Source organism: Falco cherrug, chromosome 11 (assembly GCF_023634085.1).
Source record: "Falco cherrug isolate bFalChe1 chromosome 11, bFalChe1.pri, whole genome shotgun sequence".
In the NCBI taxonomy this organism is placed as follows: Eukaryota; Metazoa; Chordata; class Aves; order Falconiformes; family Falconidae; genus Falco; species Falco cherrug.
The window spans coordinates 17,011,197-17,299,554 of record NC_073707.1 but is presented as its reverse complement, the minus strand read 5'-3'; the positions used below and the strand labels follow the sequence as shown (position 1 = coordinate 17,299,554).

The 288,358-nt window shown below is 38.1% G+C and overlaps 2 protein-coding genes across 6 annotated transcripts; one reads left to right on the top strand and one right to left on the bottom strand.

Moving 5' to 3' along the window:
* Positions 1-17,202: 17,202 nt before the first annotated feature.
* Positions 17,203-40,575, bottom strand: DIPK2A (divergent protein kinase domain 2A). Its single transcript, XM_055723827.1, has 3 exons — positions 39,613-40,575; positions 24,100-24,403; positions 17,203-21,409 (listed from the first exon to the last, which is right to left on the bottom strand). The coding sequence occupies exons 1-3, from the start codon at positions 40,264-40,266 to the stop codon at positions 21,078-21,080; spliced, it is 1,290 nt and encodes a 429-aa protein (XP_055579802.1). The 5' UTR covers positions 40,267-40,575; the 3' UTR covers positions 17,203-21,077.
* A 31,396-nt stretch (positions 40,576-71,971) lies between these two features.
* On the top strand, positions 71,972-285,204 carry SLC9A9 (solute carrier family 9 member A9). 5 transcript variants are annotated; one of them, XM_055724067.1, is made up of 17 exons: positions 72,258-72,360; positions 79,567-79,685; positions 80,622-80,824; positions 84,792-84,869; positions 85,483-85,559; positions 118,386-118,501; positions 126,706-126,811; positions 153,518-153,656; positions 154,471-154,576; positions 164,786-164,874; positions 184,877-184,990; positions 186,789-186,900; positions 192,640-192,793; positions 221,689-221,737; positions 227,173-227,252; positions 279,034-279,139; positions 279,652-285,204. In XM_055724067.1, the coding sequence occupies exons 3-17, from the start codon at positions 80,630-80,632 to the stop codon at positions 279,853-279,855; spliced, it is 1,725 nt and encodes a 574-aa protein (XP_055580042.1). In that variant the 5' UTR covers positions 72,258-72,360; positions 79,567-79,685; positions 80,622-80,629; the 3' UTR covers positions 279,856-285,204. The 5 variants fall into 5 exon arrangements, with proteins under 5 accessions (XP_027667591.1, XP_055580040.1, XP_055580043.1 ...); XM_027811790.2 differs by lacking the exons at positions 72,258-72,360; positions 79,567-79,685 and adding an exon at positions 71,972-72,104; XM_005443656.4 differs by lacking the exon at positions 79,567-79,685 and having other exon boundaries at positions 71,990-72,360.
* Positions 285,205-288,358: the final 3,154 nt, after the last annotated feature.

The window sequence follows — 288,358 nt, the reverse complement described above, 5'->3', positions numbered from 1 at the left end:
AGAAGAACTCATTTTAGACACTAGAGGAGGCAAATATATTCTCACACATTAACAGAAACAACTTTCCCATTCAGAACAAAAAAGTATTTACAGATCTATGGTAAGAAACAAATCAGAGTAAAACACAAGAAAAGACAAAATCTTGTTCTGAATGCTAGCTAAAATATTAGAGCTTTCATTCTGTTTAAATAGAAATAATGTCCAGTTTATAAAACACACTGAGCTTTATATCTCTTCATGAGGCTAAAAGGATACATTTTAAGTCAGTTCACTAAAGTAACACAGGATCACGTTTTATTCCTTAGATGCCATAAAACATCTAAAACTCACAAAAAATGTAAACCATCCACCAAACATAATACTCAGCTATCGTATCTTCAATCAGCACTTTGTGGGAGAAGATTTGGTTTGATTTTTTAAAAGAGCGAGCTATTGCACCTGGCTTCAGACCTGGCAAAGACTTAAAGACTTGGGGAGGGGGGCGGGGCGCGGGGGGAATAATTAAAAAAAAAAAAAAAATCACAGAGGGAACAAGGTTTGAGTGGCAGTAGGTGGTTCAGGAAGGAGACCTGTGGAGGGGTGAAGGCAACGCTTACACAGCCACGCTGCCTGTCAAGATAGGTTTTAATCCTTTGGCTGATTTCGGGAATTCTGAAGAAGGAGCTGTGGCTTCATATTTAATTGTACTCCTCAAGGTTTCTTGTCAACTTGCGTTTGTAGAAAAGAGAGACCCAAATTAGTGCATCCCAAGGGGGAAGATTAGTAGAATTCCAGCATTAAAGATTTTTGCTTGTCAGCAACGATTTGACTAGTCAGCATTCTTCTTTCCTAACTGCAGCACTGCTGTCCTCATCCCACAGTGGGATGGAAAGCAGGGGAAATCAACATCCTCTGGGGGCTTATGGTACAACAAAGTCCATAGCCAACAAGTTTAATTCACTTAATACCTCAAGAAAAAAATCTGTTTCTCTTAGCTAAAGAAAATAAAATATACTTTCCAGTCTGTGAATACCATGTGAAAAACATTTGAAAAAGAGAAAATGCTGTGGGTCATAATAAAATGCTTTCAAAATTATGTATTTACCATGTCTTCCAGCCTTGCTTTTTCTGTATCCGTATTTGAAATTATCAGAATCAATTTTTAAACTACCATTTCAATTTAATATCCTTTACATGTGTAACAGTCAAAACCAAAGCTTTTTGATGCTGAAATCAAACTAGCACAATAAAATTATAATACAATACAATAGGTTCTAGAAGTGCAGTAAAATATATGTATATGGTTTAATGTATGCAAATATATGCTTTAAATTGTCCATAATCGATAAATTAAACACACTTTTGTTAGAATTTGCACTGAACATTTGTTTTTCTAGCAGTTCCAGCTTTTGTTTTTCAAAATAGTAACAATGACCAAAATTCTTTGCAGACTGTGCAGTTATTCTGTGCACTTGGTTTCTATCTTTGTATCTATACCATTATTATAAAATCAGAAGAAAAAACCTGCCATATTAGCGATGTTTATGACAATAGCAACTTTACAGGTTAAAAGTCTAGGTATTATGAACTCTGTATTCTTTTTTTAAAAAAGGAGAGGGGGGCACTTACAACCAATTTCTCTATATTTCTCTCCCCCAAATGACGTTATCACTTATGTATTATATTATTTCTCCCAGGCCACACTCTTCAACAAAATCAGTTGAAAAGCTTCTAAAATGAGAGATTTCGAGATCTTAAGACTAAGACTATAATTCTTTTGGGCTATTACAGGTTTTTCAGCTTTAGCTGATAAACAACAGAGGCCAGAAAATCAAGCAACTTTTCTTGAAATGCACTTACGCTCTGCTCCTGCAGCTCCTCTATTGCGTTACATCCTGCAACAACACAGACCTGGCAGCAAACACACCCCAGCACAGCTGCTGCTTTTCATTGTTCTCTTGGTCCAGCTTCCAGGTCTGTGGGGCCATTTGCCAGCATTTTTATTCTCATGCAACTAGTAGGAAATGTGTATCATCTGTGGGACTCAAAGTACAGGATTACATTCTCCACCACTGTTTACTTGCATATTTCAAGCAATTTGAAATAAATACTAAACCGTGCAGCCATGGAACCTCGTGTTCAAAAAAGAAGCAGAGTTATGTGGGGTTGCTGAGGTAATAAGTAATCATAAAACTCTCCCCATAGAAATCAAGCTGCTAAAAACTCAAATCCATTTGAGAAAAGTACTGTGGGCACTAGTTTATCTGTCTTTAAGAGACAAGCTCACTCACAGCAGGACTCTCCAAAGAAACTGTACCCAAAATCATGCTGCTGCTCTGAAGTGGGTTTAGTCTTTTTAATGACTTCAAACATGTCTGATTTATTCCGTCTGGGTTCCAGCATAGCTCCTATCATCCAATTATCCAAGTGCCTGGAGCAGTCTCTCAAGAGTTAACTTCCATTCACCCCCTCCTGCCAGGGTTAAGACAACCTCGCACAGCTCTTTCCCGCAGAGTTTTTCTCAGCCTGTCAGAAAATATTTCCCATTCACCTCACTACAATTAGGTCACGTTCAGTAAACCAGTAGTCGTAGGAGATCACTTTGTCATCCCTCCTAACAAGACAACATTATGCCCAAAATCCAAGAGACTTAAACTAAGCATAAATTGTCGAAATAAACACTTAAAATGAAATACTGTCCTCATGTATTTTCCCTTGTAACAGCAGTCTCCCAGTTTCACCTGGATGATTTTTGTACTGGCTTTGGCCGGGACTGGGTTAACTTTTCATAGCTGCCCGTATGGTGCTGAGGTCTGGATTTGTGACTAAACCAGGACTGATTCCACACTAGTGTTCTGGCTATGACTGAACACTGCTTGCACCCCGGCAAAGCCATCTCCGTTTCCCACTGTGTCCCACCAGGAGGAGGTCAGGGGTGGGCAGGAGGCTGGGGGGGGGCATGGCCAGGCCTGGCCACAGGCACGGCCCACCCCGTCCCACCCAGCACCGTGCTCAGCACCAAAGCTGACAGCAGAGGAAGAAGCAGGGGCTTGTCTGGACAAGGTGGCTGGAGGTGGCAAATGACTTCCTTTGCATCACTGAGCATCTTCCTTTGCTTATTAAAATGTCTTTATGTCGACCCAGGAGTTTTCTTGCTTTTGCTCTTCCTATACTCTCCCCCATCCCACCAGTCACTAGCCTGGACCTGTTCGATACTATGAGACTTTACTGCTCAGGGGCTGAAGTTACCAGACATTTGACACAGATGTTTCTGCATTCAACTTCCTTCCTCCCTCAGAAATTACTTTCTATCATAATTTATGGAGTAAGTCACAGGGGCAGAGGGAACCAACCACCATTGACTTTCCACCTCTGAACAATTTGCCTTTGTTCTTTCAAAAACATTTCTGGAAGTGCTTCTATCCCCCCAAAACAATACAGCTTCAGTGCCACGTTACTTAATGACCCATTGCACATATAATGTTTGGCAAATAAATAATCAACTAATCAGAACAGCCACTTTTCCGAAATAGTGAATTCAGTTGGGGGTACACAGGCTAGCACATATTACGAATTAATTTGCAAACCAAAACAGAAAACACTGGAGCCATATATTATCCAGCATTATTGGCTTAATCGCCTCATTTTTAAATAGTCAGGTGGAAAGACTGATTGTTCCAGATGGCACTTGGGTGATCACATGCAGTATCATCGACACTGTTTACTAGAAATGGTTTTAAAAAAATGCAACAAAAAAGCACAGTGTTATGGCAGCAGTGTGAAAATGGGTTTCTTAGCTCTTGAAAGTTTTCCAGAAACAAGAAGGTAGCACTACAGATTGTATAGAGCTGCTTTGCTTTGAGGACAGATTTTTCTTAGTTTTGCTAAGAAAAAAAATCTGTGTTCATCTGCTAAAAGGCAAAGTGTCTCTGCGGAATAGACCCATGGAAACCCCAGTGACCATATATGAATGCTCTCGGTGGAAATGACAGCTCTGCACATCTCTCATCGAGGATTAATGTGTTGAACCTGAAATACACTTTGTTTCAGTGTAACCACATTTAAAGGTTATGAGCCATATGTAATGGAAGTGTGACATTTCAGGAAACATTCATCTTTGAAGTTCAAAATACTGAAGAAGCACCTTTTACAATTTTAACCAGCTCTCCTATGCACACACTACTAGAACAATCACTTTTACTTCTTAACTTTTTAATCTCTTTTGGAAAATATTAAATGAGTCCCACATTCATATATGCCTTGTGTTAGAAAATCCATGCCAATAAATTTGATATCCATGCACAGGCATTTTGCTTTGTCTGTTTCTTTAGCAGAATTTCCTGGCTATTATATTTTCCTTTTTTATTTCCTTTTTAATATTATAAAATTAACATTTCCAGAAGTAGGTTTTAAATCACTGTCTGAAAGAGCCTCTCCATTATATATAGAATGCCCAGAGTGTAAGAACTTAGGCACTTAAGAGGTGATAGTCAAACTCCCTCTCAATGAAGCAATACTTTAAAAAAATTCCTGTTATTATGCCAAGTTAAAACAAGTTCTCGTTTCACTAAGGTTATCACTTTAAAATAGTTACTCAAAAGACAGTTTCAAAAATTTGAAGCGGTAAAACTGTCTGTATCCCTTTTGTAAACCAAGGAAAAACTGCACCACACCGCCTACTAAGGAGCTGCTCTCCTCCTTTGCAAGTACATTTGATAGATACATACGTTCTTTCCCAACTGAAAAAGTACTAGACACATGTGAAAAGGTTGTCTTTGATTAAATCAGTCTACTCAGTTTGCTGCCCTCCTTCACTCAAATGTTGCTCCAGCTGTAAGAGAAAGCTGGAGATCACCGGGGTTTTTTTGCATGTTTGTCCAATTATAGACTTCAGTTAGCAGAGAAGCAAAATTAAATGGAACTACCAGCTTCCACACTTGCTATTCAACAGCTGAAAAATGAAACATATACAGACTCTAAAAAGCATATTCTTTTCACTGTTATCAAACAGGTTTAGTTGCATGATCAGCTTGACATAGTCATAGGAATATTTTCCTAAATATTTCATTTGTTCTTAATTTTCTATTCTAACCATTAAAACCAACAACTAATGGACAGCAATCCCAGTGCATATTAAGGTTACATCAAATCTAGATGTAATCAGTTTCCTCTGGTGTCTAATAGAGGTTTCCTGAAAGGATGCATGTACTTAACAGCCCTCAAAAGCATTTTTAAATGAACACAAATGTAAACTTGATTCTGTGTAACTTCACTTAAACTTCAATTTAAAGCGTGTGTTTAAGTGCTTTGCTGAATCCATGCAGCATTGTGGTATAGGGAAGAGTACAGTGTTTAAATCGTAATCTTCCAAAACCAGTTCTATTAGGACAGACTTGTTCTGACCCTTTCAAGCTGACAGGAAAGCACTGGAGTAAACAGAAGCAAGAGCACAAAGAAATCTTTCTCTTCTTTCCAAGACAGAAGAAGGAATAGTCACTGTGCTGGAACTCTTCAGATACCTTTTTCCACGGAGGTTTGCATTATGAAACTCTGTACAGGCAAATATCATATTATGGTATGGCGTGTAAATGCATTCACTTCACAGTACTGTAAATCTAGATCTAGAAGCTGAAGAAAAACTAAGAAGAAAAATTTGTACATGTAACATATGAGAAATGTGGGAAAGGCGTAAATCTTTTCAGTGTATAAAATCCTAGAGAATCTGACACAGCAATACGTATTTCCTGAAAATCACAACTGTAGCCCAGATTTTTCATTTACATTTAAGGATTAACCAGGTTTTTGCCACCTCTCAGCCTCTCTTCTCCACTTCTTTCTACAACAAACTGCAAGGTATTTTCAAGCCCACTTCTGAGGACTCCTGAATCTTCTGAGCCCATGTACCCGTGTTTTCCTTCCATGAAACCCAGTATGTGCAAAGGAAACAGGCTGGAAGATCATTACTCCTCTCCTACCAGGCTTGCAAATGCTTCCTGTTGCATGCTTTACAAATAAGTATGTAGATGTTGTAGTACAAACCTTAGATGTTCCCTCCTCTGTGAGATTTTCACAGTCCAGCCACAGTTTAACGCCCCAAATACAGCCCTTTGCTTACCGAAAAGGATTGCTTCGCAGGCTTAAACAGTTTCAGTAATGCTCATGAGATCATGTCAGGGAAAGACTTGGCCTAGAAGAGTCTACTTAAAATCCACATGTTGTACCCCAACCACAGTGATTTCTTCTGTGTCCTTCACAGCTGGAACCTTGCCCTTTCCTTGCTGAATTGTAAAGTGGTAAAAGATTCCCTACTTCCCCACTGCCACGATGCCTATGGACAGTACAAAATGGTAACAGTTAGGATGAGGAACTACAACAGCGGCTTCCAGTGCTGACCAGGTTTGTTTTCCTGTTACATCCTCCCACACCTTTTGCCATCCATCTAGTGGATCCGTCTAGTTGTAGACTAATGCCTAAATTTTTATTCTTTGGGTCAAGACTGTTTCCTTGCTTCTCTGTTTTACAGAGATCTTTAATGGACAGTCCTTGCAGTGCCTAAATATTACCATAATATAAATTGCTTCTACTAATAATGATATAATTATTAATGCTACTATGTTTGTCATACAAAGATTTCTAACTGCACCATAAACAAGTCCAAGCTTTGCTTTGATGTATGGGTCCATTCTTTAGTAACAATAATAAAATACAACCTTAGCACTTAAACGTTATACACATCTCCAATTTATGATCTCAGTGCAGCAGCAATCAATATTCCCTTTTCTGAAACAGCTCCCTACAAATATCAGTCTTCAAAAACTGGTAAAGTCTCTGGCAACGTACTGCACTACTGGTATCGCAACCGTAAGGGAAATTCAGGCCTTTAATTTTAAGACTGCCACAAACCTTGACACACTGTATGCCTTCACAGTGTTGTTTCAGTACTCAAACATTATTCATGGAAAACCCAGATTGCAGATATCTTTTCAATAGGGATAATTGTGTGACAGATGCATCTGCCTCTGGTTAAGCCATGGGAACCCATCCTGCTCTTTGTGGTGCATGTTAGCAGCAAAACAAAAGTGCTGCCTAGGGGAAAGGAGACAGGAACCAGGTATGTTTACTGTATTTTTGGTAGAAGAGTCACAGAACCCTTCCCCTGCTTTTCTGGACTATGTCTCGTCAAAACAAAGCATTGTCTTCCAAGGACTTCTGGAGGAAGGACTTCTCTGGGACAGGGCAGACTCGCAGGTCATGGAGTGAATTCCATACTTCCTCTGAGAGATCTCTCCAAGAACTTTCAAGGATCCATGCCCACATCAATGCTCAACTACAGCAGATGCTTTTCTTCCTTCCTTTCTAATTTCTCCAGGCATTGTTTTGTTCCACTGAAAACCAAAGTGATAACAAAACCTCATTTTTTACAGAAATCTTACCGTTGTACATTGTTAACTGTAACGAGAAGATCCTGTATCACATGGTATTACTGCAATAGAGACCTTATGCACAGCAAACAGGAGGAAGTGAGAGGTTTGCCACAGCCTGATATACCATTTTAACTGGCAATTAACACAACCCATTATTTTATTCTATCTTTTTTTCACTAGGAAAACAAGTTGGCAATTAAAAGCATATAGTCTAGAACTTACACTACCAAAGTAGTTAAATATTACTGGATTTTAGCATATTCAACAAGTAAGAGAAATGCTACCATTCTCTACACTCAGCTTTGAAAGTGTGGTCTGTAAGTATTAAAACATTCCCACACATACTAGGAAAAAAACTGCATATGTGCAAACCAGATGAATGAGGGTACCTGTGAATATTTCGACCCCCAAATTGTACTCAATATATAAAATATATAAATTTTAGAATTACTGCCTACCTTTGATGCCCTTGAATGCATTTTTCTTAAGACACCAAATTACTTCAAAGATTTATGACTCCTTGGACATCTATTCAAAATCACAAAAGTCGTAAGGCATTGGTAGACTATTATCTTGTTTTCCTCCATGGTTTGTCAAAGTGCTACAAACAATGGCTACTTAGAGTTTCCTGCAAATAAGACAACTAGCAAGAGCATAGAGGCCTTATCAAAAGGCTAAAGAAGAATAGGCCTCAATTAAATACATACAACATCAAATAACATAGATCTTTGAACTGGAAAGTTAGGATCTGGATACTCCGTTAAGTGGTTCTCTTGTAGGAGAATCATCTGACCATACATTTCAGCCAATTTGAATTCCTGCTTGGTATCCCTTTTTATTCCATCCACTGCTAAGACAGTCAGACATTGGTGAAAGAAAGTTCCCTAGAAACTGGACTCACAGTAATTGCAAAGGAATCTCCACGATACGTGGCTGTTCCCAGAGTTAAACACTGGTTTTCTCTTTAACTGGAACCTGACAAAGGCACACTGGTTAAGAGCTGCCCCCGCAGGCTTCCTTTTGCAAGCTACTACTTTGCATTAAACTGAACTAGGAAATAATATATCCCAAGCCCTTTGAACTCGGAATCAATGTGGAGGTGAAGCACTCTGCCTCTACCTGCATGCTGCTGCACTAACATTTTTTGTTCCCTGAAGAGCAACCAGTGTCCACCAACACTCTGCCTTAGACTCTGTCACTAGGTAAGGAAAAGCATAAGTCACATTTATTCTGGCTCTTGATTGCAAAGCAGCAAACAGTTACCAAAAGGAAATCAGTGGAACAAAAGATCAACATCTACCTGGAACTCAGGGCGATTATGGGCAGCTGAACAGATTTCCTTCCGTGGACATCTCTCAGCTGCCTGGATTAAGGCACTATTTCAGCAGACATCCTCCCCTCATTGTTTCTTCCTTGGAAGAAACAACTCTTACCCTGGTTCATGGTATTCTAATTATATTTCTTTTCTTTTTGCTAAATATTGAGCACAAATAAATGGAAAAAACAGACCCTGCCTCACCCCCAGCCCCCACCCCCCCCAATATCTGCTCTTCCTGCAATTCAGTACGGTGATATCATCGTATACCAGATGCAAATTACCATGTGGAGCTCACTGGGAACAAAAGCTCTTCTAAAAGTAATCTCTTCTCTCTGGATGACTTTCCAGTCTGTGGGGTTTTTTTTAAACATGGTTCACTCTCCCTGCAATGCATGTGAAGTGGGTTTGACTTACCCCACTGCTATGGTATATTTTCAATCAACCCACAAGCAACTATGTTCAGCTTATTGCAATACTTCCTAAATCACCATATGCACTCAGAAACAATTTGCCATACTATTAATACCATTTTCAACTTACCCCCAGCATTTTTATAGACAGAACACATCACAGAAATGGGTGGATTTAAGAGGGCACCACATTTGGACTGTGCAGCACCTTCCCCACACACACTGTCTATAAGGAATCCACCACAAAACTGTAAAAGGACACATTACTCGAGAAATGTCTTCAATATCAATTTGAAACTACAGCAAGAATGAGTTCTTTAATAGATACGCTAACACACTCTTGTGTTACATCAAAAGACTCTTAATCTCACCATATCGTGGTGATTATAAATTACTAAAAGGTCTTTTACAGATATGTAAATCTCCCAGATGCCTTTAGCAGACAGTCAAGTCTCATTTTTTCACACACCTTCCAGTCACGTCTATAGCCACAGAGTAGTTTCCCACATGCCTTGACATTTCATCCCACAAGTTAAATTGGCAAATATTAAATTTTAATATTGCTTTTTAATAACATTTACATAATAGGAAAAACCTCTTTACCTGGAAGACTATGAATTATGAATATGTCTGAAATATCAGTAAGATTATGAAGACATTGTCGTAGGTAATTGATTTAATTGCAGTTTTTATAGAGCCCAAGTCTTCCTGTCCACTCCATGACTGATCTGGTATCTGAACAGTAACAAAGGTTCCCTCCTTTACCTTTCCAAACCCAATGTAAGGTTAAGAAATAGCCTAGAATTGATTGTACACATATTCTGAAAGTTTCACCTTCCCTGGAGCAGAAGATGGGCAATGGTAACAGAAAATAAAAATTTCAAATATGTAAGACCACCAGACGTAAGCAGACACAAAATGGTTTCTGATGCTCTTTTCTCTGCGCTTTGAAAGGGACATCATTAGCAAGGCAAAGTACTTCTGCAGAAGGCACCTCTGTCCTGTGAGCAACTCACTGATGTCTGATTAAAAGTTGCTGTGTTACAAATTTCGAAAATATCTGAGGCTCTAGACTTTAGGCACGCAGAAACTGCAAGTGGCACAATCCTGGTCAGAGCTGCTCTCGGTGTCCCCACTGTGCTTGTACCAGTATTCAGGCATGTACAGTTCCCTTTTCAATCCTTCTCTATTTCCAAGTATCAGGCAGGATTTTTATATATTCTCTAAAACAAAAAAATGACAAAAGAAAAAACTGAGATGCTGTGTCATTTATATATTTTCATCAGAGGCTTTCTTAGAGAATATTAAGTGGGAGGAAGAGATACACTTTCTTTTGTTCTCTTTAAAACCAAATGTTCTCTTAACACTTCATTTTTGTTCATCAAAAGCACAATTTAGAGCTGCTTAGATACACTATGCTCGCTTCTAAAATCATAAAAAGGTAAATCAAATGATGTTCAAGTGAGACCAAAAGCATGCTTTAAATCTTAAATCTGTGTTTAAAATTATCGTGAAATACTATGAACTAGAGCACCTGGTGATTTAAATTCAATTGTCCACAATGTGGACTCCAAAGGAATATAAGCAATACGGCGGTCTGAGTTAGCTTTTAAAAAAAAGCTTTAAAAAAAGATGCTTTAAAAACTAATGGCACAAATGACCATATAAGGTTACATTTCCATCACCTGAACTCCTTACTTACAGGTACCTCATTTTTCAAGATGCAGACTTAAAAATTAAGAAAAATTAATTGAAAAAAAAAAATATCAATGTCTGTCTCTTGCTGGAAGAACTCTTCAACCACTAGAAATCTGAAAACTTGTTAGGGATGGTCTTGAAGTCAAAACAGTACATCTTTAACTTGAAAGTTATCTTCCTTGACTCAGAAGTCCACTATTAATATTAAGTGGAGCACTGCCAGTACGTGTTTCAACCACGCCTGCGGTTCATTAGCCATCCAAGCGTTCAGGTACCTGGCCGTGAACCATTAACTTTGCTGGGAACTGCCAGGTAATCCAAATATACCATTGCACCACAATTACGGAGCACTTTACCCAGTGTTTTAACTCACCTCTTTAGTTCAGGTTAGAGATCACTGAATCTGAATGGCACTTTTACACTTGTAGTAGCTTACATAGTCGGAGATGCAAGTTGGAATTCAGGTATCATTTTTATAGAAACTGACATGTCTATATATCACATTTTCAAAGAGGACTGAAGCAAAAAGAAAAAAAAAAAAAAAAAAAAAAGACATTGTCACAGAAGATGGCACAGGTCATACAAGTCTCCTGAAGCAGGATCCTGTAATAGGATAACCAGAAGAGTCCTGCAAGCTCAAAACAGTGAGGAATCACTAAGAAACTGCTATGTTTTACCTTGGTGACTTTCTTAGATACTTGCACATATATATGTTATTGCTCAGGACCACGCTAAATGGGATCCCAACAAACAGCCCTTTTTTTTTTTTTTTTAAACAAACTCTGTAAAAAGGTATAATGCAGTACATTGCTTACAGCATACAGCAATACGCAACAGTACAAGCAGTACTAAAAGAGCACACCTGAATCGATGTGTCTAAGCCACAAAAATTTTACTTGCAATCCGTTAAACACTATTCTGTACCTAACATAGGCTTAACAAAAACAGAGAAGTTTTAACAATTTGTGAATAATTTTTATGCATTTTTAAAAATCTCAAGCATGAAAACCATGTCCTTCTTAACAAAGTTATTATTTTTTGTTAATTATTTCATCCCACACGTATAAAAGATCTGCTCTATGTTTTCTCAATCACAAAAGAACAGAGATTTTCCATTTGTACAGTGCATACATTTCTTTTCTTTCCTTTCTCTGATGCTCAACCTGTCTGCACGTCATGATCACAATGCCAGTCTGACACGCCGTGGTAGCTTACACGGTCTGTGGTGTGAGCTATGCAAACACTAACAGAAACCCACTTGTCACAGCTAAAACATGGCCAAGTAATTTGCTATACAGCAACAGCAGATTAATCGACAGAATGGCTCATTGCTTAGATACAAACTCCAGTATGGATGGGGCTTTGGCATCTCACAGGAATAGCCATAAATCCAGACTAGCGAGGAAGTCCATAGGAGCACCGGTGGCAAAGGCTTCTCTGCTGCTGAGCCAAGGGCATGTTACAGTGCCATGACCTCCTGCAGTGCTGAGACAGAAATCCCAGTCACAGCATTTCTCTTTCTCAGTGAGAAGAGCTGTATACTGGGTAAATTCCAACATAATTTATGACGCTTTACTTACCCAAGTTGTGCTTCCTTCTTCTGTGCAGCGATGCCATTCTTTGTTTCACTCTTCAAACCACTATTTCTAATTTCGTGCTAGGTTGCAGTTTGAAGGCTGATGAACTGATATCTCTCCAAATCAGCTAGCATAGGAATGTCTGTGATATTTTAATATTTGCTAAAATCAAGATTGATGACAACGCATCTATGGAAACTTCTAACGCAGCTATTGCTTGCAGCCCCAGGTACTTTCAATTCACACAAATACACCTCATATTGTGACTAAGGTAATGGTATCTAAGCAATGTAACATTTTTGTTTGTTTATCTGTTTGCATAATAGAGAAGTTCTGATAATCTACTAACAAAAGAGCAGTGCTAGAGACCAAGGACAAGTATTACTCTAACTAGGAAAGGACAAGCATAACCACAATTCCATTCATACCACACATCAATTTCCGTGCTAAGACAGGAAAAAGAGCACCTCCTGGGTATAGCCAGGTCTGGTACTAGTGATGTTTTTGGTGGGCAGTCAAAGTTCAATGTACAAAATAGATTGCTACCCCAAATACAGAAAAAAGTGTCTAAAACCAGTCATTAAAATGTGGTTACACTTGGCAAAAGTGTTTGCAATTACTGCTTATTTAGGGAAATACATCACATTAAAAGTACAAAATTCTACTTTAAAAAGCACCAATTTCTAAAAAGTTACTTTGCAAGATTTTAACATATTAAGACAGCATAATTAAATACATCTCATGAAGTGCAATCAGATAAACTCCAGACAAGTATGGAATAATGCAGAACAAAAAAAAACATATAACAAAAAATCATCTACAAGAATATATTTTCTCCTTTTCGTGAGGTTTTAGCCTTAAGAGAGAGGGAGGTTACGGTTGCTCCAACACACAGGAATATTCTCACGCCTCTAAAATCCAGGCATAAAAACAAACAGCCTGCCTCAATTCTGCATATAGTGAATTACAAGAGATGGGGTCCTCGTGGGTGTGTTTTAGAATTCCTACAAGGGGCTCTGCTGAGGACCACTGGACATCTGAAAGTCAGAGTTGCAATCCTTCTCTTACATTACAGACATGAGGTCTGAAAGTCTGCAAGACTAGTATTCCAAAGGGAGACCACATAAACACCTTCACAACTATCAAAACAATCAGAAATCACAGTTCCTTATCAGTAAGGCACAAATATAAATACAACAGTGGCATGTAAACTGTTACCACATTAGAAATCAAAAAACTTACTTAACAATGACTTAAAATAAGAATAGGAAGATCATTTGTGTGTTCCAAATAATAGCTGGTTACAGATTAACCTGAGTATAAGATAATTTTTCAGGTACTTAGGATATCAGATGTGTTGATCAAAGTTCCTTAAAGACAACAAGGCAGAGAAATGAGGTTATCAGGCTTTTCACAAGTAAAATGCTTCCATTAAGTAAAACATCAGTCTCAGTCTAGGACTTGAGAGTCCAATCAGAATTTTGCAAAAGCAGCTTATGCTAAATGTACATGTATGTGTGTAGACATAGACAAATTTCATTTTTATAGATTTATATAAGTAAAATTTGTGTAAACAGATAGAATTGTAATATGACATTTGGGTCCTCATTCCATCTAATGAAGAACACATTTAGCTATTATAGTCTGGGTTTACATTAACATTTTCTTTCCGAGAAGTGAGGCAGACTTGAAGTCGATCTCTCAATCATCTTCCCAATTCCAGGTGCTGGTTTGGATGCAGAGCAGTGCTGATGCACACAAATCAGGCTCCCTGCTGAGAAAACTAAGACAGAAGCTCTTATCCATGTGCACACCAAATGTCTTCCAAGCCCTAACAGATACATACAAGTTCAAACTGCTAATTGAGCATAAACATTCTGAAGATGTTCATTTCAGAAGACAAGTCTCAATTTAGGCTGAAGCAAAATCTCAGGCATGTACACAGCGAAGATGTAGAGGCTCTGGCACCAACGCTGCAGTCTGCTGAGCAGCTCCTAGCGCACCGAACTGCTGGGTAGCAGAGACATAACCCTGTACTGGCAGACATAGCAGAAGACAGCACTAGGGAAAGAATGGCCACAGGCAGGGGACACAGACCTCCTACGGTTTTGTTTTCTCCCTATTGTACTTGCTGTTATGGTATCTGGCTAATACAGTCATATACATGATAAACTTTTACAAATTCGAACAGCTGTATCCAGAAGCAAAGAATGTCTACAAAACTGATAAAAAAGTTTTCTGATAACGTATGCATTTGGTTACAGGGCAGATGTTCATCGTAGCAAGTATATGCTGTATAAAACTAGACACTGGTCCATACTTTTGTAGTATAGCACAAATAAACAGGATATAAAGAGAAGAAAGGGAAACATCATTGAATATCATAGGTACACATAATTTTACTTTTTGGTAGAGACAAAATACCACCCCTTCGAACAAAGACGTTAACAAAAACTGTAATATAAAGTTTCGTTGAATGTCTTCAGAAAAAAACCTGCAGTATTCCAAGTAATTAGAAAAAATTGTAATGGATTAGCTGACAGTATCTGCCAAAAAGACTGGGAAGAATTGTAGCACTGTGTACAGCTGAGAAGGACTGGAAGGTGAACAGCTGAAGCAATAGCTATTAAATTGTTTTCATCTTCCCTGTGAAGTTCTCCTCCTTTGTAAACTAAGAAGTTTTTAAACAAAACATCACCACCTACAAAAACAAACACAACCGACAGCATGTAAGTCAAAGAATATTAAAACTGTAGCCTGAGAAAGAAACATGTTTTTCCATCCTTTGTCAAGTATCATCTTCCTCTAAAACAAATTAAGCAACAGCTGCCAGACTGAAAAAAAGCAAGTCAGGCGTTCACACATACAGTTTTTATAAAACAGTAAACAAATATAAAAATAAACCTATTTTTTTAAAAAAATTGTATTGATTAATGCTCCATATTAGAACCAGATAACAAGTAGAAGAATTTCAAGAAACTAAAACCCGAAGTATGCTTTGGCATATTTTTGTAACTTTGTGCATTTACTGTTCAAAGTTTCTCCACATTCACTGAGCATGCTGGCTGTTGATAAAGGAAGAGCTCCCTTAAAGAGAGTCATTCTTAGAAGCTGTTGACACTGGATCTACTTTCTGCCAGAGCTCTAAATTTACCCTTAGGAAAGCAAACATGAGCATGTTAAGCTGAACCTTCTCAACATACAGTTTCTACAATGAGTCTATCCAAATAAACAACTAAAACTGCTCTTGATATGCTATAAGAAGTGAAATAATCAGGCCCATTATTGGTATACTTATTTTCTACTGTGAGGCACTGAAGTCAGCAAGTTCAAAATATTCCCAGTTTTTTACTTCTCAGAATTTGGATCATTATTTCTTTGTGCTCTCACTACACGGACGTACGCCCTTCTTCCCACAGTGAAACTGCAATTCGCAACAGTAAGAAAAGTTTTAATATATGAAACTGCCAAAAAATCCCCACAAAATAAGAAAACTAAGTTTTCTTGTATGGAAAAGATATTTATTAAGGTCCAGGTGACAGCTGCACACTGAGAACTGCTAGATTTTAGAGAAAACCAGATATTCCTACTCCAGCCTGAACAACCAAAGAAGATGAGAACTTTAAAGTCAAAATTAAAACTTCATTAATGGTTGGCAGCAATTAAATCAGCTGCTCAGTTTTTGAGTTTCAGAACTAATTTTGGAGGAAAAAAAGCACAAAATAAAGAACCACTAAATTTTGAAAATCTCATTCTTTTAAAAAGATACAGGGCATCTATTTGGGAATCTATGGTTACATGAAGCGCACACTAAATGGCCACACTAAGCCCCCTTTAATAATACCAAAAGCTAGAATCTGTAGTACAAGTTAAGCATATGCAAAAGAATTATGTTCAGAATAGAAAGATGCGTGTTGAAATTGACTAATAAGCTACCTGAAACCACCACCCCTCCAAAAATGCTCTTCTTTCTACCTGAAACCACCACCCCTCCAAAAATGCTCTTCTTTCTACCTGAACACAAGCTGTACAATAAAGTCTATTTTGCTTTGAAGTACATTCTGCTTCCACACTGCTGTTCTCAGAACACTGGAGTTAACCCACCAAATAGAAAAACCAGCCTTAGATGTCAGAACCTTTCGTGCTCTAACCTGAACACGCAAGTCAGTATTTGTGGCAAATGTTCATTAATAACACTCCTGAGATTTGTCTAGCTTTTCAACCACACAGAGCAGGTATATTCCCATACTACCAGCACAGCAACAACAGACTCATCAGCTGCCAAACCTACAGAGTCTTCATTGTCCTGACATCATATGCACACTCTACAAAAACAGCGAGCAGCCACAGGGCCTTTCTGCATCTAGCAAAAGCTCGTTAATGTAGTGTACAGTAAAGTCAGACTACCAAAAGGCTTTTGCCTGGAAGAACAGTAAAACATGTTCGTAAAACTCAGTATGAAACATAAAATGGAATGTGATGCTTAGAAGTACCCAAGGCAAACCAATACTTGTCAGATCTAGAGAGTCATGTTAAAAAAAATGACAAATCACCATAGGAAAAATTTCTTTAAAACATTCTCGTTCATTAAAGGAGAATGAGGTAATGGTCTATTTAAACTTGTTATACATCTTTGACCATGATCTGGAAGTAAGGAAACAGGAAAAGAGAACCACTGGCACACATCCAAGGTGACATAACAGTGACACTAATAATGAGTGTACTAGTCATATGAAGGCTATCAAATAAATTAGCAGTCTGTATAATGCAACTTCAATCAAAAAAAGCAGGTGAAATCAAGACCAATCGAGTTTTTATTTGATAAAATAAAAAATGACTGGATTTTTAAAGGCATGGGAAGACCGAGATACAAAGAAACCATAAGGAACTTCAAAAGCTGTTTAACCAGGCTGCATACCAGATCTTCAAATTGAGAAATAGATCTCCCAAAGAGAACATTTTTCTGATACGCACTGGACGTGCATTTTACAGAGGTCTCACACTCCAATCTATCTTGAACTCCAAATCACAGGTTTCAAACAACACAGATATCAAATAAAAGAGCTTAGAAGTTAGTACTGGATTCAGACATGTCACATGGGAAAACAGGAATCCATGAAACCACCACTGCTGGTTTGACAGAAATATTAGACTATGGAGAACCAAAACATTTTAGTGCCTTTTAAGGTAGCCAAGGTCTCCACTTTAATAAAGGTAAAGAATATTGCATTTAATCTAATCTTTCTGCTAAATCCAAGTAGCATACAAAGTTTAACATACTTGAAGCATATCTCACAATGAAAATGTACCTGGCAAGAAAGTACCAGATACCCCGTGTCCTGAAGTTCAAGGCAACCAGGATCAGGCTATGCTGCATTCTGCAAACTGTTGAAACAAAAAATGCAGCAGTTATTCATGCTGTTTTTCTCTTAAGATCCTAACTATCTTGACTGGAAAGTTTACAAGTTTCAATCTGCATGTCTGCAGTTCCTGGACATGTAAGTGCAGTGCGACTAAAAAAAAATAAAAAAATCCAAGTGGTTTTGAGCTCAGAAAGTCAGAAGGGAATATATACTTGAGAACAACTGCAGGGCTTAGTTTCAAATGCAATTGGTCGCTGAAAAAAACAGAGTAAAAGCGAAACATCAAAAGTCATTATGTATTTAAGTTACATTAACTGCTAGAATATTGTACCGAAGACACAGTGGTACTAGCAATATAAATGATCAAATACAAGGAAAACTAAGTTTCTCAAACAATAAAGAAAGAAGATATCAACTTGCTTAACTCAAAAACATTTTCTTTCAGTTAATAGAACAGAAAGATATGGCTTGATCAAGTTTTTAAGAAAGCAAGTCTCCAAAACAGAAAGATTCCTCACCGGTCATTCATACTTTTGATCAGTCTACTAGAAAGAATGAGGGGGAAAAAAAAGTTCCTATATGTCACTTTTGACAATAGTGCATTCTGGAACACAACAAAAACTAGTTCTATGTATTTTTTAATACATCCCAGACTAAGTCAATCTGAAGAGACTTACGGATCTGAAAATGAATGTCTGAGATGAGGTTCTTAAAGTATTCTTTATTAATATCATTAGAAGTTGCAGAAACAACTTTCTTGTAATATAAAGGCACAGGGAGACAGTTTTGATAAAATATTCCAATCAAACAGTAACTTACAGTACAAAAGGACAATCGTAACGCACATACAAACCCCAAACATCTCATTCAAAAATATTTCACCGTGTTCATCAATAATAATGGGCAATGACTAAAAATATAAATTGTTATTGTACAATAAATATCTGATAGGTGCAAACGGAACAAGATTTATTGCTCTCCACAACGTTTTCCCTGTATTGGTTTGTGTGTTGTTTTTTTAAAGTTCCAAATTCCTGTTATAATTGGCTTTAGTAATTTATTTCTGAGGGAACTAAACCCAAACAAAATCTGATAGGAAGGACATTCTGGCAGTTACAGCACTGCCTTGAGTAGTAACCAGAACTGGCAGTGTTTGTTTCTTTTACAACTTTAACAATCATACTCCACTCGCTCACTGGGAAATGTGGTAAATGTCTAAAAATCAACTTTAGTGATAAGTCAAGGCTTTTATGGTAGCATAGTGTTATTTAGTCTGAGGGCTAGTCTATTTTCTTCAAATAAGTGGATTTTATGATGAAAAATAACATGAACCTTCTCTGACAGCTTGTGCCAGAGCAATCATGTAAAACCATTTTCAAATGAGGGAAAGGGGGGAAAGGGAGAAATGAAAATTAAAAGCTGCCTTGGGCATCCCAGTTCCAGAAAATGAGACAAAGGATTAGGAGCAAATTAGGGCTACATAAGTAAAGATGACTTGAAGTGCGAATTTCAAATTCAAAAATATCCTTAATATAGTCACCTAAGAAACCAAAGAGCACTCTGCATCTTTATATGGCTCCACTTTCTGAGATTTGAGAAAGAAGGGCCAGCCAGTGAGTTTGCTGTTTTCCTGACCTTGCATTTGCAGCAATTTGGTAAAGCAACAGCTTCCATCAGCCTTCTGATGCTGTATGAGGCATTCTAACTTTCAAGAGCAAAGTAGCACACACTCACTACCTTGTTCAGAATTATTTTTAGCTCATAGGAAATACTGTTTTATACACGCATTTAAGAAATACTAGTTTCCTTCATTATTGTTACAAGAAGTAATATGCGTACATTCCCTAAGAGTATCTGTTTATGAATAAGACTTCAGGAAAACGAAGCATTACAGCAGTGTTAAAAACAAAAAAAGGGGGGGGGGGGGGGGGGGGCGCGGGCACGCAGGTGGTAGGATCAAACTTTTAAGTGAGTTCTTGTCCAGTAACTGAGGTTTTTATAAAAACTGTAATTTATGAGAACAATTCCAGATTTACACATACCTCAACAAATCAATTTTAACTGCACTGGGAACAGTCAGACTTATTCAAGAAAAGGTGTCTAGAGTGAATACAGCTTAATTTAGCTAGTAAACCTAAAGATGACTAGTCAGTAACCTCCATTACGCTTGAATTCAACAGAATTGGGAATGGTGCAAAACAAACTGCTAACTTGCTAGACTTTATTAGTAAAATTAGGGGTTTCTTCTAGTATAAGCACATAGTTTTAAAAGTTCTTCGAACAGTAACCAAGGACCACTAAAATTGAATTTTGAGCATTATTAACTTCTCTACGGTATAGCTTTTTTTCTTTACTATTTGTTTAGAAACTAATAAACAGAACCATTTTCTTTGGTTTATGCTTAACTACACTGGACTAGTGAACTTTTATTTTTAGTCAAGCCTCTATCCCCAATTCAAATTAATAGAAATCTTTTTATTGTAGTGTCTCTCCAATTCTCTAATTATCTCATTAAAAATAAGAGTTTGCTCATACCATGATTTCCTGCTAAACAGTTACGTGTATATACTGGCATGATGGATAAAAGTTTTGTACAGTAATTACATTAAGTGATATTTCCAATGGCAAAACTACAAAAGACATCGAGTGAATGTTAGTTCAAGTGACATATGAATTTATGATGATCTTAAAAAAAAATGCACAATGTGTAAGCATAGTAAAATACAGTGTAAAACCCCCTAAAATTAGACAGTAAACATAGGAATCCTGCACTCACAGAAGGAATGTACTGCACCACAACAATGTGAAAGCCTGTTAAATCTGAAAGAATGAAGACAGCTAGATTTAACTGGATGTAAATGCCACTTCAAGGTGTTTAAACAAACACAAAAATGAGACAATGATGTCAGGAAAAAGGCCTTTAAAACAGGCCATCAGTCTAACTTGACTTTCCAAGTAAGAACATCAGCTTCACAAAACTGTGAAACTAATGCAGTTTTATGTAAAGTACCCTTTGACACACACGCTGTCAATTAAGCTATCACAGTCTTTTTTGACCTACTCCCTTTTAAATAGTTAGAGAGGAGAGTCAATAGTAGCTCAAGTTTTAATTCAGTAAGTACCTTGTCTGTTTGCAAAGAAACCTTATAACACCATAAAATTGTATTTTTATGGTATTTAGAAAATTGATAAACTAGTTTGGTTTTTTTTTATTTTCTCTTTTTAGTATTTAAGTTCAAAACTTCATTTTCTAATTGTCTTTGCAATAGTGTTTTAGCCAGTGTTGCAAAAAAAAATTTCTCTGTGGACTACCTCACATTGTTACTCAACTGTGCAAGGTATTCACGCAGTTCTTTTGCAGCTTGGAATCTACCATATCGCTTCTTTGGGTTGGCACACTCATCCAGCAAGGCCTCAAGTCGGCCGTCTTTGGCAATTTCAGCTGGGGGGTCATGAAGTAGTCCTCCAGAAGTGCCACGCCATGTGGCATGTCTTGATAAAAGGTTCTGACAAACAGCATAATAATTGTGGTCCACAGTGACACGAGCACAAAGAATCTCTTTTGAGAACGACAGACAAGCTTCTTTATCACAGTCATCAAATTTGCTTTCATACCATACATCCCAGTTCTCGGGTTTATCTGTGAAATACAAGGACACAGGAAAAAAAAAAAAAAAGTGAGAAAGAGAAGGAAAGAGTGTATGTGTGTCTGAATACAATCAGAAGCTCAGTACACAGCAAACTGGTAATACGTGAACTATAAACGAACTTTGTTTAGCTGAACTCTTAAACATTCTAGTCTAAGATTGCATCTGGCAGTTTGATATACCCTTCTGCTGAAATGATCCTGGCAGTACAAAAAATAAGGGAAAGAAAGAAACAGGGTAAAATAGATAGCAAAGAGAGGGAAGCAGAAAAACCAGCACACTCAATACATGAAATCTACATTCACACACAGACACAGAGGAAAAAATGTAGCAAACACAAGTACCAGAGAATGATCCACAGCTGAAGTTGAGAGAAAAATAAACAAGCAACATTATTTTAGCAACACAGATTTGTTTCTCCAGTTGCCCTGGGAACTAACGCTGGCAAGTGGTCCACCAAAGACCAAAAAAACCATTGCGAAGTAATTACCATAAACTTCTGAAACATTCTTTTCAAACTTCTTACTTTAGATGTGGTAGTAATTAAGAAGTGCATATAAAAAAAAAGATAAATTACATATAATCTCTGAAGAAAGAAAAAAATTCAAAAAAACTAGTGGCATTTATGTACATGTATAAACACTCTACACGTAGGTTTGAAGTTATCAAAATTTGAAGGTGTAACTAGCAGCCTTGCCACAAAGCTTTCTTTAACTTAAAACCTGATTTACAGAAAATACCTTATACAATAATAATACATAAGAAGTTACTAAGTGTGAAATCTCCTGAGTTCTTACTTTTTGTTAGAAAACTTTCATCATAAGTATCTAGATTACTGGCAGATTGAAGAAGAGGTCCTTGTCATGGAGTCTCATAGTCGTGCTGATCTCTTTTAGTAATGTGATGCACAAATAAAGATTTATCTGTGGTTGCTGGTCTCTGAGCTGACTATTGGTCTACACATTTATGGTGCACTATAAGCCAGTCTACAAAAAAAAAGCATACTGAAGGATGACTGCTAAGACTATAAATAAGTGATGCAAAAATTGTACAACAAACAGCAAACTCAAAACGGAAAAGAAGCCAGCAACAAATGAGAATGGGGAAGATGGACTTCAGCAAACTCAAATATGAAATCCCACGCAAAGTACAAATAGATATTACCATACAGTGCAGTTGGGCAGAAGGTACATATTCAAATATCTAAACAGGCATTTAAATCACACTGGACAAAGACTGTTTAATGAAACTTTCTAGAAGATTAATTAAATCAGTATTGAATAGCAAGTTTATAAAAAGACTGGGAACTTTCTTGTGCCCTCATTTGTTTTCCATGTTCTTGACTAATTGTTAGATTGTAATTCATGCAGCAAAATCCCAATTAGATCCAAACCAGTCTGATAACTATAGACAACAGATGCAAGCATGACACTACTTTCAGCATTCAGCTTCTGCAACAAGCTACATGATCCTACTCCATGTACGTATCAAGTTTTTCAGAACGCATTTGGTCATCTTTGTGCCTGAGCAATTCAGACATGCTTGAGAAGTCAAAGTAGTATTACTTTAAGAGAGTGGAAAAAGAAAAAAAAATAAAATAAAGAGAAAGTTTATCTGTGTGGCCCATAGGTACTAAAGTAAATTTACTGGATATCCAATACATTAAAAGGTTTTCTTGGTAGGATCAGATAATTTTAATCTAAGATACTTGAGAACATAAAATAAATCTAATAGGAAAAAAAAAAAACAAACACCCCCCCCCAAAAAAAAAAAACCACACCACCAATAAAAAACCCATAAAACATATTTCCTTGTAGAAAAGTGTGTGGATAGAAAATATAGTCTTAAAGTTAATTTGGCAGAACAACATATGAAGTCTATTTGCAGATCTTAAAAAAAAAAAAGATTCACCCAAAGCAAACTGGAATCACTTGGCCTATTGCCATAGGCTTCTGCAGAATCTAGGGTTTTGTCTTCAATGTTTCTAGCCCTTAGGTCTGTAAAGTTTTCCTTGTAAGCTCAAATGGAATATAAACCCACGGCATGCAACTTTGACGAACATCTTTCCTGCTGGCACTGCTTTGAGCTTTTACAGTTGACAGGAAGATGAACAAATTGTCACTATATCCATTTGGAAACAGCACTAAAATTACCCATTCTTTCAGTTCCATTATTACAGAGCACCAACCTGAACAAGCAAACCAGAGGCAGGATATGTAAATAAGGCAAAGAGGGCAGTAAGACTGTCTTGTCATTCACAGAAAATAGAAAGTCAAGACTTCCATCCTTACAGATATCTGGAAAAGACGAAAGGAACCTCCCTTTTTTAGTTAAGGTAGAGAAGACAGTCAGCCAGACCATCTATCTGTCCATCCATCCACACAAATGCATCCCATGTCCCAACAGTCTCCTCCTGCCCTCACCTCTCCATTTAAGCAGGACTACAAAGATTAAAAGTGCATGTAAATCAAGTTCAGGCAACCTCAACCCTCTATAAAATTGACAAATCGGTCAAGTTAATTAGTAGTCTAATTGCAGAAGAAAGCTAATTAGTTTGTTAATTAGTAGTCTAGTTGTAAAGCCAACAAAATGGGTATTTACCAAGTATAAATACTTCAAATATTGTGCTTGCAGAGAAAGAAGCAAGAGATGTGGGATGAGGGGAGAAAAAGACGACACTTACTCTGTCTGATTAACCTTTTGTCTGCAACCAGAACGTTTTCTGCATCTACAATGATAACTTTCCCATCTCTCGGTCCAACTGCAAAGTTGTCAAAGCTGACATCAAGGAGGTAGAGTGCAAATTCAAAGTCATTATTTGTCAGCTGCTCAGCTATTTCCATTAATTGCCAGGCCAGATCCACTCGTTTCTCCCACGGTGCATTGAAGTAACTCCACAGCTCTTCTCCAACATAATTGACGGCCACCATTCTTCCGCATGCTCCTAAGTACTTTGCGAATGGCCAACCCTCATCAGATGGAAAACTCTGTATATGAAAAGATTTTAAAAAATTTTCATCAATACAAAACAGCTTTGATTTCAAAAGGCTGTTCAATAAGATTTAGAAGAGGCGTCTGTAAATACCCATCAACACTACATTTCCAGATCCTTCTAGGTTTTGAAGGGAAAGAAAAAAAACCCCACAAAATACATTTACGTGAGCAAGAGGCCCTGCTGGAGTACTAAAGGGTAAGGAGTTGGAGGACCTGAAATACATACAACCCATATCTAGCTTTCCATATACTATATATACACACATATTTACATACGCAGGCACAATTCTACAAGCTATGTTTTTTCTGTTGCAGTTTTATACACATCTATTGCACTAACGCAAGTATATTTCCCATCAAGATAATTTTGCATCTGATATCAATTAAAACCAATTCTTTTAATAACCCGAAGGAAAAAGCTTTAAAAGGTGACACCTCCTTCTCTCCAATAACCCCCTTCTCATTCTTCCCAGTTGGCTGTATACCTTTGAGTATCTTCTCACTTGAAGATCTCTCACAGAAAGAACTACAAAACAGATTAGGGTATAAAAGAAAGTTTAGGGTTTCTTATGCTATAATACTCCTTAGCAATATACCCCTTGATTAATTGCTACATACATACCCTGTGTGTTATTACACACAGCCACGTAACATTTTTATCAAAAGTAAAATCTGTCTCCAGTACTAGTTTTCTTGGAAGTTAACATAAAAGACTTGATAGTAATAACATACTACAACCAATTAAAAAGAAAACCCAAAACCAACAAAAAAAACAGCTCACCAGCATATTTTTCCTACTTCAGGTGTGCTGAATGTGCCCTAAAACTTCAATATAAACAGACAAGTATTTAAAAGTTATCCTCCATACTATGCATCAGGAAGAAAGCATTAAAATATTAAATGAAGAAGCCCCAAATGCATACAAGTTAGCACTCTTTCAGAATAAGATGTACACTAGTTTTGACAATTAGGAGATAACACTGTGTGCACATGCTCCTTCCTTGTGCACTACCTTGCTGTGTCGCAAAGGTTTTACCACCCTTGGGCTGAACAGCATGGTGGGTTTCAGTCTGAATGGAAGCTTTATACCTCCTGGAATCCGTGGCAGCAGAAAACATTTATGGTAAATTGAGAAAAGAGACACTGGAAGGAAACACATTGTATAGGACAGATCTGAACTAAAAGACCAGTTAGGAAAGAGATGCCCAGCACTCACCCATCTGTGGATGTATCCCACTTTAAAAAAATTAGAAAAGCTACAGTGCTTACACACCCAATCACCATAGCCTTAGAACCCACACCTCCCCTACAACAATCCTTGATTTCACCCACGTCTGTGCTTCCTTTGATGATGAAGTTTTGATCATTTTAAACACTAGGCATCAGCTGATGCTAAGGCAAAGTTAGAATACCGATGTTGGCCAGAAACCCTAGAAGCCCTGTATACACGGGGAATTGCAAGCCACATCTACTCCAAAGAATTAATACTTATTCTTGAAATGCAAACAGCAAAGTTACAACTATATTCAATTCACAATTCAAATTCAGAATTAAAAAAGTTGTGTGGAAAAAAAAACAAAACAAAAATAGAATTGCTAAGATCACAATAGCCAATAAAATAATATAAATCACCCACATGCACTCCAATCTTTACTCACAGAACTGGCTTGCATATTTCACTAGTTGTTTTCTGCATAAGCATGCTGCCATGTCAGGAACCAAGTTTCATTAAAAAGACTAGTAACTGGCCTCTGAACCAAAAGGTCATTGGATCAATGAAAGCTCTAGCAATATACAAGAGGAAAATTCTTATAGTTGTCTTCTCTGTCTTTTAAAAGATGCTGCTGGTAAACACAAAGGAAGTAAAAGCTAAACAGGAACACTTGCTTGGCAGTGCAACAATAGTTTCTCTTGGTTATATGGAATTTTTAGAATTTCACAATAGCTGCAGGTTTCAGGAGATACGAAACAAAATCCTGTGGAGAGATTGTCTCAATCTACTATTTCACTACAAAACTGGAGTCTTTGCTACAGAACTTTTAAGTACAAATGCTACTAATGAAAAGGTTTGCTAAAGCACATCAAAGCCTCTGGGAAACACAACTACTCCCATTGTGCAACTTCTCCCAGCAATTCATAGGCAGCTACAATTCCTTTCTCACCCATTCTGAATCATTGTCTGAAGAAGTGCAAAACTATACAGAGGTGACTGGGGAAAAGGAACAGTTATGATTGGGTCCACACAGTGCTCCCTCCACTCCCCAGAAAAGAAGGTGAAGAAAAGATTTGGGCATCTGTTTTTATTTCTATGCCCCTGATGTTGGAGAAGGTCACTCTAACACTCCACGTGGCTCTCACTTCGGAGAGTTTCCAGCCCAGCAAACCAGTTCACCTTCCTACAGCATGCTCATTGCCATCCTTCTTCTAAAGGCCTTTCAGAGAGAGAAGATTTGGGATCGAAGTTTCTGCTCTGGAAGCACAGACCTTGCCAACTTCTATGCAAAGTTACTCAGAGCCCTTCCCTGTTTTCATGTCAAGTAAGGACTGTTTATATGTCTTATTCCAAATATATATACCCGTCAAATAGAAGGCATCAGAGTACTTCTGATCACATGGCAGGGGAGAACCTGAAGTTCTCCAGCGCAAGAGCAGCCTTTACTGAATTTTTATTTTTATAATTGTAAGAACAGAAAAGCTTAAGGCAAGTATTATTACCAAAACCATAAAATACTTAACAGAAGGTAGCATCAGAGCATGCAAGGTTACCATTTTAAGATTCCCATTCTGAATACAAGCCTTATGATGTTATGACACACTGTTTAAACTTATCTAGCTACTCTCATCAAGAAGATGAGCTTTCTAGTTTGCACAATTGAAAAATGCCCACTTTCACGTTTAAGTGGCTTTTGTTGAAAGGGCATGGCTTAATGGTCATTAAAACACTTTTTGTTTCATATGATTAACACATTTAATAAATGTTATGGAGGCCCTAATTGAGCCCATATGTAAAATGAAGGCCAAGTACCAGGTTAACTTGTACCTAGCTTCCAGCAGCCCTTGCTTGGAATGCTTAAAAACACTTCAATTTGTTCATCTATAGTTTTAAAACTATTTCATATTTTAAATGTAATTTGGAGACAGTAAAAATATCCATTCATTTATGTGTTAACACTGCTCGATAATAGGATCCTCCTGCAAGCTGAGCATCCATCCCAGACTACTCTGGATCAAGATGTCCTCTGGAATTTTCAAGGACTCTTCAAAGTTTCTACACAGCAAATCTTGCCTATATAGCACATGTGAAGAAATTAAAATATATATATTGTTGACATAGTTTGCCATTTAACAGCAAAAGCCATTAAGCTAACTTCTAACATAGCAAGCATAGAAGACAATTTTAAAGGACATAACTATGTTTACCACTGCAAGGAACCTTTCTTGGTTGGTCAAAAGGACATCAGACCCATATTAATAACAGAATAAGTTCAAAGTTTTTGGGGTGCCTAAGTGTCTGGACTTTTACTCTATTTTGTTTACCCATCTACTCACATAGGCAAATCTGGTCGTGAAAAATCCAGAGGATGATACAGAACTAATAGGATGGTTTTGAGACCAGTATGACATTTTCAAGCTGTGAAACTATATAACTGAGCAGAACTAAATCTCTCTCTCTAACTGAATCTATTATGCAATAAGGATGACTTTAAGCAGTCTTCAGGTTTTTTTAATCTGTAGGCTTCAGGGCAGTTTATGAAGGTGGTAAGTACAGGCAAATATCCACTAGTTCAGGGCAAGATACATTCCACAGTTAAGAAGCTGGCTTTTTTTTTTTTTTTCTGGGTTTTTTTTGCTTATTTTGCAAGCAAAATAATCTTCCAACAAATGAAGTGTGTGCTAATTCAGTGTTCCTTACTTATTTTACAAACAGACAAATATAATGAAAATTCATGCCTGTGGCATCAATAAAGGCCACTAAATGAGATTTCCTGCACAGTTATCTTTCCTGTATTCCGTTCTGGATCAGTATTGGAACAAACCAATAAGCAAGTGGCTGTTGTCCATCCAATTAAATGACTTATTTACAAAGGAACATGCAACTTCACTCAGAAGAAGCAAGCAGGAGTTGGTGCTAAGGCATAACCTCCAGAGAACTCCGGGCAAGCAGAAATTTTTCATTCCAGTGAGTGGTACCAGTGGGCATACAGGAAAATTCAAAATACCGCCTACTGGTATCCATCGGGAAAAATCCATACAGCTTAGTACTGGGGAAGTCAGAATGTGTGTACCTATCAGTCCAGTACCCATTATTCAAGACTACCTTATCCATATCTCATAAAGTCAAATTTGTATCTTAAATTGGAGAAAATTTTCTGCTAAACACAAGTTTAACTGATTTGACTAACTGTGCAACATTTTCATAATGCTGCATTTTGTCAGCACTCACTGCAACATATTCAATTGCTACAGCAATGATGGTGAAATATTTAGGTAATTATGACTTTGGACCACCCCACTCCTTCCTTTTCCACCCCTCTCCTTCCCAATATTCCAGTCCTGCTCTGTTTATGTCTTGCCTCCCTTTCCAAGTACAAATTCAACCAAAACAGCTGAACCTGGCAAAAGCCATGCTACCATTGGAAGTGAAGGTGTCCATCCCTCCCAAGCCATCAAGCACACTCATTTCAATTCCCTCTTTCATGTCATTAGGAAGGCAATGCACCTGGGACTTGCTGGGCTGGTGTGCAGCTGCATCAGTGGCCTGATCCAGCTCATCACATCACCACATCATGCTAGTACTGACAAAAGGAAGGGAGAAGGCCTGAACAGCCACGTGCATAAGACAGGAGAGAAGCTAAGAGGACCCTTCCTTTCCAGCAGCAGCAGGGGTTTATGTAATGGGATTACACTGATTTTGAAAGTACAGCGTTAGTCACAATGGTACACTGATCTTCAAAACATATCCATCACGCTTCCTGCGCCACGTACACTGAATTTCATTTCACACAAGAAATTCTAGGGGCAGTTTGGTTTATTAAGAAGTGAACATCCCAGACATTACTAGTAAAATATCTGCATGCCATACTGTAACACAGATATATTTAGAACTCTGTGGAAATAAAAAGATCCTTTGACAACAGCAGTGCAGGGAATCCTGCCAACATCTGCACATGTACAAACAACACCTCTGTTTTGGCTCCCTTCCAACTGGCATGTAACAGCCACATCTACACTTCGTTACCCAAGTCGGCAGCTGAAGAAGGGGGTAAAAATATGTACAAGTGCCTCATTCAGGAGTTTTATATTCACTCAGTGAATTTGACGAATATTAATTAAAGTGCAGATCTGTTGTCTTTGCAAGCAGAGATTTGTAACTTTTTGCACTATTCTATTCTGAAAGCATCTTTCTAGATGAAACTGCAGCTAACTTGAGGATTTTTTTTCTCCATGTATTCAAATTTTGAAAGCCAGTAAGACATGAAAACAAATTTGTACAGTCATTAAACATGTCTTCCATGAACAAGGTGCATTTAGAAACAAAAATCTTAGCGGGTAGCTGCCAAAAATTTCAGATTTCTGTGGAGAAAGGCTTTATATTATTTTAGTTTTTAATTATCAAATTATTTGTAGCATAAATATTTCATAAGATAATTTTGTACTTGAATACGCTATTTGGAGACTTAAAAATGTGTATTAGACAACTTTGATAAAAACCAAGCCCTTGCTCAAAACCAGAATCAGCTATCTGACAAAAGAATCTGCAATTCTGATGCACCCACTCACATTTTGTCTGCGAATATACACGCAAATCCATGGAAACCACAGACAATTAAGCTTTTAAAACTGTTTTAAAATATAGTAGTGCATATGACAAACTACAAAGAGGTAGCTTAGTAAGTTTTCCCTCATTAAAGTCGTTACCTTTCTCTATTCACAGAGAAATATGTATAATCTTCTAACGGAAGGATGGAAACCAGTAAATATGACAAAAAATTCTGCTACCTCCATTCCCAGAGACACATACATCAAAAAAAATTTTTAGTTGCCCTAATCAGTGTAGCTACAGAATACCTCTCTAAGCAAGGCTTAAAAACCTGAACAAACACCATCAAAGGGACAAAGGACATTTTGTTCCTGAAAGAATAATACTTTCATTTATGTCTTTAAAAAAAAATACACTATAATTTCAGAATATTGAGAATTAATAGGGTGAATTTATCATTTCCTTGAAGCATAAAACACCCTATCAGTGCATTTGTCTTCCTCACTTCCATCTGTCTAAACACGAGAGGATGGATATACAAGTCTGCCACTGGTTTTGAATGTTCAGAGCTCTGAATTAGACCACGCAGTGAAGACTCACCAGCTTGAAGCTGATAAAGCCTATTGTAGTCTGCAATAACACAAATCCCCTTTTAATTAAACACTTAAAAGAATATTAGTTTATCATAATCAAGCATATAATTCATCCTAATAATCAAGTAAAATAAAAAAGCCAGAAGTTTAAGAAACAGCTGACATATTTGAGCTACTGTTTCCTATACCATTAAAAAATACTTCTCATTTTCACACCTACTCTACAAGATGCTACATGTCACTACCAATTTTTGTATGAAGTGAGTTCCATCTAAAAAAAAAAAAAAAACTAAAAACAACCACCAAAAACCAGAGAAACCCAAACAAAGAGCTACACCTTAAATATGATGAAAAAATAATAATAATTAAAAAATGCAAACCAGAGTGAGGACCTATCTTCCTACTACTTATGACCCTGAGGACCTTCATGGCAAAATTACATTCTTTGTGATGCCTTCACTAAAACCATCCTACTGAACTGTGTTTGCCCCGGCACAAACTGGCACGGGAAGTATCATTTATAATATGCTCTTCCTCAAAAGGAAAAAACCTAGTTCTCTTTCACAGAGTACTGTTGATTCTGCAGTGTAAACAGAAGTAGCACTTGTGTTAGTCACCAAGGCAAATAGGTAAAGCTCTAAAACCACAAAGAGCTAGAGGTCACATTTTACTATGAAACTTTTCAGATCAAAGAAGGTTAAAAAGCACAGCCTGAACGCAGATGCCTTCTTTTGTCAGGAATGGACCTGCGTTCTAGAAGATACGTATTCAAATGTATTTGTGAATGCTAGTGACTATAATGAAAACAATTTCATTCTTAACTATATGCCAAATCATTTGACATTCAACTGAAACTCCCACAGAAGTTAGGCATATACATATATATATATAGCCTACACACACAGGGAAGACTGGATTTCATTCCAAATATTAGTATCCCCATTGAAACTATGATTCTTTCATTTAGTTGACTTTTGTTCAGTTTTATTACATTTCTATCAGTCACCACATAAAATTAACACCAACAAGAGGTAGCAGGTTCACTTGACACATTATAGAACAAAAATAGGCAGACAACTCTAAATACTTAGAATTACACGTTGCTCAATGATTAAGTTGAACTGTAAAACTTGTATTTCACAATGTTAGCAGAGGTATGTCATTTCTCCAAACAAATTAATGAATAATGACTAAATGCAATAACCATAGTACAGAAAATTTAATGCCACATTGGTTGGTACCTGTTCAAATTAGCTTGTATGTCATAGAAGTTTGTTCAGGTTAAATTTGCAACAGATGAAAATGATGACTATGTACTTCCCATCAGTTATGAGTCTAGAATATACCACTATGAAGAAGTTCTAGCAGAGATGGCCTAGTCTTATTTCTGAAAGTTCACTTGCAAAATTGAAAAGACTAAAACAAAGCCTCAATTACTTAATTCAGGGAAGTAAAACATAGATCTCCCTCTACATCAGACATACCAGAAGCAAATGGACAACATTGGTATTTCAAGGCTTGGAAAGTGGGGTAACGCACCTTTTTTGCATTACTGAAAACTGCTAGGAGTTACAATTTATCAGGAGGATTTCTGTTTAAGTCTGTTTAGTGATTTCTCAGGAGCCTCTACATTAATATAGTCATTCATCATAACACATACCCCACAATAACTTCTTCAAGCATTTCTAAAGTATTCCAAAACTTTCTTTATACTTTACTTTTACGTCTTCACTTTAGGAAAGTTTCACCAGAAGGAATGATGAAAATAGTTTTGATCATTTAAAGGAACATAATTAAATACGGTAACATGACAAGTACAAGCCAGTTCTGGCCTAATACGTATACTCATATGCTACTGCAAAGAGTAGTTCTTCAGTTTTCAATACAATTAAGTTAGTGGAATATTCTTGTAACACGAGGCCACTCAATTCTAATTAAAAAAAACAAAAATTGTTCATTTCTTTTTAAAAATGTACACAATGGAAATTCAGGGGCAGACAGCAAATTAATCTTTCTCCACAATACTTAGAAGTATGCAAAACAGGAATCAAGAAAGACTAAAGCCTCACTTTTAAAACCTAAAATTTAAATCCTTTGCTTTCTGAATTATCTTTTCTACAGGCGTCAGAGAACTGATTTCTGCAAGAAAGAATTTTAAGAAAAGACCTGAAAATAAAAATCAAAATCAATGTATTCATAGAGTAGCACTTGTTGAAACATTTGTTATGCCTAGTCTATGTTTACTGCAGAAAGAAAAAATAGCTTTCAAACAAAAAAATAATCCAACTGCAAGGGAGTAAAGGGGGGGGACGACACGGACTGTCAGGTAGTCATGTTCTATAATTGTCTGCAGCAGACTACAGTGCATCTTTAAAATTAATTAATATATGAAATTGCAGAAAACCAAAAAGCTTCAAAGCAACTGCAGATAACATGACTAGTAACAATTGATCTCAACCTAAGTTTTAACTTTTTCCTAAAGATCAGAGGAAAATATTCAACATTTTAAAATACTACCCACTAAATACTACTCAATATGTCAAAATGCCAGTATCTGTATAAGCCAGGACTTCAATAATAGAAGTCCACTAGAGGACATACCAGGCAGTGCAAATAACTGCCTTAAATCTACTGCTTGGTATTTAGCATAGGAATTTATGTATCAGGAACACCAAACTGAGTAATGAGGAAAGTTTAAAAGGCACAAAGTATTAAATCTAGATGGTATTCTACTAGTGTATTTAGAATAGAACTACAGAAAATAACCTATGACTAGAACAGTCTGTATGATAAAAAAAAAGAAAAGAGAAATCCCAGGCAAGAAAATTTGCCCATTTACTTCTTACTGAGTTATATATGGATCAGCAAAATAATTCTGTAAAACATGTGGCTAAATTGCTACTTTGAGTGAATTCAGCACAAGGAATTGTTTCACACACATCACAGTTAATGTTTAATATACGTTTACCAGATGTCAATGATTGTTCTTCGCATAACAAAACCAAAACAGAAAATGTAATGGTAACATGAAGAGAAACCAGAATTTTAGGTTATGTGGCAGCAGACTGTTCACGCAGAGTAATTATACTAGGAATAGAGATACAGCTGTTGGTTTGAGGCTTTTTTTCCCCTAGAAGGTATAGCAATGATCAGAAATTGTGAGAAGAAGCCATTAATCTTAAGTATTTTGAAAGCTAAATACGTATCTGAGGGATGGGCAATGATTTACACATTCTATTAAAAAATGCAGAAATACTGCTGTTTTCCACATAGGTATTGGAATTTTTCTTAGAGTTAGAAACAGAAGCCTTTGAGACTTGTAATTTACATACAAGATACAAACGCTCAACATCATTCTTTGAAGACTCTCTATTTTAAACAGGTTGTTAAAAGCTATGGCTCAAGACAAAGTGGCATTAATGCAGTCTAGATGTAATTCACAGACACCTTCTATAGTTTAAGAAAAACCCAACACATTACTTGCAAGCATTTTATTTACTTTTATTTTAATAGCAAAGTTTGTCTGGAAACTTCAGGTTTACTTTGTGTGCTAAGTTTTGACAGAGACTGAATTAATTTTTTTCCATAGTAGCTAGTATGGATCTATGTTTTGGATTTGTGCTGAAAACAGTGTTGATTACACAGGGATGTTTTTGTTATTGCTGAGTAGTGCTTAAACAGAGTCAAGGCCTTTTCTGCCTTTCATACTGCCCAGCCAGCCCTCATGCTGGGGGTGCCCAAGGAGTCTGGGACGGGACAGAGCTGGGAAGGCTGACACCACCTGACCACAGGGATATTCCATACCATACGATGTCATGCTCAGCATATAAAGCTGGGGGAAGGAGAAGGAAGTGGGGGGACGTTCAAAGTGATGGCGTTTGTCTCCCCAGGTAGCTGTTAGACGTGGTGGAGCCCTGCTTTCCTGGCAACACCTGCCTGCCTGGAACCTGGAAGTGGTGAATGAATTCCTTGTTTTGTTTTGCTTGTGCACGCAGATTTTGCTTTACCATTTACTTTTATTTTATTGAACTGTTTTTATCTCAACCCACGAGTTTTCTCGCATTGACTCTTCTGATTCTCTCCCCCATCCCACTGTGAGGGGAGAGAGCAAGCAGCTGTGCAGGGCTCAGCTGCCAGCTGGGGTTAAAGCACGGCACTTTGAAAACAAAGCAAATGCATTGTCATTTTAATAGTGCATCTGGCAGTACTGTACAGCAATACCACAGCCAGCACAAAGGCAAGACTGAGTACTGCAAGACCAGCTCTAGATGCACTTTTGCCACAACCATTTATAGAACCTGCGTTTCAGTTTCATCAAGACAGACGTAAACTGTCTTTTCAGTTAACCATAAAATATTAGGAGAAATACAACTCCTTTACTGAAAAACACATTTTTTTAACCTAGAAACAATTTCTTATTTCAGCACTAGTGAGTTATACTGTAGTTTCCCCAACTCTCATAACAAGGAATTCTCCACTTTGCCCTGGTTTTGGGGTGTTCTTGTGTTCTTGTTTTTGGGGTGGGGGGGAGGTGTTTAAGTATAGAACTTCAAACTTTGCCACAGGCCTTCATGTGTTGGACAATGCGTGGTTGCATACCATGGCTCATGGCATGGCAGCTACGGTGGCACAAGGACAGCAGCTCAAAAACTGTTAAGAGATAGCCACAGTGGCTCAAAACAGGAAATCTGAAGGCTGACAGAGATCAGTGCAGGAGCTCTATGGAAAATAACAGGTAAGTCTAGAGAAAGCTTAACTGCTTCCCCAAATCCTTCTGTTTAATTGCCTTGGTTTCAGAAAAAAAATCTTGTTAGGAATTGGGGGGCCGGGGGGGGGAGAAGAAGAATCTGTGTAAGAGCCAAAGATTGAACAATCTCATCCTTTATGGAAATGAACGATAAGCAGAAAACGTTTTTGGTTCTGTAACAGTAAGTTTATGTTTCAACTTGCCAGTGAAGATAAAAATTAATCACATTACTTCATCAAGTTAAGTAACATCCTTATTTGAGTGCACATCATGGTTAAACAAAATGCAGAAAGCTTCTCCACTACAGTATTTTTTAAAAGACAAACTAGAAGGTGAGCAATTTATTAAAAGTCATAGGGTGAGGATAAATTTACTTACATCCATGCTGGTTCTAAGAGGTCTGGAAGAAGTAAATATTCACACTGCACTCAGTCTGTAATCCCATTTATTGTTAAAGTATTGCTATTTCTTCAAAAGGCCACTTTTGCCAACCTATCTTTGCAAGTATTTGACATACAAAGTCATCATATTCAAATATGAATTAGATGCCATGCACAGATCCTATCCTCCAGGTGATTCCCATTTAAAATACTCTGTTTTCCATTAAGAGAGTTGAAGGGAACATCAGCAAGTTTTGTTGTTGCTTTTGTCCGAATAAGCTGTTCATGTTTATATACAAATATTGGTTTAGATGTAGCAAATTTTGGTTACAGATCACAACTTACTTTTCTGCAATAAAGGCAAATACTTTTTAGAAAAGGACTATTAGAAAAAGGAAGGAAAAACCCCAAACCTATGAGAAGTTAAATCTTAAACATTTACACTTCAGGTGAAATAATTCTTTCTTAATATTTTAGTACCCAGAAAAGATGTAAACTGTACCAAATAATAATGTAGCTGTCCTTCCATTTGCTTCATGAGGTAAAATGGCAAAAGGGGCTGAATTCTTCACTGAGTACACCTATGCAACTGTTTAACAAATGTGGATAAAGAATAATAACAAGAAAGCTATAAAAAATATAAATATTGAGCTAGGATTACAGTAAGCAATCTATACAAAACTGTACTGGTTTACTACTGTTCAGAGACTTGTAACTGAAGTACATCATGCTATGCGTCAAAGCCCCACCTGAAAACTTCCTAGAGCAAAAGCTCTAAGTCAGTTGTGACAATACGCATTTGGTAAGCAACACCACTTCAGGAATAATCCATACTCCAAATCGGCTTCAAGCTAATCCCAATCTCTGATAAAACATTTTATAATCCACAGGTAACTAGCTCTAGTAGATGACTCACAATTTTTCTATTATAAATTAAAAATCGGGCTTAAAATTCAGTGCCTATTTACACGTGGCTGCTCCTGTAACTTAATTAAACAAAACTTTAATGCAATGGACACCAAGAGTTTAGAAGTCATGTCCACTTCTGAACCAAAACTGTATTTGTGACAGTGTTTTAAACAGTCACAATAGCGTTTCATGAAAAGCTCAAGACAAAAACTGGCAATACTTTTCCTTGTGCCTTCTGGTGACAAATAGCACCAGTTAAATGCACCGATTATTTATTTAAAATCAAAATCTGATCCTTCATGATGTCATGCATGTTTCCTTTGTTGGAAGCAGTTGATTTTTAGAAATCAGCCTACAAGTCTCATTCCTATGCCAATATTTGCTCTCACCAACACCACAGAAACTATACCATAAGATGTTTAATGTTTCTTATTTACAAATACAAGCAAACTTCTCAGCAGTCAGTTTTCACTTCTGTAAAGTAACTTTAACCCTCATAAAGTGTGCCGTGCATCTTGCTGTTGCAATAGCTGCATAACACAGAATTTATCCGTTCCTTATGTGTTTCTTGGGTAGAGGCTGAGAATGGAGTGGTACATGACGTTATGCAAACGAGAAGTGTTTGTTCAGATTCATATATTTAAGGTATTTCATTCCCAACTAAAGGAAGGTATTCAAACCTCCAGTACCCATTACCAAAGTTGATGAATACTCTTCTGGAGAATACATTAAGAGTGTTTCAGCACACAAAGCTGGCTTGAAGTTCCCCAGAAATATTTTCCAGCATATGTCTATTCATCAAAATTTACAAGACTCTGCAAAACACTTTTCATCTGTTAAGAGGTGACAGACAACCTTGCCACACTCTGGACTGGTAAAGGCTGCCTCACTTCCCTCCAGTTTGACCTGCTCTGCTCTCAGCTGCACCTTCGCTAGGATAAATGGTGAGCAAAGTCCTTTGTTAAGTTCACATCCAAAGATTTTCATCTCTTCAACAGATTTGCTTGACAGCCTCAGGGCTCATCCACAGCTTATCAAGAAGCTGACAGAAATCAAGGCTCTTAAATCAGCGCTGCCCGCTGCCTTTGATCCACCCCGCAACAGTAAATGGTGCAGCTGTGCCGTACCCTTTGTCTGTAACACAATAAATTCACCCTGCAAATTATGAAGAAACATACAGAGCTGTTTTCTGGCCATGTACGTCTATGCTTAGTATGTTGGAACCAGCGTTCAAAACCAAAACTGTTGAGTGGCATGAAATGCAGCCAAAACAAATTGATTCTCAAAAGAATTTCCAAATATACTTAGGAAAGCAAAGCAGATTTGATTTTCTTACTTAAGTGGAGTTTCCTTTTTCACTGTGCTCAAGAGCAACTTTATGGCAAAATGAGAGACACATACAGCACCCTGGATCTGCTGAGAAGCAAAGGGGAAACTTACTTTGAAAACAAAACCCAAGAGCTGTACATGGAGAGACTGAAGGGCAGAAGGTATACTACCCAAAAAAATATTTTTAATTAAGTAGAGTTCATAAAGGCATTTTCTAGAAATTAATCAGTAGGTGAATTTGCTGCAGGGTAAAGCCTGCAGCACTGCTTTTTGAGCATTAGGTATTTCTTGACCTCTCACTACAGAAACAGCAGACGTTTATAACAGTAATAACAGCGATGCTTTGAAACATATTTGCAAATATTCTTTTTGTCATACACTGGATAAAGGCAAGGACAGTTCAGTAGTTAGATGAAACAATTCTGAGTCCAAACTTGGACACTAAAGACATACTTGGAGTGCCCTCCAAGCATATAGGGGTAGGAGCTGAAATGCAAAGCTCCACATATAAGTAGATATGCAACAGAAGCAACCGAGCGGTGCCACGGAATGAAAGAGTTTCCTACAAATTTTTCACTTTAAAACTTACATAACATCTTAAAGCACAAATTTCTGGTCTGCGCACATAACCAGTCCCCCTTGCTAAAGGATATAAAACACGTAACCGCTGAAAAGTGAATACCATTCATTTGTCGCTTTCTTTTCAGGCCATGAAATGCCCGTTTCTAATTTTTATCAACAGGAAGCCAAAAATTGTCTTTACTGCACAGGAGAACATGACAGCACACGAGTCAGATTTTGACAAGGAAAGCACAACAGCGTTATGGTAAAGTCTCTTACCCCCTGCTTGTTAAATGAGAACCTAAGAAACTAATCACCGACTCCCACTGCTACCTAGGAATATATGTACTGTTGGAGACGCCATAGGATTAAAGCCTGACACTTAACTGTAAAAAAGGCATAAATGCACCAGAAAGCATCTGCCTAACTGCGTGCCACCCCACCGTGCTTCCAGAACTCGCCGCCGAACAGACAAGCAAGGTCCCCGCCTAGATGGGAAAGGCAGGAAGGATGGAGAGCGAGTGAAAAGCCTTGGGGCACGGCAGCACCGGGGAGGATGCAAAGCAGGGAAACACACAAAGTCGTCGAGGAAGAACGAAAGACCGAGAGTGAGCGAGACACAGAAACGCCCCCGCCCAGCGCGGGAACGGGCGAACCGCTCGGCTGCCGGCCCCGCGGCACGCAGGGTCTGTCAGGGCAAAGAGCGAGGGGCGGCCCCCGGCGTTTCGCCGCCGTCCGACCCCCCCGCGCCGCTCTCCCCCGCGCCCGGCACGGCGGCCAAGGGGACCCCGGCCCCGGCGGGGCGGGGGGCGGCGGGGCTCGGGCGGGACGGGGCCGGCAGCCGGGGCCGGGGCCAGCCGAGCGGCGGGGGCAGTGCAGCACCAAGGAGAGCAGGCGGGGTCGGGCCGCCGGGCGCGCTTACCTGCAGCACCAGCGGCTCGGGGTTGAAGGCGAGGGTGATGAGCAGCTGCATGCGCTCCGAGTCCTTCAGGTTGCGCAGCAGGAAGCTGCCCGAGTCCTTGGTCTCGGCGTATCGGCGGACCAGGCGGTCGAGCAGGCGCTGCGAGGGGCAGTGCACCAGGTCCGACCAGCCCTCCACGGCGTCGGGGGTGAGGAGCCGCACGTCGCCGTTGAGGCTGGCGAACTCGGTGGCGTGCAGGGCCTGCAGGAGGTCGCAGCGGCCCCTGCCGGTGGCGCGGCGGCAGATCTTGGTGTCGATGTCGGCCAGCTCCTGCGCGGAGCCCAGCCGCTTGAGGACGACGCGGCGGCTGCCCTCGCGGGGCTCCCCGTAGCGCGCGAAGTAGACGTTCTTGACGTTGAAGAAGTCGAAGAGGCGCAGGCGGCCCCAGCTCTCCAGCCGCAGCTGCCCGTTGAGGAACTTGCGGCACCAGCTGGTGCCCCAGCAGGCCGGGCACTTATTGAGCTGCAGGAAGCGCCGCTCCGACAGCTCGTTGCGCTGCAGCGAGGCCAGCAGCGAGTGCGTGTTCAGCACCAGCGCCGCCGCCAGGCTGCCCAGCACCGCCAGCTTCACGTAGCGGTACAGCCGCCCCAACTTCAGCGACACCAGCCGCAGCATCGTCCCGCACCGGACCGGACCGGGGCCCGGCCGGGCCCCCCCGCCCTCCGCCGCGCTCGCTCCCCGCCCCGGCCGCGCCGCAGCTCCGGCACCAATAAACTCTCCGCCTCGCCGCTCGCCCGATAAAAGGCGGCCAAGTTACTGAGGGGACGGCGGGGAGGGGGAGGGGAGGGGACGGGGGGAGGCGCCAGCAGCCCGCCGGCCCGGGCGGCCCCGCCCCCGGGGGAGGGGCGCCGCCGCCGCCGCCGTCGCTGCCGCTCCCGCCGCCGCTCCCGCCGCCGCGGAGGTGGGCGCGAGCCGCCCGCCCCCCCGCCGGGGCGGCCTCCTCCCCCCGCCGCTGCCCCCGCCCACCCGGGGAGGGGCCTCGCGCGAGCGGCGCCGGCCGCGGCGGTTGGCTGCACGTGACGCGGCGCGGTCCGCGTGCGGCCCGCCCCCCTCGGAGCCGGAGGGCGGGGCTGCCACGCGCGCGGGGTGGAAGCGGGGAGGGCGGGGCCGGGGGCGGGCCGTGCGCGCGCGCTGCAGGAGGGGCGGGGCAGGAGGCGGGGCGCCGGCGGGGGCGCGCGGCATTCCCACCCCCGGCCCTCGTCGCCCTTTTGCGCTGCCCGGGCAGGGGTCGGCGGGGTCGGCGGGCGCCGCCGCCGCCATGTTGTGTGCTCCGAGGCCGGGAGCGCTCGGTAGCTGCCGGCGGGGAGCGGCCCGCCGAAGGCCGGCCCGGGCCAGCGGTGGTAACGCGGCCGGCGGGATCGGGCCTTGTCGCTGCCCCCGCCGTTTCCACGGCCCCTCGCTGCCCGCGCCTCACACGACGGCGGGGACGCGCCGTCCCCCCGCCCGCCCTGAAGGGTGGCCGCCGCGGTCCCGCCGTTGTCGTCTGGCACGGCGGTACCGGCTCCAGCGCGGCTCAGCCCCGCCACTAAGCGGCCGCTCGCCGACACGCATCGCGGCGGCACCGCGGCTCCGGCGCAGCCGGCGGGCGCCCGGTCGCGGCGGGACCCGGCCTCTCCCCCTCGGGGCAGGCACGGCCCGTGCGGGGCCGGCCCGCCTGGCTGGCGGGCGGGGGCGGGTGCTGGGGCTCCGTCTTTCGTGCCCGCTGCCCGGTGCCTTCCATCGGGAAGGGCGCGCCGAAGTGACGTTCGTGCAAAGCACCTCACACAACTATGTAGTTCGCAGAGCTGGGACAGTAAACCCAGCTGCACCAGCGGCGCCGCGGGACGGGGCTTCTGTCAAATCCCAGCGCTGGCGAGAGGCTGTTCCTGTGTTTATAGTGTCTTGGTGTTGCCACCAAGGGGCCAGCACACCTGAGCCCTTGAAATGCGTCCAGCCCGTGCCCAAGGTGCAGGGAAGAACCTACACGGTGTTGCCATCTGTCAGCGGAACGAGGCGTGTAGGGTGCTGTGCAGGCAGCCTTCGCATCTTCCCTCAGGTGTCAGTGTTACTGGCCACAGGTTAAGAACTATTATTTCAACACAGAACAGGGTAAAAGAGATTAAGAAGAAGAAATAAAAATATTAATCTCTTCCAATATTGCTTTTCTTCAAGTGAGCCTGTGCTTTCTGAAGTTAAAAGACAACGTTCACCTTGCCTCTTTCGTCTCAAAAGTGCAGGACGGATATATGGTCGTTGGGGGAAGAAGCACAGCAGACCAGATAATTTCCAGTTATTTCATTCACATGATACATAAATTTAAGTGCTTAGTATCTAGAACATTGGAAATATATTTGTCTTTTTACATTAGCATGTACTTATCTCCCAATGTACTATGTTTTGACATATGTATAAAAAACGTTTTAACGAATCCATCATACTGAGATTTTGTCACTGTTGAATGTGTACAGTGAACTTGCACCACTTGGTGTATATTGAGTATGAACCATACTCCCTTTCACATGCCTTGTTAAATGCTGTTTGTAGGGTCAATCATCCAATCAGCAAGTTCTAGTCAACAAACCACTGGATCTGTTAGAAAATAAATATATATACACATAAAAAAGAAATCGTCTTCCTTAGGTCTTCACTACTTAATGACACATGTCAAATAATAACAACAGATCCTGAAAGATCAGGTGATTTTTTTTGCTGGATGTAAACTCCAAACTCACTAGCCAAACATGTTTGGTCTTCTTTACATGCTGGTAGTGTTTTTTCATCTACTTAGTCTGTAACTTATTAAGTCACTAACAAATCCAAATATAAACAAATATATTGAATTAACATTTATTTTCTGCATTGTTTTTTTCTCAAGCTTTCTGGCTTGTTCATTTATAGGGAAACAGCCCGATCCTTCTGAACATGAACAAAATATTTTAATCTTTACTAGATGAAAACATCATTTTAAAGTACAAGGACTATTTTAAATAGTTTAACTAATAGGCTTGTCCAACAAGAATGTAGCATTCTTAAAGCATTCAATGTTCCAAATCCATAAACAAATAAATCTGCTGTTTCTAAACAGAGCAGAAAACTTGTTCTGAGTTACACAAAAGTTGCTATTTCTGGTTTCATTGGTATTCATTGGAGACACTGGGGGTTTCTGAGCGATAAAGGAAGGTTGAGGCTGCCTTTGTATACAATGTGGCTGTAATTTGGTTTCACAGATTTGCAAATTTTGCTTAAAGGAACAAAAGAGACTGAAAGGAAGATGCAGCTGATTCCATCTGGAAGACTGTAAAGTGAAAAAAAAAAAAGTTGAGGCCGATTGGTAGGTAAAAGCAAAGGAGGGAGTGGAATTGAGTAAAAAATGGTTAATTCTGTGAGAATAGCAGATATATGTTCTAACTCTTAAAAAGCATGATTTGAGAATGATCCATTTCAAGGGAAAAGGGAAATGTATTTCAAGGTACAGGGGAATGCAAAATAAACGAGATAATGCACTATATATAGCACATGCAATTCCTGGTTTTCTAGAGTAGCTACCTTCTGAGTAAGCTTCAAAATAAACTACAGTAGTTTTCCTGTGAAGACTCTATTATATATGACAATGTAATTCATCAAAGATTCCAGTGACTGGAGTGAGAATACAGACCATCAGTGGAGTGCATGAAGTTCTCTGATGTATAGCAGGTTAGTTTAGCTACAAAAGGCTTCTGTGCAGTAGCTCAACAACAGCGTCTCAGTTTGCTGTATGTTATGAAGTGTCATTCTAGCAGCTACCTATTATTGCTGCCTCCATATATGGATTTTTTACATCTCACATAACAATGTTGTGCTGGAGTTATGCATAGACCTTTAATAGAAATGAACGTAGTATATTCCCACTGTTTTCAGAGACATCAAGAGGCTTCATGAAAATCACAGACTGTGGCTACAGAGACATCTTACACAACATTAAATTATGTAGTATATTGATTTGAAAGAAAACTTGAATAGATCCAGGCCTTTTCTCTCCGTAATGAGAAAGCAAACAGCCACCTAGAATTTAAACAGTTTAGAATGAAAAGAGAATCCAGCATCTCTGTGTAGAAGTCTGATAGCAGACCCTGGCTTACTAAGGCACTTCACTCTGAGCTCTTTTATTTCAAACTACAGAATGAGCAGCTGTCCAAAATGACAACTATCTCAAAAGCCTTGCAGACACTGCAAAATAGTCTGGAGTATCCTTTTTAGTTTGGTTTGGGTTTTTGTTTTCAGTAGTCTAGAGACTCATTCCCACATTCAGTCAAGAATCACCTTGCCACTTTCAAAATAGGGAACAGTGTCACTTTAACCAGGCAAGTCTGAACGATGTGCAAGGAAGAGTTGTTGCAAGTTCTGCACCTTTATAATCAAGAGTTTACATACTTCTGTTCACATGCATCACACTGACTGCATACACATAGCTGAGAAGCCTGTGCCGCAGCAATGGCTGCAGTGGGCATGCTGGAGATCTCTCAGTATTTTGCCTTTTTATGTTGGGGTATATCCGCAGAATGGGACAAACATTCAGTATCCTTAGACATCTTTCAGATTGGGTCTTTTGGCAGAAAAGAACATATCTGAATGTGAATATATGACTGGGCTTTGTAAATTATGTATCCAGCCAACTATCTATTCCAGCGGTCTGAAAGACCAAGAGGGAGGGACACTGTCTGCAGTTGTCTGAGGACAGGTCGCATAACCTCTGTTCTGTGTTCTACTTTCTGCAGATTCAAAATCTATTTTACTATGTTGTACCACTTACTGTATGGCAAAATGAAATCAGTATTGTGGTTCTGGACAAATAACACCTAAAAGGTGGTTTTGGTTAATCTGTCATATGAAAAGTGGGAGGCGGTGTCCTTCTTTAACCAATAAACTTTTGCAGTAAATTGGTGGTTTGAATGTCTATACACCATACTAATTCCTGCTTAGAGCGCAAGTAAAAATGGAAAAAAAAAAAAAAAGCAAGAAGGTTAAATAATGATCAGATTTTTAATTAAATTTAATTTCATGCACATGACATGTACATGCTGCAGCACAACACAGAAGTACTAGCTCTGTAGAATTTTTGCCTTGAGTAATTTGGCGTTTTTCCACAATGTCTCCTTGCTTTTAATTGCTATCCAAGTATTACATGCTTTGAACAGCTGAACAATGTTGCAAGTTATTTTGCTGAATCAACATCCTAGCAAATGTGCTTTATCATCATGATATGCACATTTGCTGGTAATAGCACTGAACTTGAACTTCAAAAGCTGCAAAAGTATTTTTAAATTCTTTCTTTTTCCTTGCATCTTCAAGTATAGATTAAGAATGGTCAATATTTTTGTCCTTTAAGGTCAACATCTATTTTTATTCTGATCTCATGCAGTATGTTGTTTATATTGATGTAAAAATAAGGTGACAGACAGTGCTTATGTTATTGTGTGAAGGCTATTTCATTTCATTCTCATGGAAATTTTGAAATCTCTCAAAACAGTGATTTCATCTTCAAACATTACACAATAATTTTTTGTCATAATTACATAAGATCTTTGCTTTCAGTGCAGACTTTTGCTACCTTTATGAGTAGCTTGATTTTGTTTAACCAGTTCTATATGTAAGTAGCACTTACATATAGTATTTGATACAACTGTTCATTTACATGTATCACTGCTTAATGTGGATTTTCAGGTTTGTCTGCGGGGAGAGGTTTTTTTCCTATATGCTGCTAAATGATCACTCTGCAAGTTTTATTTTGTAGTAATTAGAATTTTCATGGCATGGAGATTGCGAGCCCTTGAAAGTCATTCTTTTTCTTGTATTATTTTATATAAGCATGAACCTGATAAGACTGCACCAAATTTAACAGGAGATCATTCATTGGGCATTGGCTTGGACCTGAGTTGTCCTGAGTCTGATGTTACTGATTTCAAAGGATTCTTTACAAGTAATAATTCATACTGGAAGAAAGGGACTAAAAGCCAATTCTCTAAATTTACTTCATCATGTTCCTTCAGTGGTGACTGTCCATCTGTGAATAAAGTTATATTATTGTAAGCATTGAAAATCTGTAATACAGGAAAACACATGAACTCGATTGGCAACTTTTGCATTCTTCTTTACGAAAGCCACTATTATGATAAATGAATAAGTGACTATGGGAATGCATTGCTATGGTAACTGTGATCCACAACAGCAGCTGCTTGCTTTTCATTACAATTGCACAAATATGTTAGAGGACAATGTCTCTTCATTCAATTTTAATGTGTTCAACCCGGAAAGAGGCATCAGCGTTTCAAAACCTACACATCTAATGTCAAATGAAGCCAATCTCTGAGTTAAGATTCATTTAGTCTTTCAGTTTCAGTGTTAGAGTTCTTGAAGATTGGCTGAAACCTTACCTTTAATGTGATTTTTGTGCCATGAGAAATTACTGCCCAAAGGGTAACACAATGAAGTCCCTTCCATACTGTTTTGTCAAAGTCAAAAGATGAGAAGATTTTCCAGTAATTCAGTTTCAGAAAATGTCTTTATTATCAATACTTATCAATTTTTACAGTAGTTATAATCAATAGTTACAAAGAAGTTTTCCTCCCTTGCCAGTCTTTCCAGGAGGAAAATATAATTGGGGCTTCTGTTCCAGTAGGCCTTCCCCGCCCATTCCCCAAATCCCCCCCTTTTATTTTTGGTTCATGTCCCATGCTCTAAGAACTAAAATCCAGTCAGTTGTCCTCCAGTTCTACACTGTACTCTATTCTACATTTTCAGAGATGTCTTTAGATCTAAGCTATGCCATTCTGCTATGCCATTTAGACTCGCTGAACAGTGTGTCTCTTGGTCCAGCAGGCAGAGGAAGTATGGGTTCCTTATGTCAGTAAGAGTAAAATAATCCTATTAATCTTCTTAACAGTCTTGCGGGAGGAGTATTTTATGTTATCCCTGCTTTAAATATGAGGGAAATATAACACAGAAAGATTAAAAGAATTTGTAATCAGATTGAAATATCTAGTGTTACTTACAGGAGTATTACTCGGCAGAGAAAAGGTTCAAAAGAGTTAAAATCTTGTGTTAGGGTTCACCATGTTGGTCCTGTTATCTGCCATATCAAAAAATGTAAACTAGGACTGGAAAAGATTCAGGGAATGGCTGAGGGATGATAAAAATTATAACTTCATTACTAGGAACAATTAAGTACACTAGGACTGTTCAGTCTGAGAAAAAGATATCATGGAGGGATGTGATAAAAGTACAAGATGGTGAGTGTAATGGAAAGGCTGGATACATCTCAGATATTTGTCAGCCTTTTTACTGCAATAACTAAAAGAACCAATTAAAACCCGCACAAATTAAGCTAGTGGGATCCTGTTTCACAGCAATAAAACAAGTACTGCAATGGGTAATAGTGGTGTGGAGCTCCTTGCCAAAGGGCACTGCAGGCACTTGGAGTTTATATTGGTCCTAAGGAAGAGCGGGCAGGTTCACAGAAGAGAAGTGTATTGAGGCTAAGTGAGTACACAGAAACTATATTTGACTTTGGAAGCCCCTGAGCCAAAAAGGATTGCTCGGGTGCAAAAAAGTCTGCAAAAGTATTACACAAAAGTGTATGTCCAGTCTACTCCTAGTGCTTCCTAGGCATCCACTTCATGGATGCAGTTAATGACAGGATATTGGCCTGCACAGATATTTGTTTTGGCCCAGCAGGCTTGTCCTTAAATGTCCATACCCTTTAAACAGCGTTATTTTTCAACATATAAAACAATAATAAGGTATTTAGTCTTACTATCTTTGATTTTCAGACATGAAACAAATGCAAATATTTGAAAGTTGTTGGCAGACCAACTGTTTGACAGTAGGCCCATTATTATTCTGTTTATAAACCACTGTGGTTTTAAATGCTTGATCTTCAGCATAAGCTGAAGGACTTAAACACTTGCTTTCATGTCCATTTATAGACATGTTTTTTAAACCTAATTGAAAGTTTCCTGCCACTGGGATGAATTTTCTAAAGGTTGTGGAAGTTCTCTTAACTGCATTTTGCTAACTTTCAAGAGTAGGGAACATAATATGAAATCACTGAGCTCATTAAAAGTAAGTCATACTGGAAGAAACAAAGAAAAGCTGTTGACTCTGAAAGTATCACAGTAATGAAACATAGAACTTGTTTTAGAAATTGCTGCCACAAAGGACGCTACTTTTTAAATCGACAGTTGAGTTTTTTCTATTCCGTTATGAATATAGCTTAAGTTGTGTTCATATCACTCCTGCACCCACGCCACCCCCCTCCACCCCCACTACCAAAACCGTGCCACATAAACCCAATACAGAAATTTTTGAGGAAACTAAATATTTTGAATATGCTATATTTGCCAAACAATCTTAAAGCTCCACCTGACAGATTAATAACTATCCAAAAGGAAAAGAGAAATTAAATAAATTTTATTGCCATACAAAGTATGTGCTAGAACTGATTATGACGGCTAATAAGAATGCTAGTAATGAGAGATATAAAACTAAATTAAACTATGATAATGGGAATTAAGTTCTAGTAAGGAGAGTAAAATACAAAGAATAAAGACAGAACATACTGTGTTGCAATTAATACATTTAAAAATTAAGGTTAGATCACAGGTAGGAATTGGTAGGTAAATTCAAGCCGTATTGTCTCAAAATATTAAAATATTCCAGTGCCATCTAACCGTGGAAATACATTTTGCTAGGAAAAATACCTATGTGCTTAAAGTTCTGCTGTGTTCAGGAGTGAGCACCTCTTACAAACTTTAGTCCCTTCAGAATTAAAAACAACAGTAAACAATCCTTTGCCAATGTCACGTAAATAGATTAGTTCAATGGGATGAGGGACACATCTACCAGATGTATTGCATCTATCAGTCAAAGCTACTTCTCTGTCACCCTGTGTGCATTGTATAGGCCCTAACAAAGGATTTTAGATTCCACTTTGAGAGTCAAGAGCTAAAAAGCAGTATGAAGCATTCCCTGTACTGGTGCCCTTAGTAAATACAGCCACAACAACACAAAGACCTTCTTCCTTCGAAGTCTGCTGAATTAAAAAGTCTGAGAGCTTGGCCCAGCAAGGGTTTGTTTGTTTGGGTTTTTTTTAATTAATTTTCTAAATGAAGATTTAACTAAAGGAATCTCTTAAATCTCAAGATGTTTATGAAAATAATAAAACCCCCAAGTCTTCAAGGTGAAAAAAGTTACCACTTATCTTTTTGTCTTCAAATGGTTTTAACAGGGCTACCAATATAACTGTGTCTTTAACTAGGGCTTCTGTGATACACCACAAACTCTATTGTAAATAACTATAATCAAGGGACTGCACTATTTTACGAATTTTTGCTAAGGAAGTGAAGATCTGAAATTGGCTTTTAAATTAGAAAAATGTTGCAGTCAAAATTAGGTTTTCTAAAAAAGGATTAAACATTGAAAGTGGTTACCACGATCCACTAGTGACTACTTGCCCCTGTGTAACTAAGGATGCTTTTTGTCCTGAAGGGACTCTTCCCACCTTCTTTTCTCCTGCTTAGGTCAGAAGTCACACATCTCACTTGCTGTCAGAACTACTGCAGTATTCCAGGTGCACCAGTATGAATTCCTTACGGGTCCAAGTGTGAATGATAAAAGAACCACTCATTTTCGACACAATTGTGTCTGACAAATGAGAGCATCAAGAAAGTATATGTTAAAGCAAAAAACAGTAGAGAGGTTTTTGAGAGGTGTGGAAGGCTCGCTGACTCAGTGAGAACAGGACTACTAAGGACTGTTGAGAGATTTTCTTCTGCTGTAATGCTAAGTGTTATATAAAGCTTTGATTTTTACAGAATGGAGAAAAGCCCAAGAGGGTGAAATGAGGCTTATGCATCTTACAATAGCGGATAAAACCAAACTAGTTTCATTATTCCTATATGAAAGAGAACACATAGAGAGACAACCTGGAGAGTGATGAACAACACCAGAAGATATGGAATTTTGAAAAATTGTCATTTCAAAGTTCCAGGTTGTCCAGTGAAAGGGGTTGGTTTAGTTTAGGAACAAATCTCTCTAATTTGTCTAACAAAGGAGAAACTTATCTCCAGCAAGGAAATAATTTTCTAGAACAATTTGACTTTTGCTTATGCAGGCAGGTTTTTTTATTTTCTTTCTCCTTAGTCAAGTAATCACTGAGGATTCTTAAAAATTCAATAAACCAATGAAAATGTCTTCAAAGCAGAATTGTCTTTCGCTGTTGCAGGCTGTTCTAGAAGCCTGGAAAAAGCCTTGCTGAGAGGCGGAATGCAGTGTCACAATCAGCACCTACCAACTGTAACCCATGACTGTTGGTTCAGAGGGGGCATCAGCTCTGGGCATGGACGCATAGTTGGTTCCCATGCACCTGTGAAGTGCCACAGAGCCACACCACTGCTGTCCCAAGGTCTTCTAAAAAGTTGACAACAAGCCTAGAAAGGCAGGGCTGGGGCCTTGTGAAATCAGCTGAAGGCAGCCCAAGCTGGACATAATTTCCTCAGGGAAATGAACCAGATGATCTTTGGACATCCCTTGCAACCTAAATTATTCAGTGATGCTGTGATTTTTCCTGTTCAGAGTTACAGAATAAACTGTTGGTTGACTGAGCAATGGATTTAGCTTAATAAAGGGGTAACTGGCTGAAATTCAATATGTAAGACACCAGACTGGTTGATTTAGTAATCCTTTCTGGTCTAGGAAACTATGAAGCTCATGGAAATGCAATCCATTTTCTAATGTTACATTATTAGATATACTACCAGTAGAAAAACTGATTTGATATATAGTCACCTGCTTAGCACTACTGAAGCTTTGTTGAGAAATAAAGAACAAATTACTGTCTAGTTGGCATAACCCAAAAGCCAGTTCTAGCTAGTTTTTGCTTCAGCCAACAGTTTTGCATATGGAAAAGCATGCAGTGCTTACCCTGCTTTGCAGATGAGCACTATAACAAGGCCTACAAGCTTGCAGAGCTCATAGCAACGATTACTAGAATAAGAGGTATCGTAGTTAATCCATGCCCTAGACTTTCAGCAAAGTTAGTTATGTCCACTGTTGTTTATGTAGATCACAGCCACAGCAAATTGGGTTTGCCCTAGAAGCATGGGGGTTTTATTATAAGAAGCACAACTAAGTGAAAAAAGTATTGCCTCCGTGCTTAGTAAGGGGGCTACAGACCCAAGTAAGATAAAAATTAATAGGGAGCAGAGAATTAAAAAGACAACCAAAACACCCACTAGTAAAAAAAAAAAAAAAATGAGTAAAATATCATAAAAAATAATCAGAAAAATCATTAAGAGAGAAATGGGTTTAACCACTTGGTAATTAAAGTCCACTGATTCATCTGTTAACAACTAATTAAAATTCTCTTGTCTCAGAAAGTTAACAGGCAAAACTGTCGAAAAGAAGGAAAGTGTTGAATCTGTGTCTTTAAAAAGTAGGGAGCAAAAATATACAACCAGTGTTAACAGCTGCAACGATCAAGAAAAGCTGGAGAGATTAACATCTTTAAAGTGTGTGTAGAATCCCAACACAAGATTTCAGCCAGGTTTGAAATTCAGTGATACTAGAAATTACCTTTTCCTTTGGTAAGTGTTGTTATGGTGGCCCACAGTACATTTATGCCTTTCAACATGCATTTGTCTACAGAAGCAACACTCAGTTTTGGTTTGTGTAGCTAGAAATATTTTTTAAATGGATGCCAAAAGTGCTACATGGGCATAGTTTATTCTTGGATAGAATAGATACAGTAGCATATTCAAAATAAGCAAGTGTTAAGATGTACTTTTATAGAAACAAACAGTAGTCTAAAACTGGAAAATCTGGCATATGGATCAAATTGTAGACTTGTCATAGTGGGAAGAACAAGAGAAATGAGTAAGCTTAGATTCACTAATCACAACACAGATCTAAATAAAAAAATAGCCACAGACAGAATGAAAAAGAAAAAACTGATTTCATTTTAATTCACTTATAGTAAATGGGAACTAAAGGATTAGGAATACAACAGACAGAAAAATTAATGACTTAAAATATGAGTTTGGGAACATAAATTAGACAGTAGTAAAAAAAGGCAAAGTAAAATGTACACGGAATTTTGGCATTATATCTATTAATCGCCTTAGTACTATGACAGTGAGCAAAATGTAATCACCTGTGTTCAAATACAGGTCTGGCATGCAAGCGCACCATGATCAAAACTCCAGTTAAAATCATTTTACTTACTACAGTTTTAATATTACAACTAGAAAGTATAATCTTAACCCAAAGCTAGTTGACATTAATATCCTTCAGCCTGGCTTTGCCTGCAGGATAACAATGTGCAGAGGTGGAGGTGGGTTTCTTTTTTCCCACTCATTAATTCACTGCATGATCTAGACTTTTATTAACTGGAAAATGTCTAGAGACCTGAAACAAACAAATGTATTTTAACAAGCCACTATTCACTTATTGTCTAACTGCTTACTAAAATAAAAATGAAAGTAAAATGTCTTGATGAGGTGAAACATTTGGACAATGATGAAGACAGCACTGCCAGTAATATACATTTTGAAGTTTCTATCCTAATAAATACTACTTGTTTGTACCATAAAGCACTCAGAAAAATACCAGTTTAAGGTTGGATTTTTTCTGTTTACCTGCCTCCTGTTGAGGACATGGCTATACCTCCAGTTTGATTTTATGAGTTGCATTAGCCTTGAACATTTGCCAGGCTCAAAGGCAGTTTAAAAATGTTTGCAGTGTTATTCTAGTCATGAATAGCGAGTTAAAAAAAAATAAAAAGGTGCCCCATATTTCCTGGAAAGCAACAGTCTGGCTGTTTGTTGTTTTTTTTTTTTTAAATTAAAGTACTGGAAGAAACAAAGGGATACAACTAAAGTAGCACTTTTTATTTATTTTCACTGGTTTTGGTTGAAAAGTAGTAGTTCACAGGAACAAAGATTAGTGACTGGTTTGACTGATGACCCTATGGTTTTTTAACTGGGTTCCATAAAAGACTGTAATATGTCACTGGTTACATAGAAAACATTAGTTCATCAATTCTGAATTATTTAATTTTAAATATCTTGGGTTCAGTAAACTTTTGCTGAACCCAAGGTAGGGCTGTCAGAACTCAGAACCAGGGTGCAGCCATGACAGTAATGGACGGTCTGAGCATCTTTCCCTGTTACGAGATAAAGTGACAAAGAGCATGGACCCAAGGAAGATGTGCTGGTGGAGAGCGAGCAAGCTGCTTTTTTTCCTTCCTACCTACCCAGTCATGAGGGTTTTCAAACAGTTCCTCCATGAGTGCACTACCAGATGTTTTGTAATTGACTGACAGTTAATGACAGAACCTGAAGGCAACTGAAAGGCTGGTGCTTAGTGGCCACGCTTTGTTAGAAGACAACGTGCTTCGGGTCTTCAGACTGGTTTATCCAGGGAAGTTTGCAGATCAATTACAGAGCAGCTTGATATTATGTCTCAAGTCTGACTTCAAGATCACAATCTGAAAATATGTTATTTCTATCATGTAACCATGAAAATGAAGAAAGCTGTATTTTGTAATTTGCAATCCAGAGAACATACGTCCAGGTATCTGAGGCCATAGGACTGAGAAGCAGTATTATAGTGTTATTTCATTAAAATGGCATGTCTTTCAAGTTTACGAATCATTCACATTTCAGAGCAAGTTTTGCAGCAGTCATCATCAATCACTGATACATCTTGTGTGAGAGAGAGAAGAAAAAAGGAAATGGCCTCACCAAGTCAAAACATCAATAGTTTCATCCTCCAATTCTGAATCAATTCCTATAGAGACAAGGTCAGTTAAATTACATGCTTTTGGTACTTTACTCCAGCTGACAATCTGCTGGTTATAATGCAAGAACACAAGGGCTCAAATAGATTTTTCTGACATGGTGTGCCATCTGGCACAAAGCAGTCTTACAAATGCTGCTTCCCTGCTCGGCTTTTGCAGATCTAGTGATGGCATAATTGTAAGCCCTGTCAGTTTTCAGTAGCAAAGTTAGCTTAATGCAATCTATCTGTAGGTATCAAAATCACTGTTGCCAGATGCAAACGTTTCATGGTCCCAACTTCAAGATGTAATTATATTTCCATGCAGAAAAATTCTCCACGATTAGAAGTACATTTGAAAGTGTAGCAGGATTAAAACAAGAAGCAGGGAATTGTATCTGTGACTGGTTGGTATATTGGTTCTTAAAGGAATAACACATTAGGTAGCAAATGAGTTATTTCACTGTTACAGGGCCAAATTGTGATCTTATTTCCTTGGATGCAAGAGAGATGAGAACCTGCTTTTAATAAGTGAAGCAGTAACAGAATGAAACATCATGCAGTAGTGCTACTTAAGTGTTCCCAAGCAGCACTATCAGTACATCTCACTACTGAGGCAAGGATGCGTGCCTTTGTAACTTTGATTTCATAGCATTCTGAATGATGCTAGAATGTGTGGTAATGTTGTGATGCTGCACAGATGGTGACTGGTATAAAATTACTCTTTCATTTGTGACCCAACTCAGAAATCAACCTTCGGACTCCAGCAGGGACAGGACAGTAAACCAACTCACTGTGACAGTTTTTCTCTTTCAATGAAATTTTTAAAGGTCTGGCTAAATGCTGCCGTTACTGATGGAAATCTTGTTTCCTAGACATTAGTGCTATAAGGGAAAAAAGACTGCAGAGTTTATAGTAGGAGCACCATGTGTTCAGATAAGTTGAATAGCCAGGTCTGCAGTTTTGAAAATCACATTTTTAACACAAAGATTCCATCACATTTTTTCCCACACTCATTTACATATGGCACTTCACAATATTGATTTCATCCGCCTCAGTATACTATTCAGTGTTCAAGTTAACAGAAGGCTCTCCTTCAACCTATTTATGATATGGTGTTGTTCAGTGGAGTCAATATACATTTCACGCTGTAGAGGTACATAAAACAATTCTGTACAGTTGCATTTAACAACCATAATTTTGTACTCCTACGGTTCAACTGTAGGAGTACAAAACACTTCTGAAAAATTAAAGAAAGCTATTACCTACTCTGTCTTAAACTGAAGCAAAGGCAATTGTTACTGCAGATTTACAGTACAAATAAAAACATCACCCAAAGCCTTGATTATAGCACAGGATTTTCTAATTTCCCAGAAGATTCCAAACGTATGTCATCGTTTTGCTCAGTGACAAGTACCATATCTGAACAGATATTTTTCGGTATGCCACTGTAATCTTTTACTGTTTAGGCTGCATGACTGGCAAGATTCCAGCTTTCTGTGATTCTGCAGTTTTAGAAATGCCATTCTCCCATGGAAACCTGCGCGCTGTGGAAGTAACTTCATAATGGAGGCCCATGAGTGCCACTCCATAGTTTAGTGCACAGGGAACAAAGAGACATCAGTTTTCTATAAAAGGGACTGAAATGGAGGGCAGAGTTGAAAGAAAAGATGTATCTTCTGTATAGCTGTTGGCAGCTTTTTTTCAATAACATATCCAAATAAAGGATTGTGTGTGGTGGCATCAAAGTATTAAGCCCCTATATAGCTGGATGTGTTCCTTTAGGAAAATTCCTGAATTACTTGACAATTCATAGTAACGCTACTGAACACTTGTAGAGTAACTACTTAGGGATCCCAGAATTATTCAGAAACATGAGTAAATTAAATCCCATAATGAGATAAATTCCCTACAAGATGTGCATGGCAAAGTAAGGCAAGGAATTCAGATATTCCATCTCAGATCTGGGCTTTAGAAAAAGTAACTTCATCAATTCTACATTTTTTCTTATCAATTTTCACTCTGTCATGCCAAACAGACTTATTTCTGAAAAGGAAAGCTTCATAGCCTCTAAGACAGTCATGCTAGGTTTAAAGAGGAAACAAAACAAAAAAAACAAAACCAAGAGGTTTTGAGAAGGGGCATCCCAACACCTTCGTGCTTTGGGACAGTGTTTTTCCTCAATTTACAGGATTCCTTCATTTAATGACGCTGACTTCTGCATTTCCCTCTCAACACTAGCCTCTGTATTGAGGGCTCAGAGTTTTTCTTTGATTCTACATGTTAGATGAGTTTGCCTGTTGTTCCTACGTGAGTTTTCTTATAAGACAAATGATGCCCTGTATGAAATGGTTTCTACCTCTTCATGAAAGAGGGATGGGGTCAGTTCCTCATTTCTTTGTAGATGTACTACCATGGGCTGTAACAGTTGTTCAGTGTCCCAAGAGCAGCAAGATGGAAAAATACATGGTGACTTGTTCAAAAATAGTTTAATTTCAGAAACCCTTTAACACTTGCATTCAAGATTTCTTAATCACTGACTGGTTTTTGTTGGGTTTTGGTTGGTTGGTTTCGGTTTAAGAAAAGGAGCCTTTATTTGCTTGTGCTGAGCAGATCATGTGAAAAGGAGTGGAAGGGGGAAAAAATTCCTATTTACAAAACCCAATAATTTTTAGTATTATTTAAGAAATCTTTTTTTCCCCCATTAAGTAACACTGTATGTACTTCCATTTCCTTTGCAACAGAAGCTCAAAGAATGGCATTGCTAGGAACTTCTTACTGTCACAAATCCTGGAAACAAAATCCATTATTTACAGTACTTTTGAAAATGTTATCTCTGCTTACATGAAGATGTTTGGACAATTTAAAGTAATTTCTATGCTTCCTTAGGACAAAGCATATACTCTTTTTAAGAATTTTAGCTAGTATTTTCAGAAGTGGAGGCTTGCAGTGTCTAAATTCATATGTAAAAATGTGAAATTGAATTTATTTTCATAATGAATCCAGGCAGAGTGGCAGAACATAAATAATAAGTAGCAAATTGCTTGGGTTTATGGCACTATTACCTTTATGAACTGCAAAACAAATGTGTCTGTATTAGGTTTAGACTGCACAGAAGGAAAAAGCCAAGCCGAAGCAGAATTACAATAATTTATGGCTGAGCAGACAACTAATCAGGCTAACTCTAGATTTGAATCCAGAGCAAAAGTTCTATTTAAAACACATTGTATATCTGGCTAGTTATTCTTGTGGTGCCTCCCATCCATTTCAAATGAGCATTTGAGGATTATCTCAATAGGGTTCTTTCAATATCAAAAAGTGTACTATTTTCCTTTACAAAATTATCATTTTAATAGACATTCTAAAAATACTAAGAAAGGACATACAAATTTGCCAATTCCCATTTGATATGCAAATATTCTTCTATTTGCCTAGTACAACTGCAATTCATTTTAAGATGTGCTTTTATATCTTTTAAAATGCATATATCTCTGGAAATATCACATAAAAAGTTATATGACCCACTTTTAAAAAAAAAAAAAAAAGTACTGCAGTAAAAGGTATTTCTCAGTGTAAAACACTCAATTTTGGGGATATGCAGAATGACATATATTAGTAACTTTAAAAAATGTATTACATTTTTTTTTCTGCCTTTTTTTCTAAAACATCTAGCTCTCATGTGAGATGTAAATTATTAAATTCCATGGAACTGATTTCTATGGGGGGGGTTGAGAGGAGACTGAAATCTGAATTTTCCTTAGGAAAATGCAACCCATTGTATTATCAGAATACTAACATACACTCTCACTTCTCCTCTGCCATCTTAAGACAAGACAAATACCTGTCATTATAAAACATTACAATATCCACATTCCAAGTATTCAATGTTATGTCTGACATGCAGAATTCCTAGATAACAGAACAACTTACAAAGCCAGATAATAGTATTTTCAGGTTTACTTCTTTTAAAACCCCTACAAAATAATTAGTATTTAATTATTTTATTAATTAAAATAATAATTTTAATTTGCAATTAAATGTAACCCAAGAAATTATTTTCAGAGCTAATAACTGACCTTTTGCTCACCAACAATATTGAAAACCAGAGGTAACAAATACTCTAAATAAATAGCCTGTGCTTGGCTGGCAGAGTTGTTCAGAGTCACAAAGAGAACCTTCGAGCCTGCACGTTACATCATGAAAAATGTTTGCCAGGTAGAGTTAACATTTGATGTTCCCATTATAACAGCCCCAAAAGACCCTGTTTGGTTTTTTTTTTGTGTGGAATGTATGGCGAGCTGCATTCAAAGGCTATTTCTGTATACATTTAGAAGGTAGGAAAAAGATGGAAGCAACAAGAGAAGTGCTGAATCTTTGACTGTCGTGTCCCTAAATCCAGTAAAATCCAGCTAGTCAGGAAGCTGCAACTTTTTCTTTTATCCAAGACCAGTTCAATTCACTCCACTTTGGAGTTACAGAATATGAGGAAGCACAAAAATTCTGGGGTTTGCTGCTACTAAAAACAAGCAAAGGACGGCTGTGAGACATTAATGTAATAATACCTTATTTATTGCTCTTCTCATTTTAGAGTATCTTGATTCTGTAGGTGAGGACCTACCCTGCTATCTTCTGTACACCTGGAGGGCTGTACTCACCAGGTAGAGTGTTGCGAGGTTTGGACTGTCAGACATGGTGGAGAGAACAAGTTTGATGGAAGAATTCCAGCTGTGCTCCAGAGAGAGGAGACAAGCCAAGCAGCAATACATAAATCTAAGTTCAACACCCTCTTTCCTTCTTTTTGCTATAAAGAACAACTGTTTCTCCAGATCTACACCCAATGGAGACGGAAGAAGACGGGCAAGAGGGGGCAAGACAAGGAAGATAAAGAACACTTAACAGCAAGTCTGAGAACAAAGCAGCAATACCACAAGTGCTGGCTTGGCTTGAGTAACTTCATACCACTTTCTATCTGGAATACTTAGCAAATTTATCCTAAAATCATTTTGGTTTACTTTTAAGGATGTGGAGAAGATAACATTGTTTTTCCAAAGAAGCACCTAAGCTGTGAGAGACATAAACGTCCACAGAAGTCTCAGTGTCCTGGAAGTGAACTTGTTAATCAGTTAAGCATTTAAGGAGCACTTAGCAGAACAACATGTGTGATTTGAAGACACACAAATCTAGCTTTGTTCCAAGCCTATAGTAAACTGGATGGTGATCTCCTATAGCTTCTCACCCTACCAGTGCCAGAGAACTATTATAACTTTTAACATGGGAAATGGATGGAAAGGACATCTTCAAGCAGAGAATTAGTATCTGTTCTCCCTCAGATATCAACAGACATAGCTTTAATTATTTTAATTTGTTTGCTCATTTCAGGTAGTGTATCCTTACTAGAAGAATATGGAAAATAATATATCTCTTTCAAATATCATAATATAGCTTTTCCATAAATCATACAGGAATGCACTAGGCATCCAAGAAGAATATGTGAATAATCCAAAATACATTGTGTATGCATGTTAGAAGACAGGACAAAATTCCTCACATGCCTCAGAAGTAGAGCAGATAGTCAATACACAATTCATAAAGCTTTTTCCTGCAAAGCAGAAAACCTCACCAAAATTAGTGGTCCTTGAAATTTTCAGTATTTCAGTCTCCTGTGTCTCCCATAACAGATTGGTGGGAAATTTTCATGTAATTACTACAAAAGCGTAATTTCAGCAACAAAACCAAGAGTTCTAATGTTATTTCATGACCAGACTGACAGAGGAATGAAAATGTAGGAATCCTCATATGGTGCTTTGAGTACAATGGAATTTGTGTATAACTTTTGAATTTCAGCTCTGCATTGTAAATGGGTTTTGTGTATATAACTTCTTCAAACTGTTAACTTAATTTGAATGCAGTACTTGTTTGCTTCCTCTCCTCTCTACCTGCAAGTTAAAGACCCAGAAAAAAAACCAACCCAAAGGACAGCAAGGCATTGAGCAATATGGAGCCTAATCTAGGCTGGTTTACACTTTGGACAAGATGACCACTGGAAGCCCCTTCAAACCTCAATTTTTCTTTCATTCTTGATTTTATGACTCTAAATCAATCAGAAATTCCAAAAGATAATTGCACAGAATTCATAATAGGCTGTTGTTAACAATTCATGAGCCTCTATTCACAGAAAGCCTAGCACACATAAATAGCAAGAAAAGCCAGTTTGCCCAACACACTGGTATTAAAAAAAAAAAAGGAAAAAGAGAGAAATGCTTAATATGGACTTTGATCACCAGATGAGAGCATAGTTTGTAACTGAGGATTTTTTTCATTATTTATTTTAGGAGTCTTCCATAGCTCATCTTTGGAGAGCAGAAGAAAGAAAAACAGGAATGACTGCTGCAGCAAGAAATGCCAGATTTTGAGGAAATTATGTGAAGGGAAAGGAAAGATAAGTGACCCTGAATTCCCTCAGTCTTGGCCTGGGTCCAAACAAATGCTACAGTGCAGTAAGCAGATGGAAAGCATGGGAGTACACAGGCAGTCCCAGTGTTCTGCTTGTATCCGACAGTACGTGGGGAGTGGCTATAGTAGAAATCTATACAAAGTGTGTGCTGATACAAGGTGTGATTTACTAAAGACTTCAGTCTCTGTCATAGTGGCAATGTTTCTCCATTCCATATTTTTCCCTTAGCAAATGAAAACACTGTGATCAGTTTGGCCTAGAATTTAGTAAGAGACCTATGGCAGTTACTTCAGATACTTTTGTTATTTTCTTTCATCTGTTCTTGACTGCTTAAAATGAGCAGATTTTCATACAAAATATGCATGGTAGAAGTCTGTAAGAGGATTTCTGAGCTTTTTAATTTTGCAGCAGCTGTTGAAGTGGGCATGTCAGTTTTTATTCTAAGCATGCTAAAAATTAGGCATTTGATAATCTTACCTGTAACTTAGACCTTATTGAGGGGAACAAGGGGAAGAATTTCTATGACAAAAACTCATAGCAGATTTCCATATAGCTTCACAAAAAAACAGTGGATAAACAGAACAGTGATGAGTTCCTGAGAAGGCCACCAGATGAAGGAACTAGTGACTACAACAGTTACAATATATGATAATTTGGGTATAACCTAACAAAACAAACGTAAGTAGAAGCACACATCAAATACAGCGCTTTCCAATCTCAACTCATACTTCAGTTGGATTCCCACAGCTTTAAAGCTATCTCCAGGTTACCTTAAATAGAACAGAAATAGCTCAAAGGCAAAGTCGCCTTTAAGACATTCTTCAGAGGTCATTCCCATGGTGTCAAAAAATAATTCAGGGAGACTGCCAAGAAATAATGGCCTTTGGAAGAACAGCATTATATCTGTCTTTTCAGTAGGGATACCCCTTCTGTAATGCGAAGACATTTCCTTGAAAATGTTTGCTCTCTTGTCACTATTTCCACAAAGCAACAATAGGGAAACATTCCTCCTTGAAGAAAAACAAATGATCTAAGAATTTTAAAGATTACGTTTTTGTTTTGCAATTCCTCTCTTTAAAAGAATACACACACACACATATCCCACAAGGAACATTATATTTCTCATCTGATAATTAACTGTTTCTATAATATCAAAAAAATATTATGATTTAAGTCAGTCTTTATTAAAATACCATCACAGACACCCAAGTTTTGTTACCGGGTTCAGATGTTACTAACTGAATGAAACCATAATCTGTTTGCTGCTGCACTGGAAGTAGATTCCTTTCGTTATTTATGCACATGGGAGTTTAGGACCAAGCTGTGGTCTCACTGAAGTTAATGCCAAAACTCCCACTGACTTCAATTAGAACAGATTTTGGCTCACAGTCTCATTACTGAGTATAACAATTAAAAGAAGCTTTTACAAGCTATATTGCTGTGTAAAAGGGCACGAACCACATAGCAGATTTCATTGAACCCATAGCCAACAGTCATTGCTATAGCAACCGAGGTTCTAACAAAGGTAGTCACTATCTCTGTAATCATCAGGTGTCTCTATAGCAACTAGAGTTTCCAGAGAACAAGAGAAAAATGTTTGAAAACTGTCAGCTGGAAGAAGAGAGGTCTGTGAACAAGAAGGTTGGAACAAAAAGCAACATAAGGGTAAACATGGCTTATAGTGAAGAGGGAGAATTGTCCCGAACCTACGCTGACAATGGCAAAGGAAGAAAGAGCAGAGGCCAAGGGCCAGGCTGGAGAGAGGGAGCTGTTCAGGCTTTCCCTTCGGCAGGGGAAGCAATACGGCACTCCAGGCAGACATTCCCAGGTCTAAATTAGTTATGTTTGGACTTAATTCTTCTAAAGATTAGTTACTACATGAGAGAAGCAGGGCTAAACCTTGTCTGCAATAGGAGTTTAAGTCCACCAGCATTTTCAAAAGCACCTACCTGCACTTCTTGTGCCTACACATTTCTTTACAAACACCACCCTATTTCTCTTCAGTACAGAGGAAGGACACAACCTGTGTTCTTGATGCTGCTGCTGATACCACAGTGCAATTATGTAGAAATGATGGTTAACTGTTCCTGATGTTTCTTATTGACAAGTTTTTAAACAGTGTTCAAATGAAATATGGAACAGCTGCTCTTTGGGTACTGATGGAGATGAAAACAGTATCACTCATTATAGGCCATTTCAGTAAAATATGGCTTTAGGCTCACAGGTATGAAGATAGCAGGTTTATTGTCACATAAGTAAGGCCAGCATATATAAACATAAGCCCTCATCAAAAAGTAGTTTAGTGATATTGGCAGAACCCATGAATAATAATTTTGGCCTATTCAGATTCCTACTGACCTCAGGGAGATACAAATTTGGGTGAGATGTTTAATTTAATGAGGAGTTAGCCAAAATATTCATGTTCACAGGCTAAAAATAATTCGGTTGACCCAGCATGCTTCCTCTGAAAACGAAGTCACAAAACTAATTATATATTCCAAACGGGGTTCTGTGCAGAATACCGATGCATTACAATAGGTTTCTTACGTAAACTCTTGTCTAACTTGAAGAATTGATACAAGATCCAGTGCTGGCAAAAGTCAGATTTTCATTTCATGTGTAAAGACCTCCCTCTAGTGGAATGTACTTTCAGATTTGATGCATCAAAAAGAATAGTCCACATCAAGTCAGTTGAAATTTTTCCCTTAGCAGCATTTTGTTACAACACAGTACAATGTAATATAATTTTTATCTGAAACAGAAGTCACCAAATGACATACTGTTGAACAACGTACCTGAGAATACCAAGAAGCACTGTAGCAATAGACTTTGTCAGGCAGCTTTTAGGGGTTTTGTGTTTGCTGCTATGGTATGGCAATCATGAATTCAGCTGTATTTCTGTATTCCTGTATACCCAAGACACTTGAATCAGTGGTGTGAGATCACTGTTCATATGGAAGGGTGAGGCATTATTACTGTCAACAGCCCAGGAAAGCTGACTGATCTTCAAAGATAGCATCCTCAAAGCATAAGAGCCTCCCAACATGCAGAAAGTCAAGCAAGCATGGCAGAAGGCCAGTGTGGATAATGAAATAATATCCGGCTGAGCTGAAATGGGAAAAAGGTGCACAAAGAAGGTGGAAGCAGGAACAGGCAGCCCAGGAGGAATACAGAGACATTGCCTGAGCACACAGAGAAATTTTTAAAACAGTCGGAGTTGAAACTTGCTAGGGACATAAGAAAAAAAGCGCTTCTGTGAGTATACTGACAGCAAAAGTAGCTACTGAAAATGTAGACCCATGGCTCAGTGGGGCAGAGAAACTAGTGACAAAGGACAAAGCAAAGATAAAGGTATTCAAAGACGTTTTTGCCTCATTTTTTACTGGTAAGATTTGCCTTCACACCTCCCAGCCTGCAGCAGAGCCTGTGGGACTGCTGCATTACCTGCTTCATAGGCAACTGACCTTAAACCAGTGGATATGCGCAAGTCCATGGTTCCACAAGGTGAACATGAGCCAGTGTGCTACAGTCCTTCCAAAACTGGGCTGCCGGAGATAAGCAGCAAATCAACCTTTATGTGTGCTGAGATTTCAGTGGATGAACACTACAGCTCATAGTGAACCCCTTTCCCTTTTTTAGCTCCCCATAGTAGTCTCCCACCAGGAAACTATAATTTAAAATTTACCTTTACAATTGGCATCTTTGAAGTTAAAAAAAAAATACTGGAGGGCAGCAATTCAAGCTGAAACTGAACATTAAACCCACAGAAGTAAACCTAGAAATCTCGCCTTTGTGACCCTGACATTTAACAACGTGGATTAATTTAAACTAGATAAATAGGTAGTATCAGTTTCTCATAATTTCATAAGAATTCATCTTTGTTCTGAACCCATCAGCTAAAACTGTCTAAAACAGAGCAGGTCAACCGTACTTTGATAACTCATAGGAGCAAACTGCTCACTCTTTCAGAGCTTTAATTTCTCCAGAAGTGTTGGCATTTCTCTCTTCTCAGAGAGAAAAATGCACATGGGCATTTCAGTGCTCTTAACTGAAGTTGTTCTGTAAAGGCTGGTTCCAGCACGATGATTGCAGTGTTGAGCTGGTCATTACATTGCAAGGTGCATTGAGTTCACTGGTGCCCAAAAGGGAGAAAAGGCTTTGCTGTGTTGATCCAACACCTGGAGACAGCGGCGCGTGAGCAGAAATATCACAACTCTCTTGAGAGATTAAAAGTCTAATTCCACTCAACTCAATGTATACTTATAATTAGTATTGTATTTTGATTAGACAGTAAAACAGGGTCTGAACTAAGGAGGGGGGGGGTGGGGGGAAGTCTTTGCTTTTTAAAACTATTTCTCAGCAAGAGCAATAGCTGTAACATATTCAATGTATAGATTATGTAGACTTATTTCTGTCACTAGAGGCTCTGTCAGAACACCAGCAATACCAAATAAGCAATAGTAAAAGCATAGTCTGACCTCAGGAAAAAAAAAAAAAAAAAGGAAAAAAAAAGAGAAGACAAATCAACAGCAACCAGAAAATAAACTTATTTAATAGGAAGGCTCTTCTAAGCAGAAGAACAGATTTCAAATACGTTGAGGCCTGGCAGTTATAAACTGACACTTGGCCCACCAGCGTGGGCTTAGTGGCCTTAAGTGGCCTTAGAGCACAGTGTTTCATAGGCAGCTGTGTATCAGAACAGGAGCTAGCAAGGCAGATCTTCTTGGCTGGAATGGATTAGAGAAGGATAACCAGTTGTGATCCCACTAATCCTGTTCCAGTCTGTCTGGGGATTTTAGGCAAGCAAGCTGTGACAGAATATTTGTTGTCTGTGCATTGGCAACACATTTGATTTCCCGGTTTCAGAGTTGGTTTTTTATTTACATATACAGATGCACTTGTTTTCCATGTTTGTTTTTAGTTTTGGCTGTATTTTTCCTATGCTTGCATAATTGCCAGTATTGCTGAAGCATTGTCTCTTTGCTTGGAATTCCGACTAACTATAATTACTAGAATTAATTACAATTTTTACATGGTGCTCCTTTTCTGACTTTGTATTTTCCAAGATGAGAATCTCTCTACTGATTTACAAGACTCCTTTCTGTTCAATCTTGATAGTTTCTGTAAGAGCAGACTTCTACATCTGCCAAGCTAAGGGAGGAAGGGATTATTGTTCTGTGCGATTCATGAAGTACGGTTAATAAAGTGAACATAGAAAATAAGCAAGACTACTACCTCTTTTTCATAAAAATGGCATGCCAAGGGAGATGAAGCAAATATTTGTAGTAAGAGCACAGTATTATGAGAATTACTTGACATACTACCTTCCAACAGAAACTTAACTTTTTTTTGGCTCTGTCTTTGGCCTGTTAAATAATGGTCAAAATATCTTCTCTGTGAAAACTTTATTCATTCACCTGGCAGCCTGTTCTGAAAGCCAAAATGTAACTTTTTATTTTATCCAGATCCCTTCCCTCTTAATTTATCATCTGTTATCAATATCGCAAATACAACGCAGCTGCCGCAAAACATTGCTGTTCTATCTGACCTGCAAACTGAAACTTGGAGAGAAGTTATTTCAGTTAGGGTGGGAAACCGATGAAGAGCCTGAATACCACTGAAAATGAGGTTACGTATAAGAATGTGGAAAGACCTGAGCACAGAAAGAATCACACAGATCATCTGGTTACATTACCAACAATTTTTCAAGTGAGTCTTACTTCAAACACTGATAAAGTTTTCTGAGGCCATACTGTGTTTCTCTGTATTTTTCATAGATAGCTCTACTTTTTTGGTGGAGTTGCTTTTCATCTATACAGACTCATCTTTTTTTCCAGAACTGTACTTAGCAAAACATTCCTCAAGAAACACCGGAGAGGCATTTTTGTTTACCTTAGCACAAGAGGTATCTTGTTCTGGGTACCTATATTTCTAAAAAAAATTATGGCATAAAGAGAACAATACTAACTGGATTGAAACCTTTAATAGAGGCTTTTTATTATATACAGGTTTCACATTAGTTATTCTTCATATATGACCTTGAGCATTTGGGGCATCCTTCTGAGTAGCCTATAGATGCCAAAACGTCAGCAGATTATTAAAAGCAAAAAGTGTTCTTAAGATCCTGTACCAGTTAGTTCCAATATGTTTCCCCCAGTAACATATGCATAAAATACCAACTTGCAAGCACATTGCATCAGATAGTTAGCTTGCCTTAATCATCATATCTTCATATTTTTTTTACATATTTCAGATAGTGTATACCAATAATATGTGAATATTATTATCACATATAAATCACAATAATCGGTGTGAACTCTCACATGGATTGCTGCAACTGAACATCTGGCCCACTTAGAAAATATTAGTAACTTAAAACTCAGATATGAAAATTTTACTTCTCTATGTTCTCAGTGATTACGATATTTTTCAAATGCCTTATCTGATACAGAGGAATAAGAAATAAGCACCAGTTGCTCTTTGTAAAGGACACTTGAATAACTAAGTGTATTCCAAAAGCTGATACTAAGATTACCTTTTTCTCAGATAGCAATTTTCACTCAATGACCTCAGACCACTTACAAATATTAATGAATTCCTTACAAGCCTTGTAAATTATGTAAACATTGCTATTTGTAATCCTAAAATGAGAAAGCATTGTACTATCTGTAAGGAACCAAGATAAGTCAATGGTATTTTAAAGATGCAGATAAATTGCGGCAGATAGCTAAAAACAAGTATCCTGTGTTTTGTAGAAAGAAAAAAAGCATGCAAAAAACACGCTACCTCTTGTTTTGTAGCACTTCTTCACAGTGAATGAATGACGACATTAAATTAGAAAGATTAGAAAGAGAAATGGTCACTTGTCAAACATATTTTCAAATAGGAAAGAACTATGTGGTGAGACATGACGTTTTTCAGTTATATACACAGAGTTTTATCTGTATTTTAAAAAAAAATATTATTCTCTTCAAGCCCAGATGATTAGCACAAATCACCTGATGAAAAGTATTTGCATGTTTCAGTCTATATTAGTCCCTAGAAAAAGCCTACGACATCAGCTTTCTACTTGCTAACACTGCACAACAATTTCTTCCACGATCTGCCTACGAGTAAGTTTACACTACTTCGGCATGGCCATTTTAAATAACCAATTCTTTAGAAGCTTCACAAACATTAGTAGTGGCAATAGTTCACTCATGAGCATATTTTATCTTCTTTCCCAAAAATATAAGACTAACAGCATGTGGAAAAGAGGTCCACTGATGCAAATTTGCACTAATTTCTTTAGAACAGCACAGTGCAAATATACACCAAGAATTCTGAACTGTTTTGGTTGGAGGGGAACAGAATTTGGTTAAAATCATTAAGACACAGTGCCTGGAAAATAAATATCTATGATAAATCTTTCATCAAGATCAAATGAATCCACATTTCTGAATTTAATTTAGAAAGAAAAAAACACCTTAATCATAGAATGGTTTGGATTGGAAGGAACCTGAAGTATCACCTAGCTCCCACCCCCTGCCATGGGCAGGGACACCTTCCACTGGACCAGGCTGCTCCAAGCCCCATCCAGCCTGGCCTTGGGCACTGCCAGGGCTGGGGCACCCACAGCTGCTCTGGGCTGCCTGTGCCAGTGCCTCACCACCCTCCTAATTTGGAGAAATACCTTTGCCCAGGAATCAGGAAACTTACATGTTGGTTGAAATTCACAGAGAATGCTCTATGCACCAGATGGAATGGAAGATGAAAAACATTGACAAAAAAAAAGCTATTTGGAAAAATAGACTGTTAAAAGGGGAAAAAAAACAACAACAAAAAAAAACCCCATGGAGTTAAAGTCGATTGTATCTTTTTTTTTTTGGAAGATTACTTTCAAATAATCATGATTTATCTTTAAACAAAAAGAAAGCAATTCTTTGGCATAATGGACGTGCAAATTAAAAATTCTATTTGTGCCAGTGGCAGACAAGGATACAATTATAAGATTAGACAAGTATACGCGGCTCTGTAAAGAATTCATACAGTGTTTGAGAATACAAAGAAAACCAACAGTTTTGGATGTAATTTCTGGATTTCTCATAAGCAGTAACTATGATGGGTTGCTGTGTCTGGAAAGCTGATTTTAAATTCTCTTGCATCTCTGAGAGGAAAGAAATACCTAAAAGCCCAATCCTGTAACATGATGAATGCTATTTAGAACCATATCTCCCAAAATGATAAAAGGAGCTGTGCTGAGTCTTTGGCAGAAATTAAGTCCCAAACCCAACACCTGCAAGCCTAAAACTTTAATTGAGCTCACAGAAAACTGTTTAAACCATTTTCCCAGTGTCTAGTACTGTGCTTCTGTGCATGAAAGAAAGCATTTAAAAAAATAAAATAATCAATTGGCAAACTCCAGAGTGTATGTAGGAACAGAACCGTTTAGCGTAATGTTTAAAGACATTACCTGCAAGAAGTAAAAATCTGATTCACATCATTGCTCCCAACCTTTTTGTGGCTGTCACAGGTATTCTAATAGTTTAAAGAAAATAGAGGTTTGGTCCCAGGGTCCAAAACTATAGTTATATATCCTCAAAGGCTGCATTGAAATATTTACTGATTTTCTGTACAGGTGTGGGTTTTTTCTACTAAAATAATTAAGTTTTATGAAACCCAGAACATGGAAGTAGTTAAAGTGAGGAAATGCATAATTTATCCATCATCCGTTACAGCAAGAATCTCTTGCAGTATAAGCATCTTTTTATTATGCGAACATTAATGAAACACACCCTTTTAACTATCAGTAGCACAAGTTTGGTACGAGTCTAGATTAATGTATTAAGTCCAAAGCCTATTCAGCAAGTGATGACCAAATCAGTGACTTAACTGACTTAAGTTAAGCGCGTACTGGAAAGTTTGTAGTGCTGGGACACTTGGTCTTACTTTTCAGGTAGTCTTTTTTGAAGCCCTTAAGTTGTGAAACTTATAGCCTACCAAAAAAGTAAATCTTGGGACAAACATGATTTTTAGTTCAAAAAGAACAAATACAACCAGTCAAAGAAACATTAACCCCGCAGCATTTTCCCAACAAGGGCAAGGTTTTGTGATGCCTGAAGGATTACTAATGTCCAAATTCTCATTCCTGAGGACAATGATGTTTTTTGACTGACACAGTTCTTACGTAAAAGAAGTCTGAAAATGCCTTCAGCACTTCTTAAAAAAAAAAACAAAAACCAAACCAAAAAACACAAAACCCCAAAACTCAACTAACTAAAAAACCACAACCAAATGCAAAACATACCATTCTCTCTGACGACGACCTAGTTCTTTCTAGAACAGTTTCACACACAAAAGCATGACGCAACCACTACACAATTTATGTATTTTCACAGTGTGACCATTTCTTAGAAAACTCCGCCAGAAAATAGTCCAGTCTTTGGTTATCAAATGACCACATAAGTTAGGGGTTTGGTATTTTCCCCATGAATTATACTTTTCCATGTAAACAAGCAAACAACAATAATAATAATAATACTTTTTTTAAAAAATAACAAACAAACAAAAAAAAACCATGAAAAGAACTCCACACTTAAAAGATCTATGTCAAATTCTTTACTGGGGAATCAAGGCCAGGGAAACTGTACTACTCTTTGCCCACTAATATATTACCTTTCCGGAAATTTGTACTGTATGTGATAGTTAGTATATTCTTCTTAATATTTTTCTCAGGATACTCAATACACTATAATAGTTCATATTAAAAGAAAGAGTGCAAAAGACTGGGAAATAAAGAACTCAAATTGTTTATGCAATCTAAATTCTTTCCCCTTTGCTCCTAAGCAAAATACCTTTTATTCCTATGATCCTATTATCACATACTGGTGTTTTCTTAACATAACTGATAGAACCAATATGAAAATGATTGGATACAGAGAACAAAACTCAGAATTTTCCATCATTTCCACCTCCTGTTATGGGTTAATACATCAAAATATTATTTATTATCCAAATCTGATGCTAAATCTAAAAGAATTTGTTTCCATTTAAACTCTGGCATGGTGCAAATTGCAATAGCATGTGATTGTTTCATAAATGTGCATCAGATTATCTTGTGAGATAGGGCAGAATTATAACCCTATTTTGCAAAAAAGGGAAATACAGCTTTGGGGAATTAACACTCAAATATTTCATGTAGCAGCTGCTTTAGCAGTAAGACTGAGGAACTCCTTATTGTCTGGTGAGAAATATGGGTTCACATAAATTCAGACAGAAAAAGGAATTGAACCTGGTCTCCCAAATCTGAGGTGAATAGTCTAATCACCAAGATTCTCAGTATCATATGACCTCCTTTCACTGTTTTGTGCTTTTTTTCCATTGATTTTATTATAAGTGCCTGCAAATTACCTAATTTATAAGAGTAGCAAAAAGCTCTGGCTTTCATAATAAATAAGTATTTGGTTTTCATTGTGATAGTTACTAAATGTGGTTATTTTCAAATTATTTTTGGTTTGCTTTTGATACTTCCACACTGGAGATGGATGATCAGTCTCACAATGTTAAGGTCACTGTCATTTCTAAACTGTGACTATGATATCCAAATCAAGTCTTCATTTTTATTTTATATCCTTTATAAAGGTTATAAGCCTTGGCTATATGACTAACATTTTAAAGAGTTGCGTCAGCTGTATAACGAAATTACTACACCTAATTCCCTTATACATTATTTTGTCATTCAAAACATAGTGAATAATTCTCAAATAAAGTACAGGTTATCTTCAAAGTTTTATCCTTACTTGAAATTGAGTTGCATGGTTTGTTAATTTTGGAAGTGTCAGCTGGTTTTTGCCAACTTTTCATCTCATAGAGACTCCACTGATAATCAGTTCAGAAATACAGTTTTGACTTAAATAATCCTGACTACGTTCGCAAACTATCAGGTAAAATTACAAAAAGAAAGAGAAAATCATGGAAACACAAAGGAGAGAAGGTAGTGAGACAGTATAGCCAGTGATAGAGAATGAAAAAAAAAAAAAAATCGGGTAAGCAAAGAAAAAGTATTGACTAAAAAGAACTAGAAGGAAATTGGTTTTTATACAAAGTGAAATAAAAAAATAAACCCCTGTAAAATGTAATTAAATTAGTTTACAAAGAGGAAAGAATTGATTGTTTACCAAGCAAAAATTGTTTTTAAACACTAGATGGAAGCAGCAGTGCCTCCTCAGGAACACTCCTGAGCTACAGCCCTGAAATTACTGAGTGGTTATCTAGGTGTTTCTAGGTTATTCACCTTTGACAAATACTCGATTTGGAATGGATTCTGTACAAATTAGTCTGGCCCAAAATAAAATAAAATGTATGATATTTTGACCAAAAATAATGAAAAGATTGTTGGGTTTTAGTGAGAAGCTTTTTTTTCCTGATGAAGATGAGAGTTTATTTGTAATTCTCTAGTACAAAACACGTATTGTAGTCTTGAGCTCAGACAGAAAAGTCTCCATGAGTATTAGCTTTAAATAGTAAGACAATTTCTACCTTTTTCCTGGCTTAAATGAGTAATGGAAATGAAAACAGAAAAACAGCAGAAATTATGGAAATTAAATTCCACTGCATTTTACTCTGATAGGAATTTTTAAGTGCTTTTAATTCTAGGTAACTGGACCTTTGCTTTTACAGACATCTCTCAGTCTTCCTGCAGAATCAATACAAGTTCAAGGCCTGAATCTTGAAGTCCTTATTAATTGTTTTGTTTTATTCTTCCATCTTTGCACCAAAGTGCCACCTTTATTCTGTGTTGCTTACATTTAAAAATGAGAAAGAGGAAAAGGTTTCTAAACTCCCCAAATGTCACAAAGATTGACATGCCATTCTTTTCATGTATTTTTTTTCCATCTAAACTATCAAGACGAAAAATAATTTTTTTAGGATTTAGCTTATGCTGTAAACTACAGGAACAAACGTTACGAACACAGACCCATTTACAACAGAATTTTGGAGGTCAGCAGAGCCTGAGCCTTGGATGTGATCTGTGCATCTGCAGCTGGAGCGAGCCTGGTCCAGCAAGGCAACCGCCACGTTAGAAATGCGACGGGGCAGCTTTAAGAGGGAAGCAGGAAGCTGTAACGGGAACCCAGCTGAGCTGGAGCTGGGGCACTTCGCTAGGAGCCTGCAAATGAAACAGATGTGCTTGCTGTGAATTTCTGTAGTATCTGGGCTCTTTGTACCAAAGGTGATAGATAATACTTTCCTTCCTGTGATTATTTTTTTTTCCTTCTTTTATTTTGCACACATTTTCCATAAAGGGAATGAAATGGAGAAGTTGATGAAATATATATCAGTGAAAGATGAAGATCAGTTTTATCATCAGGGAGCTGTGGAGCTGCTAGTCTTTAACTTTCTTCTCATCCTTACAATATTAACTATTTGGTTGTTCAAAAACCATCGATTCCGCTTTCTGCATGAAACTGGAGGAGCTATGCTTTATGGTGAGTATAAATTCCAGTGCCATCTTAACATGGGACTAGTCACATATTTATGATCAGGCACTTGCGATCAAGTGCTGACAAAGCTCAGAAAATGTGCTGAACAAAACGTCATCAGCTCCATAACTGTGCAGGTAAAATAACATTAACAGTATCTCTCGTGAAGTAGCTAGAGGCTGACTGGTTAAAGGAGCAACTGTCTTGGGCTGGTTATCCTCACGATGTGCATGTTATGCTCCTCTGTGGGCAGACAGCCACTGTATGAGATGTTAGGAGTTAAGAAATTTACAGTTTTCAAAAGAATGATGTGTCCTCAGTGAAAGAGACTATTTCATTTGCTTTTTTCCCCATGCTTGTTTTGTTTAAAATTCAAAGGTGTTAGACTAAGGAACCTTGTGGATACAGCCATGTTGTCTAGTTTAAAAGATCTTGAGATTTTTCTTTTGTGCCCTTGAGGAACACACTTTGAAGAATGCTTCTCAAGTCTTCCCTGAATGCTGTCATCATACTGTAATTTCAGTTTGCCTGTGTAGCTCTAATCTTCTTTTATGAAGTTTTGCAATATCGTGTATCACTTTCATGTACAACTTTCTGCATTGTCCGCTATAAGAAGTGCTCACTAGTGTAGTGGTACATACACTGTATGTGTATGTGGTGTAGTGGTATACACTTACACGTACAATGATTTCTCTGTCATTCTCTCTTACTGTTGTTTCACTTTGAGAGAAGTATGCAACTGCCACTTTGTTACCATAAAACACACATAGGAGGGTAACGCTATCAAAATGGAAGATACAAATAAACAGCTGTCAGCAGCCAGCTAAAGGCCAGCCTGTTTTGATTCATATTCATTCTGTGCACATCGCATGTCCTAGCAGTGTAATACCCCAAACCGGTTATGTTAAGATTGCATATTCTGAAGAATATTTGTTTATCATGGCACCCTGCATGCAAAAATCTCTATGGAGGTTCAGCTGCAAGTCTGCAACAGAAAAGGCAACCGACTCCTACATTTTGAGATAAAAGTCTTCATTTGCTCTTTCCATATCAACTATTTTAAAATTATCTCAGTTTCACAGGACTGCAGCTGAAGATCACAGTGTTCCTTGTGTCCCTTTCAGACTATTTTATTAAAGTAACTGTATGAAATTTCAAGAACACAGGCTATTTCATCATCTTGGCTCACTTACTATCTTCACAAGTGACTTGATACTTAGAAGGAAAGCAGGTAAACAAGAAACACTTGTATTAAGCCAGTCACTGAACCCTTAACACCTGGGTCTGTGGGATCTCTTAATTCTCACCAGCCTCGCATGTATTTTAAAGTTGTGAAATAGTATTTATTTGGTAACATGCCCTTTTTCCAATCCTGAAATCTGTTGCACATAGAAAACACACTTCAACTGAGTCAGTTGAGACTGAAATACACATCACACGATACTTAGTTAAATGCAATGGCTTTCACTGATTTTTGTTTGTTTTACAGGGTACAAGCTACACAGCATCATGGAGAATACGTTTGCTTATTGCATTTCTATTAGCAATGAAACGGCAATATATTAATTATGATCAACTTTTAAATTATGGCAATGTTTTTCTAATTACATGGATTACATGGGTGACTCTTCTATAGTAGCTTTCTTTATGCAATTGTGCCATTTCCCATGTGCAACTGACAACATTTGCTGAAGATTTAGACAAAAGCCTATCAAAATAGAAATTAAATCTGGGGAAATACAACATTGCACAAACAAACCAGTATTTAATTAGTTTTATCTGGTTTTTGGTTCTGTTTTGCTGCTGGCCTACAACATTATCTGCACATCATAGGGGTAAGCAGGTCATGATATTATTTTGATCAGTTAAGAGACGAGTGCTCCAGCAGGACAGAGATTTTGAATTATTAAAAATGTTCATGAACAAAGGAAACATTCCTCATGATTGGAAACAAACTGTCTATTTAGTCTTGCATTATTTATGGCAACCTTCAAACACAGAAAAAAAGTTTATTCATAGGACCTAAGAAGCTGATTATGCCCTTTCAATCCTTAGAAATTTTGGATATGGGTTTAGGTATCTTTAGCATTGTGGAATAGCAATAATGAAAAGAAAGTGGAATTTCAGAGGTCACGATAGAAGTGTCAGATCAACACGCAGCAACTTCAGGAGAAAATCTTCATGGCACCAGGCACTGACTGTGAGCTAAATCCTGCCCTCTTATTTTTTGCCTTCATTATCAGAACAATTCTGGTTTGTACCCATTTTGTACAAACCAGATGTCTCTGCCCTACAGTTTGCTTTACTCCAGCTCATCAAGCTATTTGTTAGAGTGATAGAAGAACAAGGCCACTTATTTGCAGACTGCAGCCATGGTATGATAGATGGGTCTGTATTCCTTATCAAAGACAGCATGCCATTAGGGGTATAGTGCTGGAAAGGATAAAGTGAAATAAGAGGAAGACCAGGGAAAAAAACCACAACACAGAAATACAAAAACAGGAAGAAGTTTTGCAGTTACTGCAAAGTGCTGATCAGCCACAAACTAAGCACTAGGAACAACCTGATACAAAGTTCTATTTAAAGTATAGAACAAATGAAAGGGATATTTTGGTGGGGTTTTTTGGTCATTTGTTTTGGTTGGTTTTGTTTTTTGTTTTTTGGGGTTGTGGGTTTGGTTTGGGTTTTTTTGCCTAAGCTTTGCAAGAAAATGCACTTTTAGGCTGAACAGTTCCAGCCAAATAAAGCCCATGCTGGAAAACCATCCATTTAGAAACTTCAAAAACTGAGATGTATTTTTTTTTAAATTAAAGCAATGGTTCAACACCAAATATACCTATAGTTAAATTAAAAAATTTTCTGCAGTTGCAAAGATAAAACCCAAGGCATTTAGCATAACAGGAATTCAACATTATTTCACACACACAAAAAAAATAGTTATGTGTACGTATATACACTCATTTCAAGGTACTTAGCTTGAAATTATTTAAGCACTCCAAATGTTTTGTTTTGACACCAAACTGAAAAAATCACTCACAAACAATGAAGAATACAGACTTACCTGTTTATTCCTTCCTTCCTTTGCTTTCCAGTATCTCAGAGGAAAAGTTTCTCTACACACTGTAGCTTGGTTTGACAAACAGACCCCAAATAGTAAACTCAACTTAATTCCTGATCTCTGTATATCAGGGAGGCAGGTGGATATGAAAAAGTAACTTCGTGCCACCCAGAAATGGAAGAGCATTTTTATATGCATTATCAGCACAGTTTTCTATACAACAGCATAGTCAAAATCAGTGTGGTAGATTATTTACACAAGCAGTGATGAAAACTGAACAGCACTTTTCTCAGATAGGAGTAGGTGGCCTCTCTTTTAGCACCAGACCCCAGAAGCTGGCCTCTTAGTACTCAGCAATGGACAACTAGACAATAAAAGACTTAAGTGCCTATTAGCCAGCTCCTACAGGGCCTAGTATCTTTAAATACCTCGGTCATAAAACCTTAGATGGCAAATTCCCCACATAATACATAAGCTGGGGGGGAATAGCCAAGAGCTAGCACAATGAAAAACTGAGTGTAAGTACCCAAATTTCTCACCCTCCTCAGGATTTAGGTATCAGGGCTACACAGAGATGCTACCAGTTACCTCTGATTAACAGGCTAAAGCACTCCTGCAGGTAGGCAGCCAGAATTAAACTTTAGGAAAAAAAAAACCTAAACAAAAAAACCTCCCAGCAACAACTCACCAGGGTAATCTGTGCCTTTTATCTGCTGGGTTAATTAGTAACTTCAGTTGAAATTGATCTCAGCTTGAATAGTTCTTACCCCTAGGGAACGTGTGGTACCCATTGGGGCGGAGGTAAGGCTGCTTGAAGATGTGCCTGCCTTCAGAGTGGTGCTCTGTGGGGTTGGATGGTCACACTGGAGGGAAAATGCAAAAGGAATGAAAGACAGAACATGATCACTGTAGCACCCACAAGAAATGGCTCTGTGTTGTAGTGGTTGGAGAAGCTTACTGAAAATTTGAGGGAACTGGAAGGTCCACCAGTCCTTTTTGCTCTCCTTCCTTCCAGTGGTTCAGCTCCCCTCAGCAGTGGGAAAGCCGTCTCACAGGAGCCCTCCCACAGCCTCCTCTGAGCATCCCATGCAGCGCTGTTTGGAAGTGAGGCACCGTCAGAGTTCTCGGTTCAGCTTTGGTGGAGGTGTCTAATGATTAGGCAATATGATTTTTACACCTCCTAAATCCATTATGTCTCTTGCGTGAAACAACTGTAGTTCCCTTCTGATTGTGTGTTCTGGCTATCCCTAATTCTCAAAGGCAGCAATGGATGTAGCAAGTCCCAGAAACCGGCGTCTCTAGCCCTCAGTGAAACAGAGCACTTCATTGGCCTCCTGACTACAACATCCGCAGTGATGAAAGATTGTCAGGATTCAGGGGAAAAAGTAGGAAAACCATGATCAGGGCAGAAGCTGACATTTTATAGTAGGCTGATAAAGAATATTTAAATGAACTATGAAGAATGTTTCAGAAGATACATTACAAAAGCACGATTTCAGTTTGGAAGGGAAAATAGTAGAAAGGAGAGTACATTATGCACCTATTTAAAAATTAATTATTTCCATTAGAATATGATCTACATTCCCAAATTCTGTCATGAAAGAAATGTTATATAATGATTTAAAGCAGAAAGCACATTCCATAAATGATACACCTACTAAAATATTAAATACACTCTTCCCAGATTTTTAATTCACTGGGGGGTTTATATAGGGTCTTTGGCACATTTATTATTACTGAAGGAAGGGTAAGATCCCATCACCTATATTGACTCTTGCAATACAATGCAGCAGTAGCAATTGTCTTTGAACCTTCCATAGAGATTTGAGAATATTATGAATCAACCCATCATTATGTATCCAGTCCACATTTTGTTAAAATTTAACACAATACAGAATTTCCTTAAGAGCTACAAGGACCTCCAAGCCCCATTGATACCCAATTAGAATTGTATTGGAATATATATTATATATATATATATATATATATATATATAAAATATTATACAATATATGTAATTAACGTTATATTATATTTTTATATTGGAATATAATGGAATTTCTCCAATATGTGTATGCTGTTGGATACCCTCACAATTTCCTTGTTCTTTTAATATAATTTCATTATTTGTGTGGCTCTGTACATTACTCAGATTGGAACTCCATCAGAGGATAAGATCTAAAGCTAGTAGAAGAAAACTCAAAAGGCAAACTTGAATTCCAGTCATAAATCTCAGTCACCATTGATCTTTATTTCTCTACAGCTACTGTGATCACATTTTTTAAATATTCCTTTTCTGCAAATGGATTAATTTATACTCAAAGGCTGTCTTGCAGGACCAGGATCTACAATATTTGCATTTGTTTCTACTCCAGAAAATTCCTACAGAGGCAGTTTGAGACTACAGCTGAGGATAACGTATCTTCTCAGAATACAGAATAAGAACAGTCCTCTACTTCTAGTCTAAATTTGACACTACAGGTTGAAATAATTTTCTTTTGAATCGTTCAGTGCAATTGCATTACTGTAATTGAGAACATTCATTTTGATTTGTAAAACAATCAAACAGAGTTTAGTTCAAAGTATATGCTAAATTAGCCAATATAACACACATACTAGGAATCTCGGTATTGTAGGACACAGTATCCACCTGGCTGTACAACAGAGACGGTAAAGGCAATGTCAACTGCTTTCCACTGGTCTCCCTTGAGCAGTTCCATGTTGCCATTCTGAAAGTTATTAAGTGCACAAGCCATGTAAACAGTCAAACTTCAAAAGCTAAAAAATAAATCGGAAGAAGAACTCTGAATAGTCAGATTTAAACTATATGGTTTTCGCTCTTTATTCATGATTTTTGAGCTCTCAGTTAAAAATAGTGCTGTTTCCTTAAAGTCTTGTCTTCTGTATGCAGCAAGACTGTTACTTGTACAAATGAGCATGATGCTCAGTGTTGCCAGTATAACAGAAACGAGGCTATTAGAAAACAAGATTACTGTCCTACATAATTCTGGAAGACATAATGTGAAGACCTAAGTACAACTATTCAGAAAAAGGCAGGTTAATATGACAGATGCTATAAACAAGCAGGTAAATATTAGAGACCAGGAAACAGAGCAAGACAAGAAGTTGGGCAAGCACAGAAGAATCATGTCTGGGAAAGATAATGAGGGACATACAGGGAAATTCGGTCAGCAGGCAGAGAGAATTCAGAAGGAAAGAAATAGGAAGTGAAAGAGGAGATGATGGGATAGGTGAACAGGTTGTAACAGCACATTCGTCTAACCAAACACTTCTTTCTCTTGACTACACAAAACCTATTCCCATCTTGTGATCTGATACTGACTCTAGTGAACTGTGTTGCCAAATATTCCTGTTTTTGAAGAGTCTTTTTCTACCAGTGTCCTTGCACAGGCATTGCTGGACATCTGCAAAATATTTCTGTTACCTGAGCTGATAAAGTCTGGTAACAGAAGTGCAAGAGAGGCTATATTTTAAAACACTGAGTGACAGGAATAAATATGGTAACAGAAAAACTGAAAGTTTTTTATTCCAGAGAATGAGAAGAAAACATCAGGTCTTGCCCAGGCATCAAATGAAGTTGAATTTTTAATGTATTTTAAATTTAATTTGAAAATGAAATATGTCGTTCTTCTAGAGGAAATTGAATAAAAATAAGATGAAAACCCTGATAGTTTTAACTAGTGAATGTTTTCCTGGGTTCTGAGACATCATTTCAGACATCTGGGGCTGACCACTGTAGAAGTCATATTTCACAGTAGCACATTCATTGCTTGCTTCCCCTTTCCCATACATGCTTTCTCCTAAAATTTTGAGGAATTCTGTCTTTTACTACAGCTAGGTTTATTATCTGATTTGTCGCACAAATGCTGTATAACTTAAGAAAGTGGCCTTGGGATTCTCTAGTGCTTATCAAAATCCTCTACCATTTAAAGAAAACAACCATATTAAACAATATATAAAAAACAAGCATAAATGCATATGCATACTAAACAAGCAATAGAGCTGTTACTCTGTTGTAGCATCAGTCCAGGAAGCAACAAACTTGCCTTACATGAACTAGAAATCTGCTGTTCAGAGAGTCTCAGTTACAGAAAAATGCAGCAATAATAAAGACATCCTATTTATCTCCCTAGGTATTTATGATCACTTTTATCACCATGGCATCTGATTATTGGATAAAACTTAAACTTCATATTTTTCAGATCCTTATCAGCTATTTCCTGCAATTTAATTTCTTTCTTATCTTTCATCCGTAAGTATATCTGTCTAGATATGTAGATGTCTTCCATCAATATTTAATCTGAGTAGTCTTAGCATTTTATGAATGTGTTCATAATTAGTAACTGTAAAGCTGTGCATCATATAGATGGGACTTAAAGCACATAGGACATAAAAGAAGCATGGAAATTAAATTTGAAACCAAATCCAAGTTTCTGAGGGTGAAAATAATCTCAGTAATGTTATCTGGCTAAATACTGGTCACCCCCCCTGAAGTATTCTTGCAAGCTCCCACTAGAGCCAACAGAAAGACACAGATCCTCCAGAGGACAATTGCAGAAGTACCTTTTCCTCTGTGTTGACTGTAAAGGAAGACAAAATGTCTGTCTTAGATAAAAGTCCTAAATTATAGATAATCAAATCAATTAGTCCCATTCTTAATCTTCCTTTCCTTCTTCCTGCTTTTATTTTCCCATGTTTATACAGTCTCAAAAATAGTGTTCTACAGAAAGCAAAATGTGCCTGAGGATAGTGTCGGAGTTTTTCCCCTATGAATGGTGTAAAATCTCCAAAAGCACAGCTGATTTTCATATGCTCAGTACAACACATTAATTATGCAGGCAGCCCCCTTCTCCAAACCTCTGTTGAAAATGCAGTGAGTGAGCAACTCAGTTAATAACTAAACTAGAATGATTCCAGCAACCAGATCACAAAAATAGGAGTACAACTGAGCATATGTCAAACCAACATCTGTATTCCAATGAAATTATGATGACCATACTTTATGGTCATCTGTGAAGTGTTGAGTGAGGTAGGTGTACCTCTGTGAAGGTGGAAATACTGAGAACATGGCGTCCTAGCTTTAATAGAGTTCATTTTTGTTCAAAACTGTAATTGTGTAGCATCAGATACTAAAAAGTACCTGAATCTCCTTAGTTTTGTTGTTTGTTTTTGTTCTTTTGTTCTCCAGGCCTTGTAATGGGATTAATTATACGATACACGACAAAAGCATCAGATGTTGAAAGCGGAACTGTTTATGAATGTGAAAAGCTGAAATCTGGGCCATCCACTTTACTTATTAATATAACTAATCAGGTCTATGAATATCAATACAAAGGAGAGATCAGCCACCACAATGTCAATGGCCACCAGGGCAATGCAATGCTTCAAAAGGTAAAACCTATGTTGTTTTTGCTCTGAACTGTGTAAGATATTTCTTTTATTTACACCCTTGAGAGTGGAAAACATTTCAAGCTAAAATGTGACAGAGAGAGAGAGAGGCTATTCTGAATTTAGGGTGAGAAGAGAACAGGAAAGGAAGCGAGGTGTGGTAGAAGCCTGACCATCACATAGCATACGTCTGGCTATAGCTGCCTGAACTCTTTTAGATGACAATCCCACATCCTGCAGACACCGAGTTCACTTGCTGATTCAGCTGTTACCTCGGACTCATCACCACCAAAACCTTAGAAGCCGCACTGATAACTTTACTTGTTCTCTGTTTTAAAAGTGACTTGCTCTGGCAGCATAATGCAAGGGAGGTTTACCTCTTGTGTGCAGCAGAGGTAACGACATGTTACAAAATATAAACTTGTATATATGTAATCTTCCACAGATGTGCGTGTGTGTGCGGGGGGGGGGGGGGGGGGGGGGGGGGGGTTATAACACTTAAAATTTTGTGTTACAATGTTCTCATACATTCACTCACTACCGCAGGGCTTTCACTGGCTGATCCCAAGCTTGGGCAGACAGCATTGCGGCAATTCAGGCTGGATGCAAAAAGGGAAGTGTAGGGGGAAGTTCAGTCTTATACAATGTCATGGCCTTTTCTGTTTTCCAGTGTATAACAATTAAAATATTTTACATTAGTATAGTCTTTCCCCACTCTTGCAATATTTACTTCTGTAACATTCACTTACTTAAAAAAGAGCAGCAATTTAAAGAACTCATGAATGCAGAGGGACTTTCTGAAACCTGGATTTTATGCTCAGACATCACATATACACATGTAGCTTCTAAGCCTTTGCCAGTCCTTTTTGACAGTATCGCAATATAGTATTTTGCTTTCTCAAGTATTTTTGCGTATCTAGCACAGTAATACATGTTCCTGTGTATTATAGTGGTTATCATTATAAAACCTTTTAAGTTATGTTAGAATGTACGCTGGGGAACTCAGCAGAACTAGGATTTAACCATCTGCTCAAATTCCTTGCTGACACACCATTGTGTGCCTATTATTACTGCCAGATCCTTGCTGTTCTCAGAAAGAACTGGGCTGTCAAGGACTGTTAGAGCTGTGGTGGGTGGAGACAGGAAAATACTGTGGCAGTCAGACCAGTCCGATTTTGCTGAATCTTCATCCTTTTTCCTGCTAGTTGGCCGCAAGAGGTTCGTCTTAGGCAAAGTGTGTGTTGAGTTTCCAAGACATATGTACTAATCCATTACATTTGAACATCTTCATCAAACTTGGTACTCTAAAGCTGACTTGTGTATGAGAAAGGAGCACTAACTCCCACAGAAGATTCTGTTGCCCTTACAGGGATTGCCCAATCTTTCTTCTATAGTCTCACTTTGCTGGAAGATTCATAAGAGTCTCGACTGTGAATTGTGCATTTCTCAATATTGCTGGAGAGGCCTCAGTCTGTCTGGGATTTTCACTCCTTTTTCCTTTAAAATTATTTGGCAAATATCCTCTTAAAAAGAATTTATTTTTTTTTAAAAGAGGAAAGAGGGAGGAATTCAACAGTATTTAGGAGACAATAACAATGCCTGGCAGTCTTCCTGACTGGCAAAAGGACTAACATAAAAACCAGAAAACAGCATCAGACCATGCTCTGGTTTTTGTGCAACTATAATTCACTTGACCTCAGTATAAGAGTTTACTAAGTGCATTTATCAGAAAGAATAGGCTGTGCCATGACTTACAAATGTGTATACTTTAGAACACGGTTTTAAAAAATAAAACATGCAGTCAGGATTTTTAATGTCTATGGAAAAAATGTTTTAATGTATTTGTTGAATTAATTCCAAAATTAACAGTTGAGGCTGTTAGTTCATAAGTGAAGAAAATCCTTATTCTACCATGTTTTCAATGAAGTTACCAACACAACTGAATTTGCTGGCATATTATTTGCCAACTAGTTTTTTTCAACTTTATAATTCAAAGTAAGCAGAATGGAAAGAAAGGCTGAGCTCTCGCTTCCTGTTTATCAAATCAAGCTATGTGTTAGTAAGAAGACAGAAGTAATTTTGTAGGTCAGTCTTACTCTTCTGAAGCTAAATAATTAATCTAGAACACTGTAGCCTTAAAATATCACTTTATCTCAACAAAAGAGCTGCAAGCTTTTGCATTAATTACACCCTGTCTCTTTTAAAAGGATTGGTATAATATAGGCTGCTGACAGAGCAGTAAACAGTACACAGGCTTATTAATTTTCTTTTTCTCCAGCAATGCTGTGGTTTTAAACAGGATTCTATTTTACTGGAGGTTTGTAATGAATTGCAGTGACTGAACATTGTCCTTGGTCTCTCTCCGTGCCTGAATTTGAAAGCAAATATGAACAGTGTACCGACAACAGCTGGAATAAGAACTTTATCCCTTGTCTAACATCATCCTCATTCTAGCATTACTTTAAAAAAAATAATGGGTACTTTATAAACTGTTTCTGGCTGTTGTAGAAATAAAAATGTGTGTTTTGCATAAACAGGGCTGACATTGCACAGGCATTTGAGTGTAACAAACTGCCTGACAGAGGATGAAGTGGTGTCTGCTGCTGTGCCAGCCGGTGGCTTGGAACAGGAACCACAGGGGGACTAACCCAGTAGCATACCATCAGTTCTGAAAGCAAAGAGCACTTCAGCGATGTCTTTGCAGAAAATCCAGCTAATCTTCAGAGAATTGCTGAATCTACTTCTTAGTTTACTGAGGATACAAGGAAACCCCTTTGCCAATAAAACAGATACAAGACAAGTAGGCAACAGGACAGCGTCGGTGCCTCTCAGATTTTGTGACACAAGGGGTACGTTGCATCTTCAGTAACACAGAGACAGACATCACCAGAAGAAAATTACAGCTTCATTGCCATGCCAATATGGCTTATGGTGTCAGCACATATAGAAATAGAAAAAAAAGCAAGGAACTGAGGATGTTACTGGTAAATTAGTCAAGCTGCTAATAATTAAGGCCATCACAAAACCCTCAGATTGAAATCTGGAAGAAAAGGCTTATGCCATTTGTGAATGTTATGTCTGTGTAGGCAGTCCTTCTGCCAAAAAGGACAACTTGTGCTTTGCAAAACTTACATTTTCATAGGATGCAGAAATAGCTAGTTATTGTGGAGAATCTAGAGCTTGTTTTGTTGCAGTCAGGCCAAAATGGATTGCCTGGACTGGACCAATTATACTTTACAAGATGTGTTACAACAGAAATGAAGCTAGTGAAGCAGTCAGCAGATTTACTGAGAAACTTTAAGACAGTAAAAAGCTATGCTGGCAGGTTAGCAGAGCTGATAGTACAATTGTAGTTTAATGAGTTATGTCGCATCTGAGCTACATTACCTAGCCATATGCAATGTTCCTTGCCTGCTGAAAATGTGATATAAAATATATTTTTGATCACTTTGGGGTTAACTCAGGTGAAGTAAGCAAGATTAGCAAGCTCTGACTGTGCCTAAATAGATATACTTCAAAGGAAACATTACGCTGGTTTTGGTAGTGCAGGCCTTTTCTTTTATCACCATTCTGTATGTGGGGAACTGAAGCTCAGCACTGATGATGTGTCTTCCCTGAAACTGAACAAGAAGTCCATGACTGATCCAGGAATTAATCCATGGGACTGTCAAGTTGGATGTCTGGTAGTGCAGATGCTATCACAGGGAATACTGCTTGTATGTGTTCCCCGTAAAGCAGTGCATAGCTGATTTCCTTCTGTAAGGAATGTTTTTCAAGTACTATTCTAGATATATATAAGCAGTAAGGAGCTACACACTGATACTTGTAAGAAAACAGCTGAGTAACATTCTGGCCTGCAGACATTGAAGCTGATCCAGAGATTAATCCTGATAAGAAGTTACAATCAAAGTCTATTCTATCCAATTAAATGATTATTTGTCCTTACTCTCTCTTTTTTCCTTTCCGGCAGATGACATTTGATCCTTCCATCTTCTTCAATATTTTGTTGCCACCCATTATATTTCATGCTGGATATAGTTTAAAAAAGGTATGAGTCTCTTTCTTGTATTACAAAAGTGGCTGAATGTGATTGCTACTTTGTAGATCCAACAGGCCAGTGACAGAGCAGAGTTGGTTAACAATTATATTGCATGGGAAGAACTTGACAGGAATGGAAGAAAATGAAAGATGCATGGACCTCATTCTGCTCCCTTTCTGCATCTGTGCAAAGATTTGATCGCGCAGTTAATAACACTTGGGCATTCCTGTTTTTAGAAGAGACCACTTCAAATCTGGTGACACTGCACGTAGGCAGCAGCCTACCTGTGGTTTGTATAGTGCACAATCAGGACGTTATTCAAGGGATGGGATTACAACAGTCTTTGCATCAGATACTTTCAATGTGAACTTCTGTTATGATCCTGAACCATTTGGCCGCATACATAAAAGGGAGAATTTTGATGGCATTCCAGCAGGCCAAAAATTAATCATCTGAAATTGTATTTTCCAAAATAACTGAAGTAGACTATGTTGTTTCATCTTATATTTGAGGTACAGGTTGTAACAAAAATGGCACTTCTAGGTACAGTGTTTCAACTTGGTCTGAATGTTCTTTCATTGACTATATCACAAAGCACTTCTTTTCAAACTTGCCTCCCCAGAGACATTTTTTTCGTAACTTAGGATCAATTTTAACCTACGCCTTTTTGGGAACTGCCATCTCCTGCATTGTCATAGGGTAAGTTAATGCCTTCTGCTATTATTGCTCAAGTCATTATTAGTGCTTGGTATTTTTTTCAGCTAAAAACTAAACTTTAAAAAGAATTGTAGATCCTGCATGGTCAATACACTTCACAACTTGTGTAACAGATAAAGTAATTCCTTATCGGGGAATGCTGAGGTGGAAAAGGCAAAATTATTGGGTAGTGAGAACTGTCCAGGGCATACAGGAAATTGTGTCCTTGATTTCTGGTCTGTGACTGATGTAAGCATGAACTGTTTTCTACAACCCTGTAGCTTTAACCACCTGTCCTGAGACACAGAACCATTCTCTTGAATGAAATTCCATGCTTCTAACTAGAATTCCTTCAACAGGAGAGCAGATGTATAATAGAAAAGGAAGGCCTTCAAATCTCAAAAGGGGGAAGAACAGATACCTAGTAGCATATATGTAAAATAACTGGAGTAATTTCAAAGGCTAAGTGAAACTTTTATTTGAAGGTTACATAAAAAGCCTCAATCTGGAACGATGTGTGAATTTAGCCTGGGAATGACTCAATGGCTTCTGCAGAAAAACAGGAAGGGAAAAAAGCAGAACTCTTCTTGTGCGTCCTTTCACTTGTCGTAGAGTCCTGGCTTCAGCTGGGATAAATTTTCTCCTTGGTGGCTAGTGCAGTGCTGTGTTTTGGATTTGGTGTGGGAACAGCATGGTTGGGGACTTTCTGGTTTCTCAGGCCTTGCCAGCGGGAGGGCTGGAGGGGCACGGGAAATTGGGAGGGGACACAACCAGGAAAGCTGACATGAACTGGCCAAAGAGGTGTTCATACCATGGGACATCATGCTCGGTCTATGAACTGGGGCGGTGTTAGCTGGGGCTGCCAGTCATTTCTGGGGGACCGGCTGGGCATCGGTCAGTGGGCAGTGAGCAGCTGCATCATGCATCACTAGTTTTCTTTTCTCCCTTGCCTTCAGATTTCATTCCTGTCCCCTTCTCCCTCCTTTTCATTATAACTGTTATTATTATTATTATTTCAATTATTAAATTGTTCTTATCTCAACCGTCAAGTTTTACATTCCTTTCCAATGCTTCTCCCCACCCCTGTGGGTGAGGGGGAAGTGAGGAAGCAGCTGCGTGGTACTTAATTACAGGCTGAGGTTAAACCACAACACATTTAGACATTTCTCTCCTGTAAACCAATTGCTCATAGCTCTGTGAGACTGCAGAAAAGCAGTAGGGCTTTCCAGCCCAGTGATGCTCTTACACATGCATTTGGTTTATGAGCTCTAACATGTGTCATTGCCTTTGTAAATGGAAAACATCAGAGCAGCTTTGATAAGCTTGTTAGAAGAAACACACTGAGTTTAGCCTAAATTCCAAATACTTTCATTCTTATATTCATGTTATTTTATCTAAAACAGAATAAATGCAGATAGAATCTACTACAGAAAGTTCCTACTAGGAACAAAGCCTACTAGCAGTTCAGAGTTCAAGCCCGTAGTCAGGGACAAGGATCCAAAGGAAACCCTAAGGAAGAGGAGTAAACACTGAGCAGCACGGGGACTTGTGCTGTTTTCCATAGAAACCCACAACCCCCACTGAAATCACTGCAGAGAAGGCAGTAATATATTCAGAATAGGGCTTCCACGAACGTGGAGCGTGTTTGCGTAATGTATATGTCAGGATAAGATTGAGATAATGAATGCATGAAGAAGAAAGATGATACAAAAACTTTACTAAGAAAATTGAAATTAAGTCCTAAAAGGAAAACTTGTCCTAAGAGAGAAGGGATGAAGAGCTATAGTTGTTGTTACAAAAGAAAGGACAGAACCCTGAGTTACTTCTGGACTGCGTTGCTGTAGACAGCTATTTTGTGCATAGGTAGGATTAAGCATTGTGCTTACTTTTTATTATATATGCACAACACATATACATGTGCATCAACATAGACAGGCATAGGCTGTATCTGCAGCCTCTCATCTGGGGCTGTGCTCTTTCTGCCTGAGTGAATTATGAAGCGCCCCATCGTGAACTCCTCCTGTGGGGTTTGCTGTAGGGACAGGGTACAGCCTATAACGAAGAAGGACGAGGCTTCTCTTTGTAAACCAGAAACAGCTGGGAAACATTGTCAATAAAGAACAGGAACATCATTTGTATTGTTGCAAGCTCTTAAGAGCGCGAAGTTGCCATGGAACAAACTGATATAATGGTGCCTGTCTCCTCTTTGTAAATCTTTGCTTTTGTGTGAAAGGCTGTCTTCTGGCATCAGGAAAGAGGAACTGTGTGGAATTTGAGTGAAAAGGCGATAATCAGATATTCCCACTGAGGGCAGGGGAAGGAGGGGTAAGAGGGATTGTTTTTTCTTAGTTAAGGCAGTGCTGAAATGTAATCGCTTTCAGCTGAATGTCGCTGTAAGAAACGCCTGCCCATGCTAGCTGTAATCCTGTCCTCAGCCACTCCAGCAAGTTATAGCAGTTCCCAAGCTCTCCCAGCTAGGCCAAATGATGCCCTTCGCACCAAGTCTGACCAGCAAGGATCCATGATCCATGCAGAGAGGTCCCATGAGGGAAAGGAGAACATCCCCCACTCCAAGCCATATTCACTTTGAAAAATTCCTGAAGTTGTCCCTTCATGGTGAACAACAGCCTGCTGACTGGGTCTGCATGATGTAAGATCACGTAAGATCCGGACTCTCAACTGGTCTTTTCTCTGCCCGTGGTTCCAGCTTCCTGTCCCCTGAAGAACAGTGTGGATGATCAGTGGGACAGCTCTTTACTCCTAGGGAAAATCATAGAGATCTTTCAGCAGCCTTCCCTGATACAGGTGGGCAGCCTCTTGCTGTAGCAGACTACTTGAGTTTCACAGACTTAGAGAATAATCTAGGTTGGAAACGTTGACTGGACATCTGCAGTCCAACTTCCTAATAAATATGTGAATGGCTTCAAATTTAAATCCGGTTGCTTGGGGCCCCATCCAGATGAGTTTTGAATATCTCCAAGAATGAAAATTCTCACTGGGAAGCCTGTTCTAGTCTTAACCACCCTCACTACAAAGATTCTTTTTCTGTATATCCAACTGAAATTTTCCTTGCTTTTACCTTGTAACCTTTGCCTCCCATCCTTTCACTGTGCACCCCTCTGAAGGTGGCCTCATCTCTAATAGCCACCAATTAGCTGAAGATGGCAGTTACCTCCCCTCCTAGTTACAGGAGAAAGCGAAGCTGCTTTTCTCCAAGCTCAGCTCTTTGTCTCTTCTCATACATCATGCCTATCAGCTCCCTAATTATCTTGGTGGCTCTCTCCTGGACTGTCTCCTATCAGTCTTTCTCATACTGGGGGTCCAAAACTGAACACATTATTCTAGGTGCCACCTCACAAGTGCCAAGAAGAGACTAACTGCTTGCTCACTGCACTTCTACGAATGTGATGTGGTTTGCAGTTAGCCTTCATAGGTGCAGTTATGAAGTCCACTTCTGACTCATGCTCAACTTGCTATCCTCCAGGACTCCAGGGGGTTTCTGCACACAGCTATGTAGCCAGCCATGCTCCTGCATGACCTTTGCACAGGGTAATTCCATCTTTGCAATATGTATCTGGATATTAGCTATGTGCTGATGACTGACTGTAAGCTGAAGCAGTACTGAGCTGATGCTACTTGGTGAGCCCATGAAAACTGGGCTGCTGAAAAATTAAATGAACATCCACCCTGTTTTGTTTTTTCTTTTTTTATCTTTTAGAAGAAGCAGGGAGAAGGGCCAAACTTCAGCTTCTGCAAGGAATAGTGTTCTCTTCCCTCAGATTTTATTTTGCTATCTGGAAGATTATATGCTATCTGATGGGATGCATCTTCCAGAATTGATGCCTATGATAGATATTGTCAATTTTGATAATGGAAGAGTGCTCAAGTATTTGGAAAAAACTCGACACTATGGTAACAGCCTATCAGAGCAACATGTGAAGTACTGAATGGCAGAGGGGGTAGAAAGATTTGCATTGACACACACACAAACACACACTCCCCCTTGAAACATCTTGACTTCATAGATCAGCATTCTCAGTGCCAGCCAGCACCAAGATGCCTATGCATAGGAGCACTGACATCATAAAGTTGGCCTTATCTGTGATTTTTTATTTGGTTTCACTTGGGTTCTTGCAAATTGCAATGCCAAAACCACATTTTAGATATTCAGAACGCAGCATGTTTGTACTCACTTACTCATATTTTTCCAGCCTGCCTGGTACATTTGGCAAGACCTGATTTTTCTGGAATTCAAAGCACTCTGAGTGTGCAGCTCAAATAGCAAACGTATTTGCACACAACTCAGGCCAAGTTTGATCTGTCTTTGTGGCTGCAGTGAGAATTTTGCTTGAATAAAGCTAAAACAAAAAAAAGGATCTGGGTCAGAAAAAATAGACAAATTGTAGTTTCAAGACAGTGAAGTTACGAAATACAAACAGCTGATAATGCTGGTGTTAGGAAGAGTCATTCCAAGATCATCACTGTTTTAAGGGGAAAGATGTAGGTGTTTATACTAGCTACTCAGTTTGCATAGCCTTCTCTGGCTGGAGAAATAGGATGTCTCCATATTCCAACTAGAGCCAAAGTTGGTTAGTTTGGCCTGATTAATTCCCATACAAGCCTGTGAGAGCATGGATGCTTGCTTTAGAATAAGCATATGAGACTGTTTCATGGTAATCATGCTTAAAAGTGAACTTCTAGTTAAAAGAAACCACACAGAGTCAAAATATTTCTTTTGTGCATCTTTGTATAACTGCAGTGACTAAGTTTGGACAAAGAAGTCTCTTCTGACATTTAAATTAAAGTGTGAGGAATAATTCGTCATACTTGATTCTCACAGGCAGTCAAGAATGCTTTCCCTTGCCATTCCTCACCATTCTACAAATGAATATTCAAATGCTTATTGCATATGCTCACTAAAACCTGAGATTATGATATAATATTTTCTAAATTCTTTCTTTCAAAAACTAGATCTTAAATGGTTTTGTTTGAAAACCAGAATTATTTTTTTGTTTCTATACACAGCCATACACATAAATAAATATAAATTTGTAAGAGAGAAGGAAAGAAATATCAAGAAATAGCAAATACCACTTCAGATATTTTTGAGAAAACAAAAGGCGTGAGGTTGGGCTTTCCATCACAACCTTGCTATGAAAGTAGACCTTATCCATTCAAATGTCCGTGGTATCGAGATTCTATCATCATGTGAAAATGTTTTTTTCTTCACCCTTAACTGCACACTTGTAACAGCCCCTCTTTGTGCCTCCTAAAGGAGGAAGGGATGGGCTGAAATAAGTGTTGCTAAAAAGCAGCAGTAGAAAGAAATGTTCCACTTGCCTTTACACAGTTTAACTGGGTATGTTGCACCCTGACATAACTATACAGACAAAGATTTAGTTGTCTCATCAGTATATCCATCCAAATGTACTTCTGAAGGTTAGGAGACAAATCCCTCCCACTAGCATACCATTTAAACAGACTATTTATGATTAATCATCTTTAGTAGAAAACAGTCTTTCAAAACAAAAGTGTGACCTTTTTTTGCGTGTGTGGTATATTCATTTCCTCCTGAGAAGTTAGCTTATTTTACAGCTGCCTCCTCAACAAGAAGTGGCTTGCTGTGCTCTTATGGGAACATGAGACAGGACTATTGATATACTGATACACTGACATATTCTCAGTAAACACAGGTTACAGGTTCCGTCTCTCATTAAGCACGCAGCAGTGCATGCCTGAGAGGTTCAGCAGGCAATAGTTCCGTTTACTGAGCACTGCATGGCTCTGGGGTGCGGGGTTTTTATCATCACACACATCACACACACACACCAAATATTTCAGAAGTTTGGCAAATGCTGGGTGGATGTGTAGTTAGGGTATAGGTGTGTTCTATATTACCTTCTGATTGAAGCTGAATACAATACACAAATGGGGTCTGCTGATACGAAACAGTATCGAGTTTATAATCTGACTATTCTTTCTCATCTGAGGCCTATGGACAGATTTAACAACTTGGAAACTTGTAGCTGTGTGCTTCAGCAGAGCAAAACCAAATGTTAATTGGCTTGAATCTGCTGTACAGTGCTGTGGGATTCTGCTGGGTTTGGGAAACAGTTTCTGCAAGGAAAAATGGGGCCAGGTTAAGGGTAACAGAAAAAAAGTCTTCTCTCTGTTACAGAGCTCTCCATAAACTAAGTAAATACCTTTACAAGGATTATCTGCTGCTACACCAACTAAGCTCTTGCTTTCCCAGATAAACATTTTTGTATCAATTCAAAATTAATTCATGTACAAGGAAAGTAGCAATTTTTTTTTTTCTAACTAAAATATTGTTTTCTAAACTGCATGTTCCCACCAAAAGATGCAAAAACCCCCTCCAGGTCCACCTTTCCTCCACACACCACCTGTAAATGGCAAATATCTAACCTCCGCGAAGGCAAGAATAAAAGCTTTGGTTTTGGGACAAACAGAAACTGGTGAGAGGGGGCTGGTGCTTTAAAGATTAACTGAGGAAGAAAAAGGGAAGAATTATACATAGACCATTTACCCTCCTCAGTGATAAAAACCCCAAACATCACCTGTCTTGCTTTAATAATTTCTATTAATGTTTTGAAGCCAGATATTCAGCCTATGACTGGAAATAAAGACAAAACTAGTAAGCAGACATTCATTTGAATGTAGTTTAGGTTTTGTAAGAGTATAGTTCCTGTATTGGTATCCTGTTTTGGTTTTTTGGCTGCTTTCATGTCCCATCTTGGAGTGAATGCAGGCATTTTCTTTCAGTCATGAGGCAGTATTGCACCATTTTTGCATTGACTTGAGGAAAGTCAAGAAACAGGCAGGATTTAGCTGAAAAATCAAGTTAAGTCTTTCCAGAGATCTCCAAAGGCGGCAACCTAACACTGAGCCCCAGAAGGAAAAGAATTGGTGTGTTTAGTTGTTAATGCGCTGCTCAGTGGCCCAGTGCAGTAGCTTTAATTCTTTGGTCAGTCCAAATCTAAAATAATTCTGTTGCAGTCTGTGAATTTGCAAACTGCAACTCACAGCTACAGTTGCAAGAGGAAGTTCCTGCTCATCACTTTTGTTTAAAGATATTTGGTGAATCCAAAATGGGTTAGTATAGTATGAGTTTAGAGAAGCTTGAAAATACACATCTGCTATGGTATCTGGGTATAGGAATTTTGCAAAGAGAGTAAAAAAGGGAAGAAGATTTCTCACAGCTATAACTCCCAGCGAGTCCTAAAAGTTATAAAGTAGTAAAAAAAGCCTGTAATTTGCATGACTTGTCAACCTACGGATAACAAGCTGAGTTAAATCAAGACACTGATATAAAATAGTGTTTCCCAGACCACTAACACCCACACAGAGCTGAAAGCTCTTCCAAGAGTACTTTGATGCATTCAAGTACGTCTTGCTGCAAGTTAAGTCAGAGTTTGTAGCTATTTCACAATAAACATCTGACATTGTTTACTGCAGCAGAGTTGATCATGCAGAAAACACAGTTTTTCTTCTCATAAACAGATGTGGTGAACAGCAGGGTGTAATTATTTGTCTCTTCCAGAAGAACCCCTCAGCATACTAAGGATATTGAAAGAATTGTATTATAGGAAACACCAAAGGTGTGGGAATGCAGAAGCAAAGAACCTGGAATACCAGGAAACTCATGTAAAATCAAAAGGATGTTTAATTTGGTATTTGATATCCAGTAGGTTCTCCAGGAATCCAGCAAAAAATGTTAATCCACACGCTTTTCTTAAAAACACACAAATGACATTTGTTGCAAAATAGGCAAACCACTCAAGTTCAGATATTTTCCAAGAAGAAACCCTACACTGGAAGGAAGAGTTTGTTTGGGTTTTTTTGTTTGTTTTGGGGTTTTTTTTACAAAGTTTCTTTCCAGTTGCCTTAGAAGTTGAAGTTTTTACTTCAGGAAGGAACACTTTTGGATAGATCTGTTAATGTCTTCCTTCCCAATCTTCACGGATCCTTTAAGAATTGACACCCAATGTGGTCTCCAAAGACTGCCGTCCCCTATTTCTCTGGCTACAAACCACCCACGCACCTGTGCAACCCAGCTTCCTTGGCTGCAGCATCATTTGGAAGTCTCAAGTTTGCAAGACTACTCGCACAGTCTATGTTAACTTCCAGGGAAAATGTCTTTACAGAGCTGGTGAAATGGAAAACATGCATCCCTTCTGGCCCTGTATCCTGACAGACCACTGCCATTCTTAGGAGTACGTAGTTCCCAGAACAATTAAAGACTACAGAGGAGTTGAAAGCAGAAGAAGGAGGTATACTGACTCTGCTGTAGTTGTTCTTTTTCCATACAATGGATACTCTTGCACACTGCATGAGAAAGCTTCATACAAAGCATATGACTGAGGAAGATACCTCTACTTCAGCCGATGCTATGCGTTGCTTCAGGCCATACATAACTGTATGGCTTTGCTAGGTAATGAGCCATGCCACACTTCCTTCTGAATCAAGCTGGGCAATGACATGAGCTCTGTCATGTACACAGGAATTTGTGAATTGGTTGCAGTGTGCGTTGAGCTGCTTCAGGGTGAAAGGTGTAACAGAAATTTGAAAGAGAGAAGGAAAATCCTATTCTACTTCAGTAGCATTGAGCTGCCTGCAATCTTCAGTCTCCCCAAACTGACCAATTTACTGTTAGACAGATAAAATGCTGATCAGCCTTTGGAAGTGTACAGGCAGTAGTTCATTGGTGTGCTTGACGTAGGGCAGAAAGGGAGAGTGTGACGCAGACCTCCTACCTGTTACCTTGAAAATTTCATAATACACCAACTGAGAGGATGCTTTGTTCACTCGCTCACCACCATCGTACATAACCCTCTTCTGAGCTAGTTGATCAAATAGGACGCTTGCACCTGATAAAACTTTTATGGAGCACAACTGCTATTAGGCTGAAATGTTTCGTAAACACACCAGCTTTCATGGTGGCTCTAGGATATATGCTACGCTCAGTGGAGACAGAATCTACAAAAGCTGGTCTGATCAGATAGTCAGGTTCTGCACAGTGATAGATAGATATTTAAATATTTTCTTCAGCTCCTGTTTGTTTCCGAGTATTAAGATGACCATGAACCATCTAAGGTGTTTCTCTTGTCTTGGTTCTCCTCTGAATACTTTCTGTCTGAGAAGAACTCCATTACGTTTGACTCTGTACTCCATACATTTAACTACATTGATAAACGGCAGCAAGTTCAGCGGGTGGCCAAGATGGACAGGAGCTGGGACATTTACTATGTAAGAAACTGGAGAAACTGAGCTTGTTTAGCCCAGAGAAGAGAGGCTTTGAGCGGAGGTTATTAGGAAGACAAAGCCAGGCTCTTCACAGCAGAGCACGGTGGGAGGAAAAATTGACAGATGTAAATCATAATTTAAGAAAGGTCTGACTTGATAAAAGCAAAAACTTTCTCACCATGAGGACACTCAAGCATTGGAACAGGTTGTCCAGAAGATGCTAGGCAACCTCCATCCTTGGAGGTTTTCAAGACATAAGTGGCTAAAGCCCTGAGCACTTTGGTCTGATCTCATAGCTGACCCTGCTTTGAGTAGGAATTTGAACTAGACATGTCCTGTGTTCCCTTCCAACCTAAGTTAGTCTACAGTTCTGTGATGCTATAAATAACATACATTACAGCAGAACATATTCTGCACCTAGTCCATTCCATTCAACCATTTTGTACTTTCAACTTTTCTACCACTTTTTCTTTTGATTCTTTTGATATCTTGGTCCCCATCATTCCATACCCAACATTTAGCTTCCAAGGATTTTTTTCTTCCTCCTTTTTTTTAAATATGGAGTCTGCAATTAAGAAGTCTTACTGAAGAAAAATTACTAGGATCGTTTCACTTCCTGCTGCAGCAAGGACTTTATGCATGAAGATGGCTCTTAAAATGCTAAGTACCCTCTGTTCCCAGCCAGCTCCATACCTTAAAAAGGAAAAAACACTTTCATTTCTGTAATACACTCAGTGGGCATTTGCTTGCTCTTTGCACCATCACCTCTCCCCAGCTAATCACCCTCTCTGAAGCTCAGCAGCAACTAAAATTAAAATGTTAAAAGACCACAACCTCCACTCCTTTTTGACCTCTCCTTTATTGGGAGCATGGGTGCTTTTATCTGTTATGTGATATTGATGTGCACGTAGAAAATTTTGAGCACGATGATGTCACTGGTAAAAAAAACAAAACCAACCTGATCTGTAAAAAGACAATGACTAATAGTGAAACCGCAACAAGAATGTAAGGTCATATATAGGCACACCGATTGGCCTAGATACTGCACCACCAATGCCTTTTTGTAGCCCGCTTACGTTGCATGAGAGGATTGCTATTACTCTGACTGAAAATGAAAAACAAAATACTTTTTTGAATTGTTCACCTTCCTTTCACCCATACTTACAACCCACTCAGCCGTGAAAATAAGGAAAGACTAATTTTGCTGAGGAACAGGGATTATTTTCAGAGTTCTGTTTGCCTATCTGATTCAATCCAAGTGAGACCACACATGAAAACATTAGGTGTGTTCCCTGAGAATGATCTTCATTTCTTTGATTTGGGGAGGGGAGGAGTGTGTGTTTATGCAATCTCCATGGAACGTAAGTATCATAAAACGAAATTAGGAAAGCGGCAGAAGCTATCTGATGTTGTTCAGTCCTCTTGCAAATCACATCATCTAGTTTATGCAGTTGCCCTCCATTGTTCATCGGGATTTGAATACAACTGATTCCAGTTTCTCTCCCTTCAAACAATGTTCTGAGTGAGATTGCTCTTCAGCCCTCTTCTGTCACAGTCAACGAATAATTGAGGGTGGAGCTGACCTCGGGTGCAATCCCCTGATGAAAAACAAGGCTAACTTCAAAAGTTTGAGCAGGTTACTCTGAGCTTTGTCTGGTCAAGTTTTGAATGCACCTTGGTATCCGTGTCTGAGGAATAGCATTAGTAACCAAGTGCCAGTGAGATTTCAAACCAGTGTTCATTACTTTTTGAACCCAGCAGGAGGGTGGGTGGGTTTTCTACACACAAGTTCTTCCTTGGTGAGCAACTTAATTTATCTTTTAAGTTTTAAGATTTAAGCTTTCAATAATCATCCTATCAGTGCTATCTTATCTGGCCCACCCAGAAATCCACAATTTATGCTACAGCATGACATCATTACCTGTCTAACCTGTCTACTACATAGACGTCCTCATCTAGTATTCAAATACCTTGTAATTTTGGCTTGATTTCTAGGAAGCAGAATATGGCTCTCACTTTAGGTTTGGAAAAATGCACTTGCTGATAAGTTAAGGGATGTGACTGTTGGGAGACAACTCCGCAGCCCCATGCCCTGCCCGTCGCCAGGCTGTGGCACGCCACTTGCTGTGTGACTGGGAGCATCTCAACAGCAGTGTTTTGCCATCACCATTCAGGTGGCTGAAAAATTCATGTACCATGGAAGAGAGAACAGCCTCGGTGAGGCCAGCATCGGAGCGCCCTGCCAGGGCCGGGTGCCGTACAGAGGTGGCTGGGTGATTCAGGATCTGGTTCCCTGGCCAAAGCACGATCCCATTTTGGCATCTTCCCTCTGCTGCAGCCAGAGGGAACGTGTGTGTCTGAGCCAGAGTCAGGCCTTCAGCGCCAGGGCTGAACGGTGCCATGTCGCTGCTCAGCTTTGCGGGGTGTTTGCGGGGCTGTGTGTGAGCTCTTTTCTCTGTTAACGGTACAGGTCATGGGCGTTTCTTTCCATATGCATCAGAGAGGAGGAGGAAAAACACGCCTTAACTACTTAAAATACAAATAGACAATGACAGAAACAGCAAACAGAAGTATTTAACGATAGCATCCAGTGCTGCAGTGAGAAAACAAGAAAATAACGCACACTTCGTGCAGGGCAGGGCCGGGCCGCCCGGGGAGTGTTTGCTCACAAGTCTCACAGCGGCACACCGGGCCCGCGGGGCGGGGCGGCGGGGCGGCAGGGCTCGGCAGCGGCCAGCAGGTGGCGGCCGCGCTCCGCCAGTGCCGGCCAGGCCCCGCTCCGCGCCCCGCCGGGAGGGTGCGAGGGCGGAGAGCGGCTGCCGGACGCGCCGTTCTGCTGGGGGCGGCCCGCAGGGAACGCGGGGCCAGCCGCCCCCTGCTCCCGCCGGGCCCGTCGCGGGTCGCCGCGCCCCTGTGGCGGGGCGCCGGTTCCCAGGGCCGGGAGGAGCCTCGCAGCGCCGCCTGGACGCCCCCGCGTCCCGGGGCGCAGGCAGCAGGATGCGGGAGAGGCCCGGGCAGGCCTCCCAGCCCGGCTTTCCCCAGCGCTCCCCGTGAGCTCCTGTACACGGCTGAGCGGGGAAAGCGGGTCGGAGAAATGCCAAGCTGGTCTAAAGGCAGATTCTGTGTTAGTTTTTAGATGATCGAAGGAAAATGTTAAGGAGGGAAAGAAAATCTCATTTTATCTCAAACAAAACTTTTTTTCAAGTGCCTGGTTTCTGTTGAGAGCTCTTCTCCAGGCTGGTGGCACCTATGCACATGGTGGGCCTGTCTGGGGCAGCGTGCCCGTTCCAGAGGAGAAGCGCCCGTGCCAGCTTTCCCGCTCACTGCCTGACGGGAACAGCTCCCAAAGCCTGCGGGAGCCAGGACACTCGCTTCTCTTTTCTCCAAGTTTGAGCATGGGTTGTAAGGCTGTACTACAAGCTACCAAACAAGCATCGCCCTTGACACGTCACTCTTCCAACGCTGACCTACCCGAGGGTTCTGAATAACACAGCCATGAAACAATAGCGAGGAACTGCTATTAGAAAACTAGAGATGTCATGGGTAGGAGGGGCTCATCTAGCTAAAACTGCTGTCCATGATGCCTAAATGTCAGGTCGTTAATAATCACCCCAATTTTAAAATGTTTTCACTTAGTTTTTTTCACTTCTTTTTAAGCATGGACTTAGTTACGGGAATCAGGACACAATGATTTTAAGGACATGCTAACAAAATTCCATTAGTTACGGGAACACTTGCAGCACTGGAAGCAAGTCAGAAGCCTGAACTAGTTGCTACAGTGCCCTTCTAGTAAAGGGAATAGGCTGCAAAACCCATTACAGTTGCAACCTCTTGCTGGCAAATTGCAGCCTCATTAGTAATCTTGGCAAGATGACGGGGGTTTTACATTACTGATCCTCTTGTTAGCCCCTCAAGTGTGTGACTGAAGCGCTCTTTCGGGAGCAGTTTGTGGAAGTGAATGTTGTAAATATATTTCCTTTATAGGCAAACAGATGCTCTGTGTCTTTGGGGCTATCAAACCGGCACATTCACGAGCACACAACTCACTTAAAAATAAAGTGGAAGAGAAGGTAGTACTTAAATCTGCCAAAAATTAAGAGGTAATGATAATTGTAAGCACATAAATCTTGTCATATTTTCCCAGTGGGCCGAGACACATAAAGTAACTTCCTCTTCCTGCAAAACTGTCTCTTTGGTGGTGTGGATGTTCTATATGCATCTTATATACAACAAGAATTACTTTTATATTTTTTTAAATGAAAGAATAGATTAACCTATCAATGACATACTGAGCTGCAATGCATTAACATTACAGGGCAATACCAGTTATTATCAGACAGGTAGTAGGTGGTCCTGTTCATGTACTCCACTAATAAAAGAATTTTATATAATTAGGAATTGTCTGCCATAAGTGTCCACAAGTGCTCTTTCATGTGTCCTTCACACCCCAGCCTGGATGGAAGTATATGTGGTGCATGTGCTGAAGAAGTATTATTACCTCTTAACTGTGTCTAGGAGCTAAGCTGGCAGCAAGACTTTTCCCCTGCTGGTGGAGTGATTGAGCAAGGATTAAAAAAAAAAAAAAAAAAAAAAAAAAATGAATAACATAGCCAGGATAGCAAACCTGTTATTTGTGCTATTAGAGCGGTAAGGAGGGTGTCATCAACTGGTGATCAAAGCTTGTGGTGAAGGAAGGGTACCTTTGGTTTCAGTGTTTACTCTGAGAACAGGTGCCTGTTAGTAAAATCTGTAGTGCTTAAATACATGTCTATGCCTGTTAGGGTCTGGCCAGGAGAAAACACAGCCTAACAGAACACCAGGCAATAGTCACCTAAGGTTCATAAGCTATTCAGACTTCATTCCTTCAGAGTATTCACCCTCATTCTCTGGGTGAATTGTCAGTTCATAGGCTTTCAGTGCACGGGAGAGACAAACAACCATTAGGTTGTAAAGGTAAAAACGTTCAATAAGGACAAATTCCATTTTTTCTCACAGATTATTTAAACCAGGCTGTTCTTTCCTTAGGTTGACCTGGGAAAGCTGTGGAGAATCCAGCCAGGCTGCTTCCACATCAGTAGAGCACATTGGAAGCAGTTTTAACACATTTCCCAGTAATTGCCCAATAAAGCTTTATGAAGGACAAACAATTCCACAAAGCTTCTTGGATAATATTACCCCTGATTAAAGAGCCTCAGCAAAGGGCTCCTCCGCTGAGGAGAAAAAAAATGCCACACCATGTGTCGCAGCAGCCTCCAAACTATCAAGCTGCAACAAGGTCTTTTACCACCTCATACCAACACACTCCTCATACCTGTCCCTCTGCTGCCTTCTCCTCATCCCACCTCATCCAGGACCTGCTCTCTCTTCTCTTGCTTCTTCATCTCTCTCCTTCTTCCTCGGCTGCCCAACCCCTTCACAGAACCAGCCACAGCTGCACCCTGTCTACATCAGCCAACCCGCCGCCCCTGAAGACCCCACAGCTGTATATTATCAATGATAATCAACACAGCTTCATTCCTCTACAATTCCCCCCTTTTTTTTTCTTTGTAACATTTCATACCTCATGTTTTTACCAATCACCACAAACATTTTACAAATAAAGTTTTCATACAGTCCTCTATAATCCCTTTAACAACCATGAGGTTAGCTTGTCACGGGCTATAAACGAGGCATCTATAGCTGCACTGTTCGGAACTATTTCTCCTCTATGTTCTTCATCTGTTCATTAGGTACTGGCCTCTGGGTGGCTTCTGCTTTGAAAGAATTAATTATTCAAACTCTGCCTATGTATCTCTTTTCAACAACAACTAAGCCCATTGTGTCACAAGGACAAAAACCTTTGGTAACAGCCAGGACAGATGGCTGAAGCCAGGCAACACATTTCAGAGGTGTGCCACACCTCTGTGTTATCAAATCTGGTTTTATTGGCAAACCTTATTATCTTTGATACTTTAATTAAAATGCCACACTTGGGGATGTTCTTGTTGTTCAAAAACCTCACCCTGAATTATTTTTAATGCCTCATTATGAAGAAAAACTGGAAAACATGATCCAACTGCAAACTCAAAGCTCAACAATCCAAAGAATACAAACTACATCATTCCACAAAAATCTTGTCTGAGGACTTATTATTTATCTTTTGGTGTTTTTGTAACATGTTGGGGATGGAAGCACTGCTGTGTTATTCAGCCAATATCCCTGCTTGAATGCTCTCTTCTTTCCATAGTGATACCATATAAGCCCTGGTCTCAAGGGAATGTGGAACAGTGCAGTGCCAAGATGCTGTGCTGAGATACTTGTGCCTTCATACTTCCTTTTCTGCAGGGCTTTCTGCCTCTAAAAAGTTGTCTGAGTTACTTTCCTCTCTTTCTCTCACTTCTTTGATCTAGTTGACCATTATAGTCTAACCGATTCTTAATTTCCGTTTGCTAGGCCGTTTTGAAAGCCTCGTGCATGAATTCCAGTTGATAAAATTGCCATTGGGATGCCCTTTCTCTTCCTTTAGCATTGATCGTCATCACTCATGAACAGATGCTGGGGAGGCAGATGATCTTTCAAATGTAGCAAGGAAGACTAGGAGGAGAGTGCCTGGAGGCAGAATCCACCATTTAGAAGCATGTAGTCACACAGGGTGGTGTTAGCTTGCTTCGGGTAGGGAGGGGAGTGAGAACTGAACATCAAAGTGCAATGGAAATGTAAAATCCTTAGTGCCCTGATTCCTCCTTTCATCTGTGCTTTTTCTCCTGGCAAGGTGTTGCAGGCAGTTCTGCTTTCTATGCCACTGAACATATTCAAGCGTCAGTGAATGTAAATGGAGCTCCTAGATCTGTGTTTTATCCTTTAGAAGTTCTAACGCTCACTAAAATTAATTTGAGATTGAAAATATTTTCAATCATCAAAAGCAGGTACAAACAGTCTTTCTAGGACAAACTAGGCTCAGGTATTCTTCAGGCTCAAGCTGCAACAGGCTGGGGAAGAGCAGGAAAACTGGGAACAATCCAACCTAGGGGACTCCTTAGGCCAGGTCAAAGTCATGTGCTGCATGGTAGCGATAGATTGGCTTCTGGGCCAGAAGCTTTGGTGCAGAATCCTGCCTGTCCTTTTGATGCTGTGTCTCATCCCGACTGCAGTCAGCTGAAGTATTTGAAAAAGACGTGGCAAACAAAATGTACCAAATTTATACTTAGTGCAGCTGCCTTTCTGGGTTTGTACCCAGAATGACGCTCAGGCAACGCTTTGCAAAGTAAAAGGCCGCTGGAAGAGAGTGATACCCACTTTTGTAGTTAGGTGCCCCAGAAAACACAATTTGCTTCAAATAAGACTTGAACTCGGTAAATGACTGAGTGCTGCCGGGGCGGGCAGTGGGCAGCAGAGGGTGGCACAGCCCAGCTCACAGGTGGCTCCGCAGCTCCCCGGCACCCTGTGCCTCAGCTGGCATCTGGCATCCCTTTCCTATCTTGAGGCTTCCTCCTCTATCATGTGGGATCAAGATTTATTCCCTGATCTCTTGTTGCTAGTGCTATTGCTTAACTGCAGACAGCTCTGCTGCACTCTTCTGTCTGTCTCTAATGTTCTGTTTGGTTTTTACTGTATGTTCAGTTACTAGAAAAAACATTGTCATCATTATTTCCTTATACAGCCCAAACATCTGGTGGCTTCAGTAGGTGTTTGGTGAGTGTGAGTACTTCTGTAATGTCTCTAACCCTTTCAATGCTCCAAAACATAGGCCAGGAATTATTTTACAGGAGAAATCGCTATGAAAAAAAGAAGGCTGTGTGCATGTGTATGAAAAACTGAAATGTAAGACAAAAAGTATAATATGTAGTTAACATAACATGAACTCCAAACTGAAGGAAGAAGAGGTCCTAAGGCCAATTTTTAAAGTTTTGTCAAGAATTCCAGAAATACTTACTAACTTCATTGCTTGGAGCGATACCAACAGGCAGCCTAAAGCAATTAATGTTCACTTATTTCTGACGCACATTTTGCTTTTGTGAGTAGTATCAAAAAATTTCCCCATGTGTAGAGGCCTGACCTGATTCAAGAAAGACTTCTCTGATGAGATATGAACAGTATCTCACAAACTGTGGTCAACCTATGGTACAAACTGCTACTGGCAAGCATTTTGAGTAATCAACTGTCCATAAGAGATGAAAAATAAAATAAAATAGATTTCTGTGATTTACCGCTTACAGTGAATTCTAAATAGATACTCTGTAAAACTGTGTCTGTGGTGGGCAGGATGCCAGGTGCCACCAAAGCCACTCTGTCACTGCCCTCCACAGCTGGACAGGGGAGAGAAAATTCTATGATGGGCTGGTGGGTCGAGATCAGGACAGGGAGCGATCACCCACCCATCACCCTCATGGGCAAAACAGGCTCCGCTTGGGGAAGTTAGTTTAATTTATTACCAACCAAATCAGAGTAGGATAATGAGAAACACAACCTCAAATCTTAAAAACAGCTTCCCCCCACCCCTCCCTTCTTATCAGGCTTAACTTTACTCCCAATTTCTCTCCCCCCTCCCCTGCAGTGGTGCAGGGAGATGAGGAATGGGGGTTGCTGTCAGTCCATCACACGTTGTTTCTGCTGCCCCTTCCCCCTCAGGGGGAGGCTCCTCACACTCTTCCCCTGCTCCAGCGTGGGTCCCTCCCACAGGAGACAGTCCTCCATTAACTTCTCCAACATGAGTCCTTCCCATGGGCTGCAGTTCCTCACAAAGTGCCCCAGCATGGGTCCCTGCCATGGGATGCCGTCCTTCAGGAACAGACTGCTCCAGCCTGGGTCCCCTGTGGGGCCACAAGTCACGCCAGAAAACCTGCTCCTGCCTGGGCTTCTCTCTCCATGGGGCCGCAGGTCCTGCCAGGACCCTGCTCCAGTATGGGCTGCCCATGGAGTCACAGCTTCCTTTGGGCATGCCCCTGCTCCAGCATGGGGTCCTCTGTGGCCTGCAGGTGGATGTTGCTCCACGGTTAACCCCCATGGGCTGAGGGCACAGCCTGCCTCACCATGGTCTTCACCATGGGCTGCAGGGGAATCTCTGCTCTGGTGCCTGGAGCCCCTCCTGCCTCCTTCTGCCCTGACCTCGGGGTCTGCAGAGCTGTTTCTCCCTCGTATTCTCACTCCTCTCTCTGGCTGCAGTTGTGCAGGCTTTTTTCCCCTTTCTTAAATACATTGTCCCAGGGACACCACCCACCATCACTGATGGGCTTGGGCTTGGGCTTGGCCAGCAGCGGGTCGGTCTTGGAGCCAGCTGGCATTGGCACCATCAAACACAGGGGAAGTTATAAAAATTTGGCTAGAGCTGCTATATAATATCAAACCCAAAATTTACCATAGTTCATAGTAGGCAATTCTCAGTGATATAATATCAATTAATTTATATCAGTGTCCTGCTAAGAAGAGAATGTTCTCCTGTCCTGCTCATTTAGGAATATAATCTTTCTCTGATCTTTGAAGTGATGAAATGAAGGAGTAGATCATAGAGGCACAGAAATTAGAGCAAGAAAAGAGCTATTAGACCATACAGCTCATTATTCCATCCCTAAAAGGCTACTCTGTAGTGCATTCTTGGGTACTTTGTCCAATAAAAACCTGGGAGCATGGAAATAATGAAGGAGCAATTCTAGTGTGCAGAAATGTCAGTCCTTTTCTGTCTGCTTTGATCCATCTATAGGATGAAGCAAAGCAGTAATTGCTGCCATTATAGAGAACAAATCTATTTGCATTTCTACAGTGCTTCAGCTCTAGCTGTGAATGTCTAATCAGTTCTATTGCTGGAAAAATATTTTCCAGCCTCTTGTCAAATCTGTGTCTGATTGCAGTGCATTACTACATAGCCACTTAACTCCATCTATATCCTGGCCCACATCAGTAGTGGGCTGTGGTGAGAATTTTTGAAGACAATGCTGGTGTGTATGAAATGTAATATAGCAGTGTCAGTGGTTCAGTAAGTATTCTTTCACCTCTAATAGAATACTGCTCAGCATAACGTGCAAGGGTAACTGTGCTTCTATAAGAACTGTAGAACTTGGAACAATGCATGTATAAAGACCCCATTGCACATTTTTGCAGGAATTTGCCCCAATGTCCTTACTAGCTTTAGCCATAATAATTACATTGCATACTTTCCACCCAGACTTTCCCTACAGTTTTGATTGTAGGCTTTATTTCTCATTCTCTGTTCTACATGCTCTATTGGAGTAATAAACGCTGTTATAAGACTGCTACATTATGATGCAAACATAACTGACACATATTTAAAAATTCATCCTGAATCTCAGTAAGTTGCACCTGCTTTTCTACCAAACGCTATGTCATTCTGCCTTCACAAACCTGGACATTTAAGGTCAGTTTAAGCTTAGAATGCAGTTTTGGGTTTGACACGGCCTCTTTGTTTCCATCACCCAGCACAAAAGTGTTGTAACCTGGCCAGGTTAAAGATCCCTATAGGAAAAGGAGGTGGCTGGAACAGCACAGAACTGGCAGACTGGCAGACTGCTTGTATGAGCCATGGACATACTAGAAGTGAGGACAGATCATTCATTATTTCTAAGTCTCAGCTCTGCTTGCTCCTTGACAGCCCTTGGTTCAACTGAAGGAGCTCTAATATACCATGTAAAGGGAAGAAGTCGTTCAACCAGTTGTCATAGACTTGGTGAAAAACAACAAAACCAAAAAGTGTAACTTGCAATAAAATAATCAGTTTGTTCTTACAGGGGAAGTTGAGTTTACTTTCCTCCTTTTTACTATCAGTTAATTTATGTTAGCAAACTCTGTAGCTTCTAAAGCATTGTATCACATGGATTTGGTTTACTGATAGTCAAATGTTTATACGATTCATCTGGCAGAATTGTTCATGCCTAGCAAAGAAAAGGGGACTCTTCTCCAAGCTCTTTAAATACTCAAAGATCAATAAAATATACAAAACATGTTCAGGGTGGTGTCAGGGACCGACAGTCATGCTCAGTAACAATGTAAATCCAGTTACTCATGCAGTTACTCCACATTTCACTTGACCAATGAACATCGTTGTGAATTAATATTCTCATATTCCTGGAAAGGGATAAGGCAGAAGTCTACAGATCACTCTGGCACGGTCCATATCTGACAAAAAGCAGCATGCCCTCTGAATAGCTAGTATATCCTTGGTAGCGTGGACGTTTGCATTTGCATTGTCATTCATTACCCTGAACTTGTCAATTGCAGTAGAGGATTAGGGAGTGACTTCTCTAATCCCATCCTTCACACTCTCCACAAAGAGCAGTTGCCTAAGGTGCCTAATGCTTTTGGTTATTGTTAGTCTTTGCCCCAAGGGATTGTCTGGGAAAAGGCTGGAGCAAATTAATTTGAAGTCCTCTTGAGGCTGAAGGTAGACATTTTTGGCAACCAATCTGGCAGAAGTTTTTGGGACCTTCCTTCAGGCCAGTCACTGGCATAAACCACTCCCTGAGGAGCAGGGACTGGAATGGACAGTGAATGCAGAAACACAAGTCATCTTATTTCCATCTAGTTGCCCAGTATTCACTCTTCTCCCATTCCCAGTGCTCCTCCAGTATGGTAGCTAACTAAGCTCTCTTTAGGAATTTTATGGCATCAGAGAGAAAAAGGCCAAATCTTCAGCACAATATTGTCATTATCATATTTAGCCATAATTAAAGAACTGTCTTAACAGATGCATATTTGATACATTTTGATATAAAAAATAACAAAACTACAATGAAGAAACAGCTGTGTTCTATGAAGCAGAACCAACATTACTGTTTGAAGGATCTGATTAAAATATGTGTGTACCTACTGAACAATGTAAACTGTATGATACAATAACATAATGAGGTTGGGGATGATAGAACTCTCATAACACTAAGACTCATAACTGCAGAGTCAGCTTCTTTATAAGACACCGAAGCTTATAAATTTTTTTATTATTACAACTTCAGAAGCCACAAACCTGTTAAATAAGAGTGTTTTAAAGTAGAAGTACAGTAGCAAAATAGTGGGCTTCTTTGGGACTCTGCTGCTATATTTACTGTATTAAAAGAACATTTCTATCCAGCACACCAATTAAGTATAGCAGTATAAGCAGAAGATAACATGTTTGCCACAAGTTAAATCAGAATTTTTAGCTCATGTCCTGCTGACTCACTCTGAATCATATCAGGATGGATACTTTCACCCTGAGAAATTATTTACTGACCTAGAAGGTTCCTCTTTCTGAAAGTTTATCACACTAGTTTCGTGTCACATTAGATCTATCTGTATGCCTGTCATTCAGTTAATTTTTTAATTTTTTTTCCAAGAAAAAAAACCTCACAGTTTTCACTTGACCAATGAACATCATTATGCATTAATACTCTTATACCCCTGGAAACAGGAGCTAGCCTGGACAAAAAAAATCTTGTAATTTCCTCTATTCTTGTTTCCTATAGCAAGGATACTGCTTAAAACAAAAAATGCCAAACAATGTTAAAAGTTGGGTGGCTTTCTTTTCCTGTCTACACACTTAAAGAGATTCTCAGACTTTCAGAGGTGTAATTTTTGGATTTAAATTACTAAGGAAGAAAATCTGGTACAAGAATGAATCACATCCCAAGAGGTAATCATAACTAAGAAACATGAAACTCGGGGCTGATATTCTTCAAGGTCCCTTATTTCTATGGGAGGTTGAACCAAGCCTGAGTAGATACCGGAAAACACTTAAAGCCTTAGCAAAGTCCTTATCTGTCCTAAACCCTTTCAACTGCTTCATCAAACAATATATCTTGCATTTCTAAACTGCACTATAAATTAAATGTCCAGCTTGATAATCTCCACTTATGGTATGGGTATAAATTTCTGTTTTCATTGTTCTTGAGCACTTGTATCACTATTAGATTGAGCTAATACAATAAAAATGCTAAAATGGTTTCAAACATGTTTCTCTGTAGTTCATTTCATGCCCCATTTTACAGCAGGTTATTCTCTAATCTAATTTACATTATTCTGAAATCACAAACTGAACGTAATTATCTTTTAATGGTAATACAAGCTCATTTAAAGGGAACATAAGGTGCTCCAGTAAAAACTTACTATAACGGGTCCTTGCAAATAAGATCATGGGGTTTATGTATTTTGATGGGAAATATTACATGAAAATATTTATCCCACCAAACCAGGATACAGGTCCATGAGGCTGGACGACTTTACCTAGACAGGTCTTTGATACTAACATTCTCAACCGTCCTGAAACCTATTTCTGAAAGTAGAATTTTGCTGTTACATGGAGTTCTGAAGAAAACTCATATAAAAGTTTTTTTGACACAGGGAATGTTCTTGAGGTTGAAAAGACAAAATGATCCTCGGTTATCCCTCTGTCAATATAATAATGAGGTGATGCTCAATGATATTAAAGGTCAGCACTTTTGAAGATTCAAAGGTGAAAAAAACAGATACAAACTTTTGTTCTTGGTCTGTAGCTAATCTGCGATACTTAATGCTATCAGATGTTGTTAAAGCCATGGATTTAGCAGAGTCTCTAACAAAGTCAGACATTTATATTGATAATGAGATGGGATTAGGGGGTTTCGTATTTCAGAATACAAAGCACCCACTTAGCTGAGAGCTAGAAAGGAGCTTCTTTTGTAGAAGACAATTTAATAATTGGCTGTAACAGGTTGGTTTGAACTTACAAAACTCTTGAATGTTTTCACCAGACTAAATTTTTCAGCATATTGACATCTTATAGGTAAAGAAGGAACCTTGCAAGTTATGATTGCTACAATAATTATAATGATTGAAATAACTCATTGGTGAACTGAATTCATTGCTGACTGAATCAATTAGTCAATCAATTATTGAATCTGATTTAACTGACACCCTGACTGACTTCATGTTTTAGTTCAGTATGTGACAACAGTTGTGTAATCCAGGAACTCAGGATTGTTGGCATTTAGTTCCAATGTTTTTAATTCCTATAGGTAATACTGTCAGTCTTATTTTCCCTCTGTAAACTAGGTATTTTCAGTCCTTCTCTTTTCATATGGAAGTCTCTTAGTGGTGCTAATATTTTACTTAGAATTCCACCACCTTCTGTACAATGGTGATTTAGGCATTTCTAAAATAATTTACCATTATTTTATCTGGAAAATCTTATATCTCTGTCTGATTTTTTTAGATTTTATTTTTACTGCCATAAGGATATCTGTCTCAAAATATGTGTGTAAGATTGTCAATTATTCATTATCTATTGGAGGTTCTCCCAATTAAGAATACTGAGTAAAGTAAGTCTTGATGCAATGTTTAAATCTTTGTGGTACAATAAAATATTCAGGGGAACTAAGATTTGGGCACAGTAGAGCTGACTGTGTTTCATGGCTCATTTGCCCAAGTAATTATGAGATTTTAGTCATCACTCAAAGATCGAGTGTAGCTTTTTCTTTGCAAAAAGGTTCAAGGTTTTATATATATACTGCATAATGGCTCTGATTTAAGCAGAGCTTGGGAATGCAGGGATCCTGAAGCTGTGTTATACTCATTAGAGGAATATTAAACATGCATTAAATGATATTGTGTGGTTGTGAATTGGTTTGTATGCCTTTGGTGCAAAATGTAAAACTGTGGTACAGTAAGGGCTATTTAAAAGTCAGTCTGAAAAAAGATGTTTGCTTTAAAAAAAAACAAACATGAAATGCCATTTATTGACAGTTTCCAGCTACATTTGGTGACCTTAACTAAATATTCAGCTCACATAGGTCTACATCTTACTCCCTTTTTTTCCACTCACTTTCTTTTGCTACATTGTTAGCATTACTTAGCAAAATCTACAATTGCACCTTGACATTTTGAACCTGGGCAAAATGTTTTTTTTCAATTTTAAAGAAAAGCATCTTTATATCTCAATAGATATTTTCTATGGTCAAATGTACTACAGAAGACTAACCAAACTATAATTCATGCTGACAGGTAGCAATTCTTTACTTTCTTGAGCACAACTGCATAGGAGGTTGTTTTTAAGTAAGCAAAGGCTGAGACGTTCAGGCTTTCCAACCACTCAGGCATTCTGCATAGTCTCCTTCAAACCAGTCCTAAAGAAATCAAACACAAATGTGGCTGGTCTTTCCTAAAGCCGAAGGACTTGGCTTCCTGGGGCATGTCAGCCTTGCAGGTGGGTAGAGATACAGCAAAGGGCGCAGAGATAGCAAACACAGCAACCTCTGAGCTTGCTTTCAGTGATGCAGAGTTGGCAGGTGAGCACAGGCCCCTGCTACTGCCTTGCATACAGGCACGCTGCTGACACCCATGACTGGGTATGTTTGTATGTGTTTCCATTGATCTTCCCCAGTTTCAGCGTAAGGACAGTCTCTTGCTTAGGTCCTGTACCGAGAAAGATGGGTTGTAGAACCTAAGATAAATATTTTGAAGCCTGTGTCAGCTCTCTTTTTCTGTTACCAGTGACCCACAAATTGACTGATATAGAAACCTGGGCTGGATAATTTATTTTTTTTTTCATCCACATTCAGTATGTTTGCTTGATTGTTTAAATAACTTTGAACCACCATTACTTTCCCAAAAGTTCAATACCACAGGAATACCTAAAGACCTAAGCTACCTGCAGTACCGTGGTTACTGAAATGCAGCCTCTTTTACTCATACCCACATGTATCTTATCTCTGAGGTTCAAGGTGTGTTCCTCCCTGTTAGGCCTCCCATCAAAACTTCTGATTTAAGAAGCAAACAGAAAATAATCTGTGGCTACTAAAAAATCTTGGTGGTAGATCTCTTCCATTGGTCATTGGGAAATGCTAAGAAAAAGCACTTCTTTCATCACCTAATGTCCTGCCAGGAACACAGCTGTGCTTACTTGGAACTGTTGTCAGATCTATAGGTGCTAAAGCTAAGTGTATAGTTCTTATACTCAGCTGTTGAATAGTCGCTGTGCCTCAGGTAACTAGGGTATGCAGCAGATTTGTAAAGTCAGTTTCTTTTCTGTTCTTCCAGTTATTTCTATAGCCAAAGGGGTTTTCTTCTTTTGCGATTTATACAGAATAACTTAAGGTAAATTTATTATTGGTTTATTGTTACCTGAGACACTTCACTGAGGGTTTCCTTTTGCTTTGATTAGTTAGCAAATGATTTATTAAAGAAAAACCCATAATAATCCCCTTTCTAGTGATTTAAAAGATGACAAAAAGAAGACTATAACATTACATAGAGCACTTTGAAATAATGAATTACTGTAGCCAAAACATTTGATGTACAGCATTCCACTGTATACAAAAAGTTACAGGAATATATTGGCATGGTAGAAATACAAAGATCAGAATAAAGGAATGAGTATTTCATTTTCAGCTGTACTATTTATGTTTTACAGCACACATTTTAAATTCTAGTGACTTTTACTGTTGTGATACTGATCACTCAATCACTGTGTTACTTCATACACATGCAAGAATAAAATTATCTACTTTTCCTATTGTTGGACTATTAATATTGCTATTCCTTGTGAAAAGAAAGAAAAGCTACTCAGGTTTTTTTCATCTTTTGCTTGCGCGATTACGATCTGTAGCTATGTTCAACTGGCTCCAGGCTACAAGATAATCATGTCTAGATAGAGTAAGATTCTTCAGGGAGTTAGAATATGAGATGGAAAATTCTCTGCAGATTAGAAAACATATTTGGCAAGAAAGATTTAAATTACAAGTCTTGTTCATGCTACATAGCGTAACTGCACAAACACTTTAAATCTGGAATCATGCTTTTTAAACCTTTAACACAATAAAGACCCTTAGCAGTGTGATTCAGCAGTGGTTATGCAATGAATAGCAAAGCTGAAGAAAATACGACTGCTGATAAAATCATCAGGCAGATGGGGCTGTCTGTATTGAAGATATAGTATGTGTATTGTGCACAGCATTTAGCAGTTTCTGTTGCATTCTAATTATGTCCCCTACAGCTTTAAATTGAGTCAATTCTTTTAGAACTGATAGGTTTTCCCAATAGCTTGCATGTGAGGATGCAGTTACTTATCAAAGAAGCAGCATCTTATAAACCAACCTGCCAATATGTATTTATTGCCATAATTTTTTCTGTTTGCTCTGATGCAGAGGGATAGGTGCTGTGATGACAGTTTCTGCAAGCCAAAGATTTGGCTAGGATTTTTGAGGAAGCAAAGCTCAGCAGTATTTTTCCCACCAAACCCCCCATTCGGGCATATTTTTTACCATGAGAGATTTGTAGGATTTATTTCGAGTTGTATTTGTCTCATCTCACATGTACCTAAGCTACTTTATGCAAAGGTAGCCTGCTTGTCATTGTCATCATGCCCCTCCTTTGTTCACTGTTCACGTGTATACAGCCCCTCTCAACAGTTCCCTTGGACACCATGTTGTCTTACATTCTCAGAAATGCTGGTACCTTGGATTAGTTTTTTACCAGCTGTATTTAGGTACAGTACAGGCCCTTTGTTATGTGTTTAGATGTCAGGTATGCTGCTTACTGACACGTTTCTTATATGGCCTTTCTCATCCACCTATATGGCTAAAACCCTTGCCAGGCTTTCACCTTTCCTGTCCTGGTGACTCCAGTATCTTTCTCCTACACAGATGTGGTCTGATTCCATTTACAGCTATTCATAATGCTTCTGTTAACATCATTCTCCCAGTCCCTCTCCCTCAACATCTTCTTTCTTTGCATCTTTCCTCCAGCCTCCCCATTCTATTCTGCATCAGACATAGCCTGCTTGTTTCAAAACTACAAATTATCTCTCTCCTGCTAGCAGTATACTGGTTGGAAGCTTTATTATTTAGAACTTTCTGACAAGAGATTCCCCAAAAACCCCAAAGCAATTTCACTATCTCTTTTTTGATTCCTTCTTAAAACCAGCTGTTGATAAAGGAAACTCTTGCAAAAAAATAAGCTTTGGTTGAGCTGCATCTAAAGCTTTTCCCCAAGCTTTTATATAGTTTCTTGTGTAGTAATTACTTATTAAAGTCCTTAGGAGAGGGCTCATTTTTTCCCTCTACATTTGAACAGCAGGTAGCTCAAGAATGTCCCAATCCCAGAGTAGCTTTCCTAGAGAGGAGCTTTATAAATAAATTCACTAGAAACTTGCAGCATTACCCAGCCAGACAACGTGCTTTCCAAACTCCTTTTCTCAATGCATGGCAATAAAAGGTTAGTAGCAGCAGAACTATGGTAGTAAAAAACCTGGACAATTTACATATGGAGAATCTTCCTTTTTTTCACACAGGCAAGCTTTAATTCAGTCCAGCTTCAAAATTGTGAGGACAACCCACTGCTGAGAATCATTAAAGCCTTGCAGAGTTTTTGTTCTGGTTGCTCAGTGTATTATTTATTTTGATTTTTTGTCAGTCTGAAGTTTATTTTGCATCGTTGTACTGAGATTTTATGTGTCTAATTGGAAATTATGGTAGTTAAGGCTGTTTCCCAGAAGATTAATCTTACTTCGGCAAATCAAATATTTATATAGTGTCTCTTCTGCTGTGTAATGACATTGTATGTAACATTTTTTAGAGATGAGGCACTTTTGAAGTGCCAGACTTGCATAATCTGGAGAATTCTTAATTCCCCTGTGTTTCATTACATTACTGTTTTTTCCTTTTCCTGTTGAAGTGGCAAAACACTCGCTCTAGCTTCATGAGCTCCTCCCCACATTTTCAAAAATAATAAATTTGGGTGTAGAAAATGTCAGCTCTTCTGCAGCAAAGCTAATCTGAATTTTATTCTTCTGTTGTATTACTTCATTTATGTTCCAAATCCATGACCATATCAGTTATTTACAAATATTATTTGCAGCACTGAACCACCACCAAGTCCAACTGAGAAGTCTTCCGTGACTGTTTTTTACTGATCAATTTACTTGCCACCTCTTTCTAAATAATGTTTCTGATCACAGAAATAAATTGCTGGATTTGCATATTTATTCATAACAGTAAGAAGCTGATAAGGAGACGGGACAAACCCAAGTCAGCTCTTTGCTCTGGACTGATTGTATGTAGCTCCTTGAACAGTCGTATGTTCCTAGATGCAAAAAAAAGACATGGTTTGGGACACTGCCACCTAGCACAACACACAGCTTCAAGTTACCTATGCAAAGCTAGAGGAACACAGGGGAAAAGAATTAGACTTCAAAGTGTAGGCTCTAGCTCAGATTCCCATCACCCAGGATGAGGTGGATACCTCATCACACTTTCAGATTCATGAACGTCCCAACAGTTTAGTTTAATGAATAATGGCTAATGATGAGCAAGGTGGAGCAGCTCCTAGGCATTGGGAACCTAGATGTCTCTTATCTAGGAAGGATGAAGGGGAACGAGGTGAAGCAGGTTTTGAATCTGAGGCTCACCTGTCTTGCTCTAATAGAGTTGAGTGAAAGCGGACTGCAAACTGGAACCGCCTCTTTTTCATTCAGCTTGGGGTTTTGTGAGGGCCAGGTCTCAGCATCTCTCTAATCGACCTCACTGGCCAGAGAGGTCATTCCCTAGTTTGTGAATCCCGAAGGATCTTTAAACAATCAGTACATGCATTACATAGTGCTGGACAAGCCCCCCCAGAAAGACCTGTTAGGATGTAAGAGGCTTTATGGATGAAAATTAAGTGTGGTAAGGCTTCTAAAGAACCAGCTCTAAGGATTCAGATTTTCAACATAAGTAGAAGTCTCCTATCTAAGTCCTTTCATAGATCTGTGCCTCATTCTTTTTGTTCCACAAAATACTACTTGCTACTTCATTTTGGGTAAACAGAAGAACTCTATCTCAAGTGGCTAATACAGTATTCTCAATGATGCACTTTGCAGTATAAACACAAAATCCATATATATATAGAAAGTAGCAATTATTTTATGAAGTTTATTATCAGAGAAGTATCACATAGCACACAGAGATAAAGTTTAAGGGGCAACCACTTTCCCAAAGAACTTACAATGTAGATTAAAAGGAAGATTTAAAAAAGTATATGAAATAAAATTAATTTATGGTGTTTTAAAGTTAAGATTTTCAAAGCCACATTGGAAATTAGGGTTACACTGATTTGTAACTCAGCTTCTATTTCCTTTATGCAGCCTTGAAGATCTCAGTTCTGATATTCTAGAAGAATAAAAAATAAACTTTAGCATTCTAGATTAGTAAAAAATTAAAAAGTAAAAAAAAATCGTTTCACGATCAGAAAGATAGAAGTACCAACCTATAAACAGATTCAGAGCTCCTAATGTTAATTTGATTTGTGTCAATAGCCTACTCTGTGTCAACAGGGAGCGCTGGCTTGGGAGTGCATTCCAGTGGGACAGGAACATTCTGGAGGAAAATCAGAGTCACTGACACTGACTTATTTACAGCTTTTTAACAGATATTTTAATATTTTTTTAACATATATATTAAATGGATTGTCAAAGATGAATACAGCAATCAGATTTGCTGAAACTTGCTGGGTATAAACTTGCTAAAAATAACCTAGATATATCAAATGAAATGACAGCAGCTCTAAAAATCAGTAAGACTATTTTTTTCCAAATCTAGTTTATAATAGTAATAGGGGTATCAGTGCAGGGTGTTTCCTTGAGATTAATGTTCTGCTGTCACTGAGGTATGCTTTCCCCACTAGATTCCCATTAAGAGCACTTGTGTTGAGCAGTACTGGATGATGTTTAATAACACTATTGTCAGGAGCTCGGGTATCCTGCTGCAATCCAACTTTTCAATATGTAGTAGAAAAGTTGCACTACATCATCAATTAGTACTCTAAAAAAAGTTTTTATTAAAATTTCTTATAGATAAATTGCTTTATTGTCTAAATTTGACTAGATATTAGACTGTGTCACCTAAATAATCTCTGTCACTGAAGAAAATGATAAAGCCAGAGTGACATTTTTGAAGGATAAAAAATTACAGGCTGGAATACTAGAGTCTATCTCAAGTTCACCAGTCTGCATTTTAAAATGCAGAGTAGCTCCTGTGATTTGGAATTGGGATCTCTCTTAGAGAATCTATTCACACTATTGTGTGAAACTGAGAACATTATCTGATATGTATGGGATAACAAAAGCAACTTCATTTAAAAGGTAAATTTAAAAAATACTAAACACATGACAGAGCTTGTGTATATCTAGAGAAATTCAATAAGTTAAGTTCCCATTTTTTTAGTGGATTGTGAGTATATCCTGTATTACAATGAATTTAATTTTTTTTTTTTCCTGAGAGAAAACTCTCAGCTGGTATAAACTGCCATGGTTCTGTTAATTTTACAAACATCAGAGAACTTACTCCAGTTCAGAACTGCCCTTTGGTTTCCAGTTTTCAAAACAGCCTCTAGATTAACTTTTTGTGTAGTTTGGGGAAGATGATAAGAAACCAAATTTTGAGATTACTTCTGTTTTCAAGTTATTGTAAAGTTATTTAAAGTGAAGGAGGGTTTGCATTTTGTATGGCTGTGTCTAGTAAGAAATCATTGATAAATGGTGATTAATGATCACTTTAATCTATTAACTTCATTTAAAATACACAGCTTTTAAAGAAAAGATAAATCAGTGTGTTTAAAATATTAATTTACAATAGGAAATTATTGCTGTACATGTTTTTGTATGTATTAGATGGAGGAGGTACAAGTACAGATCCTCATAGTTTATTTAAGCTTGCAGTTTCTCACATAATCCAAATCTACGTTTGCACTTAGTTGGGTTTATGTTTGAAAAATTGGACCTTTGCCCTTTTAGCATTACCAAAAAGTATTAAGTAGTGCATGAATTTAAAAAACCCCACAACATAATATTCTGAGTTTGCTGTTCTCTTTTCTCTGCTGGATCTTAATCTCAGTGATTAAATCAGCACTATTGTTTAGTCCAATCTTCAGTTTTATTTCCCTTTTCAGTGCAGCCAAGAATTGGATGGTATGTGAACTAAGACCAGGTTCTGTAAGTCTTCTACTGTACTACTAAACTTTATGGCAAACTTAGACCACCTATGTCAGTGAAAGACCTGAATCCAATTCTGTCTAGTTCATCTGCAACTTTGTACATACATACTGAAATATACTGAATATATTTAGTAATGTATAAGAAACAGTGCTAAAGACCAGGATGATGTCTATGCCGGGTATTTAAAGAATTAACATGACTAAATTTGCCAGGTAGTCAAAACTTGATTTTACATAATATTTTTAAATATTTTTAACTGAGTCAGAAGAGTATCTCTGGTCAAAACCGTAAGCAGGTTTGGGCACTGATTTCTAAAAGGCATGCATATATTCACTTCCATTACACTCAACTTTGGAGACGATTGCGAATCAGGATAGCAGCAGCACAGCAGCAGTTTTTGAAGGACTCACTCCTTAAAGCAGGTGTGTGTGTGCTGGGGATAAAAAGACTAACTTAACTGCAGGGTCTTGAATCATTATTCTTTGGGAATGGAGAGAAAGTGAGCTCAGCAATCAAGGAGACCCACAGCTGTATGAATTATTTTAGAACAATTGGTGACTAACTGTTTGCTAGGCAGCTTATGTAAATACATACACAAATATTTAGGATCATTGGGAAATTCTGTGGTGACCTATCTGCTTCCCTCTTAATGTAATAAGGTTACTATACTTCAGAAAATCTACAGCTTGGTAAAATATGTGAAAACAATTTGTAATTAACTCTCAGGCTGTTTGTTTAGTAGCATTTTATCTGTCACTCAGATCTTCTGTACTTATGTGACTTCAGAAACATCTTCAGAGTATAGCTGAGGGCAAAATGTAGTGAAGTATGTGAATGGATGTAGCTCTGTTTAAATGAGTTTTCTTAATTCTGTAGTTAGAAGAGCACAGTTCTTAATTTGTGTTTATGAAAAATGTATTGAATGCAATTGGGTTTTTTATCAACCAGATTGAAAATGTTCAAAAAATTAAAAAAATAAACTACAGATTCTGACAACAAGTGAATTCCTTTTTTCAAGATATTTCAAGATTCTTTTTAGATTACACATCTCATATAGCATTACCTAGTTAAATCTCAGATAGCATTACCTAGTTATATTAACCAATGTTAACCTTCCCTGTGAAACCAGAGAGGTAGTGAATTTTGAAGTGTGACACTGTTGCCTCACTGCCATTGCGAGTTGTTAAAATATCTGTCTTGTTTGGAGACTTTATCTGGAACTTTGAATACAGCTAACATTTAAAAGATGATAGAATAAAACATTCATTTAGAATTATTAGAGAAAGCCACAGAGCTGATAGTAGAAATGCCTTTGTGTAAGTGTTCTACGTTAGACAAATTGGTCTTAATAATGTCTTCATAAGCTTACATGATCTTTCTTTTTGAAAAATAAACAGCTAAAAGCATTGTCCTCTGCTACCAGCAGATGACAATTATTCAGAAAAGTCTTTGCTTTGGAATTGTGTAGGATGCTTTAACACAATACTTGAACAGTTTGAATAGGAAATAGAATTTTTATGTCATAGCAGGTTATGTTCAGTATTCACATGATACATTTATTTAAAAGAAGCTGAAGAGAATAAGAACCTTCTTAATACTGTAAATTAAGCATAAGTGTTATATACTCTGCCTGAATGCCTGTCTTATCTTTCCTCTGACAGGTTGATAATGTATGGGTTTGTGAAGGCCATGGTACGCATTGGCCAGTTAAAAGGATGGGAATTCCACTTCACTGACTGTTTATTTTTTGGATCGCTGATGTCTGCCACAGATCCAGGTAACCCTTTAAAATAAATTGCTTTTCCAAAAGTCAGAAGAGTAAACAAGAATATAACAACTACTTGTGCCACAGAAATGTTCAAAGTCTCTGTTCTTGACTTTTTTATTCTCATAGCTGTTACATGTCTGATATTCTGATAGTCACCCATCAGATTGGCTCCAGCAGACATCCCTTGTGTTTGAGTAACTGGTTTATCTATGCTTTGCTCACAAACTTTATAAATAAAGTTGCTGGGGAGACTGGAAAAACGTTTTCCAGTCTTCAGGGCCCCCACATGTTCATGGCAGATACGAGAACTGCGGTAACACTGCAGCCTTATGGTTAATCATTTAGATATCGCATTCACGTGTGATCTAACCCAATGAAAGATACGGAGAATGTAGCTTTCATATTTGGCCCTATAAATACTGTTTATAAAGCATCAGTTTACAATTGGAATGCAGCATTTCATGATGATATAATTCTAAAAAGATACATACATACATACCAACAGGTTAACTTGAGTTTGCAGATGTAAGATTTAAAGCCTAAAGTTACAGTAATTAGCCAAGTCTGGGAAACAGACTCAGTGAATTTTGGAATCACAGAATTACAGAATCATTTAGATTTAAAGGGACTTCGGGAGGTCCTCTAGTCCAGCCTCTTAAATCAAACAGGTCTAACCTCAAAGTCAGCCTAGGTTTCATAGATATGTCCAGGCTTTGTTACATTGAAAAGGATAATTAAGAGTACTCTGGTATTAAAAGGGAAGTATTGCTTTTTGCATCTGTGGGACAATAGTGAAGGAGGAGGTGAAAAAAGGGGGTTGTTTTATATTTTACCTACAGAGAGACAAAGTACAAAGTCTGCAAGGGTACATCAGGTTTTTGCAAAATTTTCAGTTGAGCTGTTCCAGGAGGTGGAACAGAAAGCATTTTGTGATGCACATGACATGCTGCATTAGTGTTAACTACCCTTGAGAAGCTTCTCTGAGAAACTTATGAATAAATCTTTCAAATTCATGGCTATTAAAAGAAATGACAAAAAGCAACACTGTTCTACAAATTTCTTCTATTCTTTAAATAAACCTTCAATGTTTAACAAAAGACTGAGCTTGTGATTTATCATTCTGATGGCTTTAAAATATTTATTTACACAAAGCCAGCTGTTGCAAGATTGCTGTAAAAGCTGCATCAAATTGTTATTCTCAAATTAATCCAAGCATCCAATATGCTGCCACTTATAAAATCATCCAACTACTTTAATAAGATTCAGCACGATTGGAGCCTGTCTTCAGAGCAAGTGAAAAACATAGAAATTAGAAGCACAAAGAAAACCCAGGAAAATAAATTGCTTATGGAATAAAAGGTTGCTTACAGCTTCCAAGTATATTTCTTGATTCTGCTATGAATAGAGTTTTGCAGTTGGCTAAGTTTATTTTCCCACTTTCCAGTACAATACTATTTAGTTTTACAAATGAACATGTTGACTTACGAGAAGACATTTGTAAGACGAAGGCACTGATTTTGATTATAGTATTATTAAATCACCACTGATTAATCTGGAACGATCATGAGGGGGAAAAAAACCATGAAGCTCCTCTTACAATGGAAGGAATAAGTGACAAGGATTATTTTTCCCAGATTTTTAAATAGGCTTAAAAAGCTAACACTACAGTTGAGAAAACTACATTTAGTGTGACAAACTATCATTGGTTAGTACTGGTTTAAATTATTCTTCTGCTCAGAGTGTCTGTGCATATCCAAGAGTATTTTAATGTTTAGTCTTGCTCCCTCTGTTATCTATTCACAATATTCCAAGCTATTTCATGTTTTTACTAATGATATCTGTAAATATCAGTCCCTCAATAACTTAGAGAATTTTGAATTAAATCTTTGCTTAATTAAATGGTAGACATTGCTGAAAATATTTCATTGTGTTGTAGGATTGGTAGTGAATTATAACCTCAAGCCATGTAAAGAGTTCATTGGAATTCCAAAATCAGTTAAAATATTGTGCCCCAGAGGGCTGATACAAACTAGGGCATAAAATAATCAGTCTAATGATTTATAAGTGATATCTAGCTTTTTTTATAAAAAGAAATCTCTGATAAAATGTTGTTAGTGTTATAGCAGTAGAATAAAATAATACATTACTGTCCTAAGATGATATAATAAACTCCTGTCAGATTCACTACCTGATTTTTCATTTAATTCTTCACTGTGTACGATTATAAACTCATTTAAAAAAATATTTAATTTCCCTTGGCTGTGGAAAGCAATTAAGTCTCAAAAGATGTTGAAAACTGATCTGTTGACTTGACGGAAGCAGTTTTGATTGATTTCCTTATTTGTAATAGTAAAGATGACTGGTAGATGTTTACATGTTAAATGAAGAATTTTACTACCAGGGCAGTAAACAAATGTACGCCAGCTAAAAGTTACTAATATTGTTAGGAAGGAGGAAATAATGTCATAGCACTCTGTAGGTTTTTGTTTTGAAGGGTATTTGAAGATCTTTAATATAGAAATTTTCCCATAACATTAGTTTAGAAGAATTGCTCTTATACGCTGTGGGTTCCCTTATACAGAAAACTAGCACTTGAACTAAGATTCAGAAATTAATTTATGACTGGATATACTTGGGAGTGTGTTTTGCATTATAGACTGTGTTCCCTAAACATCTGTGATACTTAGAGATGCCTCAAAAATCTCTTATATCTCTAGAAAGAAAATGTAGAAACTTCAGGGACATAACAAGGTTACTTTCAAGTGAATAATTCATTTTACAGAAAATATCTCCTTCCAATAATTTCTCATTTTCAGCAGAAAAAGTTTCTTATTTCAAGACTCCAGGTGAGACATCTAATTTCTAAGAAACAGAATGCTAAAATTCCCAAATTCTCCCTTCATTAGTCTTTGACTTAAAGAGTCAGACCAGTATTTGTCTATTATTCTAGCATCAGACCAGTATTTATATTCTTCTTTACTCTGATCAATAGCTATCATTTATCATGTAGTTGGAGAAATCATCTCTTCTTGTTATTTCATCTGTGTAAACCAACACAGATTTCACTTTTCGCTGCTGAAAAAGTTCCCTTGTGCCAGTATTGTGATTTCTGATATAACCTGATGGGAGGTTTTTTGGTGTGACCTCATCAAAGGGGATCAGGCAGTTCCTCCCTGTGCTCTGGTATGTGTCATTCATCAAGGGCAGCAAAGAGGCTGTGGAAAAGGTGCTGGTGAGGTGAGTGGAGCCCCAGGCTCTCAGTCCCTGAGCACAAGAGAGCTGCAAAATGGAACTGCCCCACATGTGAGCACGGATAAGGATCTTCTGACACCAACTGTCCTCTGTGGTCTAAAGGTAGACACAGCAATAAGCCCCAGCAATAGGCAGCTTCAGGGTACCAGTGGTTGTAATGGAATCAGGTGAATGACAGAACAAAACCAGCACATGAAATAAAAGATTCGACCTCTGCCTTAGCCACCAAAAAATAACTGAAAAATACAGCTTTGGCAGTTTGGCTTAGCTGTTATTAACACGTTCTGTGGGATGACCTTCTAATCCAAAGCCATCTCATGTATCTTTAGCACTTTTTTTTTTTTTACCTTTTGACATTTCAAGCATAGAAAACAGATTCACCTTCACAAGGTTTGCTGAAGCACAGCTGTTCCTGAGCTATGTGAACTCCCTTGCCTTTGGTCAGCCTGATACTCACAAGCCTTTTCTCTATTTGAAGTTACTATGGTTAAACCTGAGCCGGGCCTGTGAGTTGCACTGCTGCTGTTATTGATGAAATTGGATGTTTATCAGAAAGAGCAGTTTCTGTTTCTAATAAAATCAAAGGACTTTGCATTAAGAAGCATAATTTATAAATGCAGCAAGGTAATACTTTTTATACACAGACTATAGAAGACTGTTTATAAATGTGGGTTTAGTTGAAATGTTCTTATGCTTTCTTCTTACCACTGAACTAATCTGTGAGTGGTGTGACTGATTAGTAGGGAAAGGAGACTATAATTAAAATTTGAATTGTTACTTTTAGAGAAAGACGGATAGAAAATATAAGCAAGATTTCTCTCATCTTACTTTCTTCCCATTTGATACTGCCCTCCTAAAAGAATTTAGGCCTGTAAGCTATGAAAGACATTAATAGTTCTAGTCAGAAGACTGAGGGACAATAGTACCAGTACCTTATATAATGGCCTCATTTATTTTCTGATCTTTGTTACTGTTTTCAAACATAACAGCAAAGAAGTATTGAATACAGTTAACTTAGAGACTGTTGTAGTTTGCTGATATTTTAGTTATACATACTTTTTACAGGAATTAATAACAAGTCAATTTGTTTCTACATATGTCAGCAGATATTTTTGAAAAACCAGCTCCACAGACACTTGTTCTGACTTGGGTACAACTGAAATAATGCTAGATTCAGCATCTAACAGATGTTACCTCAGGCCATGAAGTCAAGGAAGAAGTGAATCAGACTTCTGTTGGCACAAGTACTGTGAAATTCTTAGATATTTCACTATTTCATGCTTTCCATCACTGACATTTTTAATGAAGTTGACAACTTTTTCTAAATCAGGAACTCTGATACATGTTATTTCTATTTCTGTCAGTTTTCTACTGCCACAAAAGACGTTTGTTTGCTGTCCCCCAACTACCTGTCCTTACAGTCACCTAGTTCTTTACCTATCTCTACCTCTGTCCACATATGCTTAGGTTGAAGTAAGAGGTGAAGAGATGCTCTCAATTGAAAAGTAGTTTTGTATTTTTATAATACATATTGTATATAATGAATTATACAATTCTCTGAGTAGTTATCACAATGTTCCTCAAAATTGCCTTCCGAAAGCCAGAAAGGCCGTACTTATTGCAATGCAGTATCTATGATCTTTACTTAGATATGAAAGTTTTCACAGATTAGATGTGTTACTGTGGTATATGATAGCAAATATTGAATTTTTAAAATAATTCCCTTGAGTTTTAAAGTCACCCATCAGACAAAACATGATGTGACTACTTTGGACAATGATAACTATTTATAGAGTATTATTCTATCCAGAGATCAGTTAAAATGAACTTTCTTCCATAGTAGAGTATCACATCCCTTTTATTATGCCTATTCTGAATGAACTATATCCATAGATTCTCATAATTAACAAAGGCAAATGTGATCTTGAGGAAATGACTAGACGGTGGTAGGTAAAACAAGGTGAAAATATTTTACTGAACTCAGATGGAGTGCTTGTGCTAAAGATTACTTGTCTGTTCTTAGACAGATACTGTTTAACATTTTCATTAATGAATTGGCTAATGCAATAGAGAATGCATCTTTAATGTATAATACTATCCTCAGAGGAGACAGCAAACACTCTGAAGGACACAATTAGAACTCAATATGATTCTTGCAGTGACCTAAAATCAACAAGGATAAATGCTACACTTAGAAATAATCAACTTCATAGATAGAGAGTAAGAAATGATCATTTACTGCTGAGAAGTTTTTCACATTTACAACCTGAAAATGTCATCAGTACCAATACATAGCAAAAAAAAGAAAAAAGGAAAACAGGATTTATTAACATGTTCTACAGCAACTTTTTGCGCTATTTCTTGACAGCACCTGTCAACTACAGTACTTGGATCTCATTTTGGGCACTGTATTTCAGGAAAGATATGGGCTGATTAGAAGTGATTAGAGGGCTAGAAAACATTACTGAAAGGAGGAGACTGAAAGAAGTGAGTCACTTTAGGGAGGAGGTGTCTGAAATGAGTCTTTGAATAGGAAAAATGTTGCTGGAAAGAAAAGGAATAAACATGACAAATTATGTGTGCCTCGTTAGGCTAGGAATGGAAACTACAGACTTGAAGAACAGGAGGGGAGATCAAGTTTAGACATTCAGGAATAACTGCATTTATAAATTATTTGAATACTGAAGAGCAAATTAGTCTCCCTTGGGATTTGTGGAACCAACATCACTTCAGTTCTTTAAAAACACATCAGATAAGTATCTGTCAGCAGTGGTACGGCTGGAGGCTGCTGGGGCCAGACAAACATAAGGACAGAGCAGAGACCAGAATTCTTTGTTCAGGGACAGGCAATGCTGTAAGGAAGATCCAATAACCCCCAGTGGGAATGGGAGAAACATTTGAAATGGAAGGTACTTTCTGAGAACTGGGTGAACTGGGGAGTTTCTCCCAAAGAGGCAATTGATTCATTCCTGTGTTGCTTGCTTTGTTATTTTGCTTTCATTTGAAGTCTTTTAAGTCAGATTTTTGGGGTAGAGCTGGGAGAGGAAGCAAGAAAAGAAAGCTGTTTTCTTAGGAGGCAAGAGGAAGGAGAAGAATGTGTAGGCATCTGTCTAATTGGCTTGGCCTGCTACACATACATACCCACAGTATGTTGGACTGATTACTATTTTCTTTTCCTTCTTTCATTATCACAGGGACTGTTAATGTGAGCCCAGACTAATTAACTAATAAGCAAAAGCTGGAAATGGCAAATAGTTTTAGAAAACAAGGCTGTTGTTACACCAGTGACATCAAAGAATGCGAGACTAAATTGGGTCTTCATTTAGCACATTAAGGCAGCACTGCTAATCAAGCAAAAACCTGAATATAGGTATTGGTGAACCAAGAAAATATCTTTTGCCAATAAAATTTCTTCCTACATCTTTGAGCTGTTCTGGGGAAAGAACTCTTTTCCTAGATTAAAATATAACTGCACTGGGAGTAGGTGGGCGAGGTTACCAGCATAGTTAAATATAACTAGCTAATTTAAATATAGCGATATCAGCAAATGTTCAGCTACACACATCTCCTAAAATGTCTTATATGAAATAACACTTCCAAAATTCTTCAAAGATAGAACATCCACAGAGATCATTCTGACATAAAATCTCACAGGAGAACTGATAATCTATTCTGGGTTTTAAACTGATTTTTAGATTACACAGATATTTAAGTGCCATTTAGAAAATCTTACCAGTAATGATTTCAAAGTTCCAAGAAATGTTATTAAGACAAAGCATAATCATCTGTCCGTGCATGTTTTTATATGAATTATCAACAGCCATCTCAATGTAAAACGATATAATTTTAATTTCTGAAATGTCAGGTGTTAACATGGCATCCCAGAGGCACTCCTAATCTTTGGGATTCCTGGGCTATGAGGATTGAGTCAATTGCACAATTATGTACTAGAATGAGCACCAGTGAAGCAGTAAGTTGCCATGTGATTTTTAACCATACAAATAATTGGGTCCTTTACATTAAGTTTTGTTTGAAAAGAGAAAGCTCTGTTTTGTCCATGCAGAGAGAGAATAATAATATCAACATAGAACAGAGGAAGCCTTCTGTGCTTGGAGATTATGAAGTGCTAGGTATATCTTGGGAAGGACTGTAATCCCCTGCTTACAGGTAAGGAAACTGAGGCATGAAACAACTACAGCATCCTTTAATATCTACAGGACTTAATTACCTGAATACGAGCCAAGTGTCTAAATGCCCTCGAGCGTGTGTGTCTAAATGATTTGCCTAAGTTCAATTTAAATTCAACACACACTATTTTTTTCCTATTGCACTGGTAAGCTAAAAATCAAGCATAGCATATAACTCAGGGAGAAGGAAGGGACTTAATGATATGCTGAAGGAACCTTAAAATGGATCAAAAGTATCAGATATCCGGATCTGGATGAGAGCATTTCATGACTACAGATATGCTACACTTGAGGTGAGAGAGGCTGTGCTGCTGGTGGGACAGGGTATAGGGTTACTATGCATGTTCCTCAGTGAGCATATGTAATGGGTAAGCATTACATCATTATATCCTTCTGAAAACAGGTAAACCGGTACTCTCATCGCACACAAAGCATATGGCAAAACCCAAGTCTTTTCAGCACCCTTATTTCTTCTTGGTCACAAGACCACAGTCCTTTATGCACAGTAAAGTATGCTGTGAGATTTTCATTTATGCATGATTCTCTGTGTGAGAGGGAAAGTTTCTTCCTAATTCAGCTGAAGCACCAAAACTCAAAGACTTGCTGGATTTAAGGATCTTCTATACTTCAGCTGATCCCTTTTAACTTACTGTTATCCACTCAGGCAATAAACAGGACTGTACTTCTCAAACCCATATTCTAATACTGCTTTATATCTTGAACCACCAGAGGAATATGAAAATAACAGCCTTACTTTGCTTTGCCTCCATACAGTGACAGTCCTTGCTATTTTCCATGAACTGCATGTGGATACAGATTTGTACACACTCCTGTTTGGAGAGAGTGTCCTAAACGATGCTGTGGCTATCGTGCTGACATGGTAAGTACGCCCACCTCCGTTTGTTACTTGGTGAGATAATTACAAGATTTAATTCCTGGTATAATTCTCACTGATACAGTTTTGAAGATTTCATTGCAGAGATGCAATTCAGGAGTTGGTTTTGGTTTGTTAAACACCAGAATTCCAATATTGTTAATGGTAACCATGTATCCAGAATGCAATTTTAGTTCATTTTCTTCAACCTAGAAAGCAGTACAGTAAAATATGTAAATTTAATTTAATAGGATTTATTCTCCTATCTAAAGATATCTTGAAGAAATAATGCTGAATGAGCACCTAGAACATAGGGCAACTATAAAATTGCAGATAGGTTCCTTTTAATGTTTTGTGTTCTATTATTTTCCAAGATTAAAACCACAAAGTGGTACACAGTAGTTCAGTTTATCTACTTCTGCCTATTGAATCTGACAGAACTTCAGCTGATAATATTATCTTAAATTTATATATAGCTTTTTTATTCTCAGGAATCCTCAAACAGATCACAAATGATGGGCCAAAATCACACAAGTATGTTCTGTCCTAAAAACACAGATGCTAAGTACATGATTAACAGGATATCAAGTTAACTCCACTCTGCATGTATTACAGGCTTCCAGGAGCTTTTCTAGAAATACAAATAATCCTTTCAGATAATCTTAAAAGTACTCTGCAAAATGAAATTCATTTTTCCTGGATGCTTGAAGATGCTTCACAGGAAGCCTCAATTCAGTGCCACTTTTTCTCCTTAAAATACAGTTACTCAAACTAGGTTTTATCCTACCCTTCAGAAAAACAGACTGTTACAGAGTTTACATCATTGAAAAATAAGCTTTATATTTTGTCTGAAAGTCCATGGAGAAACTTATAATAACTAAACTGGGGGGAAGGGGGGGAAACAACAACAACAAAAAAAATTGTTTCACGATACAAAAAAAATAGTATTCCTATTTAATTTGACATTTTCCAATTATCAAGTGTAGTTACATTCACCTACACTAAACTCCTTACATTGTTCTTAGAGCAAGAGTAGTATTTTCAAACGCTGTCAAGTGTCTGAGCACAGCATTTAATGAATAGATACAGCACAGCTGTCACATTCAGTGACTGTGGTTGGAATGTGTCACTTAGGAGAGCATTTAGTACATCAGATAATAAAATGTGCAAAAGGAAAACTAAGGAAAGAATAGAAGCCTCAGTAGAGAGAACAGATAGGAAAGCATTAAAGCAGCTGTTAGAATTGGAAAGAAGCATGTAGGTGACAAAAAGTCTGAGATTTTTTTCTCTCTCACTTGTCTTTGTTTAATAAAGGCCTAGACATTTATAGCTCATTAAGACTCTCTTCAGCTGTTAGTGCAAGGTTCCTGTAGACTGTGGAACAGTTAGGCTACAAGCAGCTCAAGGAAACTCAGAATATTTCAAGTGTCTCTAGTTTTCAATCACTGTAATGTCAAAGCATGTGGATCTCTCCAAAGGTACAACTCAACTGCAAAGCAAATCTAGAAAGAAAAATGCTATCGGATAGTACGTGACTCACAAGTGCCTAACTTCTACTCTTCCTAGTATTCAAGGTTATGACCCTCAGCCTGCATACAGATACAGAAATCTATAGAAAAGGTGCCTGATGCAAATGTTGGCTATCTCCTTCACGTGTTCTCTTCACTAGACATGGGACATTGCAGCTCTTCTTTGTTATAGAATCTCTTGTCACTGGAAAACTGGTAGTATTTTTCTGTATTTGCAGTGTGACTGACACTTTGTTTTTTCTAATATATTTAGTCATATGTAGAGACTGAAGGGAATAGGTGGCATAATCAGTTCTACATTTCATTCATTTCTGGCTTAAATAATCAGCTTCTTCACAAATACATTTCTGCAACCTAACATGACCTTCCTTCCTGTAGCCTTTTAAGTAAAGATATACCTGTTAATAATGTCAGCTTCAGTGCATTAACACCCCACTAAAACAGCCTGAGTTTAAATGAAGAATATTATTTTTCTGTCACTGCAAAAGAACGGCTAGTTTTTTTCTCTGTAACACATACCACTTTTCAGGATGGTGCAAACACAGCATGTTCGTAATTACAGTAATAGAGGACTATTTTAAAAGGTGTGAGAATAATGTTTACCAATCTGGAAAAGCATTAATAAGTCATTTTGTACGCTACGTAATAGTAAACAGAAAACAGAGTAAGGGAATACACAGTGTAACAGCATAACCAAGTTAACATCTGCAGGAGTGACTCGCTGGGGGAAAGAGAGGAAGATGAAAGAGGGAAGGCTCTTACGGCTGGCTGTGGCCATTTGGCAAGGTGAAGGTAGCATGGCTGGCTGCCAGCAAGGCTTTATATTGATAGCTCTCTTTTCCTTCAGCTTCTCCCTCCAACCTCCGTTTTTCCTGTGCTGGTGTTTAGTTTAAGGACAGCAGCAGGACCGGCTACCCCTACATTTTTCATATGGATTTAGTAAGTCACACGAGCTGTGTGTGTTACAGATGCTGTGGCCAGCTGCCCTCAGAAAATACTGGTCAAGCACACAAGTTCTCCAGGCCAAATTAGCAACTCTCCTATAGGCCATCTTGCCATACCAAACACCTGGGTGTTTGTGGTAATTGCAAGATTTCATTTATACTGTGCTATTTTAAGATAATCCTGGCAGAAGGGATCACTGTGAATCACATTGACAGCAGTGGCTGCAGAAAGGCTGACAAGCTGCTGTGCACCTGGGAGAGCTCATCTATACAGGGGCCACTATAAGCAAGGGTATTGGGGGTGTAACAAGGGGTTTCTCCTATATAAGTAACTTGCAGAGTTGCTTACGGCTTCTCATTTTTAGCTCAAAAGCCTCCTTTTAATAAAAAGTCTATGAGAATTCTCATAGAAAAGAAACATTTTGGAAGAAAATGAGGATTTAAATATTCAAAATGAGTAATTTTTGATCCTGTTTTATATCAAGGTATCAAAATATTTAAAAAAAAAAACAACAGAGCCCTACAAGACAATACATATTACATGACTACACACATCACATCTGCTTTTATCCAGAAAAACCTATATGACTAATTGTGCCACAAATATTTCCTATATGCTTTGTTTTCCAGGAAATTGACTTGGCACCTGTGTCTTTTTTGGCACACTTTTGGCACTTACTCGGCACGCTTTCAGTGTCTTTTTACAGCTTAACTGTTATCTGTAGGACTATTTTATATATGCTAAATTAAAACAAAACATAGGTAGGAAAAGTAAGATATTTGATCTTCTGAGTGTTTTTAAATATCCTTATATTCTTCACGATTAGAGATTGTTTCATTATTTAGAATTTAAATTTAGACACCAAGTTATGGCAAACTCTTACGAAAAGATCTTCTCAATCAAATTTTTATTACAATTTTTAAGAAAAAAAATTATTCTCAGTTCTTCAGATACATTGTACTTCATCACCAAGGAGTTTACCTGAGTGTATTCTGTGGCTTTCAGAATGAAAGAATATAATTTAAGATGATGTTTCTTGAATAGCTGTATCATAATATATACTGCATAAAATTATTTCTTTTGCTTTCTTGGGGGTTGGTCTATGATGTAGTGAATGTTTCCATAAAAGATTCCAGACGGTAGCTTTTTTTACTCCCTGTTTGTATCCTCTAACTTCTGGGTTTTCAACTTCAGCGTTTTTGCAAAGGTATTAACAAGAAAATCTAGCTTACAAATGTTCCAGCACACATAAAGCTGTTCTTGTAGCTATAAATTTAACCTTCTGCCAGCCAGTTCTCTGAACATCATAAAGCAGCAGTTTGTTCAGCTTCAGATATGCACAGGCACTCATGCTATAGGATGCAGCATTGAAGGTGATATATTTTCATTCACAGATTTTGGACCCAGGAATGTTTATCGTTGCTTAGGTTTATAAGTAGTACTTTACAGACAAGACAATACAATGACCTGTCTGTGTACTTAAGCACTTACCAGATGCGGACCACATTCTAAAGATCAAAACTGAGAAACATCTCAGTAACTTCAGTTGGAGTTATGCGTTAAGAAGACTGTAGAATCTGGCTGAAAATTAATAACTTATGGATAGTCCTGAGCAAAGATGTTTAACCTCTTATTTCACTTTCATTCCTTTTTCATTGTTCTGTCTTCATACAATATATTACTTGTTGAAGAAAACATCCACATATATTTTGAACTTGGTCTGCCAAGAGGTTTTGCACATTTGCAGAGAAATTTAATGAAGAAAGCGTGGAAGAAGTTGTAGAAAAAAAATTGAATAGCTTGAGATGTGACTGAAAAGTAGCTGAACAGGTCATTAGCATTGAGAGAGTATATTTAGCAGAGCTATTTAATCTTTCTCATGCTGAGTGCAGGATGTAGAAAGCAGTAATGAATACGTGTTCCCTGCTAACAAATTACCTAAGAGAACATTACACAAGAAAGGTTTCCATTGTAGCAAATATCAGAAATGTTTGTATCATCATTATGTGAAAAACATGACTATTTCTCTGCTGGCTCTGTACCATTGCTCAGTGGGCCTGATGAGTTTCATCCCCTTCCTCGAAGAAGCGAGAGCGTGGAAGACACATGGGCATCAGGAACATCACCATATGGCACTGTCTTTCACCAGCAGTCAAAAAAAGTGAGTGGCAGCCAGGGGACACAGGATGTGTGACGCTGTGACATGTGGCAAGGAATGGATTTACTAGCTCTGTTATATGCAATCAAGAACTGTTTGATACATGAATGAAGTGAAAATACTGGAGATAAAAATTGTGGTTGAGGATCACACAGCAGTGAAGGCAGAGAACACAGAAACTAGCTGACGTATGAAATTAAGACCTCCCATGTCAAAATGCTGACTGCCCTGGAAGGCTTAGAAGTGTAGATATTTCTGGACAGAGAGGAAAGTAATACTGCAAGCATAGTTCTCTTGTGAAGTTTGGCTTGCCATTATAAAGTACCTTAAATGGTATGTAAAGGAAGAGATGATAACCTTTGAGATTCAGAAAAAGGAGAAAAGGAAAGTAAAAAAAAAAACCAACCTGAACTGTTTTGAAATGGATACCCTGCCTCTTTTGTAAAGTATCTATTGGTTGTATACATTCCACAAAGTTCATTCATGCCTATTAGTAAAAATTAGTCAGGCTGTAAAGCTCCCTTTGCAAAAGTCTAGGACCAGCCCTGAAAGCCTAAATTCATAGAGCTAGATAAGAACTGGAGGTAACAGATCCTGTTGTTGTATGACCCCTTGCTGATAAGAACAGTATTTGTTGGTGAGGTGCGTGTTTCTGCTGATGCTCACAGATGCAATAATGTGTCAGGAATTCAGTGATCCTATGTTGGCCAGATAAGATGTTCTGGAATAAAAAAGTAACATTCCTTTTTTTTCCAAAAAAAAATCTGTGCTGGTAGAAGGGTACTGCAACCCCCTTCTACATAATAAGCTTCTATGATTGGTTCAAAGATTTACCAAGCAGTTTACCCTGATAAAGAAATTCAATTTTCCAAAGTTCCTGGAGAATATTTTCTCTAATAATACATATATTTCAAGACACCATATCTGTGTTTGATAAATTAACTGTCCATAAAATCCAGACACCTTTTTAATAGTTTAAAAGGCTTGAAATGTATGATAAATAGTTTGGATATTGCCCATGTCATCTTGGTTTTGTCTTTCCCTGTTCAGCATAAACAGCTTATCTGCTACAGTAGGATAAAGTATAAAGGAGGAACTCTAATTATTCAATGTGTTTGTGATACCAGGGCATAGTTTTGAGGGGAAAATGGGCAGGGCAAGTTGATAAAGGTGATGGTCAGCTTTGCTATACCCAGTGAAGAAATCTCTTGTAAAAGTAGCTTCACGGCTCCTTTTAACTATTTCCAGGATGTACATGTACCAACACATGTCATACCATAACTCTTCACTGCTCAAAAAAGACTTTCATTCTAGTCTAGTAGTACCTTACACAAGTTAATATCATGCTCCAACCATTCTTACTTGGTAGCAATTCTCCTGGAGGCTTATATGGGGCTTTCTAAAATAACACAGCAAAGGGAACTGAGACAAATTTATTGAAAAACAATATCCATTTCCAGGGGAAATAACTCAGAAGCCAGATTTCAGCTCAGTTTGTGCTGAACAGGCTCTAAGGTTGACATTTCTCAGGCAGTGATCTCTATAACTGTCCTAGGAAGTCAAGAGAATTCCTTCTGTCACGCTGGTGATTCTTACTGATAGGTCCAGTCATGATATTACTAATTTTAGTTCTGTTTAGATCTCTTCAAAATATAAGAAGCTCTTTTGGTCAAATGGACCTCAAAGAGAAAATTAATAAGAACCTTTAAATCTTTCTGGTTTAGATTATTTGTTCACCTGTATTTTTATTACTTCTGTCGTTTTAATTCTGTTATTATGTCATTGAACTTGAAGGTAGTTTACTCAGGAGGAAAATGTAATCAGAGACTGAAGAAACAGATGTTTGACAAACACCAAATATAGATACAAATGTTCAGTCTGTTTCACTCGGTCTTTGGCCTGGTGAAGTAACTATCCCTTATCCTGCAAATGTTGCTTTCCTACTTTTCCCAATTTCTAATTCAGATTCCTAGTGTATTTTACATTAAAAACAGCAGTTCTATAAAGGACATGAAAAGATACTATAACTATGTTGCTGAATAATGAAGCTGGGAGCTAGGATGTGCAGGAAATAATACTGGCTTTGAAAGCTATGATGGGTGTCTCCTTAATGCATATCTCAGTGGATGTGAGGCTCACTTTATGATTATTTTAAGCTTTCTTCTTTTGTCATGGACTGTCTCTAATTTGGATCCTTTGCCCTTCCGTTTTTGGAGCATTATTCTGTACAGGTTTTATCACACTTTGATCCCTAAGCCCATTGAATAACAAATGTTGCAGAGGAAAGACAGCCGAACGTTCTCACATCATGTTTTTCCCTTAAACCGCAACTACAGTCAGAAAGTGGCCTTAAAAGTGACATCATGAACTTCCATATGTACTATCTCAAAACCTTTTGTATCGTGTAATCAATTAGGAAACAAAGATTTCTCTATCAGCCAATGCTTTGTTTCAGTTTTCTCCTCATCTGTAGGTAACTGGGAGTTCATTCAGTCTAAGAACATCACGAAGTCTGCCAGCCTGTATCCCACACCTCCTGCTGAGATCTGTTAGGCACTGTTAGCAAATAGCAAAAAATATGATTGCTTCAGTATTGTGTCACCACATATTAAAAAAGAATGTTTATTTCTCTATTTACCTTGTATTTTAAACCATTTTTTAAACCATGTATTGATGCAATTCCTTGTGTCTTTTACCATACTATTTCTGCCACTGGAGTGAAAGAGAAACTCATTTAAGTTCCATTTCTATCATGTATCTGAGTGCAGACAAGATGTTATTCACACGTTCTAGGCATATTAGTGCATAAGTAATAGTGTAAAAAACCACTTGTATTCATAAGTGGGCCCTTATGCACACGCAGTTAATAGCTTTAGTATACCTACACATAAAACTCTTCAGCCTAGGTACTTTATTTTCAGAAGTGTATAAGCCTCATTCCTTGCCAATTACTGTACAAAGTGTGCACAGGGACACGTTTCTAACCAAGGAAGAAAGAAAAGAGGGAAACAGAAGCACCTGTGACATCAGACATGACAAAAAGGTAAAAAGGATTAACACATACAACATTTTCCTGCTTAAAGAAAATAGGTGGCATATAGATTTCTAAGAGTGGGAAGAAATGGTGAAAGGAGATGAAACAGAAAGTAGGAAATTGAACTGGTGAAAGCAACAAATAGAGATTGTGAAGGTATGGCTAGAAAAAAGAAGAAAGGGTGAGAAAAGACAAGACGTTGAGAAACAAATAAAAGGCATACTGTCTAAATACAGATCATGACAGTGGTGCATAAACCTGTAGCTACCTAGGACTCTTTAGAGGGGAAAAAAGCTTTTTTAATCATAGGGATACAGAGGAAAACCTGATTATTTTTCTCTGGTGCAATTTTGCAGTTTTATGTTGCTTTGTTAGGAATATCTATGTTTGAAATCCTTAGAGTAGCACATCAAAATGTGCTCCTGAACTGTAATGAAACTGTGAAAAGTATAGGAATTAGGACAGCCAGTTCTAAAGAGTGACGCACTGCAATCAGGTAATGAATCTGAGCTCAGAAAAGGAATGAGATTCTGCCAGAAACACGGGGTTGCCCCCAGACCCTTTCTTCGTAGCTGCCGTTACGTAAATTAATTTGGCAGAACTGGAGGAACTGAGGCTTCTGTGAGCTCAGTTTGAGCAGTGGCAGGCTTAGATGGGTGATTGCCTTTGCAAAGCCTAACCTAGAACATGCAAATCAAAGACCTAAAACAGGCATAGGAAGAGTTTCTCCATGGTACTGACTTGCAAGACTTTGAATCCTTGACAAAAAATTAGGGAATTCAGTGTCTGTGAGCTACAGATCTGGACAAACGACTAACTGAATCTCCGGAGTCAGCCATTGCCTTATTCCAGATAAATACTATCTGTGATTTTATTCTCACAAAGAATCATGAGGAGGGATGACTGTAACACCATGGAGGGAAATAAAATAGAATTACTTGAAAACCTGAAGGAAAACAAAATGCTGGATGGAAGCTCAGCCCAAACAGTTAACTTACTGGTTCCCCTTAGCCAAGATGAATTTGGCTACTATTCCAAATATTGTTAGCAAGGATTATGTACCAAGCAGCCATTTAACCAGTCAAAGTAACCTGCAAATTTATAGAGCAAGGAGTTAATTGTGCAACAAGTGAGTGACTGATTTTAAAGGTGGATGAGGAATCCTTTTCATGTATTATTTCTATAATAATGAAATTATGGTTGTCCATCTGCTCTTTTTACCTTTGAGGAAGGGTTTAGTCCCAGCTTATTTTCTTGATGATAATTAAAGTTTCACATCACTGACCATCTGGAACAGGAGATGTGAGCACTGGGAAACTAACCAAACTTGCTATTAGCAGGAACTTTAAAAGAGCTTCTTTCCCAAAACAGAGAAAATCCCACATAAAATGATGGTATTCTTGCTTAATAAAGCTTTCTTTCTTTTTCCTCCGTGAACCTTACTGTAACAGACCAGTGTTGCATTTAAATCAAGGGGGAAAATGCTATGGAATTTCTGTAACGCTTGTTATAGCTGGAATTTCAGTATGGAAATGGAGACTTGGAACAGAATGTTTTCAGAAGGTAATTCTCATCAATAAGGTTTTTTTTCACTCTTTAATATTTCATATCCCTTTTTCCAATATCAGCTCCACATTAAAATTCTATTTGGCTTCTAGTTAATACATGCTAAAGGTCTTTCTAGATATGTTACTGTACTGGGTCTTGACCAAGGGGATATTCCATACCAGATGACATCTGCTCAGTAACAAAAGCCAAGAGAAAGCAGGAGTGAGGGCATTTGTTATTATGACATTTGTCTTCCAGAGCAACCGCTACACGTGCTGAAGCCCCACTTCCCAGGAAGTAGCTGGACATCACCTACTGATGGGAAGTAGAGAATAACATCTTTTGTTTTTCTTAGCTTTCACGCCCAGCTTTTGCTTTATTAAACTGCCTTTATCTTAACCCACAAGTTTTTTTCCTATCTTATTTTCTCTACCCTGCACTGGTCCTGCCAAGGAGGGGAGTGATAGAGCAGTTTGGTGGGCACCTGGTGTCCAGCCATGGTCAGCCCACCACAGTTATCTAATTGGCTCTGTTTTGTTTATGCAATTTATTTGCATGGGCAGCCCTCAGTTACAGTCTGCTAAGCTAGAATACATTTCAGTGAGTACTGTTATGGAGATTGCCCTCAGGGATGTATGAAAATGTAGCTTAGCTCAAATCATCTGGGAATGTCTGTACTTGTCATACCCAATCAAATCAGACTAGCTGCAGGTATTTCTGTCCACTTATACACAAACAAACTCATAACATTTAAAAATTCGAAATGCAAGCTCAGAATTAAGAATGCTGCTTGCAGTGCTTGCAAATCACATCTAAGAGGCAATTATTTAGCTACATTTTCCATACAAATGACCAAATTGGCATCAAAGCTTCCTCATTTCAAAGATCTTTATTGGAAACTCTTCAGAACTGAAGTACACCCTGATACGCGTCAGCTTGCGTTTTGAGCTCTTCCAGATGTTTTTTCTTATCCAAATAACCTTCCTCTAGTGAATAAGACAGATTTTCTGAAAGCAAGATAATTACATACAGAATCTAATTCTACTTACAGAGACAACTCCCTTTTAGTTTAAAATGAATGTATTGATGCTAGTTCCCTTGGAGTGTTCCAAAAGAAAACTCATTTCATCCTCTCTGGATGAGATACCGTACGTAAGAGCCGGTCTGATACTTGCAGTAGATCAACATATTTTTCAAGTCTTCTTGGCAGGGAAGACAGGAGTACGCATCAGAAAGGTGAGGGAGAGCTTGCTATTTCATTTCACCAATACCTACCTATCCACCATTCAAATCCTTCCAGAAATGCAGTATTGAAGAGTGCAGCTATCTCAAAGAGACAGAGGTTTTGTTACAATAGGATAAACTCCCATCAAAATTATCTTATTCTTTGGAGATCAGGTTGTGATTACAAGAAAGAAGAACCTGTTCACACTGTGGGAGCATGGACTGTGTATTTCCCGTGGCTACCCAGGAGCACTAGAAAAGAAAAAAATCTCTAGTGATCCCTCTGTGAATCCTCCAGAAGCTATGGGCTATTTATATAGTTTAATTCTAATTTCATTGTTCTGACCTGCTCTAAGTCCTGGATTTTTTTGTGTTTGGTTGTGTTTTTTTTTCTTTGACAGCAATGTCAGGTAAACTGGTTCCCACTGCAAGCCTTGATCTTTTAAGACTCAAATCCTTAATCTACTGAGTCTGTTAGAGTGAACTGACATAACTCTACATGAAATTCTTTTGCATGTACACATGTGTACATACATACTTCTGTGTGGATGGGGAATCATCTATAGAGCACATCAAAATAATGCAAAGGTTATAAATACTCAAAAGTTACATAATGCCCCAAGATTTTCATGCCTTATGGAAGAGGAGCTGAGAGGCACCTTCTGTAAACATTTTAATCAAACATAATTTTTAGTTTTATTTTTTCATACCCAGAAATCTCCCTCTCTCCATAGCCAAGACCTTAGTTCAGTATGCATGTTTCACCTTTTGGATTAGGAACTTTAATTTTCAGAATGTACTTTGGTCACTTGAGCAAAGAGAATAATTGATAACAGTAGCATGCAGCTGCTTTCCTTGAGTGCTGGGCACAGCAGGAGGAGAGACTGCATTTGAGAGCTACTTAAATGGTGAGACTCAGCAATTTTCTATTCTTAGAATAAATTCCAATGATTATAGAGGTCTGCTCTCTCATTGTTTCCACCTGCTTTTGTTTTGGTGTCAATCCTATTCCTTCTCTCTCCTTTACCTTTTCAATAGACAAGGCTCACCACCTCTATCTCGCTCTGCCCATTCCCCTGAACTGCATGACCTACTCCGCCACTTCTGCTGCAGTCATCAGTCCTTTGCTCTCCTATCTGAGATGGAAAGAAATTCTTTCTAAAGATAAGCTAGGACTAAACTCTTAACCCAATCTCCTCCATTCCCTAAAGCCAAGAGATACCCTGTATTTATTTCTGATACACACACCTCTTTGTTATCCTACTTCTTACATTGTGACAAGCAAAGGAGATGATGAGGACGAGAGAGAGATGCTGGTGGTCAGTTCTTAAGGCTGGTGAAACAGTAGATGGTAGAGTTTGAGGAGCAGCAATTACAGAAAAATAGTATATTGAAGTTTAGATGGCACACGCTTAATACAAATGAAATCTTAGAAAATTTTTAGGTAATGAATTTTATCAGATCTCAGCTGAGATTTGCCAACTAAACATTTCAGAAACCTTAAAACATTGCTCCATTTTGGCACATTTTCACAAGGGTGAAAGAAGCATGAGTAACAGATGGGTAATTTCCTCTTTCCTCCCCTTAGAAGTGACTTGTCTGAATTTCAAAGCGGTACAGTGAGAAAGCTTTGTAATTATGTGGTTGTAAGGTTTCTGTCCAAGATAAGCACAAATGTATTCTCTCTATATTGTTCTGCAAAATGGCTAGATTTTAAAACAAAGAAAAAGTCTTCATGAAAAGTGCAAATGCAACATGGGAATGTAATCTAAATGGTGTCATTGTGGCAGGTTCATGAACCATGAAAAAACAACAGCCAAATAAAACGAGAGCTTTGCCTGGCATGCTGCAGGTGTGAGCTAGACTGAAAGACGGGAGAGACTCAGGCAGCAGTTGTGCAAATGGCCCTGAGAGAGGGCAGCGCGGCAAAGCCTGTTCATTTCTGCTGTGTTTAGGGAAATGGGATTTATGAATATTTCCTGTAAAGACCATTGTACCAAAGAAAAAAAGCCAGTCTTGTTATCAGTTTTCTCTTAATATGTTTGGTACTTTGATGTTCCCTAAATAATTGCTAATTATAATAATCTACATATTCTGAATGTAATATGCGTATGTGTAAGTTATGTGGATTCATAATGAAATTTCAGTACATTTCTGGGGAGACCTAATGACATTACAATTTGGATTTTGGAAAAGAAGATTTAAATACAATTAAAACTTTCAACCAAATAGCATCCAAACAATACATTGAATAAACTGATATGTGCAATTTTCCCTTAGTAGTTTCTCCACTACAAAATCTCACATAGTAAAATAATTTGTAAACATCCAGCATTTTCATTTCCTATCACCATTCATTGCATATTTATACTCACTTAAAAGAAATGAAAGGGTTCTTCCTTTCTACATTGTTCTACTGATCTATAGCAAGCACAGCCAGAAACTATAGTAAGAGAGATGAGAATAATAGAGCGCCTAACAGGCTGCTGTTCTCTGCCTCAGACATACTGGGGAAGGGTTATAGCCAGATGAAAATATTCCTGAAGAAAATATTTCAGCCTCCTGGACCATTTAACCGCATACATCTTTATTACAGTATTTTTATTCCTACAGAGTAATGTTAAAGGTATTTCTAAACTATCATTTTAGGATGCTCACGGCTTTCCTTCTATTTCTACACTTAGCAGGACTTGGCTCATAGCTAGGAGAGTGTCTTCATCGCACATTGTTAGAGGGAGAAGAATGCAAGTTTGTGAGGCAAGGCTCCTTCAGTTCAGTAATTATGAGGGTAATGAAGCTGGTCAGAATTATTTTCATTTTATTAGTAGCTGTGTTTAAGCGTCATGGAACTGCCTGTCTAGGGAAAGTATCTATTTTCAAGCTAAGCGGTGGAAATTAGTGTGTTATACTAAATGATTATCCATAAATCAGTGGAGTCTTCACAAATCCAGAAGGAAAAATTGTTTGTTTGGCTGCCTGTCATTTCTGTGAGATTTTCCCCAGTGCATTGGATCTAGGCCACAGGTAATAGCAGATGCCTTAATTTTAAACAAAAAGAGATCTTACTTCGTTCTTTTAATCTTACCATTGAGGAATACTTCACAAGCAGCTGCCAGTTATAGGTCCAAACCCCTTAGCATATGTACTTATGAATAATTCATTCTTATCAAAGCAAATACTCCCATCCAACATATTTGGTATAAGGACTCTTTGATTAAGTGATTTGCAGTGTATTTAGGAAACTGGGGTAGTGGGTGATGGTAGGATTTTATTAACCTGATTATCTTTGATAGTCTAGTTAGCTTTTAGATCATTCTTCAAGACTGGTATGTGTTTATGTATCACTGCTTACAGCTGGCTTATCATTTGAAACTCCTATACCAGGGATAGGGAAACAAAGACTGTACCAAGAGTTTTGAGAAAAATTTCCCTGAAGATAGAAGTCAGAAAAATAAGGAATATGTGTGTTCTAGTATTTCTTTTCTTGCTATAATCTTGAAGGATAAGAAGAACTTTTACCATTGTGATTGCCTTAGAGTTTGGGACTGAAATTCTGTCTACATAAACTTCACTGCCTAACTGATGATTCCTCCTCTTTGTTTGGTTTTATCACGGGTGAACTTGAGTAATCCTCCAGAGTAAAGGGTATTTGCAGGTGTCACAATCACCCCTTACTTAATGCTTGAGCAAAACAATTTCCATAAGGTTCAGCAGCTACATCTCTGTTCTCAGCAGCCGCAAGCTGCTGAAATGAACCATTGAGGCTGTGGATAGCCAGCTACAGTTTGGAATGACTTCAGCCAAAGTAGTCTTTTGCAGTTCCTAGGCAAGGAGAAAAGGTACAAGATGGATGCAAAGCCACCTTTCAACCCATCTGCCACCCTGACCAAGCCCCCACACTCTGTCAGGCTACACAGTCTGTCCTAAAGACCTCTCTTGTTCATGCTTTGGGCAATTGCTTTTCACCCAGCATTTACTAGAGATACAACTCCAAGCTTTTTTTTTTTTTTTACTTTTAAAAGTTCAGAGTTATTCCTCTATCACCTTATCAGAAATTGTCTCTTTAAATATTTTTTTTTATATAAAGTGGTTTAAATGGACTATACCTTCCAACACCATGCATTTTTCCAGCAGATGACTATTAGTACATGTGTCGTTACTTGTTGAATTACACCTTTGTAGAGCACTGCCCAGTAATTTTGTTTTAATGTTCTAACATTAAAAGTACAGCAGTGATTTTAAAGAACTTCAGGCTACAGAGTGATAAGGCAATAAGCAACAAAAAAAGATTGCAATTTTAAAATTTGTATCATGGCTTAGATTTTTCTAAACTGTAAAAAAAAAAATAATAATAATAAATTAGTGTATTACCAGAAAGGTAAAGGAGGAGAGCTTCAGACCTACCTTGTTCCTACAGGAATATTACTGCCATTCTCTATGCAAGGCTGACCAGCTTTTCCAGCAAGTGAAGTGCCTTTCCCTAAGGTGAAATTTTGTTCTGTTCATTTGCTATATTTGGATCAGGAACAGAGACCTAAAATTCAGAATATCCCTAAATCCCCATCCTCAGCTCCAGTATATCAAGAAGATAAAACATGTAATATGTTTTGTTTCTGACGTTATTACTGCCAACACTAGAGCATAAAATTTACATCTGGATTTATTTTAGACTTTCTCATGATAACAGCTGCATTTCTTGTCTTCACTTGGATACATTTTTAAAAATGAAAATTGCCATGGCAACAGCTGCAACCATTTATTATAAAGCAATAGAAGTGGAACTAATTTGTGAGAGAAGCTCTGTTTTCAGGATAGTATTTCATTCAGACAATGCCAGACTCATTTTTCCCTAGCCTTTCTGGTTTTTAAAAGGAAAATATAGAAAATATTTTCAATAATGAAATGTAGGTGGGATTGAATAGCTCAAGAGATTAAAAAGATTTTCTTCTTTAGATTACTGGTTCATCTCAAATCCAGATTAACAAGAGGCAAAAATTATCATGTTTGGTGGGCACATGAAAAAAATTATAGGGGTACCAAGATCTGAAAATCTCATTCCCATACTACCTATGTTCTCAAGTGAAGCACAGACAGCAAACTGAGTACACTGGGTGCACCTTCACTGGGGGGGGGGGGAGGAAGTATGTGACCCATCCTTGAAAAGTGCTAACATCTAATACAAAGGAAAAAATCATAGGCAGTTTGCAATGCTAACACAAAATAGTCTAAAATGAACCATCCTTCCTTTAAGATTTTGCTTCATATCACTTGCAATGTACTGTTACCTGAGATAATAGCATATTATTTTCCTTAATAAAATGTGGATAAAGAGGGAAGTTTTTCATTGACCTCAGGGTCATGTTGATCCAAGTCAGGATTCAGGTAGTGTCATCCAGTGTATGGGCCAGGTATGTTAGAAATCATATGGCCCATTTTGCTTGCATGTGTCCAATATATCTCAGAGCATTTGTTTTTTAAATCTCCACAAGAATCTGGGTAGAAAACGAACAAACTGTACTCCAGATGTTGAAAATGTACATAAAATTTAAAAGCATTTTCTCATTTAAAGCCTTTCTGACTATGATAAAATATGTTTTGCAAGTACAGACTGTACAGGGACCACATACCATGTTGTGGACACATACCAAGGATCACATTTCTTCCTATTTATCGCACATTAAAGACTCTTAGGCAGGAGTGAGGGAGAGCACTTAAACAGAAAAAAAAAACCTTTATATAGACTTGCAGACTTCTTTCGCTCTAATTTTTATGGGATTTAACGTAGTTTTTCTTCATCAGCTGCATTCAGCATCAAGCCCCTCAGTGCACTGCTCTGTTCACAAGTTTCTAAAGGTGTTGATGTTGTGTAAAGAGAGACTGGAGGCTCCTTTTGTAATCTCTTACAGGAAACATTCTGGAAGTGAAAAAGCCCTAGGCTGTTGACAGGCCAGAAATTTGGCACAGCACTTTAGTATTGGCAACAGACTATCCATCTACTCCAGCGACTACCTGCATTGTCTAGCAGTGACCTAGCTCTGCCTACGATATAGTATTTTAAACACAAACAGTAGCTTACCGATCTAACAGACAAAGAGTACCCATACTTCATTGACTACTTACTAAACTCTAGGTTTGTTCTGAACAAAGATTATCATTCAGTCAAGCTTCATTAACTTTTGTGTCACGGACAGATTATTTCAGGGAGCTAACATAAGGGAAAAACAGAAGAAAAAACCTAAACTACTTCTGTTGTGCCTGAGAAAAATTTAAGAAAGCATGTGGTTCATGCATTATATTTTTAAGAGATTGAGATCTGGTAGAAATCACAAAGATATAGTTTCTTTTCAGTTGCTCCTGCTCCTTCACTTAGTGGCTTTGAATTCTTTGTAGCCTATGACCAGCAGCCTGCTCCCCGTTCTGCCCTGCCTCTCCGACACTCACAGGTAAGCTGTGCAGCCTCTGCTACGCTTAAGGCAAGGCAGTTACATGGAACACTTGAGGCTTGGCAGACCGGGAGTACGAATGTGGTTCTTTCCCGTTTTCCTGACAAAAAGGAGAGAAGCTGTGGAAGAGCAGGCTATTCATTTTCTTCAGGGTGAGGAGGACCAGGCACTTAGAGCTTCCTCACGCTGTCACTGGGATTATCGAGCTGTCTACAGAAAGGCCTCCTGTGAATTTGGGATGCTGTCTGTAAACAGAAACCGGACGCACCACCTTTGAACACATCCGTCTCAGGATCTTCATAAGCAGAGGCCACAGAAGAAAAAAGCTCTTTGCATATTAAATAAGAACCTGCTGTATATGCTCTTTCATCAATCAGCTAAACAACCTGATATCGCCCCTTCACCACTTCATTCAGATTCATTCAAGGGGATTTCAGAGAAGATTATAGCATACTGTCATACTGTTTAACCATCTAACTCTCCAGGAGAAGGTGATGTAAACCCCAGAGGAGGGTGACGTAAGTAGGACTACGCATTTATGAAGGATGAGGACTAGCTATTACTACAAAGGAAAGGCTGCTGTTCATTCCTCAGTGTTTCACACTGCAGACAGGTGTAGAGAGTTCTGCTACAGCATTATGAGGATAAATCAAACCCTGTGTGAGGGCAGTACTGCCTGGCATAACAGATACATTATTTTCTGTTCTTTCAGTCTTAAGCTTCTCCTGAGCAAAATCACAGGCTGTGTGATTCTGAGAAAATTATGATTCAATAAATGTTACATGCAAACCGTTTCTGCTTAATCTTTACTAGTTGGCCATAAGGGTAAAGGCTTTTTCATGACTAACCAAGCTCCTTGAAATTTTCCTTAAAGTGTTCAGGTCGTATCCTACTTTTTATGTAACACCAGTGTAAATCTGGAACAACCACATTGAATCAGTAGAGTTACTTCAGATACTCATCATCCTAATGATAGTTTGAGGCAGTTTCTCATCTAGAATGCTCAAGCTGAATTACAGTAAATCATAGTCATTTAGCAGTGATCTGCTGCAGCGTTCTAACGTGTATCACTCAATGCAGGCAACCATCAGGCTACACCGTTTTATCAACAGGGAGGTAGAATTCAACTGACATAGATAAACGTCACATTTATTTGCAAGAGTGCAGTCACTGTAAAAGGCATGGGTAGTTGAAAGGCTTCATTATCTCATCCTGGAGTTATACCAATAATTTTAGTATGAAAGTGGGGCTTAATTAAGATTACCCATCCTTCCAGTAATCACCTTCCCTACTTCTTATGAACACATCAGTCAGCATCTTGTTAGCGTGCTTTGATGTTTTACTCTTTGCACTCTGTGTGTGTAGAGTAAATTAAGTCCCATAGTATCACATTTTGCCAGTCTTGTACAAATAAACCTGAGCTGTGGATGGAATTAGACCTCCAAGAGCACAATAAACTATTTTCCCTGTGCTCATAGAACACTTGCAATTACACATTAATTCCATTTTTGTCTTTCAAAAGAAATATTTCATTTTCATTGAAAATCCTTATTCCAAGGTCTCATCACCCTGGACTAATGGTAAGAACTGTCACATAAATGGAACGTTGTGTAAATGTTTCTGATAAATATTACTCTACTCTGAGTTACTTTGGAGGCTAATGGCTCACAGAAAAAAAATATTGAAGGATAATACAAAGATGAAGAATGCTATAATGAAGAAGAAGAATGTAAAGATGACAGGAGATAAAGATCTATCCATACACAAAACAAATAAGGGCTGCAAACTGTTGTATTATTACAGAAATAGAAATCATTAGATCATTGTATAAGTTCAAATTATTAGGTCTAGAAGTGTGAGAGCTGGGAATGAAAGATAGCTCTCAACTCATGTATCACAAGTAGGGACACAAAAAGATAGTCCAGGCTCACACATACAGCACATCTAATTCCTTTAATGGCATAATATATGTACATTTAAATTTTAGGTTCTCTTTTTGGTTTTTACCATTTGCTTTTTGTTCAGGAAACAGTTCTAGCTGAGACTTATCTTGGGGATTATTGCATTTCTTGGGTACCTGAAAGATGCCTTCACAAAGTAATGGGGTACTATTATTCACAAGATATGCTCTGCCTGAGTTATATAATTAGCATGATGCAGCAGATTGGTTCAAATAACATATATAAATTTATTTATTTTTTCCTCAACATACAGATTGGAGAATTTTTTCCTAGTTCATTGTTTCTTGCTAACTCAAGAGGATTGATATATCACTGGTTTGTAACTTTTACAGTCAAGTTTTCTAGGCAGAGAAACTGCGTATTTTTTACAGTACTGTTCTATTTTGCATAGGCATAAGTGATTCTAGAGACTGCAAGGCAGAGGAGAAATCAAGCTCTTTGCATTAATACAATAATAGTTTACTTATATATATATTTAGATAGATAAACAGACAGACAGACAAATATGTTCCTTGCTGGTTGATTCTTTATTTCTACATTCTTTGCACTATGTACCTCCTCACAGCTGATGAAGCCACTTAATGGTCCCTAACTGGGAGGACAGACTTCAAGCTGTTCTATATACACATTTCTCTTTATGCAACATTTGAAGTGAATGGAAATTAAAAGCTGAGTTGGATTACAGTTCTGATATCCGAATGAGAAAGTATCATAGTTGCAAGTACAGAAATCTGTAAATTATGCGCCTTTTGATATGATCAGCTCATAAGGACAGTCAGACACTGGTAATAGCATAATGCAGAATGCAGCACGTGCTGTCACAGACCCACTATCAGCCATCTGTTTTCTGCTGATGTGCTTCATTCCTCTCAAAGATATAGGACAGGTTTTTTGGAAAAAGAGCTGTCACTGGAAAATGACTGTGATATTTTCAAATAGATTTATGGAAATTAGACATCTAAAAGCAATAGCAGTCATTTAAGAACGAAACATTCCTGTACCAAGCCTCAGATAAATGTGAGCATATTTTACTATTAAAGCCTTAGTTTTCTTTTACAAAGAATTTTAAAGTCTGGGTTGCTGTTCATCAGAATTTCTTTCTGTCAAAGATAAAAATAGGGTAGTATTTGCCTAGAATGAGGTAATGAAAAGTTAAGATACTTGCACAGATACATAAGGACAGCACATACCATTTCTCAGATGCACAGGGGCAGAGAAGCTCCACACCAGATCAGATATGACTTCAGAGTCTGAATTGTTCAGCCTGCAGGCCTGTTAGGTCATTACTCACTGTCAAAACTATCATCTCACATCTCCTTTCTATGTGTCTGTAGTGACTACAGGCCCATAGTGATGGAGTTCTGACGGGGATCAGAGGGAGAGGGTGTTCCCAGCACCTCCTGTCAGGAGGGGCTTGCAGAGGCTTCTTTCTGGGCATGAGCATATTGGGTTCAACCCCGTTGAGATGGGTGAGCTACCAGGCCCTTTAAAGGTGAAAGTGGTGCGATTTTCAGGGCAAGAATGGGATCACCATGACAAAGAGATGATTTCCAAGGCTCCCTAAGGAGGCAGAGCAGGCATCCTAAGGGTAATGGCTAGGGAGGCAGAGAAGGAGGGAAAATGACAGATTTTTTGCAGTCCCTGATGTTTGAGGGTAGATGAGAACTAAAATCTGCATTAGGGAAAGTCTACCTGGAACAACACAAAGTACTCATGATTTTCTCTGACTGTACTGCAGGCGGCTGCTGTCTGTCAGCTCAGGCCTGAACACAGAAGAAAACTGAAAATGTCACCATTGTAGAAAATATTTATCATTAGCTGCCAAAAATTACTCCTGAGAAGCTAAACTGATTTCTGAGTGCCCAAGTTAAGGGGCACAGCCACTCAAACTCTGCAGCTGCTTTGTAACACCGCTGACAAACGTAGCAAGCGATTGAGTTATGTCACGTCTGCGAATGCTTTGTGTCACCTGAAAAGGAGCCTATCAGTAGAAATAGCCTATGATACTTTATGTTAATTGGAAAATCTAGCAGAGAGCCTCATTTTTATTTTCATGCAAATACTGCTTTTCCTCATAAATGGGAAAACTTACATTTTCCATAAAGTCTGCAACACTTTCACCTTTTCAGCATGGCTGGTGCTTTGACATCTGCCATCAGCTAGCTACTTTGGAACTGGTAACAAATCCGGTTTGAGAAAGGTTTCCATAAACAGTAAAAACCTTATTTACGACAACAGTAAGTGTTAGTTTGGTTTAAAGTAATCAAAATAAAATGTCCTACAATAGTTTATAAAGTCTGGGAATGCCTAGAAAGAAACAAAATAAAGACAGAAAGGAGAGAAGTAAACATTCTCTGACACACAGAAAAAGGAACAGAGTGTAATCCCCGCTAGAAGATAGTTTCTAAAATAACTGCTAGACCTTTTATCTAGAATTAAAACCAATAGCACTACTAGCAGTGTGCTGAAACTGGTTTGTGAGTGGAATAAAAACCATGATGTAATGTATTGCCAAAGAGAATAAGGTTTTGGACACCCAGAAAAACAAGGGTTCAGATGCTAGCCACTTGAAGAGTCAGTCAGCCACCAATAACTTTTTTTATTTCTGCAGTTCTTATACACATATAAATGGAAAGCTTAGTATGCATATTTCTGTGAAATCCATGTTTCTGGAGCCTTAATTCTCTAAACATTTGTAAATGTTGTCAGGAACAAATTCCAGGGAGACAGATTTCTTTATACAGAAGGATGTACAGAAGACTTGTCTATGTTCTTTTAATGCACCTTCTGTGCAGTTGTGTTACTTACTGATCCCTGTTGCAAACACACCTGAAAAAATACAGTAAGTTTCTTTGTTGTGGGAAATGTTCATCTAGAGGACCTCTATATATTTGCCTCAAACTGTTGTTACAGTTGGCTGCTTTTACTAGCCCTAAAGCTTTCCTGCAGCAGTGCGTCCTTCCTTTGCTCTCCCTTAACTGACTGCAAAACTTCTCTACCTCCTATGTGCTTTTCTTGGCTTAGCATGCTCACATCCCAATCTTATCTCATTTGTTTTCATTTTTATAGTTCATCTACTTACTCCTACTGTGTGAGGAGCTATTTTATGAGGAAGCTTGGAAGGCTTTACCAACCTAAAACTTGCCAAGAGAAGGTGTAGGTGGTGCTATGCACGCGCTTTCATGTCTAGCTTCTAGTTCAAACGCTTACAGTGGGGGAAAATTAGTGTCCTGGCTTTTCAGCATTCTTCCAACACTTTTAGGAAAACTATATAGTTAAAAAGTTGTGAAATTGTTCAGTTCAATTCTCTGAAAGCTCCAAGTTTTCTAACACAGTAGACTGACCTACCTTTTCCTATATAACGTCAGGAAAAAATAACCTTCTTTTCCTTTTAAACATTGAACTCTAGAATATATATTTTTTTCTGTGGCCTGTTTTACTTTTCTTAATTAGCAGCTGATGACATCACCATGTAGTTCTATAATTATTTATCACCTGAGGGAGATCCCACTTCATTCAATGAAGGTATTTTAAGGAATATCTGACCTTCCAGTATTTTCAGGGTTGGTTGTTTTTTTTTCTTTAGATTGTTCCTGATGCTCTTCTGTGTAGTACTATTGTGGCGCGTGGTAGTACAGCAAATAGGGAGGCTGCCACTGGGCAAAAGGAAGCCCTTTGACTTAGCAAGTGGAAATAAATCTTCCTCTCCAAACATAATAAAGTGTTTGTTTCCATGCGGTCAAATAGAAGGAGGAAGAAAGGAATTAAACAGTTTGTTTCCTGATTCTTTCTAATAATTGATTCCACATTGTTCTATTAGAAATTTTCTGCTGTTTGCACACATTTTCCTTCTGCATATTGCCTTTTTCTAAAATTCTTCCATTACATGTGTTGCATCACTTTGGCTTGTACCAAAACCAAGAATCTTTGTGCTGTTCTGCTAGTTACAGCTGATTAACATCTCTTTATTTGATGCTGCCACACTAGCCCTAGGCACTTTAGGCCTTGACAGGAATGAAAGGAGGGATACAAGATTTAACCTCACCTACAGGTTTTCCTGAAAACACTTCCATTACTTACTGAAAAATCTTTGCTCTAATCCTAAATGCTTTCAATTTTTTTTATTAAATGGAAAATACATTGTGCTATATTCACAGGCTGGGAAAATTTACAGGAAGAAAAAGATCTTAGGAATCAATGAGATTTTCCTTGAGAATAACTGAAGATGTAAAAAGTAATCACTCAAGACGGAACTGGAAATGTGACTTTATGCTTTCCATTGCAATAGGAGTTCTGCTTGTCATGGAAACCTTTAGTATTATATCCCTATATAAGCCCATAGAAAGAAACATTCTTCATCATGCTGAGCTTTCATCCCAAAATAATCTTAACAGATGAGGGGAGGGAAGAAGCGGAATGATGAGTGTGGTAAAACTGCAACAAACTGTAAATCCTCCTTTCTGTTTCAAGCAAAAGTTACAATCCTAACTTGCAATTTATTGTATAAATAAATATTGCCTATATTTCCATTCTGAAAGCTGTAAAAGCACTTGACCCTGTTGTTTTTTAGTTGGTCAAGGAGGCACAGAAGGACTGGAAAGAAAAAGGGATCTGTTAAATAATTTTCTAATATAGAAACCACTGGCTAATCCTTATAAGAACCACCAAGAAAGCTGAGTATTATTCTTAACTCGAACCTGCAGGAGAGGCAGAGGTTACCAAACCTGGATACAGATGGATAGTAGGGACTGGGGCAGGTGTTTGCAAGGTATGTCTATCAAGCATCCAGCGAGGACCCAACAAAAATCTTTTATGCCTGTCCTTCCACTCTATCTTATTATGGGTGGCAGATAAAGCATATCTTTGCCTTAGTTCTGTTCATTTATCAATCTCTGAAAACAGTTTTCTACTGCATTTATTATCAGGATTTGCGTAATCCACCTCTGATACAAATTTATGGAAACAAACCCGTCTTTTTCTTATACTGCTTCAATAATTACAAAGCCTCTAATATTTGAAAACTAAATACAGATTCAGATTTACTACCAAACTCTCACACACTGCTTGATAATGAACTGCTATCGACCCCTTTTGTATCAGGCACAGGAAGCAAATAGCAGAAATGGCAAGTTATACCAGCATGTTTCCTGAATTACTCTCTGAGGAAAAGGAAGAGTAGAGACACTGTACATTTAACTATGGTTGTCTCCAGTGTTAAAGTTTGCAATTTGTTTTTAGGTCAAATAATTAGCTTGGCAGGAAGTACTGGAATAAACAAGAAGAAATTCTGTTCTGCTGAAATACAGCTTATATAGAAAAATCATCGGGTAAATTAGTATGTATTTTAAATGCTTGAAAGAGGTGAAAGTGTTAAAGAAGAAACATATTCAAAGAAAAGAAATAATAGCTCTAGTACAGAATAATGCAAAATTAAAAATAGAACTTAATACACTTTGAGCTGCAGGGAAACCTGAGTTCTGGAAAGATTTAGACCAGAAACCACAGTTAGTATAATGAGCATATGTTGGTGCTTTTAAAAAATCATGGGGTTTGGGGGGCATACTGAGTAGAAAGATTTCCCAGTGAGAATGAGTCACTCCATATTTGTTCCTCAAATAACCACATTAAGAACAGGATGCTTTCTTCTAGTTTCCCTCACACCTGAAAGCTGTTGATAAATTGAAGGATAAATTGGAACCCTAACTGGTCTTAACAAAGTCAACTTTTCTTACCTTAAGGTTAACATATTTAATAAAAAGTCAGTTAAAGGCTATATCTTACATTTGACTACTAAACTTTTACTCCATGTCAAGATTTTTTTTGTTTACTTTTTATTACTAAGCATCCCTTCTGTGGGCAGAGCCCATCAATACAATAGAAAAATTTTCCTTGGTTTTAGAATGTAGTCAGACTGACCTCTCTGAATTCACCACTCAATGCCTGCAACAGCAGCACCAGTGGCACAAAAGATCATTTCCTGATTTATAGCTCACTGAGCAATACAGAACAACAGCTGCAGCCTCTCTATACTTATTTGGGACAAATTATCAGAGAACCAAGTGGCTGCTTTGCTGTCAAGACACACTTAAAAGTTTTAGATCTAACAGTTCCAGTTATACTACTAAATAGTTTCAGCTTTAAATACCTAACTGAACTGAAGCCCTCCCTAAGTATGCAAAATACACTTAGTAAATTAGACTATAAACATACAGTATCACAGCTGATAGGATTTCCTTTGGTAGAACTACTCCATCAGTTTAGATAATGTATCTATGGCTTAATATAGTTCTTTATTTCATATGTGGTCTAAAACAATACATTTTGAGTAGACCAGAAATGAAAAACATTTCAAGAATCATCTGAGGGCAAGAGAAGCAAAGAATTATAACTGAACCCCGGATCTAAGAGAGTCACAGTTGAAAGAGGACTGAAAAGTTAGATAGCAACATGTTCTTGATTAGCATTTCCTCAAGAAAAAAAAAAGTGTACTTGCTTATATTAATAGCATTTTCCACTACAAATCATCTCACTGGTTTTGTAGTGGCGCTAATCAGCATAACTGGGGATATCAGACTTTGCTGCTTAGTGATTTCTGTTGCAGTGGATAAGTAGTCACCACTCACATTTACTGGTGCTCCACCATATGCCTTTAGAGTCCTTGTACCTTTTTTACAGATGTAAAGCATGAGATCTCTTTTACGTGACTTCATTTTATTTGGAGACTCCTAAATGAATGCAACTGTTTAGAAAACCCTCCATACAGAGCTTCATCTCTAAGCCTCATCTCCAGATGGAAGACATCAGACTGCAGGGATCACATTCTTAATCTACAAGAACTTAAAATATTCAAAACACTTCACACATTCTAAATTTTTAATACTTAAAATACCAATCATTTTCCAGCAATCAAAGCTGTTTTCTGGGACCCAATGCCAAGCTCAGTACATTTTCTTAACAATGAACATAACTGACCTACAGTACTGAAAGCAACAGAACCACAAAGATCTAAGATGTTACTGAATTCCTTTGGGATGCTTTGAGCTATTTTGTACCTATTAAATTTTATGTTTCAACAAGAAAAAAGGCATGTATGCTTGGTGTCAGTAGCATTCTGAGCAATAACTGATTAGTGGCAAATAACAACCCTGAAACTCTCAATAGTGCTCTAGTGCACAGCCTTCCCTTTGGCAGCATCATTTCCCACCCAAACGTACTCTTGATGGCTGTACTCAGGGTTTAGATACAGATGACCTTTGACAACTGCAGCAGTTTCTTTCTGTGGAACAACATTTGTTCTGTCCACAAGATTTCCTATTTGTTGAGCTCTTGATACGGTTTCAGCTCTATTATGAAGAGTTACACCAAGAAGGGAACTACTAGGTGGTTTATGACAAGATTGCTGCTGCAGATTTGGTAGCTGCTGTGATTTGTGTCACCCATTTGAGCCTCAGCCATAAAACTGCACTTTTTATCAAGAATATTTGTGAATTTATAACTGCTCTGAAGACATACGGCCAATAAATAATTCAAAGTTATCTATCTTCCCTGCAGTTTTCTTATACACCTACCACCTTTTAATGTTTAGTTGGCCTGGAAACAATATTCTTTATGGCACTTCTAGTATAAAAATGTTTACTGACTGGCAGCAGACTATTGATTTCCAGTGTGATACCTTGAAAATAAATCATTCCACTCCAGTCTCCATCTGCTTTGCTCTCCCATCTACTGTCAGCCCTGATAAGGCTTGTTTTGCATTTTGAGTCCCTATAAATGTCCGTTTTCAATTATTGATTTCAAAATTGTAACAATGTAATTGAATTCATTATTCCTTTCTCTTTTCCTCTCCCCCATCCCTTTGTTTTCTTTTCAGCTCTATATCCATTTACAGTCCTAAGGAGAATCCTAATGCATTTGACACTGCTGCTTTCTTCCAGTCAGTGGGAAATTTCCTGGGGATCTTTGCTGGATCATTTGCCATGGGATCCTCTTATGCTGTTGTGACAGCTTTAATATCCTTTATGGTTTGTTTTCAGAGAGAAAATCTATATATATTAGTGATATCTGAGACTGACCATTTTTAGTTTGTGCCTGAACCTTTTCACTGTTAATTCAAAATTTTGCAGAATCAAATCCTAAACTGACAGGAAATTTCACTTATCAGAATCCACAAAGAACTTAATACACAAATTTCTTTTTAACACTAGGCAAGACTGTGGGTTTTATTTTACTATTTTTAAATAATTATATTTTTAGAAAAGCATTATGAAGTATTGAGTTAAAACATGAAATTATGAACTACAACTTATTTATGAACTACAGACTAGCAGCAATTATACAAAAGTACAAGGCAAACACTAGACTATAAATCAAGTCAGTTTGCCTAAACTAGAAATAAAAGGTGTATCTGTTGCTCTGCATTTTTCTTGTGTTTTACAGTTCTTCATGGAAAATACTAGAAAGAGCAGCAGTTTTCATCTTTCTGGCACTGATGCATATGTAAACAAATGCCATTTTTTTTACAAAACTGGACAAAATAACTTTTCCCTTTTTTCTGGGAGAAGAATACCAAACACAACCAATTAGGCATTAGTTCAAAACCAGAAGAGTTCTTGAAATAGCAGACTTGTAGAATTTACTCATTTAAACCCTATGCTGGTTTTTCCTCTTTGTTTGAGATTGTTAAAGGCTGTGCATTTTTTCCTGAATTCAGGTTGTATAGATGCGGATGATGAGAGAGTTTTCTTTCATCCTTTATCAGGTTGGAAGCAGTTTTAGCTTAAAAAACAGTTGGGGCTTTATTTTTCCTTAGTAATCTTGTAGCACTTGACAAAATTTACAAAGATCTGCGAGTTTCCTATGTTGGAGACAGGTCTGTTTTTCCTACTGTCCTGGAGTGCCTTCTTATCAGCAGAAGCTGCTGGTCTTACAGGTAAGTGTTCCATTTTATTGAATAAAAGCAGTTTTATCATGTGTCTCTAGTATAGGAAAATGGCATGTTTGTTTTGGGCATGACATCATATATAAAGGTTCTAAAAGCAGGTGCCTATATTGAAGATGGTTTCCTCTTTAGGAGCAAATCTGTAAAGACATTGAATAGTTCTTTGAAAGACTTACTAGATCAGGCTAAAGTCCTCAGTCTTTTTTCCTTACCTTCCCTACATTGACCCATCCCGATAAGTCCCACTATTTTCTGCCCAGCTATAGGACCAAAGATGACGGTAAGTATAAGGAAGCAAGCATACGTTGCCATGTGACTGTCAAGAGACTGCGTGCCCTGCATGTCCTGGGCCCTCCTCCTTTTTCCCAGCTATCAATGACTAAACAGAGGACAGGGTCATCCTCAATGTTGCTAGTGGGTTGCAGCCACCTCTGGATTTTTAAACAAAATTGTTCAGTGCACCTATATAAACACCTTTGGCAACCAGATACCAGCTGGAATAGAAGTTTGGTTTGTGTCTTAACAGCCTTGTGCTGGTTCTGGCTGGGATAGAGTTAATTTTCTTCACAGTAGCTAGTATGGGGCTATGTTTTGGATCCATGCTGAAAACAGGGTTGATGAAGATGTTTTAGCTACTGCCGAGCAGTGGTCACACAGAGCCAAGGGCTTTTCTGCTCCGCACCCCACCCACCCCATGAGCAAGCAGGATGGGGGTGCCCAAGGAGTTGGGAGGGGACACAGCTGGGACAGCTGACCACAGGGATATTCCAGACCACACAGCGTCATGCGTAGCATATGAACTGAGGAAAGATGATGGAAACGGGAGGGAATTTCAGAGTGAAGCATTTGTCTTCCCAAGTAACCGTTATGTGTGATGGAGCCCTGCTTCCCTGGCGATGGCTGAACACCTGCCTGCCCATGGGAAGTGGTGAGTGAATTTCTTGGTTTGCTTTGCTTGGGTGTGAGGCTTTTCCTTTAGCTATTGAACTTTTATCTCAGCCCACAAGTTTTCTCACTTTTACTCTCCCAATTCTCTTCCCCATCACACTGCGACGGGAGCGAGCAAACAGCTGTGTGGGGCTTAATTGCCAGCTGGGGTTAAGCCACAACAAGTTCTTGAAAATGTGTCATGATTACTACATAAAAATGGAAGAAAAGAAGGATGACTGTTAATCACTTGCCTCCTACTGGAGATGCTGGTTTCCTAATCCAGTGACTTCCAAGGCAAGACTGTTTCCTTGCTGAGAACAAGGATGCTGTTTCAACAGATGCACAATTGATAACTTACACATTATACTCAAAGAGATGATTCGCAAGGGAAACATTAATACCTTTCAGAGCCTCAGGTGCTGCACCAAAGGTAATTTCCATTTCTTTGGCATAGAAACAGACCGTATATGTCCAGACAAAATATAATTGGCATATGTCTTTTTTTGCATACTCAAAATGTGATGAGAGACAGCATAGTCACTCCTGGTAGTCACTCTGAAGAGTGTTTCATTTCTCTTTTTTTTGCAATATATAAAATATCAGAATAAAAGACTCAAATATTGAACACCACAGATGGCTTTTACAGTAGTCTTGATAAAGAATTTTAAATAGACAGAGGGAGAGCCAGACAAAGATAATGGAACCAAAATAAACTTCCAATTTAAAGGAGAAAAATAGAAAATTGTTGGGAAATTTAGCTATTTCCTATAATAAATGAACGGATATAGTCAAATAAAAGACAATTGCTCTGCCAACACACAAATTCCAAGGAAAACATATCAAGCCCTTTTAGTCCATCACTAGCATTTTTTTCTTGAGTGCGTTCTGAGTTTTAGGTGGAAATTGTTTAATCACACTGTTGTGAGGAGGAAAAGTTTAATCTTGGAAGTTTTATCAGTTGATTCTTTGTCATTTAGTTTCTGTAAAAGGCTTTTTTCAGAAGCTGTTAGAGTGGAAAAAATTCATGGAGCCTTCCTTGTACCTTCAGAAATTCGAAGCTGGATTTTGTAAACGCATTGACTTTATTAGAGTACTGTGCTAACATTACACTTCAGAGTGGATATTTTTGTTGTCTGGTTTAACCAGTTTTGATGTTGCTTTCATCTTCCCTCAGGCTCTGAAATAGCTCTAAGTCCCCTCCTTTCAAAATATTAATTTGCACTTTCAGTTCAGCAGAATTACTGTATTGGTTAAGAGATTTTCAACTGACTTAAGATTCTTTTGAGGTGTAGATTTCAGAGGTGGCTCCAATTTCTCATACCTGTGCTAAGGAAATCTATGTAAAATGCAGTTATTCTGTGCAGTCTCCCACAGAGGTATGTTATGTATAAAGCACCTGTTGCAGAAGGCACGAGGAGCCCAGGGAAAATCCAGTCATCCTTCAGAACACACTCAGATCTTAATCCATACTCTATCATTTCCAGTCTTTTCCAGTTTACTTGATTCACCATTTTTCTGTCTTAATGAATACATCATCTCGTTTTACACTCAAGTATTTCTACCCTCCAAAGTAATCATTAAAATTAAGAGAGCATCATAACCATGCAGTGGCACTGCTGGACCACTCCATTCAGTGAACTAAATTCCTAGTTTAAAGTCTTTGACTTCAGTACACTTGCTTCAAAAATTAATTTGATTCATTGTACATTTATGCCTATGTTCACTTTTATTTTCCTTGGATATTGTGTTTCCTATGTTCATTCCTTCTAAATGAACCTGAAAGGATTAACACTAGACATCAGTATGTCCCTGTAGCTATTAAGTAACGTAATTGCAAAATAATTTTATTTTTATAATGCTTTCCACATTAGTTCTTCAATCACTATGAGCCTTTTGAAGTCTAATATTGAAGTATATCATAATTTACAAATAATGGGCTATACTGTTTTTGTGTAGGTATAGTAGGTGGTAGAGCTCACTTGTTTAGCCTGCAGATTTTTAAAATAAAATGTAAAAGAAGACCAGTACAGGACAACATTTTATTCCTCTACCTCAAGATATCCCATGATACATAACATAATATATGGGCCTGACCCTGGTTGAAATATGGATGTAATCAAAATAAAAATCTGGGATGACTACAGAATTATTGTTATACTGATAACTGTAAATCATAAATTAATGTTATAGTTATTAATCTTATAGCTATATCATCAAGCTGTGACATATGCATGATAAATTGATTCTTATACATAGAATCTAATTTGTGCACTTTTTGATTTGCCTTAAAGTATATCATTCCTGACCGCTGAGCAAAGCTGTAATAACAGAGTACTAAAAGGTCAGTGTTGATATAGTTGCTTTCATTTGCAAACTTCATTACAGAGTATTTACTGGTAGGCTATGAAAAAAAAATGTAAATAATTTAAACAGTCATCAAAATAAATGAGGAAAATACATCTTGCATTTATTAATTGCTTGTTCTCTTGCTTTATAGTTAATGAAATCTACTAATTTTTAAATGATCACTTAGTCATTAGCCTGTGAGATTCCATTATGTACATGGGCATTTAATGTTCACCTCTGTTAGACCTTCTCTATCTACAGCTGTTCAAACGAAGCAGATACTCAAATAAAAAGAGATAAATACACCTGCAAAAATGCACTTAAATATATGTATGTGAATTTATTTGCATGTATGTATTCAACTAATGCAGACTTCATATGGAATTTACCAGTGTAAAAGCATCAAAATTATGGCAAACCACCTCTGTTTTTTACATGCCAAAGACCTGTGCTGTGAAGCTAAGAAAGACAATAGATCTTGAAGGAAAAAATGTTGGAAACCATCTTTGTCCCTTTACTGTTTTTTCAGACCCCAGCCCAAAATTACTGTTTTCTGATCATTATAAAGGAAAAAGCTTGTAATAACAAATTACTGCTGCTTCCTTACCTTCAGCAATTCTTGTCTGAACATTTTGTGATATGTCTGACACCTGCCTGTTTATTCATGGGCTCACAGGATGACCGACAGGACAGCACAGTCTACCTAGTGAGAAAGCTTTTCCTCCAAAAATAAATAACTTATTATGACTGATGTACCCAGGACAAGTCCAAAGACCCAGTCTCTCACTGGAGTAGTTTTGTGCTACCTTTATTTAGGTAGCATATTATTTAGGACATAGCAAGAACAAATGACACCGACTTCCTTTTCCTTTAGTGCTGCTGACAACGTGCATTTAATCTCATGGCTGTTCACTGTTCCTATCTGTTTGCTGTAATCAGTCTTGGATCCATCATCTACCTCATTGCTTTTTAAAAATGTTGTGACCAGTTCTTCTGGTATCACTCTCAGAAGGAATCTACCAAAACATTTCTGCCTGTAGTTCTGAGCAGTGTGAACACAATGTAGGTCGGTACCTGATTGGCTTTAGTTCACTGAGCTGACGCTATTCTATAAAATGAAGTTATTCTGGGCTTTAAATACTAAACTTTGTGGGTTTCTTTCCTTTTTCATAAGTAATGTACCACGCTGTGCCATACAGAGAAGTAGGCAGACTCCTCCCAGTAATGAGGGAGAAGGGATACCTTGGCTTCTAGGTCAAAAGGAGAGAGACCTCAACTCCCTTAAGCTCTAGTTCTGCCACTCCTGGGAGGAAAGGATGCAATTTGGGTCTACTTAGGGAAGCAGGCTCTTCATGGATAAAGCGGCATTTGCACTGCTGTGCAGAGACAGATGACAATTGGGCTAGTTTGCTACAAATTACTAATCCATTACTTGTCTGTAGGATTTAGAGATGGCTCTGGATGATCTAAGTGGTATTCTAAGATGAGGAATGTCAGGTGGGTTCTGTACTTTAAGAGGAAGCTCTAGACATACTTTGGTGACATATAAGCTAGATCCAATACTCCATGCAGTTTCAGTTATCCCATTCACCCTTTCATCAACATCGCATGACCAGACCAAGCACACACTTGAGTCAGTGCTTGGGCTGGCTAGTTTAGGTCCTGTTGTAGGTACAACCTTTTAAGACAGTAAGGGAAAAAGACAAAGGTGACTGTTTTTTAGAGAAAAGTAGATATTCTAGCATGGCATCAGGCTGAGACCAACAATCGGTTGCATAAAATAAGGATAGTAGAGTCTTATTGCTAGTGAACAGATTCAAGGTAAACAGCTTAAGCACTCTTTAGCATGCCTGGAATAAAACCTGTTATGTGTCACCATAGAGTTCAAATCTAAATTAGATTCAGCAATTCATTTGGGTTACAAAAGTACAACACTGAAGCTCAGGTCTCACTTGAAGTAGCCAGGTGCAATATCAATGATCAGTCCTCAAACAAGGACCTAAAATATTCCCTCAGCTCTGCCTTTTGTTGTTTTCTGTCACTTCAACATAAAATCAACCTCAGACAACCCCAGAGACGAAAGCTCCATGAACAAAGCACCAGCTTTGGTTCTGCATTGGTATAGGTCTAGTGAAAAAAGCCTTAAATCTTTGCTTTAGTATCAAGAAAATGGTTAGTCACACTTCATCCCCTCAGTGAAAGCAGACTGAGTAGGGAATTTGTTGTTTCTGGTTTTATAGCCTTATTACTGCAACAATCCAATGCAGAAGACAGTGCCTCATTTCCCCCCACTCACATATTCAGTCCACACTGGGATGTGCCTAGTAGGTGCTGTGGAGATATTCTGACATAAACAGGGCTCCAAAGTAAACATTATCTTAGTTAAATAATTTCTTTATTACCCAGTCCTCATTGTCCTCTTTTCTATACATTTCCCTGCCTTTGATGAAAGACCAGTCCCCATTGCTTGTTTTCCTGTGGGATTTGCAGTATGTAGTGCACGTTTAGAGAGGCATCCCTGAAGCTCTGGAATGCTCAAAGTTGGGATGAAACCTAGTCAGTTTACTTACAGATCTTTTCAAATGAAGCTATACGTTTTATCTACTTCTTTGTTTCCCCAGGAAGTAGAGGTTTGGGGTTTTTTATCAGTAAAAGACCTGACAGCTAGAGATATAATGTCAGTTTCATTCTCTCAGATTTGCAAATTCTGAAGTTTAAATTGGGGCCAGTCACTTCCAGGTTTGCATTAAGAGCACACTGTGCATGCTGCCCTTCTCTGACAAAACACAGAATTTTTTCAAGTTTTTCTTTTAGCACCAGATATTTAAAAGCAAGGGTACAATTTTGCCTATTTGTGAAATTATGTAACAAAGGATTTTTGTCTTTCAGTGACAATATAGGAATCATTCTTAGATTAACACTTATAAATTAATGCTCACACTATCACGTTAATGTTCACACCATCAGCCAAATACTTTAAAGTCATGTTACTCCTTTATCCTATATTATTTTTTGATATTACTAGCTTTTGTCCTAACAAAAATTTCAACTACAAGCGTTCAGCAAAACTAATGTAAGAATAAGTTATCTAATTTTATTAACAGCTAATAAGTTATTACTGTTTCTCTGTTATATAAGAAGAAAAAAAATCTAATAAAACCTCTTCAAAGAGGTTGAGCTGCAGCTCAAAGTTTACTAGTAACTATAAATATTTTACTTAGGTTTCTCATTTTTTATATTATGTGAAAAACCTCAGTAACTTTGTTAAGAAACACAAGCAGCTGTATTGCACTTAAAAACCAATCACACATTTCAACTCAAAACTTTAACTGTTTACTTCAGGTTAGCATTTTTTTCAGCAACTGCAGTACTAAGCATCTTGTAATTGTTAAATTTTCCACTTACAAATGAAACAATGTAATGGCACAAAACAAGTGAGCTGATGTCTCCAACATCTGGAAATTCAAGCTCTGAGCGCTAAGGATGGGTAAAATGTCCATCTGACTTTATCTGCCTGCCCTGTACCTAATAAATACTTTCTGTTTACAATTCCAGTATTATCACATTTGGTCTTACCTGCTTCTCTGTGAAAGAGAGCCTGCAAAACTTTAACAACCTAATTCATGTACCGTACACAGTTCATACAGTATTTGCTACTCTGCTAACTTCAAAATCCAGCTTTAATAGTCTTACAAAGAAATCCAGATTTCTTTTTCCTTCTAACTAAAAAATTCTGTTTGCCTCTTTAGGTACCTTTCTTTCCTTTGTAGTTGGATTAACATGTAATTGGTCATTACTCTTAAGGAACCATTTTTATGGAAATGTATTACAAACAATTTTCTCCAAGCCTTTTAATGAACCATTCATTGTGAGAGGAATGGCTGGTACATATTAAAACTCCAGTAGTAGCAATTGAAATATTCTACTGCATTCCCCCAGTCTTCCCTGGAAACAGGGTATCTGGCTTCTCCGCTCGCGTAATTGCATGGTTCAGATCATTTATTCCTATTGTAAAATCAGATTTAGGCCATTTTATTCCTCATGTCACTCTCAGTTCTCTCACTACCCATAATTAACAGTTTCTTAGCAGTCAAAAACCATTTTATAATTATAGTTGAATTTAATAGTCAATTTTACAAATGTAAGACTTGGCATGATGATGATTCATGTAGAAGAAAGTGAATCAGAAACTCTTATCTCCATATCTGTTCCTGACCCTGGAGCTAGTGATATTTAGCAACGTTACTGATTTACTACATTTTTTTAACTGAAATTTCGTTGTTTGAACATCCCATTGCAAATGCTCTGAGAATTTTTAAAGGCCCCAGATCAGTTCTGCACAAATAGTTACTGAGAAAAAAAGACTTAGATGCATTTAAGAGATCAGTTACTTCCTGCAATGTATTTAGGCAGTGACAGTCTCACTACTCCCCACATTATTTACTGTGAATAAAGTCTTACTGTAGTTAGAAAGAAATAAATATCAAAACAGACATAAGAAAATAAATATTAAAAAAACAGACATGGCAGTAAAAGCTCAGTGGAATTTCTCTTGGCTACAGAGACCATGCTCTGTAGAAGTAGTATAGGTAAATTTACAACATAAAGAGAACCCAGAAGCAAAGAAAATGTCCACAGTGGTTTGAGAGGAAAAAAGATTTGCTTTCACATTTTCTTTCTGATGGCAGTTATCCCTTGTGCTGAATTCTTCTCAGAATGTTTTACTCCATACTTTTTTCTTCCATCAAAGGCATATTAATGCCAGGCCTCAGTTCTTCCCAGAAACAAGAGGGTCTCGCAAGTAAAGAAAGTTGGATTTTGTTGGGCAGTATGTTCAGTTAGCAGTCCAAGGAGAGTCAGAAACTTGAGACAGACATGGTAAGGTAATAATTGCACTAACTGGTATGTAGCAATGTGCTGCTCCCACACACACGCTCCCTCAAATGAAAGTTTCAGCATTGTCTAAATTTTTACTTCACCTTGTTTCCTTTTCTATCCCATGCTTTAGGGGAGGAGGATAATTCACCTGCCTCCAGGGCCCTCTTGCAGCTAAAATTCAAGCATTTAGAGGTCTGGATAGGCCTGTTAAAGAACCCATCAAGGCACCAGAGCTTGCACCTGACAGTTGTTCAGTGCATTATCAACCAATTTTTCCTGTGACTGAAGTCTGGCCGCCTTCTATTAATCCTTTTGAACTAGCAGACTGTTTTATATTGGGTTTGCTGTGCTAAAGCCTGCAGCACTGTAGATTCTGCCCCCTTCTTGCCTCTTCTTGCTGGCCTTTGTAAAATTCCAGAGGGTCACCACCATCCTGGAGAAGACGGAGGAAGCCTTGTCCAGTTTCTAGTCCAGGACTGAAGGCACAGGCTGAGATTATTTTCACAATTCTACTTTGTGCTCTTTGCTTCCAGTAGAATTGGTTTATATGTTTCAGTTCATGCTAGTTTAACCCAATAAATGCCTAGAAAGCTGCTGCACAGCCACATTGCAAGGATAGATATTGCCTAAACCTAGACAGGTATCTTTTTGCTTGCTTTGTGGCCTCAGTGTATTTCCTTGGATACATCATGGTGTTATTTCAGCACACGTGAGCAGCCTACAAGCTAAAAATTACCTAACAATTTGCAGAGTAGCCCATGAGAAACTAAAATGCTAATTATGGCATGTTGTAGCTCTTAGACAGGAAGACAGTGAGTAGAAGGGCTGAAAGGCACAAGAGCTAAAGCACTGTGGGGAGAATGGTGGAAAACTGCCTGTATGTGACCCCAGAGATCACAGGCATGCAGGGATCACGCTGCAGGCTGGCTGTGGGCAAAACCAGTTGTTCATGTGCTCTGGATCTAGAAACCAAGAAGAACTTGCATGCTCCACATGCTTCAGAAAATGCGTGTGGAGGTTTCCAGGAAAACTGTGATCGGAATGGACACAAACAAGCCCTGAGCTGTTGCGTAAATAATTATCTATGTAGACATGCCCCAAGTTTAAGAAAAGCACAGAGCTTTCTTCCTCCATGGGCATTTACATTTGGTTGCTGGTAGACACTTATTTTTGGTTGCCCATTTTCTCCCTGTGTGTGTTCCTTCTGCTTTATCTGTGAGAGCTGACAGGAGATTGCAGTTATAATCTTATCAGCTACTTTAAGTTTAATACTACATTACAGTGTCGTTATTCAATGATTCTGGTGAGTTAGGACCAGAGCCAGGGAGGAAGTATTCAAAAATAAGAAATATCACTATAACACAAAATTTATTATTCCTGACAAGCCTGCTGCTCTGCTTCTCAAGACCTTCCACAAGCTGGGAAGTATAATTACTGCCACATGGCTACAGTCACTGACCCAGTCATTCTGGGCAACACAGCTTGCACCTGCCAGAGCATCACCTTTAAGCAACGTGTTGTTGTCCAGCTTGCACATTGTTACACACAGCTTACGATAAGGCTAATAATCAGGCACAGGCTGATATGACTTTCCCCTGTTGCTGTCATTCAGTACTAAGTGCTCTCAAACTATTTAAATGTAATAAAATTATTTTTATCTTTCCTATTCAGTCTCTGCCAAAATTTTCAAAGTCTGAAGTCCTTCATATTGCAATTACGTTAGCCTTGCCTGATTGACAGTCAGATTTATGGTCAGATGCTACCATGTATTAACTCAAACAAATTTTCTACGGGTTTTGGGCCAAATAAACAACAGTGGAAAAGCTATGAATGCATGATGAACCAGGTAGAAGATTCAAGACCTACATGATTTTTAGCAAAGAAAAAAATTCTAGTTTGTTTGAAATAAAAGTATATGAAACGTATCTTAAAGTTCTTTTCTTATAAAATGATGTTCTCCCTCTAACTAGCTTTTTTATGCAGCCCCTTGAAAAACCTAAGTAAGAAAATAGAAACAGCTAACTCTGGTTTTTCTTTGAATTTCAGGTATTGTTGCAGTCCTTTTCTGTGGAGTCACGCAAGCCCATTATACCTACAACAATCTGTCACCAGAGTCCAAAATGAGAACTAAACAGGTAGGACATGAAAATAACTGACTTTGTGTCTTCAGCTGGTGTAAGGAATAGAGGTAGTGGAATATAGCTCGATGTGATTTCATTAATGCAAAAGAGGCTTATGTCTTTATTAGGGGAAAGACTAGAGATTTTGTCAGGAAAACAGTAAGTTCTCTGGATAAGCAAAAAATACAGGAATCTGTTCTTCCCAAGGTCCCTGACATGTCAGTCAAGGAGATGAAAGGCAAGGAAATAATAGTCTATGTTAGCATCCATACAAAAATGCTACAAAGTTAAGGAAATCAAAGAGCTCTGGCAAACAGAGAAGTGGTCTGAGAGATTGGATCCATGTGGACTTTTGCAAAGGGGCTGTATAAACTGCAGTCTGGCCCACAGACTTGAGCAATAACATTGTTTAATTTCTGGCTTGTTTAAAATCTGACATAATTAGAAAGGTAGTGATTTTTTTTTCCATTGTGTTATTTAGAGACAAAAGAAAATTGGTCATCTGTTTTTTGTTTGAACAGGTGAATTGTGCAATTGTAACCATTTTTTAAAACTTGGGGATGTTCTCAGTACTAGATACATGGCATTGCAATGTTCAAAATACTTTTCAGCACAAGAAGTAATTTTAAACGACCTAGCCACTACCTAGATCCTGTGAGAAGTCATTTAAATAGTTTTCTTCCCTTTTCATGTTGACTCTTATGTCCCAAGAACCCCAAGTCATAGAAAATCTGTCTCCTAGAATAAAATGGAAACATATGGTCAGAGGCTATAATTTTCATGATGCAATCTGGTACCTTTTTCAGCAATTCCTCTATTTTAAGGATTGGAAATTTTATGTAGAAAATTTCATAGCTATTGCACATCTCAATTTAATCAAAAAAATCCAATTTTCTATCAAAAACAGTTTGATAGAAAAGATGCTGGCCAGTTTCAGTTCAACTGTCAGACTCTCGCAGATTTTAAATTACAAAAAAGTTTCTGGTCAGTCCTTCCAGAATAAAGTGTTAGCTACTGAACAGGTTAAGTCTTCTCAACTACATTTCTTCCTACCAGCAGAGGCTGATGCTTTCAAAAAGTATTCCAGCCGAGAAGAAAACCTTTCTGATAACTGTATCATAAGGGAATAACATTTATATCTACTATAGAATTGCTTCTACTTTGCAGAAATACTGAATCGCATATGCCATTACTACCATTGCATATAACTGTTAAAGTTTGAAGACAAGGCTTTTTCAAGGGTCTGCATGATATGCAAGTGATGCATAGCCTCAGAGAGACAAAGAGAAAAAGGCAGGTCACGGTATTTTTAATTATTAACCTTTTAGGCTAGAGAATTAATTAACATATAGTTTAAATGCATACTAGTTTTGTTCATGTTTACTCTTTTATTCCCTCTCATTCAACAGTGCAAAACAAAATAATGAAAATAAACTGAATCTACCCTTGAACACACAGAAAAGGGATTATGTGTTTCTATATGGAGCTGTGAGCATTTACGCACCCCTTCTATTCTGTTTTTCTCTTCCCCCATAGGCTTTTAATCCTCAGCCTCCCTTACAAGAAGGTTCAAAAATTGCTGTTAAATTCCTTTGAATTCTTCTAATTTATTTTCTAATCCAAATATTACCCTTTCATATGCAGGTTTTTTAGTGAAATCTGCACTGCCTCTTTCTTTCTCTCCCTCCAAGAACTCTCTTCAAGCAAATTTACTAAGCCACACACTCGGCATTCTCCTAATATCTATGACTTCAGTGCATTTTAAATGAATGTTGCTACTCAGACAGATGGCTTCCCTCCCAATCTAAGTCATTTTTATTACTCATTACTGGCCAAGTCAAGGGCTTTTCAGTTCATTTATAGAATTATTCCAAAGCAGTCTCTCTCTTTTGTTACAATATGACAGATCTTTCAATAAGGACTGGTGAACTGTAATGCACACTGACAAAACAGTGAGTTAAGGCTGAAGCTAAAGCTAAAAAAACCCATGGAAATTAGATTCAAAACTGTAAGTCAGATTGTGAAATTGTGTTAGCTGGTTTTAAACAAATGCTTTTTCTCTACTGCTTTGCATAATTTTCTTTATATTTTTTACTGGCTGTTAAAATTTCATAGCTTGATGGTAAAATTCAGTATACAGTGATAGAGGCGGTATTTCTAGCCATGATGCCAAGTTCTGCATTTCTCATAATAACTCATCATTTGCTCTAAAAAAAAAAAATAGATAAGGAAAAAACCCCCAGTATTATTTTCTTCAGATAGTGATATAACATGAAAACTTATCTACAGCTCTTAAATGAGAATTTAAGAACCTCTGTTAAGAATGCCTGGTAAAAGATGCCATGATATCAGTCTGCCTGTATCCTTTATTACCCAGTCAATCACTGTTTAACATTCCATGAAAGATTAATATTAGACTTTAAGCATCCGAAACTTACAGAATCTGAAACTATAATGTAACACAAATCTTGTCAAAAACAATGGATTATTTTAACACTGTCATAAGAAAAGTAAGAAAACAAAGATTTAGTGAAAAGGCAGGCTTTCGAGAGATTTCATTCAATCCATTTATCCCAGTTCTCACTAGGTATTTTTAAACATTCTCTGAGTTTTTTATTGTTTGTTTTTAACATGAATGATGTTTTATGGCAATATTTTTAAGCCATCATCATTGACCTAACTATGGTCATAGTGATTTTAACATTAAAATTGACACTGCCATTCGTAGCAATAAGGTTAGGTCAAACAGAGTGCCCCTGACTTTCATATATTTCAAGTTTAATTTACTCAATATATCTTCAGTGAAGGAGAAGATGAAACTGCTAGGACCTGATCGAAGGCTATTTGATTCTGCGCAGCTTTCTCTAGAATTATTTACAGCTGCTAGTATAACCTCACGTTATGCTGCAGGCAAACAAGTTACTTCTAAACCTTGGGACGCTGTAGTTCAGATTTTACATTAGCTTCTTCAGATGTACAGTTGGGTTGGGGTGATTTGCTCAGCTACCAGTCAGTGGCTGCGCAGGGTGCTGCTAGATAAACAGATTACTGGTTTGTTGAAAGCAGACAGGCTGTAAATCTCTACAGGTCAGCTCCAGAGAGGGATGTACAGACAGTACTGGGTGTTCTGCAGGAAAAGAAGGCATTCCTCACTATTTTTTTCTCTCTTCCCTCTATCAGTTTCACTCAAATGCCAAGCTAAGACCAGCACAGTTTCCTAGCGGTGGAGTATTAAGAGAGGCTTCTCACTTTCTCTAACAGCTATAAATGTTATCCAGCATACTTATGAGTTATATAATTTTCTGGTTATGTTCCTTTAACTCCAGGGAACAGCCACAATGAAGAGACCAGGGAACACTGCAATACCACTCTTTGGTTAAGTGTGCAAGGGTATGGAGAGTTCTTCTTTCAAACAAAATACAGTGCCCACAGGTTACAAATTCCACAAACAGAATTCTAAAACACATCTCCTACGGAAGTAGAGCCAGGGAATTACTAGAAGGCACAAGAAAGCATGTCCAGCCAGCAAGGGGGTATGTCTCATATTGTCCCACCTGTCTCCATTCATTCCACCAGTCTAACCTTGTCTACACAGTCACCTCTGAAATCATTGTGTCTAACAAGCTTGTGAAGGTTGCTTTCTCAAATTAGGTGTAATAGCCTTTCTAACCACATTACAAGTTAAACAGTTACTCACAATTTTTTGCTGATCCGATAGCAAACCCATTAGGGAACACCTGCCTTATAGACAAAAGTCTCTGGCCTGATTGTTCAGGTGCATTGGGCATGCAGTACACACAAGATGCCACATTAAGATTTCAGTGGCCCTTCACCTCCAAGGTTTTACACAAGCTTGAGAATGGGGTAAAAGTAAAACAAGACAACTCAGTGCTGTACAATTTCTGGGTAACTTTACCAAAGCATGAAGTCTTCCTGGGAATGCTTGAGCAAATGAACTTACACTGAAGGCCTGAAAGTTCAGTCTGGTCTTTGCTTACTGGTGGACATAGTAATGATTGTTTCAAATTTTAATCTCCATGCTATAAAGCAGACATGATTATCTTTGCTTATTAAAGGTTGTAACTTTGCAGAAGAGCAGCTAATATCTCCTGGAAACCCTTTGAAAATACATCAAGATTTCAAAACTTGCGTAACTCATTTGTAATATGGCTATATATTTTCCAACAAGGAAACACGCTAGGGATCAATCATCTGATTGCTGGAACATAAATTGAGCTGTATTACAAAGACTGTTTGGTATAAAACAGTTGTGTTTATAAGCATATTAATTTAATGCTAATTAATCATATTATTTGAAACAGGCTGACAAAATAGTTATTCAATATATTTTTTAAATCCTTAAAAACCGTAAATCAAATCATTATAGTTTCTTGACATTGGTATGTCAATGATGAATATTCAATGATGAAGGTATTCAATAATGAATAGCCTCGCTATGTACTTTAGACTTGATGCTGTTCCATCATAAATTTTAGACTCGCTTCTGAAGCAAATCAGAACAGGAGACTGTAACTTACAAAGTATGGCAATGGAGATGTCGAAATCTACTGAAGGGGGGGGGGTGGATGGGGGGGGAAAGAATCAATGAATCAAAGGAGTGGTTCCTGAACAGCATCGGAGAATGTTTAGTAAAAAGACCATTGTAGGACTAAAAGAGGCAGCTGAAGTCAGTTTGTGGCTCACTCAATCCAAATGAAGCACCATCACTGTGATCTAGTCATTCTGGTGCTTTTCTGCTGGCCTAAATATCTTGCAAACAAGTTACAAGCAGACCTACACTCAGAAATGAAACAACAAATCCCCTTTCTCTAGATGATATGACTATCTTACAGGATTCTTCCATCAGCTATCTTCTCATAAGAAAAGACATAATGCAGGGCAAATTCTGGTCCAGTAGTAGAATGATTTCTCCTAAATTTGTTGATAAAGCACACACCAGGAACTGCAGCTACTGTTTGTATCTTTCTGTACGAGAAGGGGAGTGGCTGAGTAGAGATGGCTATGTACTACTACTGCCAAAACCATGTCAATCTGTTTACAAGGGGTCCCACCCCAGATACCTAGCACCCATATTATATTTGGGAGAAGCGGCCCTCTAAAATCATAGGAAGCAACAGCACAGAATGAAATGGGTGTAGTAACCTTAAATCCCCCACAGTCACACAGGACTTGTGTGTGCCCCGTGGCTTTGGTCCTGCTATCTGTATGAGTGTTTGAGAGACCAAATAATTAGAGCTGTGCTTACTTCTAAAGCACACAGCCTATACTAATTTATCTCTGGCTAACGCCTACTATTTGCTGTTATCAGACATTAGATCATTTATAGATAATTAGTTTACACTTCTAGGAAGAAAAGGCCACCCAAATGTCAGGATATAATGTCTCTTACAATTCAGTCTCTTGACTTTTAAAAATTATGAGAGTATTTCTAGCCTGAGGAAAACCCTACTTATGGGAAAATGTCCTTGGTAATTAGCAAGGCAGCAACCACCACAAAACATAATTCTCATCCTTTTGAAATGAGCAGCCTAATTGGCAGATGCGGTTGTGATTTGTTCAGGAACTCTACTTAGGAAAAATGAGGCACTGCAAGAGGTCAGGTGTTTCCACATAAATGATTGGCAGAGAGAAAGACTGAGAGAAAAGAAAGTTATCTTTCAAACAAGATTACCATCAGTACCGGATCCTAATCAGTCTTTACATATGTGCTGTGCAGAAGGAATCTGTTTTCCCAGCACACCACAATCTCAGTGCCTGCAGGAAAATTTCATACTATAATGTTTTTTCATTATCTTCTGAGCTATACAGCACCATCGGCTGTCTGATATAACATATTTGTTGGCTAATACTCTGTCTGAGGGTGAACTGGAAATTCTTTTTAACTAATGCATGGCACTCAGGTCTGGCACTCTTCAGTATACAGGAGGTTCTTATCTAAAGGATCCAATAAAGTCCAAATTCCTAACTGGCAATAAACAGGTTGCATGCATGAAGTACTTTCTTCCATTTAAGTGGAAGCATAAAAGTTAGCTGTGACAGGCACTGTCTCTTTCTGTCTCATGGCTCCTTTTCTGCAACTGAGCAATAAAAGCCTAATTTCCAGCCTCCTTGAACCCCTGCAAGTTTAGACTCAAAAGCGATAAAGACTGGAGTCCAGGCAGTGCTGCTGAGAAGAGTCCAGGTGACCAACTTGCCACAGTCAATAGAGAGGTCTGAAGCAGCAGCTACTTCTACTAACAAGAATAAGAAAATAAAATAGCACTTGGGAAGATGTATTTGTATCAAACTACTGTTAGTATAGTTTTGCCCTTGTTTTAGTCAGTTTTGCTTAAACTGAATACTTAGGAAATGAGTTACATTAGGGAAAAATTTTGCCTTTATTTTCCTCTATTTTACCCAGATATTTTTAATTATTTCTTTTTTTAGACAAGGCCTATAGCAAAACCTTCATTTTGCAGCTATTCAAAATGATTGGGGAGGCCTCAGAGATGTCCCTGTTCCTTTTCTTTCTGACACGAAAATGATACAGACCTAAAAAGGTTGTGTGCACAGAGTTTAAAAAAAAAGAATGGTTTATGTTGCATTACTATATAGCTGTTAGGAGTAGATACCCAAAATTGTAGGTTGAAATTCCTGTTAACTTTAAGACACCTAACTTATGTGGAAAACAACAGAAGTCATAGTCTTAGGCCCTTCTAAAAGTCCAAAAGCTCACATCTCTATATGTGAGCTATCATTATAGCTCTAGCTCAAGTACCCTGAAGAGAAGCAACCGCTCATTCTTGTCCTGTGCTTTCCCTCATAACTTCCAGTTTTCCCTCCTGAGGCACTAATGAGCTCCAGCTGTGTCACAGGCATTGCGGCTAAGCCATGTATTCCTGAGCTGGACCATCGGAGCTTGCTAACTCAATACATCTCTACAGAGCCACTGGGTCTGTTACAAACAGGCTGCCCTCATTTATAAATTGCCTTCTTATCTCTAATTGAATATGCACCACATGCGTAGTGCTTGTAATAATTATTACCTTTAAAATGGATTGTAATTGACAGGAAGCATACAATGAATTCCAGTTCTCTACACAGCTATTTTCTGTGTTTAGCAGAAAAAGCCAAAGATTGGAAACATGCCAGATGTATTGTTTGACCAGATGTACCGTAAGATCTTATGGAACCCTGTAGAACAGTATAATGCTATAAAGAAAGCTAAAGCTGCTTACTGTATGGGTTTAACAAGAAGAATCATAACAACACAAGAAAATCTTGATTTCTGCAAAAGGAATTATACTACCATGTCTTCCAATCTAAATTTCTTAACAAAATCCCTCATTATCTGACTGATGTTCCTGATTACTGAACCATGCTAAAAGAATGTCAATCTGCAGTCTCTTTACGTGCAGCTCCCCTTAAATTTATGTGGAAATGCTGTAATTGTTTCCTCTCTTTTAGCTGTGAGCTACGTGATGGATGATAAACAGCTAGGAAACATTGCTACAAGTAAACTGATAACAGTAGACTTTATAACTATGGTATATCAGTAATTAGCTGCATAATTTATGATACATATCATAAACTAGCTGCTATCTTGTCCATAATATTGAAAATATTGGGTGTCCATATACAGAAATCACATTAGAATAGTCAGTTCTATGGTTCGTTCTTTAGTTTCCTTTTTTCTTCTGTTTTTGCATACTTGCTTTAGTGATTCCTTAACTGAGAATGTGCAGATTTACTCTGGCCTCATTAGTTCCCATCACATATTTCCCTTTGTCATCAGCATTTTGTAAGGAGTACCACATTCGAGTACCTTACACATGCACACACACACACACCGTGAATAAAAATACAATTTTTGACCTATGAGAAAGAAAACTTATGTTGAAAACCAAAGGAAAACAACCTTCTTTCATTTTGCTTAAGCATAAGAACTGGAACATATACATGCTTAAATGTAATTCATACCCTGAAGAAACCCAGAACTGTAGTGAAAGCAGTATTTCTACAGAGAAGCTCGTCTTGTTGAAAAATGATGTAATTTTTTATGCTGGTAGGCTAAGGAGCATAATGCCATATGCAAACTAGTTTGCAAATGGCTTCATTAAAGTTTTTACAATCTGTTTAAACATTAAACATTTTCTTTAAATATTAATAAAGTTCTGTGATTGTTAAGGTTATAGTTTACTCTTTACAGCACAGTAGCAGATGCCTGCAGTTAGCTAACATATACCAATTGGAATTAAAACCTATAGGCCAAAATCTCATTGGCATATGGAGAAATATGTAATGAAATTCCAAACTGAGACACATGCTGTAACTTCTTCGAAAGGTGCCCTGAATCACAAATAAGACTCTCATATGTCTTCATCTGTGCAGTGGAACCAGACTGCATGGGACTATATGAGCTACTGCAGAATCAAAAAGCTGGTTTATATAGCTATGCAGGTCATGTTATGGTGTCTCTCTTGATCTCCTCACAAGAGGTTTGAGGAGCAACCTCTGAAACGTTTCTCCTTACTGTGGGGATTTAGCACTTATACCTAGTTTTTAAATCTGCATCCATGCAAATATCCAACCTTGCACTCCACCTCTGTAAAACACATCTAGTTTTGCAAAGAGAATCTCCTCTAAGTATGTAGGCTGTCAAATCAAGTCCCTTCCTAAATATTGTCACCCTCCTCATCACTGCAACTGTGGAATGCAAAGGGAGAAAAAGCAAACCAAAATCAATCTAATCCTGGGCTGGAACATATTCTTGCATCATCAATTTGTAGTGCTGAACAGAGCAGAGTGCAGTTTAACATCACAAAGTATATATGGTTACCTTTAGTTTAAATTATATCTTACTCAGTTTTGCATTTTGTGAAAGCTGACAGTTACAATATTCCCTTAAACATACTCAGACACAACTCTCATCTGAGAATTTGTGACACAGAAAAAAAAAAGAAAAAAAAAAAGGTAGGATTCTTCATTTAAGCCTTCCTTCATTTTTCATACAGGTAAACTAATTTAATAGAGTTTTATGCGATAAGTGAAAGCCTTTTGACTTTAATGAGATCTGGCCTATGCTATAAATGAAGAGGCTCGTTTCATATATAAATGGCTCATATCATATGTAATAATAATATAAGTAACAACATTCAGATTCTTTCTTAAAATATAGTTATATCCTAATGGTAACAGTTTTCTCTAACTTTGTTTGAAACACTAACACTTCACATTGTGTTAGGTTATTTTAGTACAGGATTTATCAATAAATCCTCCAATTATGGAATGAACCTCTAGAAATCATCATCTGCTTTGTATTTCTAAACATAGTAAATTATACGGCTAAATTGGAATGCAGTAAAATTATTAAGCACATAGGTTTACCCAGCTTTTAATGCTGAGAGTATTATTAATACATTCCTTTGCTATAACCTTGTGTTGCCTTACACTTGTATGAGTATATGTCAGTATGTTCATAATTGCTCTTACTGTGGGGACAATGTGTTTGGTAAAAAAAATCAAGGTAGTTTTTCTTGTATGGCTAGATAGATTACATTAAAATCTTTATAGAGCATCTCGTGTTTTGTCACAGATGTGCATTGACCTCACTGAAAAAGGTCTGTGTGGTTTGGGAGCTAGCAGCTGTACTGATGTTTGGAGGCCTCTGCTTCCCCTCCAAACAGTAACGTTTTTGTCCTGCCCAAAGAATCTTGGGGCAATGGGACACCTTAAGGAATCTGAGCCATTGCATGATTTCTGACATTACCAAATTGCTATTGACAAAGAATCATTCTTGCAATCTGAAATATGTCTTATATATCTCTCCTTTTTAACTTATATGATTCTTGCATGACTGCTGATCCCTCACAATTCTCTATGTCATTTGCAAAATGTCATATCAGCTAAAAAACTGCACAAAAGCCTTGGTCAAAACTTGTTAGGACTATGTAGCTAACACTAAAATTCTCACACAATAAGCTGCAAGAAAAAAAAATACATGTAAATAAGGCACTAAATAGTCTAAAGCACTTGTCAGCACCCCATCTTTTTAGTGACTGCACAGCTGTGTTTCCATTACACGATTAATGGATTTGCTACCTTCAAAAGAAACATTTGTACAAAGTGGTAGCACAGTGCAAGAAATACTAAACAGCTGAATATAGCTCATCTCTTTCTCATGGTGCCGTCTGTGGAAATAATTAAGGGCTAAAAAGCCCTTTGTCAAAATCTTTCAGATTAAATGTCTAAATCATGACTAGGATTTGAAACAGTGCCCTGTCTTTCCACATGTTTTGGTACCCATCTACTTTAATTCACCTAAAATAATGACAAAAACATGCAAGTTTAGGCATCTATTTTAAGCTTTTGACTTCTAATTCTGCTTCAGTCACACCAGTTTAGGGGGGTTTTGACCACCATTTGTCTCCAGTGAATTTGAGGAGTTCTGAGTATTTGAGAATTCTAGACATTCAGCACCCTCAGAAGCACACATTGATGTAGTGACTAATACTTTTCTTGAAAAAAACATTAAGCTGTATATGAGGTGCCAAATACTTCCCTAGTCCACTCAACTTCTGCTTTCCTACAGGTTCTTATCAGGAATTAGTTTTAAGGTCAAGAAAGAAGGACTAGTTTATCTTTTCACCACAGATACTTAATTTTACATAAGAATGTGGCCTGAGCTCTCAGATTTAAGCACAATTGAAGGTGTATCTTAGTTTAGGATTTTTGTGGGGTTAGTAAAATATCACCAAGGAGACCACTAGTAATTTAGTGGACCTGAAAACACTGGAAATCTTTACAATACTTTCTCCAACAGCTTCTATTCTGTTGGTTTCAGCCAAAGTCACATTATAGCCAGATGTAAATCTACCCCATTAAAATTATTACGAAACTATCATTTAAATTCAAACAGCCATAGGCTGACCGGATATATATATACTTACTTTAAGGGAAAGATTCCACTTTTCAGTCTTTGCACCCTAACAACATCCAACTGCTGTAGATTTTGCAGTTTTGATATTATTCTTTGTCCTGTTTGTGCTTAATACTACGTATTCCTCTTCATTTGCCTTTACACATACTATTAGTGTACGCAGTCAAATACATATGTTCTGTGCTATGTTAAAAGCACATATAAACAGCACTGATCATTTCCTCTGAGTTCATTCTCTCCAATTATCCTTCATCTGCAATTTTGGGATGTATTTCACAGCTACAAGTGCAGGGTGTTATACAGCCCTTTACCACAGGCAATTATTTACTCACAGTGGAAGTACCAAGGTTGCAGCCACTTGGAAGGTAACTTGTATTTGATGACAGCTTTTTTGTGCTTTATCCACAATATGGTTCTTTGTATTATTTTCAAAAACTACCCCACCAGCAAGTCTCTGACATTTTCTGTATTTAAGAAACGGGACCCTTCACACTTAATGTTCAAGCAAATCCCCCTCACATTCTGTCTCATCTCATCTCCATACAGTCTGCACTTTAGATTACATCTTTAAGTGTAGAAGACAGTTAGATGAGAAGAGTCATGTACTCTAATACTGAATAAAAAAACGTGACAGACAAAAACATATATTCACATTTCTCGGTCTTTTTGTTCAAATGCATCATCAGTTCTTGAATAGTAGCCTGCATCAAGAGGCAGGGAAGCTGTTTAAAGATTATCTTAGAAATGAAACAAAAGAATTCCTCAAATTCACACCCTAAACATATAAAAGCAGATCAGTGGACCTACTAATCCAATATCCTGCTTCAGAAACTGGTACTAGAATCTGCAGAGTAACTGCAAATACCACTACCAAATATAACTGTAGGGTAGCGTTCTGCCAAGGTAATGTAGTTGAAAGCTGGGTCATCCGTAATAGGTCTTGAAGAATAATAAATGGAGCTTAGTATCATGAGGATCTCATGCTATTCAACACCAGTTAGAGCAAGAACAGTTCTCAGAAGGGAAGAATGCTCTACTTAGGTTAGAAAGAGGTAAGGTCTTGTGTCCCTTCCCCTCCAGCCTCTATAAACACTTAAAACAGTATATATGTGGAACCCCCTGAACAAATAACTGTGGCACAGAAAGTAAAGTTATTTAGCAAACAGTCTTTTATCTTGCGTTAGACACTGAATAAAACAAAATGGCAAGTCATCAGAAAGACGCATGCAAGTACTGCTACTGTTTTCTGAATTAAGGTAAAATGGGGTCTTTCCTGATTTACGGTTCTACAGCATTTTTCCACAGAAGTAGATTCCCAGACTGTAAAGGGTTTCATGGAATTATAGAATCATTTAGGTTGGAAAAGACTTTAAAGATCAACAAGTCCAACTGTTAACACAGGACTGCCAAGGCTACCATTTTTGGACCATATGGAAGCATCAATATGGGTAGAGAGAAGGTGCTATAGAACAGGTGCACAGAGAGCAAGTATTTGTCCTGTAGTATGTTGGATTTGCAGTGAAATGGAAATTTTATAGCATGAGATAATTTTTTGCAGTCTTGATTCTTGATGGAAAGCATGAAGAAAAGACACCACAGACTTCATGAGACTCCTTTCTTTGTCCTTCCTGCTAGGTTAAAGGCCTTCATAGTGGTTACTAGTTCCTAATATGTCAAAGAGTAACTGAATTTCTTTCCAATATGCAAAACTTGGCAAGGAAGGAAACTGTTTCTATGAATTCACTTGAAGAATTAACATTACAGAATATTTCCTCTCAGCAAATTGAAACCAAATAAATTGCATTTGTCCTCCTTAGAAATTAAATTGATCCCTTGAGGTTAGGACTGTGATAGCAAGTCACAGAAAAGAAAAAAAAAAAAAAAAAACACTTGAAGGGGAGTGAAAAGAGGAAGATGATATTGATTTTGTGGGTTACTTTTGAAAAATCATCAGCAGTTCCTCTAATTTTAACATAAACGAAGAAACACAAAAGATTATTAGTCCATTGCAGTTTTAAAGACAACTAGATTACATTGATGATATTACTATTTTTCTTTGACCAGAAGGAGAACAGTCATGTTTTAAAGCATTTAGTCTCCTTTGTCAGCTGAAATGGGCTTTGGCAAAGCCACAAATTGTTTCTCTCTTTTACTTATTTTTTTAACCATTGTTCCATATACTCTTAACCGTCAGCGCATAATGTCCTTGCTTCCACCTGACTGGTGTTTTACTGCCCCAGAGATGCCTTCCGAGAAGGTATCTTTCAAGTTGTTCAGAATGGGTCATAATACTTACAAAATAGTTATTAAATAATACTTATGGAATGATACAGTACAGCTAAAGTAAACGTAGAGAGCTTTATCTGCAGTAATCCCTGAGCACGTTATCTTGATACAACAGAGCACTGCTGATTCCTCCATCCTTTATGCCTGTAACATTTCAGTGCAGGAATGAAGATAAATTAAGCACTTTAAAAATGGTTGTTTCTAGTTTGTGAACCAAAAAATAACTTAGATGACAAGCTGTAGGAGCAACAGCATCATCCTGCCTGTTTTGGCAATACCTTCTGTTAAGGTGTCATTCTTGAGTTATTTTTTGGTGCAAATTAATGCTTGATGTATAATAGTAAAAGCTGGCTGCTGCAGGAAGGGAAGATAGTAATCTAACTAGGTTCCCCCTCTTACAAACCATGTTTGAAAAAAGAAAAAAAAGCCACCAAAATTTCCAGAAATCCCCTTTCTGAGGCAACTTAGCAAGACTAATGATAGAATAATTAATTTGTCTACAGTTAGATGCAAAGTCTATTGAAGGCAGCATATAAATTCTCCTGAGGCTCTGAATCTGGCTATACTACCACAAGTGCACATCAAAGTTTCTGCTGCTCTCCATACCTTACACATATGAGTATATTGAGACAGATTTTGACAGTCACTTAATTGTCAATTAATTGATAAAATTAAATAACAAAGTTCTTTCTGAGGGTTAATGTGAATCCTGTAATTAATGATGTTGACAGATTCACTGTAAATAGACACCAAACTAAGCTTCCATTCAACCCGAGGTCAAACCTTTTTAGAAGTTCTGAGCAGTTTACCTTTTAATTCATTTTCTGATTTTCATTGTTGCAAGTAGTTTAGAACAAGGAAAAGATTCTAATTTAGCTGCCTAATTTTTTAAAAAATTAGTTTAAGCTTCTTTTGTCCAGCAAAGCCATTCAAGACCTATGGCATTTTTAATAACAGAAAGGATTTGCCTTGATGTCTGGGATCAACATTTTTTTCTTTACTGTTGCTAGTCAGAAGTCTGTCCTGTGCCAGTAGTTTATCCAGCTTGTCCCAAACTGAACTTTAGTGGTGGTGTGTAGATTATGCCGGGAAGAATAATCTATACTGTGTAAATGCAAAACAGTGCTGGCCTTTCCTCTCCCTTGGTGCTGCTATTTTCTTTATTTCTGTTCTTCCTCAGGCCTTATGAATCTTTTAAACCTCCTAGCTCTATAGGGAAATAGAAAGCTATTGTGTGCCTTCCATAAATCTGTTGGGGTAAAATTGATTTAATTCAGCAGCAAAGCCTACTGATAAAAAAGGCCAGAATTTTGCCCCAGGACATAAAAGATCTTGTAAGAATCTCTCTCTGCTGGTGTGTTTGTAAGTTTACAGTCAAATATGCTTGGATATCGAAATTAGTACCATAAACAAGTTTATATTCTATCATGAATTTGAGTTGCTTTTGATGTTTCTTTCATCTAAGCATGTTATTCTAGAAATGAGCATTATATCACTATGCTGTGAAGATTCATTATAGCTGTATGAAGGATTTTAGGCAAGAGGTTCAAATTCAAGCCTTCTTTTTCTGATTTTGAAACCTCTAATCAAAAGAGAAAGATTACATAAAGCAATTAGGCTACAATAAAGGCTTCTACAATCTCAGAAAGATTATGGTAGTCTGAATTCTCACTGCATTTTAATTCAAAATAGTTAGGAAAAAGCAATTTTCATCAGCTATAGATTTATCAATATCCTTGACTTCATGGAACATTTTTGATAGCTGTGTTCTAATTAAATAGCATTATTCAAATATAATACATTTTATAACCATCAGTTAGCATTGACTGCTTGGGATTTTAATAGCTCTCCGTCACCTTCAAATCTCTCTTAAAAAGTATAATCAGTTTTACATGCTAGCTTGCTAGCTGCTGTTGGACTGTCGAGAAACTCTCTCTGTTTCGATGTCATGCAAGAATATATCCCTGTGAGGTGTAACCCCTAGACAGGTGACATTCCTCCACGTTGCTAGCAAAATCAATGCAACTAGAGAAGGCTTGCAGGTTCCTGCAAGAGGTGGATGACATTCCTTCCGCAGGTATTAAATCGAGTGAAAAAATATAATGTTGCTATCAGTGAATAAAATCCACTGAATTTTGCTGGAAATAAGTTGTGGATGTAATTTGGCTTTTACCTAATACCCTCATACTAACATTATTCCCTTGAGATGAAAGAATTATGTTTGTAATTCTGCTCTTACTCAGTACTCTCATACTAACTTTATTCCCTTGAGATGAAATATACTGTTTAAAGTATTAGGATTTGAGAAATCTTGCACTTTCCATCTCCCCAATCACAAGGGGAGTGTGGCACAGAATATGTTCATTTTGTGCTTTTAATGCTCTCCTTTAAAGAATTCTATTTTTATTGCACCTGAGATTGGAATTCAGCACGTCCCATCTTCCAGGTGCACTAATTAATTACCTAGATAATCTCTCTAACACTCAGTGAAAATTTAAATAGTTCTATAAAATGGATCAAGTTGCAAAACCCATTGTAGCATAGCTTGTCTAATTGGCTTGAATTTAACTGTGGGGGTAGAGGGAAGGAAGGAAGAGAAGAAAGAAGGTGCTTTCTTATCTCACTCAAAAGATAAAACTAATACAGTTTTCATATCACATAAAAATTTTCACTTAAGTTAAAATAAAACATCAGTATAAGACAAACTTAGTGATTACAGCAAGTCTTAAGGTGTAGCTAACCTGGACTGAATCCTTCCTCTGCCAGTGAGAACTGAACTGCAAGCAGTTCTTCCTGGAAGGGTGTTCCAACAGAAAACTGATTTTTTGCAGTCCCTCTTAATACGTACAGTGGCTGACGATAATACAAAAACTAAGCGTATTTGGTGAATGATGTATTTTTAAAAATATAAATGTTATGTCCATTTTAATAGACATTTTTAATATAAATCTTTTGCAATATCCACTTTTTACAGAGAAAGTAACCAAAGCAAGGCAAATACACCCAGTTTCAGTGACTCACTGAGCTAAACACCTAAACCAAGTGCCTGAATTGGTTCTGAACCAGTGTTTTTGGAATTAATACTCTGCTCTGTAATGTGTTGACACTGGTGATTTGTTGTAACTCTTACTTTAAAGCTATAAGCAGGCTTATAGACTTCGTGGAGAAGTGAAAATGGTATATTACAAATGAGGTTTTTTCATTTTACACAGAAAACACGTATTATTACTATATGTGTATTTACATGGTTGCTAGCATAACTCGCTGGTACCCTTAGGGAAACTAAATGCAGCATGTGAGCATTTTAATGCCAATTTCATTTAGAATGGAAAGCAGTTAGTCATCTGTGCAGGAGGCAAGGGAAGGGAATTTATAGTTATAGACAAAACACTTCCAATGACTCAATATCTAGTATTCTAATCCTGTTTTCCTTTTTGTTTTTAATGCAAGTAATCCCACCTGCAAGTACCTTCAAAACAAGGAAAATTTTTGAGTAGCATTTAAGCAGACCATGGACCATAGCATAGCATAGACCTGGCTTATGGCCACTGAGACAAAAAAAGGATGTTTTTCAGAGGCTAACCTGTGTGGTGATGCAGCTCTTCTTGGAACTTCTTCGGTGTCCCAGGAAATTATACATTCCGGATAAAAACTTATTCCTCCTATTCCTCTGCTTCTCTTCAAAAGGTCTCGACATCCTATCTTTAAAATAATGACAGAAATGTTTGTGTGAAAGGCATGACAATTTGGGGAAATGCTTCTATGGAAGCTGTTTCTTAACATGGTTTTCAGAAAATCTCTTTATAGAATAACTTGTTTTGTTCTGATCGGATTTCTATTGCACAACGCTGACAGTTGAGTGCTTAATGTATCTCCAAGGGCTCTGTATTACTGTTGAACAAAACACAGAAGTTAAAAAAAAACCAAACTGAAAATAATACTATGCTGAATACAGGAATAAAAGTGAAGTCTAGAGGACAGTGGATAAATTTTGTGTTATATCTACAAGCATCATGTTCCCGGCAAAAGCATTCAGATACCACTTCTTTTATGACAATAGCTAGTTCTGAAGCAGTTGACATATTTTAATATTTTGTTGTCAGCTCAGGGTGAGAATTTAGAATAGGTCGCACTCCATGAATAAATGTGTTGTGTGAGTTATATACTTTTTAAAAGAGAGAGCAAACTATATGGTGAATACAGAAGATCGAATGAGGCTAATGAGCTAGTTCTACCATTCTAAGAAGCTGAATCTTTCATAAGAGACCATATTGTGGCTGTGTCTGGAATAGGAAGAAGCTTACTCTAAATTAGCTATTGAAATAGCACCTGGATTTTTGGTATGCAAAGGAAGGAAACTAATCTGGATTTAATCTTCTAGCAGGTAGGCAGTGCTCTGGTAGTGGAAGATCAAAATACAAAAAAAGTAGAGATAAGGGGCAGAGGGGGGAAGCAGCATAGTTCAGCGCCAAAATTCACAGAGGGAAAAAAATACTATTTGAATTGTATTTGCTCTTGCAAACAAAAAGTTAACATCCAGCAATATGATTCAAGTACTGCAACAGATAGCCATGTCATCAGTGTTGCACGTACCTGACTTAGATGACATGGCTAACTGCTACATACACTGTAACTATAGGCTAAAAAAACTAATAGGCTTATGCTGGTTGCACAGAAAACATTGGCACAGTGAGTGAAGTAAGTATATATTGTTCACGTCGATTGGAACCACAGTCAAGAATTAGGGATTTTCTCTTTAAGAATCACTTAGTGAAATTATTCTGGAGGTTTGAAGCTGCATTGAAGTAGGAAGAAAACAGGATGCACATAGCCAGAAAAAGAGGTAAAGTTACAGGGAAATGTAAAATATGCACTAAACTGAATTTACAAGAAATAAGTAGTACATTTGCATCTCAACCAGGTTGCTGGAGACAAGGGGTGAGAAGTTTAAAAGCAGTAATGTCATGAAAGCACTTCAGGCAAGAGTAAAATCCTTAATTTACTGCTGAAGATTATTGAGAAGGAATACACAGCAAAAGCAATGAAATAGCAAAATCTGTTTTCCTTCAAAAAAAAAGTATGTCAACAATAAGTTTGGAAAATCAGTTTCAGAAACTGTGTTTCTAAAATGCAGTAATAGTAGATCTACTTTACATTTCTCTAAGTCTTGAATGAGATTCCTTAAATGAAGAGTGAAGTATCATCCAGCCTTAAAACCTCTGGAGCACCTTTATCTTACCCCAACAACTAAAGTCTGGAGTTGTGGCTCCTCATAGCAGTACCCTTCCATCAAAAGATTTTTTACGTATACACATATATATATCTCTATATACATATATATGTAGGTCCTGTCACAACGCTCCTGATACATTGTTTAAAGAATTAGAAAAATGCATCAGATATTCCCATGAAGAAGTGGGATAATGTTTGCTCCCAAAATTGAAAGATTTACCATAATAATTTCTGTGGGTTGCAAGATTCCATACTTAGAGGTTTTCTGACAATTGGTTTCTCTCATTTAAATTTAAGTTAAATAGTTTAAGTCTACTAACTTGCAAATATTTCTTGTGTTTGTTTTCATGTTGTTCAGCATTGCAGCACAAAACGGGGGCTATGGGACGTGCGCTCGGGATAACTGATGGTGCTGCCATGGGTCCGAAATATCTTCCCGTATACTACTGGGTTTTATACCATTTTGCCTCTGAAATTTCTTTTAAATAATGATTCTGACAAGTCTCATTTTTCCTTTGTTAGATCTTAGTGACTGTTATTGGATATTTATTTTTAGAAACACAAACATGTTACAAAAAATACATAAGCCCATTGAGGATGAATAAAGTATCTCCACAGTAACATTCAGGATAATGATGTATGACTGGCTGTAGACAGATTGACAAACTTCGGCCCCAGTTCTGCATCAGGATTTGTTAGTGTAGCCTCTGGAGCCCAAAAGTTACTTTCAGAAGTGAAAAGACCTCTTTTTCTCTCCTCTCTAGTTATTTGGCAGCAATGATTTATTTTTTCCAGATGTGGATATGAAAATTTCTTTTATTAGTTTTTATATAATCAGCTGAAAATGCAATCAAGAACATCCCCTCAAGGCAGACGGATATTTTGGCTTTGCTTGTTTTTTCACAGAAGAAATCCTACCGTAATCATGTATTTTAAGCTCATTTTATAATACGTTTAAATGATATTTTAAATAGTTTGGTTTGAAATGAGTAATTGATATTGATGTCCATACAGTGTAATAAAAGTCTTCATCTGCAGGATAATATTTGTGGTAATAAAAAAGATCATGTTATATTTTAAAGGCACAGGTTCTTAAAAGTCCATTTAGGAAATTATTTTTTTTCTCTCTTGGCATTGGTGCACCCGTACCCCATCCAGTATTACGCATAATCACCTGTGTAATCTGGAGCACAGATTTTCCCAGGAGGTGAGTTTCCCAGGCTCACCTGTGTAAACAATGAAGTTAAATTCCCTCAGCTTCCCTTCAGTTTGCACTGGAGCTTGTATAACTTACTTGCTGTTTATGTATTTTATTCAGTTGTCCATATCAAGTTTTCATACACAAATCAGAGAAAAATATGCAAGCAACTATGAATTTTAAAGCTGAAAGACACCGCATATAATGTATAGAAAATTAGATGGTTTTAAAATCCACCCTTACGAAAGGTGTGATTTGTGTTCCTTTCATGTGAACAGTTCTGTATTCCAAGAGAACCTGGTGATAAACAATAGTTAGTTACAGACATGAGTCATAATTATGTTCTTTCTCTCTTGTTTAAGTTGTTCGAGTTCATGAATTTTTTGGCTGAGAATGTCATCTTCTGTTACATGGGACTCGCACTATTCACATTTCAAAATCATATCTTCAGTCCTCTCTTCATATTTGGTGCATTTGTATCCTTTGCTTTAAAGAACTATGTCTATGTACATGCGTGCTCAATGTGGGAAAAAATAACAAGAAAATCACTCGGTTCCTTAAATCCTAAATCAATTCTTTGTCAAGTCCAGAGGCAATCGTCTTTATTACATATATCTCAATAACTAGCTCAATGCATGTAAGTACATGGGCTTTTGATAGCTGCTGTTTAAAAGATCTGCTACAAGGCAAACAGCTTTAAACCAGCTGGGTAACTTTTACCACTGGTTTACAAGTAGGGTGGGAAATCGGGATGTGTAGTGGGACACATCTGTGGGGACAGGTACAGGCACACAAAATCTTTTTGCCTGTCCAGAGCCAGCGCAGATCCACAAAGCCACTTCCAGGCAGATGTGTGCCATAAGCAGAATTTCCCCAAAGCTACTTAAATGATTAAGTCCTTAAAACACAAACAGTTCTGCCTTGCTGAATTTTTTCATTCTTTGTATTTGATATCTCTAGTGTATGTGAATTTATTTACAACATCATGGGCCTAAGAGACTGGTAAGAAAAAGAGTCTGTGTCTTTAATTCTGCCATGGTTTCTCAAAAAATCTGTTACTTTCTTGTACAGTGGCATAGATTCTTTTCACGCTGATAATTTCCACAATGGGTTTTTTGGCTCAGAGCAGCAGCCCTTTGCTTATCGCCTCCTGATGAAATCTAACAGCTTTGAAAGTTGGAATCCTACTGTTTACTGGCAGTAATTTTTTCATGTAATTTCCAAAGGAATAATAACAACTTCACCGCTCCTCCCTTGGCTGCAGGTTGGGTTGCACCCCACCACCACGAGGCAAGTACAATCCTGTGTCCTGCACTCCTCACGTGGGAAGGCAGTTGAACATGGGAGCAGCGCTCAGCACCCCAGATGGGGACGGTGCTGTAGAGCACTGCAGGGACCTGGCTTTATTGTTTCTTCTCACTAAGAGCCAACAGACTTGAACAGGGTTGCACTGGACAGCTGAGCACAGAGCATGAGAAGTAACCACTGCTAATGCATCTTGTCCTATGTCCATAGGAGCTTTAAGCAGCTCTTGGCCCAGCAGATATGATGCATACAGATGTTGCCACTCGAGTACTTCATCTGTTCTACAGTCCACAGCATGTGTCAGACTAAGAGTGCTGTAATTGAGTCCTAAGAGTCACAAGACAAGGGGAGGGTGGAACCTGCTAAAAGCATGTATAAGGAGCTCTTTTTTTTTTTTTTTTTTTAATCTGAAATAGCCTCATGTTTCTAATTAAGGCAACTTTTGTGATCGTTCCACAGAGAAGTAATAAAGAACTCCTTTCAAAAAATCTCCATAGAAAAAGGGAAAGAAGAAAAAAAAAAAAAAAAAAAAAAAGCAAAGTGTGCTGGATATAGACAATATGAATTGTCAGGAAATAGGAAAGTAATAATCATGTCCAAAAGTGCATTTATTCTTTGCAAATTGCTGCTCAAGGAGATAATGCCATCTCTGCAATTGATGGTGGGCATTTTACTGAAGGGCTGAAGATGAAGCCACGTGTGATACAAATATGATGAGTAAAAGCAGAGTGATTAAAGTGGGATGTGTAACGATGAACATAAAACCAGGAGGTCTGGGGAAGACAATCTCTGTCACTGCACAGTTTTATAATGAAATTGGAACCAGAAGGATCTGACATGTAAAATATGAAGTAATCTCATATTCATTTTAATTACTCTTTTAAAATAACTTTGGAGAAATATTGGCTTTAAGATAACCGGTTATGTCAGTAGTTCCTCCACCATTTTCCTTAGCATCTAACCTTCTAGGTGGCAGTTTTTGTAGCAAGAGCTTGCAACATATACCCACTTTCATTCCTTTTGAATTTGGGTCGAAAACAAAAGATTCCCAGGAACTTTCAGCACATGATGATGTTTTCAGGTAAGTGCTATTTTGATATTTTTTCTGTCCATATTTAACAATTGACAAAGATATTCATCTATCACGAGAAAAAGCCACATCTATCACAAAGAAGTCATTACCTTCAAACTCAAGGTAGTCTCTTCAAAGCTACTGAAGCAAATTAATGTATTATCATCAACTTCACTGTGCTCTGGGCCTATTTTAATTAACGTTCTGGAAACCTACCACCCAGGAAGCCAGTCTTTCAACCCATTGTCCCACATCTGTCTACACTTCCATAGTTTGGGAATATCATGTTCGTATGTTGTGTTGGTTTAGAGGTGCCTGTAGTATACCTGACAGCATGTTTTACATACCAGCAAATAGATACCCAACTTTGAAGGTGTTAGTACCGATACTCAAATCAGACACTATCTTTGGCCGTTGCTTTACTTCAGGATCAGTTTTAGTTTGAAACGTGAAAATAGGAGACCTCCATACCACAGACATTTTTATATATATTCCAGCCTGATTTTTGACTACTTCATTTTCCAAATTCAGATTTTATTAGTTTTAACTCTGGTTAATTTTAAAATGTTAAAAGAAAAAAAAAATCCAGAAGAGGGAGCCCTGTTCTACTCCGATTTGTACATCATCCCCTGAACTGTTAAGATCTCAGCTGGGTTCTGTATTTTTGGACTTGCACAAGCTAGAAATACTTCTACTTGTCTTTCTGGTGCTAGTTAGGAAAAACTCACTTATAAACTAAGAACACTTTTTCAGTAAGAGACAGAAACACAGATCCCCCAATGCCTTTTATGAAATAATTTTCTATAATTAGAAAGTCAACACTTTTTTTTTTTTTTCTTAATTTTCCTACTTTTTCTACAGAAACCTATTGCAAATTTTTATGGAGAAAAGTTTTTGATTGACAGCCTTGATGTACACTGATCTATTTAGCCAGATAACATGTAAAATACAATGCACCACACTTCAAGCTCCCTCATCAGTACTCCACATCAGGGTGCCTCATTTATGCCTGTGTAATTCCATCTCCCTAGAGAGCAACACAGCAGTTCATTTCTATATCCATTCAATCCTTCTGCTAAAAGCTGCCACTGAAAATGTCAGTTAATACCAGCTAGACTGTAGTGAGAGATGATGACATATATCCATTAGGAACCGGCTTTCAGACCGCCTACTCACCTACAATCGTTAGCCGTTAAGATGCATATGTAGATCACTCTAGCTAGCAGGTGGTCAACTAAACAACGGCATGAAAAATAGCTTCATATCACTAATTATCTGGGGTTTGGGTTCCATTTTTGCTTTCATATTTCATCAGATAAAGTATAGAATTAAAAAATCTTCTAAAATATATCTTATCCTTCAACACTTCTGTCCTCATTTTCTCTCCAGGCAAGTTTCTTCTGCACAGAACTAGGAGCAGAAAGTAGCCTGCAGCCAACAACTGAATGTGAGAACTCACACTCACACGTTAGCTTTCCAGTACAATCTGGCAGCTGAGAACTGAAAATAGTAGTATTGAAAACTTGTAAAATGTAAATGTTAAAATGCTCAGAAAAGTAATTTAACTGTATTCGAAGAAACACTGTATTTTGTGGAGAAAAATGTCTTTACAACCTTAAAAAAAGTAAATGGCATCATCTGCAAGTAGAGCAATAAAGACTGACTGCCTCTTACAATGCCAGCATCTTCACACTTCACAGAACACTTCAGATACATGGATTTTCTGTGTAATTGTACTTATTAATATGCACTAAGATTTGTGCTTATTTACTAGTAGCATTCTTACTTACTATAAACTGATCATACTGTATATAGTGATAAACAAAGGCAATAACTGCCACAAGAGAAACATATTTCTGATATGAGGAAACAAGGCATTGAATTTGCATTTGGAGGAAGGTGCTTTTTGCCTACACGAGATCAGCAGCAATATTCTGATATAGCATCAGGTTCTAGTCAATCACAGAGGTTAAACTGGGCTTCATTCACTGCAGCATCACACACTCATGATGTGTGAACACAATGAACAATTAATTTTGAGTTAGTTTTGTTTTCCGTCATATCATTACCAGATGTACCAAACATTTACTGCTTGCTTTACTGAGTTTTACTGCCATAATCACCATGAATTTCAAAGTCTGAAAAAAGCAATTAAGGTCAGGCAAGTACATTGTAAATTAGAATTTGAGTATACCTTTCTCTGCAAAGAAATCTACTGAAGTCATTAAATTATACTTTCTGAGGAGTATTAATATACTTTAGTAAAGGTAAAAGAGTTAGACTTGGAAGTGGATTATGTAGCATATTGATTTATTACATTCTTCATCTGCTTCTGCCACGCTAACAACACATTACAGAGGATAAATTCACTTTTACAACTACGTTTAATCATGATTGCTGATAATATTCTATTGTAAATCAAAACTAAATTACTCTTCGTATAAATAAGCCTGAGCTTCTCAAATCAAGTTCAACATCAGCTAAAACGGAGCAGGCCAGCAGCCTCTGCTCATGTGAAAAACAAGTATTTCAAGGACTTAAATTGTAAGGGAGCTATCACTGTACACTAGTGGTCTACGCTAAATGCAAAATGCCTCCTTTCAGTTCAGACCCTGTTATAATGCCTTTAAATGGCAGTAAACTTAAAAGGGAAGGAAACTAAATGGATCCAGATAGACTTATTAACGGCAATAACAAATCTGATATTTGGGCATCACTGCCACATGACCAGGAGGGGACTATTTAACAGATACAGTACTGCATCTTCCACTCTTCTTACAATATCTTTATTTACGTTTTACTGTGCTTCTTCTCTACACCATGTAAATCAGCGAGAGGCTTGTGGGACAGAGGGCTACAGGGGTGGTTGCTCTTAATATTAGGCATTACAGTAGCAGTAGAGTCTGAAAGGGTGGAACATAAATGCAGAAGAAAAATGAGAAAGAATGCCTGTGTACAGGCAGCTGTTGTGCAGGCATTTACATCTGCACACTCGTACATACATGGTGGTGGGAAGTGTCAAAGTGAACTTTTCCAAGGAAACAGATACAAAACCAAATCTGCTAAAGAGAGAAGAAAGCAAGGAAGAAAAGAGCAGAGAACTACAGTTGAAACCAAAACACCAGATCTACATACAGAATGTCTCCTTTCCTGGCTGATTCTCTCCATGCTATCCACAAACACTACTGCCCTCAAAGGCTCTTCAGAGGGATGGGTTCAGAGATCTGTGTTTGTGGAGTATGAGCAAAGGATGGAGAACAGCCCAATAGGACACACCTGTTCTGTTCTGTGGGTCTCGGAAGTTTAACCCTGGAAGTGCTTTTCTTTGGAGGCCTTGACACATTAAAGAATATCTCTTAAAGATGAGTCCCTAATGGCTGGCACAGCTAGCAGAAAAATCTGGCAGAAAATCTGTGATAGAGCCCAAAGGATCAATAGATCACAGCACAGATCTGGAGCTGCTGTCAGTGTGGCATCTCTGAAAGATGAGGGGAGAGGATCTCTGTTAGCAGTGCATCAGACCATTTTCCTTCCACCACGCCACTCTCACCCAGGTGTCGCTGAAGTATCAATGTCCATTGGAGCCAATAATTCCATTGTGTTTTGTTAGTATTTTTCCCTGAGGTATCACAGAAAACCTAACCTGCCTTATCTTCAGTTTGTTTCAGCATCTTACCATTTTCTGAAGCTCTTAAAATTTCCTTTGTTTTGTTGTTGCCTGGAATGTATTTTGATATATGCAATAGTGTTCCTTGCTTCTTATTGAGTGTACATTTCAGGTTATATTCATCTGCTTCCCACTGCTTTAGTCGGAAGCAAATGTTTTGCTTGAATATTTATTTTACTTTAGACATGGGTTTAGTTGAAACTGAATTAGCTCTTACAGACCACGTTGAGCCTTTTATAAATGAAAAATGCAATGAAGACACTCACTGTTTCTCTAAGCTGAAGAAATACCCAGTCCACCACTCAAGAAGTAGAGTCTTAATGACATATTAATTAACTTTTTTTTTTATATTCTGTCTTACCAAAAGAGATGTTCTAGATTTAATATTGCATGTACCATTATGATTTGGTTGTGGAAAGCAGCATTGTTTTCCACAAGAATGCAGCCACCAGTAATTTAAGCATTTAATCTGGGCTAGTCATCTAGCATTACCACTATAACCACTGGAAAAAGACCATTTCAATAGTGATTCATTCACTCCTCAGATACCTGTTTAAAATGAGCTGATAGTTTTTTTCCATAAGAAAGCAGTAAAGCATGTACATCCTTAGAGATGTCTCTTACATAAAAGCAAAGTCAAGGACAAGCCCACTTGTCGACTGCGGTATTATTTTCATAAAAACAGAGATTTTAAACCTGCTGCCACTGACCATTTTCAGCTAGTGTAACTACAGTCCGGTACTTCCTTGCAGAAATGGCTTTGTGTTGTTCTCTAGATAAACTGTCCATTTTCTATACCAAAAAATTCATATTCTAGCTATATAATCTTAAAGAAGTTTGAAGTTCTACTCCAAAAATAGCTGCATTTAGCAGTTGATTAAATGATTCTGTATAGACCATCAGTGCCTTACAAGAGGTTTAATTATTATATTTAGCATCTCTGTACTTGCAAAGTACTTTTTGGATTCAGCGTGTATTGCATACATGTAATGGCTTTGCTCTCTACACTTATTTTGTGGAATTTTTTTTTAAGAAAACAATGAATTAAATTTAAATTTATAAATAAAAAGCATTGGAAAATACAGAATATTATTTGTACTATGCATTCAGAGGGCTGGAGACACTAGCAGGCTATTTCTCCCCTCTTTTTTTAAAAGTGTCACTCTATGAAGACCTATTTAGTTAGCTTATTACTACCTGTGGGGCTTTTTTAAACTCACAGTTAGCTGTTTTCTCCATATTTGTAAGTTTTTGTTTATTCAGTCTCTGTAGGTGTATAATTTTACAACTATTATAATTTTTCAAGCACACCAAGAGCTGAAAATCATAGAATTATAGAATGGTTTGGGTTGCAAGGAACCTTAAAGATCATTTAGTTCCAACGCCCTGCCATGGGCAGGGACATCTTCCACTAGACCAGGTTGCTCAAAGCCCTGTCCAGCCTGGCCTGGAGCACTGCCAGGGCTGGGGAATCCACCCACAGCTGCTCTGAGCAACCTGTGCCAGTGTCTAAATTTACATTATTTTACATCCCCCTTTTCAGATACTTAAACTCATCTTTTAAAAACTATCCATTGGTTTTAAGTCATGGTTATTTTTGACTGGTCTTATCACATTGAAAGATTTTAAAGGCATTTGAAAGAATTTTTCTATTTTTTCAAGCAAGAAATAGGTAGCCTATATGGGTACAGGTTTTAATACCAACCCTTGTTCTCACTTGCACCTAATTTCATGAGTAGTCCTACTGAAGTCAGTAAAACAACACAAGGAATAAATTTTTGTTTTGAGAATCATAAAGTCCAGATTACTATTTAATTTGCAATTATTCAAGACAGAGAATACAGTGGATGTAAAACAAACGTGTAAATATTATGTGAATATGAGAGTAGTTTCGTTGTCCACTGCTGCAAAGTTGCTCACAATGCATTAAACACCATCCTTTCAATTAGCACAATTCAGCATTTTATAAGTATGGCCATGGTCTGAAAACTTCCTCTGCCCTTGGAATTGGGTCCGGGTGGAAAAGACTAAAATTCTGTTTCTCCATCACATTAAGTTCATCATTGTCCTTTTTTTTCCAGGTTTACGTGGTGCAATAGCATTCGCATTGGCTATTCGAGACACAAAGTCCCAGCCCAAACAAATGATGTTTACAACAGCACTGCTGATCGTATTTTTCACAGTCTGGGTATTTGGTGGGGGCACAACACCAATGCTTACATGGCTTCAAATCAGGTTAGTATTCTCTTTAAAATAATAACTAACAAAATAGAATGCAATCACTACAGATCAATCACTAAATTCCTGCAGCTTTCTAAGGCTTATTTATATGCTTTTTAATGGAATTTCACAAGCACAAAGGAAGTATTTGGCTACCTGGTAGAGGCTCCAGACCACAAGGAACAGGTTCTTCCCAAGTCTGGACCTAGGTCAGACCCATCCTTATTTCCTAAGAGTTTGTTTCACTACTGTTCCTTTTAAACACTATGAATAAATGTTAGTGTCCTTCTCGCTGTTGAAGAAAGAGCTGTAAAAGCAGATTTTGCCCTCATCTAAAAATGTGTATTTATTACACAAACATGTCATAAATAATGTATTTCTGATTATAATGTGAATATACTAGAAAAACCTACCTGCACTGGTGTATCATTCAGCCATTAATTTATTATGCATCATTTTATATAAGCCTCTTCACTATATTATTTTTTAAATTACTTTGTAGTCACTTGTATTCACAAAAAGCAATGAATGACAAGGGAGGTTAAATGAGAAAAGAGAGGGAAATAGAAAGCTGAAATAAAGAGCATCTAATTTAAATGTAGTGTCCTGCCAAGAGTGCTTTTTTGAAACCTTGCTTTTAGCAATAAGAGTGTAATGCCATTACTGAGTTCTGGCTACCTCATAATCCATTTAGATCTCACTGCCACAGTTCATAAGGTCTCCAAAGAAAACCTGAGTATCAAGATAGGCTTGCAATTCACAATTCCTAATCATTTATTCTATATACAGCATATACTTTCCTTGTTTACAAAATTATATCTGATTAACAAGCCTTCATGACAGACAGTTGCTATAAAATAACTGCTGAAGATAACTAAATTGAATCTTCAACAAAGAGCACAGATAAAAGCTTGCAGGCAAAATAAGGACTAGCATACAAGTGTACTGTATAAACATAAAATGCAGGAAATCCATATGCAATGTGGAGGGATTCTATTTTTATGACAGTTTGATTCTTTTTCATGACATCTCTCTTACATTCCATAATGTCAGTCAAGTTCATTACAGTTTGGATATACTCTGCCGCTATCAGCCATCTTTCTGAGATTTGCCACTTTTTCACTGTCAGTCAGCAATAGAGATGCTCTATACAGCAACAGAAATGCGGGTGAGAAGGGTTATTATTACATCTTGTGTACCAAATCCATTTGTATTACTATAATAGGAGATTAAGGAATAATTTTAAGTATATAGTAAGGGAAAAAGGGGTTGGGCAGCAGTCACGTGTCTAGCCTAAGGACTTAGGTCACTAGATACCTGGCCTGGTCTAGGTAATTTTTAAAGGAACATTGTCAAGTGCTTTCAGCAACACAAGCAATTTAATTGGATGCAATGGTATTTCTTCTGCTACTTAGTACTACCCAGAGGTAGGAAGACCCACAAGAGCACAGGTGAGGGGCTGACTCATATTTATACCTTTTAATGCAAGCAGGTGCTTCTTTCTTTACCCACCTGTACAATAGATTTTGCCAAAGATGCTGAAAGTAGACAGTCATTATTGGTCTGAAATGCTCATCACTTTGAGTATCTCCTCTGAATCCCAGCAGGTCTGCCAGGCAGATTTACCAATCAAATAATTTCATTTTGTAACTGGGATATAGATTTTCTTACTATAAAGCTATTGGGTTCGCAATTCCCACTTAATTTCTTGACATCAGAACATACAGCTTCATAAATTATGAGTGTGGTCAAACTAAGATAATACTTTAAATACATTTGTAATTAAACAGGTCTATCTTGAGACTCTGATTTCTGTTTCTACTGAAAATATTTAATTGTCTTTATAATTTATTACACCTCAACATGGAATTTTGTCCTTAGCTACCAGCATTTGTCATCTTAGTCTTAAGTACACTTGCTACGTATTTGTATTTAAAGGTGGTGGTAGTTCATGCCAGTTGATACTTGTATGGATTCTAGCAAACCTGGGTTTGCTGCGGGAGTTATGGGGCTGCTCCAACACCACCTTGCTTGGTGTACTAGCCCCAGTATGCCTGCACCTGTGCCAATGGCAATTTTGAGATGCATCTATCCCCACTATTTTTATATATAAAACTAGAAGGAAGAGATTGCATTTTTCATGCTAGTTTGGAGGGTTCTCCTCACAAAGCCAAGAGAAAGTGTTCTATGAGTTTGTATGGTTGTCTGCAAAGAGATTCATTGGAATGGGTTAGGATGTCACCCATTACAGAACAAAGGGATGAAGCCAGTGAAATGCTGCAACTATGTCTGTAAGTACAGCAGAGGAGACTAGTCTCAGACTACCCCCGAAGTGTTCAGTTGGTGTGAACTTACATCAGGCACCATCCCAGGGCAGTTTGAAATCACTTCTGTGTGATTCCCAGTGATTTAAGGAGCCAGATTTACCACTGCTGTTCACTCCAAAGCACAGTGCTAGATCAGTTAATCTAAACAAGTAGAAATAAAGTTATTCACCTTATAAAAATTAAGTACTTACAGGAAATGGAAAATATATGAACGGCTGTGTTAAGGTCACAGTGACCACACTGCGTTTCCCTACATATGCTACAAGTTGCTGTATAGGTAAACCTTCTCAGGAGACAGGAATGGTCAAAAATACAGTGGTTCAAGCAAATAACAGTCTAAAGCTGAGCGTGCTTTTTTGCCAATTTACTATTTCATCATAATATGAGTATCTAGCAGGTAATTATTTAATTGAAGAGGAGGCATTAAAAAGGATGACAGAGAGGAACATGTTATTTCTGATACTACTTGGATTAATTGAATCTTATTCACATGTTTTTTAATTTGTGCCCATTCTAGCTAACATGGAATACGCCACAGTTCCTATCGGTAGTTCAGGATATGCAACAATCAGCTTCTCAGGGTTGATCAAGTCAGCCTTATCCTAGAGATAAGTACTTGAGTGTGTATGTTACAAACCAACTTATTCACATTTTGGTTTTAAAACGTAAATACATCTACCATCCATTAAGTTGAAGATATGTAAAAATAACATAAATCACCAATAACTAACACTAATATATTTACCATTTACCATAATGCATTACAGTGTTAGTTAAGGTAAAAGACAGCGTTCAAGATCTGTACAGCCACCTTGTTGTATATTGCCGTCTACATATTATACTATGTTTCAATGATTTATTGCACTCTCCATAATTTACACTGCCTCATATATCAACAGAGTATGAGGGTAGAACAATGACAATTTAAAAATAATAACAGTAATAGTTTTCTGAAAAGTCAATCTTTTTTCCCATAACTGGAATTTTCATGATCTTCCATCTTTCCTCACAGCAACAGCATCAGATCTTCTTTTTTGTCATTTAAAATTCAATTTAATGTAAATATAATATGTCACTATTTTTAGAGAAAAGATGAAGATGTGTCCTCATAGATAACTACCAACTGATTTATTTCAGTAATATGTATGGCTTATACAACCCTTGCAAACTGTTGCCAAAACAAACAATAAGATGTATTATCAAAACTAACCATGTGCTATTGAAAAGGCCCCATTTCCATCTCCCATTCAATGCAGCAATATCACTCAACTCTCTCACAAGGTTGCAGAGGCCAGCTTATAAAAGGAAGCTTAAATAGATCCCAGGAGTTCACCCAAGTTTATTAATGTTTATTAATGTTCACAGTTCTAGGTCCCTTCATTTAACAAAGAAATTACATCAAAACATATGCTCCTACTTAAACTATAGCTTGAATCCAAGAAAGGCTCTTAAAGCCTCGTAAATGTGACCTTCTAATGGAAGAATTTATGTCTGCATGTGTCTATACGTCAAAATACAATTTTAAAAGAAATCCATGCCAATTATTCTCATTATTTTACTAGTATATTTACCTATACAGAGTAACCTTCAAAATGAGTCTTAAAATTCTTGAAAAAGTCTGAATATTTTTAACTTTGTTTTAAAAGAATGAGACATACATTTTCAGAAATGTCTTATTTTAACCGTCTCCTGTTTTAGATACCTGAAGCTCTGCATTTCGGGAAGTATTGAGTGTTCCCTTTTTGAAAATCAGGTCCTATTTAGATGTTCCCAGTTCTTTGGCACAGTAACATATTTCTGAGCAAAGTGTCATATGCGCAGTCCATAACAGTGTTATCAGCTGGCATTCTGAGAGCAGAATTTGTTGTACCATGTTCCTAAATAATACGTTGTCTTTTGGCTTATCTGAGACCTATAACTAGAAAAAATTGCCTTTACTCCCCATGAGAAAGGACTACAATATACTGCTCTTGGCAGACAATTAGTAAGTCTGCATCCACGTATGAGAATAATATCACGATACATCAACAGTTAAACAAAGATAGCCATTTAAGCATCAGTTCACAGTCAAACTGAAGTATGCAACAAATGTGCCTTCAGAGATGTTGAGTATTACCTGCTAATACTTTCGGATATATATCTCCCTTCATTCCCCAAACTCTGATTAAAAATAGAGAGCTACATATTACAGTAAAACTGCAATGAGAAGTTTGGGGATAAAGGATTCTCCTGACAGGCAGAGCAAAAATACAAAGCTATTAATAAAACATGTCCTATGCTAGGTATTAGGTCCTGCGTGTTTATCATCACCTCCTTTATAAATGTTTGTCAGGGGATTTCCAGACTCTTTGTACATCTCTTTGCAACAGTTCTTCAGTGAATAATGAGATTTTTATTCCATATCCTAAATAAACACTAAGCAGCATCGAATAGTAACTTTGAATACTGTGCCTATCTGACCATTGCCTTTGATATGTACTTTAGAAACTGGCTATATCTATGTGCCTGGCTGCCCTTAAAAAGATGCCAGCTCTAGTTCACATAAAACTTCACTTCCAGACCTCTAACTTTCTCTAAATACTAATGACAGATGCCTGGTGTACCACTTTTTCTGGGGATGACCAAGGCTGTCCAAACTTAGATTCTCAGCAAGAGCATTTCTTCATTGCACTTTTCTATGAGAAAACACCAACCTAGGAAATTAAAATAATCAAAACAAATTATTCTTCTAAAATTCAGCTATTGCTTTCCCTAATTTCTAATTGACCCAAACCTTCAGATTCACCTCCGGAGATTTCCCAGAGCTTTGCTTATTTTTTTCACTGTTCAGATTCCATCGTTATAACTACAGACAGATATTTCTCTTTGCCCATCCAGGCAAAACTAAACCTAAAAATGTCAAGGTTATACAGTTCCAAAACTTTCTTTGCATTGCTGGAGCCAGGTCTCTGATGGTGAACAGCAGCTGGTCATTCACTCACACTACACTAGCGTAAAAACAGCCGAACTTAACAAAGTCAGTAATCTCTGAGAACACAACACATAGAAATGAGTCAAGTGTAAAAAAACGTAACTGGAAAACCAATCTAATGTGTGAAACAGGAAGAGAACAGGATTTATGTCCTACAAATTAAGAGTCCTTAGATCTCTTTGAAACAAGTACATAAGCAAATAGGATATCATTGCTCTGGAGACTCTTTTCTGTTGTGTATGGGAAATGGTGCTGGCTGGCTAGGAGTAGAGTGCAGGTAAACTGGGAGCAATATTGTTATCAGCACAAACAAAACCAAAATCTGCCATTTGCAAGAGTCAAGCATGCAGTAACCCCCCAGCCCAGTCCAGATCTACAGTAATGACTGAAAGGAAAAATCATTTCCAGATTACATATAGACATAACTGTATCATTGATATGAAGCCGCTAAAGTAAAAAGAGTTGTCTCAAGGGTCCTTCTATTTATTCTTCATAGACCGAATCATTCAACCAACTCAAATACATACTCCCTATAGGGGTCTACCTGTATCTATTTTGACAATAAATCTGCATTGAATAACACTGACAGAATGTAAAAACTCAGGCTGAAAGTTACAGAAACACCTACTGGAGGACTTATTACCAACTGTTATGCAATATGTTACATTGCTATTTTGGCAAAGTAAATTTTTTAAAAAACTTTTTACACAGTTTTATTCTGATTTTTGTTGCTCCACTTTTGTAAGTTCCACCATAAAACATAAACAGACTGGATTCTTTTGTGGGGGTTTCCTTGTGGTATGGCTACAGCATTGTTTTCTAAATGAAAAAGGAAGAAACATCATAGGACTGTATCCAAAACATTTGAATATATCACATCTGAAACATGAAATTATAACATTATTCAGCATTACAGTGTAAATTTGGAAGGTCAAAACACTCCTGACTCCTAAATTCTCACCTATTGCAAATTCACTGAACACAATAGGAAATGACCATTCAGCAGACATCAGCACCCAAAAGTCATAAGCCAGCAGAGTTCGACGTCATTGAGTATGCTAGTATATCCCTTTACAATAAAGATGTTTCATGGACAAGCTGTTCTTTCAAGAAATCAAGATTTTGGTTCATTCAGTACCCAACACTTTAATCCATTACTGCAATATTAAAGACAAAGGTGGTGCGTATGTTTACCAGAATATCACATCAGGGATGTGGGTGGGCAGTGGGGCTAAATGCTGTGACCATGACTGTCTATAAAAAAGCGAATTGGTTGGTAGAGTTAATCTGTGTTTATACCAGCCCTTTATCAACTGGTTATAGACTGCTGAAAGACAAAACTTTATGATTAGAGCAACTTAACAACATGACCTTAGCCAGTATCATATTGCTGCAGTTCCAGTAACAAAAACATTCTTTTCTTTATTCCCAAATGCTATAGTAGTATTCCCTGTGCTCAGCTGTGTTCAAGGAGATGCTGCACAAGGACAGTTTGCAATGCCACAGTGGCAGCTCCCACCAACTGCCAAGTAAGAAGCTTTGATCAGATCTGGTCTGTACTTTAAGCTTCCAAAGTTGTTCTTTCTGCTTCCCAGAAGAGGTCTTTCAAATTAAAAATAAAAAAAAAAAGCCACAATAATATTGTGGGCTTTGGAAAGAGTTCTGCCTCATTTAGAAAGCTGTTGTGGTAAGAAATCTCAAAGGCTGAAATGGTGGTAAAAATACGACTGAGCCTCAGGGCTCCAGAACAGGAGGTGCTGAGTAGGAACCTTCCTTATCTACAGCATAAGAGCAAAGAAGAATGCATTTTAAATCAAAGGAGTAACAGATTGGTTTAGACGAGGTGGATAGTGTTGCCTACATGACTGTATTTTTTCCAGTTATAAAGATTGATATTTTCTTCCTTTTTTTATAATGACACACAAGTCTTTCTTACTAAAAATGTACCTGTTTCTGAGTTCTGCCACAGTTACATTCTGATTTGCCGTTATATGGTTGTAGCATCTGGATATCTTTATTAACTCTCCTTTATCAAATCAGTTATAAAAGAAAATTATCTTCTTCAAGACTAGATTTGTAGAAATCAGTATGAGTGGGATTGATGGGAGAGGTGGTGATATAACTGGACTCATGTTGTTACCATGCTTGATGCCAGTGTTTGCTAAACAGAAGTCTTTGGCCAATAGCAAACTGGCTTAAAAGCGACCTAGAAAAGACATCAGCAATGTTAAAACTCATGATTTTCATATCAGCCTCGATTTGCAGCATCTGCTGTGCAGTATACACAAGGCTGGAATTCTGTATTACTCAACCCTGTACTCAGTGATCAAGCCATTACCAGAAACTGCTCCCCTTTAACTTGACAGGAGATTCCTTTCATATAAGGCTTCTTCCATCACTATCCAGATTGGGGTTCTGCACCTTTACCCAATAAAGAGGAAGAAGCCTTTCACATACTGAGGAGGGGCACAACCTGCAATAGTGTGCTGCATGGGCAAAGGACAGGCAGCACCTGTCTTTGGAGCTTTAAGATGGTCAAACACAGCAAACTGAGGCAGAGGTCACATAGGTCTTGGCCTTCAACTGACTTGAAAGCATTTGCAGATGCTTGACAACCTCCTGCCCCAGAGCTTTATGAGCAAACTGTACTTTTATTCCTTCCCAGCAGGCGACTGAGCCCCCTCAGCTCCTGAGACACTGTTACTGTAAATACAAGTAGTGAGAATCTTAAGACTCTTCTAACTGTATTAAAACCTTCAGAGTGATAAAATAACTATTTCCTATAAATTCCCAAACTGTAAAACAAATAATAGTAAGTCTTAAACATATGTTCTACACTGTATTGCAAAGTCCTATAGTCAGGAACAGCTTAGAAACTTCAAGCACACTGAAATTTAACAGAGGTGAAGCTCCTAAGTCACTTAGACAAGTTTAATTTAGACAGTTTCACGTAATGCTAAGTGGAGCAATGCCTTCCCTAATCTTACTGGGGTGAGGTGTGACTGGCACTGGAAAGAATGGTGTCCTGACAGCTGATCTAGGCAAAGAGGCTGCAGTCAGCTGAGGTGAGGAAGAGCGATCCTCTTCACTGGTATAGAAAAGCCTCATCAGAATACTGTACTCCATTGCTGCATTCTGTTCTGCACATAGAGAAGAGCATGAGATATTACATCTCCTTACAGAGTAAGGAGTAAAGGCATCTTAGTTCTCTTTTTTCACCCTCACATCGGCGCACAAGGATTATCCCTCCTGAAACATAGCTAGTCCTTGAGCTGCTCAGAATGTAACAGCTAAAAGCATGTGTTCATATCTTCAGATGATCCATAATTCAGTACTTATAAATTATTATGAACCTTCTTGTTTCAGTTGTGTTCCTTTGAACACCTTTTCCTTTCACCATTTGTCAAGAGGAAAGAGAGTCAGTTTAGAAAAGGAGATTTAATTAAACGTTTTGTTTTGGCCTTGGCGCAATCTCTCTTCTACAACTGTGTTCCTTTGGGTCATATTTCCTCTAGAGTCCTGGAAAACAGTTTAGTGAAAGTGAAGGATCTGTTGATTTACTATTGAAAATGAAACATCAGCCTAAGTATATCATCAAGTGTAATTTGCAAGTGACCACAACATAAAGACAAACAGTTCAATTAAAGGCAGTATATTTTTAAGCACTGTTATATTACTGTGCACTCTGTCCTGTTTATTATTTTGTTTTTAGAATACTCATAATCAGTCTAACTGGTATTCCCTCTCAGTAACAGAAATAGCTCCAATAAACAAAGCTGCTCTGTTTCCAGGGTCATATTCCTCTTTAGCCATAGTACAGTAAGTATTTTAAATCATCCTGCAATAAACACTCCTGTTGGGAGCCAATTTCAGCCAGACCTCTTCAGGTCACTAAGTTCCTTTTAACCCAGACACATATTCAACAGAGATCATGCTGTCTTTGCCTGTAAAATCTTTTAAATTTTAACAAAACCCTCTGAAATGCAGAAACACCTGTAATTTCATGTAACAAGTCTAACAACTAACACCGCAGTTATCTTTAAATTACTACTGTCCTTAGTTGGCCAGCTATCAGCACCTGTGAACATCTAAAGGACAGCATTTTGCCTAGCATCTTTTATACCAACGATAGTTTGAATGTTCCTGCACTAACAAACACTAATTGCATATACATGAGACATTGCTGACTCCCCAGGCTCCCCCCAGCATTAGGATATTACTGATTTATGCGCAGACTCTTAAGTCACAAAATCTACATTGCTGTTTAAAAGGTAAGTCTCGCAGTTGCAAAGAACACCTTGAAAATTATTCAAAAGAAACTAAACTAACAGGGAAGCTTTTGTGTGAGCTCATGGACAGTCTAAAACAACAGCTCAAAGAAAACACTGTCCCATGATTATCAGAGGAGCGTTATCTTCAAGACACACAGTTCTGCTGATAAACTCCATCCTTGCTCCCACAGTACTCCAGGTACAACAGAAAAATAGTACGTTAGGGTTGACTTAGGGAACTGCATGGCTGTCAGTCACTCGGTCCACTAGTAGACAGGTAACAAGTGATCCAGAAAGGCAGAGGACGAGGCAGAGTTTTAGCTTCAGCTATAAGACATTTAACCACTATAAATAACTATCAGCATTTTCAAATTTGGTCAAGCACATTAGAGATCATTGTGATTAAGTATTTGAGTAATTTGCACAGTAATCTATTGATTACTTGTGACATAGGTCACAGAAAGCAATAAGATCAGATTCTGGTTTATCACTTCATTCCCTTTGATCTCCCATAGTAGCACAGACTAAAATATTGGTTTAGATCCTTGTTAAAGATCTTTTTTATACAGAAATATTGCTAGATGTGGTACTTGCCCTTTGCCCCGTGGTATTGGCCACCAGTTCTGGATTTGTGGGTGTGTATACCTATACTGCATATGTAGTATCTACAAGAAGTAAGAAATGGTCTGGTGCTCCTCACAAAAGACATACTAGAGAAATGCATTCTGTTTCAAACCCTGAGATGTTCAGCATCACACATGAAACTACCTGTGAGCAAAGAAAACACTTCTTGGGGCACACCCACACTGAAAGGGTTAATATAATAGCTGCTTTTATTATAGTAGCTAGAGCATGATTAGCCTGGTAAATGCTATAAATCAAGCAGCAGTATGAAACTGGACATTAAATGTATTGGCTGTTATTATAAAAAGAGAAATTGGATAATTTCCTTTCATTTCTATCTCAAAATGAGAAATCATCCAGGTAATGAATCTCAGTGATCTCCTGAAATGCCTGTCATTTATTTGCAAGGTACTTTTCTGCTAAGATAAGGTGTGCATTTGATCTTTCAGAGTTATTCAACGTAGCATTTTGCCTGAATGATACTAAACAAGGTTTATAAATATTCATGCTTGATAACAAAATAAAAGACCAAAATACAGAGGACTTGGGCTTTCTGACTGTGAAAGGCAGTGCTGGGCAGCTGTTGAATGGAAGATTTTGGATTGCAACTGTGACTTGTGCATGACATGTACCTGACTCTTGCTGTGACCTCTATTGGTCTTTATCGGCCAAAGGGGTCTAATTTTGGGCACAGTCTCCTAACAGCAGACAGCTAAATCCCACCTCACATACCTTGTATTTCTAGCTCCGCATGGCTATTGAAAAGAGAAAAGGAAGGAAGACATGAAAGATACACTTTTATTGCTAGAATACTTGGTACAGGAGAGAGGGAAAATTACACAGCAATAAGAAAGATTCATGCCTTTCAGTTTACTAGGAATAAACGACAGGATAATTTTTAAACATGCCAAACCCCCAGAATAACTAATACATATTTCCAGAAAATTATAAATAAACCTATAGCAAGAAATAGAATCCATGCAGCCAGATTTCTGTCAATTAAAATATTTGTTTTCTTATCTTTTAAAATACTGTTCATTTCCTTCCATTTCACGCAATCACTTTTTTCTTCCATTAAAACGTGCCTCTGTATCATGCAAAGGGTAGCTGCTATGCAGCAGCCAACATGATGTAGTTGTTCAGACTACAAATAAGGAATCAAACCAACCCATCTGGAAATACTGCTAGGGAACATCTTGATTACCTGGGATTTTAGAACAAAACTAGTGCTTTATTTCTTTCTACCAAAACATGCCAAATTAATTTGGACATCTATCTCTAACTAGGCCTCCAAAATTAAATTTGTGCCAGCATAAAACCAGTTGACTTCAAGCATATGCCAAAACTGTGGTCTTTGAGGGTAAGTAGAAAGTAGAGAAAAACAATCTGAGCCTTTAAAAGTTTGAGATAAATGTCATATGAAATCCTGGCTCTAGAAAAAATAATGATCACATTTGCTGAGATGAACCTTCTACCCCTACTTTGTAGGTATTGATCAAGATAACTCTTAACTCTCTGTGTTATTGATCAGGTACTGTTGCTTTTTGCAAAATAATTGCTCTGGAAACTCACTTAACTTTCCTGCTTTGAGAACTGTGTAATACTGTCAGTTGGCCCAAAAAATAGAAGAGTATGAAATTAATATGTTCTTCACATTTGTTAGTTTATTTAATTTCCAAAGCCTGTATGTTCATTCTTCTCACAGTTGCTTGACAAAGAATATTGGAATCTCTTCAGCAAGAAAATATGAAATTAATGTTTCATTTTGAAGGGATGAAAGTTTTCATCATGACTGAAAATATCATTTCAGTCTGCAAAAAACAAAATTTCTCAGCCTTTCTGTTTTTTTAAAACTTTCCTGTGGTTTTCCTTTCTGCTATCAAATATTTCACATAGTGCAAGAACATTTAATTCCATTTTTTAACTATACATGAAGTGCGGGGGGAGTAAAACGTATCTTTTGTCTTCCAGAAAGAAAAAAGGTGCTAACTGGGAAGTGAATTAGGCCTTAATGGTCTTGTACAGTATATGGACTGTGATGTAAATATTCTTGTAAATTGAAATTAATAAAAGCATGTGTTGGTATAACTGGGTATATCTGGGCTTGCAGAGGAACTTAATGACAGAAGAGAACTGTGTGACTTCAATTTTCATGAAACTTTCAACTTTCCTGAAACTGCCCCTGAAATTCTGAACTTTCTGTTCTTTTTTAAAATGTAGAGTGGAAGGAAAACTCTGGCACCCTTGATAACAAACCTATCAAATTGTTCCAGAATTAGTTGAATGTGAAAGGTTAATTAAGGCAGATATTAAATAACCTAGGCTCTGTAGAGCAGTGTGGGCATTTAGCATTTAGTAAACAGCTAATTACACTATAATACAGGCTTTTTGTAGAGAATTATCAGTGCAGAAACAGCCCAACAGTGATTTGCTCGTCAGTACATCTATGAGATTTAAATGAGAAAATTACCTCTTATCTCAGCAAGAAGTACTTGGATTTCAAAGCACTTAAAAATACATCAGTTTCTGCATTTTTTACTTCAAAGAGACAGCATTTTGTTACATAATGATAAAAAACCATATAAAGGAATCTTGAAACTGTACATAAAATTCTAGGTTTATAAATGCAAGATATGTTCTATGTAAACAGATATACAGGACAACTGTTTGTATAAAAGTTTATACATAAAAGTGCTATTTATTTAAAATACCCCAAACAGGAATCCTAAAAATCCATGCTAATCCTAAAACCCCTGATCTAATCTTACAAGCAGACAAGGTTTTGTATGCTCTGACCTTGAAACGTCCCAGTTGCCTTTGCTATTCCCTTATCTGCAGGCATTAAGCCTGGTCAGAAATCACAATATAGGTTCGGGTAGTCTGCCTGAAACTCTTGAGTCTTGACCAGCCCCTGAGCTTTTCTAATCTCCAGCCAAAGGAAATCCTACGAATGCTGTCACAGCCTCTATTTTCATTTTAGACACAGCAAAAGAGACCCTGTTGTCCGTCCTGCTTGCTGCACCAACTAGTGGCATGGACTAGATGGTTTGCTTCCTCTGCTTCATTCAATTCATAAATATTTCTTCCACCTTTCCAGAGAAACTCCAGGCCAAACTTCACCAGTTCTGCACACGTATGCATATGTATCCATGAGATGAGGAAAGCAGAGAAGTCAGAAAATAATTTTACTTAACTGAACCAGAAAACAAGACAAAATTATTCAGTAGACTAGTAGTTAATGTGTTCGCTAAACAGGTTTTAGGTCCTGTCCAAATAAAGTGTTTCTGTTTCATGTAAAATGAGTCATCAACTACAATACAGTAATCTGCATAAGATTTGCATAAGAATGCATAAGAATAAAAGCATAAGATCAGAATCCAGGTCTTCCAGTACCCTACTCGGTAGTCTACAGAAGAATGATTGTTCACATGCTTTCTGACCTAGTGGCCCTTACATATACATATATTTGAATTTACTCCAGATCAAGCTTTTAAAAAAAGACCAAAAATCATTATTTGTCCCTCCTGAAATCAGTAGGACTACATGATTATCCATCAACCTGACTGTCCTTTATTGATCTGAAGATCTCAGGCTTTGTGTGACTAGCTCCCATTTTAAATGGGCATCATCTGAGCTCCTTAGTGCTTATGTTCCTTTTGAAACTAATGCTTGGGCATGGCTTTATGTTTCACCAATTCTGTAAGTATTAAGAAAACTCAGCCTGTAAAATGAGTTGCCAATTCCAATTCAATTGCCATCTCTTTGTTTACTGACCAAGAGTGGCTTTATTTCCTTCTTTCACATCTTCAGAAATACCGTTTTAATGCTTTTACATTGATAAGTAATAAAATCATCCATTCACCCAACTTAATCCCAAAAGGCAGTCTGCAGCCTCCATCCTTTCTTATTTATGCTCAGCACAATACTAGAAAAAGAAACATTGTATTGAATTATTGAACTCTCTATCAGAGCATTTCTTTGTATTACCCTATCCCTTTGAAATCTAAGTCATAACGGCTGTCTGCCATTTTACTACCACATGGAAATCTGAATTATAAACAAGTGATAAATTCTCCAATTTAGATTAAGCAAATGTCACAGCTTTCAGTCCAGGTTATTGCATATACTTCAATGTGTGTTACATAAGAGAAAGAACATGCATGTTCTGGAAAGGAGCGGTGATACATTTAAAATGTAAAATCAATCTTTTCTGAGTTTCACAGTGTCTCTTGCCTTCCCAGTTTTGTCTTTCAGATAGCAAGCTCCCTGGGGTATTCTCTACCACACACTGAGCTGTACTAAGCTAAACAGAATGTCAGCAATCATCCTAACAAAAAACTGCACAAAATCCTTTTTAAAAAGCTTAATTCATTGATGATTTTGTCAATAAGTGTTCTCTCTCAACAACAGGAAAAGTTACATTACATAGGTTTTTTTTAAAAAAACGAACAGCTTTAATGGTTTACAGCTCAGCTCTTGCATACATACTCTCTGGATCCCAATGTTATACCTCAAACAAGACAACTCCTTTAGCTTCAAGATGTACTGTCTCACAGTATTTACCAATTCATTAGGGTGCAGGGCATCTACAAGAAGGGCAGGAAGGAGGATCTGGGGAACTACAGCCCTGCCAGCCTGACCTCAGTGCTGGTGAAGGTTATGGGGCAGATCACCCTGAGTACCATCAGATGGGACCTGCAGGACAACCAGGGGATCAGGCCTAGCCAGCAGTGATTTATGAAAGGCAAGTCCTGCTTGACAAACCCATCACCTAGTGGGTGAGGGAAAGGCTGTGGATGTTGTCTACCTGGACCTTAGTAAAGCTTCTGATGCCATCTCCCACAGCATTCTACTGGAGAAACTGGCTGCTCATGGCTTGGATGGGTGTACCCTTTGCTGGGTAAAAATCTGGCTGGGTGGCTGAGGCCAAAGAGTGGTGGTGAATGGAGTCACATCCAGCTGGTGGCTGGTCACAAGTGGTGTCCCCAGGGCTCAGTACTGGGGCCAGTTCTGTTTAGTATCTTTGTCAATGATTTGGAAAAGAGGATCAAGTGCACCCCCAGTAGGTTTGCAGGCAACACCAAGTCGGTCAAGCATATTGATCTGCTGGAGGGCAGGCAGGCTCTGCAGAGGGATCTGGACAGGCTGGATCCATGAACTGAGGCCAACTGTATGAGGTCCAACAAGGCTCAGTGCCGGGTCCTGCGCTGGGGTCACACCAGCCCCACACAGCGCTACAGGCTGGGGCAGAGCGGCTGGGAAGTGCCTGGTGGGAAAGGGCCCGGGGTGCTGGGTGACAGCTGGCTGGGCATGAGCCAGCAGAGTGCCCAGGTGGCCAAGAAGGCCAACAGCATCCTGGCTTGTATCCGAAACAGTGTGGCCAGCGGGACCAGGGCAGTGACTGTCCCCCTGCACTGGGCACTGGTGAGGCCGCACCTCGAATCCTGGGTTCAGTTCTGGGCCCCTCGCTGCAGGAGGGACGTAGAGGGGCTGGAGCGTGTCCAGAGACGGGCAGCGGGGCTGGGGAAGGGGCTGGAGCACAAGTCTGATGGGGAGCGGCTGAGGGAACTGGGGGGGGGGGGGGGTTGTCTGGAGAGGAGGGGGCTCAGGGGGGACCTTGTTGCTCTCTACACCTACCTGACAGGTGCTGTAGGCAGGTGGGGGTCGGTCTCTCATCCCAAATAAACAAGCAATAGAACAAGAGAAAATGGCCTCGGGTTGTGACAGGGGAGGTTTAAACTGGATATTAGGAAAAATTTCTTCACTGGAAGGGTTATCAAGTGCTGGAACAGGCTGTCCAGGGAGGTCATGGAGTCATCATTACAGCGGGTATTTAAAAAGGCATGTAGACGTGGCAGTTAGGGACATGGTTTAGCGGTGATCTTGGCAGTGGTTGGTTAACAGTTGGACTCAGTGTCCTCAAATGTCTTTCCAACCTAAACAAGTCCATGATTCTATGTAGAATTTTAAGCATTAGGCTCGCCTTCCAGCTATAAGGTTTTCTTGCTCCATTCAGTAAGTTTGAAGCCAGTGTCAAAGCATCGCATATTTACAAATACACTGACAGAACTTTCACATATGCCTGAAGCCACTAGCCACAGAGAATTACTTAGAGCCCCAGGGAAGCTGAGTGGCAATGAATAAATGGGGACAGATCCTCAGCTGGTGCAAGCTGTCATAATAACATTCATTTATTTTCTTGGCCTGTAGGCAGAAGTATAATATGCTTTGGGGATCCCTGATTGAGGCAATTTCTCACTCTGCTTTCTCACTTTGCCTCTGCATTATCTTGTGCAAGCTATTGCTTTCATTGTCATCACTGCTTGAATTCAGGTATTGGCTCATAGCTGCTACGTACAGTAGTTTATTTTTACATGAAAGCAAAAAACACACTGGGAATGGAGTCTGTTTCTTACCATGATGCAGTAAAGACCTTCCAACACACTGTAAAACAACACAAGAAGCATAAATAAAACTATGGATCTTTATAGTACAGTCCCTATCTCATCCTCTTTATGTTCAAGCTGTATATGATTATAAGGAGAAGAAGAAAAAAATTACTATTACCCCCCCCCCAAAGAAGCTTTGATGATCTCCAAATACTCTTACAAAAGATAAAAGCTTTAATTAATTACATTAATTAAAAAGAAACTGTTTTATCAGCCTTAACTACAGTGTCACAGTTAATACACACTATTCAACAAGGGGGTAATTAACGCTCTTCCTAGGTGCTCATAAAAGGCTTGCGAAGACTGGTGCAGGCAGCATAAAAATCTCAAAACGGGACATGTCTAGGAGAGAGCCCTCAGCAAACCAGAAAAGATTCCCAATTTGGTTCATTGCCAAAAAAAAAAGATTAGAAAATTTTTTACTTGAGGTGGATTGAATTAGCAGAACCAAGAGGTTTATAGCCACAGTTGAGTTCCTGACACAAAAGGGGCAAGCTAGCACTGATATTTGAAACCTTTGCCTTCCCAGAATAATCACAAATGCAAAATAAGTGCCTAATATTTCCTAAATTCTTCTGAATATGTAACATAATGCAAATGTATGTATATAAGTTGAATTTCACCAATGTTAAAGTGCTAGACCTGGGTTTCTGGATCATTTACATTCCACTTGAGCTCTTATTCTCTTCAAATGAGTAAATCTATTACCACATCATGCATATTTAAAAATGCGCGACTACTAAATTCGAGAGTAAAAAAACCAAGCATAACATTTGTATTTAGTGTATTTTCTGAACTCTGGAAAGGGACTTTACATACTGTGAAATAAGAACAGTTCCTATAGTTCTGGACAAATGCAGCAACTAAGGTAGAAGTATCTATCTTTGTTGCTGTTGTTGTGCAGGTAAAACTCTCCTGCAAACTGAAAAGAAAAAAAAAAACAACTGTAACATTCTGTCAAAGCTATATACTGCTCCATGATCACTGCGTGAATAGCAGAACTTACACTATTGTGATGGCATCTGGTCCAAGTTTGCCAGCTACACTAGAAAATAAATTTTCCCTCTGGAACTTCTGTAGTACAACGAGTTAGAGGGTGTCTGTGAGCATGCACACACGCACATTTATATAATTAATAGTTTTTGCATCGTCTAGCATTGTAAACAGTGCAACTACAGATCAGTATCTGTTTTTGAGATGTGACGTTTTTACTTGAACAGCCTAAATATTATTTGAAACAGCCACATGAGATCTAAATATATTGCCTAAAACTGGTAACGATAGCTATGTGTCTGAAGGAAGGGTTATATTGCAAAAGCAAATTTTAAATGAACTGAGATCTATACTGTCTAAACTAAACAGTACAATTATCAGACCAAGATTATAGCGAAATAAAAATATTCATGAATTAAAAACAACATGGAATGAGATGAGCATTAGATGATGAAGGGGAGCATACTTTTCCAGCATTTCCATATAACCATTCTCTGTCAAAAAGACCATTACGCTTTGATATTTACTGTATCAGGAGCATATAATCCATGTAGGGTGGGGTTTTTTGGTAGAGTAACAAAACTAATAAAGTTGGTGTCTTTTTGAGTCATTTTTTAATTCTTTGATGTTGAGAAGCAAACTGTTGTAAAAGAAATGAAAAGTTAAATTTTCCATTAAGCAGTGTTTTAGAACAGTCTTCAGAAATGGCACTACTGTTTATCCTGCTGTATTTAAAGTGGTTTTAGAGTGTTTTGACATGAATGTGCAGAGGTGTTTCGCTGCCATTAAAACTGAAAGCTGAAATATTAAAACAAAAAAGTGTTCTGCACACATCAGACAATGAAAACTTAGGCAAAACTCTTCCATTTTAGTACCAAACATTTCACTCCAGACTGGGACTTCTCCCTGGATTCTCCCTTTACAAAGCTTGATTTGTAATTTCAGATGTAAAAAGAAGGTGAATGCCCAGAGCTGGCAAAATATAGTGAATATGCATCTGATCTGAAAATAGATAACTAAAATAAAAGCAATATTAAGTTTCATAGCAGATTTTTTTTCTATATTTATATGACTAAGTTACAGTGGACCGGGCACTCGCTGTCCTACAATATTTATTTCTAGATGAGGAAACATGAAAAAATCTTTCCAATGCTTACTCAGATTACTAATTGCAATGTATCTGCTTACGAATGTAGTGACTCAACTCTAAAGGCCATTGTGTTCAATGGTTAAAACCATTTCAAGAATTCAGAAACATCTTTTTGATTTACCCTTTGATAAAACAATTGTACAGCAGATCTTTGAAGGTATATTTTCCAATATACCATATACATGTTTTATACAGCCTTGGGTCAATCAATCCATAGAAGTCCTTACTATCATTTCCTGGTGTTCTGAGTATTTCAGACAGAACTTATGTGAACATATTTCAAACGGGGAATTAAATATGACTTTAAGCAATGCAGCTGATTTACAAACTGCTTGTGAAAAGCGCAGCCTAAATGGAAAGATCAGTGACAGCTTGCATGCAAGCTACCTTGTCACCAGTTCCCAGCAGCAAAGCTGGTAGCATTTACTCAGTGTGTTTTGGTCACAGCGTACATTTAGCTTGACCAGCATTACTCTTCTCTTCCAACGGCTGTGCACAGAATTGCTCCCAGTACCAGCTTTATATGATACGTTTCAAATGTTGATGAGAAAGATAAAGATATGTTTTTCTCCATGTTGCGAGCCCAGGGAACTCAGAGTTGGTCATCTCATTATTTCGACTGATGCCTCAGGAGCATTTAATGTTTTACTTTGGATTAATCACATTAGCAATAATGCAAGCCATCTACAATGGCCTGGGCTTCTTTCCAAAGCTGTGCTGTGTATGTTCAAGGAAAATAAAGGAACAGGCACCTAAAGTGATTCAGAGGACAAACACTTTACTGCTCTAAAAATCATTGACATAATTCACTGGAGGGAACTGTTATTTCTGAGCCAGGAATTAACTAGCCTCATCTGTAGGAAATTGTCAAAATACATCTGAGCGCAGTTTCTTTTCCTCATGCAGATCTTTTGTAAAATCAGTTCTCATTTTTCCTGGCTGGCAAAGCTCATTAGTAGTCTAAGAAAGATGCCAGCAAAATAGCCTAATTCCTGATTATATTTTTTTTTCCTGAAAGCTGTATTAATCTCCATAGAGTTCATGAAAGTAGCAATTAGGACATTGGCTATGTGCAAAAAATTATACTTCTTGTAACGCAGTGCCATTTCTGTCTTTCTGCATTAACTGAAAATGTATTTTTAATAATTTTCCGGGGGAGGGGGGGGGGGGGCAGAGGGTGGTGTTTATTAATACAGTTTCAGAATTACGTACTGAGCATTTGATCTACAGACTTTGTCATAGTATAGAGAGGGGTATGGTAATAATACTGAATTTTTTAAAGCATGTGGAGACTGATCAATATTGTGTTTGGTGTACTGCCTCTTACTGAAAGGATGATACAGAGATGCATTTATGTATCTGTACCTCTCCATTTTGCAGTGTCTTCAGTTAAAGCAAACAAAAAGCACCTGCCATCACCATTAGCTCCTTCCCTCTATATGCTTTTTTTTTTTTTTTCCTTTCCAAAACAGTTACAGTGTAAAGAGTTTGGATGGAAGGTATCACAGTCATCTCATGACAACCTTTCCAGCCCATGCTGTGATCCAGTAATATTTCAAAAGCTCAACTTAGTTGGGATTTACTGGGTTGGCACTCAAAAGAAATAACCTTATTATTACCAAAAGAGGTACTAAATCCCATCCTTTCTTCTAAGTCAATGCTGCACCAAAGCTATAATGTGATATCAAGGAATCCTGTTATTCTACAAGTCCCACCTCTCATCAGAGACATAAAACTCAGGTGAGAACTAAATAGAAAAATGCAGCCATACTGAGAAAGTGGTAACTGCACTGTATATCCCAGCTACTATCATGCACATTCCTTATGTCTAAGCTTCTCTTGCAGTTTTAGTTATTCAAATTACATTATTTTTCATGTTTTATTATTTTTCAGTTTCTCTAATCACAATGTCGTATTTTTGAGTGATGTGACCTTGGAGCCACATTTCTCCAAAGATGCCTGGATTGAACTGAATCCGAACAGATTTTTTTCAATGTAGAACAAACCAAATTTTTTATAATTTTGTAATATTTTAGTATTAAAGATTCTACTATAGTGTAAGAGTTTCATTTTAGGAGGCTTCTGGTAGCAATAGAGTTATCCCACATTTCAGATTTGCTGAGGGTTCGTGTTTTTCTCTGTAGCTGAGATGGAAAATGAAAATTTAGGAGGATTACAGTCCTTTCAAGCTTTCCCACGCTTTGCCCGTAAATCTATGTCTGATTGCCTACAAGTAATCACATACTTGTTCAATAAGTAAAGAGAGTAACTGAGAAGGGCCGTGAATATTAACTAACTACCGCCATGTAATCTTATCACACTGTTCTGGACTTTCTGCTCTTCTTGCTTTGCAAAGTAAGAGGGAATTTAGAGACAGAATTTAAATGCTTGAAAAGCAGGCAGTAAAGCGCTTACCTTACTCTATAGATCTCAGGTTTTATGTAAAAGAGCTCCATGAAGCTAGCTATTTCTTTCACTAAGAAAACAGCAAATGACAGCAGTACCAGGAAGCGCCATTCACCAGTCGATCTGTTAGTGAAATATACATTGGATGAGTCATGCAGTACAATGATAAGTGGAAAATTAAGATGACCATCACATCCCCGTATAGCTCAGGAATGCTGAGAGATGGCAAAAGTATTAAGGAAAGGCTCTTTGGAAACACGCACAGCTGGTTTAACTGTGCTCCTTTTAAAGTCAGTGACACCAGTGCCTTTGGCTGGAATGGGAGTGGTTGGGCTCGTGCAGAGCACCTTGCGGAAACCGCCCCTCGCACCGCAATTCGGAGTCTGCACAAAAACCATTTTCCTTAGAAAAAGGAAGGATGAAAAAAACCTGCTCTTTTAGGGCAGGGGAGGGGAACAGCTGACGCACAAGCACAACACACAATCCAGTCCTTACTAAGGAACAGAGAATAGAGCAAAGCTTTGCCAAACTGCTGGAAGGATCTGAACATTGCCAGATTCCTAGAAAAAAAGAGTTGCGTACAAGATACTTGTTTTTCAGATAAGAATATAAAAAAGGGGAAAGAGTAGTGGAGTTTTCCATATACATTAGAACAAAAGGTTTATTAATTTAAGTTTGGACCACTAAAAATACCATTTTATGAAAGACTTTTCTTCTCCCTAAGGCAGGAGTAGAAAAATAAAACATGCAAGTGAATCGTTACTTGGCAAAGCAGAGCAATAAACTGCAAGGTAGAAGGTGATAGCTGAATTACATACCATGGTGCAATGAAAGATACAGGAACAACGTATGACTATAAACATATGTAAGAAAACCTAAAATAAAGGGAAAACAAAAAATGAAGGGGGAAGAGGGAGTGTTTCCCAGAAGAAACATCAGTACCGAAAAGAAGCAAGCTAGTGCTGATCAGCTGAGTCCTGAGTGGATGTTTAACATTGCTGCCAAGGGTCTGTGGATTTCACTAGTTTGTCTATTAGCCACACATTGAAGATATTTAATTTGGCAATTCCTGTGAAGTCCAAGAAAACAGGTCTAGAGAAAGGAGAGAAATCAAATTTCTCATGCACTCATTTAGTATCAGATGCAAGAAGCAACTGTGAGTTTGGATCCCTAAAGATTGCACACATGTACACATGAATGTAAAATGGCCTTGCCCTACATTTTTCAGAATCAAGCATTAAAATGGGAATCACACGTAGCCCACTGCCTGAATACGAAAAAGTCCTGAACTGACTTGTAGCAATGTGCTGCGAGTTAGATCTGCTTAGCTATAAGTAGTATGCCATTAGGGCAAAGTAAGTGTGCAGGGCAGGTTTGGCAGAGGCAGTAGCTGCTATTTTTTCAGTTTGGCATGGAACTGAATGTAATTCATGTAACTACTGAGTCTGTGGGCATAAACAACACAACTTGCATTTCGCATCCAGGTAGATTTGGTAATCTTCGGTGTAACAAGCCTGAGCGTCACAATGAACAGTACAACACCTCTTATTATAGACTAAGAATCTGCTGTAATGATCTTTCCTTAAATCTGAAAGCAAGTCTCAATTCTTACATTGTTACCACACAAAACTTGCAGCCAACCTTCACACTGATTTTATTCCAATTCTATTCACATGCTCTGATACCACTACAAATGATCATTTCTAAAAATTCCACATAAGTTAAATGACCTCCTTTTAGTTGACTTTGGTTCTTATTTTTAAGCAAGGGGCCTGATTCCTGACTACAAGTATATTCACATAGCATAATGACATTCATAATCTACTGCATGTGCCAGAAGCTTTATAGGGATGTAAATCACTGCTGCTCAGAACTCCTGAGCTGGAGTGCCATGCTGTCATGATTGTAAGATGCCCGATATTCTGTTCACCCATACAGATGTACCTTGTTACTTCAAAGTGACCAAACTGTTTTAGCCCTGCCCCACCCCAATATCAAGATAAAACAGGATTAACAGAATAGAGAATCAATACCAGGTATCTAAAGATCAAGTTCATTGTAAGTTCAAAAGTCAAACTATGGCACACATCTCTTATTCTCGTGATTCTACAGGTTTAAAATTATACTTTTCATCCTATTTCAGTATGTTATGTGTATAAGATAGAAACCATTAGCCACATGACAAACTGCTGTCATAGCCATTTCGGAAGCATCATTTACCTGATAATTTATTTTAGCCCTTTTCAGCATGAAATTAAACTGATTTGTTCTTTCTGCTGTGAGACAGAAGTGATTATTCCTGCCTTAAACAAAACTGTTTTCATTTATTAACAAAATCAGCTTGAACTGAACTTTGAATATCTATACTCATGCCATAATTCTCCATGAGATTTGTGTCAATCAAAATATCATACTATAACAAAAGCAGATGTTTTTGACAGCATCAGTCCACAGCAATATAATATGTAGCAGCAATATAGCAATCTAGAAGCAAAGGCTGATTTTAGGTGTCAGTTTGTTAGGAATACACATCACACTTACTGCTTCACAGACAAGAATAATGGCCTGAGCAATCATTATTTATCCTGAAGTTTTTTTAATTTCGATTGTAAAGATATATTATAGATGAAGAAACAGACTTTTTTGGATTTTACTCATGTTTCTAGTCTTTACCGTTAATAATTCTGTACTGAATGCAATACGCTGGTGATGGATAGCTACAAGCTTCAGATTTATTCATGCAAAAATATTCAAGACTCCTGTTGCAAATGCTGTTTAATGGCCATCTTTGAAAATGGGCTATAAATCACTTACTCAAAAAAACCTTTCCTGGTATGTGCAGTTTTTGAGATACAAGCTGAGGCTTAAAGGCTGTTTTAGTTACAATGAGACAGCCAGTGGCAGGCTGAGGCAATGGCACTGAGAAGATGAGTTCTTCCAGTAAAATCTTTCACAATCAAAAAAACTAATATTGTCACTAATTATTTTACAGGAGCAGTCCTAGGGCTCTAAAAATCATAGTTCTGCTAAGCTAGATTTTATACAAATGTAATGAAGAATGTGCAGTTACAAGCTAAATGCACCAAACAGATGAGCAATGGCATGGAGGAAGCATTATTATTCTCATTTTATAGCATGAGGCCAGAAAAAGAAAAAGCAGCCAAACTTTTCAGCTCTTGAATTGCCTTTGTTTCCCCACTGATCCAGAGAAGGAAGCAGAAAAGGCATGGCTAATTCAGACCCTTATCTGACAGCTCTGTAATATCACATTCCATCATACACTTAGAGCAGGGAAGACTTATTCGCATTAGAAGACATTTCTCTTGTAAACTTTTCTAAACCTGATGTATTCTTCATTACATCATTAGTTGCACTAAATAATACACATATGAACAACCGTTTCTTGTGGCCTCATTAGTGCTTGAAGTTGAAAGATGTTTGGTACAACAGGACAATAGCAGCAGAACAGTGGTTAGTGCCACTACCCATATCATTCTCAGGCCAGTATTTATGGCACTCACGAGTGGTAGTGTGCAGTCACCTCAGTCTGAGGTGACTGATGAAACCAGGCTTCGCAGTTCTTTGCAGGACACTCTAATTCATCAGTCATTAAATAAAAAGGGGAAGGTATCAACTACATTCTCTTAGGACATGTTTTCATATAAAAGCAGTCCTGGCTGCCTCATCTGGAGCACAGCTAACCAGCATGAGTACACGATTGGTGCAAACTAGACTAGATGGGACTGCAAGCAACGAGCCAGGCTCGGTTCTGCAAATACAGAAAGCCTATACAGGCCCAGAAGCAGAATTTCAGTAATTAGAATTCAGTTTTCAGAGAAATGTCTCTATTTACAGATTTCTTGGCACTTAAATCAACGGAGGGCTGAGAATCACACTTGTAAGTACAGACACCAAAAGTTCTGCTCTCCATGCCTAGATCCTCATGAAGGCATGAGTCTATATGATTTTTCTGTAGCTTCACTGTAGAAAGCAGAGATTTTATCCAACAGTGTTTTCATTGTGGTGATTTGAATTGAAGGAATTAAAAGTTTGCAATGCCTGAATAGTGATTTACTACTCTGTATTCCTATGGAGAGGTTTTGTATTTCTTACTACCGGTTCCCCTGACAATTTGCGATTTAGCTTTCCATCCATTTTCATTTCAAACCACATAAGAAAAGATGTTATCAACTGCTTTGTATTCAGTGACAAATTCCTCCTCTTATTACCAAATGCATTCCGACTGTTGCTAAAAAAAAAAAAAATGATGCACTTGATAGCACACAGGGATTTAAATACAGTCAGCTGTAAAGGGTACTTCTGCAGACTAATGCACAGTTTCTAGCAATACTTAGGCCTAATTGCTAGAGACTGGCTGAAGTCACAAGCTTCACCTCCAGATTTTGAATACAGCAACTTTGAACAATCTCTGAAGCCAGGTTTTGATCCAGCCATTATTAAAAAAAACCAAAAAAACCAAACATCACCTATCACCACCCCAAAAAAAAATCCAAAAAAAAGAAAGAACATCATAGAGCAGCTTTCAGGATTTTTAATTCCTTCGTATCTAGGGAATTTTAATCTAAGACGTTACTAAAACCTATCTAAATACATAGAGTAGATAAACTCCACTGCAATATAGATCTGATTAAAAATCACTGCCTTTGCTTTTATGGAAGAGAAGTCATCCTACGTGTTTAATGTATAGAATAAAGAGATGCACAAATAGAAAGGCAGAAATAAAAGCATACAATATTTAGAGGAGCCAAGAAGAAACAAACAAGGAATGGAAAGCAACCAGGAAAGCAGGATGGAAGGACAGGAGACTGCAAGAAGTAAAACAAGGTAGTGGAAGAAAAGAGACAAAAGTTGACAGCAAGAAAGGAGAAAAAACTTACTAAGAAAATACTTTTCTGACCATCCATTACATTTACTCACAGAAATTGAAAGCTGAGAAGGTTAAGAAGGGGAAAAAGTTTATACAAATATTAACAAGAGTATTTCTTAGAAGCCTTCAAGTAATTTATACAAATTTCAAGTTTGCAAATTCTAGTGGCAATAGCATTAGATCTAGCAGGTCATTTGAGGAAGTCAAGGAGGGAAACGAAGTGCATAACTGTGCTTTATTTCAGTTGTCTTGACTGCCTCATATAATTTGTAATACTTTGTTTTTTCAACATTTGCAATTTAAAAATAGCATTCTAGTTCATGTCAAGTATATTAGAGTTAATTATAGAAGACTCTGATTTTCAATGCTAGGTGCCTGATGTTAGGCTCCCAAGCCTATGTTTGGATATGAAATTATTAGCCTCAATTTCAGGACTGACTGAACTGAGTCTGCTTAATGCATACTTAATAAAATTGCTAATGTTCAAATTATTACAAAAATGTATTGCTATTTTAATGCATTAAAAAAATTTTCCCATAGAATGCAAAGATTGATCTGGTATTTTTCCCAATGGACTTTAAATCGATAGGCAAGATTGTGCTATCCACACTAATTTGTAGTAGCGAAATAATACTGCATGAGAAAAACAGCAATGGCATCTGACCCAGTGTTTTAAACAAGAGCAGAGACCAGACCAAAGGAAAGCATCAGATGCAGTTATGTGGCATCCATGTGGCATAGAAGCCTTATTTTCTTTTTCTTGTATGAAAAATCTAAAACAGAAGCGTGATTTCATTAGAGATTTACTGCTGGTTTTTTCTGGCTGTAAATGTAATAGTACTCCTGTTAAGATTTTCTGTATCTTCATATATGCTATATACTATTGTGTACAGAATAAACAAGGCAAAACAGGTAGCTATCTTTAAATATACGGATTTGAAATTATACATGCAGAGAAGCTTAAGCATACCATGAATTCTGCAAAACTCTGTAAATCCAGATTTTTTTTCTATGCTGGTGGATTGCTGTTGTCAGTGTGATTAGTTCATAGTTATATCACTGTTACTGAAATATCACAAGCAGAAACTCAGGTTCCTCTTGGCCCCATTGCCTACCCTTGTTCACATGTACCATTGCAGTCCTTTTAGTTCCGGGTGAAACATTTTCTGTTGTCTTAGCTTATTCTGTAATAAGCACATCACAACTCCAACACACACAATCAGTCAGAACTGGCAGTTTCTCAACCCCAGTTCAGAACTACATGAAGGCTAAATTACTTCTGTCCCAGGAGACTAATTCTTTGAGGTCAAGTCAAGCTCATTAAGGAGAAGAGTGTGGGGGGAAGTCTGTGATGTATCTTTGCCTTTCAGCTGCACCTATCATGCATAAATTATTTGTATTTATTTTTTTTATTTCCAAAACTGTGCAGACCCTTAACTATTGTACTGCTGGTATTTTTCTGTATTGGCCAAGTAGTGGTGTTAGTGTACAGAGTTAGCTAACAAGCATAGTCTAATAAACAGGGCATGTAATTACATTGAGGAGACTGGGATTCTTTTTCTGATTCTGTCCCATTTTATGAGTTTGGGACCATCACACCTACATTTGTGCCATTGTTTCAGCCTTCATATCCTACTGTACTTACACTGCACACTGCACTACAGGGCTGTCTCACACCGCTTAGTTTTACAATGCTGAGCATAGATAAGGCCCCAGACACCACCATTACATACATGTCAATAGCAAATCCAATGTCAGATACGCGGTTAAACCTCTGTGTAATGTTTCTTTTTCTTTTCCCAGTAAATGTTTCCATTTTAATGAAATTGAAAATACCTAACTTGCTTTACTCCAAACTAATGAATATGTTAGCACCATCAGAAGATTTTTCTAGCAATTTTAAGAACAGGACAAAGAGGAAAAGAAACAGCTATTCATTCTGTCTCCTTGTTGAGTCAGCACTAGGATCATTATTTTTAATAAAAAGGCAGAAATATTTATGCCTGAAGGACTCAGATTTGTTGAAGCTTAAGAGCTATGATAGAAACAAACATTTTCTCTTCCATTCAGTATTTACATATAAAAAACATCCACTCTGCATACAGTTCCTGTCACTGTATCTGACTGAATAACAGTGTATGGATAATATTTTACAGGAAAGAATGCTGAGGTATGTAACTATTAATATTAAATATGAATCTGAAATCTGTTTTGATGCTTTCTTACCAAAAGCAAAAATATACTCATGGAAGACTGCCAGAAGAACAGTAAAGTGGCCTTAAATGAATATCTAGTGAAAAAGTACATTTTCTTTGCATCGTTAAATTCTGTATTAGCTTGGTAGGCATGATGCTATAGCAGAGGCTTGTGAAGCATTCAGGTGCTATTGGTCCCCTAGCTGTGGGCTTCAGATTCCAGTGATAAGAAGGCTCATTATTCATCATCCTTTACTGTTCTCCTTCCTTTCTTGGTGTGAACATCAGCACAAGCCTCAGTCATTCAACTCATAACATTTATCAGTTGCATATCTCCTCATTTCTATCAGCCATATTCAAAATACATCAATTCTTCCACCACTTTTAACAACCAATTTTATTTTCTTCCTGTCCATATTAGTAAAATGACCCCCCAGGTTTGCATCATCTTGCATATCACCCACTGCAATCTCCTCTCCCCTCTGATTTGCTTCCCAGCAAATTTGCTTTCCTCTCACCTAGCAGGAAAGAGTGGCACAAGGGAAACACTTCTACCCTCAGAGCTCTCTAATATGTACCAGTTCGTTACCATATGTCTTTGCTTTTTGCCTTTTTTGTTTCCTTTTTTTTTTTCAGAGTTGGTGTAGATCCAGATGAAGATCTGAAAGTAGAAGCTGCAAGCCAGGTATGTCAGGATTTTAGACATACATGCTGAATTAAAAAACGTTCAATTATTGGCAGATCATGTTTATCAAAAATAGTGTTATAGCTGAAAATGCTTATAACAGGCAGGCTGGCAGGTTGAAAATAAGAAGGTGCTGCAAAGGATCTTTATTGTATAAGGTACAAAGATAAGATTTTTTGTTTCCAATATGTATGCACTCATGAAAATTTTGTAACTAAAAATATTATTGAGTTTTGAAGAAAATTGTAAGTGCAAAAATATCCTGAAAAGTCTAATAAACAAATGAATAGGAGTATTGCCTTCATAAATCCAAAAATTTATCACCTTCCAAATGCTGCATTTATGGAAATGAGACAACTCAGAACAATGTTTAATGCCCTGGAATACAAAAGGAGAATGTGTTGTGTTCAATTCTAGTAAGTCAGGTTTCTGCAAATATTTTTTAGTTATTTTTCACATGAAAACCTAAGTACATTGTGAACTTGAAAACTTTAAAGGCGGCTATTTAACAAGCTGCAGCTGTTCATCTGCCACCTTCCCTCTTTTGTCATACATGTATGGCAGTTTCAAATACAGCACTGCCTGCAACAGTAGAAATCTACAGAAAGTCAATACAGAGATATAACATCTGCTTCAGTGTGGTAAGAGCAGTACAACTAGGGAGAAGCAACACTACAGCTGACAAGTTGCCAAAGCAAAAAGTGCCTAATACTAAGTGTGTTCCTATTTAATAATAATACCATCCCATGCATCCTCTCAGACTGCACAACTGGAACTGAAATTGAAATCACCCAGCAGCAATATAAATATAAAAAATAAGTTAAGGGAAGACATGAATAAGATACTCTATTCACTTGAAAATACATTAGGCAGAAATTTAATATATCTTACATACTGAGTATTCTTAGCTTTTACACATTTGGACATATCAAGGCATTTAGGGTCTCCATTTTCACTGAAACTGAATGGAATTCAGGTGTCTAACTGTCCTAATGTTTATTTGGAAAAAAGGAAAAAATATTATTCATAACTGATCATATCTTCAGTCACTATTAACAGTCACTATTAACAGGCCTAGCATAACACCCTATTGCATCAGGCCAAGATACTGATTTATTGTGAGTCTGAGGGGACTAATCACTAATACCACTCTCCTAAGCATCTTGGTAGGAATTCCTGCAGTGCCTCTGACCAAGGCCTGGACACAGAACCTTAATCTTAATCTATTCTTGATTGGATTTTAAAGATATATCATTTCAGAAATTTTTTACTTTGCAGTATTCATGAAACATCAAAGATCAGAGAAGGCTGAATACAGTATAAAATTGACTATATGTATGTTTTGTGAAAACCCAATTTCTTCAGAAGTTAATAGGCATCTAATTTTCTCCTTTGATTAAAAACAAAAATAATCATGTTTATGAATAGCAATAATATATCCAGTGTCCCAGCTGTGCCCTGTGAATTAACACCTATCTCGTTTGGCAAAACTCAGCAATACAACACAGAAGGCGTAAACAAATATAACACTTTCCATGCTCTATTGTGTCCCAAATTGGCACTACTTATAGTAGTAGAATTTTACATTAGAAGATAGGTTTGCTGCTCAGATTATTCTTCTCCTTCTCCCCACCCCACCACCACCACCCCTGCTGTGGTATTGTATTTTCATCTGTCTAATTTTTCTGTATTTGACAACTCAGTCTTTTACTAATTCAAACCTTTTCCGCATTCTCTGTAGCTCTCTTGGTTTTAACTTAGTACCTATGGCAGTTATTCAATTTATGCCAGGTTATTTCTTTTCATTTCCTCTTTCATCTGCCTAATGCCTCCTCTTTCCCTTTGTTGTCTCTTTTCTTTCCCTTTATTTCTTTTATTTCTAAATGTGATGGGTTTGTTTAGTTTACATTTTATTCCTATGTTAGTGTGTCTTCACAGCCAAAACAGTTGTTTTTCTTGCACATATCCCTGAACAAATAGCATATCAAGTGCCAGCATCTCCCTCTCCCAGTTCAAGCTCTCTCCCAGCTGAACTTTAAACCACATGTCAAATCTCAGTGCTGTTAATTGGACCTTCAGGGACACTGTACCAGAAATAAAACCTGAATATTTTGTCAGGAATAGGATGTTTAAAGGACAGTAAAATTAGCAGAAAATAAACTGCTAGACTCCTCCCTTCTCAGCCAGAGAATGGAAGCCACAAGGTCTGCTGCAGAGGCTGGAATTTATCTCCTCTGCAACCACTCGAACTACCAGGACGTAGGGTACCTTGCTGTGGGAGCCTCTCAATCCATATCTGTAACCTGTCCTGGATTTTTGGGGGGCAGAAAAAGCCTTAAAACACCTTCTACCTCATGAGTACTGTGTCAGAGGGATAGCAGTTACATGTCTGCATAACCCTTTTCCTTTCATACTTCATCTTGATCTCCCTTCTTTCCTTCCTTTCCCTTCCACAAATTAAATTTTCTCTTCTTTCAAGGAATTATATTTAGTCAAGACTTCCATGTACACAGTTGTTTCTGGACTTCTGATTATGCTCTATTCTGGACTGGCTCAACCAGTAATTTTGGCAACCAGCTAGAAGAAAATTCCAGCTGAAGTTGTAAGACCTGGAATCCAGGGCTCCTTCCCTAGCAAAAACGTAGAGCCTTTTAATGTATAACTAACATCTGGACTTCACTATACTGTGACCTCATCCATCAAAAGCATCCCAGTTTTTGTGTCAGTTCTGCTTTGTCTTTCCTTAAATATGTTTATCATCATATCAATATCACAATATAAACATAAACAGAAGAAATAATGGCCCAATATTCATATCCATTTATTTACTGGACTGTCATAACTCCATTTTCAAAATTTAATTGCATAAATGCATACTACAGTTAATATATTATTTCATAGAAAATATATAAAAACAAGCAAAAACAGTTTGTTGCATATCACATACATTCATGTATAAATATCAAAAACTAACTCTGATAAACAGAATGCAGGATAAATAACCACGGAACAGAGCTACAAAGTTGATCTGTTAAAGGCAAAACCTTTTACGGCAGTGGGCTTTTTAACTAATTTCTCATTAAAAAAAAAAAAAAAAAGAAGTCAATAACATATTTTCTTCAGATGATTTATGTATCTCAGAAATTCTGCTAGGTTAATCTCTACCAAGACTGTAAGAATATATTCTCTACAAGCATTTGGGGAAAATATTGTAGATTTAGTATTGATCTCAGGAGAAAACTAAATAGCATGCAAAACACCTATCAATATCATCTCTGTCAAACTAACGTTCATAGTTTATTTAACCATCCCTATGTCTTTATTAGTATAATGAGGAAATTATTTATACTTTCCCCATCAGTTACATCTGCCAGTTGGTTGGTGAATTTATTGGAAGTACTAATGAGAATAATCTCCATATGGGTAATTCCCAAGACAAACGTGAGAAACACTGACATTCTCACTTCCCAGAGAGAAAATTGTTGTCCGGAAGAGGCAGTGGAATGCCTCCCCCTACTTCTACCTCTCTGAACTGTAGGGAAAGTAAAAAGATAGGGTTTAAGATCATAGGATCCAAGGATCTGCTATAGCCCAAAACCATTCACACCTGCATCTCCTGCTGTCCCTTGACTGTACTGTTTACGCAGGAGCTGCCCTACAGATAACTACCCAGATTCCCATTAATGCAAAAGCACCTAACGAGACACAGATTTCATATACAAAAGGAAGAAGGCAAAACATGTCAAACTCGCAGAACTCAAACAAGCCAGAAGTTACATGCCACCAGAGCAGGTGCGGAGCAAGGCAGCAACAAACATTAATGCAAGAAATAAAAGCAGGTCCAGATCAGGACCAGCAGGATTATACTCTCATGCAGACTTTGTCCACTACTTTGTACAGGAAAAATTCATGTTCCAATATGAGGAATCTTTTGGAAAGAGGAGTTAACTAACAACACTATGACTTGTTGAAACATCAGTAGTCAAATGAAAGACACAGGCCATTTACAGAGCTCTCTGTGCTTTTGACTAGCCTTCCTCTGCATTGCACTCATTGGCTGCTTGCTGCATTTCACTCCACAATTTCCATGCCTGTCCTTCTCTTTCTCAGCTCTATCCCTGTCCACCCTAGTCCTTCACACTCTTTTTTTCAGTGTTCTTTTTGTGCTGACCTAACACAGACCTTACCTGCCATCATGCTTACTGCTTAAATGTTTCAACCCTTTTCCCAGTCTGTATCTATTTTGCCAAAAGGCACTATTAGATATTCAGGGCTTACAAGAGTGTTCTGCTGCTCAGAGATTAGTGCCATCTTCCTCAACTCCAGCCTCCCCAGTTACTAGAGGGAGTTACTAAAGTACTCAATTCCGTTACAGGGAAACAGATCCCAAGAACAATATTTGGTCTCTTTGGTGCATTTGTAAGTTCACTGTGACCACCTTTGACATTAGCAAAATTGTAACAGCTACAATATCGTTTCTGTCTCCATATAACCTTATTCAAAACTCAGTGAAATCAATGTAAAAGTTCCCACGTACAGGTTGGCTTGGAACTAGACCTTACAGTTTTGAGGATCAGACCATTGACATTATTATCATCAGCCTATTTACTTGTATGTTAATATATAATAAGAGATTACATTTGTAATAATTAAATTTGTTTAAAATTGCATGAAGAAAAATATTCCCATTAAAAAATAATCTAACTTGCAACAAAACACAAACAATAATGAAGTAACCTTGGAGAACTAGCAATCCCATCCCTAATTCCATCCTGCCACTAATTCTTCTGCTAGTACTGATGTGATGCCTAAAGTATGACCAAACTAGCTGCCTTAATACATTAGAAACAGTCACCTGTACAATTCCAAATTATGACCCTGAGTAAAAGGACAGTCCACCTATCTACCTGTGCAGCACACCTCAGAACTGTCTGGCAGAATGAAAAGCAGCATATTTTGAGTCTTGTTCACACAAGTTGTGTTCCTCTCCCCTCGGAAAGAACCACAGAAAGAAAAGCAGTGTCATAATTTTAGAATATCACAATCCCTTTGGGAGCGACATTCTGTTAGACATACACAAATAGCATTTGATCTTGTAGGAGTAAACTGAAGAAATCCCGCAATGGCAATTAAATCGAAATACCGCTTTATTGATCTCAGAATAAAATGCTTCTCAGCTGCTTAATAAAATTGGAATCATTAATAAAAGTCAATGCTGCACTCTTCCAATGAGTACAGAGCAATGAGAAATGTGCTATAAGAGCCAATTTACTCCTGAACTGATTCACAGAGATGACATTTGTGCACCAAAGAAGCTTTTTAAATTAAAAAGTGCAGTTAATTGTAATTCAGTCTGACATGTATTTTTAATATCAGAACTCCATGTTTTATTTATGTTATAAAAATGCTTTTCATTTCATTCATTTATTTTGCAGAGTGCATCTAACTTGGACAAAAATACTACCAAAGCTGAGAGTGCATGGCTGGTCAGAATATGGTATGGCTTTGACCACAAGTATCCTTTTCTGTTATAAGCCATAGACGATGGTTGCATTACAACTGGCACCTTGAAAATACTTAAGAATTCAAAAATTATTTTACTTTACAAAACAAAAGTGTAATTTATTTTAAACATGTTTGAGTAAGGATTAGAATTTAAAGTTCAAAGAAACAGAATGTCTAGAGAAGCTGGGCAGTGCAGTGGTAGTACATTCTGATTGAGTAAGAACAAGCTAAGCTGTGCTCTACAAGAGTATATAGACAATAGATTTCAATTTTAACCTTTTTAAATTCCAGAATAGAACTTATCCACTTATTAATCAGGTAACATGTAAATTCTGCATTTGGGAAACCAGGAGGTTTGAGACTGAGGCAGCCCAGTGGCTGCTGCCTGCCCACATATTCAGAAAGCAGTAACTACCCAAGCAAAAGTAAAGATAAGACAACCCTGGTTTACCCACACCTCTTAGAAACAGAGAAAGATGCACCCACTGTGGAGATATAGTTCCCAGGACTTCCCTGGAGCTCGAACTTCCTATTCCCCAGATTCCCCAGCCTTTGTGCTTCTATTCACATTCCTACTGAGGCACATATGGAAGAGATCTTGAATATGGGTGTCTGATGCTTTATTCTAGAAAGTCTGGTTTCCATGTCTCTTGCATTTCACGAAAATATTTCAAGTTATTTTTTTAAAATATTCTTAAAAAGAACATCCTCCCAAAGCCAAGGCAGAACAAACAGACAGATGTGTTGTCAGTAGTGCCTGTGCAAAGACAGTAAAAGCTACCATCCTAATTTATTATCATTTTAGACTGACTTTGAAAAGCCTTTGCATAGCTATCAGCGAGATCCCACAATAACAATCATGCCTTAAGCCTTTACCAGAGATGCACGATGCATACAAGAGAAGCCTGTCTGACTTCCATGCGTGCTGGCACAGGAGCTGAACAGGGACAGCTCTACTGGCCATCTCCATTATTCAACAGCACATCTACTGGTCCACTACCCTGCACTACTGAGCAGAGATTAATGTTTAGGCTACATGTATGTTTTTTTGATGCCAGCTGTAGCAAGCTAGGATGAAATATTTCACCTGATAAAATATAACTCTTTGGGAATACAGCTTCCTTAGGGAGTTCAAGTGAAGTTATCCTTCAAAGAGACTTTTGATGAAAAAACCATTTTTTTGTTAAAAATGAATGTATTGCCCTAAATTAATCTACCAGAGCAGTTTTAAATGCCAAAAAGCACTTAGCATTAAAATGTTTCCCTAAGATAATTTTCCCAGAATAATTGGAAATAGTAGGTGAATGCTATATAAAAGGGGGAAAATATGTTTAAATATTAATGCCGAGTACCAGCATAACTGGCTTAAACTTCCACCCAGCCCCACTTCCTTTTCAGAAGGAATAGCCTATGGTGGTTGTGCTATATCTTAGAAACTAAAAATTTCTTCTTATAGGAAAGAAAATATGAATGGAGGGGTAGGGGGGTGGGAATTGCTCCAAAGAGGGGGGGAAAAAAAAAAAAAAAAGAAAGCACAAAATCTTGGTAGGCAAGAACAGGACAAAGACATGAGTTAAAAAAAAAAAGACGACATGAAAACAGCAACTAGGATAGAGCTAGAAAACAAGGGACAGAGACAGAAGAGAAAGAGAAATCAATATGAAAAAGACAACAGTACGTGCAAAAGAAAGAACTGTAGAAGGCACCAGAAGCACTATTTCTTGGAGGTTATCTGTTTAGTAGTGATCTTGAATATGGGTGTCTGATGCTTTAATCCTAGAAAGCCTGGTTTCTGTCTTTTGCATTTCAAGAAAATATTTTCAGTGTTTTCTAAAAAAGTATTCTTAAAAATAACAAACATATTCATATCTTCCAGTCAAGTCAATCTTTCTTTAGAATTCAGATTTTCAGAGATTACAGCCCTGCCATTATCCTAAAAATATATTTTTATTAAAAATAATACTTCCACATTTTACTAATCTTAAAAATGTATGCCCAGACACCTGCATAGAATAATGGTTCAACCCAGTAATGCTGTGACTCACAGCTCTGAGCATTTCTTTGGTATGTCTATTTCTGAAAGACATTCTTTTCAGGGAGAGAGAAATTATCCACCCAAACTCTCTTTTGCTTTATTCCTGCATAACGTTACAAAGCTGTGCTGCTAAATTTGGAGCAAGAAATTGTCATGTAGCACAGTATTTATGCCCAATACAAGATTGCATAGAAGATTATGATAAAGTTTTCAAAGAAAAGATAGAGCAAAATAATAATCTGGTTATATACTTCGAAAGCATACAAGACTGACATTTCTAGATTGACATTTGTTCTTAGGCATTAACACAAACCTACCCACTCTTCTGGCAACAACATCTCTTACGCCTATTTATGTCACAAGGGAAAAGCAAGAGGGAGGAAATACCAATGAGGAAATCAAAAAGTTGTGCTGATCCTTGCTGTCCCTGTGAATGATATCCACTTAGTTCAGTAGTCTTAGGCAATGGCAATGTGCCACACTAGGGTAGAACTATACAAAAAAACCTGAAATCCCGTTTGGGAATCAAATTGTATTTTTATTCTGACAGAAACAGTAGCAGCCTAATCTGGAGCCAGCTAGGTTCAAAAAGGGCTGGGTTTTTTAAGCAAAAGTCTTTGAATCAGGTATTGACACCTAAGAAAAACATATCATTCTCTAAAATCTAGACTAAGAAATATTAATTTTAGAATAAAAAAACCAAAGAACAGATCGTTTCAGTACTTAAAGGTATCCTCTTGGATTTTCATCTCAATAATTTAAATAAGGAAAATGCAATATAAGATACTTGGTATCTGACAGCGGGTAAATTCCAGTGAATTTTTTCCAGCTACTTTGTTTTTACAGCTTACAATGCATTACCGTTTGAAGCTGTAATATTCTACTTAAGGCTAGTGGAAAAGTAAGAGAATAAACAAAGGTATTTCAAGAACTTATCAAGGAAAAAAAACCCAAGATCTATAATCCAGTACTATGTACATGGCTTTATATTGCGTGACTTTTTTCAAGACAGATATAGCCCAGTTTAGCTAACAAATAAGTACGTGGACATTTCATCCTGTGTATATAAAGGCAGAGCTCAAACAAACGGTGAGCAAAGTTGTCCCATTCCAGAGCATCCCACAATAAAATTGTAACTTTGCTCCCAGGTAGTAGCAATTTGCTTCTAACACTTCTCAGTCCCAAATATCTTTACTTTCTTACTCCAGCAAATATCACTGGTTTTTGCCTGCTTAGTCCCAAGACACTGTGCACCTGACCAGAGTTAGAATTCCTCCTCTACACAGGCCAGTAATCCCAGTTACAATCTACCACTAAAAATGAAGGTAAAATCAATAAGTGTCTTGCAAACAATCTTCACCAGTTTTTCCAGCTACTTTAGACTAAACTCCTGCAGTTTTTTTCTGGTTTAATATGATCTTACACAAAGCTTTTTGTCCACTAACGCTTCTTTCTCTGTATTCATATAGTTTTGCTTCCTCATGTGGGGCATTTTTGCTCTTACTGGCTGCTCTGTAGCATTAGTCAGAAAGATGACTACACTGTTCTCCTGGCTTCTCATGCTCTATAACGAAAGGAGAATGAGGGATTTGGGATTGCTGCACTCACACAAAAGTGCAAAAATAACTGAAGATGAAAAAAAGAGAGCATAATGTAAGTGCTAAGATGTTTCCATCCATAAATGCTCACCACCTTCATAAAGAGAAGCCTACATGATACTGCAGGATACGTACTTCAATAGTACACACTGAAACTTGCACTGAGAAAAAAAGAGTAGTTACTGCGCAACAGGAAAATGTGTGCAAGATTACCATAGAAGAAAGAAGGGAAGGAAGAGGGACAAAGACTTCAAATGCACAGTAAGTTTCTTTGACTATTTAGGTATGTATTAAATTGCAAGACAGACCTTGGGCCCATCTGCAGCCAAAACTAACATGGGGTTTTTTTCTGGCAATGGGGTGAGGATGAGATTGCATGTGATGTGGTCCTCCAAGATTAAACAACATGACCAGAGCACTAATGCTGTATATATGATGGCATATACAAGGGTGAGAAGGAGAAAGAGATACAATGATTGTTGTTAGCTGGCTAGTATGGGTAATACAAATATCACAATGACAGACCTACTGCATCCTTGACACTGCTCCAAGCTACCAACTAGCAACGTAGCTCTCACTTGCACAGAGGTTTGCTTTTCAAGCAGCTCACATACATGCTGCTATGAATAGAGTAGGAGGAAAGCTCTCTCCTTCTTTACAGATTTCTTTTCAATCTGAAAAACTAACATTCAGTTACACAGAATAGAAGCAGGAGTCTGGGACAGAGAGCACCAATTCTCCATAAAGCAACTTCTAAAGTGTTTCTACTTGAACTGCAGTTACCCATCATTCAGATGCATTCCTTTCAGTTTAAAAAGGGGTTGTATGTGTCCTTTGCACTTACCTGAAATCAATCAGCTAAAAGGAACTGTATTATTTGTAGACTTCAAAAGTTTATCCTCCTTAACTTATCAGGGCACCTATCATTTTATTTCTCCGGTGCTTTGTATGTGGATAAAACAGACATAATGGCTGCTTATGAAGTAAGATAAGTACTATTCTATACCTGTGAAAAAATGGAAAAGCTACTAAACCCAAAAGTGCATTTCAGGGTGAACTGACAATCAAAGAAAAAATGCAGCGTTTTATGGTCTTCAGCTGAATTTTCCTTAAAGGATGACTTGCCACTCTCATATCAGAAACAGACATCTTTAGAAGGAAAAGACAAGAGGCTGTAAGCATGCACGTGCACACCATTTTCTTTTACCTGCTGGATAACTGAGTTTCTTAGTTGCTAATATTCTGATTTGGTATTCTTTATCACCCCAGTGACAACAGCAAAGTAGCTCACAGTGTCCTAGTTTTGGACCAGAACCTCATTTTGCTAGACAGTTTTCAGACAGAGAAAAGACAGTCTTATCTCTGAGAGACTACAGTCTAATTACGAATCAAAGATGCATCAGATAATGCAATGTAAGCAAATTCAGGTACCACACAAACAGTAATGTAGAACTGGCTAGCACGAAAGGTAGACGTTATAGCATAGATATGCCAATAGAGCACAATAATCAGTTTTGCAGTGTCACAAGCAGACCATAAGAAAAGCTGAGATTAATTCACTTACTAAGAGTTGTGCTTTCAAGTGGATATCATAACATGAACATGACACAAGAGCAGCAGACTATCGTAAGGCTTTCTCAAACACTGCAAACTTGAGTAGCACAGAGTCCCTAGAAGGTATTTTATCTATAGCAACAATTGCCTGAACTTGGTTCAAAACTCACTCCAACAATACATTTCCAAGTACATGATCTAGAAAAAACTCATTGTTCTTTTTACAGCACAGATAATCAGTATATCTGATTTGGTGCTATTTCCTGACCCTTTCCAAGGACACAAGATTGTTGAAACTCTGCAAATTAACCTAATAAATAAACATGGCTAATGATTAACCAGAATAATAAGTGACCTCGGTTTGTCCTCCATTCACAGAAACCTGGATAAATAACTCTTAAACAATTCCACACTGAATATGCAAGTAAAATCATTCTCATTTGTAAAGTTTCTCTCACGTAAAGTCATTGAAAATCTCAATCATGTCCATGTATTTTTACAAGAAAAAATTACTAAACATGAGTTAAATAACAAGTATGAAAGCAAAGTTAAATACAGTCTTAAATGAAAAATCTCTGGTTCCATTACAAGATTTGACATGATCCCTTTCACCCTTCCATTGCATAGACACATACATAAAGATTATCAGTAATAGTTTCTTGATATTTTTATTGCAAAAAATAAATCTTTGAACCCACTCTTTCTCCACCACAGTTTTGAAGGAAAAAGGGAGATGCAGGAATTTTGGTTCCACAAAATATAACCAAAAAGAGACAAAGTTTGAAGTTTTTACTACTTAGTTTTTTTCATCCTGGCACTAAGGTTCACTACACTGCAAAAAAGTCTATGTACACGTTTAAAACAAAAAGGGAAAAAAAAAAAAAAAAAAGAAGTTATGGAGAAAAGGAACTGACAAGGGAAGACAATAGAAAGATCAGATTCTTTTTCATAGCCTCATTTTATCTCTAAAAAGTTATAGAAAATAATACAGAAACTAAATCATTCTGGAAGAGGACGTTTTTGCCAAAGTTTTTACTTTGCTGGTAGAAAAACCATTATATCAAATTTTTTTGATTTCTTTAAATCCTTAATAGTAGTCTGCAGTGCTTCTGCCTCTAAAGGAAGAAATACATACAGGGGAAACTTTGTGGGATTTAAGAAAAAATAAAATATCAGTGTTCAAAATAATGGTTAAACAGTGCAGGCATGGGGCCAGTGGAGGAGAGCATGTCATTATTGTTGCAATCTGAGAAAAGGGGAAGTGCTTTAATGTGAAAAGAGATTCACAGTAAAGTAAAAAGAGTGTTGTAAGCTGTTACCGAACCTGTGTTGTCATCCATCGGAGACATGCTGGGCCAAGTTCTATTTTTTGTTCTTTGCACTGAATGGTCATTGATTTTTCTAGGAGTTTTGCATGGCATCTAAGGCAAAACCCAGCCTACAGCTTATTCTAGATAACTCTGTGTAGAACCAACAGATTTTCCATTTAACATCCTAGCTTTATTTGAGATAGCATCCCTTTCGTTTGTGCTGTTCAAGCTGTTCTCTCAGTTTCTGATAATAAGGTCCACCACTGATACAAAGACTGTTTCACAGACCCCAGTGGCCCCAGTGTAAACGCACGGGTCTTTACGCAACTATATCACTTTCATATAAAAATATATTAAAATGCATTAAAATCTGTAATCGCTATAAACTACAATCCTTATCCCACAAGCAGTTCTAAAATGTAAGAATAAAATTATTCATAGAATAAATATAACATTTTAATTTTTCCAGTACAAAACAACTCCAAAGCTTATTTTTAAAGTCAATTTTTTTTATTTTTTTATATTTCTGAAAAGTTTCTGAGACTCATTATCTGCATAGGAGTCTATCAGCCCACCAAGTAGGTCAGAAAGTCGACAAAAAAGTAGAGAAGTGGAACTGGAGTCCTAAGAAATCTGGCTTTTGTGGGGCTCTCAGCAGAGGCTGCTAGTGCGATGTGCCTTCCTCATGGTTTACAAGCCAGAGGAGTAAAGATGGAGAGAGCAGGAAACAGGTAAAGCTTCTGTCTGCAATGCCAGTAAAAAGGACTTTTTTTTATTTCAGCAAACCCACACTTTAGACACAGAGATAACTGAAAAACTTTGACTAGCTATAACTGATTTCTTCAGTATATTTTAGCAGCTACCACTAAAGCCTCTTTAGCTGCAAAGTGCCACTACATGCTTCATCCCTGCCTGTGGATGAGTGGTCAGTCCCTCTGACCTGAGGAACCATTGCACTACACCCGAGAGCAGAAATATCCGAGCCATTCATCCCAAATATACCCAGGGCCATTTCTGAAGCTATTCAGCAGACCAGTAGAAGTTTACAAGTTCCACCAAGAGCACATAGCACTGCCCAACCAAGGCTTCAGGCAGGCAATCCAGCTTACAGAACTGTTTTCACTTGTATGACACTGCCATATACAGCTGTAGCATGTTAAAATAAAACAGCATCAAGATTTACACTTCAGTATAAGAGAAATTTGGCACATAAACTACTGAAACAGAGCTAAGTATAGAGGATTCCTCTTACAGGTACATTTTATACAGAGGTGCTATATTAATAGCTATTGACCAAGAGCCAAATGCTCCAGCACAGACAAAAGACACAACTAGAAAAACTGCTACGTGTAAAAAGCATTTTCCAGTTCTGCAGCTTGCTTCTACCTGCATAGCTGTCTGTTACAGCACTTGTCAAATCAAATGCAGAGCTTGAAGGAGTTGATCTAAAAAGTGTAGTGAAGTAAATGGGGATTCATAGTTTACTGAACCCAGCAAATTACAGATGAAGTCATCTTAGTGTCTGATTTTACTAATAAGTATTAATTATTATTCCATTTGACAATCTTTATTATTATAGCATATTGTAGTCTGAATATACAAAGAAGCCTAGGCTTGTATTAGTCCAGTCAAGCATGAAATTATAGTTTGTTGGCTGACAATACCTAACAGCACCCAGGAGACCTAAGTATGATATCAGAGTACCGGAAGTTTATTACACAGATTTAATCAAGCATAACTTAAAACCTTCTTTCAATTCACTTATTATTTCATTTACAGCCCTGTATGTGCAAAAAGTTACTTTACATTACACCTAAAGTGTTTTTAAATGTTCTTCTGCATGTATTTCTTTCACCATCGCCTTTCCAGCCACTTAGCAGGTATCAGAGTGCTTGGACTTGCATGCAGCATATGTAGCACCATCTATAAATGGCACTTTTACAGCAGCAATTGTCACAGCAAGATATTGCTAATTACAACATCATCTAAGCAAGAAATTGGAAATACTTCCTAAGTAAGGGTCTGTTTTTAATGTTAAATTACAGTGGTATTCCTGTAAAAGCTGTGAGACTAAAGGAATGCAGCATGATTAAGGTTATTACCAGGAAAGCCAAAGGGCACACTGATTTTCCATTAGAAAGTATTCTTGAATTGAACTCTTCTACAGAAAGCTAGTATCATCAGGATGCAAAACCCTTGAAGTCACTGACATGTTCCAGTGCCTTCAGTGGGCATGGATGAGGCCCTCAATACAGGTCTTATTTAGAAGCTTAGTCTGTATATTGGCATTCTTCCATCTAGGTGGTTGCTCCATAAAAAGCACTGTTGGTATCCTTGGTTTGTGTTGGCTGTAACAGTTCTGAGCTAAACTACTTCAGCACACCCTAACACAGCACCACCAATAAGGCTGAGGCAAACGTGCAAGGAAAAAAAATTGTTTGCCTCTAGTTTTAAGAGAACTCTGGCAATCAGTGATTCAAAATAATTCAATTTTTGGCAGCAGAGAAACTCAAGAGCCATTTTCTATTTTCTGATCTTGAAATAGGTGCCTAATACACTAGAACACGTGCATCATCATGCATTCAAATATATTATGAATCAACCAACATCAGTACCAGTTCTTAATTCAGCACTTCTCAGGGGATGCTAAGGGAAGGTGGAGAGGATAAATCAGAAGAATGAAAATGCTGATTTAGGACTGACTACAAGTTTGCATGAGGTATTGCAGCAGATCATCACATCTTACGAGCTCACTTTAACTATTGTTTGGGAGACACTTTTGCATCCTCTAACAGGGGAGACAAAGGCAGCCGTTCATCTTGCACTATACTAAAAGCTTCAAGGACAGTGGGAAGTCAGATTACAGTGGCCATCGGAACACAGTCTCTTAGTTTAGATGCCTAAAAAAAAAAAAAAAAAAAAGCAGTACAACACTTGCAAAAATCAAGGGTTTGGCCTTTGATTTTTTATAAATATAGACCTAGAACTCAGGAACCTCTTGATTTCTGTGTACTCAAGTCATCCTAGCAGAGGTAAATTTGTTTCTTGGGGTTTTTTTCCTGTAAAGGTAGCATCATTCCTTCTAGCTGAACATGTTTGTGGGCTTCTCAGTGAAGGCTCTTTGACAGAACTTACCATCCTGACCTTCTTTGCACAGTGTGATATACTTAGTTACTCATAGTAAACACAGCATTCAGATTTATATAATCTCTTACAGGCCTAGAAACTGAAGAAATTTTGGTATTTTTAGAACTATCAGTATGCATCTAGTTGCCATGAACAGAATCCAGTTTGACATACAGATAATGAGCCACAGTTTCCAATCACGGCACCAGTTCCACCACTGATACCAGCACCACAACCATAAAACCTGTTATTCTCTATTTTTAGCAACAGATGGACACAAAAAGATGTTGTGACTCAGAGGGTTTGGTCTGTGACAGAATGGGACAGCACAATTATTTTTATGAACTTTGTTCCTTTACTTTTAGGAAAAGGAGACATTCCTAAAAGTGAAGAGTAGAGGAACGGGTGGCAGCACAGAACATTTTGGGATGCTTTCTGTGTGACTTAGCCACAGCTGATCATATATTTGTGCAGAGAACAGGCGTAATGATATATTGTAAAATAATAACTTTGACAAAATGTATATAGTTTACCTAAAAGATCATGAAAATAATACCAAAATTTTGTGGGTTCAATGTCCTGGAGCTGCTATTTCAAAAAGCAAGTATTGTCATAGAAGACTGGCAAATGCATACTTAATTACATGAAGGAATGCAATGAGTATTTTTGATCTGATTATTTTCATCATTTTTAACCTGTGCTATTATACCCCATGAAAAAAGTTTTAATGGGTTAAATATTTTTTTAAAAATTATTGCAAAGGATATATTATTTATGCGTACAGTTCTTACAGGATTTTGGTTTTGGTGGGGGTTTTTTTGTCTCTGTGCAATTATGTACTGAGAACACAGTTGTGCTATGAAAAGTAAAATCTGACTCAGATTCTATAAAGTTTCTAGCCAGTGCTGATGGACTTTAGGTGTTTTGCTATCTGTTCATTAGAAATTTATAGGGGGTGTTTTATTCTATCTGCTAAAAAGCAACCTGGTGACTTTCTGAACTGATTCTCTGCCACATTAAGGCACGTAAAGTATTTTAATTTTGGATGCAGTAGGGAAAACCAGCTGAAAAATGAAGGATTTCTCTACACTGTTTGAAATAGAGAATTTCATAAAATATCCCACTGACACTGACCGTAATCTTGACATTTTAAACAGTAGATTTTCATTATATTCTTATGAGCCAAACTTCTGCTTGGTACTACCTATTTTAAAGAATAGAAAGCCCTAACTTTGCAATGTCTATAAGTAGTTCAAGTTGTTCCTTCCTTGTTTCACTTTGTGTTTGGTACACCACTAAGGACCTGTGATCGAAACTCAGAGATTACTTGAACTGCAATTGTTATACCAGTGTAACAACATTAACTGAAGTGTAGTCTGTTGCGTTGTAGTTTATACCAGTACAAGAGAAACTACTAATGCGTAAAACCTTCAGGCCTTTATTAGACATGTCTTTGGCTTCAATGTCTTAACAGTCTCAGTTACACCAGGTAAAACAAAGCATCCCTACATTCACGTCCACTGTTTCCCCAAATTGGTACAAAATAAAGGACTCCAGCTAAAATCAGTGTAGAATGGAGGGAATAAGAAAGCATGGAGAAGTGGATTTTTCCTCAGTTATTGCACTATCCTACGTAGCCTCGGTCATGAAACTGCTTATGCTTTCTTACTCTCCAGTGATCAGCTGTCAGGTGGGAAAGGGGAGCACAGCGATCTGATTTACACTTTAACTGTCAACAGAATATCTAAAACCAGTTTAAGGAATTTTGAACAGCAATGATAAGCCATAATATTTTCAATGTGATTAAGATAAGAAGCGATACACCGTTCTTTAATGGGTAAGCACAAAATGGTTTTTACTCTTAAAAAGCCCAGTATGATTTATTCAACGGTTGAGTCCTCATTAAAGATATAGAATAGTGCATGTCACAAATGGTTAAGGCTTTGAAATTATTTGTGGATTATTCACTCAAATTTGCATTGCTACACAGCACAAACTATTTTTGGATTCTGCATAAATAGAATATCTAATATAGAATTACATTATAATGAAATATGCAATAACGCAAGTGCCCATAAAGTGCTTTTCTGCAGGCATCCAAAAGTTTCAGATGCATAAAATATGATTACAGTTGCTGCACAAATGACTGCATATCAGGTTCATTCACATTTAATTAAAACTCAGATGCAGAAAATACATATACACAGTCCACTAAGACATAGTTAAACTGCTATTGATATTTCATATCATGGCCAGTATCAGTAGGAACTGGAGTGAGTAAGACGTGGTTGGTCTTCAGGGCTTAGTCCTTCTAGCTAAACTAGAGACTTACACTTTGTGCTATGCAGAAAATGCTATTTCTTAATGATCTATGAAAATTCAGATAAAGCAACTCTGGATCTGATTGTTCCACAGGTTGCTACACAAATTTAAAGAGGCAATAGAAAGATACAATTTTTAAGTTTAGTTATCTGTGATACTCAATTCACACCTTAATGTTTTAACATTTAATAACTTAAATATTAAAATATAAAGAAATTTAAAATATGAAAAATATGTATGTATACATATATATGTGGTCTATATTGAATACAATATTTTTTCAACGTTCATTTCCCCCACTTCCATTCTCAGGCACCCAACGGTGCAGCCTCAGCAGCAATATTCAATAGAGAAAGCGTGGCCTCAACACAGGCTGGTCTGTATCTCACCTGCTAGGATATTCTTTTAGGAAATAGGAGCAGTTGATTCAAACCCTCTTGGGGCTAAAAGGAACAAAAAATCCTGATCTTTCATTTCCCAGATCAGTGCTTTAACACCTAACCTATTATGTAAAAAATGGCCAGTAGCTCACCTGGCAGCTGAGATTTTTTGGTTGAGTTCACTGCTGTCTCCATGAGTTAAGGATGGCGCAAGGACACCTAACTTATCATGTCACTCTAGGAAATAAGGCAGAAATGAAATATCTCCACAACCCTCTCCCAAAATACAGCGATACTAAGTTGTCTACCTCTGATGCCTCGCTTCCCAGCCCAGGTTGGTTTCTTAGCATGCACAGGGATACAATTAGGAACCTAGGTAAATTTATGGCTAATAATGCAGGTAACTTGTGGTTTATTCTCAGTCTAAAATGCCAACCCTGTTCATTTTATTGGACTATGCATCTTCACCAACATTTCCAAGAACATAAAGGACAGCTGAAAATTACATTTTTATTTCAACTTCTTATATAGTAATAAATACCTCTACATCTCTATGTTTTTGCTTTAGGCTCTGTTGCCACAGATTCAACAAGACAGCCATGTATTAATGGCAGCATTTTTACTTTTGCACATAAAAGAGCTAGATCCTATTTTTCAAGCACAAGTACATGGGTGCTTACATTATGGGTACAACTACAGAACGAGCATTATGTCTCGGATTGCTTTCTCAGTCTTCCTCTGTCTATGAATCCACCCTTTGTACAGCACAGAACAATAATTTGTCACCTATTCCAATAATGATTCACAATTTTTTCCTAAAATTAGATATGTGTGATCAAAATAAACCTCTCTGGGACCAAACCTCACCGCACTCAGACCAGATACATAGTAGTTAGGGTGCACAACACCCCCTCATCACATAGTGGGGTTTACAGTATTACCCCTACCGAACTGGTCAGATGAAACCTGACCCAAGACACAAAGAAAGTTTGGGGTGCGATTTCATGCACAGCAGCACGTCCAGTCAATGCCAATAAGCAAAAATGGCTACGCACTCACTAGCAAGCAGACATATGTTTGCCTTACCTCCATGGGAAAGGTAAATGCAATGTGAAAGCTACACTGCACATGAGAGCAGTGCCAAGCCAGAGCTACTATCTCTGGAATGCACACAGCAGGAAAGACCAAGTAGGTATGTTATGAAATACAGCTAGGAAGCTGTAGCAAATAGACATGGACCAGATCAGGTTGGAAGCTCAGGGCAAATGCATCACAAATGCTTTCTCAGGAGTTCCTCAAAGGGTACACCTGGGACCCACTCCTACAGCCCTTCCCTGAAAGGTGTGCAGTTCCCTAGAGTGGGGAGGGGAGTTCCTGCAGCAAAAGTCTCAACAAGACCTTACCCCTAAAACCTCCCTCCCCACAGCTACGGAGATAGGCTATGAGCTTTTCACTACAGACAGTTATTTTCTGCTCAAGCTTTCAGAGGTAAATAAAAAGAAAATTCAGATTCTGTAGAGCAGTTCATCAGCTGCAAAGCAAATAACTATGACTCAGTTTATCACAAACAATAACAGAACAGGAATTAACATTAACAAGCTAATGCTTCACCTGATTGTGAGGGGGTTTTAATCTTGTTTCTAATTAATTTTGACAGATTGAATTAAAATGCTTATTTGCTTTGCATTTGATGTGCATGGGGCTCCTCCTGACTTCCTCTCATAAAGCCTATATGCTGTCAGCACCAGCCTGAGAGCGCCCTTTTTCTTTTGGACACTGGAAAACAGAACTAAATCCTTATGACTAAGTCCTTATTTCCACTTGTTAAGTATTTCTGATCTATAAGAAGCTTCTATTTTACAGCAGGGTTTTCCTGCTTTTTATTGTTTCAGTTGTAGTTTTTCAGATGTAGAACTTCTACTTTAACTTGGATATTAATGCATGAATTCCCATTTTGACTGTGGAGCCCCCTGACTATATTCTTTTTTAAAAGTCTTCCTGTGTTAGTTCCAGCTGAAGTACCAGAGGAATAGGCCTCTTATACTTCTCTGTACTTTCTGTCAAAACACTTGCAAGAAACATTTTTGAGACATTTCAGCTGGAATTAACAAGAGAAGACTGATTTCCTAAGGTATGTGTTCCTTCTCCTGACAGAGTCAAGGAGACAGGCTGCTTTAGGAGAGAAATGACTTTTCTTGCATTCTTTCCTCCTTCTGATGTATGAACAATTATTATCATCGGTTTGGATTCTAGTTGCTTACAGTGGTGGGTGTAAGCTCCTCAGCAATGAACATTTTAGCGCTGCTGTGTGCAAAACTATGTGTCAAACAATGCTCAAAACTAATTATAAAGAGCAATGATCTATCACGCACAGTCAGATTAGATTCTTATATTTCCATACCCTACATCTTAATACCTGCAGTTTCGATGACCGCTGCTAGAATGAACATTTCAGGGAAACTGAAGCAAAAGAGAGAAAATCTTCTAGCAACAAATTTCACAGTAAATGATAGAGAGCTTCAAGGTCAGGGGTATGATGATTCTGTACAGAATTTCAGCTAATCTCCTTAGACTATGCATTAGTTATATTTATAAAAGTTGCATTATCTGAGCATAGATGTTACTTCTTTGTTCTGTGTTTATGCTGCTTATTTTGTGTTTTATTTTTAAACTATAGATACACAAACTGTTGTGAAAATAGCATACAGGAAAAGTATATAGACGAATTACATGCCAAAATAGCACATGCATTCGCTGCCACTTTGCATTAGTGTCAATAAAACAACAACCCAATGAAAAAGTAAACTCAAGATAATCCCCCTAGAATGAATGGAATTGATATGACTCCTGACACACCTTAGGCTCTTGCTCCAAGTGCTAAAACCAGCACAGATGGAGTCAGTTATTCTGCATTAGCACTGCTGTAACTAAAGGCAGAAATTTCCTTGGTGACTCCTTCCTGTTGTTTCAGTGGGTTGTGAAGGCTGATGTAATGGTGGTACCAGGCAAGAAAAGCCAGTCTTGAAGGGTGCTTGTTCCAGCATACCCCTCGGCGTTTATCAATAACCATCACTAACTGCGAACAATAGCCAAAGTAACAGGTAGCCAGTGCTGGTACTGACAAGTGACAGGGTAGATACCCAAGCTGTCTGGTATGCAAGATCTTGCTTGTCCTTCTCATGCAGGTGCTGAAAAAAACTACTCCTAATTCCTTTTGCCCGAAGACACAATAGAAATCATAGAAACAAGCTCTTTTGTCACTGAAATGACTAAGAATGGTGTGTGCAGCCCATTCCTACTGAAGGCTGAGATGCTTTTCAACTGTCTGCTGTGAAAGCCAGAGTAAACACAGTTAAACACAAGGGATCTGAAAGCATCAGGGCACCCAGCATACACTACCATCCTTCCCTACATTCTCATGCAAAGTAGGGGTACAACCTTCACATGTCTTTATACAGTGGAAGGACCATCTGCAAGACCTGTAACCCAAGAGCTACACAACGTTAGATGCCCTCATCAGCATGTGCTAGGTATTTAACCAAATATACATATATTCTTTATTAATTGTAGGGACAAGCAGAATAGAGAGCAGACAATACAAGGGGATTACACATATATTAAGGAGAGAGACATTTCATCAGTGTGCATGTAAAACATATATAATCCATGCGAAAACAAGTAAAAACTTCCCTCAGCTTCAGTACTCCCTACAGATTCCTACATTAAATAATATACCAAAACAAAAATCTAAGGCAAATTACTGACATATATGGGGGGGGGGAGGCAATCTACTTTTAAAGCTGTATTGGTTCAATTACATTTGCTGTATTCACAGATATGATGGTATTTTAAAAAGAGTATATGACCCAACACTTTCTTTCTGAAATGCCAGACCATGCTAATTTACAGCAGTTAGAAAGCTGAGGACAGTTACAGCTTCAAACTCAACCCTGCAAATTACAAGCCAAAGCCAGCCAATGTGACAATACAAAGACAAGGTGATATATTAACCACACGAAATGAGCACAGCCACCTTACAGCAGTAACTTAATTCTACAGTCTTCCTATTGCAATATCCAAAGGAAGAGGACATTAGTCATTTGGAGATAAACAGCTGATCATGATTTGGAGATCTACATAGAAGCCATGAATGATAGATCAAGCTTTGAAAAAATCATTAACCATCATTTCACTTCTTTTATCCTTCCCATCCTGGCATTTACAGAATTTAAGTTAACCTCTTCCAGTTCTCTCAGATGCTGAGGGGACTGGTTTGCTTTCCTGTTAAGGAATATATTTAATATTTCTCTTTGGCATGGTTATTTCCTCACACTGATTGATTTAAAATTAATCATCTAATGAGGCTGAGTATGTAGCCAAAATACACACACTTTAATGTGTTTAAAATTTCCTTCAGTTTTAAGAGACTGGTTAGTGGTATTTCAAGGCACTAGCCTTTTCACTGGATGACCAAATTCTTTCCAAGACATTTGCTGAAAATGTATCTTTCTTCCCTAATGATCTAATGCATCTTCAACTTTAATCACCATATGTTACTACCAGCACTACAGTTTCATCGAAATTCTTCAGTGTTGCTCTGCACAGGGGTTTTGAGTTAGTAACTGTTAAGGAGTTAGTATGTAGGTTTTCCTTTCAAGCTCTTGCATCCTCACTGAAGCACTGCATCACTTCAGTTCTCCAGTTCTTGCTCCACTTATGTCAGTATCCAGTTGTGATTATGTAGTTGCCCTACTTATTTTTTTCTCTTTCATCTTCACCTGATTCTGAAATGCCCTTAAATCTGTAGCTCAGCTCAAGCTGAAATTTGCAATAGACCCTGATGTTTTCGTGTTAAAAATATGAATTTTCCTCATTGCTTTTTGATAACAGGGGCTTTTCTCTAAATCCTACGTTTAGATGTTGGGTGGGTTACTTTGTTTCAGGTTTTGGTTTTCTTCAAAACAAAGACTATGGTTACTGCTAAGACGTTCTTCTCAATATGCTGTTGCATTTGGGACAGAAGACCTGTTTAGCTGAATGCAGAAAAAAAAAAAGCAGCAAAAGATCAGATGGGAACTTGATCATTTGTTTTGCTATCTCATAAGATCTAGGTTTCTTTGTGGACATTTCAGCAAGGATGTGCACACCCCTCAATCTTACAGAATGCCTTTGACATTGTGAGATAACATTTTTATTGGTGGCATGAAAAAAGTAGTATAGAAACAGAAAAATCAGAAAATATCTCGCTATTTGGTAAGATGTACTTGTAGCATACACAGCAGAACAAGGGAAAGCTGTAGTAAATCTGTGAAGGGAGATTAAATGCTCACCACATGATGAAACTCTGGTCAATCACAGTCGCTGTAAAGGAATTTGGACATTGAAATGAGGCTTTACTGGGAACAGACAAGAAAAGAAGAAAAAAAAATTATGACACACACCAAAGGTCAGAAAAGTCAAAGAGGCACAAAGTTCTAGGCCTTTCAGATCCCCTATATCTGCAGACAAAAAAAAAACAAAAAAACCTTTGCTGCTTTGCTGTAAGTATATGGTTTTGAGCTGCCATTCTGTCATCTATAAGCACTTGTCTAACATCCTGTAGTTGTAGCAGGCTTCCAATAAATACTAGTCCTCCAAGGGCATACTTGTAAAACCCATCATCTTTTCAGAATCCTTTGGGCCTGGAATATCTGACCATCAGTTAATTAATAAATTGCTGCTAAAACAGACCGAGGTTGCAACACAACTACTTGATACCACATCTTATGTTTTCAGCCTCCGTAAGACTTTTTCAACTATTGTCTATGGGCAGTAATTTTTCTCTGAGAAATCTGAAGGGAGTCTAATAAAACCTGAAGAGTTAAAACTTTGATAAACACGTCATGCTTCTTTAATAGAGTGGTTAAAAAGTAAGATCCTTTTCTTTTGATCATCCTACAGGGTTTTTCTGATTTATCTAAATTATTGCATGTCAATCATTATTTAATAATACCACCTGCATAGAAGAGATAGTATTTTGATGACCTCCAATCTGTGAAAGTTCTCCATGAATCCACAGGTATTAATTCCATAGATCTGTTGCTTTCATTGGAATCATCTATTTTCTTAGTCAAACCAGTAGCATGGTGTTTTCAACAGGCTTTAGAGATGCCTCATGACTGGTTTTAAGAGCTACATGCAGATTTTACCATACATACACACATAATGCAATCTGTATTTTTAAACTCCGTATATGATTGTGTGTTAAATAACATCAGATACACACAAAAACCAAGTACAACTCTTTCCATAAATATTAGTTAAGCTATATATAACAGAACTCTAACCCAAGACATTTAAAACCCATCCCTTTACTGTGGTAAGGCAATTTCCATAATTACACAGTCTACCACCATTGGGTTTATCCCTGATCTTCCTGCAAGAACCAATTGGCATGTTTTGAACTGATTTATAAGGGGAGAAATACAGCATCACATATTTAGATGTAACTCTTCACCTTAAGCCTGAAAAGCACAAGCCAGCAAACTTGTGATTCAGAGAAGCCTGCCATGGTATTTCCTCCAGTACCTGGAGAAGTCTCCATAGCAAGCAATAAAACACCTTTCTTTGCAATGGTTGTTTTGATACGGCAGGAGAAGTGCTGCCCACTGCTCCATTAACAAAGTTGCCTCTTGGTAATCTATGAAACTCTGAAGTAGCTGAAATCTTTGTCTTCCCCGACCCCACCCCACGCCCCCCCGACAAAAGCACCAGGCTGTCCTCCATGTCCTAATCAGCACTTCATTGCTGCAACACATTTAATAGCTTATACGTTGTTTGGAGACTTTTAAAAGATGTTGTTCACAATTCAAGTGCAAGTCTCTCAAGGTTTCTCATTCTTCACTTAGATACTCACTTCTGAAGCACAGCCACTGCTTCAGAAGTTGTAAGCTACAATACCAGCTGTCACTAGAGAAGGCAAATTGATAACCTTCTGTGAATGGAAACCTATTGTCCGATTTTCATAAGCATTTGATAATGTTCTGTAAGTGAAACTTGCTCTTTATTCCTGACAGATGAACACATGTCCTTTATCTTATTGAATGTGATTAATGACTATGACAACTCTTGCCTGTTTGCTTCTAGCAGTGCAACACCTGTTCTGGAACACACCTGAGTAAGAATTCCCTAACAATTGGCCCACACTAAGCCATGCTGCTCCTGCTGTTGCGTGGCCACCAGAGCCCAAGCCAGCTAATGTAAGGGCTAGCAGGAGGAGCATGCAGTCGCGCCTCTGACAGCAGCGCTAAGTGTAACATTGAACCTAGAGGATAAGTGACAAGTCACAAGAATGAACTTTGGCATTTCGTAAACAAACCAACAGCCTGGCTCACAGAGTTGACAGCTTTTCAGATATTGAGGTAAGGGATGTCTTCAGTCTTGGGAGGCAAGAATGAGCAAAAGCCTACATGATTTTTAGAAGATGCATAGTAAGATCTTTCACTGCTGAGGGCACAGAGGAACATTAAGGGAAGCGTCTAGGAAGAAAGGGGCAGAATAGATGTACAGCTCACCTACTCCCTTTCCCATCCTCTCAGCACTGCACATGCAGCTAGAGAAACCCCAGCAGCTATGCCCTGTGGCTATGTGTCCCCGGAGGCAGCACCACCCCTCCCCCCAGTGCAAGGCTTCAGTAAAACCCATCTACCCTAGCTATAAGGAAACAACTGAGCACGCACAGTGCTCAGACCAGATCACTCCTATGGTAACTGTCAGTGTTCATTCTCCAGCACCACTCCGTGAGCATTAAGTGAGGCACTATTTTTAATTTTTACCAAAATTAAAGATATAGATACAATTATTTTTTCCACCTTCAGCAATTTCTTATTTTTCTTTATTCCAGTGTTCCCCTAAAAACAACTTCTCCTTTTTCCGTGCTTACAATAGTGTAAAATTGCAATTCTTTCTGTTGAAGACCTAGTTTGAAGACTGAGATTTCTCCCAAATACTTTAAATATTGGTTACAACTGGTTCCTACACTATTGATTCTATGCCATGTAGCATCCGTAGATATCATCCACTCCTGAGAACGAATCGTGTTCTGTAATGATTGGCATTTTTACCAATTAGCAATCCTTCCATGAGATGCACATGTCAAAACAATGTGCAAGATTTTTTTCATGCTGCTTCTACGTGTCTTAATTTTATTAATACTGCTTGGACATAAAAACCAAATATGTTGCACAAATTTTGTTGGGTGGCAGTGTTGGTGGTTTGTTTGGGTTTTTTCCCCTTAAAAATAGCTCTAATTTTAGGAGGCAGTTTTCAGAAAATATACAAAATATTTAAGAACTGCTGAATTAAAAAAACAAACTGAAGTTTAAGTAGTATCTTATGGGAAGCCCCTACTTTATCACCTGTTTGAGCATGGCACAGAGGTTTGCAAGTTAAATGATCTTGGGCTTCTGTTCCCAGGTTCACAACAGTTTCACTGTGTAACTTCAAAGAAGTTGCATGGGCCATGATCAGCACTACTGAAGTCAAGGGGAGTTTTTCCATCCATTTTAACACATCCATTTAATACATACAATAGATTTGGGCACTTTTTTAGCCCAATTTTCAAACCAAACTTCATGGTAATGCATATATCTGTTGAGCCTGTCAGCACAGGTCTCAAAGAAGCTTACAATTTATTCCTTCAAAATCGTCTATGATATAAATATTACTGTTTCCTTTTTGCAGCTGAATAAACCACAATACACAGTAGTTAAGGTACCAATTGCTGACCCAGATGTCCATTTCTACAGATGCGGTAATTGTGCCTGTAACTTCAAAGATGATTCACACTTTGAGAAATTTTTTTCTTTTCACAAGTTGTTGGTATAACAGTACTTGCCAAGGGACAGGAAAAATGTTTGGGGTTTTTTTTATGGTAGACAGACTGGAAAGAAAAACTAGAACCTTTAAAAATAACAGAAAGGAAGAAAGCAGGATCTATCTAACTTGATAGATCCCCATTTCGCTATTACTCCAGCTCTTATGAAAACTCTCTCATTAGGTTTGGTGTCACCAGAGAAGCAAGCCACAAAATTGGTTCACGAGCATTTCTTGTGCTATCAGCATGCTGTCTGCAGGCAGTTCTTGCTACAAAAAAAGTAGGTTGATGTTTAAAAGAAATAACAAGAAGCATGTCTGAGAATTCTGCTTTCATGCAGATGTTATGTAATTGAAGAAAAAGCCCCTACCATTTCTTTAAAGAGGAGTGATGAAAACACCAGTTACACAAATGTAATTGTCATTGCATAAATGCAGAACTGAATGCTTCTATATATACAAACACATATGCTGCTCTGTCAAAAAAATGCTTTTTTTGTAATCCAGGCAGAAGAAAAAAAACAAAAAAAAGAGAGAGAAAAAATAATGAAAGCAATTGATATAATAAAGTAGGTGGAAGAAAATCTTGGTACCATAAGAACAGGTGGAAACATTTCCACTGGCATCGGTGAAGTCAGGATTCTGCGGTACCTCTGCATGCTGAATTGAAAGCTTTTCGCTTTGAATACTGACTAATATTGACAGTGAAATATATTTTAAGTGACAACAAGAGGCAGTTTACTAGTAGAAAAGATTCTAAATAGAGGTCAAGCAAAAGTGTACAGAAGCTCAAGGTCAGGTTTAATATGGCCTTTTGGACATGAAAATTAGGAATAGTTTCCTACTTGCAGCTAAAAAGTACACATTTTGGAAGAAGTCTTCCTTGACCTACTTGTATGCAGAAGCCTGATTGTTTTAAAGGACTTCCTACTGGGAAGAAATCTAATAGCATCTGTCCTTTGCAAAATGCACATACTTGCCAGCTTTGAAAGATATATATTCTTATTTTCTTGTCCACCACAAATACAAAACACATTTTCATATTATGCAAAGAAACACCTTAAAATAAAAAATTATAGATTCCCCAAAATTGATGTAACTGATTTATTGTTTGAAAATTCACATTAGACTTTTTTTCCTTTCCATGGATTATTATGATGTTTTTCTTCTCACTCTTCAGTCCCTGTAAGGGAGAAAAACTGATGTATGTATTTTCTGAGGGAAACGATTCACTGGTTTCTGCAGCTGGAGTGTCAACCTTAACTATTCTTGGAAAAACCAGATGAGCACATATGGTTATACGTAAGAGGTGCCATGCATTTCTTTCACTTCAGCTCTTATCAGGTGATATTATTTACATTTGCAGTAATCTAATTTGGGGAAAATAGTCCTAAGGTACTACAGGTGGTAAAAACGGGAGTAAAATGCATCTCCTTGCATTGTTCAGATACAAAACATGAAGTATTTTGTCTTTACTAGTTGACAATTTTTCTAAGCAGATTGACACTTATGCTGAATGCTGCTCTTTGAGAATCTGCTTTATCTCACATATCAAGCTGCCATATTGAAGCTTCGAAGCTTAACTGAACAGATTCAAGCCCTGTTCTTAACTAGCATCCCTAGATGTAGAAAAAAATTTAAAGAGCAAGGCACAGCCCTATGTTTTGCTCCTTTTAATCTGCATTTTATGATACTTTCTCTATTTTGCTATCTTTGAATCTTGTCTCAAAAAACTACATTTACCAGTAGGGTGATATACCTGTAATGTGCGACCTTCAGGTATCTCTATCATAGACTAAATTTAGTTCTCTTATCTTGAAGTTTCTTGTGGGGCTCTGCATTTCAAAGATCACAATGAGAATCTCAGGGTAAAGTCTTCCTCATCTGCCTTTTTATTTGTCATAATTGTGTGGAGATAATAGCGTCTATTATCTATGTAAATAATACAATGATCTAGTAACATTTACCAACCAGATTAATATGACTATCCTGTAGACAAGCTTGTTTTTCTAAGCTTAAGGACACTGTGTCCTTACACCATACTGTGATGGGCATGTCTGTAGCTGCAGTAGTATCTGCCATATACAGAGGAATGAGCTTATGTTACTTTGATAGGTGTGAAAGATACACATCTCATTAACTTCAGAACAGAGGATCAATAAGTAGTATCATTCCACATGAAATATCAAGCAATCATTTTCATTTTAAAAACACAATTTTTAATGAAGATGTAGGTAAACTACTATACTAATTTATCTCCCTACCAAGTAGAAGTATTTAAGTGTTCCTCGCAGGAGAGCCAGAATGTGTCACAAATACCATCAAATTACACAATAAATCCATAATACTAGATAATTTTTTTTTTTACCCTGGCTAATACACAGACTATTCAGTCCCTAATATTAAATCTAATGCCTGATAATATATCCAAGCTAGAAAGAAAAATAAAATAGATCTCTGTGCTTTAATCATACTGTAGTAGCTGTTGAACAAAACTAAGGAATTTTTTTCTGAATGGAGAGTGTGCTTTCAGCTGAGCAGTAGATGAGTAAACATGTTTCAGGTCACAACTAAGGAGCATGTTTAGGTTCAGGAGTAGAAACTTTAATGTTTCCTACTGTTCTTTGGGCAGAGTTCAAGCACTGCCATCAGTTATTTCTTTTTTAAAAACTAAAGTAAGTTACAACTAATCCACAAAAGAAAAAACCTGTACTCAGTACTATATGAGACATCTGCAATGTAATCCACAAATCTAATTCAATCATAATGTTCAGTTGACAAAGAAGAGCATAGAGCAAAAATATCAAAATCCATTTTCAGGCTTAGTAATCACAGAGGTCAAATAGTTATTTTTAAAGTATTTACAGGTTTAGATATAAAGAAAAGTGAAAAAACAGTAAGACAGCTGTTACTGATGCTGAGTTACAATGTAGTATACTAAATGCAGAAATTTTGAATGTCATTCTGGGGGGGGGGGGGGGAGATGTGTTATTACCTGTATATTAAAAAGTGAGTCATGGGGGAAGAGAAAAATACCTGGAACAGAAGCTATAAGAAGTCAAAAGATAGTGGGGAGGACGTTCACTTGAGATGACAGGATGTTTGTTTTATCTGTGACTGACTAAAGTGGTGACCTGACAATACACATAAGTTGCCTTACTGCAATTCAGCAGTGAAATGAGGAATATTAGACAAATTTAAGTGTAACAGAGAAACCAAGGAAGGAAATGACCCAGTTGCAGAGTCCTCCCTGCCCCCCTTCTCTCTGCTTTCCCATTTAAAGTCTTGCATGCTACCAGCTGTCTCCTTTCTAGCTTTTCTCCACTTAAGATGATAGTCTTCCCATAGCCCTGGCTACTGGGGAGCACAGTCCCGAGCAGAGGCAGCAAACATTTAGTTGGTGAAGGAATGGTCCAAGAAGACTTAATAGAGCATGAACATTTTGGGAGGACAGGTACATCTGACTTTTTTTTTTGATCAACCGGCAGAGCACTATTCCACCTCTTTAATGAGATACCAAGTAAAGCTTAATTATTTTGCCTAGTGTTTTAAAGTAACATTAAGACTACACAAAAATAAAGCAGAACTTTGTAACATGGGCAAAGCCTAATGTTAGTCTAATTTTTCTCCAAAATGCTCATTTAACTATGTTTCTTTTCTGTATGTGTTTGCTGTAAACAACTTTTCTTAAAATACCATGCCCCACACACCTGGCTTTTTTCAGTACAGGAAATCCTTAGCGTGACTAGACAATAATCTTCAGGATAAGCATCTAAGCCTGCAGAAAGCAGCCCATCTCAGCACTGGACTGTGCTGCATTTGACAGCAAAGACGACCAACCTAAAGCTAAAGAACAGCTGGCATTTTTCACAGTAAATAGTAGTCTTGGCTAACTAGTGTAAATGAAATTCCATAAATCATTCTTGCACTTCACAGGCAGATGTCCTAAACAGACTTCCTAACTCTAACAGTAATTTTCAGATTTAGTACAATATTTCTCACTTTTCCACTTCCTCTTTGGTCTGTCACACAAGGATATCAATTACTTGTTGCTTTTTAATATATGCAGTCTTGATTTGCACAGATATCTTACAAAAGTTACTTCTATTATTGTGGTTTTCTATGTAAATAATTTTCTCAAATGGTTGCAGTGCTGAGCTAAAATAAAATACATATTATGCTCCTGATATATTTAGGGCTCTAATCCTGTCTCATATAGTTACAGCATAATTTATAGGATAAACCCAAAAGGAACAAATCCATTTAATTCAAGGGCAGATGTTTGGCATACTCAGCTAAAGGTACAAGGGCATGAGCAGCAGCATACCAGAGAGTCCTATAACTCCAAAAAAAATGTGTCCAAAACAATTTAGAAGCTTCCAAGCTTTTACACATACTGATGCTTATTAACCTAAGTGGCAGGTATTATACTCAATTTGTGAACTATCCCCAGAAGCACCAACATTTTGTGGTAACTAAATTTCTGCCCCAGATGCATGCAGCTTACATATAACTGTTCCTGTCGTCTTAGAGCATGACTTGCAAAACTGCCCACGTTGCCAGTCTGCTCCTACTCCTTAGGCATACTCAGAGAATGGCAAGAGCATTTGAGCACACCTTTTCCCTGTCCCAGCAGAGCTCACTGGCTACATAAGGTATAAAGAACCACGTTTATGTTAGAGAGTGAAACCTCACTTTTTAAAAAATTCTGGAGACCGATTCAGGCACTCTCTGTTTCTCCCATTACAGCTACTTTATCTTGTCTAAGTATTTAAATACTCCATGAAGCAGAGAGAAGAACAGACTCTAAAACCTGTTGGTGCCTCATGTGGGGAAAACTGAGGCTCAAGGCCATGTCCAAATGGATTAATAGAAATAGTACTGCTACTACTGATAGTGCTACCACTACCAATACTAATACTACTGGATGAGACAGAGATCCACCACAGAATGCCACATAGTCCTGGCTGTGGTTCAGCTTGCAACTCTGGATCGGGCAGATTAAATCTGAACAGACTCTTTTGGATGTGCTTTAGCCCCCAGGACATTAGGTATCTGGAGCTATGGGGAAGAGGCATTATTTTCATAGATTATGTCTAACATCAGATTCTAGTTTAAGATCCTAAGAGATAGAGATCCACTGAAGGGAGCGCTTGCCAGAGCAGAGCGCTAGGCAGAGAGAGGTGCTTCTGCTTCCCACCATCCCTTGGCATCTTATTGCTCCACAGCTTCAGGGATTCTCACTCACCTGGACTCTAAAGTCTCTTCATGCCTATGTCTTGTTATTATAGACCCCAAGCCTCAGGATTCCAGTAGGCACTTTGGGATCCTGGAGTTATACAGCACAGTGCTGAGTGTTACAAGACCAAAGTACCCCAAAGAACCTGTTTCAGAAACAGTTTTGATGAGGACTATACGGTACCTCAGCAGATGTAGGTGTCACACTACATGGCACACATACACAAATGAGTAGTGCCAGGAGGCTTGGTGAGAAGACAGATTATCAGCAAGGGCTATAGAAATTAATCCTTCGACCTATTATAATACAGTTATATCATAACTACATGTAAATCTTCATTAGCTTTTTTTTTAAAAAAAAAAAAAAAAGTAACGTAAATACCACCACACTTGGTTTACAGCTGATTACAAAAATTAGTTACTTCCTTTTCTGTTCTCCAAAGCAATGTTTCCAGCCCAGGCAGTGGCACAGAATATTCCTGTTTCAGGACAGGAAGTCCTGCCCAGTCACACTGGCTAGACAGGATAAAAGAAAAGGGAAGCCATCCATCGCTGAGGACTGCGCTGCATAACCTTGTTAACTATTTTCAGCTGGCAGTTTGTTTTATGTGACTGCTGGTCTACTGGTGTTACTTATGGGAAAAATATCTCTTCCCCTGTTCTCAGCATTACCCAGTTTAACAGGTTGGAGAACATACACCCAATCTTTATTCAAAGTCACGCTGACTCAATGGTGGCATCTTAAAACTGACAAAGTGGTGCAAAACCTTGAGTGGACACCTTTAGTATAATAGACAGTCAACATACCGAATTTATGACTGAATTACCCGATTTAAGTTTCAGTGGTACAGCTCTGAATATAAGTGTGTCTGTCCTAAGCTAACAAATTAAGTAGCAAGGCACCGCAAAAAGTCTGAGAATTCTAGTAATACTTTGGAAAGATGCCAAAATTTAACAAGCCTATCAGAATAAATAAACTTTACTAACAAATCAATTTTTCAAAGGTAGCATCTGTTTTACACTGGCTCCCAGTGAGAATAGATTCATCTGTGCACACTTACACACAGGCTAGCAGGGATTCTGTGTATTCGAATACCTATCAGCATGATATGCCTTCATCAAAAACTAACATGAACAGGACTCCAAAACTTTATTTTTGAAACAAACTGGACAATTTACTACACCTGTTTCGCAAACTGTTTCCTATAACATCATATTAAGTCTTTCATATCAAAAATTCTTGTGTTTTCAGTAATATTTTTGCAATTTTTCCATGTCTGTAAGCAAAGCTACTTCATTAATCCTTTAATTGTATAAATGAAGTTTAATTACCCAGACTGAGAATGTTTTGAAAGTCTTCTGAAACTAGGTGACATTTGGTCACATTGGCTGCAAATAAGGAAGGATTTTATTCCATTTTTTAAAATTATTTAAAAAGCCATAAATATCAGTGCTCCAAATGATTGAATAGAGCGAACTCTACCTGTAACATCAAGGTATTCTCCCTTTGCAGAGGCTGTGAGACAGGTGTTTATCAATAACCATCTTCTGTCTCTGGACCAAGACAGACAGTTGCTAAGACTTGCTAGGCACCTCTCAGGTGCATCCAGCACAGCCTACAAGTCTCTCATGAGAAAGTACTGCACTCAGCTGTGCCAATGTGTTACCACATTAACACAGAGGTTCTTTGGTTACTTATTTTTCCCTCAAGATATTTTGCTTACTCAGAAATGCAAACAGGGAAGGGATTCTGACAAATCTGTCCGAGGCAGACTATTTCCCCCCAATTAATTTTTTGAATCCCACCTTTTTGCTAACTCCCTGAGACTTCCTAAACACCAACTGCGCTGTGCTAAAAGTCATATGACTGCTTTGCCTTGTGTTAGGTTTCATCATTTTAAACCAATTTTTCCACAAAGTATGATACAATCTGCTTCTATCAAATATACAACAGAAGGTACATGAAACAACTTGCAAAAAAGATGTTTTATCTTTGTTTTATGAATTCTCTAAAGAAGCAGAAATTAAGACTTCAGTTGGACAGAAATTAAAGTTAATATTACGCTATGCACAAACACACATTAAATAAAAAATGAATACTGCTTTTACTCAGCTGTCATATAGATTATGAGAAAAATGGTGGGGTTTAGTGTTGAGTTTCTTTAATACTTCACAACTGCATTTTTTTGTTTTAGTTTCTTTTCTACAAATTAATTTCTTCTCATCTCTTTATAAAACCTTTATGCTTTCTTTTGTTCTTTGCCAGTATGATTTTCATTAGATGTTGTTCATGATTTATGGCGGCCTTGTAAACACAAGCCTTGCTGATAATCAAAATAATGAATTATTAACAACAGTTGATCATTTGGGGACAGATATCTGAACATTACATTATTCTAACACCTCCTGGGAGTTGGACAGGTAGAAGGGAAGCAAGCCATATCCTGCAAACCTAGAAGAGGCCGTGCACATTGGGTCAGAATCTTCTATCACGTATTACAGGGCAGCAATAGCTTCACCTTTCAGCAGCTGCTGCACCAAGCATTGTGCGGTGCTTGAGAATAGCTGATGAACTCGGCTAGTTCCCCATCTCAGCTAACACCTCCTTCCTGCTACTGCACCCCTCTCAGTTCACAAGGTGAAATGCGCACAGAGATTCACCTCAATGCTTTGCATGAGTTTATAACCACTGCATCTGGTCATGGACATGATGCATGTAGAGGGGAAAGGAGGAGGGGAATGCAATTTGGTCCGGCCCTTGTGAGGAAATACCTAAGCTCCAACAACACACTATTAAGGGACTTTCAGCTTCAGCCCCAATAAAACTCAGATAAGCAGCTGTGATTGACAGGAACATTCTATTATTTATTGTAGCCTGTTTCAGGATCAGATAATATTCAGTAGTAGGAAGAAAATCAGTGCGTTAAAGCCCAAAAGCCAAAGGGAAACTAATTTTGAAGAAATCACTCCTACATTGGGTAAAAGGGCACTGAGTAAGAACAAGGTGAAAGACAATGAAACGAAAAGCAATAAAAACATATTGTTTCTTTATTATTTCTTAGAGTTTGATTTCTTTTCTAGTTTCAATTTTGATCTTTAACTGAACAATGTAAAATCATATGAACAAGCACCAGCTTAATTTTAAATCTCATTTTATACCTAAAATTTGGAGGTGAGGTGTGAAGGAGAGGGTGCATATAAACATTGTTACAGAAAACTCCTGCACAATATAAATGCAAAATCATGTGTTTATATTTGTTATTTCTATACTGTTTGTTCTCAGAACCTTCAGTAACAAACTGGAGGCTGCACTGTGCTTGACACTGCACAGAATCCAAATAGAGCTCCCGCATACCCTACAGCACAGCCACCTGCATGATAACACCATATGGATATAGAGCTGGAGAAGGATATAGAATGAAATTTTCAGACAGTATACAATAGCAGAATAGATTGGGGTATTGAAACACTGGTAATTAACAACGATTGCATTTTACTGGAGTATTTAGGAGTATAATTTGTTTGATTTTGAAGATAGTGTGGTGGAGATGGATGTCTGTGACATAACAGCAGCAGTTTTAAGAAAATATTTTAAGAAACTTAACAGCCAAGGTATTTTCCTAAGAAAACTCAATTGAAGTCTGAGGGGCAACACAAAATAAAGAACACATTTCCTGGAAAATTTAAGAGGTAGGTAATATGTGAGCTAGGATGCTGACAAACAGAGCAGAAGAACAACTCAGTCTTCAGTGAGAGAAGAATGATGGGGTGGGGCAAATTGTGAAAATTAGGTCAATCAGAAAATCTGGGGAAACAGCAAAGTCCAAAAGGAACAGGAAAAAAAAAGGGGGAGGACAGACTATGTACATGAACATTCCTAGGATTTAGCATGACTAATCATCACCAAGTCTGAAATCTAGTGGATAAGTTCACAACCCCTTAGAAGGATCTCACTCTTGGTAACAGCAGCACACCAAAATGCTTTGCTCTTATTTTAAAACTGCAGCTTTAGTTTTCAATATGTTTCAATATTTATTTTACAGCTTCAAAAGTTAGAAAAAATCTTTACTATTGTCATTCAGCCCTTTGTGTATGCAGTGTGTACCATGATACAAACTAATGGTTTCCAGAAAACCCATTTTTTCTCCTCAAACCTCTTTTGTTCATGTTTCAGTGATCAATGCACACGTGCTAGTCCTCCTTCTGTCTACCTTCCCATTGCAGGACTTTGCTCACCTCCTGATTCTCCATCGAAACATGAGGAGTGAGTGTAAGATGACAACCAAGTTGGCAAGCCTCCTCCCCCAACCCCTCCACGTAGCTTGCCTGACAGACACCCAAATGCAAAAATAATTCAGTAACATTATTCCTCATCCCTTATTACTACCTGACCTCCCAGTCCCTCTAAGCCCCAATTAATTTTTATGGTATAAGACACGTACAGCAGTTTATCTTGGCATCTGAGTGACAAAGATCATTAGGGAAAGTCCAGAACTGGAGGAGAGAGGAAAGCAAATCACAAATCTTTCCTAAAATAATCATCCCTTAGTTACTGGAGTGAAAAAAACCACAAAAACACACCAAAACCTTGCAAAATGGAAATGTTTGTGAGTTCAAGTAATATAGCTCCTTTCCTATTACCACAGGAATACCGGGAAGAGTTACTAGCACTTGTAAGGAGTACTACAGACGTCATTTTTGAACATTGTGTAGATACTTCATTTCCTTGAAATAATCTTTCATTTGATCATGAAGTGTTTTATACCACATACTATTTATATTACAACACAACGCCTAGCCTGTCTACTGCCAATAGGAAAATCAAAATAATATCAGTACTGGTAGCGTGTATTTGGATTTTCCTACCTTTGTTAGGCCATGCCATAATGCTATCCCACATACACACACAGGGACCTTCTGCTAGACTTAACTGCAAGTCAAACTCTGCAGGTAAAGAACACGCAGTGTAAAGTAAAACAGAATGAATTCATGCAGCAGGGGCACAAATACTACCTGGGAGTTGGGACCTGCCAGCCTTAACTCCCTCAGTAAACTGAAGAGTATTTTCTGTGCGTTGATATTAGGAGCAGAACTTGAGGTAGTTCAGCAGGGTATGGCTAACAACTGAATGAGGTGTCTCTATTTTCTCAGTGATGGAACTGAGGTGCAGGCAAATAAAACTACCTGACACACAGCATCTCAAAACGATGCTAGGTCTGCTCAAAGTTCTGTCTCATCCTTAAACAAACACAGGATCCTGATTCACCCATTCAAACAATGTTGCTGCAGCCATAAAAGATAATCTGCTGTCATCTTTTCTTTCAGAAAAAAGCTTTCTGCTTGTCTCTCAAGATAAGATAATGTTGTAAGAGTCTCTTTGTCAAAACTGTGAGGTCAAAAAGAGGGCTCCACTACTAAACCTTTCTGTGTCTTAAATTCCTTCCACTTCTGTGTCACAGGCTCCTTTCAGTTTGCTCACCTGACAAGGTTCACAGAATACTTCAGTGTCCCAGAGTGACAGGAGTAGAAACGTGCACTTCTCAGGCACCTTTCTCACATTGTCAGAATGCTTTACTATAAGCGACAAATCAGCCTGATACTATGTAAGAAATAACCAAAAATTAAAAAAAAAAAAAATCAAGGAAGGAATTATATAGATCATAACATTTATATAGTGATATTCAAACACAGCAAGAGACAGCCCTACATTATTACAGTACACCACCACCTTCCTATGCTCAGCTCTGACTACGAACAAGAGTGTTTGGCTGCAAGTTCCCCCTGACCAGTTCAGTCCTTGAGCTCCTCCACAAATACCTTTCAAAAAGGATACCCATGAATTATGTGACACATTTTTACCAATAGATTTCAAAGTGCTTGACGAGACGATAATATCAGAGACAAGAAAAGGGAAGAGGTAAAGTTAAGTGGCATGTCAAGCATCACAAAGTCAGAAAGAAAACTAGGAAAAATGCAGACCACTTCTTGTGGCATACACTTTCCAACACACTTCACTGCCTTGTGAACCATATAAAAATCAGATTGAGTTTTCTTTTTACTGTTGCAGACCTGTCACCTTGGAAATCATGCGAGTTCACCAAACTATTTACCACATAACACCAAAATAACATCACGTCCCATAGTATTAGCACTGGGTCCTACTAGCCCAATAGCTGCCTTCAATAGTTCCATACAATAGTTAATTCCCATAGTTTCTAGTATCATTCCAGTATTATATTCATTACCTTCCTAGCAAAAATCTGAAAAGAAAATATGTTTAGATGACGGTTTCATACACTGTGTGTACTGATTTGTGTCTATTCATCTGCAATAATACCACTAACTTAAACTTGCATGAATTCAGGACTGGGAAAGTAACGAGGATGAAGAATCAAATAAAGTATTTTATATCAACTCAGGACTTTGTTCCTTAGGACACAAATGAATTAACAAAAGTTGAGAAGTCTCAGAATCCTAATAGGTCCAAGAAAGTATCTCATACACCACCCTACAAGGAATACTGATCAGGAAAATTCAGACATTTAGAAGAAAATTGCTGCATAAAACCTAGGTGATATATATATAAACCCACATTAAATAAAATTAATGAAACTTCCATGATCCATTAAAAAAATTGTGAAAGCCTGTGAACTCCACATACTGTGGATCTATTCTTACAGAAAAAAGCAAAATCATAAACAGCAAGACAGTTCAGAAGGATAAGTTTTAGAGTATGCATGATGCTGTATTATATGTTGAACGTCTGGCTAACCACTCTCACTTTTAAATACTACAAGGCATATGAAAGATGCTTTTTGTCCACTGCATAAGCACATGAACACAAACACTAGGAAACAAAATGCAACACAGACATTTGCAAACAGACCAAAAGATTCAAATAAAGATGTCTAGCTTTTACGAAAAGCTCAGACTAATTCGTTCCTAATTCCAAGACAGACTGTGTATCAAATACCATTCCTCAGTCTGTATACATAACCTGTTGCCAAAACAGGATGAAACATCAAAATAGTGTAGGTATCCAAGTACCATTTATATCACTTAAGAACAAGCAGGTTTAAGACCTTACAATAAGGAAGCTGAAGTAAATAATGATGACAAACGGGAGTTCAAACTGCAGTACAATTTCTTTCCTATCAGGTACCTATGACTACTGCTAATTTCAGACCTCTGGTATTGTTCCATTTCTTTTATACAATCACACGAACATATACACGAGGCCACACAGTTCAAAAGGGGGGACTTTTTTTAAATGACAAAAAAAATCATATGACACACAGCTTCATTTGCTGTCAGAGTTCCACTTCATGAAAAGGATCTAATCAGATAACTTACTTGTAATTTCGATTAAAATCCCTGAAAATGTTACTGGCACTTCTTAATCATCTTCCTAATAGATTGGTTTAAGATTAAGTTATTTGAGACCCATGATTGCAAAAGTCAGATGAGTAAAGTGAATTTAAAGAGGTAAGTGAGATGAGTAAGAGTAAATTTCATGTTTATTTAGGTTGAAGGCATTGCCACAGAAAGACACATCATTATACTCGACATATGAATGTCATCTAAACACATTTTCATTTCAAATGATGTCTCAGATTAAGACCGCCAAAATGTTACACTACCTGCCTTCTTTTACTTCTGTCTACATTGGAAATCAGCATAACTGATGATATTAAAAACTTGGCACTCAAACTGGAACTAAGTCATTCCAATGATTTTTATATGTCACCCTATTTTAATTCCTTTTGATGTGCATTTCTTCCAGTTTCAAGTCTCTTTTAGTCTCAAAAATAAGTAAAACCAAGGTTTTAAAACAGCCCCTTACAAAAAAAAAAACACACCACACAATTTGTTGGACAATCAGTGTGAATTAAAAATCATTAACATTATAGGCCACAACACCTGAACTCTCATGTTCTTTTAAAAATCTGTCTACTTATCTAGAGAGTTTGAGCTACAGACACAAACCCCTCTGCTTTTCAAACAGTAACCCTTTCTAAAGATATTTTGAAGGTACTTTAAATCAGAACCAGAGAGAGCAGCGTTAATAAATTCTCAGAAACAGAATAGGATTACAACATACCTGTCAAGTAGGTCAAATACCACATCAGTAATCCTGTTTTACAGAATGGTAAACTGAAAAATGCATTTACAAGGCAAATTGAACTATGGTTCTCATCTCCTGAACTCAGAAGACAGTATACTTTTTGTAAAGTTCAAGTAATATTTGTGAAATGGTGAAAACCAGTTCCTGACAGAAGTGTAAAGTATGATTACACCTTGTGAGTATAGCTCCTAGTGTAAAGTATGCAAAGAGCAGCTATTAACTAGACACTTGGCAAACTTGTATAAATAAAATAAGATTAAAGCCAAACAGTTAAGCAAGAATCAAACTTGAAACATAGGAAAACATCGTTATCAAATGCTTTCAGACTGACATATTTTTACCTGCTTTTACTTTTAAAAATAAATGTCACAAGCCTAATGGATCAAATTAATTCCATTTCCCCGCTGTAATGCTTGATAGCCCCCACTGAAAAGAAGAGAATTTGTGAATATATTTGCACACATATCCACAGGGTTGCAAAAAAATGGAAGTCCATATTATTCAAATGACTTCTTTGCATAACCAAATCTATAAATTAAAAGACACATCCTGAAAAGTTGTTCTTGAGGTATGACAAGTCTCCTTGTGCTTAAGTAATTTATCTACGCAATTCTTGAGCAAATTGCATCTGTTACTGACACTCAAAGCCATGCTGCTTTTGCACTGTAACTACTAAGCAGCTCTCCTTGCATTATTAGGTGATGTTATTGGTTATACAAAAATAAGGACTCGCCAGCTAAGGAGTCAGTTTTATTAAACAATAATGCTTTGCTGTGCATTCTCATTTTGCTAGTCACTAGATCCTTAGCTATATTTTATATTTCTTCTCTTTCTATTACTGCTGTCCTCAAGATTATATCTTTGCTAGAATAACCTAACCCTCCCTCGGTATTGGTGACACTATTCTAGTTTTGTTTTGTACCTGTTTATGAAATCTGCTTATGGACACTACTTCCTGCTTCCACCTCACTTATGTGTAACAGGACTGTTCCCAAGACTAGGGCCTGAGGTACAATCCATTCAGCCTCTCGCCATTCTTAAACGCCCTTTGTAAGATGACCTAAGCTGGTTAAATGGGAAATAAATTTCTTATCGATCTTTTAATGCATACTACTCCCTTCTGTCTCTTTCGACTAATATTTTCCCATGATACAATATACCTTATATGTTTTACATATATTTGTTCTATTACGTCAACCTTGTTGAGCAAATCAGTTATCTTATCAGAGACAGATACTGGTCTAGTCTGACACAATCTGCTTTTGTTAGGAACACATTACATTTTATCCAATTTTCCATGTAACTTCATGTCCTTGGATTACCCTTTTCCTTCAAAAGGTGTTCAAAGACTTTGCTTAGTACTGAGGTCAGACTTACCTAGCCATCCTCAACCCAAAATACTTCCAATCCTCTGTGTCTGACTACTACCCTAGGTCTGACAAAGCTGTATTTATATACATAGTTGGGCCTTAACTGTGCTGGTCAAGTATTTTCCCTAAAAACTCTTCTCAACAAAAAAAGCAGCTTTCAACTGAATGAAAATGCCCTTGGTAAATTCTGACTTTTAAGTGAAGTGTCAGGTGGCTAAACTCAAATATCTTTCATTTTTCAGATGAAAATCTTTCTATTATAAGTGTTAATTAAACATCTGGCAGAAATTTTAGTTTGAGTCCCTTACTCTGATCAAAAAGAGCTTTCCTGGGTGTGCAATAGTCAAGAACTACTGTGACAGAATCCAGAATAACACCCACCATCACGCTCAGATACAGAAAAACATAATTTAGGCAGGGGCAGGCAGAGCTCTTGTTTGCAGTCTAGAGGCATGTATGCTAGAAATAGCAAAGGGAGCTGGTCCAGTGGTGCTCTGGAAGAAAATTATTAGCTATAGAGGGGAAAAAAAAAAATCAATATTTTTTAGTAAAGTGTCATAATCCCTCACCTAGATCGCGGCAATACCAACGACCAAAATGGATGAAAGGAAGTTGTCCCCTCAGCGTGTTCCTTTGGGTTGCTGAAGTGAAACTAAGGAGAGGCAACCTCATTTAAGTCTTTCATGATACTGATACCGATACCCACAAATCATTACACACTAGCTATCAGCTACTACCACACTAATAAGCCTTCTGGATAAGGAGCTAACTAGGTATAGTTTCCAGAAACCTGATATCTCTCTTGTATCTCACCAACTCCCCAGAAGATGAGCATCTGTCCCTGGGAGAGAAATTGTCACAGGCAGAGACGCTGGGAACACCCTGCCCCAACACAGCTTCCTTCTTTCCTGCTGTTTTCCTAGGTCTAAACACCCCCAACCAATCACACGCACAAGTTTGCTCTGGCTCTTTGGGAAGCAAAGGAAGTAGCCTCACTGGCCACGTGGAAAGGAGGGAAAAGCAGTCCTTCTCCAGGAGGAGCAGAAGCTGTACAAAACTCTAGGATGGGAACTGGATAGCATGGGAGTGAAGACAAACAGAGCATGGGGAAAGGATGGTCCCGGCTGTCTAGAGTGATATAGGGCCACACACAAAACTAAGAGTAATTTTACTACTGTTCAGTCATAGACATTTGCCACCACAATGTCCATGGAGATTGAGTCTAGTTAACACAGCTTTAAGTCAGCTTCTGTGACAGTACTGAAGTTACCTATTGCCTGGGACACCTATTGTGGGTGACACCTGTAGCAAAATAAACACATGACCCTGGGAAAGCTGTCCATCACTAATAATGTCCTGGCTGGATTTTCCCTGTACACCACCAATGCCTTGCCGCAGCATGCTAATAATAGTTCTGTAGAGACAGACAAATCTTTGAGCTGGTGTCAAGTTCCATGAGATCTTAGATGTGATTTGGAGGTATTTTTTCCAGAATAAGAGAGAATAGCCCATTACTTGTAATGTATTTTTACATTATGAATACAGTAATTGTATTCATATATGTCAGAGATGGGAGTTTAAAAAAATTACTTTAAATCTACATACCTTGCACACAGCAATTTCCTCAAGTTGCTCAATGAGTTACGTGTCCTCTGCAGTCTGTTGTTGGCAAACTCGAAGCTAATGATTATAATTGAGTACAAAGCCACTACAGTATTGTAAAACTCATTGAAGAACTACAGGTTCACACACAAAGATAATTAAATACTTACTCCACCGGTAGAGAATTAAGAGGAGCTTAGACTATATGCTTCCACAGAATATTAGCCAGCTAAATGAAGCAGAGCTAAGTAACTAGAAAGATAAAGTTTAGCAAGTGTAGTCACATAGACAACCTGGGACAACTAGGCACATAAGAAATTAAAATAATTTAAAAAAAAAAAATGCTTAAAGATTAACTATTTCTCAGATACTAAGGCAACTATCTTTCCAGAGGGAATTGACTTGAGTGAGCACTTCTATGACTTGCCTAGTGTCAGAGGGCTTCTAAGGTGCTTACTAATTAAATTCACAAAGCTTAAATTTTAGGCTGTACAGGGCCTTTTACATTACCAAGTCTGAGCTCCTGGACATCAGACTTAAATTTAATCCTATATTGAGTTCAGAAACTTGTGTGAGCTAAAGGATACCGGGTATCAGTGAGATATCCCTTCCTGTTCAGAAAAGATCAGCAATGGACAGTTCATTACTACCCTTAGGAATATCTTCCACTGGTTAGATGCTGTTATTACATGTTTTGTGTCTTTTAGCATAGATCTAGCTTATTGCCTGTATTGATTTATTTTTTAAAATATACAATCCTGTATCCTGTATTTTTTCATTGAAAGGTACTTAAAGAGTTCATTAAGTCACCATTTTACCTTTTCCTTTACTTTTAGTGTTTTGGGGGGGAGAATGAGGGGGTTCTTTCTTTCTTACGTCCTTCCCAGCTTCGTGAAAACCACTTTAAAACATGAACCAACACATTAGGCATGGCATTCCAGTACGAGTCTCACTAGCATCTAATTCAAAAGCATTGACACTCTAGTTTCATTCTCCACTCACTGGCTGCAGCCATTGTTTTCCTCAGAGCTCATGAAAAGTCTGGGCACTACAACCCACAAGCACTGCAGAGACGTTTGGACCTCCTTGCTTATTTGTTTTCAGAAACACAATTAGAGGCAATATAATTCAATGAGAACAGCTTACCAGGCAGTCAAGGTATGTCGACATGACTGCTCTGTCCTTACTGAGATTCAGTCTGCATCATCCACGTGTTTTATCATCAGCAACTTCATAATGGTGAAATTATTGAATATCAAATTTTCTATTGACCCCTCTAAAACCTGCACTGAAACACCCACCCAGTTCATGGCAGTTCTCCATGGGCAATTACTATTTCAGGTTTATCAACCAGCCAATTCTTAGCCAACTTAATGCATGTCTTATTGATACTGCAGAGAGATAATTTTTTTATCATAATGCCATTCCAAATGCCTTAACAAAACTTATTAAATGCATGCATGTTTTTTCAAACTTGTAATTTCATCCAAGGATAAAATTAGATTTGTCTGACAAGATCTATTTTCTATTAGAGCATTCTCAGCATCCTTATATGTAGGTTAAATAGATGTTATTGTCACTGTGTTACAGTTTTCTTCCTGGAAAGCCAAAGGAAAAAAGGTCCAAATACAGCCTAAAATAGTCTATCTCCAAGGACTATATTAGAGGTTGGAGAAGGTTTTTAGTATCAAACATCAGAAAACAAGAGCTTACTCTTATAAATTACATTATATGGTTTTAAATGACATGATTCACTAATGCTGAGCTTTTTTTTTCTTAATAGTTTTTGACAGTTTGCAATATTAAGCCAATTTAATACTTAGTCCCCCAATTCCACGATAAACACTGAAGATGTCTAGTTATTTAAATGTTCAAGAAATTATTTTAAACATCTACTGTAAAATAGTAACAATTTCTAATTTAGACAGAAACAAAACATTTATTTTACCCTCTTCCCTATTTCTTTTTTTTTTTCCTAGAAGAATTTGACTTTAATCTTTCAGGCAGCTCATTTCCTGGCACAGCAGTGCAAGCTCGGTATTTTTTAAGAGAGTATCTTGGTGACAGCCATTTCTATACTGCAGCATTACATAAAATTCATTAAGTACTCAAAAATATGACTACCGCTGCAAAGATACCCAGTGAGCTTAGCACTATGTTTTAAGTTTCCATACTTTCTAAAGTTTTTGGGGGGAGACTGGTGGGGGGGTGGCAGTGTTTGTTTTAGGTTTGTTTTGGTTTTTAAGGTACCATCATGGATTTTGACTTAAAAAAAAAAAAAATATTACAGGTTATTGCCCTCCTAATAAATAACAGGTAGCCTTCAATTGGGGTTATTAATTAACAAGACAGAAATCTAGGTGTAGTAGTCCATACTACAGTACTGGGATGTCTTGCTAATTGAGGTGCCTGTGGCAGCAGTCCGTACCTCCTCACGGGAGCTTGGAGGACTGTGCTACCGCACTCACTGGTTGACATGCCAGGGAACGCCTTGCCTTGGGAGTCTTAATGGTGAAACTCTAGACAAGAGTTTATTATAGTTTATCATGAACAATTCAGTCCTTAGACCACATAACTGACACCACCCCAGCTGAAAGGGCAAATCAAACTAGCCTATAATTGTATTCCAATTTTCACTTCCAAATGTATTGCAGAGCTCTTGCAGTTTGCACACTGAGTCTGATCCATTGCCTTAGCTCACACAGAAAGCAGGAGACATGTCATACCTGCTGCTGCTCAAAGCCCTTTCACACTTTGAAAAACACAGGTTCAGACAAGATTCTAGTTCTTTGCTTGATCTTCTGTCCTCTACACTAGAGTGCTCTGGTTGTTACCAAATTAGCTTTAACCATACCATTGCAGGAGATCAGCTATTTATAGGGCCAGGCTATCCATGCTCCTCTCACATGTTTAGAAGTCATTTTGATATCTACCAGGTCTTAGACATAAGCATTCCTGGAAACCAAAGCAAGCAAGGCCACTAACATAAATCCTGAAAGCTGAAGCCCCAGAAAGGAAAGCACCATGCTTTGCCTCCCTTCCACAGCAGATTGCAGAGCTATGTAAACATGCTGGAGGGAGTTAACTGCGCTGCTGGAAACAGGTCCCTTCTGCATGCAACAGTACTTTGGAAAAACTTGAGAGAGTCAAGTGACCAAATTCCTTCTTATGCTCTCTCACAGGGGTAAAACAGATCAATGGGCTTAGCTATACAAATGCTGTCAAACCAAGCTGTCATCAACAGCCAAGCAGTAATTTAAAAGGTCATTGAATCAGATGGGCCATACATAAAAAAAAAAAAAAAGGAAAAAGGAGGGGGCGGGGGGATAAGCAAGTGACTACATCAGTTTTATGTGGGGAAATATAGCTGGGTAAAAAGGAAATAAACTGAACATAAGTTCACACAGAGGTAGGCTTTTGAATACAAATCCAGTGCTAAATCAATTAAAACACGCAGGTATTTGGAGGAAACAAGCCATTAGAGTGAAATCTGAGGGGCAAAGAGCTCTGAAATCAGATCTGGATTAGGAGTTAAATGCAGGAGTTGTCAGAGATGGGAAAGGAAAAGGAAAGCAGTGATCTCAAAGAATGTGTTTCTTAACCAAATCACATCCACAGAACAGCTACACTTGCTCACTCACAGTATAGCCAGCTTTTATATTATGAGCAACTCGTGACCGAAACCCCAACAGCTGACCTCTCTGTCTCTGATGGAACACTGAGAATGAGAAAACCTCATGTTCATTCATGCTGCACTGTACTTTTCCCCACCTCTGTTATTGTCTGTATTGGGTCAGTGCCAGCATTGATACATGTGTGCTGTGTATTGCACCAATAAATAGAAGGGAATGGTGCCAAATTAAAACAAAACTATCTTTCATAATCCATTTCCAGAATCTTTCACTGGAAACATAATGAAGTGTCAGACATGAGGTAGGCAAGCTTTAAGAGACTGGCTTAACCTCTCTGAAACTGGTGCCTGACTAGGATATGCAACATCCCTAATAACATCTCAAAACAATCCATTAAGGAGTTACAAAAGCATTTTATACTTCGGCCAAACACAGCAATGACACTACAAGGGCACAGATTTCCCTGTACTGTGGCAGATCCATTATTTACCATCATGCTGATGTTCCAGCAGTAGACAGAAGAAATAAAACCCTCCAATTGTATCTTGTGGGTTGTACACAAAGAAGTGGGGAAATTCCCTCACCCATCCCAGAGGCATAAGGTCTGGCACCCATGTTGCCTTGGCTTGCACAGCTGTAATTGTGTTAGGCTATCAGATCACTCTTCCCTTTGTCACATGCTCTGTGATTTCTTCAGGCAGTGATTGCTACACCTTGAATATGTGCTGTAAATCATACATCTTCCTGTTTGCCTGAAAGTGAGTGCCCTTTAATTTCATTAAGTTCCCATGTTCCTTTAAGTATGTAGCAAAGCAGAAGAAAAGCTTAAAAATTCTCATTGCAGCTTCTCATCTGGAATACCATAGCTTTGCAAAATCATATCCCCTTCAAATCTTCACTCTGGCAAAGCAATCTTATTTTTTCACCTTTGCCCAACTATATCTCTGACCAAACAATTACAAGTCACTTGCCACATTTGCAAAAAATCTTGTTCCTACCCCACACACCCCCTGACCCATGTGTCTCACGTTTCCTCCATCACAGCACACTTTCCTTACTCAACATATTTTTCTCTAACATTCATAGGCTTGCAGGAAAGCCTTTCGTGCAAAGACAGATATGAAGTTTGGTTACCCTGCTCCAGACAGTATGGTGATAGGAGCAGCGAGATTAACTATGCCAGCTGGAAATCTAGTGCTACTTCCTCATATTTCTGTTTTATATTTGATAAGCTTCTCTGCTGACCAAAGGGCGTTTGATGATCTCTTAATATGTATCTTCTGTACTGTGATTTTAATCTGCCGCTGTTACTAAAAAAAATATCCTGGTTTACCTATCTAGAATTTTAAACTGTAATATTAAGATAAATGCCTCACATTTCTTTCACTCCTAGCAGTATAAAAGCCGCTATTATTCTTATTCAGTAAATTTTTGGGGGTTGTTTTGGTTTTTGCTGGGATATCTGCCATAATTCATTACCCTTAATTGTTCTTTGCACTGAAATTTGCATACCTCTTAGGGAACGTTATATCATAAGGGTTTTCTAGTCAGTCTTTCTCAGTTTTAAAATATCTTCACAAAAGCAAAAGTCTGGCTTGCCAGAAGGCTACTTACTTTGGATACAGTGGCCCCTATTCCTGCGCAATAAGAATGTCTTTCCTTCCTCAGCACTGAGCCCACTACTTCTCAATGGGCTTTTTTCACAAACCTGTTAGAGACTTCCAACTTCATCCAGCTAGCTAACCGTGCATATAACATGGGTTACATATTGTAAAAAGCTGCTAGAGAATCTGAAGGCAATCTTTGGACCGATCTGCTCACAGGAGTAGAGATTCTCAGAGGATATATTAAACTAAACAAGCTTTCTATTAACAAAGCTTTGCAAAGGCTATCCTGCCCTCAGCAGCTCAGCATAGGGAGATTAAAAGACTGCTTTTTCTAAGTCACTCCCAGCACCTCTTACTCATTACCTAACTGGCCAGTAAAATACTCATCCACGAAAGTGCTAAACCACATCCTGATCTTGTCACACAGGTTTTGAGTCTACTTCCATTTCTGGAACAAGTATGTTTATTTGTACAGTCGTGAGAAACCAGTAACGTTTTCATTAATACATTTCAGGTTATCCTGTTGCTGTCAGCTTCGTTGTGGGCTTGACCCAGCACGAGTAACCTTGGTACCTTGCTTTTGTGTTCTATAGGGATACACACATCCCTGATCATAGTTCTATTTTTACACTCATACTGGGCCAAGAGAATAGCTCTCTGGTATATCTTCACTACAGTACCAACCAGTCCTCAAAAAACATTCAGAATATTCATTCTTTGGAGCTACTGTTCTTTTCCCTTCTGGCATGACACCCACCTCCTTATTTACTTATTCCAGTGTTCTAATAGAGAAGAAAAGATTCTGTTATTATTATTATACTGACCATTTTTTTCCTCTAAAAGATACAGTGAATTATCACTTTTGTTTCTCTGGTTTTGTTCGCATCTTTCTGAACTCAAGCAAGCATCAGAATATAAGACACATTTTTCCTCATTCATAGCTCATCCTTCAACAGAATTGTGCAAGAAAAGGTCGTTACAGGATTTTTTTCATAGGGGATCATATTTCCCTTTCAAGTCATACCTTTATAACTGCTAGACCATCCTCTGAATCTTGGCAATTCAGGAGCTGGAGATTTGCCAAAAAAACTCTCCACAGATCTGTGAACTACTTTAACTGTTATTGTGCAGCTATATCTACGTAATGATAAAATATCCAATCCAGCTTCCTGAAAAAATGCCAAATCATTTTTTTCCTGTTTGAGTATAATTTTGGCACACTGGCTTTAGCCCTCAATCCATGTCACCAGAGGACCATAGCAAGAATATTACTCCAGCTGCTGCTTACAAGGTTCTAGGAGCCATTTTATTGCCTTGCTTTCACTGTAGTATTTTAGTTTGAACAGAATGATACCCATCTTGTCTGGAAAGTCTTGTTCACATTAGTCTTTTGCTACCCACACCTTCCACCACCCTCCTGGTCCCCAAGTTCTCCTCTCCCAGGACAAAGACACTACAACCATTGCTGTCCTCAGTACCTGTCTTAGTAGGTGTGAGTCCGTTGTACCTGATAGAATCTATTGATGAGAGGTTTTTAAAAGCTTTATAGCTTTCACTTTATTTCAGTCATACTTTTTCTTTCTTCCTCTAGGATTTGATTGAAGTAATTCATTTGATCAAAACCAATTTGTACTTGTACTTCACCGTGTTTAATCTTCAAGGTTTACTTTCCCTGTATCTTGCAAATGATTAGATTTGCGGTGCCACTGGTGTTAGACTGTCATTAGCAAAGCATGTAGCCGCTGCCAGTCCTCATTCTTTACACATCTATTCTCTGGAGTACTTCTCAGGCATATGGTGATGCCAAGGACATCCTCATGAAATAATCTTCTACGCAGTGCAGAAATCCCAGCTAACTTGCTTGCTTTTCTATATTTGTTCTCTCTGCCAGTACCAAGGCTGAAGCATTTTATACAATGAATGCACTTCATGTGAAGAGCTTGAAAGTGATGTCATCTGAGGCAGCTGGCATCAGAGTCTTAAGGCCTTAAGGGTCTATACGCAACCAGGTCACACTACTGTTCATCCTTTCCAATGCAATTATTTAGCTTACTCATGCCAACGGTGTCTCCAGTTTTGTAATCATGCTAAAGATAGCCCGTATGCAGAAGTTCCTTTTCTACAGGAAAAGAAACCCTATTGCAAATCCACAGGTAGACCAGTTTTGCAGTATCTTGAAAGATTTTCTATTCCTTCAAATGCGCCAGGAAATCTCTTAAGTTTTCTCAGGGGTGATTTTATTTATTTATTTATTTTTATTCCATAGTCATTCAGGTTTTCACAAGCTTAATGATTTTAAAGTTTTTGAATCTGCTGCTGGCTTTGATGCCATACTCAGTACACAGAAGTTTATATTATTTTTATCTTCTTTTCTTCTAGATGCATTTAATATAGTATTTCCTATTTATGAAATAGGATGCCTTTCATACACTCATAATTTCCTTGGTATGGAGGATGTCACGTTTGCTTTCTTGTATTTTGCCTCAGGGCTTCCATTCCCTTACATCCTGAAGTGAGATTAATTTCACCAAACTTTAAATACTTGATTATTAGCTAACTAAGTTTAATCTTGTTGTTCAGACTCTTATAGTCAATAAAGGGAAATAAACTCATCCTAGTTTCAATTCATCCCAATTAACTCCAGCATTGCAGGATGAGACTAACTGCCCTGGGATTTGGCTATTTCTCTTTACTGATGAAAAAGGAAGACTGGTAGATTAGATTTCATTCAGATACCCTACTATAAGGTGTCTGAAGATAGGTGAACATAGGGGAAATGAATCCTATCAATGATATCAACTTTGCATCAGACATTTTTGAGAAAAGTCAATGCATGTCATCAATGCTGATGTCACTAACACAACACAGTCTTATATCTTCGTTGTGTGTGTAGTTGACTTAGGCATCTCTCTTGTTTTTTTAATTGTTGTTTGGGGAGGAGCAGGGTTTGTTAGGTGGAGGGTCATTTCCATGTTGTTATACAACTGATGTCAGGGAGGTTTTTTTGGTCTTCTCTTTAGCTGCCTCACAGTCTTCATCTTCCAAAGATCTTTCTAATGTTAATTTGTCTAACATTAGCGCCTGTTCATATATTTGTTTCAAACCTTACTTGAGTATTCTTCTAACTTTTTGTGTGCCCTACCCCTTCTATTTTCCAAAGGAGCTACATTACCCACTCAATTATATAAGCAGGTTTCCATTTATGTCTCAGATTTTTTCTTTGCACAGAGATGTTATGTTTAGGATATAACAGGCTTCAAATAACTTGAGTAAGATGTTTCAATTTTCCTCTGCACTCCAGCAAGCTCATGACTATAAGCCCATGATCTACAAATATCCCAGACATTTTACTCAGTGCATACTAGAGAACAGCCACTTCTCAGTCTGCAGCTACTTACACATAAAAACACCTGACTAAGAACAATTCTATTAATTCCCTCCATTTTGCCCTCATCTCTGCAATGCTTCCAGTTTCAAAATTGAAAGCAGTAAATTTTTAGCCATGTTCTGCATAAAAACTAAAGTTAATTCTTTGGGTCTGACACTACGTCTGGTTCTAGAATTTGAGAGTCAGACTTTCCTTAAGGATGCAATGAACTAGTTTTTGTTCCCACTGATTTTCATCCACCCCCCCTGCTCTCAGACATGAGTAAGACAGAATGAATCTTTAAAATAAATAGAGACTTGATCATTTGACTTTACAGGACTACAGTATGATTCCATTTATACTCAGTTATTTAGTATTTTAAGTTACAACAGTAGTGGGATCTGTTTTTTTAAACTACTCCATAAAAAGAGAAGAAAAAGTCACAAAGAACTAGAGCAGACTTTATTAGTAACAGCTATACGTTGAAATATCATTTATATCAGATTTAGTAACTCCTTCTCAACCTAATCTGCACTCTGAAGAAAGCTATCTTTACATGTCAAGTCACTGTAGATCTCATGGGCTTTTCAAAAACATATCTGTTATTCTAACAATTAAATCTAATATAACCATACCCTGCACTTCTCAACCAGCCTACACTGATAACTCCTTATCCTCTGAAGAAAATTCCACAGTACATGAGAAAACATCATCCTTTTTTGCAGGAGGAGACAGCCCTCTATAAAATCCTCTCCTTTGGGTCATTTTAATCTGCTGTGCATGCACTAAAGACCTGGAGATGTCTCTGCGCCTCACCAGCCCAGTCATGCGCACAGGCTGTACGATAAAGTAGCCAAATAATCTCAGCTCAGCTGTTAGCAGGAGTCAGCCACGTGCAGAATTTAGCCAGATTCATGTTTCACGGTTTGACCGCTCCCACTCAAACACTACCAAGATGGAAATATTTGCTCTTTAGGTTATCACATAGCTAATAGCAAAATCGTGTTCTCCAAAAAAAAAAAAAAAAAAAACACCACCAACACACACACGCGCAAAACACCTTACCAAGGAACAAAACATCTTTTGTCCTTACTACAGAAAATAGATTGAACAGTGACAACTTTTCTTTTTGATACCTTTCTTACGTATGTTTCTTCATAAGTACAAAAGTGGTATGCAACTCCTGACATAAGTAATTTACAAACTCAGACTTCAATAAAAATATTCATGAAAGGGACGCTTTAAAATAAAAGACTGCAAACCTCAAGAAATCTTACTAACATTGTGCAAAGGATGGATTCTGGGAGTGGTGACATTTACCTCTAGGGACTTATGCCTACAGCAGAAGTATAGCACCTAGCAATAGAATATTAAACAACATACTTTTAACAAATGTGTATTTATAGCACAGTTTGAGACAGAAAAATGGTCTCCGAACAAATCACTATACGTAATTTTGACTACTATCTTGAGAATTCCTGTACAAAGGAGCTTTATAATAGGAAATATTATAGTGCGAGCATATTTGCCTTTCGGGAGGATGGGATTAACTTGAATTACAGAGCCCCCATTCTGCAATGAGGCAGAAGGCAAACCACCTTCTGGGCCAAACGCAGGGCTTCACAGAGCTGAAGCAGAGGTGCAATACATATTTCTAAACTGGGGCCACAACTTCTGCTGGAGAGAGGGTGGGGGAGGGTTGGCTGTTTGTTTTGGGGTTTGTTGTTGTGTGGTTGGTTCCGCAACCCACACCCCCAACCTGCAAGTTATTCTTCTCTCACTATTATGCCTTTCAGCAAAGCCATAGTTGGACTAGGACTCAAACTAAAGAAAAAAGTAAACCTCCTTTAAGTCTGAGTGAAAGCAACCACATAATTATTTTCCCCTATTTGAACACAATAACACTATATTGACAAAAAGATATAGGTACATTCTACCAACATTCTCAAAATTTGTTAAATTGATACATTCTGTCCAAAATATGGTCATTTGACACTTACTGGCTGAAAGAACAGAAATTTTAAGATTCTGATTTTTCATCCTGATACCATGCAAAAATTATTCTGAAATCACAGATTTTTCTGCATAATGGAAATCTTAATTATTCTGCAATATGGCTACTGGCAGTACTGTTTCTCATCAAGATTACTGGAGACTTCTCACTTAAGAAGTCTGGTTCAGGTTACCTGTATTTTTGTGAAACAGTAGCTATATTGTAGGAGGAAAATTTCCATAATAGATGTTTCAGGCATAATGTTTTGGGGGAAAAATAAAATACACACAAATTCATGGTTCTTTTCCTGCTAAATCATCGTGTGATAGTTTTTAAGTGCAGTGTACTTACAGCAAAGGCCTCATATTCCACCCTGGAAATGCTTTTTGCCATTTATTTGAAACGCCAGCCTAAACTAGATCACACTGTGAAAACCCTATTTGAATTGCTCAGCCTCATCAGCCTCAGCAAACCACCTGCCTGTGGTTCAGCTTTAGGCTACACTGCTCAGACACTTGCCCACTGGCTTGTCTGCAGTGGCATCTGCCTTCTGTGCCGATTGCTGCGCAGCACCGAAGAGGACATCATACCAGTCAAACTCAGAAGAGACAGAGGCTGAACCAGGAAGGAGTAAACAGATTTATATGTCAAGTCTGCTGTCACCGAGACAGGGAGGGAGGGAATAGTGCCTGGCTAGTGGCGAGGGAAGACTGGAACTGCCTGGGCAAGGGGATGTTCAAATAGCAACAAAGGGAACCAGGGTAAACATTTCTGGGCACGTGAACTGACAGTGGAAGCCTGGAGATGTATGAATCAATGGAAAAACTGGTATTTGATTATGATTAAGGCACGTTCATGTGCCAGCACTGTGTACGAATTAAAATTCTATGCATATGCATACACAGGCATCCTGAATTCAGTTTGCCAATTTAGAAATTACCACCTTCACAATATCAATAATGTTCTTTAACAGAGTATGTTGTATCGTGTAGAATCTGAGGCATGCAGGTGAACTGTTCTCCCCACGGAGGGCTGAAGTGCAAATCTAGAAGTGGGTTGATCAATACAAAGTTTTCCTGCTAGCTTTTCCCTATCCCTGAATTAGGCAGGCATGAGTTTGGTTCAACAGTAATTTCAGAGTTGTGCTAAGAGCTTTACACTTAGTTTCTTCCGATTTTTAAAGCAGCCCTAGTGATTTCTCCATGGAGATGCAACCAGAACAGCTAAAGCATAAGACTTCTTGCCAGGCCTAAAGTGCTATGGACCCCTGTGTGATATACTTTTGAAATGCCAGCACTGCACATGGATTAGAATTCCTCTTTCATGCTACACTGAACAATGTGATTATGTCTGTAATACTATAAAGCAACTGTGTCAACAATAAAGAGGAAACATTTATGGCATAGGTTATTAAAACAAGAAAAAATAGGCCAGTGCAATTTAAGTTCCTTTAGTGGGTCAAATAATAATAGTTAAATAAAGAACAAAGAGATAATTTATTACAGTATCAGAAGCCTCATGACAAGCACCAGAAAATAGTCTTCACTTTAAACTGCATCTCAAAAGGCTTCAAAACAGAAGCATGGGTGATACACAATGAACATATTAGAGCAAATGCAAAAGGGAGAGGAATTAGAGGATCTGTTGCATCCCAAAATGAAGCAACCACTCTACTTAAGAACATCAGTGTACACACAGAGCAACCAGTTAAATGCACCAGACAAGACTCGATGCTAAAAGTGGTAGTGACTCAAAAGACTAAAGACTACTGTAGCAGCAGAGTAGATTGCCCATTTCAGCATGTACCGCTTATTGTTATCAGATGCGATGCTGGCCTTGCTGCAAACATGGGAGGAAAACTGAACTCAAATTTTACTCAGAGATATAAAAGCTCATTATAAAGTTATAAGGCTGCTTAGAAGTAAGGCCTAGCTCGGAGATCATCAGATTAAGGAGGAAATTTAGAATAATATTAATCTTCAGTTTCTTATACTGAAAGAAAACAAAACAACAGAGCAGACAGAACTCAGCATAATCAAATGCAACTTCCATTACAAGCCTGTATTTTTCATGCTAGGTCTGACAATTTAGTTCAAAAAAATTCAAGTCATTTGTCAAAGCCAATATTTTCAAAGATTAAAACACTAGAATTAGGCTCCTACTTCCATTTTTGACCTTTTAATTAGGTGTTTCTGAAGTGCTGAAAACAACTCTAATTGACAGCTTTCAAACATTGGTTTTTAATAGTAGTTCTTAACTGCTTGGCACTTTGGAGTTTCCAAATAAGGTCAGGAGCACATCAGAAAAGCATTGTTTCGTTTCACTTTACTCTTAAAAAAGCAAGAGGAGGTAAAGTTTCTCTACACAATTTGATCTCAGACATCCAAACACTATAGAACAACTTCATGGCTGTAGTATATGAGACTGTAAAGTTATTTAGCCTTTCAATCTGTAACCAAGGTTAGGATGTTTTACGTAAGTTTCTTCAGAATACTGAATTTGAACTTTGTGTTTAAAGCAGTGATACCATAAACAACCAATAAAGAAAGGAAAGGAGACACTGGAATAGTTAGGTTTAAGACCCACTGTTACTCACTCAGTATTTCTACAATATTGCTGCAGAGCTCAAATCACTACTCTGTTTTATACTTGTTCCTTTCTTCTGTAAGAAGGCAAAGAGCGAGGGAGAGAGCGCAAAAGCAAAAGACAGGAGCAGGGGAGAGAAAGTGGGACGCCAATCAATAAAGCAAATTTTCCCTGGCAGCAAAAATAGCTGACAGACCTGCTTCCCAGAGAGCACTGAAAATTACTTTGCGAGTAAAAGTAGCAAAGAAGATAAGCCAACTTGAGGGACTCATGGGAGAGCAGTTATTGACAGATACAAGGAGGATATAATTGCTCAAGATGAGCAGGTTTTTCTTTTTTCTCAATAGAGCACTTCTGCATGAAAAGATTGGAAAGACAGGTGCAAGACAATAGCATAAAGCCTGTTCCTAACTTACTTACATCAATGCTCCTTTATACAAAATTATGTATGAAGTGCAAAACAAATACCTTGAATGCTGAAAATAAAGTATTACAGGGAAAAAACTTACATACACTCCCAGTGATGAAGAAACTTAATGCTTGATGAAATTTGATTAAATGTACTTTGTCTATTGAAGAAATGCACTGATTTTACAAAAGGCTGAATATACATGTTTAAGAAAACATTCACTACTGTTCTTACATAACAGTAAGTTATGTAGCTGATGTAATTGCATCTTAAATTGTTTCCTGTTAAAATTGCATAAGAGATCACACTTACAGCAAACAGTCGATAAGAATAGTAAACAGGATAACCTAGTAGACATTTCCTCTCTTCCAGCTCCTACTGTATTGAGGCATCCCAGGACACATCCCCTTCAGCCATTCTGGTACTCTTCAAGACAGACTTTGAGCATTAAGTGTTTGGGGTTTTGTTTGGGGTGGGAGTTTGGGTTTTTGTTATTCCCGAAAAATGCTAGACAAGGCTGAAGACAGGTGAATGTATACAGTAACACGTGGGTAAAGAGATGGGATTTTTTTTATGTTTCCACCTAGATGATTCCCTTATGCTTTAAAATGGAATTTCTTCATTTAATAGAAGCATTTTAGTGTCAATGTCTGCATGAGCAATATTCTTTAACAAAATTCACAGATACCTGAAACCTATCTTAACCCACACTGGTCCACCTCTCACAACAACATTACCTGAATGGTGTCATCCTGTTGCCAGGATTCTGACCAGCCCCAGTGCATATGGCGTAAGTACCTCACTTGGTTAATTGTATTTAAGTTTTAACCCAAAACCTGCCATACTCAATGAAACACTTAGGTAAAGTCCCTTTTCAGAAGCTAAGGCTAAGGACTACACAGTTTCTTCAGGGTTGTGGAGAAAATGTCCCAGAAGGTGCAGCAGTACCTTTCCAAGAATGGCTACTAATACTGTGAGCTTCAAATATGAATGACATTTTCTAAATAATTCAGCCAGATGCTGAAAGTACTGGCTACCCATCAGTGATATTTAAGCAGTGAAGTTACCATAAAGATCTGAAGGGTAGGTTATGTTTCTCAACTCTGCTTGAGAGCAGAACATGGTAAGCAGCTATTTGCTTTAATCAACATGTTAAATTAAAACCTGAAAAAAATAAGCAAATAAGGAAATAAAATGAAAGTGGAATTGTGTCAGACTTGTTCTTAGTTTAAGCTTTAACAAAAATCCTCCTCACCAGTCCCCCCTTCCCTTCCTCTGATTTTTTTCTTTGTTTGAATACAGGATCAACTGAAGGATGACGACACAGATTATATCATAAATAACGATGAATTGACTGAAAACTATGAAACATCTGCTCACATACCAGTGCCAGCACAGGACAGAACAGGCTCCACCCAGGCTACAGGCAAGGAAGATATTAATGAAGGAGACCTAGGATTAGGAGGGTACAAACTCCAGTTTAAACACATCGCAGGTCAACCCTAGATTAATTCATTGGCATGAACAGCTTAAAGTTAATCACAAGAAATAAGACTAAGACAAAGAAACAAAAGATACTCTTACGTGAGCATGACTCTAAAATACCTACTAAGCACAAAAATCAAAGAAAACTTAGATTTTACCAACTAAATGCCTTCTCCCCCCAGGAAAGAGCTCACCAACAATATGCAGGTTTTCTGACTGCAGCAGTTTTTAATAAAAAGATGTGGCACTGTCAGCCCACTGTAAAGCCATTACAATCACATGTTGTCTCAATGGTACTTGACTGTACCACACTCCTCACATGTCTGCAGGCCTTTGAATGTTGCTTATAGTCTTTAGTCAGCTAGAATGGAGAGAAATAGTTTGCTAATACATTCATGCTCACATGATGACATCACTTCTTACGCAGCTGGTCCTGAACGGATCACTACTGCTCCAGTAGCTATTACAACTAAGGAATAAGCAAAAGATTTTTTCTGAGCATGATCTAAAAATACTTAAAACATGCAGTGCAGCACCTCAGTCTTGATAGATCAAGCTCCTTTGTGCTCACAGTATAGACTTTTCCCGACAACCAGCTTAACGCTTGCTTTCTACATGCACCTTATAGCTTAGTCCATACAGGGTTACCCCAGGCTGCCCCAAACTGAATGTTGATAGGAGACACTGAAGTCTATGAAACCAGCAACAGACCTGCTTTTATGGCTGCACTGAATAGGCACAACCACTATTTAAATAACAATTACTCCACAAGGTTTTGTTACAGCTTTGCAGCACACAGAGCTTACATGCTAGGAAAAGTTTTGTTGTTTTGCAAGATTCTTCTGGATGTATGCTTTAAGAAGTCTACTGTTTAATTTTTTTTTGTTGTTCAAGGAAAGTGAGTAATTTCTAATCAAATACTTCTGCAAAGTTGCTATATCTTAAGACTGGCTGCTCCAAGGATAAATTTGTCCATCTAATTATACTGGGCACTCAGTATCATACTAGTGATGAGGACGGTGGTGATTAGATATAAAAAACAAGAGGAGAGCTTAGGTATGAAATGTTAATTTTGCCTGCATAAACACAGTAACTGGATAAACAACTGATCAACCATACATACATCTAGCTGCCATATACTATTATCAAGCATTTCATATTATCAAGCATATCAGCTTTTGCGCATATCAGCTAAGTAGGGCGAATACAGGGATAGAGCCAGGCTTCTGTTGTTAGAGCATGTGCCTTTTCTTACTGCAGAAGTTTCAACTAACTGTGCATGACAGTGTTCCTACTAAGAAAGTTAAAACCATGAGGCATTTTTAAATCAGGTGATTCTTAATACACAAAGACAATAAGCAAACAAGAATTTTTTGATCTCTAAAGAATAAAAAAAATCACGCTATCTCCATGAATGATCATAAAGCTGAATAGGTCTTGATTTCACCACAGATGGAAACTGAAATAGAAACTTAATATAATCAAGTTTTAGTCATTCTCTTCCAGGCTAATTAATTTCTGGTTAAATGTGATTCTAGAACAGCTGTTTTAAACAAATTTGAACACTGGCATTCTATATGCTTTTATGAAAGATCAGAAGCTTAAACGGGCATTTTATTTTCCCCTAAACACTAATCAAGGAACTTCAAAGGATCTTAATCCCCATGTGGTTTAAAACAAGTAATATTCAGGCACGATAACAAGTTCCGAGGAGAACTAATGAATTCCCAGCTCCCTGCTTTGCCTTGTTTAGCTGCATGAGGTGGGAAAAAGATGTGCAGCAGGTTGCAAGAGAGGATGGAGAATGAATAGGGAGGTCAAGTTTCATGGCCTAGTCCTGTGCACCCCACAGCATACGGTGGGAGACAGCACGGATAACAGGAGGCAGGATAAGCAGGTACAGAGAGACACACTGCAGTAAGGTGAATGTGTGGCACCACAGTGGGAAGATATTATCATAGATGGGTGCTAACACAGTCCAGCTTTCAGTACACAGAGTTTCTGATTTCAATCTTCAGAAGTATTGAGTGCATGTCACCCGGCTTCTTAAGCTCCTTGGGAAGCACATATCCCAGTCCTTAGATTATAGTGCAAATCAATAAACTGCTGCAGTATTATGAAGATGCAAAGCTGTTTTTCCACAACTGCTACATGAACTGGAAATGACAGGCTCTTCACCAATGATTCTGCTTAGATTCTACTCAAATGCATCCTGCAGCATACTCTACAGGGGTTTTACCAATTTATTTATTATGCCTGTCCAAATTTCTCAAAGTTGTGCAGCATGATAAATTGAGAGCTCTGGGCTCTGAAATTCTCTGTTTATCAAAAAAAAAAAAAAAAGTCTGTAGTGAATACTCCTCACACTGTTCTACCTGGATGCCTTAAAGGACTACTTTACTTAGTAAAGAAAGTCATCCCTTGCAGCAGAAGTGTGCATACTTCACAGGTCAGATTTTTTATGCTAAGCAGCAGTCCTCACAGGATGAGTACTTATCCTCCAAGACCACGCTTGGCAACCAAAGTGTCACTCGCTTTTAGGAAAATCAGTAAACCCAGCTGCAAGCAAACCTGAAATTTCTACTTGGCAATAAAATTCTCAATTATGTTACACTATTCTGCCTTGCCATTTCTTAATTTGAAGATGTTCTTTTCATGACAAGCAGATCAAAAGAGTTAAAACAATATTAGAATAGATGATATATTTGTATTCGAGGAGAAATTACCATCAACTAGTAATTCTGCATGACTGTTTAAACAGGGTAATGGATGTTAAGAGAGGCCTTTAATGTTAATTTACAGTTCATACGCTGGAGATTTGAGCTACTCAATATCACACAATGTTTGACTGAACATACACGTCACTTGTGATAAATGTGAAGCTATCCTTCCTATCTGAGTTAATCTAATAAAACACCGCTTGGAAAATGAAATGTAAAATATATTGTCAAAACGTAGTTACTGCAAACTCAGGATGAAGGCCAAAGTGTTAGGAAAGATGGAAACCTGCAATATCACAGTAATAACTGAAATTTCATACTGAACTGCAGAGAACATTTACCTAAAGGTTGGAAGCAGCAAAATGAATCCTGGCTACACAGCAGAGCCAGTCCAAAAAGACACTGTAGCAACATTAAAGAGCCCCATGATATCACCATGACGTCTCTTGCAGTGGGCAACAACACATGCCAGCATCACATACTTCCAGTAGCACATGAGATATCAAGTCCCATGGGCAGCACCTGAGCCATCCAGTCCTGCCACAACATACCAGATGTTGTGACCTGCCAGCAGCCAAGGACCAACAGAGTCCCACCAGTGGCAGCCATCAACCTCTACCAGCAGCAGACCAGACATCAAGTGCCACCAGGGGCTGACAGGACAACAAGTTCCAGCAGCAGCTACGGAGGCCTCCAGGCATGAGCCAGCAGTGCTGGGAGCTGCCAGGATCTCCTCGTGGGGAGACACCTGCCCCATCTGCTTGGGTGCCCTCAAAGGCCCCACTGGATCTGTGATGGCATGCATTCTGCCACGCTTGCATCCAGCTCTGGGCTGCACTAAAGTCACTGTCACCCGCCCACTCTGCCAGGGGCCTATCATGGCCATCTGTCACCTGCAGGTAGAGGATGACCATGACAGAGTGGCCCATCATAATCATGACCGCTTCCATGCTCATGCAGGGCCACAGCAACAGTAGGAGCAGCAGCAGCTGCAGAGCCCTAGAGGTTCCCAGCACTGGAGACTCTGCTGAGCATGGGGAGCGCAGACACACCCCCAGACCCTGCCAGCACACCTAGAGTCTGTCCAGGCAGTGGGACAGAGATGGCAGCTGGCCCCATCTGCCACCAGACGCCACCCAAGATCTATTACAGCTGCAAACAGTGGGGATTGATCTCTGGAGTTCTTTTTTCTAATACGTGTCCAAAGAAGGGCAAAGCTGATGAAGGGTCCAGAGCACAAGTCTTATTAGGAGCCGCTGAGGGAACTGGGGTTACTTAGCCTGGGGAAGAGGAGGCTTGGGGGGACATTACTGTGCTCTACAGCTACCTTAAAGGAGGTTGTAGGTCTCTTCTCCCAGATAAGAACCAACAGGACAAGAGGAAGTGGCCTCAAGTTACACCAAGGGAAGTTTACATTGGATATTAAGAAAAATGTCTTCACTGAAAGGGTGTTCAAGCATTGGAACAGGCTGCCCAGGGAAGTGGCGGAGTCACCATCCTTGGAGATGTTCAAAAGACATGTAGATGTGGTGCATAGGGACATGGGTTGGTGATGGACATGGCAGTCCTGGGTTAACGGTTGGACCTGATGATCTTAAAGATCTTTACCAACCTAAATGACTCTATGGTTCTAGAAATATCATGTTTTTTGTTAACTTTGACAGAGAAGTGCAGCATTTAGTAACCCCACTGAAAGCAGGGCCCATTGGAAGCAGACATTTATATTGCTGCACTAAAAGCTCAAACTTTTCCATAGTAACCACATCAATGCTATCATCGGTGAACTGATTAACCCTGTGCATTACTTAAGCTGTTAAACTAATTGCATTGAAGCTGTGAGAGCAGTTCATACCCTTTCCACCTAGCAACTTACATGCCTTGCTGAGCTGAGGATAGTATGCACAATAGGTCTTTCCTTCCTTTTGAAAGCTGTTCTGTATTTTGCTATCAGCCATCAAGTAATACTGAGCCTGTAACATCCTGTTTGCTGTGTACGTTTGGGTACAACATGAACACAGTGATATACTTTAGTATCTTAGATGCACGTGAGCATTGCACATGTGCTTTCAGAATTCTTTTTTCCACAAGAACTGAGAATTCTTGGGATACAAATATTAATTATGGACTTCAGAGAACAACGTATCTTAAATACTTGATTCAGAGATTGGAAACTACTCTTTCTAAAAACAAAGTTCTTTTTCCCCTATTCCTTCCAGCAAAATAGAAAATAGCCCTTTTCAACATCTTAAAGCAAACCAGTTCTGAGCATTTTAAGTAACACAAGCAAGCTCATCTCTGGCAATATAATCCCAACAGACATGAGTTCTGTTCAGTGAACTGTAAAAGACTTGACAACATTTTTATTTTATAAACAGTCTTTCAGAACTTGAAAATTCTCCAGCTGATCCAGATTTCCACAGCCTTAGTCCCAATACCAGTCAGTTTTCAGATCATGAAATCCCCCTGCTTCCTTTAGCTCAATTATTAGTTTTCATGGTAGATATTACTGTTCAGGAGAGTTAAACATTTGAATATGTTTTTCCTTGAATACTGGCTTGTTTGGTTTTTGTGGGCTTTTTTTTTTTTACATCATGATCACATACTGGTGTGCAAGTTTCTGAGCAGTACGAAAGAAAGCTTTGTCAGCCAATGTAGTACTTGTCTTTATTTGTCTCTTTCAAATGATTGAAGGAATGTGCCTAGTGCAACAACAGACAACAGACAAGTGAATACCCCCACCAACAGCCTAGCGTGCAAATCACATTTCCAGATCTAAAACAATCTACTGGACACTCTGGCATGTGTTAAGAAGCACAAACAAAGTCTTCAAAAAGCAGAAGAAAGTATCTGTCACCTCCATGCTGCAAATCAATGGCTCATACTTGTCTTTCCCATATGAAAAGCACAAGGACTTTCCTACAGTTAACTTAAGGTGTGTCAAGTCTCCCACCTCCGACTTTGGCTCTGTTCCCAACAGCCCCTTGGCACCATCAGCACGGGCACACTGCAGCTACACTGCTAAAAAAGCCACCAGCCAAGATAGTCTCATACTTCCATGGAAGCCCACAGAAAAAAACCACAGTACTCATGTTTCTAATTACACCCTGCCAGCTATCCCACTGTTAACCACCACACTGACTTCCTCCCACACCAGCCCACCCCGGCTCTGGACAGTCTTCCCTCTTGCACACCAGAGGAGACAGTGAGTGCTGCACAAGATCTGCTGCATGATGTGTTACAGGAATGATTCGGCTCAAATAAATCTTTTATCGCTAGTGTCAGAGCAGAGGCAACATTTTCCCCACCTAATTAATTCAGTCACTGGTCAACATCATTCCCCTACAAAAATCAAATCCGAGGTATGGAAGAACAAGTATTGTTTCAGGCCTCAGAGTATCCCAAATCCAAGCAAGTCAAAATTAACATCATCCTTCTGAGGCAGGGCTGGAAATTCTGGTGCCAGCAACAGTAGGGAACACCCAGGAGTGTTTTCCAGCTACAGTTCTACATCATTCTTTACCACATAGCTGGCTGCTTCTGGTGTGCTACAGCAAAGGCAGATGGACATAAAGAAAATACTGGTACTTTATTCAATAAGGATTTGAAACTAGAGAGTCCTAAACACTGAAAGTAATAACCTTATGCCATAATATTAGACATTATGCAGTCCTAGGACAAGGTATACATAAGCAAGTCGAAATAGGATAATATCCCATAAGCATAGTGAGATCTCTTATTCCAGAGGTACAGTACCTTCTAAATATAACCCAGTACTTTAGAATACATGCCTGACTGGAAATGAAAATATAGAAGAGAGAAAAGGAAATGAATACATGAATGATCAAAGGAGGAAAGGGGGAACGGGGGGGGGGGGGAGAATCAGTGCCAAAGATATTCAAATTGAAAAAGATTAGAAAGATATTCATAGCAACTGCAGACTAAAACCCAAATTAAGTATTTGCCAGTAGTGAGAAACAGAATTAGCTTGAAGCACACTTCTAAAAACTTTGCTAGAGCTGTATCCCTGACACTACTACCGCACTGTAAAATGTAAAAACTTGGACTTTCCACAGACCTAAAGGGAACCACCACTGCTAGCTGAAGGTTGACCAAATTTAAAGAAAATGAAGAAAAAGGACCCCAGGTGAAAGGCTAATCCTTCAACAGCACTGTTAGCAAAGCAATAAAAGCAACACAAGCCTGATATTTGCAGAAGTGTGGAAAAACAACTGAAGATATAAGTTCTTCAGCCTTCCTAATTTCATCTCTACCTCCTTCACCAGCTATTCATTTCTTTCACCAAGTTTTCTTTCACCTTCCCTGGTTGACCTTTAAGATGGAACTTTACTTCCCCCACCCCTTGGCCTAGCAAAATTTGATGAAGTCCTTATCCTCCTCCACACAACATCCACAGCCAACAACTTTAATAGTTCTTCAAAAAAGAAGCCAATATGATGCAAGAGTGCATGAACTATATAACTTGCACCCAAAGTAGAGCTCACACCCGAAGACAGGTGGGTCAAACACATGGCAATATCCTTTAGGCACTTCAGTATGGCTAGTGAAGTTAAGAGCAAGCACTCATATTTTTACTACAGGAACCAACAAGAGCAAAAACCCTTAAGCAAGGCTACAGAAACCATTCTCAGGGAGGGAGACACGAACACAGTTTCGGAACCAGTCAGCAATGTCATATGAGTAATCTGTCTGCACATTCTCTGTAGTAAGGATGATGCAGTTTAGTCTCCAAAAGCTAGGGCACACTAACTTACATGCACTGCTGGGGGGTGCCAGCACACAGAAAATAACTGAGTAGCACCGATATACACACCCTAAATCCAAACCGCTGCCTTCTCCCCGTTGTGCATACTCCCACAGCCTGGGGCAGCTCCTGGAGGGAAGGCTCTCTCACCATAGGGGAGCTCACATCTATCTGCAACAAACCAAGCAGAGGTTTCCGGCTGGCTGGCAGAGTAGGGAGAGTGGTGTTGTGCTCTTACTGTTTCATGGTCTGGGCACGTTTGCCTCCTGGTACTCAGAGAGCCCTGCTGCTGGTGTTGATTTGAGAAATGACTGAAGCACATTTTCTGATAGAAGCTAATGTGAAGTGGGCACTTGAGACAAGTACTCTAGTTTCTGCTGAATGAACCATCAAGGCCTATGCAAAAAAAAAAATAAAAAAAGCTACACACACACTCCTGTTTAACCTTTTTGTTTAATACAAAGATCTGTCTGCAAACACTGAGAGCCTGATATTTACAGGCCTAGACACCAGTAATGGAGAATATGCCATGGATGCTCAGACTTCCTAAATCTGGCTCAGAACAAACATCCTCCCCGCTCTGCGCGAGCATCCCCACCCCCCACCTTCCCCCATATGCCAGCATGAGGCAGGGCTTCGCACTGACCTGGTTCATTGGAGAATGCAATGGTCTATTCCTAAACTGAAGTTTTAAAGCACTGGAAGAAGACTTCAGTATACAAGCAGGAACACAGATGCAGATTCCCTGATGCTTAGTTACTGTACTTTCAGATGCCCTTGGAGGATAACTGTAAGCCACCTTTGCCAACAATTAACTTTCACTTAAATAAAATAAAAAAAACCCCGCACACCACTTAAGGAGCATTGTTTGCAGCTAAACTTCCCAAGGAATAAAACTTATAGCCATTTTACAGAAGTTTTTGCCTTCTGTACATACAACTATAAAGTCATTTGGAATATTTCTTTATGCTCATGCAAGATCCACAGTGAACAAACGGTGACATAGTCCATTCCATTAATATACAATCCAAATGTATCTGCA

Excerpts from the sequence above, each read along its gene's own strand:
- SLC9A9 (XM_005443656.4), top strand. The coding sequence starts at position 72,186 with ATGGAGAAGTTGATGAAATATATATCAGTGAAAGATGAAGATCAGTTT. Across the intron at positions 184,991-186,788 it reads TCTTCATATTTGGTGCATTT|GTGGCAGTTTTTGTAGCAAG; the intron begins GTATCCTTTGCT and ends CTAACCTTCTAG. Across the intron at positions 227,253-279,033 it reads TGGTATGGCTTTGACCACAA|ATACCTGAAACCTATCTTAA; the intron begins GTATCCTTTTCT and ends CAAAATTCACAG.
- DIPK2A (XM_055723827.1), bottom strand. The coding sequence starts at position 40,266 with ATGCTGCGGCTGGTGTCGCTGAAGTTGGGGCGGCTGTACCGCTACGTG. Across the intron at positions 24,404-39,612 it reads CCGAGCCGCTGGTGCTGCAG|AGTTTTCCATCTGATGAGGG; the intron begins GTAAGCGCGCCC and ends TTTCATATACAG. Across the intron at positions 21,410-24,099 it reads CAAAAGGTTAATCAGACAGA|ATAAACCCGAGAACTGGGAT; the intron begins GTAAGTGTCGTC and ends TGTATTTCACAG.